At 42.4% G+C, this 288358-nt stretch overlaps 2 protein-coding genes across 3 annotated transcripts; both read left to right on the top strand.

Moving 5' to 3' along the window:
• The first annotated feature begins 60422 nt into the window (after window positions 1-60422).
• On the top strand, window positions 60423-158541 carry rsu1 (Ras suppressor protein 1). Of its 2 annotated transcripts, none has more exons than XM_084326605.1 (9): window positions 60423-60592; window positions 71106-71217; window positions 72441-72491; window positions 87817-87937; window positions 100123-100241; window positions 102945-103027; window positions 103901-104015; window positions 116555-116687; window positions 155427-158541. In XM_084326605.1, exons 1-9 carry the CDS (start codon window positions 60575-60577, stop codon window positions 155527-155529), a joined length of 855 nt encoding a protein of 284 aa, XP_084182731.1. In that variant the 5' UTR covers window positions 60423-60574; the 3' UTR covers window positions 155530-158541. The 2 variants fall into 2 exon arrangements, with proteins under 2 accessions (XP_084182731.1, XP_084182732.1); XM_084326606.1 differs by lacking the exon at window positions 60423-60592 and adding an exon at window positions 70773-70893.
• Window positions 158542-169267: 10726 nt separating this feature from the next.
• On the top strand, window positions 169268-174146 carry c1ql3a (complement component 1, q subcomponent-like 3a; the record flags this gene model as incomplete). The annotated part of the gene is made up of 2 exons (XM_084326588.1): window positions 169268-169951; window positions 173967-174146. Exons 1-2 carry the CDS (start codon window positions 169358-169360, stop codon window positions 174144-174146), a joined length of 774 nt encoding a protein of 257 aa, XP_084182714.1. The 5' UTR covers window positions 169268-169357.
• Between the last annotated feature and the right edge of the window lie 114212 nt (window positions 174147-288358).

Below are 288358 nucleotides of genomic sequence, written 5' to 3'. Positions count from 1 at the left end.
GTGCGATTGCATGGCGGTCAATGGGGAGGAGAACCTTCAAACAAATGGTCGTCAGTTGAGATAGAAATGTCCAATTCCATTTATTTTTCTTTTGTGAGCGGGTTGACAGCCGTGTCATCGTTTTGATGTGTTTGTTTTATTTCTACGTCCAAAATTGAGATCACACTCGCAATTCACCCAAGGTAGGGGGAAAAAGATTATTTCAGCTGCTACACTCTAAAATGCAATGCATTCCCAATGGGACAGATATTTTACCGTTTAAAGTCGATTCGTAGCCAGACGGTGCGGTGAAACTTTACGAGTTCGGAGACCGGTGTTGCCATAGGCAAGCCGCTCGTTTTGATACCTTTCACGTGTATGGGGCGCGAACGCTTACGTGTTGCAAAGTGTTTGCAAAATCTGAGAATATAGATAATAAGTATATACTAGACAATTCCGCGCGGGGGAAATTGTGAAAGTGTGGGTGACGCCTGTGCACCGCCGGCCAACGGGGGAGAGGGTCTCTCGCGAGTCTCTATGACAAACGGTTCAAAGGATACAAAAAGGGGGCGCGGCCTAAGGATCGGGGGAGTGGTCAACATAGACCATTTGAAGATGACTACAGATGTGATTTTATTAACTATAACACAAACTCCCTTTCGTGTTGTATTATTTAATACTCACCCTTTCTCATGGCACCATGTGTCCAAGAAGTGGCAGATCAAACTAAATGATCTATTACACACTATTACACTATTACACACTATTACACTATTACACTATTACACACTATTACACACTAGTACACACTATTACACTATTACACACTATTACACACAGATCAAACTAAATGATCTATTACACACTATTACACTATTACACACTATTACACTATTACACTATTACACACTATTACACACTAGTACACACTATTACACTATTACACACTATTACACACTATTACACTATTACACACTATTACACTATTACACTATTACACTATTACACACTATTACACTATTACACTATTACACACTATTACACTATTACACACTATTACACTATTACACACTATTACACTATTACACACTATTACACTATTACACACTATTACACTATTACACACTATTACACTATTACACTATTACACACTATTACACTATTACAGAGTTTTTGGATTTTTTTCGGGTGTTCGGGTTTTCGGACTTTTCCGAGTTTTTGAACTTTTTCGGATTTTTGATGTTTCCGAGTTTTCGGATTTTTCCGAGTTTTTGGGTTTTCGGACTTTTCAGAGTTTTTGAACTTTTTCGGATTTTTGATGTTTCCGAGTTTTTGGATTTTTCCGAGTTTTTGGGTTTTCGGACTTTTCAGAGTTTTTGAACTTTTTCGGATTTTTGATGTTTCCGAGTTTTCGGAATTTTCAGAGTTTTTGGATTTTTCCGAGTTTTCGGATTTTCGGACTTTTCCGAGTTTTTGAACTTTTTCGGATTTTTGATGTTTCCGAGTTTTCGGATTTTTCCGAGTTTTGGGATTTTTCGGAGTTTTGGAACTTTTTAGATTTTTCCGAGTTTTCGGATTTTTCCGAGTTTTCGGGTTTTGGGATTTTTCCGAGTTTTTGAACTTTTTCGGATTTTAGATTTTTCCGAGTTTTGGGATTTTTTCGAGTTTTCGGATTTTTCCGATCAACATCGACCAATGGCACAATCCGCAAGTCTCTACGACAAACGGTTCAAGAGATACACTGAGGGGGTGTGGCCTAAGGGGGCGTGGTCTAAGGATCGGGGGAGTGGTCAACATCGACCAATGAAAGGTGGTCAACATCGACCAATGGCACAATCCCCAAGTCTCTACGACAAACGGTTCAAGAGATACACTGAGGGGGTGTGGCCTAAGGGGGCGTGGTCTAAGGATCGGGGGAGTGGTCAACATCGACCAATGAAAGGTGGTCAACAGGGGGAGTGGTCAACATCGACCAATGAAAGGTGGTCAACATCGACTAATGGCACAATCCGCAAGTCTCTACGACAAACGGTTCAAGAGATACACTGAGGGGGTGTGGCCTAAGGGGGCGTGGTCTAAGGATCGGGGGAGTGGTCAACATCGACCAATGAAAGGGGGTCAACATGGACCAATGAAAAATGAAAGAGGATATCCCTACTGAGTACAATGACACAACCCACAAGACAGAGGGCGCTGTCAGCAATTCAGTAGTGCAACACAGTGATGGCCAATGATGGGTTAAGTGGATGATGTCATTGGCAGCTCAGCCACGAGCCACACAGCTGAACCAATCATGAGTGAGCCATGAGCCACACAGGTGAAGCAATCACTATGACTTGCATATTTTCTATCTAATGCATTTCTATGGAGGCAGATGCATGACTGCATTGTCACATTGATTAAAAGAGAACTATAAGAGATGAAGCGTTGTGACGCGCACATGAGCACTACAACGAGTAGGCGAAGGGTTGTGCGCGATATTGTGACATTCGTGCGATATTGTGGCACTCCTTCGGCGATCGGAACAGAAGGCTAAAAAATAGTGTGAAAAATGTGATTTCTAGAGTGCGATTGCATGGCGGTCAATGGGGAGGAGAACCTTCAAACAAATGGTCGTCAGTTGAGATAGAAATGTCCAATTCCATTTATTTTTCTTTTGTGAGCGGGTTGACAGCCGTGTCATCGTTTTGATGTGTTTGTTTTATTTCTACGTCCAAAATTGAGATCACACTCGCAATTCACCCAAGGTAGGGGGAAAAAGATTATTTCAGCTGCTACACTCTAAAATGCAATGCATTCCCAATGGGACCGATATTTTACCGTTTAAAGTCGATTTGTAGCCAGACGGTGCGGTGAAACTTTACGAGTTCGGAGACCGGTGTTGCCATAGGCAAGCCGCTCGTTTTGATACCTTTCACGTGTATGGGGCGCGAACGCTTACGTGTTGCAAAGTGTTTGCAAAATCGGTGGAATAAAGAATAATAAATAAACTAGACAATTCCGCGCGGGGGAAATTGTGAAAGTGTGGGTGACGCCTGTCAGAGCTTTACTTTTATCAATAACAAAATGTTTAGGACACAATAACTAATGTCCAAAATGTCAGTTAGAACCTTGAAATCATGGTACCACTAAAAAATTTTAATAAAATCAACGGATAGACAAAGGAAAAACAGAACAAAACAGAACAACACGTCGACAAGTACGGCAAGAGTCAAAGTGAGTCAGGGAAGGCCAGGCGATATAGGTGGGTTTTGAGTTTTGATTTAAGGCGAGACACTACAGGTGAATAGGGTAAAACATTTAACTAATGGATATCACAATGAAACTTCCCCAGTTGATTACTTATATTAAGACAAGACTTTTTTGTATTACAAGTTTTCTGACATTATGTTTCAATATGCAAATGAGGCATGACCTACTTAAATATGCATATAATTCCAGGACAGAAATCTGAACATTGGATAATGCCATTTTCAAAATTATAGTTTCATTTTGTTGACACATTAGAGCCAAAGGTTATTACAGAGGGGATTTTGGATATCTCTTTTTATCACTCCATAAATCAGAAAATACTCCATTTTTATGGTAAAATTCCATATTTCGCCATGTTTTTAGGAATAAAATGTGATATAAATCAGGGTATGAATGCGATATCAACAAACCCTTCTGTAAATACCTTCAGAACATAGATATGAATAGAACTGGAAGGGTTGGTGTATGTGAGTGCTACTGAAGTGGAGATTTCTGGCTCAGAGTATGAGGAAAAACTCTTAAAACTAATTTTTGGAAAAAACGCCTTCAAAGTTCACTCTCTCACTCTCTATATGAGCCTGTATCACACTTCTCTCTCCTCCTCTGTCTCTCTCACTCTCTATATGAGCCTGTATCACACTTCTCTCTCCTCCTCTGTCTCTCTCACTCTCTATATGAGCCTGTATCACACTTATCTCTCTCCTCTGTCTCTCTCACTCTCTATATGAGAAAAAAACAAACGAACTAAAACAAAAACGCAAAAAAACGAACGAACTAAAACAAAAACGTACTTTTCAAGTTTTCTGACTTTTTCAAGTTTTCGGATTTTTCCGAGTTTTTGGGTTTTCGGACTTTTCCGAGTTTTTGAACTTTTTCGGATTTTTGCTGTTTTCGAGTTTTTGGAATTTTCAGAGTTTTTGGATTTTTTCGGGTTTTCGGGTTTTCGGGTTTTCGGACTTTTCCGAGTTTTTGAACTTTTTCGGATTTTTGATGTTTCCGAGTTTTCGGATTTTTCCGAGTTTTTGGGTTTTCGGACTTTTCCGAGTTTTTGAACTTTTTCGGATTTTTGATGTTTCCGAGTTTTCGGATTTTTCCAAGTTTTTGGGTTTTCGGACTTTTCAGAGTTTTTGAACTTTTTCGGATTTTTGATGTTTCCGAGTTTTCGGAATTTTCCGAGTTTTTGGATTTTTCCGAGTTTTCGGATTTTCGGACTTTTCCGAGTTTTTGAACTTTTTCGGATTTTTGATGTTTCCGAGTTTTCGGATTTTTCCGAGTTTTGGGATTTTTCGGAGTTTTGGAACTTTTTAGATTTTTCCGAGTTTTCGGATTTTTCCGAGTTTTCGGGTTTTGGGATTTTTCCGAGTTTTTGAACTTTTTCGGATTTTAGATTTTTCCGAGTTTTGGGATTTTTTCGAGTTTTCGGATTTTTCCGATCAACATCGACCAATGGCACAATCCGCAAGTCTCTACGACAAACGGTTCAAGAGATACACTGAGGGGGTGTGGCCTAAGGGGGCGTGGTCTAAGGATCGGGGGAGTGGTCAACATCGACCAATGAAAGGTGGTCAACATCGACCAATGGCACAATCCCCAAGTCTCTACGACAAACGGTTCAAGAGATACACTGAGGGGGTGTGGCCTAAGGGGGCGTGGTCTAAGGATCGGGGGAGTGGTCAACATCGACCAATGAAAGGTGGTCAACAGGGGGAGTGGTCAACATCGACCAATGAAAGGTGGTCAACATCGACTAATGGCACAATCCGCAAGTCTCTACGACAAACGGTTCAAGAGATACACTGAGGGGGTGTGGCCTAAGGGGGCGTGGTCTAAGGATTGGGGGAGTGGTCAACATCGACCAATGAAAGGGGGTCAACATGGACCAATGAAAAATGAAAGAGGATATCCCTACTGAGTACAATGACACAACCCACAAGACAGAGGGCGCTGTCAGCAATTCAGTAGTGCAACACAGTGATGGCCAATGATGGGTTAAGTGGATGATGTCATTGGCAGCTCAGCCACGAGCCACACAGCTGAACCAATCATGAGTGAGCCATGAGCCACACAGGTGAAGCAATCACTATGACTTGCATATTTTCTATCTAATGCATTTCTATGGAGGCAGATGCATGACTGCATTGTCACATTGATTAAAAGAAAACTATAAGAGATGAAGCGTTGTGACGCGCACATGAGCACTACAACGAGTAGGCGAAGGGTTGTGCGCGATATTGTGACATTCGTGCGATATTGTGGCACTCCTTCGGCGATCGGAACAGAAGGCTAAAAAATAGTGTGAAAAATGTGATTTCTAGAGTGCGATTGCATGGCGGTCAATGGGGAGGAGAACCTTCAAACAAATGGTCGTCAGTTGAGATAGAAATGTCCAATTCCATTTATTTTTCTTTTGTGAGCGGGTTGACAGCCGTGTCATCGTTTTGATGTGTTTGTTTTATTTCTACGTCCAAAATTGAGATCACACTCGCAATTCACCCAAGGTAGGGGGAAAAAGATTATTTCAGCTGCTACACTCTAAAATGCAATGCATTCCCAATGGGACCGAAATTTTACCGTTTAAAGTCGATTCGTAGCCAGACGGTGCGGTGAAACTTTTACGGGTTCGAGACCGGTGTTGCCATAGGCAAGCCGCTCGTTTTGATACCTTTCACGTGTATGGGGCGCGAACGCTTACGTGTTGCAAAGTGTTTGCAAAATCGGTGGAATAAAGAATAAAGAATAAATAAATAAAAAGAGTATGGATATGTATAGTGTGGGTGGCAACCTGGCTTCGCCAGGTCACCCACACTAACTAGACAATTCCGCGCGGGGGAAATTGTGAAAGTGTGGGTGACGCCTGTGCACCGCCGGCCAACGGGGGAGAGTGTCTCTCGCGAGTCTCTATGACAAACGGTTCAAAGGATACAAAAAGGGGGCGTGGCCTAAGGATCGGGGGAGTGGTCAACATAGACCAATCAAAGAGGATATCCCTACTGAGTGCAATGACACAACCCGCAACACTATTACACTATTACACAATATTACACACTATTACACTATTACACTATTACACACTATTACACTATTACACACTATTACACTATTACACACTATTACACTATTAGACACTATTACACTATTACACACTATTACACTATTACACTATTACACATTATTACACACTATTACACTATTACACACTATTACACTATTACACACTATTACACTATTACACACGATTACACTATTAGACACTATTACACTATTACACACTATTACACTATTACACTATTACACATTATTACACACTATTACACTATTACACACTATTACACTATTACACACTATTGCACTATTACACTATTACACACTATTACACTATTACACACTATTACACTATTACACTATTACACACTATTACACACTATTACACTATTACACACTATTACACTATTACACACTATTACACTATTACACTATTACACACTATTACACTATTACACTATTACACTATTACACTATTACACACTATTACACTATTACACACTATTACACTATTACACTATTACACACTATTACACTATTACACTATTACACACTATTACACTATTACACACTATTACACTATTACACACTATTACACTATTACACTATTACACACTATTACACTATTACACACTATTACACTATTACACACTATTACACACTATTACACTATTACACACTATTACACTATTACACTATTACACACTATTACACTATTAGACACTATTACACTATTACACACTATTACACTATTACACTATTACACACTATTACACTATTACACACTATTACACTATTACACTATTACACACTATTACACACTATTACACTATTACACACTATTACACTATTACACACTATTACACTATTACACTATTACACACTATTACACACTATTACACTATTACACTATTACACACTATTACACTATTACACACTATTACACTATTACACACTATTACACTATTACACTATTACACACTATTACACTATTACACACTATTACACTATTACACACTATTACACTATTACACTATTACACACTATTACACTATTACACACTATTACACTATTACACACTATTACACTATTACACTATTACACACTATTACACTATTACACACTATTACACTATTACACACTATTACACTATTACACACTATTACACTATTACACTATTACACACTATTACACTATTAGACACTATTACACTATTACACACTATTACACTATTACACTATTACACACTATTACACTATTACACACTATTACACTATTACACTATTACACACTATTACACACTATTACACTATTACACACTATTACACTATTACACACTATTACACTATTACACTATTACACACTATTACACTATTACACACTATTACACTATTACACACGATTACACTATTACACTATTACACACTATTACACTATTACACACTATTACACTATTACACTATTACACACTATTACACTATTACACACTATTACACTATTACACTATTACACACTATTACACTATTACACTATTACACACTAGTACACTATTACACACTATTACACTATTACACTATTACACACTATTACACACTATTACACTATTACACACTATTACACTATTACACTATTACACACTATTACACTATTACACTATTACACACTATTACACTATTACACTATTACACACTATTACACTATTACACACTATTACAATATTACACTATTACACACTATTACACTATTACACACTATTACACTATTACACTATTACACACTATTACACTATTACACACTATTACACTATTACACACTATTACACTATTACACTATTACACTATTACACACTATTACACTATTAGACACTATTACACTATTACACACTATTACACTATTACACTATTACACACTATTACACAATATTACACTATTACACACTATTACACTATTACACTATTACACACTATTACACTATTACACACTATTACACTATTACACTATTACACAATATTACACTATTACACACTATTACACGATTACACTATTACACACTATTACACACTATTACACTATTACACACTATTACACACTATTACACTATTACACACTATTACACTATTACACTATTACACACTATTACACTATTACACACTATTACACTATTACACCGAGTACAATGGCACAATCCGCAAGTCTCTACGACAAACGGTTCAAGAGATACACTGAGGGGGTGTGGCCTAAGGGGGCGTGGTCTAAGGATCGGGGGAGTGGTCAACATCGACCAATGAAAGGTGGTCAACATGGACCAATGAAAAATGAAAGAGGATATCCCTACTGAGTACAATGACACAACCCACAAGACAGAGGGTGCTGTCAGCAATTCAGTACTGCAACACAGTGATGGCCAATGATGGGTTAAGTGGATGATGTCATTGGCAGCTCAGCCACGAGCCACACAGCTGAACCAATCATGAGTGAGCCATGAGCCACACAGGTGAAGCAATCACTATGACTTGCATATTTTCTATCCAATGCATTTGTATGGAGGCAGATGCATGACTGCATTGTCACATTGATTAAAAGAAAACTATAAGAGATGAAGCGTTGTGACGCGCACATGAGCACTACAACGAGTAGGCGAAGGGTTGTGCGCGATATTGTGACATTCGTGCAATATTGTGGCACTCCTTCGGCGATCGGAACAGAAGGCTAAAAAATAGTGTGAAAAATGTGATTTCTAGAGTGCGATTGCATGGCGGTCAATGGGGAGGAGAACCTTCAAACAAATGGTCGTCAGTTGAGATAGAAATGTCCAATTCCATTTATTTTTCTTTTGTGAGCGGGATGACAGCCGTGTCATCGTTTTGATGTGTTTGTTTTATTTCTACGTCCAAAATTGAGATCACACTCGCAATTCACCCAAGGTAGGGGGAAAAAGATTATTTCAGCTGCTACACTCTAAAATGCAATGCATTCCCAATGGGACCGATATTTTACCGTTTAAAGTCGATTCGTAGCCAGACGGTGCGGTGAAACTTTACGAGTTCGGAGACCGGTGTTGCCATAGGCAAGCCGCTCGTTTTGATACCTTTCACGTGTATGGGGCGCGAACGCTTACGTGTTGCAAAGTGTTTGCAAAATCGGTGGAATAAAGAATAAAGAATAAACTAGACAATTCCGCGCGGGGGAAATTGTGAAAGTGTGGGTGACGCCTGTGCACCGCCGGCCAACGGGGGAGAGGGTCTCTCGCGAGTCTCTATGACAAACGGTTCAAAGGATACAAAAAGGGGGCGCGGCCTAAGGATCGGGGGAGTGGTCAACATAGACCAATCAAAGAGGATATCCCTACTGAGTGCAATGACACAACCCGCAACACTATTACACTATTACACTATTACACAATATTACACTATTACACACTATTACACACTATTACACACTATTACACTATTACACACTATTACACTATTACACTATTACACACTATTACACTATTACACTATTACACACTATTACACTATTACACTATTACACACTATTACACTATTACACACTATTACACTATTACACTATTACACACTATTACACTATTACACACTATTACACACTATTACAAACTATTACACTATTACACACTATTACACACTATTACACTATTACACACTATTACACACTATTACACTATTACACACTATTACACTATTACACACTATTACACACTATTACACTATTACACACTATTACACTATTACACACTATTACACTATTACACACTATTACACTATTACACACTATTACACTATTACACACTATTACACTATTACACTATTACACACTATTACACTATTACACACTATTACACACTATTACAAACTATTACACTATTACACACTATTACAAACTATTACACTATTACACACTATTACACACTATTACACTATTACACACTATTACACACTATTACACACTATTACACTATTACACACTATTACACTATTACACACTATTACACTATTACACACTATTACACTATTACACACTATTACACTATTACACACTATTACACAATATTACACTATTACACACTATTACACTATTACACTATTACAAACTATTACACTATTACACTATTACACACTATTACACTATTACACTATTACACACTATTACACTATTACACTATTACACACTATTACACTATTACACTATTACACACTATTACACTATTACACACTATTACACTATTACACACTATTACACTATTACACACTATTACACTATTACACTATTACACACTATTACACTATTACACACTATTACACTATTACACACTATTACACACTATTACACTATTACACACTATTACACACTATTACACACTATTACACTATTACACTATTACACTATTACACACTATTACACTATTACACTATTACACACTATTACACTATTACACTATTACACACTATTACACACTATTACACTATTACACTATTACACTATTACACTATTACACACTATTACACTATTACACACTATTACACTATTACACTATTATACACTATTACACTATTACACTATTACACTATTACACTATTACACACTATTACACTATTACACACTATTACACTATTACACTATTACACACTATTACACTATTACACACTATTACACTATTACACACTATTACACTATTAGACACTATTACACTATTACACACTATTACACTATTACACTATTACACTATTACACAATATTACACTATTACACACTATTACACTATTACACACTATTACACTATTACACTATTACACAATATTACACTATTACACACTATTACACTATTACACTATTACACACTATTACACTATTACACTATTACACACTATTACACTATTACACTATTACACACTATTACACTATTACACACTATTACACTATTACACACTATTACACTATTACACACTATTACACTATTACACTATTACACACTATTACACTATTACACACTATTACACTATTACACTATTACACACTATTACACTATTACACACTATTACACTATTACACACTATTACACTATTACACTATTACACACTATTACACTATTACACTATTACACACTATTACACTATTACACACTATTACACTATTACACACTATTACACTATTACACTATTACACACTATTACACTATTACACAATTACACACTATTACACTATTACACTATTACACTATTACACACTATTACACTATTACACAATTACACTATTACACACTATTACACTATTACACTATTACACACTATTACACTATTACACCGAGTACAATGACACAACCCACAAGACAGAGGGCGCTGTCAGCAATTCAGTAGTGCAACACAGTGATGGCCAATGATGGGTTAAGTGGATGATGTCATTGGCAGCTCAGCCACGAGCCACACAGCTGAACCAATCATGAGTGAGCCATGAGCCACACAGGTGAAGCAATCACTATGACTTGCATATTTTCTATCCAATGCATTTCTATGGAGGCAGATGCATGACTGCATTGTCACATTGATTAAAAGAAAACTATAAGAGATGAAGCGTTGTGACGCGCACATGAGCACTACAACGAGTAGGCGAAGGGTTGTGCGCGATATTGTGACATTCGTGCGATATTGTGGCACTCCTTCGGCGATCGGAACAGAAGGCTAAAAAATAGTGTGAAAAATGTGATTTCTAGAGTGCGATTGCATGGCGGTCAATGGGGAGGAGAACCTTCAAACAAATGGTCGTCAGTTGAGATAGAAATGTCCAATTCCATTTATTTTTCTTTTGTGAGCGGGTTGACAGCCGTGTCATCGTTTTGATGTGTTTGTTTTATTTCTACGTCCAAAATTGAGATCACACTCGCAATTCACCCAAGGTAGGGGGAAAAAGATTATTTCAGCTGCTACACTCTAAAATGCAATGCATTCCCAATGGGACCGATATTTTACCGTTTAAAGTCGATTCGTAGCCAGACGGTGCGGTGAAACTTTACGAGTTCGGAGACCGGTGTTGCCATAGGCAAGCCGCTCGTTTTGATACCTTTCACGTGTATGGGGCGCGAACGCTTACGTGTTGCAAAGTGTTTGCAAAATCGGTGGAATAAAGAATAATAATAACTAGACAATTCCGCGCGGGGGAAATTGTGAAAGTGTGGGTGACGCCTGTGCACCGCCGGCCAACGGGGGAGAGGGTCTCTCGCGAGTCTCTATGACAAACGGTTCAAAGGATACAAAAAGGGGGCGCGGCCTAAGGATCGGGGGAGTGGTCAACATAGACCAATCAAAGAGGATATCCCTACTGAGTGTAATGACACAACCCGCAACACTATTACACTATTACACAATATTACACTATTACACACTATTACACACTATTACACACTATTACACACTATTACACACTATTACACTATTACACACTATTACACTATTACACACTATTACACTATTACACTATTACACTATTACACACTATAACACTATTACACTATTACACTATTACACACTATTGCACTATTACACTATTACACTATTACACTATTACACACTATTACACTATTACACACTATTACACTATTACACTATTACACACTATTACACTATTACACTATTACACTATTACACACTATTACACTATTACACACTATTACACTATTACACTATTACACACTATTACACTATTACACTATTACACACTATTACACTATTACACTATTACACACTATTACACTATTACACACTATTACACTATTACACTATTACACACTATTACACTATTACACTATTACACACTATTACACTATTACACACTATTACACTATTACACACTATTACACTATTGCACACTATTACACACTATTACACTATTACACACTATTACACTATTACACTATTACACACTATTACACTATTACACTATTACACACTATTACACTATTACACACTATTACACTATTACACACTATTACACACTATTACACTATTACACACTATTACACACTATTACACTATTACACACTATTACACTATTACAATATTACACACTATTACACTATTACACTATTACACACTATTACACTATTACACTATTACACACTATTACACTATTACACTATTACACACTATTACACTATTACACACTATTACACTATTACACACTATTACACACTATTACACTATTACACACTATTACACTATTACACTATTACACACTATTACACTATTACACACTATTACACACTATTACACTATTACACACTATTACACTATTACACTATTACACACTATTACACTATTACACTATTACACACTATTACACTATTACACACTATTACACTATTACACACTATTACACTATTACACACTATTACACACTATTACACTATTACACTATTACACACTATTACACTATTACACACTATTACACTATTACACTATTACACACTATTACACTATTACACACTATTACACTATTACACACTATTACACTATTACACGCTATTACACTATTACACTATTACACACTATTACACTATTACACACTATTACACTATTACACACTATTACACTATTACACTATTACACACTATTACACTATTACACACTATTACACTATTACACACTATTACACTATTACACACTATTACACTATTACACTATTACACACTATTACACACTATTACACTATTACACACTATTACACTATTACACTATTACACACTATTACACTATTACACACTATTACACTATTACACACTATTACACTATTACACACTATTACACTATTACACTATTACACACTATTACACTATTACACTATTACACTATTACACACTATTACACTATTACACACTATTACACTATTACACTATTATACACTATTACACTATTACACACTATTACACTATTACACACTATTACACTATTACACACTATTACACACTATTACACTATTACACTATTACACACTATTACACTATTACACACTATTACACTATTACACACTATTACACTATTACACTATTACACACTATTACACTATTACACACTATTACACTATTACACACTATTACACTATTACACGCTATTACACTATTACACTATTACACACTATTACACTATTACACACTATTACACTATTACACTATTACACACTATTACACTATTACACTATTACACACTATTACACTATTACACACTATTACACTATTACACACTATTACACTATTACACACTATTACACTATTACACTATTACACACTATTACACACTATTACACTATTACACACTATTACACTATTACACTATTACACACTATTACACTATTACACACTATTACACTATTACACACTATTACACTATTACACTATTACACACTATTACACTATTACACTATTACACACTATTACACTATTACACACTATTACACTATTACACTATTACACACTATTACACTATTACACTATTACACTATTACACACTATTACACTATTACACACTATTACACTATTACACTATTACACACTATTACACTATTACACACTATTACACTATTACACACTATTACACTATTACACACTATTACACTATTACACACTATTACACTATTACACACTATTACACACTATTACACTATTACACTATTACACACTATTACACTATTACACACTATTACACTATTACACACTATTACACTATTACACTATTACACACTATTACACTATTACACACTATTACACTATTACACGCTATTACACTATTACACTATTACACTATTACACACTATTACACTATTACACTATTACACACTATTACACTATTACACACTATTACACTATTACACACTATTACACTATTACACACTATTACACTATTACACACTATTACACTATTACACTATTACACACTATTACACTATTACACTATTACACACTATTACACTATTACACACTATTACACTATTACACTATTACACACTATTACACTATTACACACTATTACACTATTACACACTATTACACTATTACACTATTACACACTATTACACTATTACACTATTACACACTATTACACTATTACACACTATTACACTATTACACTATTACACACTATTACACTATTACACTATTACACACTATTACACTATTACACACTATTACACTATTACACACTATTACACTATTACACTATTACACACTATTACACTATTACACACTATTACACTATTACACTATTACACACTATTACACTATTACACTATTACACATTATTACACTATTACACTATTAGACACTGTTACACACTATTACACTATTACACACTATTACACACTATTACACTATTACACACTATTACACTATTACACTATTACACACTATTACACTATTACACACTATTACACTATTACACAATATTACACTATTACACACTATTACACTATTACACACTATTACACTATTACACACTATTACACTATTACACACTATTACACACTATTACACTATTACACTATTACACTATTACACACTATTACACACTATTACACACTATTACACTATTACACACTATTACACACTATTACACACTATTACACACTATTACACTATTACACACTATTACACACTATTACACACTATTACACTATTACACTATTACACACTATTACACTATTACACTATTACACTATTACACACTATTACACTATTACACACTATTACACTATTACACTATTACACACTATTACACTATTACACTATTACACTATTACACACTATTACACTATTACACTATTACACACTATTACACTATTACACACTATTACACTATTACACTATTACACACTATTACACTATTACACTATTACACACTATTACACTATTACACACTATTACACACTATTACACTATTACACACTATTACACTATTACACACTATTACACTATTACACTATTACACACTATTACACTATTACACCGAGTACAATGGCACAATCCGCAAGTCTCTACGACAAACGGTTCAAGAGATACACTGTGTGGCCTAAGGGGGCGTGGTCTAAGGATCGGGGGAGTGGTCAACATCAACCAATGAAAGGTGGTCAACAGGGGGAGTGGTCAACATCGACCAATGAAAGGTGGTCAACATCGACCAATGGCACAATCCGCAAGTCTCTACGACAAACGGTTCAAGAGATACACTGAGGGGGTGTGGCCTAAGGGGGCGTGGTCTAAGGATCGGGGGAGTGGTCAACATCGACCAATGAAAGGGGGTCAACATGGACCAATGAAAAATGAAAGAGGATATCCCTACTGAGTACAATGACACAACCCACAAGACAGAGGGCGCTGTCAGCAATTCAGTAGTGCAACACAGTGATGGCCAATGATGGGTTAAGTGGATGATGTCATTGGCAGCTCAGCCACGAGCCACACAGCTGAACCAATCATGAGTGAGCCATGAGCCACACAGGTGAAGCAATCACTATGACTTGCATATTTTCGATCCAATGCATTTCTATGGAGGCAGATGCATGACTGCATTGTCACATTGATTAAAAGAAAACTATAAGAGATGAAGCGTTGTGACGCGCACATGAGCACTACAACGAGTAGGCGAAGGGTTGTGCGCGATATTGTGACATTCGTGCGATATTGTGGCACTCCTTCGGCGATCGGAACAGAAGGCTAAAAAATAGTGTGAAAAATGTGATTTCTAGAGTGCGATTGCATGGCGGTCAATGGGGAGGAGAACCTTCAAACAAATGGTCGTCAGTTGAGATAGAAATGTCCAATTCCATTTATTTTTCTTTTGTGAGCGGGTTGACAGCCGTGTCATCGTTTTGATGTGTTTGTTTTATTTCTACGTCCAAAATTGAGATCACACTCGCAATTCACCCAAGGTAGGGGGAAAAAGATTATTTCAGCTGCTACACTCTAAAATGCAATGCATTCCCAATGGGACCGAAATTTTACCGTTTAAAGTCGATTCGTAGCCAGACGGTGCGGTGAAACTTTACGAGTTCGGAGACCGGTGTTGCCATAGGCAAGCCGCTCGTTTTGATACCTTTCACGTGTATGGGGCGCGAACGCTTACGTGTTGCAAAGTGTTTGGAAAATCTGAGAATATAGATAATAAGTATATACTAGACAATTCCGCGCGGGGGAAATTGTGAAAGTGTGGGTGACGCCTGTGCACCGCCGGCCAACGGGGGAGAGGGTCTCTCGCGAGTCTCTATGACAAACGGTTCAAAGGATACAAAAAGGGGGCGCGGCCTAAGGATCGGGGGAGTGGTCAACATAGACCAATCAAAGAGGATATCCCTACTGAGTGCAATGACACAACCCGCAACACTATTACACTATATTACACTATTACACACTATTACACACTATTACACACTATTACACACTATTACACTATTACACACTATTACACTATTACACTATTACACTATTACACACTATAACACTATTACACACTATTACACTATTACACTATTACACACTATTACACAATATTACACTATTACACACTATTACACTATTACACACTATTACACTATTACACTATTACACACTATTACACTATTACACTATTACACACTATTACACTATTACACTATTATACACTATTACACTATTACACACTATTACACACTATTACACTATTACACACTATTACACTATTACACTATTACACACTATTACACTATTACACACTATTACACTATTACACACTATTACACTATTACACTATTACACACTATTACACTATTACACACTATTACACTATTACACACTATTACACTATTACACACTATTACACTATTACACTATTACACTATTACACACTATAACACTATTACACTATTACACTATTACACACTATTGCACTATTACACTATTACACTATTACACACTATTACACTATTACACACTATTACACTATTACACTATTACACACTATTACACTATTACACTATTACACACTATTACACTATTACACACTATTACACTATTACACACTATTACACTATTACACACTATTACACTATTACACTATTACACACTATTACACTATTACACTATTACACACTATTACACACTATTACACTATTACACACTATTACACTATTACACTATTACACACTATTACACTATTACACTATTACACACTATTACACTATTACACTATTACACACTATTACACTATTACACTATTACACACTATTACACTATTACACACTATTACACTATTACACTATTACACACTATTACACTATTACACTATTACACACTATTACACTATTACACACTATTACACTATTACACACTATTACACTATTACACTATTACACACTATTACACTATTACACTATTACACTATAACACTATTACACTATTACACACTATTACACTATTACACACTATTGCACTATTACACTATTACACACTATTACACTATTACACACTATTACACTATTACACACCATTACACTATTACACACTATTACACTATTACACTATTACACACTATTACACTATTACACACTATTACACTATTACACACTATTACACTATTACACTATTACACACTATTACACTATTACACTATTACACACTATTACACTATTACACTATTACACACTATTACACTATTACACACTATTACACTATTACACTATTACACTATTACACACTATTACACTATTACACTATTACACACTATTACACTATTACACACTATTACACTATTACACACTATTACACTATTACACTATTACACACTATTACACTATTACACACTATTACACTATTACACTATTACACACTATAACACTATTACACTATTACACTATTACACACTATTGCACTATTACACTATTACACACTATTACACTATTACACACTATTACACTATTACACTATTACACACTATTACACACTATTACACACTATTACACTATTACACACTATTACACACTATTACACTATTACACTATTACACACTATTACACACTATTACACTATTACACTATTACACACTATTACACTATTACACTATTACACACTATTACACACTATTACACTATTACACACGATTACACACTATTATACTATTACACACTATTACACTATTACACTATTACACACTATTACACTATTACACTATTACACTATTACACACTATTACACTATTACACACTATTACACTATTACACACTATTACACTATAACACACTATTACACTATTACACACTATTACACTATTACACTATTACACACTATTACACTATTACACACTATTACACTATTACACTATTACACACTATTACACTATTACACACTATTACACACTATTACACTATTACACACTATTACACACTATTACACACTATTACACTATTACACACTATTACACACTATTACACTATTACACTATTACACACTATAACACTATTACACACTATTACACTATTACACACTATTGCACTATTACACTATTACACACTATTACACTATTACACACTATTACACTATTACACACTATTACACTATTACACTATTACACACTATTACACTATTACACTATTACACACTATTACACTATTACACTATTACACACTATTACACTATTACACACTATTACACTATTACACTATTACACACTATTACACTATTACACTATTACACACTATTACACTATTACACACTATTACACTATTACACACTATTACACTATTACACTATTACACACTATTACACTATTACACACTATTACACTATTACACTATTACACACTATAACACTATTACACTATTACACTATTACACACTATTGCACTATTACACTATTACACACTATTACACTATTACACACTATTACACTATTACACTATTACACACTATTACACACTATTACACACTATTACACTATTACACACTATTACACACTATTACACTATTACACTATTACACACTATTACACACTATTACACTATTACACTATTACACACTATTACACTATTACACTATTACACACTATTACACACTATTACACTATTACACACTATTACACACTATTACACTATTACACACTATTACACTATTACACTATTACACACTATTACACTATTACACTATTACACTATTACACACTATTACACTATTACACACTATTACACTATTACACACTATTACACACTATTACACTATTACACACTATTACACTATTACACTATTACACACTATTACACTATTACACACTATTACACTATTACACTATTACACACTATTACACTATTACACACTATTACACTATTACACACTATTACACTATTACACACTATTACACACTATTACACACTATTACACTATTACACACTATTACACACTATTACACTATTACACTATTACACACTATTACACTATTACACTATTACACACTATAACACTATTACACACTATTACACTATTACACACTATTGCACTATTACACTATTACACACTATTACACTATTACACACTATTACACTATTACACTATTACACACTATTACACTATTACACTATTACACTATTACACTATTACACACTATTACACACTATTACACTATTACACTATTACACTATTACACACTATTACACTATTACACTATTACACACTATTACACTATTACACTATTACACACTATTACACTATTACACACTATTACACACTATTACACTATTACACTATTACACTATTACACACTATTACACACTATTACACTATTACACACTATTACACACTATTACACTATTACACACTATTACACACTATTACACACTATTACACACTATTACACTATTACACTATTACACTATTACACACTATTACACTATTACACTATTACACTATTACACACTATTACACTATTACACTATTACACTATTACACACTATTACACTATTACACTATTACACTATTACACACTATTACACTATTACACTATTACACACTATTACACTATTACACACTATTACACTATTACACTATTACACACTATTACACTATTACACACTATTACACTATTACACACTATTACACACTATTACACTATTACACACTATTACACTATTACACACTATTACACTATTACACTATTACACACTATTACACTATTACACCGAGTACAATGGCACAATCCGCAAGTCTCTACGACAAACGGTTCAAGAGATACACTGTGTGGCCTAAGGGGGCGTGGTCTAAGGATCGGGGGAGTGGTCAACATCGACCAATGAAAGGTGGTCAACAGGGGGAGTGGTCAACATCGACCAATGAAAGGTGGTCAACATCGACCAATGGCACAATCCGCAAGTCTCTACGACAAACGGTTCAAGAGATACACTGAGGGGGTGTGGCCTAAGGGGGCGTGGTCTAAGGATCGGGGGAGTGGTCAACATCGACCAATGAAAGGTGGTCAACATGGACCAATGAAAAATGAAAGAGGATATCCCTACTGAGTACAATGACACAACCCACAAGACAGAGGGCGCTGTCAGCAATTCAGTACTGCAACACAGTGATGGCCAATGATGGGTTAAGTGGATGATGTCATTGGCAGCTCAGCCACGAGCCACACAGCTGAACCAATCATGAGTGAGCCATGAGCCACACAGGTGAAGCAATCACTATGACTTGCATATTTTCTATCCAATGGATTTCTATGGAGGCAGATGCATGACTGCATTGTCACATTGATTAAAAGAAAACTATAAGAGATGAAGCGTTGTGACGCGCACATGAGCACTACAACGAGTAGGCGAAGGGTTGTGCGTGATATTGTGACATTCGTGCGATATTGTGGCACTCCTTCGGCGATCGGAACAGAAGGCTAAAAAATAGTGTGAAAAATGTGATTTCTAGAGGGCGATTGCATGGCGGTCAATGGGGAGGAGAACCTTCAAACAAATGGTCGTCAGTTGAGATAGAAATGTCCAATTCCATTTATTTTTCTTTTGTGAGCGGGTTGACAGCCGTGTCATCGTTTTGATGTGTTTGTTTTATTTCTACGTCCAAAATTGAGATCACACTCGCAATTCACCCAAGGTAGGGGGAAAAAGATTATTTCAGCTGCTACACTCTAAAATGCAATGCATTCCCAATGGGACCGATATTTTACCGTTTAAAGTCGATTCGTAGCCAGACGGTGCGGTGAAACTTTACGAGTTCGGAGACCGGTGTTGCCATAGGCAAGCCGCTCGTTTTGATACCTTTCACGTGTATGGGGCGCGAACGCTTACGTGTTGCAAAGTGTTTGCAAAATCGGTGGAATAAAGAATAATAATTATAAATAAAAAGAGTATGGATATGTATAGTGTGGGTGGCAACCTGGCTTCGCCAGGTCACCCACACTAACTAGACAATTCCGCGCGGGGGAAATTGTGAAAGTGTGGGTGACGCCTGTGCACCGCCGGCCAACGGGGGAGAGGGTCTCTCGCGAGTCTCTATGACAAACGGTTCAAAGGATACAAAAAGGGGGCGCGGCCTAAGGATCGGGGGAGTGGTCAACATAGACCAATCAAAGAGGATATCCCTACTGAGTGCAATGACACAACCCGCAACACTATTACACTATTACACTATTACACAATATTACAATATTACACTATTACACACTTTTACACACTATTACACACTATTACACACTATTACACTATTACACACTATTACACTATTACACTATTACACACTATTACACTATTACACTATTACACACTATTACACTATTACACACTAATACACTATTACACTATTACACACTATTACACTATTACACACTATTACACTATTACACACTTTTACACACTATTACACACTATTACACACTATTACACACTATTACACTATTACACACTATTACACTATTACACTATTACACTATTACACACTATTACACTATTACACACTATTACACTATTACACACTATTACACTATTACACTATTACACTATTACACACTATTACACTATTACACACTATTACACTATTACACTATTACACACTATTACACTATTACACACTATTACACTATTACACACTATTACACACTATTACACTATTACACACTATTACACACTATTTATTACACTATTACACACTATTACACTATTACACACTATTACACTATTACACACTATTACACTATTACACACTATTACACTATTACACACTATTACACTATTACACTATTACACACTATTACACTATTACACTATTACACACTATTACACTATTACACACTATTACACTATTACACACTATTACACTATTACACACTATTACACTATTACACACTATTACACTATTACACACTATTACACTATTACACTATTACACACTATTACACTATTACACACTATTACACACTATTACACTATTACACTATTACACACTATTACACACTATTACACACTATTACACTATTACACACTATTACACTATTACACACTATTACACTATTATACACTATTACACTATTACACTATTACACTATTACACACTATTACACTATTACACTATTACACAATATTACACTATTACACTATTACACTATTACATACTATTACACTATTACACTATTACACTATTACACACTATTACACTATTACACACTATTACACTCTATTACACACTATTACACTATTACACTATTACACACTATTACACTATTACACACTATTACACTATTACACAATATTACACTATTACACTATTACACACTATTACACTATTACACACTATTACACTATTACACACTATTACACACTATTTATTACACTATTACACACTATTACACTATTACACACTATTACACTATTACACTATTACACACTATTACACTATTACACACTATTACACTATTACACACTATTACACACTATTACACTATTACACACTATTACACTATTACACACTATTACACACTATTACACTATTACACACTATTACACTATTACACTATTACACAATATTACACTATTACACACTATTACACTATTACACACTATTACACTATTACACACTATTACACTATTACACACTATTACACTATTACACTATTACACACTATTACACTATTACACACTATTACACTATTACACACTATTACACACTATTACACTATTACACACTATTACACACTATTACACTATTACACACTATTACACACTATTACACACTATTACACTATTACACACTATTACACTATTACACACTATTACACTATTACACACTATTACACTATTACACACTATTACACTATTACACACTATTACACTATTACACTATTACACTATTACACGCTATTACACTATTACACTATTACACACTATTACACACTATTACACTATTACACTATTACACACTATTACACTATTACACACTATTACACTATTACACTATTACACACTATTACACTATTACACTATTACGCTATTACACTATTACACACTATTACACTATTACACACTATTACACTATTACACTATTACACTATTACACACTATTACACACTATTACACTATTACACACTATTACACTATTACACACTATTACACACTATTACACTATTACACACTATTACACTATTACACTATTACACAATATTACACTATTACACACTATTACACTATTACACACTATTACACTATTACACACTATTACACTATTACACACTATTACACTATTACACTATTACACACTATTACACTATTACACACTATTACACTATTACACACTATTACACTATTACACACTATTACACTATTACACACTATTACACTATTACACTATTACACACTATTACACACTATTACACTATTACACACTATTACACTATTACACACTATTACACACTATTACACTATTACACACTATTACACTATTACACTATTACACAATATTACACTATTACACACTATTACACTATTACACACTATTACACTATTACACACTATTACACTATTACACACTATTACACTATTACACTATTACACACTATTACACTATTACACACTATTACACTATTACACACTATTACACACTATTACACTATTACACACTATTACACACTATTACACTATTACACACTATTACACACTATTACACTATTACACACTATTACACTATTACACTATTACACACTATTACACTATTACACACTATTACACTATTACACACTATTACACTATTACACTATTACACTATTACACGCTATTACACTATTACACTATTACACTATTACACACTATTACACACTATTACACTATTACACTATTACACACTATTACACTATTACACACTATTACACTATTACACTATTACACACTATTACACTATTACACTATTACGCTATTACACTATTACACACTATTACACTATTACACACTATTACACTATTACACTATTACACACTATTACACACTATTACACTATTACACACTATTACACTATTACACACTATTACACACTATTACACTATTACACACTATTACACTATTACACAATATTACACTATTACACACTATTACACTATTACACACTATTACACTATTACACACTATTACACTATTACACACTATTACACTATTACACTATTACACACTATTACACTATTACACACTATTACACTATTACACACTATTACACACTATTACACTATTACACACTATTACACACTATTACACTATTACACTATTACACACTATTACACTATTACACACTATTACACTATTACACTATTACACTATTACACAATATTACACTATTACACACTATTACACTATTACACTATTACACACTATTACACACTATTACACTATTACACACTATTACACTATTACACACTATTACACTATTACACACTATTACACTATTACACACTATTACACACTATTACACTATTACACACTATTACACTATTACACACTATTATACACTATTACACTATTACACACTATTACACTATTACACTATTACACACTATTACACTATTACACTATTACACAATATTACACTATTACACACTATTACACACTATTACACTATTACACACTATTACACTATTACACTATTACACACTATTACACTATTACACTATTACACACTATTACACTATTACACTATTACACACTATTACACACTATTACACTATTACACTATTACACACTATTACACTATTAAACCGAGTACAATGGCACAATCCGCAAGTCTCTACGACAAACGGTTCAAGAGATACACTGAGGGGGTGTGGCCTAAGGGGGCGTGGTCTAAGGATCGGGGGAGTGGTCAACATCGACCAATGAAAGGTGGTCAAGATCGACCAATGGCACAATCCGCAAGTCTCTACGACAAACGGTTCAAGAGATACACTGAGGGGGTGTGGCCTAAGGGGGCGTGGTCTAAGGATCGGGGGAGTGGTCAACATCGACCAATGAAAGGTGGTCAACATGGACCAATGAAAAATGAAAGAGGATATCCCTACTGAGTACAATGACACAACCCACAAGACAGAGGGCGCTGTCAGCAATTCAGTAGTGCAACACAGTGATGGCCAATGATGGGTTAAGTGGATGATGTCATTGGCAGCTCAGCCACGAGCCACACAGCTGAACCAATCATGAGTGAGCCATGAGCCACACAGGTGAAGCAATCACTATGACTTGCATATTTTCTATCCAATGGATTTCTATGGAGGCAGATGCATGACTGCATTGTCACATTGATTAAAAGAAAACTATAAGAGATGAAGCGTTGTGACGCGCACATGAGCACTACAACGAGTAGGCGAAGGGTTGTGCGCGATATTGTGACATTCGTGCGATATTGTGGCACTCCTTCGGCGATCGGAACAGAAGGCTAAAAAATAGTGTGAAAAATGTGATTTCTAGAGTGCGATTGCATGGCGGTCAATGGGGAGGAGAACCTTCAAACAAATGGTCGTCAGTTGAGATAGAAATGTCCAATTCCATTTATTTTTCTTTTGTGAGCGGGTTGACAGCCGTGTCATCGTTTTGATGTGTTTGTTTTATTTCTACGTCCAAAATTGAGATCACACTCGCAATTCACCCAAGGTAGGGGGAAAAAGATTATTTCAGCTGCTACACTCTAAAATGCAATGCATTCCCAATGGGACCGATATTTTACCGTTTAAAGTCGATTCGTAGCCAGACGGTGCGGTGAAACTTTACGAGTTCGGAGACCGGTGTTGCCATAGGCAAGCCGCTCGTTTTGATACCTTTCACGTGTATGGGGCGCGAACGCTTACGTGTTGCAAAGTGTTTGCAAAATCGGTGGAATAAAGAATAATAATTATAAACTAGACAATTCCGCGCGGGGGAAATTGTGAAAGTGTGGGTGACGCCTGTGCACCGCCGGCCAACGGGGGAGAGTGTCTCTCGCGAGTCTCTATGACAAACGGTTCAAAGGATACAAAAAGGGGGCGCGGCTTAAGGATCGGGGGAGTGGTCAACATAGACCAATCAAAGAGGATATCCCTACTGAGTGCAATGACACAACCCGCAACACTATTACACTATTACACACTATTACACTATTACACACTATTACACACTATTACACACTATTACACTATTACACACTATTACACACTATTACACTATTACACACTATTACACTATTACACTATTACACACTATTACACTATTACACACTATTACACTATTACACACTATTACACTATTACACACTATTACACACTATTACACTATTACACTATTACACTATTACACACTATTACACTATTACACTATTACACACTATTACACTATTACACTATTACACACTATTACACACTATTACACTATTACACTATTACACACTATTACACTATTACACACTATTACACTATTACACTATTACACCATTACACACTATTACACTATTACACTATTACACACTATTACACTATTACACTATTACACACTATTACACTATTACACACTATTACACTATTACACACTATTACACTATTACACACTATTACACTATTACACACTATTACACTATTACACACTATTACACTATTACACACTATTACACTATTACACTATTACACACTATTACACTATTACACACTATTACACTATTACACACTATTACACTATTACACACTATTACACTATTACACACTATTACACTATTACACACTATTACACACTATTACACTATTACACGCTATTACACTATTACACACTATTACACACTATTACACTATTACACTATTACACACTTACACTATTACACACTATTACACTATTACACTATTACACACTATTACACTATTACACACTATTACACTATTACACACTATTACACTATTACACTATTACACACTATTACACTATTACACTATTACACACTATTACACTATTACACACTATTACACTATTACACACTATTACACTATTACACACTATTACACACTATTACACTATTACACACTATTACACTATTACACTATTACACTATTACACACTATTACACTATTACACACTATTACACTATTACACACTATTACACTATTACACTATTACACACTATTACACTATTACACACTATTACACTATTACACACTATTACACTATTACACACTATTACACTATTACACACTATTACACACTATTACACTATTACACACTATTACACACTATTACACTATTACACTATTACACTATTACACACTATTACACTATTACACACTATTACACAATATTACACTATTACACACTATTACACTATTACACAATATTACACTATTACACACTATTACACTATTACACTATTACACACTATTACATTATTACACACTATTACACTATTACACTATTACACACTATTACACTATTACACACTATTACACTATTACACTATTACACACTATTACACTATTACACACTATTACACTATTACACACTATTACACACTATTACACTATTACACACTATTACACACTATTACACTATTACACACTATTACACTATTACACTATTACACAATATTACACTATTACACACTATTACACTATTACACTATTACACTATTACACACTATTACACTATTACACACTATTACACACTATTACACTATTACACACTATTACACACTTACACTATTACACACTATTACACTATTACACACTATTATACACTATTACACTATTACACACTATTACACTATTACACTATTACACACTATTACACTATTACACTATTACACAATATTACACTATTACACACTATTACACTATTACACTATTACACACTATTACACTATTACACACTATTACACTATTACACACTATTACACACTATTACACTATTACACACTATTACACACTATTACACTATTACACACTATTACACTATTACACTATTACACAATATTACACTATTACACACTATTACACTATTACACTATTACACACTATTACACTATTACACTATTACACACTATTACACTATTACACACTATTACACTATTACACACTATTACACTATTACACACTATTACACTATTACACACTATTACACTATTACACACTATTACACTATTACACACTATTACACTATTACACTATTACACACTATTACACTATTACACACTATTACACTATTACACTATTACACACTATTACACTATTACACTATTACACTATTACACTATTACACACTATTACACTATTACACCATTACACACTATTACACTATTACACTATTACACACTATTACACTATTACACACTATTACACTATTACACACTATTACACACTATTACACTATTACACACTATTACACTATTACACACTATTACACTATTACACACTATTACACTATTACACTATTACACTATTACACACTATTACACTATTACACTATTACACACTATTACACACTATTACACTATTACACACTATTACACTATTACACGCTATTACACTATTACACGCTATTACACTATTACACACTATTACACACTATTACACACTATTACACTATTACACTATTACACACTATTACACTATTACACTATTACACACTATTACACTATTACACTATTACACACTATTACACTATTACACTATTACACACTATTACACTATTACACTATTACACACTATTACACTATTACACTCTATTACACTATTACACACTATTACACTATTACACACTATTACACTATTACACACTATTACACTATTACACACTATTACAATATTACACACTATTACACACTATTACACTATTACACACTATTACACACTATTACACTATTACACTATTACACTATTACACACTATTACACTATTACACACTATTACACTATTACACACTATTACACACTATTACACTATTACACTATTACACACTATTACACTATTACACACTATTACACACTATTACACTATTACACACTATTACACTATTACACACTATTACACTATTACACTATTACACTATTACACAATATTACACTATTACACACTATTACACTATTACACTATTACACACTATTACACACTATTACACTATTACACACTATTACACTATTACACGCTATTACACTATTACACGCTATTACACTATTACACACTATTACACACTATTACACTATTACACTATTACACACTATTACACTATTACACTATTACACACTATTACACTATTACACTATTACACACTATTACACTATTACACTATTACACTATTACACACTATTACACTATTACACTCTATTACACTATTACACACTATTACACTATTACACACTATTACACTATTACACACTATTACACTATTACACACTATTACAATATTACACACTATTACACACTATTACACTATTACACACTATTACACACTATTACACTATTACACTATTACACTATTACACTATTACACACTATTACACTATTACACACTATTACACTATTACACACTATTACACACTATTACACTATTACACTATTACACACTATTACACTATTACACACTATTACACACTATTACACTATTACACACTATTACACTATTACACTATTACACAATATTACACTATTACACACTATTACACTATTACACTATTACACACTATTACACTATTACACACTATTACACTATTACACTATTACACACTATTAAACTATTACACACTATTACACTATTACACACTATTACACTATTACACTATTACACACTATTACACTATTACACACTATTACACACTATTACACACTATTACACACTATTACACACTATTACACTATTACACACTATTACACACTATTACACACTATTACACTATTACACTATTACACAATATTACACTATTACACACTATTACACTATTACACTATTACACACTATTACACTATTACACTATTACACACTATTACACTATTACACACTATTACACTATTACACACTATTACACACTATTACACTATTACACTATTACACACTATTACACTATTACACACTATTATACACTATTACACTATTACACACTATTACACTATTACACACTATTACACTATTACACTATTACACAATATTACACTATTACACACTATTACACTATTACACACTATTACACTATTACACACTATTACACTATTACACACTATTACACACTATTACACACTATTACACTATTACACACTATTACACACTATTACACACTATTACACTATTACACTATTACACAATATTACACTATTACACACTATTACACTATTACACTATTACACTATTACACACTATTACACTATTACACTATTACACACTATTACACTATTACACACTATTACACTATTACACACTATTACACACTATTACACTATTACACTATTACACACTATTACACTATTACACACTATTATACACTATTACACTATTACACACTATTACACTATTACACACTATTACACTATTACACTATTACACAATATTACACTATTACACACTATTACACTATTACACACTATTACACTATTACACACTATTACACTATTACACTATTACACACTATTACACTATTACACACTATTACACTATTACACTATTACACACTATTACACTATTACACACTATTACACTATTACACTATTACACACTATTACACTATTACACCGAGTACAATGGCACAATCCGCAAGTCTCTACGACAAACGGTTCAAGAGATACACTGAGGGGGTGTGGCCTAAGGGGGCGTGGTCTAAGGATCGGGGGAGTGGTCAACATCGACCAATGAAAGGTGGTCAACATGGACCAATGAAAAATGAAAGAGGATATCCCTACTGAGTACAATGACACAACCCACAAGACAGAGGGCGCTGTCAGCAATTCAGTACTGCAACACAGTGATGGCCAATGATGGGTTAAGTGGATGATGTCATTGGCAGCTCAGCCACGAGCCACACAGCTGAACCAATCATGAGTGAGCCATGAGCCACACAGGTGAAGCAATCACTATGACTTGCATATTTTCTATCCAATGCATTTCTATGGAGGCAGATGCATGACTGCATTGTTGATTAAAAGAAAACTATAAGAGATGAAGCGTTGTGACGCGCACATGAGCACTACAACGAGTAGGCGAAGGGTTGTGCGCGATATTGTGGCATTCGTGCGATATTGTGGCACTCCTTCGGCGATCGGAACAGAAGGCTAAAAAATAGTGTGAAAAATGTGATTTCTAGAGGGCGATTGCATGGCGGTCAATGGGGGGGAGAACCTTCAAACAAATGGTCGTCAGTTGAGATAGAAATGTCCAATTCCATTTATTTTTCTTTTGTGAGCGGGATGACAGCCGTGTCATCGTTTTGATGTGTTTGTTTTATTTCTACGTCCAAAATTGAGATCACACTCGCAATTCACCCAAGGTAGGGGGAAAAAGATTATTTCAGCTGCTACACTCTAAAATGCAATGCATTCCCAATGGGACCGATATTTTACCGTTTAAAGTCGATTCGTAGCCAGACGGTGCGGTGAAACTTTACGAGTTCGGAGACCGGTGTTGCCATAGGCAAGCCGCTCGTTTTGATACCTTTCACGTGTATGGGGCGCGAACGCTTACGTGTTGCAAAGTGTTTGCAAAATCGGTGGAATAAATAAATAAATAATAAAAAGAGTATGGATATGTATAGTGTGGGTGGCAACCTGGCTTCGCCAGGTCACCCACACTAATAAAAAGAGTATGGATATGTATAGTGTGGGTGGCAACCTGGCTTCGCCAGGTCACCCACACTAATAAAAAGAGTATGGATATGTATAGTGTGGGTGGCAACCTGGCTTCGCCAGGTCACCCACACTAATAAAAAGAGTATGGATATGTATAGTGTGGGTGGCAACCTGGCTTCGCCAGGTCACCCACACTAATAAAAAGAGTATGGATATGTATAGTGTGGGTGGCAACCTGGCTTCACCAGGTCACCCACACTAACTAGACAATTCCGCGCGGGGGAAATTGTGAAAGTGTGGGTGACGCCTGTGCACCGCCGGCCAACGGGGGAGAGTGTCTCTCGCGAGTCTCTATGACAAACGGTTCAAAGGATACAAAAAGGGGGCGTGGCCTAAGGATCGGGGGAGTGGTCAACATAGACCAATCAAAGAGGATATCCCTACTGAGTGCAATGACACAACCCGCAACACTATTACACTATTACACAATATTACACACTATTACACTATTACACTATTACACACTATTACACTATTACACACTATTACACTATTACACACTATTACACTATTAGACACTATTACACTATTACACTATTACACATTATTACACACTATTACACTATTACACACTATTACACTATTACACACTATTACACTATTAGACACTATTACACTATTACACACTATTACACTATTACACACTATTACACTATTACACTATTACACATTATTACACACTATTACACTATTACACACTATTACACTATTACACACTATTACACTATTACACTATTACACACTATTACACTATTACACACTATTACACTATTACACTATTACACACTATTACACACTATTACACTATTACACACTATTACACTATTACACACTATTACACTATTACACTATTACACACTATTACACTATTACACTATTACACTATTACACTATTACACACTATTACACTATTACACACTATTACACTATTACACTATTACACACTATTACACTATTACACTATTACACACTATTACACTATTACACACTATTACACTATTACACACTATTACACTATTACACTATTACACACTATTACACTATTACACACTATTACACTATTACACACTATTACACACTATTACACTATTACACACTATTACACTATTACACTATTACACACTATTACACTATTAGACACTATTACACTATTACACACTATTACACTATTACACTATTACACACTATTACACTATTACACACTATTACACTATTACACTATTACACACTATTACACACTATTACACTATTACACACTATTACACTATTACACACTATTACACTATTACACTATTACACACTATTACACACTATTACACTATTACACTATTACACACTATTACACTATTACACACTATTACACTATTACACTATTACACACTATTACACTATTACACTATTACACACTATTACACTATTACACACTATTACACTATTACACACTATTACACTATTACACACTATTACACTATTACACACTATTACACTATTACACACTATTACACTATTACACACTATTACACTATTACACTATTACACACTATTACACTATTAGACACTATTACACTATTACACACTATTACACTATTACACTATTACACACTATTACACTATTACACACTATTACACTATTACACTATTACACACTATTACACTATTACACACTATTACACTATTACACACTATTACACTATTACACACTATTACACTATTACACACTATTACACTATTACACACTATTACACTATTACACTATTACACACTATTACACTATTACACTATTACACACTATTACACTATTACACTATTACACACTATTACACTATTACACTATTACACACTACACTATTACACTATTACACTATTACACACTATTACACTATTACACACTATTACACTATTACACTATTACACACTATTACACTATTACACTATTACACACTAGTACACTATTACACACTATTACACTATTACACTATTACACACTATTACACACTATTACACTATTACACACTATTACACTATTACACTATTACACACTATTACACTATTACACTATTACACACTATTACACTATTACACTATTACACACTATTACACTATTACACACTATTACAATATTACACTATTACACACTATTACACTATTACACACTATTACACTATTACACTATTACACACTATTACACTATTACACACTATTACACTATTACACACTATTACACTATTACACTATTACACTATTACACACTATTACACTATTAGACACTATTACACTATTACACACTATTACACTATTACACACTATTACACACTATTACACTATTACACTATTACACACTATTACACTATTACACTATTACACACTATTACACTATTACACTATTACACACTATTACACTATTACACACTATTACAATATTACACTATTACACACTATTACACTATTACACACTATTACACTATTACACTATTACACACTATTACACTATTACACACTATTACACTATTACACACTATTACACTATTACACTATTACACTATTACACACTATTACACTATTAGACACTATTACACTATTACACACTATTACACTATTACACTATTACACACTATTACACAATATTACACTATTACACACTATTACACTATTACACTATTACACACTATTACACTATTACACACTATTACACTATTACACTATTACACAATATTACACTATTACACACTATTACACTATTACACTATTACACACTATTACACACTATTACACTATTACACACTATTACACACTATTACACTATTACACACTATTACACTATTACACTATTACACACTATTACACTATTACACACTATTACACTATTACACCGAGTACAATGGCACAATCCGCAAGTCTCTACGACAAACGGTTCAAGAGATACACTGAGGGGGTGTGGCCTAAGGGGGCGTGGTCTAAGGATCGGGGGAGTGGTCAACATCGACCAATGAAAGGTGGTCAACATGGACCAATGAAAAATGAAAGAGGATATCCCTACTGAGTACAATGACACAACCCACAAGACAGAGGGCGCTGTCAGCAATTCAGTAGTGCAACACAGTGATGGCCAATGATGGGTTAAGTGGATGATGTCATTGGCAGCTCAGCCACGAGCCACACAGCTGAACCAATCATGAGTGAGCCATGAGCCACACAGGTGAAGCAATCACTATGACTTGCATATTTTCTATCTAATGCATTTCTATGGAGGCAGATGCATGACTGCATTGTCACATTGATTAAAAGAAAACTATAAGAGATGAAGCGTTGTGACGCGCACATGAGCACTACAACGAGTAGGCGAAGGGTTGTGCGCGATATTGTGACATTCGTGCGATATTGTGGCACTCCTTCGGCGATCGGAACAGAAGGCTAAAAAATAGTGTGAAAAATGTGATTTCTAGAGTGCGATTGCATGGCGGTCAATGGGGAGGAGAACCTTCAAACAAATGGTCGTCAGTTGAGATAGAAATGTCCAATTCCATTTATTTTTCTTTTGTGAGCGGGTTGACAGCCGTGTCATCGTTTTGATGTGTTTGTTTTATTTCTACGTCCAAAATTGAGATCACACTCGCAATTCACCCAAGGTAGGGGGAAAAAGATTATTTCAGCTGCTACACTCTAAAATGCAATGCATTCCCAATGGGACCGATATTTTACCGTTTAAAGTCGATTCGTAGCCAGACGGTGCGGTGAAACTTTACGAGATCGGAGACCGGTGTTGCCATAGGCAAGCCGCTCGTTTTGATACCTTTCACGTGTATGGGGCGCGAACGCTTACGTGTTGCAAAGTGTTTGCAAAATCGGTGGAATAAAGAATAATAAATAATAAAAAGAGTATGGATATGTATAGTGTGGGTGGCAACCTGGCTTCGCCAGGTCACCCACACTAATAAAAAGAGTATGGATATGTATAGTGTGGGTGGCAACCTGGCTTCGCCAGGTCACCCACACTAATAAAAAGAGTATGGATATGTATAGTGTGGGTGGCAACCTGGCTTCGCCAGGTCACCCACACTAACTAGACAATTCCGCGCGGGGGAAATTGTGAAAGTGTGGGTGACGCCTGTGCACCGCCGGCCAACGGGGGAGAGTGTCTCTCGCGAGTCTCTATGACAAACGGTTCAAAGGATACAAAAAGGGGGCGTGGCCTAAGGATCGGGGGAGTGGTCAACATAGACCAATCAAAGAGGATATCCCTACTGAGTGCAATGACACAACCCGCAACACTATTACACTATTACACAATATTACACACTATTACACTATTACACTATTACACACTATTACACTATTACACACTATTACACTATTACACACTATTACACTATTAGACACTATTACACTATTACACTATTACACATTATTACACACTATTACACTATTACACACTATTACACTATTACACACTATTACACTATTAGACACTATTACACTATTACACACTATTACACTATTACACACTATTACACTATTACACTATTACACATTATTACACACTATTACACTATTACACACTATTACACTATTACACACTATTACACTATTACACTATTACACACTATTACACTATTACACACTATTACACTATTACACTATTACACACTATTACACACTATTACACTATTACACACTATTACACTATTACACACTATTACACTATTACACTATTACACACTATTACACTATTACACTATTACACTATTACACTATTACACACTATTACACTATTACACACTATTACACTATTACACTATTACACACTATTACACTATTACACTATTACACACTATTACACTATTACACACTATTACACTATTACACACTATTACACTATTACACTATTACACACTATTACACTATTACACACTATTACACTATTACACACTATTACACACTATTACACTATTACACACTATTACACTATTACACTATTACACACTATTACACTATTAGACACTATTACACTATTACACACTATTACACTATTACACTATTACACACTATTACACTATTACACACTATTACACTATTACACTATTACACACTATTACACACTATTACACTATTACACACTATTACACTATTACACACTATTACACTATTACACTATTACACACTATTACACACTATTACACTATTACACTATTACACACTATTACACTATTACACACTATTACACTATTACACTATTACACACTATTACACTATTACACTATTACACACTATTACACTATTACACACTATTACACTATTACACACTATTACACTATTACACACTATTACACTATTACACACTATTACACTATTACACACTATTACACTATTACACACTATTACACTATTACACTATTACACACTATTACACTATTAGACACTATTACACTATTACACACTATTACACTATTACACTATTACACACTATTACACTATTACACACTATTACACTATTACACTATTACACACTATTACACTATTACACACTATTACACTATTACACACTATTACACTATTACACACTATTACACTATTACACACTATTACACTATTACACACTATTACACTATTACACACTATTACACTATTACACTATTACACACTATTACACTATTACACTATTACACACTATTACACTATTACACTATTACACACTACACTATTACACTATTACACTATTACACACTATTACACTATTACACACTATTACACTATTACACACTATTACACTATTACACTATTACACACTAGTACACTATTACACACTATTACACTATTACACTATTACACACTATTACACTATTACACACTATTACACTATTACACACTATTACACTATTACACTATTACACACTATTACACTATTACACTATTACACACTATTACACTATTACACTATTACACACTATTACACTATTACACACTATTACAATATTACACTATTACACACTATTACACTATTACACACTATTACACTATTACACTATTACACACTATTACACTATTACACACTATTACACTATTACACACTATTACACTATTACACTATTACACTATTACACACTATTACACTATTAGACACTATTACACTATTACACACTATTACACTATTACACACTATTACACACTATTACACTATTACACTATTACACACTATTACACTATTACACTATTACACACTATTACACTATTACACACTATTACACTATTACACACTATTACAATATTACACTATTACACACTATTACACTATTACACACTATTACACTATTACACTATTACACACTATTACACTATTACACACTATTACACTATTACACACTATTACACTATTACACTATTACACTATTACACACTATTACACTATTAGACACTATTACACTATTACACACTATTACACTATTACACTATTACACACTATTACACAATATTACACTATTACACACTATTACACTATTACACTATTACACACTATTACACTATTACACACTATTACACTATTACACTATTACACAATATTACACTATTACACACTATTACACTATTACACTATTACACACTATTACACACTATTACACTATTACACACTATTACACACTATTACACTATTACACACTATTACACTATTACACTATTACACACTATTACACTATTACACACTATTACACTATTACACCGAGTACAATGGCACAATCCGCAAGTCTCTACGACAAACGGTTCAAGAGATACACTGAGGGGGTGTGGCCTAAGGGGGCGTGGTCTAAGGATCGGGGGAGTGGTCAACATCGACCAATGAAAGGTGGTCAACATGGACCAATGAAAAATGAAAGAGGATATCCCTACTGAGTACAATGACACAACCCACAAGACAGAGGGCGCTGTCAGCAATTCAGTAGTGCAACACAGTGATGGCCAATGATGGGTTAAGTGGATGATGTCATTGGCAGCTCAGCCACGAGCCACACAGCTGAACCAATCATGAGTGAGCCATGAGCCACACAGGTGAAGCAATCACTATGACTTGCATATTTTCTATCTAATGCATTTCTATGGAGGCAGATGCATGACTGCATTGTCACATTGATTAAAAGAAAACTATAAGAGATGAAGCGTTGTGACGCGCACATGAGCACTACAACGAGTAGGCGAAGGGTTGTGCGCGATATTGTGACATTCGTGCGATATTGTGGCACTCCTTCGGCGATCGGAACAGAAGGCTAAAAAATAGTGTGAAAAATGTGATTTCTAGAGTGCGATTGCATGGCGGTCAATGGGGAGGAGAACCTTCAAACAAATGGTCGTCAGTTGAGATAGAAATGTCCAATTCCATTTATTTTTCTTTTGTGAGCGGGTTGACAGCCGTGTCATCGTTTTGATGTGTTTGTTTTATTTCTACGTCCAAAATTGAGATCACACTCGCAATTCACCCAAGGTAGGGGGAAAAAGATTATTTCAGCTGCTACACTCTAAAATGCAATGCATTCCCAATGGGACCGAAATTTTACCGTTTAAAGTCGATTCGTAGCCAGACGGTGCGGTGAAACTTTTACGGGTTCGAGACCGGTGTTGCCATAGGCAAGCCGCTCGTTTTGATACCTTTCACGTGTATGGGGCGCGAACGCTTACGTGTTGCAAAGTGTTTGCAAAATCGGTGGAATAAAGAATAAAGAATAAATAAAAAGAGTATGGATATGTATAGTGTGGGTGGCAACCTGGCTTCGCCAGGTCACCCACACTAATAAAAAAACCCAATTTGGTGGCGGCTGGGTTGCGCAGCGGACATTGCGCTTGTCACCAACGCAAGAGACACCGGGTTCGACTCCGGCTGTCGGCGTTGCCTCCGGCTTGGGCCAGCCGTCATACTAACTCAATTGGCAGAGTTAGAGGGTGGAAGTTGATGGGTGGTAATCTGGACGTTGTGGTCAGCGACTCCTACAGGTTGGTCAGGGCGCCTGCACAGCAGAGACAGGAAATGGTGGGGGTAGTGTGAGCCTCCCACACGTTACACCTCGCCAAATGAGAGTCCGCGCTGGCAGGTGAAAATATGTGACAGGCTGCCTCCTTGTGTATCGGAGGAGACATGTGATGCAAGGCTTCTATCCTCCCTACAACCGGCCAGTGGGGGGCATATGCGAGCAACGTTCAAGACAGGGGAGGGGAGAATTGGCACAGCGGAATTGGGATGGGAGAAAAAAAGAGGAGAAAAAGTGGATAAAAAAAATTTGTCTTGGTGTCGGATAGCATTGGCTACTGATTTTTAGCCTGGTATCAATCAGACCGATATGTACAGTGCATCCCTATTCGCTAGTGTCCGGAACGCCGATGCTGTTGTTGATGTTGACGATGATTAGAGGATGCTACTGTTCCGCGCAGGTCCGGAGCAGGGCTGCGGTGGCTACCTCTCCATGCCGATGGGCATGTTCGGCTCTCCGGACTCCGACCTGGACGGCCGCTACGAGCCCAGGCTGGACTGCTTGTGGACCATCGAGATGCCCATCAACAAGGCCGTCAACCTGACCTTCTCCTCCTTCGACCTGGAGAGCGCCTCCGGAGCCAACTGCCGCTACGACTACGTCGGGGTAAGTAAACCCGTACGGGGGGGCATCTGCTGTGAAGGGGAGGATGCGCTGAATTAATGCTCTGCTGTCAAAACACACGCTTGTTCTTAGGGGTGGGAATTAACAGAGAACTCCCGATATGACATCAACAAGCAAGGCAAGAGTCAGAGTGAGTCAGGGAAGGCCAGGGAGTATAGATGGGTTTTGAGTTTAGATTTAAAAGACTATGCTATGAATACGAAGCCATGAAACCGTTCTGGAACATCTAAGAACATGATTTGAATCATGAAGCTGTTCATTCAAATATTTGAAATCTCTGTCTCTCTCTCTCTCTCTCTCTCTCTCTCTCTCTCTCTCTCTCTCAGCTCTATGATGGCGACAACATAAACTTTCCTCTGGTTGGGAAGTTCTGTGGTAGCACCATCCCGGCTTCCTTCGTGTCGGCCGGGAACTTCCTGACCGTGCGCTTCGTCACAGACAGCTCCGTACAGAAAGCGGGCTTCAACGCCACCTACAGGGCTGTCGACCGTAAGACAATCTCTGCCATTGGAGGCCTCTACATACGTTGGTGGTGGTGTTCTGTTCTGTTCTGTTCTCTTCTCTTCTCTTCTCTTCTCTTCTCTTCTCTTCTCTTCTCTTCTCTTCTCTTCTCTTCTCTTCTCTTCTCTTCTCTTCTCTTTTCTTCTCTTCTCTTCTCTTCTCTTCTCTTCTCTTCTCTTCTCTTCTCTTCTCTTCTCTTCTCTTCTCTTCTCTTCTCTTCTGTTCTGTTCTGTTCTGTTCTGTTCTGTTCTGTTCTCATCTCTTCTCTTCTCTTCTGTTGTGTTCTCTTCTCTTCTCCTCTGTTCTGTTCTGTTCTGTTCTGTTCTCTTCTGTTCTGTTCTGTTCTGTTCTCTTCTGTTGTGTTCTGTTTTAGTAATCATCCTCTTCCTCTTTTTAAACGTTCACTTTTTGAAACATTGTTATTTTACAAAAGTAGGAGGAAAACAACACCAGTAGTGTAAAGAAATCAGTATATATATTTTCTATACGTAGTATAACCAAATGGATTGCATTTATATATCGCTTTTATCCAAAGCGCTTTGCAACGTATGCCTCACATTCACTCACACATTCACACACCGACGGCGGAGGCACCCATGCAACGTGCCAACCTGCTCATCGGGAGCAGTTAGGAGGTTAAGTCACTTAAGTGTCTCGCTCAAGGACACCTCCACACATTGCCGGGAGGAGCCGGAATCGAAGCGAGACCCTTCCGATTACCAGACATCCACTTTACCTCCTAAGCCAGTGTTGCCCCTATAACCTATACTGTGTGTGTGTGTGTATGCGTATCCACGCATTAAAGGAACACGCCAACATTTTGCCAAATTAGCTTACCCAGAGAGAGACAAGAAGATTGATACCAGTTTCCTCTCTGTGCGTTCAGTAGAAAGCTATCTGGCTGCACGTTAGCCTAGCTTAGCACAATGAATGGAAGCGGACAGTGCCGGTTAGCCTTCGGGAGAGGTGTTAGTTGGACAATGCCTAGGCTAACCGGCACTGTCCGCTTCCATTCATTGTGCTGTGCTAGGCTAACGTGCAGCCAGATAGCTTTCTACTGAACGCACAGAGAGGAAACTGGTATCTATAATTCTTGTCTCTCTCTGGAGAAGACGATAGGCTAATTTCCCCAAATGTTGCTGTGTTCCTTTAATGCATTCTGTCATTCACATTCTCATGCATGTGCACTAGCATTCATTCCTCTCACTGTACCCGTGTGCCCGTTCCTTCCCACAGTGCTGTGCGGCGGCACCCTAAACGCCACCACCACCGTCCAGACCCTGACCTCCCCTCACTACCCCAACGCCTACCCCCCGTACACCTCCTGCCGCTGGATCCTGGATGCCCCGGCCCAGGAGAGCGTCAAGATCTCTGTCCAGGCCTTCGCCCTGCAGCCCAGTCAGACCTGCTCCACCAACTACCTGGAGATGAGGGACTGGCCTCTGGTGAGTTGGACGGGGGTCCCCTCGTCCCCCCTACTGACCCACACCCAAATTAGGTTTTCATTCTGCTTCGGACCGTCTAGCAGTGCTAGAATATAACCCTCATTGTGGGTTTAAGAGCTCAAACAAACATTGTACAGTATGGCCTCCTGAAGTCAGAGCCCCATTCATCGTCTGTGAAGCAGCCCCAGGTTTTACATCTCGGTTACATCACCGATTGAAGGGTTCTCTATCGCTGATTTCTAGCTTTAGGAGAGAGGTGCATGTTCACAAATATCAACTGAACTATACAGGAAGAACATGTGAGAATTCTTAAAGTCAAGTCAAGTCAAGTCAAGAGTTTTAATTGTCACGGCATACAGGTATACAATGAAATGCGGCTGGTCTTGCCCGCGACGATGTGCAATAACATGGTGTGCCATCTCGGTATCTGTACATAGTATTTACAGAGCATATAGGACATGCTAGGTAGCTTTAGTAGTGCAATACACTGTTCCTGTTGTTTTACTAATTTAAAGTGGCCTTTCCTCTGGCCATAAGTGTGCGTGTGTGCGGCATGAGTGTTAAAGTGGCTGCTAGTGTGTGAGCGTGCTCAGCGTGCGTGTCGTGTGTGTGCTTGTGTGTGCTTGTGTGTGGATAGTTCAGTTTCTGTGTCTCTCAATGTTCATTGTTCAAGGCTCTGATGGCCTGGGGGAAGAAGCTTAGCCTAAGCCTCTCCGTCCTAGTAGCTGGGGTTCGCAGGCGTCTGCCTGACCTCAGCAGCTGGAACAGGCTGTTATTGGGGTGGTGGGGGTCTTTCATTATCCTGCAGGCTCTGGATTTGCACCTCTTGTTGTATAGAGCCTGCAGGGGAGGTAGCGCAATACCCGTGGTACGCTCGGCTGAGCGCACCACTCTCTGTAGGGCCTTCTTGTCCTGTGCCGTGCTGTTCCCATACCAGGCAGTGATGTTTCCGGTCAAGATGCTCTCTACAGCTCCTGAGTAGAAGGACTGGAGTATCTTCCCCGATACTCTGAACTTCCTTAACTGTCTCAGGTGGTAGAGGCTCTGCTTCGCTTTCTTTACTACTGTGTCTATGTGTGTTGACCATGTCAGATCCTCTGAGATGTGGACCCCCAGGTACTTGAAGCTGCTCACCCTAAAATGGGTGGCATTCACCTTTAAGACAGAAACTTCGGGTTTGTGTTGATTGTCCTTCAGCCGGATACTGATAGCCTTCCCTCCATCACTGAGAACCAATAGGAAGAACATTGTATGTGTTCTTCTAAGTTCTATCATATAATGGAGTTTTTATACTTAAAGAAACAATAGGCTGCCGTTGATTTTGGGCAGAACTTGTAAGGAATATTTTCGAATCCTTAAACTGAATTCGACAACACCCTTCCCAATCAGAACGCATCAGGATGCCTTCAAAGCCACGCCCCGCTATAGGTAGCTAGCAGGCAGCTATATAAATTATGTGCGCAATCGTTTTTATGGACGTTGTTCAGTGTCTCAGGAACTGCTACAGTGACACTGATATCTGAAACTCATTACATTCACTCCCTCTCTGTCGTCATTCTTCCCACAGGGAGACTATGGCCAGTCCCACAAGTTCTGCGCGGCAGACGGCCAAGTACCAGACTTCTACAGCTACGGCAGAACCATGCACCTGCATTTCAAGTCCGACGCCTTCATGACAGGAAATGGCATGAGCCTCACCTACCAAGTAGCGGGTATGGACCTCTGTTATACAGCATTATAGATGCTAACCTACCAGGTAGCAGGTATGGACCTCTGTTATATAGCATTATAGATGCTAACCTACCAGGTAGCGGGTAGGGACCTCTGTTATACAGCATTATAGATGTTAACCTACCAGGTAGCGGGTAGGGACCTCTGTTATATAGCATTATAGATGCTAACCTACCAGGTAGCAGGTATGGACCTCTGTTATATAGCATTATAGATGCTAACCTACCAGGTAGCGGGTAGGGACCTCTGTTATACAGAATGAATGAATGAATGAATGAATGAATGAATGAATGAATGAAAAAAGTTTATTTTTGGGCATGTTATTCTCCATATTTCTCCAAACAACTCACGATATCTTGTTCCGTCGAACCAAACAATCATAGCAACAAATTCAAAAAACATTAAAAGAAAAACATTAAAAAAAGAAAAAAATAAGGAATTATAAACAAAAGGTCAAGAGCAATGTGTTTAGTTAGCAGACATGTCCAAAAAAGGAGTAGAGGGAAGCTAAGCTTAACACCTGGAGAAGAGACACTGAGCAGGAACTCAAGACAAGGGGACTGACGTGGAAACAGCTGGAGAGGATGGCGCAAGACAGACGGGGGTGGAAACTTTTCATCAATGGCCTATGTTCCGAAAGGAATAAAAAGGCCTAAGTAAAAGTAAAAGTAAGCTTATTGATCCCTACCCCCTTACATTTATATTTGTTCTTCCATTAATTTTACTAGATATAACATAATTTAGTGTATTACAATATAGAATATACTTTTACTTACAGCATTATAGATGCTAATTATTATATTATATTATAGATGTAACCTACCAGGTAGCAGGTCTAGCTAGAGCTCTAGCTTTGTACGAAGAGCCAACGTGTCTGACATTCATTTACATTCCTCTGACTCCTCCCTCTTGTCTCTCTGTCTCTCTCTCAGGCTGCAGTCGGACCTACGAGCAGGCCTACGGCTACCTGAAGAGCCCGGGCTGGCCCGCCCTGTACCCCCACAACATAGACTGCACCATCATCCTCAGGGCCCCGCAGAACAGCTCCATATCCCTCTTCTTCAACAGCTTCGACGTTGAGACCCACACCAGCTGCGGCTGGGACTACCTGGAGGTCAGCCACACACACACACACGCACACACACACACACGCACACACACACACGCACGCACGCACGCACGCACGCACGCACGCACGCACGCACGCACGCACGCACGCACACACACACACACACACACACACACACACACACACACACACACACACACACACACACACACACACACACACACACACACACACGCACACACACACACACAAAGGCTACACGTGTAAACACCTTTGCGCCCTTGACAACACGCACGCATACAATAATGTGTCACCATCCATTTCATTGTGCCACAATGAAAGAGTAAAATTACTCTTGTCACGGAATGTAGGCTTGTTAAAATATAGTCATACCAAAGAGGCTGGTATGGTCACATAAACAGTCTCATGACAACCTTCTATGTCACCGGCCCATAGTTTAAGAGACATTGTACTACTTTCATGGTTGGGTCATAATGGATGTAATCTGATTGGAATTTATTTGTATCTGTAAACCATGACAGAAAAATACAGAACACAGAAATCAGATTACAGATATACATTATTAAAGAAATAATAATAATTACTGGCTTGATTGCTCTGGAACCCATTTGAATAGACCAAGGCCAGTAGACAGTGAAGATTACACTAACATAATTTTGCCACATATTGTAATAATTGTATTCTATAAATTGGAATAAATAGTTTTAACTGCATTCTGTATAGTCTCTGGAGGCAAAGTTTTGAGTATTCCACTGGATTTTGTTACTGATTCCTATTTTGAGTTGGTAGTCAACCGATCTGGGTAACACTTACAGTAATAAGCATTCATTAACATTGATTAGTACAGTAATACGCATTACTAAACAGTTAACTGTGTGTAACTGTGTGTCTATGTTCTGTTCTGTCAGGCACATAACAGCATCACTGTGTGTCTATGTTCTGTTCTGTCAGGCACGTAATGGCAGCTCTCTGTGTGTTTGATTGCTTGATTGATTGACCATTTTAGTTTCGAATTGCGGTCTCCCGTAGGTGCTTTTTTAGAGCGGTTTTGAAGGTGGGTAGAGATTCACATTATTTTACGGCTGTGGGTAGGGCATTCCATATTGTTGTGGCATAATTGCAAAATGTGTTTAGTCCATTGTTTGAGCCGAATCTGGGTTGGACATGATTTGTGGAACTCCCTCTGGTGTTGTGGTCGTGGTATTCACTGACCTTTGGGAAGTATTTCGACATGTATATGGGTACCTTAGTGGTGTAGTGTAGTGTATCTTGTAGACCAGGCCCATTGCAAGTTGCTGTACTCTGTCATCTACTCTAAGCCATCCTAGGTTGTCAAGATGGGCAGGGGTGAGGTGGGTTTTAGGAGTCAGGTCAAGCAGTAGTCTGACCAGTCCTTCAAGTAAGAATAGTCGTAGTACCCTTCGAGTCTTCAAGGTATTCCTGTTTACCAGAGGGGAGATCCGGTACAAGAATCTTGTTCATTCGTTGACTTTTTTTATTACATTGGTTGCCATTTTGTCACAGGAAAGATTTGCCTGTAGGATGGAACCCAGGTATGTAATCAAATCACTGTCTTGTTCTGTCAGGTGCGTAACGGCAGCTCTGTGTGTGTCTGGTCTGTTCTGTCAGGTGCGTAACGGCAGCTCTCTGTGTGTCTGGTCTTGTTCTGTCAGGTGCGTAACGGCAGCTCTGTGTGTGTCTGGTCTGTTCTGTCAGGTGCGTAACGGCAGCTCTCTGTGTGTCTGGTCTGTTCTGTCAGGTGCGTAACGGCAGCTCTCTGTGTGTCCGGTCTGTTCTGTCAGGTGCGTAACGGCAGCTCTCTGTGTGTCTGGTCTGTTCTGTCAGGTGCGTAACGGCAGCTCTCTGTGTGTCTGGTCTGTTCTGTCAGGTGCGTAACGGCAGCTCTCTGTGTGTCTGGTCTTGTTCTGTCAGGTGCGTAACGGCAGCTCTGTGTGTGTCTGGTCTGTTCTGTCAGGTGCGTAACGGCAGCTCTCTGTGTGTCTGGTCTGTTCTGTCAGGTGCGTAACGGCAGCTCTCTGTGTGTCCGGTCTGTTCTGTCAGGTGCGTAACGGCAGCTCTCTGTGTGTCTGGTCTGTTCTGTCAGGTGCGTAACGGCAGCTCTCTGTGTGTCTGGTCTGTTCCGTCAGGTGCGTAACGGCAGCTCTTTGTGTGTCTCTATTGTTCTGTCAGGTGCGTAACGGCAGCTCTTTGTGTGTCTCTATTGTTCTGTCAGGTGCGTAACGGCACCACAGCCGAGTCTCCTCTGATGGGAAAGTTCTGTGGAACCGCCATCCCCTCCCCCGTCTTCCCCGGCGCTAACCTCCTCTACCTGCGCTTCAAGAGTGACGTCTCCAACTCGCGCAACGGCTTTGAGGCCACCTGGACCTCCTCACCTCAGGGTAGGACTCGCCACCACAGCACACATTTGTATTCCAAATCACAATCGGAAACGCTTAACTGCTTCGATTTGTAAAAATTGGTAATGAGGCATGAATCAAAACAGTGCGTTTTTCTATTGAATTCATTTCATTCGTTTTAACAGCGTGCGTTCAAGTATTCCTGAGTTAAACAGTCACATTTGCATACCTGTCACACATTGAAAAATGTATTGAAATTAGTTTGACTGTGGTCAAAATATTTAGATCTTATGATTTAATCAGAACCTAAATGGCTACAATTAAATCAAATTGTTGTTCGATTGAACCATTGCACCCCTAACCCACATCCATCCACCCATCCATCCATTCATCATTATATCCATTCATCATTCTATCCATCCATCCCTCCATCATCTCACCCATCCATTCATCATTCTATCCATCCATCATTCATAATTCCATCCATCCATTCATTCATCATTCCATCCATCCATCCATTCATCATTCCATCCATCATTCATCATCCATCATTCTATCCATCCATCATTCCATTCATCATTCCACCCATTCATCAATCCATCCATTCTATCCATCCATCCATCCATTCATTCATCATTCCATCCATCCATACATTCCTCATTCTATCCATCCATCCCGCCATCCATCCATCATTCCATCCATAAATCCATCCATCAATCAATCCATCCATCCATCCATCCATCCATGTGGACCACAGATCTTCATAATGGACCTCCCTCTCTCCTCTGTTTGGATGCTGCCTGGCTGCTCAGTGGAGCTCAGCTCCACTCCCCACTGACACTCCCTTCACATCCTGTCCTCCAGGTTGCGGCGGCACGCTCTACGGGGACCACGGCTCTTTCGCCAGTCCCAACTACCCTGGCACCTACCCCAACAGCACCCACTGCGAGTGGGGCATCAGGGCGCCTAACGGCCGCGTGGTAACCGTCACCTTCGCCCAGATCAGCATCCAAGACCCCGGCGACTGTCAGAACAACTTCCTGAAGCTCTACGATGGCCCAGATGCCTCCTCCCCGCCCGTGGGGCCCTACTGTGGACCGGTAGGAACCTTCCAGAAACACTTGGACCTCAGGCCTCTTAGTGTAGATCTCCTTCAATCTAAAGATGTAGCACTGTACATCTGCATGAAGAGCTGTCGGCTACAAATGTAGTGTTTTAGAAGTGGGAACAGATGGAGGAACTCCACATCGATATCAATTGGAGTTGTTTAGGAACAATACTAAAACATGTAAAAGATAATAATATACCATATTTAAATATAAGTCAACAAAATAATAATAATAAACTGTATTTGTATAGCACCTTTCATTCAAGAAGTTCAGCCCAAAGTGCTTCACAGCAGTGATGTCGACACAAAGGCACTAAATGAGCAGAGAATTGACATTAAAACCTCCCTGAATTTGTAATAGATTTCTGCCATTAACTTTATTTTTTTTATTATTAAGAAAGATAGACCACCGCAACACTTCCGGTATTCTGAAATCATGGGAGAGAGAGCGGGGGGGAGAAAATTAATGAATGTGGATGAGAGCCTTGACATTAAGTGGTTGTAGCACTAGCTACGGCTGTGGGGGCGCTGGAGACATGATCCAATAGAATTGTATACGCCTGAGTCTCCTGAACACGGAGAGACCAATCTCAAGTCGATCTGCACTTTCTCGGCCGCACCTACTCCTGAACTCCCGGATTGTCCAGAGATCCAGGTTTATCAATCTGCGCATGCGGAGTTCGGGAGTAGGTGCGGAAAAGTGACTATAGCTTGGCAGAGAAAGTGCCGATCGACTTGGGATTGATCTCCCCTGCTCTCTCCTCCATGAGCTCCATGTCACGCGGAAGTGCAGCGGTCTATTGTTGATTTTCTTTTGGCTGTGGTTGGGAACCTTCAATAAACCAGTAGTAGATGATTATAATGTTCTAGGGGGAACATAGTTGACAAGATCATTGGCAATGTAGCTCGGTCCTGTTCCATTTAGTGCTTTGTATATAAGGAGGACCTCAAAATCGATACTAAATGTTACCGGAAGCCAGTGCAAGGTAGCTAGTTAATAGCCTAGCTGCAGAGTTTTGAATCGAGTTGGAGTCGTTCTGTGTAAAACGTTTCATTAAAGCTAAACTAAAGGCTCCACTACGACAAATGCTGCAGGGGTCCCATCTTTTTTCAAATGAGCAAAAAATCTCAGTAAAATCTCAAATTAAACTTCTGTGACTTTCTTTGAAGTTTTTTTAGTTTTTTTAGTTTGTTTTTGGATGGTGGTAATGCTTCCAGAACTGGTGGTTGTTTTAAATGCCAGGGGGTCAGTGATGTGTGTGTGTGTGTGTGTGTGTGTGTGTGTGTGTGTGTGTGTGTGTGTGTGTGTGTGTGTGTGTGTGTGTGTGTGTGTGTGTGTGTGTGTGTGTGTGTGTGCGTGTGCGCACGTGTGTGCGCGCGCGTGTGTGTTTGTAATGTACAGTAACATGTATCCTCTTCACACAGGAGACCAACATCGCTCCGTTCACAGCCTCCTCCCACCACGTCTACATCGTGTTCCAAGCCCAGTACGCCGTCCTGCCGTCGGGATTCAGGCTCACCTGGAGCAGCTGAGAGACACACACACACACACACACACACACACACACACACACACACACACACACACACACACACACAGTTGTTTACATATTCTTCAATCACGTCAACCTAAACACCTAGAGTGCAATTTATTTTTTTGCGAACCAATCGATGTAAATATTAGATCTACACTGTTGATGAACAGTGAACGCGGAAATATGTTGTTGAATCATGTGTTTCTATGTTGATTATTTGTTCTTTTTGAGAAGAAAAGGTGTATATTTTGAGGAAACTATGATGGGTGTAATAAACCTGTTTGTTTTTGAAAGTCTCTCGTTTTTATTCTCCACAGTAATGATACGTTGTGTTGCCGGGCAAAATCAGAATAGCCCAGATATTTAAATTTTTTTTTTTTTTTACCAGATGGCTGCATTCAATTTTAAATTAATTATATGATCAGAGGCGCAAGCTTATGAGTCCACAACATTCTAGTCACGCCTTATTGTCCGAGGCGTGTCCAGAATGTTGATGCTTTGGTATTTGAAGACCAAAAATAAACGCTCAATACTTTCAACCCTGTTTGACCCTGTATCGCTGTGGGAGCATGTGGGCCCGGAGGTTGCCGGAAAGAGAATAAGTAATGCTCTCCCTTCTCTCCAAGGGAAGACATCCTGTCCACGTGCCCTTGAGCAATGCTTCGGTGGAGCTGTTCGGTGGCCAGCAGTGTCATACTGTGGTTCTACTGGGTGGTTCTACTGGTTGGTTCTCCTGGGTGGTTCTACTGGGTGGTTCTCCAGTGTGGTTCTACTGGGTGGTTCTACTGGGTGGTTCTACTGGGTGGTTCTACTGGGTGGCTCCCAGGCGGTGATATGAGATCAATTAAACTCCCAGGTCAACCTTCATGAAGGTTCAAATGAATCTGACACAAGCACATTGGAAACCACTCCAGTGGATACATGAGCATTTCACAAACGTTGCCCCCCTCTGTGATTGTCAACAGGTGTGCTGTCAGGGTGGCCTTTAATCAGGGGGCGTTTGATTTGAACTTTGGGAGTGGGACACTTGATATGAAGACTATTTTTTGGTAGGGACACTTAATATGAAGACTTATTTTTGGTAGGGACACTTAATATGAAGACTTATTTTTGGTAGGGACACTTAATATGAAGACTTATTTTTGGTAGGGACACTTAATATGAAGACATTGGACCTCATTCACCAACATTGTCTTAAGTTTTCTCTTACAACAACCTCCTTGGAAGTTCGTAAGAGAAAGCCTACGACAGTTACCCCCGGATTCATCAAAGCGTGGAGAGGTCTTAACTTGCCAAATGATCGCAGCTGCGAACCACGGAATTAACGTACGTCACTCATTCACAAACTGGGGAGCGCGTTCTCGTAGACCTGATTTGCATACAGACACGCCCCTCCAGCTCATAATGCGAGGGCCGTGTGCAAAACAAGGGTCAGCTTTGCATGTGCTGATCCCCGTATTCAACAGGAAGCGCTTTGCGACGGATCTAAATTAGATTCGATTCACATGTATTGTCATCATACAGCACACTATAGCTATAGTGGAATAGACTGTATTAATATTCCATATTTATACCGTCTTATTTCACGCTCCTGGCCACCTGCCTAAGCGCACACACACTCGCACGTACTGTATAGTCTACGTGCGTCGTGACTTGCTTTATTAGGAGATCGCAGATACTGTATGCGCTGCCCTATAGTAGTCATACTGTAGTTCTACTACAGTACAGTACACATCTTAGAGTGACATGATGTGTACTGCATGCAGCACATAGAGTATCTGCAATCTCCTAATAAAACAAGTCATTCGAATAATATAAGCCTACTGTTGCTGGAACGATTTGTTGCACATATAGTAAGCGTGTGCGTGTGTATGTGTGTGCGTGCTGAGCACTTATTCGCTGACACCCTTGTTTGAGTATTACTGAAGTGATGTGTTTACTTGAGAGAAATTGTAAACTGTATCTAATAGTGACAAAATCAAGTAAGTCAAAATGTTTATCCATCCTACATCCGTGCAATTAATCGCTGTCGGATTTGGACAGCACGGGGCAAGATGAGCAGTGGAATGTTTATCCACTGGCTCTTACAATGTATAGAATAATAAGCAATTTCCAAAAATAAAAGATTAAACCAACAATAAATAATAACTATATTTATCTGATTTATTTAGTTATTTATTATCGTCATTTGCAGTGTTTGTGTAGTGCTATTATTTATGACATCACGATGCGTTGTTGAGGCATGACTACAAATGTAAAATAAATTTTTTATCATACAAATAGTCGTATTTATTATTATGATTATTTAATTCCAAGGATGTCTGTAGAGTCGATGTGAACGCAATCAACATGATTCCACCCAAATAAAGCCCTTAAGAGCACGGCACACCAGTCTGCCCGAGTCTTCAGCGCTCCTAAATCCTGCTCTTAGCGAATCTCCGAGAAGGGACTGTTCGTGAATCCCAAAATGTCTTAAGTGGAGCTACTGTAGGACAAAAACATTTCTTAACTTTTGTCTTAAGTCCGTTGGTGAATGAGACCCATTCTTTTTGCAGTAATTTGAGCTTAATACTGTTTTGAGCTACAAAGAGTATCAGATGATCCTGATACAATATGTTATTCCTTATAGTTTGAGAACTTCATACCTACTTTCTGCTAATCACAATTCCCTCTGTCGAACCTTGTGATGAACCACTCACGAGAGCGAGCAACATGCTCAACGAGTGGGCAGCCATGACGGAGCACGCACGTGAGGCGATGGAGGGAGGAAAGTCCAGGTTGTTGATTGGATATTGCAGATAATAGGATAGCTTGCTGGTGGGTTCTCGATGCAGCCGTCAACCGACACTTTCGCGACAGATAAAAAAGCTCTGTTTTGCAAGACCATGATGTTGTGAATTATAATACTAAATCTCAGGGGTGTAAAAAAGTACCCCGAAATTATACTTAAGTGAAAGTATGGGTACCGTCTCAGAATCGTACTCAAGTAAAAGTCAAGAGTATCTGGCTAAAAACACACTTGAGTAAAAGTAAAAAAAAGTTTCTACTTTTAAATTTAAAAAGTAAAAACTTTTTTTCATTGCAAGGGATAGACCTGGGCCCTCATTCATCAACGTGGACGTAGAATATGTTCTATTTCCACACGTAAGCACGGAATGTAGAACTAGTGTACGCACAGGGAAGTCGGGATTCATCACACGGTGTGTACGCAGGCTCTACGCTCCTCCGTAGAACTTTGTTCTACCGTCAATGCTCGTGCATGATTATCCATATATGGTCATGAAAGTGAGGAAACACCCCCCATGGGATGTGAAATAATGGACTGACCCGAGCGGTACTCTGAGAAACTCCACGGAGAATTCACTGCTGTCGAACCAAGAAGACACTATCGCGTATTATGGGATAAATAAAAGGCGGATTTGTAAACGGTGATGTCAGATATCAACGGCTCCCTAAGACCATTGCTGCAATTCTGCCTGGACAGCTCAAAATACTAATAAAGACCGTTCGTTGACCACTGTTTGGCGTTGGTTGTGTGTCATTATAACCGTGCTGTAATATGAATGCCTTTATTAGTTGTGTTCGATTGGCTATATGATTTTTAGAGGCATCTATTTTGTTGTCGGCTAATAAAGACCGCGCTGGAATATGACTGCCTTTTCCCGTGTTGTTTGATTAATACCCAGGGATTAAAGTTCTCCTCAATTTGATTCCAAATCGCGATGGATCTCCCGTCAATTTTCTACCTGCTGCATATGATTTCTAGAGGCATACTACAATCCATTTTGATGTCAGTATTGGGTAGCCTACATAAACAATAATACGAGAGCTATACAAGAACAATGAATCTTACTGCCATGTATGATGTAGCAGATACACGCCATGTGTAGCCTGCCTATATGTGATCAATACAAACATGAACTTGAATTCCATCATGTCTGTGTGCGGGTCACTGCGGGAACTCACAAGGCTGTTGTCACAATGTAAATAAGAACGTGCACTGAAAAGTTACAGTATGTAGTTGGTTGATCATTTGTATGACAGTCAGTAAACCCTTGCAAAAAGTATCCGTTTTATTTAATGAATTGAAAACATTCAGCATCGCCTTCCTCCCGGCATCCAGCAATAACATGTATCAGGCAAATGCGCATCGCAACATTGACTGAGTGGAATCCCTTTCTATTCACATAACTGCATTTGTGATGGAGCTTTGACAGCTACAGTAACAGTCTATTGGTCGATCCATCTCCAATATCACGATGGACCGTGCCGCGGTGGCAAAGACCCGAGGGTGGAGAGGATCTTGAATGAATTCCATCATCATATATATATATGTTGTGTGTCTGTCCACTATGTTTGTTACTTTGTTATTCCCCTCCCCCTATCTATGTAAAGCGACCTTGGGTCTCTTGAAAGGCGCTATATAAAATGAAGCTATTATTATTATTGTTATTATTATTATTATCATCACATCTGTGCGGGAGCTCACAAATAGACTGTTAGTCTCAGTGAAGTTTCAACGGAGGTCATCTATTCTAACCAACAAATTGAAGTAGAAAGCATTTCGTGACCAATCTTATTTGGAATCATGACACACAAAATAATTTGCTTTTTATTTGAAACAATATCTAATCGCGTTTGGAGGTTGGTGTTTTGCGTCTGCCCCCCCGTGCCAAACAAGCAGGCCAACCTCTTGTTCGCGTGTGAGCCCGTTATAATTACACTACTGTCGCTATTTTACAATGAACTATAATGAATTACGGGTCATACAGAAGTTGAACACTAATGCACGGAAGCTTATTTCCGCCTTGAAACTAATGCAGGACTGAGGAGTGCTTATGCGTAGTAACGATATTCTACCACTGGGCGCCAGGTACGCCTGGTCTGACCTGTGCGTAGATGTAAGCACGGAGTCAAGTTCAAATCGAAATTGATGAATCCCACTCTTTGCTTAGAAATGATCGTACGCACAGGGTAAGCACAGATCTGTGCGTAGAACACGTTGATGAATGAGGGCCCAGGGGTCTCAAACTCATTCCATCGTGGGCCAAGTTTTCATTTTAACTACACATTGCACCAGGTGAGTTAGTTGAAGAGGTGAGCCAATTAGTGGAATCATCAGCTGGTGTTCTGCGATAGACAATGCTGAAATGAAAGAACAGAGGACATTTTTTTTGCATTAAAATGATTAATACATGGAATTTGAAAAAACATCAAGGTAAACTAACATGGACGGCATTCATATCACAGCATCCAGTTGTAATGTTGGCCAAACTACAGCCTTTAGTTCTCTTTTTTTTTAATACGTGGGTTCGACATTGCACATCCTAAGGTTCTTGTCTTGTTTGTGGCTCTTCTGTAGCTTGTTACTCTGACTGTCTAATATTCTGATAGCAGGTGTTTAATCAAAGATCCCCGCTTTCTAGTCTTGCACAAGGATCAATCAGCATCGGTATGGGCGGGTTCATTTTCCATTGATGGGGATTTGATTGGCTGGTTTTAAATAAAGTGCAGCCGCAGGATTAATAAATTAATAATGTTAACGTTAGTTCGACCAGAGAAACAAATGAAAATTGTTGGACCTGCGAGATTTGTATTTTGTACTTTGTAGGTCTGCATTTTAAATGTAATTGAGTAAAAGTACAAGTATACAAACCTAATAATACTCGCATAAAGTACAAATCCCCAAAACCAGTACTTAAGTATTGTAACGAAGTACATTTACGTAATTACTGTACACCCCTGCTAAAACTACAGTTTCCACTATGCAGTTTGTTTGGTCAGGACTATTTGTGTTTCTGTGGCGTTTGTTAGGGACATGTCCTCAGCGTCCCTACAGTGGCGCGGGAGGTAGAACAGTCGTCTGGCAATCCGGAGGTTCCCGATTCGATTCCCGCTCCTGTGAATGTGTGAGTGAATGGGTAAAATGTGAGGAACAAAATGTAAAGCGCTTTGGATAAAAGTGCTACATAAATGCAGCCATGTACCATTTATATAAAACTACGCCTATGGCTTTGATTCCTGAGCCCAAACGTTGCCCTCTCCGTGTTCCCTCTATACTCCCCAGGTTGTTCAGACAGCAGGTGGGCCGTCAGGGTGGGCCTTCCCTCCTGGCTACGCGTGGCTCTTGGTCTCGGCTTTAAGTACGTATGTTCTATTTTAGCCCGATATCATCCTGGTATCCAGTATCAGTACATTCCAGCCGCCGCGCTAATATCCTGGTTCCCAGAGCAGCGGCCCAATCAACGCCTCAACCCTCGGCCCTCTGAGGAAGCGCCGCCAACGGGGTTGTTTTTATGCTATAAAAAGTCAACGCTAACAAGAATGTGTTCTTGGGGCCTTAGCAGGGTTTGATGAGAGAGGGGGGGGGGGGGTCTTACTCCAGAGGCCTGGGTTGTAGAATTTACAGAGGTCAGAGGTCATGAGAAAGTGCCAATGTGCTGGAGAAGTGGAAGTGAATACTAATGACCATGGGTGGGGGGAAAAAAGGAAAAGATCAACAACAGGAGTGTGTGTGTGTGTGTGTGCACGACGTGTATGATGACTGTGCTCGCGTGATTGTGTGTGTCGAACGGATTAACGCTTGTGGTGTGTGCGTTTGTGTACATGCGCGCACGCTTGTGTGTTCTCATAGTCGTTGCCCAGAATGTTATCTCTCCTCCTGCAGTTTGACCATAAACATGGGACCCAACTAGGATCGCTAGACTGAGACGGCTCCATAGTTCAGTTCAAATATTCTCTCACCAAGTAGCCTAATTAAAATATTTTGGTTCTAACGATTCAAGATGACACTGATATCATTTAGTTTCACTAGTCTGTGTGTGTGTGTGTGTGTGTGTGTGTGTGTGTGTGTGTGTGTGTGTGTGTGTGTGTGTGGGTGTGTGTGTGCATGTGTGTGCATGTGTGTGTGTAGTGTGTGTGTGTGGGCGTGCTCCTATCTCAAGTAGCCCAGTTTGGAACACAGCCTAGGAATGTGCTGTAAATCAGTGTGTAACTAAACAATGTTAACATGTAGTAGTATGCATGACTGCATTCACACTCCAGTATCTATAGACACCTGTAGTATTAAAGCTGCACACACACACACACACACACCTGTTGTTGATCTTCTTTTTTTCCCACCCACGGTCATTAGTGCCCACCTCCTTTTCTTGGCAATGGCTGAATGGATAGTTAAATATTGTACAGTGTAAACAGACAACTTATGGCAATGTGTGTGTATGTGTATACAGTATATGTGTGTTTGTCTGTGTGTATATCAGCATCTGTTCCTGTGTGTACATGCATGCGTGCATGTGTGTATATGTGTTTATGCACGCGCGCGTGTGTGTTTGTGCGTGTGTGTGTGTGTATATGTGTTTATGCATGCGCGTATGTGTGTTTATGCGTGTGTGTGTGTGTGTATATGTGTTTATGCGTGCGCATGTATGTATGTGTTTATGTGTGTGTGTGTGTGTGTGTGTGTGTGCGCGCGCATCAGTGGGTCTCCCCCCTGACAGCCAGGAGACAAAGTTGTCCAGTGTCCCAAACAGCATCTGCTGCCACTCACCTCCTCCAAATATAATCAACCTAAATATAGATACAACACTGTCTAGTGGTACCAAGGCAGGAATGGCCGACCAACACTGAAATACAAAGGGAGAGAGTGAGTGAGTGAATTAATGAATATGGGGGGGGGGGCAAGAGTGAAAGTCTGTGCGTGTGTGTGTGTGTGTGTGTGTGTGTGTGTGTGTGTGTGTGTGTGTGTGTGTGTGTGTGTGTGTGTGTGTGTGTGTGTGTGTGTGTGTGTGTGTGTGTGTGTGTGTGTGTGTGTGTGTGTGTGTGTGTGTGTGTGTGTGTGTGTGTGTGTGTGTGTGTGTGTGTGTGTGTGTGTGTGTGTGTGTGTGTGTGTGTATGTGTGTGTATGTGTGTACTTTTACTGTATTTGTTAGGACCAGTTTGCCACCTGGACTTAAAAAAGTGACATTGAAATACATTTGAGGGTCAGGTTTATGTTTAAGACGGGATGACATTTGGTGCTACAAGGTGCTCACAAGTATAGTAAATAATACAAGAATATGTGTGTGTGTGTGTGTGTGTGTGTGTGTGTGTGTGTGTGTGTGTGTGTGTGTGTGTGTGTGTGTGTGTGTGTGTGTGTGTGTGTGTGTGTGTGTGTGTGTGTGTGTGTGTGTGTGTGTGTGTGTGTGTGTGTGTGTGTGTGTGTGTGTGTGTGTGTGTGTGTGTGTGTGTACACTTGCTTGTTGGTGTTGGGTGGTATACTGAGAAAGGGGTGGGGTTAAAAGGATAGAGGGAGATAGAGAGAGACGGAGAGAGAAGGAGAGAGAGAGAGAGACACACGAGCCAGACAGTCATTGTAGACCTGTTGTTGTCAGACCCAGCCCCGCTTTGTCAGGCCAGAGGGAGTTGTTCACAGGGAGGGAGGCCCTTCTGTAAGCGTACCTTCTCTCCCTCTCTCTCCCTCTCCACGCCTGAATGTCTAGCGCTGGGGGAGGAAGGAGAGGAAGACTTTAGTAAGACTGGCAGGAGGAGAGGGTTGCATTCCAACACCAGGTGCTGCATTAGGGAGCCAGAGAATGTGTTGCCCACGGAAGGTAGGTTGACAGTGTGTATGTGGCTGTGTGATTGAGATGATGAGATGAGATAGAGATGAGTGAGAGAGGAAGAAGAGATCTTAGAGATAGATAGCTTGAGAGAGAGAGAGAGATGAGAAGAGAGAGAGTGAGAGAGAGAGAGAGAGAGGATGGATGCACAGTTGATTAGTTTGTGTGCATTCACGGATATTCATGCATGTGTGTACAGAGAGAGAGAGAATGAAAAGGCTTTGCATTGAAGACACCATCTGTTAGTGTGTGTGTACCTGCCATGCCACGGCTGGATATATGTTACACTCCCTGTTCTGAAACGTAAAATAATAAAAAGACTACCTGGTTTCGTGTGCAGCGCTCTCTGCACGTTTAGAAAAGTGCCCTTTGATCAAAGAGCACACTTTTGATTTGGCTATAAATGGGTCGATTGTTGACTTTCATGCTTGCAAGTGCAGAACTCGTGGTACAAGAGTGGACAGAAGACTAGAGAGGAAGCTATAGGGCTTGCTAGCATGGATGACACCTGTCACACATGGCTAAATAAAATAAACACATTGACCAATGGCAATTTGGCGTGCTTAAAAAAAACGTAATTCCTGTTTTGCCAACAAAGCTGAGACCGGGTGCCCTCAATCCATCTTGATGGGACTCCACGTCAAAATACTCGAGCACAGTACAAGATTTGTGGTTCACTTAAACCTGCAGTAGGCAATTTATGAGAAATTAGCAAGAGCAAGAAATTACCAGCAGCTTTAAGCTGAATGCTCCAAAGACAATTATTAAAAATATTTCCCAACCACCATCGGCAAGTGGTTTTGCACATTGTGGGCCAAAGACATCTGATTGGCTAAAAGCAACAGCTCCCTGCATCAATAACCAATCTGATGTTTTTCGCCTGCCAAGGGGTGTTCTCCGGGTCACATGGCAAAACCACCTGACGATTAGAGGCTGGGAAATATTATAAACCGGATAATTATATATTATTATTATTATTATTATTATTATTATTATTATTATTATTATTATTATTATTATTATTATTATTATTATTATTATTATTATTATTATTATTATTATTATTATTATTATTATTATTTATACATTTTTAATTCAGCCTACAGTTGCTGGTGCCTCTGGGAGTCTGTGCAAAACCTGTGTTGCGCATGCATGGGCTTGAACAGCGATGCAGAGTTTGCTCTATTTCTGCCAGGCAGGTAAACTCACTCTTGCTAATTTCTCATAAATTGCCTACTGCTGCTTTAAGGATTGCATTCAAGTCCAGTCCCTGAGGTTTCAAAGACTATGAACCACCCTTGTTCCATCACTACATATAAATCCAATGTCAGTGATCTTTCCAATGTCCTGTCCAATTTCACTGTAGAATTCAATGACTCAAGTGAAAATGTTACTGGGAAATGGGGGTAATGAAAAGGCTGCAGAGAAAATATTTAGGATGATTTGGACCAACAATGAGTGTCCGTGTGATAAAAAATAAATAAAATACAAGGTAAAGACGGATGCCTTGAAGGCAGAAAACAACTCCCAACACTTCAACAGCCACGTCCTTGAAGAGAGGCTGCGCTACACGTGGGCCTGTGCAAAGACCTAATGCGGTGACCGAAGGAGCGGAGACTGGAGACAGAAGTTGTCCGGAACCAGAGCTGTCGACAGCTCTTCCTCTTCTCCTGCTACTGCACAGACAGAGGTCCCACTGCCACTCGGTCCAAAGCCAGTAGAGATCCTTCCTCCTGCTGATGCTCCTCTAACCCCCTCTACTGTGCAGCTCCTCAGAGTTGTCCTGCGGTTTTACTACCGCTGAGGGTGTTCATTTTACTTTCTATTTTAAATGTTATAATTATCTGGAAAACATACTATCAGAATAGAGAGTACTTATATTATATATATTTAATTTAAAAAAAAATTATTATCATTATGATTAATCTTTTATATAATTTTCTTTTTTTGCATGTGTGTATGCATGTGTATATGTATGTGTATACACTCGTTATTATTATTGTTTCTTGTCGGGGCGGGTGGGTGTATGCTTTACTTTAAACAAACTAAACACGTTCTATATTGTACTAGCTTCCGCTCAGCGTCATTCTGCACATATCTCACTTCGTGCATATGCACTGAATAAAAACTCACAATGTACCTTTACATACCAACATTCGTCTGGCCACACTCTCTGGTGGCGGAGGATTTGATACGCAAGCTTTTTGCGTCTGCTCGCTCCCGTCGTAAGATGGTGGCTTGTATACGCGAACGGCCTGGTTTTGGGGAGTTGCTGGAGCTGGATGAGGATGCGTCTGCTTCTCCGTGGCCGATGGAAACTGAGGACTACATGGTAGAGGCAGATGGGTTCTTGTTTGACGCCCCGGTGGAGACATGTCCGCTCACTGGGCACGTTTCTATTGGACGACGGCTTCCGTGAGTTTTTTCAGACCCATGTGTGGTTCTGTTATTGTCAAGTTGTCGGGGCAGAGCGTAGAAACTTGGTGTTCTGCTATACTCGATATATGTGTAACTTGAGTCTGTTGGTCACATGGCTCAATGTTACCGTGACTTTTCAATTCATGGCTCACGCGGGATGTAAAAAAAAGAAAAAAAAAAAAAAAAAACTCAGCCGCGTCACGTGGGATTCATGTCAGTCTGTGTTTTTCTCTTTTTTTTTTATAAAAAAGAGGAAAGAACATGAAGCACGACGGCTCCTTGTCGTTCTCCGAGGCGACTTGGAGGAACAATGTCTGGTGTCTTGTTGGACTATCCATTGATGCGTTTGGGTCTCGACGCGTACATAGTGCTGGCTCGGGGTGTTTCTGATAAGAATCACGCATGAGGCTGGTACGCCTTGGTTGCTCGTTATTAAAACAGCGTTTTTATAGGGCAACTGGGATGGAGGTTTTCTCTTCCGAGCGCCTGTTACTAGGTCTCGACGAATTCTCGTTCATATCTGGGGGATGTTAACGGAATAGATCAAAACATAGGTAGAGGGGTCTCACGCCCTTGGGGTGGGCCACTGAGCGCGGTACGAATGGGACCGTCTGGGTGGGGCCCTCTTTAATGTTTTAGATCGACACGCGTACCTACCCCCTCTCTTGGAGTGGGGATGTCGGCGTGATTAGGGCACGGGACTGGTTCTGGTCACGCTGGTCCAGGTCAGTTAACCCGTTGTCAGCCGGGGACGCAGATCTTCTGTTCTGGTACCCTGAGGGACTTGTGCTTTTTTCAGGGCCTGGGATAACCCCTTTTTGAAAACTGAAACACTTGTATTGCGGTATAGCCAGTGTATACCCGCAGGTGTGTTTTGGAGTTTTTTCTTGAGGGGTTATAGGAACAACCACCGCATATGGTACCAAGAGGGTGGTTGATTCCCTGGTGTGTTGGAGCGGAGTCAACTCCCGGGTTACCCGGTTGAGTGTGCCCCTGCACGTTCATGACGTCTGCCAATCGTGTCAGCCTTCTCTGCCTCTGCCCCTCTGGAGAGTCGGGTTTTTTTGGTGAAGGCTTTGTCATGGTGCGCAACAATGCCAGCATACGCCCCTTCCGCCGGGGTGCTGTTTTCAGTTGACCCCTTTGGCGCCTGTCTCGTCCGCAGTGCTCCAGGCTCGGGTCAAGTGCCTGCTGCCTGGATTGAGGGATCGACCTCTTCTGGAGGTCGTCTCCCCGGTGCGCTGCCTGCTTCCGCTGTAGTGTAGACTCTTGAGTGCTTCAAGTTACAGCCATGCTGACTGCCTGAGTATGCCAGGGTCAGTGTGCCAGGCGGCGTGCTAGTGGGGGGAAGGGCCCGCTCTTGGATGGGCCCTGTCCGAATACGCTGGCGATGTGGGGGGCGGTGTCACTAGTGACCGCCTGGTGAGGTCTTGATGCTGTGGCGTCGTTGACCTCTCCGGGCCCCCTTTTTCCGGGGGATCCAGTCCCTTCAGTGGGTCTGGGTCTTCCTTCGCGCTCCGCTACTACGGCCTTGCCACAGGGTTGAGTTTGCTCTTGACCCCGTGATTTTGGGGGCGGTAACGAGGTTTGTTCCTTCCGTTCGTTCCCTGGTGGCATGCGGGTTGTGCGTGTGCGTAGTCGTGGGGTCAAGCCACGGTCTGCTCACCCTGTGAGTTGAGTTGCTCAAGTTCCTCTTCGCACGGTCGGATCCGTCTCCCTCCCGTCCTCCAATAGGGAGGGTATCCTCCATTAGGGAGGGTCGGGGGGCTCGGTCCTCCCCGGTTCTGATGGTTGTGGGGGGCCTCAGTGGGGTACATTTGTCGAGCTTCAAGCTCCCGCTCAGCTCCCGTTGTGCAGAATGACGCTGAGCGGAAGCTAGTACAATATAAAACGATAGGTTATGAATATAACCGTAGTTCTATGAGTACTAGTGACGCTCAGCGTCTAGACGCCACTGCGGCCTTTGATCTTGCCTTGTGGTGAAAGATTGGGAAGGAGGCGAGTGTGGGGCCACACACCTGCTTATGAAGGTAGCGGATAGGGGTGTGGCCAGACGAATGTTGGTATGTAAAGGTACATTGTGAGTTTTTATTCAGTGCATATGCACGAAGTGAGATATGTGCAGAATGACGCTGAGCGTCACTAGTACTCATAGAACTACGGTTATATTCATAACCTATCGTTAACTTTATAAGGGATAGCAAAGGGGGGGGGGGGGGAGAAATGGGAATAGTTCAACCATGGACAACTTGCTGTAGACTGTGAGCACATTTTATAATGTTTATCCTCATGCTGCAACTTTTTGTAATTCGTTGATACTAATAAAAAGAGATTATGAAATTTTTTATAAAAGAGTTGTCCCGCAGAAGGGCATAGAGGCTTGATGTAAAACCTCAGAGGACAGTAGGCCTATATGCTCAAGTCAAGCCATCTTCGTACTTGCTACAGAGAGGGAGGGACAGACATCAGAGAAGCTATATCTTTCCTCAAGGCCTCAACCCCAGCGTGCTCATTCAACCCCTGGTTGAGCCTTGTTATTGTGCGTGAAACCCGGTGACCAATCTGGCTGCTGCCTGCCCCATGGCAGAAAGGGCCACACTCTACTTCACTGCATCTGTAGGCAGGGCCGCCTGGGAGAAATGCGAGGCCCTGTGCGAGATTTAACGCGACCCCCCCCCCCCCCCCCCCAAAAGGTTAAAAAAAAATAAAGAAAAAATATATATATATATATATATATATTTTTTTTTTTATACAGTCAACATATTCTTAAATAATAGCGCTGCCCGAGGCGGGGCATGATACAGTCAACATATAGCAAAGAGAGAGCGAGAGAGAGCTCCCGTTCTACAGTCTGATTGATTGATTGAAAAGTTTATTAACAGATTGCAGAATGGGTACAGTACAGTACAGCTCAATACATACAATTGTTAAGGAGATGCAGACCAGAGAAAGACTTTCGTCTTGTTTACATCAGGGTCCCCCATTTTCAATTCATCATAACATATATGACATACATGACATACAGATAGACAGTACTGCTACATCTATACATTTATGACATATCAGATTTGCAAATACAGTACTGTTTGTGATACAAAAGTGTCCAGAAAAGGAGTGTATATACATTTGGCATAGAAACTGTACATTGGAGGAGGTTGGTTGGGTGGGGTGGGGTTGGTTGGGTGGGTTGGGTGAGGGCTGTACATTGGAGGTGGGGGGGGGGGGGGGGGGGGTTGGGAAGGGGACACACACACATTTTACACTGTACATTGGAATATTGACAAAGCCTTACTTGGTCATTTACTGTACAGTCAATATACAGTGTACAGAGAGAGAGAGAGAGAGACACATTGGAAAGAAATTGAAATGCTATTTGGCCCTAAACAGAGAGTACACAGTGGCAGAATACCTGAGCACTGTGACTGAAGATCCTTGAGCACAGCCTAGCCATCGAGAAAGGCCGCCATAGGCAGACTGTGTGTGTTAGAAAGAGAGAAAGAGAGAGAGAGAACATGTGTGTTTGTCATGTGTGTGTGTGTTAGAGAGAGACTAGAGCATGTATGAGAGATCCAAAAAGACAAAGATCAACACTTAAATCCAACAAGAAGAGGGTCTATACCAGAGAAACCAAAGCAGCAAGGAGCCAATGGCCAACATCAGCTAAATAGGCTAGCCAGGTACTGTGACACCAGGCCACACACAGCTTTGGCCAACGGCCCAACGCTACCCAAGCTACACAAACGACCATTCACACACAGCACATGTCGTATCTCCAAATGTTGTGAAGTAGCATATGTTTTGCCTGGAAAAAAACATCGTTATTAACAAAACATTCGGGAGGGGAAGGAAGGAAGAGTGGGGTAATGTCATGACATCTTACCTGCACGAGGAACGCAGGGCGAAAGGCCGCAACACAGGTCTCCACGTTGACGAAACAGCTGACGCTAAACAGCTAACTGGCTAACAGTTAGCTCAATCAGGCACCTGGCTGTATGTAGCCGCATAGCTTGTTTCTGCGTTCTGCAAGCTATGCGGCTACATACAGCCAGGTGCTCTCACCAGGCACACACCGTTAGCTACTAGTAGTACTATATTAGCTAGTCGACCAGTTTGGCTCCAGAGAGAGAGAAAGAGAGATAGGTCAGGTCCACGGCGGGAATATAATCATAGGTTGACTCACCATAACGCAGCGATACAGGAGTCTCAAGGCGAGCACAGAAAGACTCAGAAGTAGCTTCTATCCCCAGGCCATCAGGCTGCTAAACGAACAATGAATGAACACTACACAACAACAACCACCAAACGCACATAGCACACACATCCACACGCACACACTCACTTTAAACAAACACACTGTAGCACCCACTCCACACACTTTATAGCACACACCCACTTTAAACAAACACACTGTAGCACCCACTCCCCACACTTTATATTTATGGATGAAGGATTGCACTACAACTCGTACACCTTACTGTAAATTGTACCTAAAATTGTACCTCATCCCATTTCTGCTTTGCACTAGATAGTACTGTACATTAGTACACTGCATAGTATTGTGTATTGTATATTATATGGTAACTCAGAACATTGTACATATGTCTATACCGAACACTGTGACCTCATTTTCTTCTTCTAAATTCATGCTATATTATGTTATTATGTTATTTGATACTATCTTGTCTAGCACAGTCTCTGGAGCGTAACAGTAAGAAGCATTTTGTATGAAAGTATTCTGTACTTCTGTATGACAACTATTAAAGAACTTGAACTTGAACTATCAACGCGGCGCCAATGGTAAAGTTGGAAGGAGACTTTCTTGGCCCACGGTGTAATTTCTTCTTCTTCTTCTTCGAGTACTTTCCGGCAGACTGGACACCTTTCGGCGTATTGCTGCCTAACAGATTTATCTGCTCACAAGTTCTCTTCTCCTTCTTTTGAAAAGACATCCACTCGCCTCGCTCCTCTGAATAGCGCTGAATTATCTACCTCGTGTGTCTTCTTCTTCTATTTGGTATTACGGCGGTCGGCGGACGGGCCGGAAACACTATCCTAAAATCTGTAGAGCAGCAAATCCGCAGAAACCGGAAAACTGCAGTCTGCAGAGCCGCAGAGGCAGGAAGTCAGACACATTCTACAAACGTGTCTAATGTGAAATATATAAGCATATAAGCAAAACTAGATTTTAGGTCTGTGATGAAAAAGGGCCTCGCGGGAAGGGGGGCCTCGCAAAAAAATAAAAAAAAAATAAAAAAAAATAATAAAAGAAATTAATAATTTTTTTTTTTTTTTTTGCGAGGCCCCCCTTCCCGCGAGGCCCTGTGCGACCGCACTGCTCGCACACCCCCTGAGGCGGCCCTGTCTGTAGGTGTCCGGTTAAAGGTGCACTATGTCGTTTTGAGAAATAATTGTTCATTTTTGTAGAGCCTGGTACTACAATGTCATTCTTTGAATTAGAGTCTATCTTTATTTGGCCATAAATCATCTTTCTACGATAAAGCTCTGTAAATCAAACAGAAGCCTATAGCAGATGCTTCTTTCATAGCATTTTTTCCATATAATTTTCCCCCACAACTCTGACTTGAAAACGTATCCCCCAAAACTACATATTGCACCTTTAATAAAGGCAATTCTTAGTGCACTATATAAAAAAACAAAAAGAAATAAAAATGTTGTGCCAACTTAAATCCTAATTGTCTCAATTACTATTTTCAAGTCAACATTTAGCATTGGTATTTTTTTGTTGAATTAACTAATATGAGTTTAATCAAATAAATAGGAGACAATTGACATAGAATTTCAAGTGATATTTAGTTGATTTGTCATGGGTAGATATTTGAATAGCCCCCTTAAAATATGCAGAGAGAGAGAGAGAGAGAGAGAGAGAGAGAGAGAGAGAGAGAGAGAGAGAGAGAGAGAGAGAGAGAAGGAGAGTCAGACAGAGTAGAAGCATGAGTAAGGAATGGATAACTAAATAAACCTGGTAGAATTCAAATGACTGCGAGAATAGTGTTTATTAATCAGATGTCTAAATGGAGTGAAGGTGCATGCTGAGGTTGACACTTAAGAAATGATACCTCGGGGCGGCTAGGTGGTGTAGTGGGCAAGGCGCTCACCATCAACGCTGGAGACGCTGGGTTCGAATCCAGCTCTCGGCGTTGCTATCAGCTGGGCTGGTCGTTCATACTAACATAATTGGCAGTGTTAGGGGTGGGAAAGCTGATGGGTGGGTCCTGGGCGTTGTGGACAGCGACCCCTACAGTTTGGTCGGGCGCCTGCACAGCGAGGGTAGGATCTGGAGGGAGGTAGTGTGACCTTCCACACGTTACACTCTCCCGGTGAGAATCTGCGCTGCCAGGCTGGCTGCCGGCTGGCTGCACATGTGTCGGAGGAAAGCATGTGACAGTCTCCGGCCTCCCGGACCAACAGTAGGGGGGAGTGCGCCACAACCAGGAAGGGGGTTGGGAATTGGCATAACGACTAACAGTGGGATGGGAGAAAAATCGGAAAAAAAGGAGGGGGGAAAAAGATAATAAAAAAATAATAAATGATACCTCCTAACCTACTGTCCACCGAGGTCCCTCTACCTCCTCATTCGATTAAGGTTTATGCAATTAATGCCAATAAAGACATAATTGCAGTACCTATTTAAATCCATCACAAATACAATGTGTAACGTATCTTTCTCTTTCACTCTATCTATATAATGTATGCAGACTGTTATGCAGACTCGTTCTACAAGCTGTAGAATTAGGAGGTAATGTAGTCTCACTCGTTAAATAAAAACATATTTGGGTGATCTAACCTAGTTTGCTAATTAGTCAAGCTTTATAACCAAGTAGGGTCCATTTGAAAAATAAAAGACATTTGAGCTGATAGGGAGCTGTCAATCAAACGTGCCCCACAACCCTGAGACATGATCTGAGCAGCCATCAGCCAGAGCTGTTTTTAGTTGGGTTTTATAATAATTATTAACGTTTTTAATCATTCAAATTTGGCTGGGTGGTTAATAATTTTTCTGAATGTGAACTCAGAACACATATTTATTTTCACTTTACCCCGACTTTAATGAGACAGCTGTTTTGCTGTTATAAAATAAATACATAAATAAGTAGAATCCGAGTGCAGTCTTGTTTTTTTCACAGAATGAGAGTAAACATGAAGATTAAGAATGTATGAAGTGAAGATGAAACATATTAATAGAATTCCGATGGATAGGCCTAAAACGGCATAACTTTCACCTTTCTCGAATAACGGGGCATGACTGGATTAGGGAGGTGTAGTGGTTAGTGGTTAGTGTAGTGGGAGGTGTAGAGTGTTCCAATCCACCCTCTGTCCAACCCAATGTATTTCCCCATTGCCCATTTCTAATTCGTCTCGTTTAAAACAAATAAAGCATTAACATTTGCATGGTGTACCTTTCTGTGCTTATTCATCCACAATATATAGCTCAACATGAAAATATTCGCAATTAATCATTAAAAAAAATCGCCGAATTTTATTTCAACCAAAAATTATTTCAACCAAAAGAACAATAATGTTAGTGATAGAAGGGAACTCATTTTGTCCAAAAGTGGAAAGTTTTTCATATTCCATGCGGCAGAATTGTTACAATAGCCGATAATCCATTTCCCCAATGATAAATCCCTAAACGGGTGGAACAACCAGTGACGTCAGACTACAGCTCCCTTGGTTTGGGACGCAGTCGGGAATAGGAAGTGCCCTTTTATGGAATGCCGAGAATGTTATAGCTCACACATATCAACTTCCGGTTGGGTGTGTGCAGAGAGAAGGCTAAATATCGAGGAAATAAACCAGACGCGTCGCCTTGTTTACACCGAGAAGTGTCCGTGTTATTCATTCCAGTCCAAACGGTAAGTCTAGTCGTTGTTACCGGAATACAGTCGGTACCTCACCGGAGTCAGAAAGCAAGGTTTTAACGCTGTTTTTTGTTCTCAAGATAACTTCCTCTTGCTTCTCTCTTGACTGTTCAGCGCTACAATGCAAATGTGTAAAAGCATTAGTGACATTGTTTAAAATATGTTCTTCTAACGCCACATTCCGTCTTATTCCATATATATTGTAGACAATGTCTAAGTCTTTGAAGAAGATAGTGGAGGAGAGTCGGGAGAAGAGCCTGCCCGAGGTGGATATGTGCGACCGAGGGATCTCGAGTATGCTTGACATCCCAGCACTGTGTAAGTAAATAGTTTTATTTTGGGTCGTCTAACGTTTGAGCCCGGAGCCGTTCGTTCTTGTTATTCCCTTTGTCCCACATTATAATAATAACGGACCAAAGAGGTACGAGTCACTAGTAGTCTGGCCCACGGATGATGACGTCACCACAGGCATTCCCCCCTACCCCCCCCCCCCCCACACACACTCACACACACACACACACACACACTAACTGCTCCAGTGTCTCAGCAGCATAGCTCCTATTTAGGTGAACATTTCCTCTACATTTCAAAGTAGTGTTGGGCGATATGGCCTACATTTCATATCATGATATATTTAGCTTGTTGGATCGTAACTATAGCCTATATCACTATTGTTGTTCTTGTAATATGTAAAAAAAAATCAGAAGATGCTAAATGCTACTGTTATTGATCAGGCCTACTGTCTGATCAGGCCTTTTTAGTTGTAGGCCTATCTGTTAATTAATTGAACATTATATGCATTCCTGTGACATCACGAGTTTTCACAAACATGCAGGCTGGTACATCAGACTGGTACATCCGGGTACTTTGGCTTTTTTCACGGCCACGCCTACTTTTGGGGAAAACACAGACACTGTTCATGTTGACCGCCTTTGTATTTGGCCTGTATAAAACGTTTGGTAGAACGCTTACATTGTTTGAAACATTTGTTTAGTTAGTGCATCATGTTAAGTCGAGCAATAACTTTCCAACACGGACCGCCACTGAGCGTTCGCAGTTCGCACCATATAAAAAGTTACGTTTGATCCATTTTCAGGCCTATTTCCCCAGTCAGCTGCAGGATAGTTCCTCATTTCCCTACCTGGACATTTAAGATTACACTTCTGAATCTCTCCAAGTGACTTAAAACTAAGAGGTAATGGCTATTTCTTGGCCTTGATAGTCTTTGGTGTGATTTATGTCTGTGTTTTGTCCTAAAGTTGAAGTTTACGAACAAACACCATCGAATCCCTGTTTATTTGAGTTGTTTTCCCCCAAAAGGGGAGTGGCGCGACCATAATTCAGTGTGATTCACATGTATTGATCTTTGATTAAAGGGGTCATATTGTAGTTTCTCATTCATGCAACAGTAATGTTGGACAAACAGACATTTTATTAACTTTTGTCAGTTAGATTGCCTGTTCGATTAGTCATACAAGACTTTTTGGGTGAGAATGAATGTTTCTCTTCCACCCTTGATGATAATTATATCCCTCTTGCAGTTACATTGTCCAACATCACCCAACTGGTCCTCAGCCACAACAAGCTCACAAGTAAGTTCCCCTTTTGTTTGTTTTTTAAAGCACATAAAATAAGTACTAGGACTGGGAAAATAAGTCCAGGCTAGGGGGCTTGTACAGAGTTCCCCTCACGTCACAAACAAGAAGAAGAAGAAAATTTGACAAAAACAAAAGCAATGAAAAAAGAAACGAGCAAACAAAAACAAAAAGATTACAACAAAATGGACGAAGAGAAAAGACAAAACAAAGATACAATTACACAACACGCTTAGAATACACATTAAGAAGAAAGTAAAGACAACATGAGACTGTTCCTCAGTTGCTTTCTGAAGAGACAAACTCAATGCTACTCAGAATTCCCGTCCTCTGAATTTATTGTTGAATTGGTGGCTAGAAGTTGGACAGAAAGGTAAATGAAGATGATTCCTACGGCTAGTTGGATTTGAAAGGATGTCTGATGAGAAAATGGAGAAGTTATTAAAGGTAACAGGAAGGTCTTGCTTACAGTTTATGAATTTGAAGCATGTTTGGAAAACATTTAATTCGTCGATAGATAATAATTAATATTTCCTGAATAGTGGTGCAGATGGTTCATATCAGCTCACAAGTTAGGTACCATTCCTAGGTGTATCACAGCGACATGCAGGCCTGTCACTGTAGTGTACTGTATACCTACCTGCCCTGGATGCACCCGCCCCCGCATGGAAGGTGGAACAGAGATGTGAGAGTGAATGAATGAATGAAAACTTTATTTAACAGATTGCAGAATGGGTACAATACAGTACGGCAGCGGCTCAATACACACAATTGTTAAGGGGATGTTTAAGTAATTGGCTACATCCAGCTTGTCTATGATGAGCGTGTTGTCCGTCTTTATGTTTATGTTTGAGAATCTGGTTTTAAGTTTTTTTTATTGCAGCCTAGTTGATTATTGGGTAAGTTCACGTGGAGCAGTGTTAATTCAGTTACACTTTAACACAGAGGGCTGGCTTGATGAATCTTTATCATCGAAACCTCATATCATGGCCAGCCGCCATAACTACAAAATGTCCAAGAGTATTCTTGGAAAAACACGTCACTTCTTGATGAGCACTGAGGTTGCTACTATGTTATATCACTCTATGGTTTACCCATCAATTACTTAGTTTAGTTTGGGATAGTACTCATCAGACCAAACTTGAGCCCATATACCGTCTGCAAAAACAAGCTCTAAGAATAATCGGCTGTGTACATCAGTCATTCTTCTCAACCTCTATTTCTTAACTCTTTCAGTGCCACTCACGAGATTTCTCGTGTTTTTTTATAGGTGGTTGCTAGCCACTCACGAGATTTCTCGGATTTTTTTTTTTTTTTTTTTTTTGCGATCTGAAAAATTATTGCATCACCCGAGCCTACCCGAGTATAGCCGAGGGGCGCCGACGATCACTGTGGAAAAAAGCGCCCCCTGTCGTCTCCCAGATGACATAAGTGATTTTGGAATGGACTCAATGAAAATGAATGGGGAAAAAAATCCGGTACTCCACATTTTCCAGTTCACTGATCCAGCCGGGGTTACCACAGTTCATTCTGGAGCCTCAGATCCCCGCGGATCATAGAGATCTACTGTGTCGCGTTGGATCCATACACTTATCGATTTTTTCGAATGGTGATCAGGAATTGGAATATACCAGTTGGATACCATCTGATGTCAGGTAAGGACTCTGTGTTATCAGTGGTAGGATAATCGGAGTAAGTTTGATGAAGTTATAAGCTGTTTTGTGAAATGTCTTCTTTCGGTTTCATTGTAAAAGTCCGAGAGGAAATCAACAGGGCGATTATCAGTGCGCGGCCGTAATGTGCGTGCGTGCACGTATAATATTGATCATCTAGCGTTTATTTGAAAACGATTCATAAAAAGGCAGACGAATATCAACGTTGTGGAATATTCCACTAAAAGACGATTTTCATAGAATGCTCCAGAATGAGCTGTTTTTTATATCAAAACGGGGGCTTTTCTAACTGCTCTGAAACGGAAACGACGCGATAAAAAAAGAATCTGCCTTCACAGCACTGACTGGAAAATAGTATTTGATAATGCGATGGGCAGATTAGACACATAGCCATAATTTAAAACATAGATTAGGCGATATTAACGTTAACATTGGCGCGGATGGTGGCATTCAAGCGGTAAAACGGAAAACCAGGCATGGCATTGAAAGAGTTAAGTTAGGTATTGGGATCGGGGGGATTTTATATTGATATAACCTGACTATAATTGAGCTTTTTGGAGAATGCCACATACAAGCCCCTAGAGGTTTTTTTTTAGGCAATTCTCCTTCATATTTCTTTGTGGATTATATTGTATTATATGTAATTTGTTTTTATATGTGTAAATAAACAAAAGACAAAGTAAACAATATCTGTGTATCATGATGGCATTTTTCCATGATAACAATACTAGCATTTAGTGTAGTTTTTTTTGTTTATTCTTTTTATATATCTGTGTATGTCTCTATATACTATCTAACAAATGGTAAAATAAAAAATAAAATAAATCTAATACTAAGTATCTTAACACTGCCTTAGTTACAGTAGCCTATAGTAAATATCTAACACTGCCTTAGTTACAGTAGCCTATAGTAAATATCTAACACTGCCTTAGTTACAGTAGCCTATAGTAAGTATCTAACACTGCATTAGTTACAGTAGCCTATAGTAAGTATCTTAACACTGCATTAGTTACAGTAGCCTATAGTAAGTATCTAACACTGCATTAGTTACAGTAGCCTATAATATGTATCTTACATTGCTTCAATCCAGAGTAGCTAGCTGAATCAACTTACACAATAGGCTTTGTAGTATATGGAGAAGAATGGACTAAACAGCCAATGCATAAAGCAGTGTATTGAATTAACTGGAGGTTGTAGGGTGTAATGCTATTGTTAGCCACTAGAGTGCACCATAGCCTCATCCACAGTTGTCCATGACTGTGCTGGTTACCTGTGAGTATATAGGCTACATTCCAATTGGACTTTTTTAGAGGCCTACTCCTTTTTGAACATGTACATTTAGTTATGTTATGTTTTGTTTAGTTATTTATTTTGTTTGAGTTATGTTTTGATTTTGTTTAGTTATTTATTTAGTTTGTATTCATTTACATGTTCGAAATAAAGATTTCAAATCAAATCAAATACACCACTTGACTCTGTCTATCACTCTGACCCTCAGAGTCATTACTCCTGGTATGTCACCATTGTCTCCTGTATGATAAGGTTGGTTGGTCTTGTCGTGCAGAGAGGCGCAATAATCATTGGTATTTATCTTATTTACAAGCCCTTATTGGTAAGTTGCCACCTTACATCACAGCATTGCTGGATTGGAATTTCGGACCCTATCTGACTCACTCAACTGGCTTGTGCTTAAGGTTCTTGGAGGACTCATGGAACGTCATTCAGCGCACTTTAAATATCAATACTCCAATTCCAATCTAATGCACAGCTCAAAGCCATGATCAGTAACCACTGTGTATCAGTCTGTAACTGTTTTAGCTGGTTTATTTAGTTTTTATCTTCGTTTTTTTAATCTTGTGGTTTAGGTGATTTCCCCCGTTTTAGCATTGTTTTTCATCTTGTTGTTTTGCTACTTTTGATCTAGTCTTTTTTATTTAAAATGTAATTCATCATCCTCAACGAGCATAAATAAAGGTTTGATGATGATGATGATGGGGTCAACCTGTCACCAGTGGCGTGCGGTTATCTCAGGGGCATCGCACGGCGACCTTTAAAATACAAAACACATGGCTTTTGGATCCCGTTCACAAAGCCTATTGATGGAGACAATATTGGAACCTCATTCAGAAGTTGGAACACAAAATACTTCATATGATGCTGCTGCACCTTTATGGCCGGTTGTCCAAGTCATTTGAGGTACAGTATAGCAAAGCCTGTTACACTTAATTTGTGTTTTATCTTTTTCTTTATTATTATTTAAACCGTTCAGCTGCTTTCAAACTGAAGACATAACCAGATTTTAGTTAAAAAAAACAAAACAAAACAACATTGTTGCACTCTTGACGTATAGATTAGCTTACATTTACTTTTTGTTTTATAACCATCAATTTGCAAGTTGTTAGACTCGAGCATCGTAGAAGATGAGGAATGTTATTTTTTTTTATCCGATCAATCGATTGTAATTGTATCAAAATAGGCATTAGTTGCAATACCACTGTCTCCCCTTTTAAAAGTAACTTGATGAGAGAGGAATGCCTTGAGTGTGAGTGTTATCTCTCGGAACTATTATTTCCCTAGGTTTTCAAAGTTCATGCTTTGAAGCAGCACATCCACATTGAGCCTGTTGTCTTTTTATGTTGGTCTTTCTGTACCAACAACATGTCCCATGTACCACCGATAAACGAAGGACTCCAGTGTATACTGTAGCTAGGGAATAGGCTAATACGAAGTACGCAGAAGAAGTAGTATTAAGAATTGGTATCGGATGAGGGACCCGCCAATCGCCAGCACTGGAGCTCTACTCTGGTGGCTCCCAAAGTGGGGCCCTTGGGAGTGGCTTCAGGAGGTCACCAGAAAAATGACAAGTAGTTGTTTTTCAGTTGATTCATAACACCGTTGATTCAGTAGACTGTAAATGAAAGAATGTATCTCGATGACTATTTTGATCATAGGTTTCACTCTCTCCACTGACTGTCTCCCTAGATGGCCAATATCATGTATCATACAGTTTGGAATGAAATCAAATCTTAAAAAAAAATAAAAACTCACAAATGGTGGACCAAATCTTTTGAAATAAAATGTGGCTTGACGAACCCCCCCTCAGTCTAAGTTCATCAGGGACTCTGAGACGGACATTTCACATTTCCCAGTGATATCCTGATACCGGTGCCCACCGCTCCCATCAGCCTCTATCTGGATGGCTCTGTTCCCCTAATCCAGCATGACGCAGGATCTCAGTGAGACGGGGAGCGAGATTACGCGTCCTCCCTCTGCTATTTATAGCCCAGAGATCAAAGACCCCTGGATTAGCTAATTAGTGCCATTAACCGGTTACCGCGTCTGCCTCCCCCCTGCGCCCTGCGGGGTCTTTCTCAGGTGCGTTGATTCCTGGGCTTGTAGCACGGTTTTTATAGCACCCTGTGTTTATCTTTCTCCCTACGGTGTAGCCCCGAAATCAGCACTGTTCACAGTCAAACGCTCAGCACTTCAATAGTCGAGGGCTGAAATTGTTGCTGCTTTTTAATCCCCTTTTTTGTGTTGGTCATGTTAAATAAAAAGTACATTAACATGTAACAACATTGTAAATAAAATAAACATTTACAACATTTACAACAAGCGATGCAAGGGGAAGGCTAAGAGAATTATTAAGGACTCGAGCCACCCGAACAACTGCCTCTTTGAACTGCTGCGGTCAGGCAAGCGATACCGGAGTCTTAAGGCGAGCACAGAAAGACTCAGAAGAAGCTTCTATCCCCAGGCCATCAGGCTGCTAAACGAACAATAAACACTATGCAACAACCATCAAATGCACACAGCACACACACCCACACGCACACACTCACTCAAACAAACAACACACTGCAGCACCCACTCTCCACACTTTAGATCACACAAACACACTTTACACTTTATATTTATTGATAAAGGATTTGCACTACAACTCGTACACCTACTGTGAATTGTACCTAAATTGCACCTCGTCCCATTTCTGCCTTGCACTATATAGTATTGTATATTAGTACACTGCACAGTATTGTATATTGTATGGTAACTACGTCTATTCTGCATCGAACATTGTACATATGTCTAAACTGAACACTGTGACCTCATTTTTTTACTTCTAATTTTACTATGTTATTTTATTTCATACTTATCTTGTCTTGCACAGTCTCTGGAGCGTAACAGTAAGAAGCATTTTGTATAAAAGTATTCTGTACTTCTGTATGACAAATATTAAAGAAACTTGAAATGTGAACAATATTTTTAAGGTTAGAGGGTTCCTTGTACAATTTACAACATAATTTCATTATTTCTCTGATCTCTTTCATATCCATGCAAAATTGGTATTGTAACTGAAATATCCCTAACCAAAATCAATAATTAATTGAATTGGAAATCGAATCAGGATTAGTTTAGTTTTTAATTGGTATTGGCAGTGTAACAAAACTGAAAGAAAAACTAGGAAGCGTTGCAGACATAATCTGTGGTAAACCAGAAAAAGTTGAGAAACAAGAGTGGATGACGAAAGACATTCTGGATGAGATGAAAAAGAGAGCAGACATGAAGAATGCAGACAGAAAAACTGAATACAACAGAGCAAAACGAAAAGTACAGAAGATGTGTAGAGATGCAAAAGAGAAGTATTACAAAGAAAAATGCAAGGAAATTGAAGATCTAGACAAGAAGCACAACCCTCTCATGTACAACAAGATCCAACAACTAACAAGGAAGAGGAAAAAAACAACCCAAGGTGTCAGAGACAAAGAAGGAAAACTGCTCCTTGACGAGAAGGAAATAATCAATAGATGGGCAGAGTATGTGGAAACACTATACAAAGACCAGAACAGAACATCAGACACAGGAATTAGTCTAGAAGAGATAGAAAAAGTCCAGATCACGAAAAAAGAAGTTGAAGAGGCTGTGAAGTCACTGGCCACGGACAGATCGCCCGGCGAGGATGAGATCCCTGCTGAACTGATTAAGAACTCTGGTGACCGATGCATCGAGCTCCTTGTGAAACTGATAAACAACATCTATAACTCAGGAAATATTCCAAATGATTTCCTAAAATCAATGTTCATTCCGATCCCAAAGACCGGAAGAGCCACAGAATGCAACAATTACAGGACTATCAGTTTGATATCTCATGCATCAAAAGTACTCCTGAAAATCATCAAGAACAGAATAGAACCCATAATTGAACATCAGCTCTCGGATAGCCAAATGGGTTTTCGCAAAGGAAAAGGAACAAGAGATGCAATCTGCCAACTCAGAATCATTGGTGAAAAATCGATAGACCAACAGAAGAAGCTGTATATTTGCTTCATCGATTTCACGAAGGCCTTCGACAGAGTTGAACATACAACATTGATGAGAACAATGGAAGAATTCAAAATACCAGTTTCTGACCGAAGAATAATTGCCAACTTATACTGGAGGCAGAAGGCTAATGTTAGAATAGGAAAGGAGAAATCAAGAGACTTCCCGGTGGAGAAGGGTGTAAGACAAGGATGCATCTTGTCCCCTGTACTCTTTAATATGTACAGTGAATCACTGATGAAAAAAGGTCTGAGAGGAGGGAAAGGAGTAAAACTTGGCGAAGAGAACATCACCAATATAAGATACGCGGATGACACTGCTATAGTCTGTAACTGTCAAGAAGATCTACAGGACATGATGAATAAGCTGAATGTCGAATGCAAAAACTATGGAATGTCACTAAACACAAAGAAAACTAAAGTAATGATCATTGAAAAAACACCAGGAACTGTTTGTAAAATACAGGTGGATGGAGAAAAACTTGAACAAGTGAAGGAGTACATGTACCTTGGAAGCTGGATCAGTGAAGGTGGAAGAGCTAACATGGACATTAAGAGAAGAACCGGAATTGCAAAGGGCGCATTCTGGAACCATAAAGAATTATTGAGAAGAAACATAAGTTGGAAAACGAAGACCAGGATTTTGGAAACGTATGTTATGTCAGTCTTTTAATACGGAGCAGAAGCATGGACGCTGAATGAAGAGGCAAAGAGGATGATAGACTCTTTTGAAATGTGGACACTGAGGAAGATGCTGAAGATAACATGGAAGGATAAGATCAAGAATGAGGAGGTACTGAGAAGAGCGGATATGCAAGGGGGACAGCTGCTGGAGAGGTTGAAAAAGAGAAAGATGGAGTTGTGCGGGCATGTTCTGAGAGGATCCAGCGGGGAGATGTTCAAGAAGGTGGTGATGGGGAAGGTGGATGGAAAGAGAGGAAGTGGAAGACCAAGAAGAGGCTGGGTAGACGATGTCTGTGATTGGAGTGGAGTGAGAGGCGGAGTCACGGAGTTGGAGAGAAGAAGTGGGGACAGAATGGGTTGGAGAGTGATAGGCAACCTTCGGAACGAAGAAGCCACCTAATGATGATGAACAAGTGGAATCAGTGTGTCTCTATTTTAAAGCCACATTATTTTCTATGTACTGTAACTGTACTGTGGTCCCTGAAAGCAGCAATTCCAAACGTTTTTTTTTATTCTTTATTTTATGTAACCTTTATTTAACCAGGCAGGTCGGTTAAGAACAAATTCTTATTTTCAATGACGGCCTGGCGAGAGGACAGAAGGTTGAGGGGTAACAGGGAAAGGGGACAAAAAATACAATTACAAAGGGGCATACATGAAGCAGAACAGTCAGCGCCCCGGGACGCGTCTATGCTTTAGGCAAGTGGCTTGTCCTTCCGCGTTCCCGTTTTGCGCTCTGATTGGCCACGCACGTTTCTGGTCATGTGACATGTGCGCCCAATAGCGTGACGAGCTGTGTCTTTGCCCATTTCCGCGTCGAACAGCCTGCAAACTACCTGGCGTTCTATCGCCATGCTCTAAGACAAACTCTAACCTTAACCAACTTCGAAAGAGTGCCTAAGCTTAACCGTCGAAAGAACTTGCCGTCACGCTCTAAGACAAACTCTAACCTTAACCAACTTCGAAAGAGTGCCTAAGCTTAACCGTCCAAAAACTTGCCGTCCCACGATTGGCGCACATGTCACATGACCAGAAACGTGCGTGGCCAATCAGAGCACAAAACGGGAACGCGGAAGGACAAGCCACTTGCCTAAAGTATAGAGGCCCCCGGGACGTTTTAAGGACTATTTGCCCACCGGCGCAACACGCCACTTTGGCGACCTCTAGTGGCTCGGGTGTGCATATTATTATATTATATTATATATATATATATATCGAATTAAAGCCCTATTTCTTGCCTGTCGATTGCCGATTTCAGGTGACAAAATTCGTTCAGCGGTTCTCAAGTTACATGCCGATATGTGAGGCGTGCATCGAAGTACACGACAGACTTAAAATGTATTCAAATACCACACCCCCCGACGCTCTAGCTCCGTCAATCATTTGGCGATCTCGAAAATTGGCTTTGCAATGCTATCCCAGGTGGGGATGAGCAAATCGGGGATCTAGGTGAAAAGTCACTAGCGCAAACAGGAAGAGAAATTTCCGTCGAATGCATTGGAGTTGACTTGACTTGACTTGACTTGGAGTCAATGAGGAAATGGTTTTCTGCAGAGCTTTTTTTCCCCTCTTTTGACCAAAATCACTCCTAATCACTCATTTCTGAACGGATTTTCATGAAATCTGGACATGTACGACACAAGACTTCAGGCTATGGACACAGGGTGTTTTTTCAGCCATACCAATTTCTTTGGAAATATACTTTTGGATATTGCAACTACTACAGAAAAACGTGACTAACAAGTTTTTCTACAACTACTTACTCTATTTCATTAGCACTAAAAGTTAATTTTCTTTATTGTATAATTTTTTTTTGTGTTTTCTTTCAAAAGAGATCAGGTTCATGCATATGCTATAAGTATAAAGTATAGTATTTTTAAAAAAAAAATCCACTTTTGGGGCGCCAGTTAAGAGGCTAAAAGGCTGGGTGACAGTTGCAGGTGTGTGTAAACAACTCTGGGATAGAGTCCTTAAAAGTAGTCGGGGAGGGCGGGCGGGTGGATACATTTTTGCATCTCATTCCAACTGCTGGGAGCAGCAAATTGGGAGGAGGATTGACCGAAGGAAGTGTTAACACTGGGAACATCTAGTGAGATATGGTGAGCAGCTCTGGTGTTATAGGGAGTAGATGACAATTTTAACAAGTGTATCAAATAAAGAGGGGTCAGTAAATGAGTAAGCCAATGAATTTCTCGTTGAGAGTGTAACGATGGCCAATTTACAGACGTACAAGTCACTGTGATGTGTTGAAAAGGGGGCATTTGTAGCAAACCTAATTGCTGAGTGATACAATACATTAAGGCGATGAAGGACACTCTTGTTTGCATGCATGTAAATGACGTCGCCATAGTCGGACAATGTGAGAATGGACTAGGGAGCGTTTAGCAGAGAGTAAAGCAGGAGCGATTCCTATACAAGAAGTCAAGTCTTGCTTTTATTTTTGATTGAAGTCAAGATGTAACACATGCTGAGAAAAAGAAAGTGTATTATCTAACCAGATACCCAAGTATTTATAAGAGGTGACTTTATCCACAAATGAGCCATTAGCAACAGTGATATTTCCAGGAAGGACAACATACCTTTTTCCAAACCACATAACTTTTGTTTTAGATGTGTTAAAAAAGTAGGTTAAGATTAGACAAAGCAGACTGTATACTATTGAAGCTGTATTGACGAGAGCTCAGAACAGCATCAGGAGTAGGTCCAACTGAATACAAAACTGTCATCTGCATACAAATGAGGTAAGAAGACACACGTTTGCTCGTTCCCTTGAGGTAAAAAGAATGCTTGCTGGTTCCCTAGAGGTAAAAAGACAAACGTTTGCTCGTTTGCTATAGTTCCCTAGAGGTAAAAAGACAAACGTTTGCTGGTTCCGTAGAGGGGGAAAAGACAAATGTTTGCTGGTTCCCTAGAGGTAAAAAGACAAGACAACCCTTTAAAAAATATATATATATATATATTCCCCCCGACCCGTGTGTGATGTAAATGCACAGGGGGGGTTTATGGATCTACACTTTATCCGGCCAATACCCCCCCCCCCCACACACACACACAGTGGGTGGTCGATGATCCGAGCCCCTCTCACCTCTCATCCCACCTCTGTGCTTTTAACCCTTTCACTGCCACACGACAGAAGGTTAACCCTTTACTATCACACAACCGACGGCGGTTGTGTGATAGTAAAGGGCTAACCTTCTGTATTGTCACAGTGAAAGGGTTAACCGGCTGTCGTGTGGCAGTGAAGGGGTTAAATGGTAAATGGCTGCTTTTTTATATAGCGCTTTTATCCAAAGCGCTTTACAATTTGTTACTTACATATTACCCATTCACACACCGACGGCGGAGGCAACCATGCAAGGTGCCAACCTGCTCATCGGGAGCAATTAGGGGTTAAGTGTCTTGCTCAAGGACACATCGACACGCTGCCCAGGAGGAGCGGGAATCGAACCGGGAACCTCCGGATTGCCAGACGACTGCTCTACCTCCTGAGCCACTGTCGCCCCTGGGTTAAAGAGGATGGGTCGGTGGGGGTCGGGGTGGATGCGGTGGCTCAGCTCTGATATATGAAAGATAGAGCGCTAGAGTCGTCGTGGTTTTGAACTTTGAGGCGACGGTCACAGAATCACAGTGGCATTTGGAAAGTCCTTTCATTAGAGAGGATGGGAGACGAGAGCAGAGGAGAGAGTCATCTGGTTAACGGGGTGCGAGGGAGAGAGAGAGTACGAGGGAGAGAGAGAGAGGGAGATGAAAGGGGAGGGAGGCTTGGATGGGAACGAGGGAGAGCTGCTTAGTAAAAGGTTGGGTTTCTGGTGGCTGCCTCCCACTCTTTCCATGTCTCTGTCCCATTACCATCTATCAATCTGACCATTATACCAGGCCAGGAGCACGCACACACACACACACAAGAGCACACATGCACATGCGCACACACGCACACGCACACAAGAACACAAACGCGCGCACACACACAAGAACACACAAATGTGCACACACACAAGCGAACACACGCACACAAGAACACACAAGCACGCACACACACACACAGACACGCAGGCGCATACACATACACACACATGGTGCACATGCATGCAGTTAGAGCAGAAATGTCACTGATCACATCCACATGCAAGTGTGCACACACACACACGTCGTGGGCGCATATGCACACACACATACACACACACACACACACACACACACACACACAGAGATCTAGATAGAGTAACCGGTGTGGAGATCAATAGGACGTATTGTTCGGAGAGCCACATAAATTCTCCCCGTTTTCTCTACCTGCGCTCGGGGTCATGTGTACGTTCCGGGATCCTCACTCCGCTGGGCCGTGCTCCGTCTCCATCGATCCAGCTGTTCACAGGCCCACCGAGGGCCCCCACCCCCGAGAGCCCCCCCCCACCCCCCTGAGAGCCCCCACCCCCCAACACGCTAAATGGAATGGATTTCTGCGATCCTGGGTGAACCACGAGCACCACGGAGCGAAACGGTCTTAAAAACCATCGACCGCGGGGGGAGAGAGAGGGAGAGGGAAAGGGGACGAGAGTGAGGAGAGGAAGAGAGAGAGAGAGAGAGACTCGCTACCAGGCCACTCACTGGGGTTATCGCTCTCTACTAGGTAGTAAGGGATAAAACAATGTCTTCTGATTCTCTCTCTGTTACATCCTCGTCTGGGGAGTACTGGGGTATATGGAGTGCACCAGACTCCTGCTGTTTTGATCAGAGAGAGAAAAGGACAGGCTTCAAGTTATGGGTTTGTGCCTGAGCACAGTGGTTTGGACCAATCGGTGGTCATCTTTTAGTTTGTGCTATAGTGGGTTGTGTTATAGTGTGTGTGGTGTTATAGTGTAATATTGTGTTGTGTTATAGTGGGTTGTGTCATATTGTGTTGTGTTATAGTGTGTTGTGTCATAGTGTGGCTGTGTTGTGTTATAATGTGTTGTGTCATAGTGTGTTGTGTTATAGTGTGTTGTGTTATAGTGTGTCATAGTGTGTTGTGTTATAGTTTGTTTGTTGTTTTATAGTGTGTTGTGTGTCATAGTGTTGTGTTATAGTGTGTTGTGTCATAGTGTGTTGTGTTAGTGTGTTGTGTTATAGTGTGTTGTGTCATAGTGTGTTGTGTTATAGTGTGTTGTGTTATGTTGTGTTATAGTGTGTTGCTGTGTCATAGTGTGTTGTGTCATAGTGTGTTGTGTTATGTTGTGTTATAGTGTGTTGCTGTGTCATAGTGTGTTGTGTCATAGTGTGTTGTGTCATAGTGTGTTGTGTCATAGTGTGTTGTGTTATAGTGTGTTGTGTTATAGTGTGTTGTGTCACAGTGTGTTGTGTTGTGTCATAGTGTGTTGTGTTATAGTGTGTTGTGTCATAGTGTGTTGTGTTATAGACCACTGCAACACTTCCGGTATTCTGAAATCATGGTGGGAGAGAGAGAGCGGCCCCGGGGAGAAAATGAATATCGACGAGAGCCTTGACATTAAGTGGTTGTAGCTACGGCTGTGGGGGTGCTGGAGACTTGATCCAATAGACTTTTATACGCCTGAGTCTCCTGAACACGGAGAGACCAATCCAAAGTCGATTGGCACTTTCTCTGCCGAGCTATAGTCACTTTTCCGCACCTACTCCCGAACTCCGCATGCGCAGATTGATGAACCTAGATCTCTGGACATTGGACAATCCAGAGAGACTCTGTGGGCAATCTGCGCAGGCAGAGTTCGGGAGTAGGTGCGGAAAAGTGACTATAGCTCGGCAGAGAAAGTGCCGATCGCCTTGGGATATCCTGGGTGTAGTTTATTTTAGAATGAGTATATACATATTTTAGAATGTGTATATCCTGACTGTATTTTTATTCTTATTTGTGAGTTGTGATTTTTGACTACCTAAATGTTTATTGTGAGCGATCTGTAGTGCTGAATTTCCCTCGGGATATTCTTCTATTCTATTTGATTCTATTCTATTGGACAGCACTGCTAGCATGACCTCAACAGTGTGAGACATTTTAGATCAACTTTCACTTTATGCATCCCAAAAAAAGTTTACTTTCACAAGGTCCAGCTGAGGGTTTCAAAGTCATAACTGCATACAAACGCACACAGATACGCACTCACGCACACAACAAGCATGCGCGCGTACGTACGCGCCTTCAGCGAACGGTCCCTCTGATACGGTATCAGTATGCGGGGGCCTCACCTCATCGCTGCTCATCCCCCGGGGGACATTCACATCAGGGGCTGTTTGTGTACCCCCCCCCTCTCCATCCACACCCCCCCCTGTCCAGTCCTCCTCCCCTCCTATTGATCAAGCCTCATAATCTGATGGAACCATCTTCCTCTTCGTTATCCGCCCATCGATCTCCGTCCGCCTCCCTCCCTCCACCCGGATCGGATGAAAAGGAGAGGGGGGGGGGGGGGGGGAGCGATGGATGGATGTGAATGAGAGAAGGACATCTTTTCCGTCGAGTGGCCCCCGCCTCGTGGGAACGTCGAGCGTGCGGCGGCGGGCCAAGGAGCGGCTAATTGAGCCATCAAAGGCAAGGGGGTTCGTTAGCGCCCTGCGGCTAACCATGATTAACTTGTTACGTGCCGTCTGTGGTGCTGGTGTGACGCAGGCCAGGCCGGGTTGTGTGTGTGTGTGTGTGCTGATGACACTAGTTGCTCCGACCCGCTTGGACGCTGGTGGAGCGTCCTCCGCCTAAGTGATGGGGGAGGAAGGGGTGGAGCCTGTGGGATAACTTAAGGAAAGGTGTGTGTGTGTGTGTGTGTGACAGAGATTAGGCAAGGTGAGTGTATTCATACAGCACACTTCATATAAAGAGGCCATTCAAAGTGCTTTACATAAAATAAATATTGAAGATCATAAAAAAATCACAAAAAAAGAGTAAAAGTGGACGTGCAATTATCAGTGGGCTGCAGTCACAGTAATTACATTTTAATTAAGAAGATGGTGAACATAAAAGTTTAGCTTAAAAATAAAAATTCAAATCTGATCATCTGGAAGTTTGTGACCCAATGATGTGGAGCATAATAATAAGTGAACGCTGCCTCAGTGTGTTTTGTTTTAACTCCAGGAACAGTTTAACACACCAGTCCCTGATGACCTAAGTCAAGAGGTCTATGGGAGGTTCATAGAGGTTCACCAGTAACCGAAAGGTCACTAGTTCGATCCCCGCCACTGTACGGGAGAGTGTATTCCAGCTGTGAGCTGGAGACTGAAGGGTGGCCGGTATTACATATATGGTGCCCACCGTCCTGCCTTAAGTGCCCTTGAGCAAGGCACTGGACCCCAAACATTACAGTAGTCTAACAACCTACTGGAGATGAATTCGCGAGATCAGTGTTTTCGTATACATAGATTAGTTTGCGGTGGACGGGCGCACCGCAAATAGATTCCCTAGACTGAGAACAGTCTAAAATGCTCATTGCGTCGTATTCACTCCTCTCCATTTCCCGACTAGGTGTAACTTGCCTGCACTGGCCTGCTGCCACCACAAATGACCTATGACCCTGTGTGTCATATCTACCCCCAACCCCGCTGTCTGCCGCTGCTACAAATAAGCCCTGTGAGAAACTGTGTGTGTGTCTACTCATGTCCTTGCCATTTATCTCCCTCTCTTTCTCTCTCTCTCTCTCTCTCTATCCCTAGCGGTGCCTCCTAACGTGGCAGAGCTGAAGAACCTGGAAGTTCTCAACATGTTTAACAACCAGATCGAGGAGCTGCCCACGCAGATCAGCAGCCTGCAGAAGCTCAAACACCTCAACCTGGGGTAGGCCCCGCCTCTAAGCCCCGCCTCTAAGCCTCGTCTCTAAGCCTCGTCTCTAAGCCTCGCCTCTAAGCCTCGTCTCTAAGCCTCGTCTCTAAGCCTCGTCTCTAGGCCTCGCCTCTAAGCCTCGCCTCTAGGCCTCGTCTCTAAGCCTCGCCTCTATGCCCCGCCTCTAAGCCTCGTCTCTAAGCCTCGTCTCTAAGCCTCGCCTCTAAGCCTCGCCTCTAAGCCTCGTCTCTAAGCCTCGTCTCTAAGCCTCGCCTCTAAGCCTCGCCTCTAAGCCTCGTCTCTAAGCCTCGCCTCTAGGCCTCGTCTCTAAGCCTCGCCTCTAAGCCTCGCCTCTAAGCCTCGCCTCTAAGCCTCGTCTCTAAGCCTCGTCTCTAAGCCTCGCCTCTAAGCCTCGCCTCTAAGCCTCGTCTCTAAGCCCCGCTTCTAAGCCTCGTCTCTAAGCCTCGCCTCTAAGCCTCGTCTCTAAGCCTCGCCTCTAAGCCTCGTCTCTAAGCCTCGTCTCTAAGCCTCGCCTCTAAGCCTCGTCTCTAAGCCTCGCCTCTAAGCCTCGCCTCTAAGCCTCGCCTCTAGGCCTCGTCTCTAAGCCTCGCCTCTAAGCCCCGCCTCTGGGCCTCGCCTCTAAGCCTCGCCTCTAAGCCTCGTCTCTAAGCCTCGTCTCTAAGCCTCGCCTCTAAGCCTCGCCTCTAGGCCTCGCCTCTAAGCCTTGTCTCTAAGCCTCGCCTCTAAGCCTCGTCTTTAAGCCTCGCCTCTAAGCCTCGTCTCTAAGCCCCGCCTCTAGGCCTCGTCTCTAAGCCTCGCCTCTAGGCCTCGTCTCTAAGCCTCGCCTCTAAGCCTCGCCTCTAAGCCTCGCTTCTAAGCCTCGTCTCTAAGCCTCGTCTCTAAGCCCCGCCTCTAAGCCTCGTCTCTAAGCTTCGCCTCTAAGCCTCGCCTCTAAGCCTCGTCTCTAAGCCTCGCCTCTAAGCCTCGTCTCTAAGCCTCGCCTCTAAGCCTCGCCTCTAAGCCTCGTCTCTAAGCCTCGCCTCTAAGCCTCGCCTCTAAGTCTCGCCTCTAGGCCTCGTCTCTAAGCCTCGTCTCTAGGCCTCGTCTCTAAGCCTCGTCTCTAAGCCTCGTCTCTAAGCCTCGTCTCTAAGCCTCGCCTCTAAGCCTCGTCTCTGAGCCTCGCTTCGCCTCTAAGCCTCGTCTCTAAGCCTCGCCTCTAAGCCTCGTCTCTAAGCCTCGCCTCTAAGCCTCGTCTCTAAGCCTCGCCTCTAAGCCTCGCCTCTAAGCCTCGCCTCTAAGCCTCGCCTCTAAGCCTCGCCTCTAAGCCTCGCCTCTAAGCCTCGTCTCTAAGCCTCGCCTCTAAGCCTCGTCTCTAAGCCTCGTCTCTAAGCCTCGTCTCTAAGCCTCGTCTCTAAGCCTCGCCTCTAAGCCTCGTCTCTAGGCCTCGTCTCTAAGCCTTGTCTCTAGGCCTCGCCTCTAAGCCTTGCCTCTAAGCCTCGCCTCTAAGCTTCGCCTCTAAGCCTCGCCTCTAAGCCTCGCCTCTAAGCCTTGTCTCTAAGCCCTGCCTCTAGGCCTCGTCTCTGGGCCTCGCCTCTAAGCCTCGCCTCTAAGCCTCGTCTCTGGGCCTCGCCTCTAAGCCTCGCCTCTAAGCCTCGTCTCTAGGCCTCGCCTCTAAGCCTCGTCTCTGGGCCTCGCCTCTAAGCCTCGCCTCTAAGCCTCGCCTCTAAGCCTCGCCTCTAAGCCTCGTCTCTAGGCCTCGCCTCTAAGCCTCGTCTCTAGGCCTCGTCTCTAAGCCTTGTCTCTAGGCCTCGCCTCTAAGCCTCGCCTCTAAGCCTCGCCTCTAAGCCTCGCCTCTAGGCCTCGCCTCTAAGCCTCGCCTCTAAGCCTCGCCTCTAAGCCTTGTCTCTAAGCCCTGCCTCTAGGCCTCGTCTCTGGGCCTCGTCTCTAAGCCTTGTCTCTAGGCCTCGCCTCTAAGCCTCGCCTCTAAGCCTCGCCTCTAAGCCTCGCCTCTAAGCCTCGCCTCTAAGCCTCGTCTCTAAGCCTCGTCTCTAGGCCTCGCCTCTAAGCCTCGCCTCTAAGCCTCGTCTCTGGGCCTCGTCTCTAAGCCTCGCCTCTAAGCCTCGTCTCTAGGCCTCGTCTCTAAGCCTCGCCTCTAAGCCTCGTCTCTAGGCCTCGCCTCTAAGCCTCGTCTCTGGGCCTCGCCTCTAAGCCTCGCCTCTAAGCCTCGTCTCTAGGCCTCGTCTCTGGGCCTCGCCTCTAAGCCTTGTCTCTAAGCCTCGCCTCTAAGCCTCGTCTCTAGGCCTCGCCTCTAAGCCTTGCCTCTAAGCCTCGTCTCTAGGCCTCGCCTCTAAGCCTCGCTTCTAAGCCTCGCCTCTAAGCCTTGTCTCTAAGCCCTGCCTCTAGGCCTCGCCTCTAAGCCTCGTCTCTAAGCCTCGTCTCTAAGCCTCGCCTCTAAGCCTCGCCTCTAAGCCTCGCCTCTAATCCTCGCCTCTAAGCCTCGTCTCTAAGCCTCGCCTCTAGGCCTCGCCTCTAAGCCTCGTCTCTGGGCCTCGCCTCTAAGCCTCGCCTCTAAGCCTCGTCTCTAGGCCTCGCCTCTAAGCCTCGTCTCTGGGCCTCGCCTCTAAGCCTCGCCTCTAAGCCTCGTCTCTAAGCCTCGTCTCTAGGCCTCGCCTCTAAGCCTCGCCTCTAAGCCTCGTCTCTGGGCCTCGCCTCTAAGCCTCGCCTCTAAGCCTCGTCTCTAAGCCTCGCCTCTAAGCCTCGTCTCTGGGCCTCGCCTCTAAGCCTCGCCTCTAAGCCTCGTCTCTAGGCCTCGCCTCTAAGCCTCGTCTCTAAGCCTCGTCTCTAAGCCTCCCCTCTAAGCCTCCCCTCTAAGCCTCGCCTCTAGGCCTCGCCTCTAAGCCTCGTCTCTAGGCCTCGCCTCTAAGCCTCGTCTCTAGGCCTCGTCTCTAAGCCTCGCCTCTAAGCCTCGTCTCTAAGCCTTGTCTCTAGGCCTCGCCTCTAAGCCTCGTCTCTAAGCCTCGCCTCTAAGCCTCGTCTCTAAGCCTCGTCTCTAAGCCTCGTCTCTAGGCCTCGCCTCTAAGCCTCCCCTCTAAGCCTCGTCTCTAGGCCTCGCCTCTAAGCCTCGTCTCTAGGCCTCGCCTCTAAGCCTCGTCTCTAAGCCTCGTCTCTAAGCCTCGTCTCTAGGCCTCGCCTCTAAGCCTCGTCTCTAAGCCTCGTCTCTAGTCCTCGCCTCTAAGCCTCGTCTCTAGGCCTCGCCTCTAAGCCTCGTCTCTGGGCCTCGCCTCTAAGCCTCGTCTCTGGGCCTCGCCTCTAAGCCTCGTCTCTGGGCCTCGCCTCTAAGCCTCGTCTCTAAGCCTCGTCTCTGGGCCTCGTCTCTAGGCCTCGTTATGTGGGGGTAACTGTAAACCAGTTGACTCGCTAAATCCTACAGATTTGCCACAATTAGCCGAGAGGAAAGACTCACACAATATGCAAGCTTTGTAACACAAAAGGTTAGTAGTAGGGGTGCTCGATATTGGCTTTTTACCGATACCACTATTGTCCAACTCTTAATTTCCGATCCCACCGATATTAACCGATACCGATATATGCAGGGTTTTCCCCCCGAAAAAACTGAATAATTTCAGGTAATTAACATTACATATCTCTTGTTGTGTAATTAACACAACATTATGCATACTTTGACAATACATAAAATAATAATTTGTTCTTACTGGCTTGCCTGGGTAAATAAAGGTTAAATAAATGTAAAAAAAAAATTTGTTTTTTTTGAAAACCGATACAGATACTGTATTTTCCGATATCACATATTTATGCCAATATCGGCCGATAATATCGGACATCCCTAGTTAGTAGCCATCTAGAATATAATCCTGATAATAGCGATGAATTAAGAATAGATTTCGGCCTCTGAATGTCCCGTTTGTGCACATGTCTCTCTCTCTCTCTCTCTCTCTCTCTCTCTCTCTCCTGTCTATATGATTGGAAGTAAGTGGAACAGAAGATTAATTTGTCACTTGTTTATTTGTTTATTTTGTGTGGCTATCTCCTCTGTCTCCCATGGGGTGCTTGTTGTCAGGGTGTAGCTAGCTCTTATATCCTCCTGTCTCTTTCTATGTGACAGACGTCACACAAACCCCTCTCTATTAACTCGGCCTCGCAAAGCCTTCTGATACCGGCCCAGCGTCGGCTGTTGAAAAAGCAGACGCAATTAACGGTCACTGCGCATGTTTGTGGCTGTTTGACTTAACGACTCGAGGTGTTTATACCGCACTTGTGTCACTATTGAAGCATTTTGATGGACACTACACAATCGTCTCTACGCTGCCTTCTGTTACGTGTGGAAGTCGACGCTTACCGATTCTCACCCTAGATCTTTTACGCCCTCCTTCCTTGCAGCAAAGGCACTCAAATTGGTCCTACAAGAATCCAATAAAAAAAATAAAAGGAAAAGGGTTACTCTTGTAGTATTTTGGAGTGCTTTTCCATCCCTGTGTAAACTAATTGTAATATTTCAAGTTTCTTTAATAGTTGTCATACAGAAGTACAGAATACTTTTATACAAAATGCTTCTTTCTGTTACGCTCCAGAGACTGTGCTAGACAAAAGATAAGTATGAAATAAAATAAGATAAGTATAGCAAGTAAAAGTAAAAATAGAAGTAAAAAATAGAAGTCACGTACGTAGACACAAGTGTTCAGTGTCATTCGGACAAGTGTTCATATTGATAACGATGGAAGTCATGCTATATATATGTCATAGAATAGTTACATTTAAAAAAAAAACATTTGGATCAAATTCAATAGTTACATTTGTGTAGGAAGATGGCTAATCCATGTCTGGCAGTAGGGAGGTGTGGCTAATAGACTCATGCTGCGAATGCTACCCAATGACGCACGCAAGCACGCACGCAAATCAACTTTCTTTAATGACTATAACTCATCAGTTTTAATACTATAATATTAGTGTAGCCTAATCTTATCTGAAACTGTGAAGAAAAACCCCATTGGTTTAAACAGAATGAATAGAAACAAACATTTAAAAATAATTTTTTTTTTTTTTTTTTAATAAAAAATAAAAAATTTGAATGTTGATTTAGAATTCGAATGCCAACGTAACAAACAAAGGTTCGGACGTTCCAACGTTTGGGCTCAGCCCTAACACACATACACACACACCCTTGCTATTCTAGGGTGTGTGTGTTATGGATGAGCCTGAATATGAACTTGTGAAATCATGGATAATAAGATGGGCACAGATATTTTTATTACACATATATTAATATTATTATTCGGGGGGAATTCGTTTTTCTTTCTTTTTTTTCATTGATGCAGCGCCCTCTGCGCCATCTGTTAAGCCGTCACAAACTACTTGTCCGAATCAGATGTAGGATTGCCATAAAAAAGACTAGGACTATGATATCCTGTATTTTCATTTGGACCCACAGAAATATTAGTAACCATATTTTGAAAAGAGAAATCAAAAGGCTGGTGTTTTCTCTCGTATCTCAGCTGCTCCATGACGAACAAGGTCCTCCCTTACTTTTTCAAAAGCCTAAAGAAAGCTGGTCGCTGGTCTTAAGCTTGTCTTAAATCATCATCACGAGTTATGCATGTGAAATTAATTATATTTACTGTGTGCCTGTGCGTGCCTTTTGAAGACCGAGGTTCAGAACCACCAACCCGAGACGTACAGCCCCCCCCCTCTCTCTCATCTCCATTACTACACTAAGAGCAGCCTTTACTTATGCCAATTCCAGGAATATGATTTATTGATATCCTATCATTTATCTGTTCAAAAGGTGTCATGGGGTTGTCACGGTATGACAAATGGATGCATCGCAGTGCTTTTGTTCTCCAGACACACACTGTTCCAAATATTATTGAAAATATTTCCACTGCTCCAAATCAATAAAAAAACGAATGACTATAAGTATTGACGGTGGTCAGTTTAATGATCCGACACGGACAACTACATTGGAACCGGGGTGGTATCCACTCCTCATTCCTCCTCATGCAAAACAGCCCACGAAATGTTATAATTAGGCTATGTATCATTCTTATGTATGAATAATTCATTAGATTATAGACTTTAGAAACAAAATATTGAACATGGGCCAATATGAATTTCTAGGAAAGACGTGAGCATTTTTTTTAAGATTAGTTTCCGACACTCATAAGTATCATGCCTTTTCTGCTCTATAAAGCTGATTTTGTTTTCAGAACATCATCATGATTAGATTAGATTGAACTGTATTGTCGGAGAACAACTAAAACGTATGGGCAGCTACATATTAGTCTACAGGCTGCGTAAAATAACACACCTGATTTTAGCAGGAGAGGGAAGGTGGGGTGTGTGCTGCTGTTCTACACTCTTAACAAAAAGGCTGAGTTTTTTTGGCTTGTAATCATCTACAGTAGTTTAGTTAAAAATAAAGAGAGAGAGAGAGCACAAGTACAGATGACATGTACAATATGAGGAGGTAGACATATATATTCATAATACATTTTATGCCAATATTAAATACATTTCATACTTTGAAGGCACAACAATTGCATTTCCAATAAATATTAGTTTAGAAAATATATTTTACAGATTTAACATGACTTCCTTTTTATCTATTAACTTGTAATTTGATTACCTCGGTTCCCATCATGTATTGTACAATCATTGTTGCAACAAAAAAATATATGTGGTTTATATATAAATATAAACCACACCCACGTCCGGTCTTCTATCCGAATACAGATACAGTTAATGACGTGTCCGCACACCCATAGTGTGTGTGTGCGCCCCCCTACTTCCAAACAAGAGGGAGTTGTTTGATAAATGTCCTGTTAGTGGTGGTGAGAGGTGAGTACTGTGTATCTGAGGTCCATGTGGACAGATAGACAGAAAGCTCATAGTGTGATTTAACCCCACGGTGAGCACTTAGCGAGGCCAGCGTTGTGTTTTCAGCAAACACAGACGATGTTCAAAGAATAGTTGTTTATGTGGTCCCTCTTGTGTCAAACATCGATCATGTATTGTCCTGCATGTGTGCGTGCGTGCATTTACACAGGGAAGCTTAACTAAACACCTGTTGAGCCACTGCACAACTCCACTGGAGCAGTTGACGGTTACGTCACGTGCCTTGCTCAAGGGCACCTGGTAGTTGTTAAGTTCCTTAATCGACATTTTACACGTAAGTTCTTGTTATTCGCCGTGGTGCGTATCTGTCTCCGAATTAAGTGCCTTGCTCAAGGGCATTATAACAGAGATGGTGGGAACCCTACAGTTGCCAGCTCTTGGCTGCAGTACGCCATCCTTTTGCCGGGGATTGAACCAGCGACCTTTTGAGTCACTGAGGTCAGCCTCTCTCCACTCTCAAAGAACACCTACGGGAGACTGCAATTCGAAACTGGCCCCTGTAAATGTCCTAACCCAACCCCCTCCAATGTACAGTAAATTACCAAGTATGGTTTTGTCAATATTCCAATGTACAGTTTTTCTTGTACAGTTGTACAGTGTTCCCCACCCACCCACCCACCCACCCCTCCTACCCAACCCCCCCCCCCCCACCCAACCCACCACCTCCAATGTACAGCCCCCCCCCCCCCCCACCCAACCCCACCCCACCTACCCAACCTCCTCCAATGTACAGTTTTTACATCAAATGTATATACTCTCTTTTGTGGACTCTTTTTGTATCAAACAGTACTGTATTTGCAAATCTGGTATGTCGTAAATGTATAGATGTAGCAGTACTGTCTATCTGTATGTCATGTATGTCATATATGTCCTGATGAATTGAAAATGGGGGACCCTGGTGTAAACAAGATGAAAGTCTTTCTCTGGTCTGCATCCCCTTAACAATTGTGTGTATTGAGCTGTACTGTATTGTACCCATTCTGCAATCTGTTAATAAAGTTTTCAATCAATCAATCCAGTGGTGCCCAACCAGTCGATCGCGATCGACAGGTAGATCGCGGGCTGATTTCAAGTAGATCTTGATTAATAAAATGTGATTAAAAAAAAAAAAAAAAAAAAAAATTTTGCTAAATCAACTCTGCCTCTCCTTGTTAACTACAACAAGCAATGCTGTTTGTTATTTAAGATGAGGTCGGACTCGGCACTGACAGATTTGTGTTCATTATGCTGCTTTTATAAAGCCTCAAATGACGGCTTACAATTATACAATTTTGGCTGGTAGCTCTCGGCTAGGTGGTAAATTAAAAAGTAGATCTTGGTTCAAAAAAGGTTAGGCACCCCTGAATCAATCCGTCTAGAGTCTAGAGTAGACCAACATGCCACGTCAAAACACAGCCGAGGCAGGGAGAGGAGTGTGTTTGTGTGACTGATGTTAAAGGGACAGGTCGCATTTTTAAGTTGTATTAAATACTTGCCAGTAGTGTAGTGCAGGGGTTCCCATAGTTTTCAGGCCGTGACCCCCGAAATAGCGGTGTCAAAGAGCCGCAACCCCCACTATTATAGGAGGTGGTTGAAACATGCAAACGTTCACACGCACACGCACTAATAACCATTGGATGCCTTTAACACGCACAATAACTACAATAACTACACAAAATAACACAATAATCAAACAACCATAAAATTTATACATATAGCATGTTTAATTTAGAAGGCTAATGTTCAACTCACCTAATGAGATGGATGGGCACTATGCTTGGAGCACAACAAGTCCAGTCTGGGTTTAATTTTGGAGACAGCGACTCGGAGATCATCCTCCACATCCAGACGTGATCTGTACTTATCTTATCTTTATTGTATTATCTGTCTGTTAATGTCTGTCCCCCCCCCGCGGCTGCGCCCCACTTTGGGAACCACTGGTGTAGTGGATGCAAAGCGATTAGCTTTACTTACGTTCTGGACGTTAGAACTGGATAGTTTTAATCCATAGGATGCATGCAAAAGGGTTACCTATTTCTAACACCAACTCGTTGTCCTCCAGCACTTTGTATTCTGATATCACTCTGCACTACTTTCTTCCTTGAAAAAAATCTGGTGTATTACTACGTGCCAGAGCGTAGTGTTGGAGGTGACTAACCCCTTGCCTGCATGTTGTGGTGAGGATTCTAACTGTTTTGGTTTCGTTACCCTGTTGCTGTCGTTTGCTGCCAGAACTTCGACCGTGTGAGCTAATAGCTTTGCTTCAGCTACACTACTGGCAAGTATTTCATACAACTTAATGTCCAAAATTCCAAACTATCCCTTTAATTTATTACACGCACACATTCACACACACACAAAGAGAGAGAGAGAGAGACACACACACACAAAGAGAGAGAGAGACACACACACACACACACAGATGGAGAGAGAGAGAGAGAGAGAGAGAGAGAGAGAGAGAGAGAGAGAGCTGGCTAGGTGTCAATGTCAGGCAGGATTAGCTAGCCTGTATTTTCAGTCATTGTCCTGCTTGTATTGATTCACTGATAGAAACACCTTCCCCCAAACACCATCACAACACTAAACCTCACACTCATATTCACCACTGACTGTGTGTGTGTGTGTGTGTGTGTGTGTGTGTGTGTGCGCGTGTGTGCTTACAAGAACACAATAATGAATGTTAGTTGTCACTTCTACATGGGACTATTTCGGGGTTAGGGTTACATTAGAGTACGGTTTATGTCTAGGCACCATGTATTGTTTACACTTACACAAGGATTAGCTGTTAGGGAATTAGTGTGGTAGATGGAAGTCCTCACATTTATAGTAATACAAGTATAGTTCACAGGTGCTACGTGTGTGTGTGTGTGTCTGTTCGTCTACCTTTTGTGTGTTTGTATGCATGTATTTTATAAGCACCTGGGATCAATTGTTGAAAACAATTTGTCCCTCCGACCTGTAAATTGCCTCACTACACACACACGCACACAAACACACGCACACAAACACACACGGAATCAATTTGCCGCTGCTTTTGAAAGCATCCTCTGGTGCCAGTAACTGGGTGTCTTTGATGTGCTCTCTGCTTGTTTGTCTGTTGAAAATGTTAATGGGAACTCCCCAAGGACTCTGAGCTACAGTACGCAGCACACGACACTGAGGTGCCAATCAATAACCTGCTTTACACTGCAGGGCCAACCGGTCCGCCTATTCCTTAATGACAAGCAAGCAGTGCAAGAATGCGGAAGCATTCTACCGTAGTGGCGTGCGGTAATGCGCCTTTCATTTTCCTTCGCCCAGCGCCCAGGTGCGTGCACCGGCGGCGGCGTGCTCGCTCAGGTGCGTGCGTGCGCCGGCGTGCTCGCGCGAGGTGCCCGCGCATGCGCATGAGATCCCGCACGAGCGGAGCTCAATATATATAAGTCACCGCCCCTTATTCAGTATCCAGAAATAGCTCAATTGGCAAGACTGCATGGCTGTGGATCCTACGGCTCGTTTGCTGGCGAGTTCGAATCCCATCAAATATTTTTTTTTAACGTGATTTTTTTTTAACGTGTATTCTTTCGCCGGTTAAGGTTAGGCATGGTTAAGGTTAAGGTTAGGCATTGTTTCGGAGTTGGTTAAGGTTAGAACGGTTAAGTTTAGGCGCTGTTAAGGTTAGAGTTTGTCAAAGAGAATGGCAATATTCTTTCTATGGTTAAGGTTAGGCATGGTTAAGGTTAAGGTTAGGCATTGTTTCGGAGTTGGTTAAGGTTAGAACGGTTAAGTTTAGGCGCTGTTAAGGAGCTGGTTAAGGTTAGAGTTTGTCAAAGAGAATGGCAATAGACAGCCTATTTCCGCGCGACAGCTCCCAAAGCGGGCCTGAAAAGAAAGGCGCTTTACCGTAGTGGCGTGCGGTGACGAATGCTTCCGCATTCTTGCACTGCTTGCTTGTCATTAAGGTACACGCAACCGGGCCTGGCTGATTAGTGGGCGGCCCCTCCCGTCTGGTGGGTGGGGCGGAACACTGGGCGTGGTCTATTCAGTCTACACTGTATTATAATACGCTTGGTCTACTCTCTACACTGTATTATAATACGTTTGGTCTACTCAGGCCTTGTCCAGATGAAGTCGGATCCGATCTTTTTCGTTTTCATTTAAAAAAAAAGTTTTCCGTAAACGGGAAATAATTTCAAGAGATATGTGCGTCCAAGCGAAAACACTGAAATGCTCTAATGCTGCCACAAAATGTACAAAATAAACGTCCGGTGTTTTAGACGTCGCTCTTTTATTTTGAACCCCCAAAACAGTTAATCCTGGAGCTGCTCACAGTGGAGTGGAGGCTCGGAGAAGAAACTTTTTTTTTTTCCAATAGTGAGGAATGGGAGGGGCTGAGAAGAAGGGGCTTCTTTCTTTCTTTCTTTCTTTCTTTCTTTCTTTCTTTCTTTCTTTCTTTCTTTCTTTCTTTCTTTCTTTCTTTCTTTCTTTCTTTCTTTCTTTCTTTCTTTCTTTCTTTCTTTCTTTCTTTCTTTCTTTCTTTCTTTCTTTCTTTCTTTCTTTCTTTCTTTCTTTCTTTCTTTCTTTCTATCTTTCTTTCTTTCTTTCTTTCTACATGTGTAATGAATGGAGCTGAAGGACGGCTGACCCCGGGCCCGGTGCTATCTAGTATAGTAGACTTGTCCTTCCCATCTGTTCTGTTTGTGTCTAGTATGATTGGGATGTTTGAAAATGTTTCTTTTAAAGGGGCACTTCACCGAAAAACAATAGTAAATTATTTAGCACGTAATCTCACACATAACCCAAGGCTCTAAACAGTTTTGCACACATTCATTTAGTTTTACAGTTATTGAGAGTTAATGCGTTTGAATATCTCCTCCAGTGATGTCATCAAAGGACACTGAATCCTTGTGTTAAGCTCAATGAAATTGTGTTGCGTTAATTACAGCTCAATGAAATGATGAAAAATAGCAATCCCTATTGCAATCCAATCTAAATTTGTTCATCTACATCATTTCATTGAGCCGTAATGAACACAACACAATGATTCAATGTCCTCTGATGACATCACGGGAGAAGATATTCAACTCTCAATAACTGTCAAACCAAATGAATGTGTGCAAAACAGTTTAGAGCCTGCCTTGTAGTATGTGTGAGATTATGTGCAAAATACATCTGTTGTTTTTCTGTGAAGTGCCCCTTTAGATTTGTTTGTGATCCATGAGTGATGTGTTGCTGATTTCTTTTCATGCTGAACATTCTTGTGCATCCATGTGACTGTCATGGTATGTGTGCACTGCAACATGACGTGCTGGTGTGTGTGTGTGTGTCTGCAGTATGAACCGGCTGAGCGGCCTGCCGAGGGGCTTTGGTTCGCTGCCCGCCCTGGAGGTGCTGGATCTCACTTATAACAACTTGAACCAGAGTTCCCTGCCAGGAAACTTCTTCTACCTCAGTGAGTCCACACACGCACGCACACACGCACACACACACACACACACACACACACACACACACACACACACACACACACACACACACACGCACACACGCACACACACATTGTTAGCGAAGGCTGCGTATCGCTTAGGGGTGAAACGATCTCGGTACAGAATTGGAAATATTTCTTAAATGTACGCTCAATACGTTGTATCAAGATTTTAAACTGTATCGACGATTCCTGCTTCTCTCGTTCTCTCTATTTATTTTCTCTCAGTTTAATTGGTGCTATGGTATGGCTACTACTATTAGCTTAATGTCAACTTTGAAATACAATTTCCTTCGTTTTTCTGAGCCAAAACAAGCTGTGTAGTATATACTATGGTTAATTACTGTATATATATAAGAGCTCTGTACTGTATGAATAAATGCATAAAAGAATTACACCCGGGGGGGCAGGTGGCGCACAGAGATTACGTTCGTCACCAACACCGGGAGACACTAGGATTCGCCTGTTCGAATCCAGCTCCCGGCGTTGCTATCAGCTTGGCTGTCCTCTCACGCTGATACAATTGGCTGTATCAGGGGGTGGGAAGCTGAAGGGTGGGTCCTGGGCGTTGTGGACAGCGACCCCTACAGTTCGGTCGGGGCGCCTGCTCAGCGAGGGTTGGATCTCTCCCCGGTGAGAACCTGCGCGGCCAGGTTGGCCTGCCCCAGGCTGCACATGCGTCGGAGGAAAGCATGTGACAGTCTCCGGTCTCCCGGACCAACAGTAGGGGAAAGTACGCAACAACCAGGAAGGGTGGGATGGGAGAAAAATCGGGAAAAAGGAGGGGAAGAAAGATAAAAAAATAAATAAATAAAAAATAAAAAATTACACCCCTAGTAGTGATTAAAGAACAATTCCAGTGTTTTTGGTGGGTGACAGGTCATTCTTTGCCTTCAATACAAATATTGATGCCACCACATTCCCTGCAGCAGTATTAAAAAGTAAAAGAAAATGGACAATTCTGAATGAAATAGGATCATGACAATTGTATTACGAGATAAGAAATATGTCGTATCACGATGTAATTTGGAAAACTGTATCTTCAAATGCGGTCGGTCATACTGTCAAAAGTCAGAGAAATATTGTGATGTGCTGCTTTGGGCCCGGCCCTGTGTCGCACTTCATCTTTCATAGTCTTTCACCATGACTGGGAATACCTGGACCTCATTTCTGTTGATCCAGTGTGGCTGCAAATGGAATGACTTGGGACCCACATATATATACAGTATTAGCGGCGGCTGGGTGGCGCAGTGGACTAAGCGCTCGTCACCAACGCAAGAGACACTGGTATCGAATCCGGCTGTCGGCGTTGCCTCCGGCCTGGCCGGCCGTCATACTGGCTCAATTGGCAGAGTCGGCGGGAGGGAAGCCGGTGGGGTGGTATTCCGCTCGTTGTAAACAGCGACTCCTACAGGTAGGTCAGGGCGCCTGCACAGCGAGGGAGGGAGATGGCGAGGGTAGTGTGACCTCCCACACGTTACACCTCGCCAATGAGAGTCCGCGCTGGCAGGTGAAAAGATGCTGCTGGCTGTCTCCTATGTCTCGGAGGAAGCATCTGGTAGACTTCAGGGCTCCCTAGACCGACCAGTGGGGGGCACGTGCAAGCAACGGCCAGGAAGGGGAGGGGGGAATTGGCATAATGACTAAATTGGGATAGGAGAAAAAAACACAGAAAAACAGGAGGAGAAAAAGTGGATCAAAAAAATATATACAGTATTAGCCTAATATTAATAGTTAAAACAACTGAAGCATAAAGTCAACTGCAGCTCACTGTCCCAACATTTCCACCATCTCCTCTACCTTAGAAATACTTTGTTTTGCGTTTGACAGCTGATTGGTTGTGTGTTCTGTAAGTCTGGCTGTTTGACAGCTGATTGTTTACAAAGTATGTTTTACTGTGTACTGTAGGCTGTCTGACGGCATGTGTGTGTGTTGGATTGCTCGATTTCCCCCAGTATCTTGTAATAGAGTTGTCGTGTGTGTGTGTGTGTGTTTTTATGAAGACATTTCTCTGTCTCCCCTCGGCCACACAAGCGTGAATCTATGTTTAACCCATGTGTGTGTGTCAGCCCAGAGCTCGCTGGGCGTTATTAATCAGCTGTGACTGGTCTTATTGATCACACTTTGGCCTGGTTAGGACTGCTACACACACACACACACTCACACGCACGCAGACAGACAGACAGAGAGAGGGAGGCAGGGCACAAACATGCACTCACACTGTGAGACACATGCACACCCTGTTTTTAACAGACACAGGCACTCAAACGTATGCACACACACACACACAAAAAGACATACTACTGTCATTGTACACATGCACATCTTGACGAATGGAGTCCCCTGTTGTGTTAAATGTAGCCACGCCGTGGGTTCTCTATCTCAGGCACACACACACACACACACACACACACACACACACACACACACACACACACACACACACACACACACACACTAATAATAATATCACACACACCATGTCTCATTCTGTCTCCCATTGTGTGAATTGAAGCCACTCTACATGCCTGCTATCTCTCTCTCTCTCTCTCTCTCTCTCTCTCTCTCTCTCTCTCTCTCTCTCTCTCTCTCTCTCTCTCTCTCTCTCTCTCTCTCTCTCTCTCCCTCACACACCATGACTAACTGCTGGTCCTGTGGTGTGTATTGCAGCGACCCTGCGCGCTCTCTACCTGAGCGACAACGACTTCGAGGCGCTGCCCGCTGACATCGGCAAGCTGGCCAAGCTACAGATAGTGAGTAATTAATCTAACCAGGGGGAGAATCAGTGGGACTTTTATTATTATCTCATGATCTGTGGTCAGACTTCCCTCGTTATGGCCTGGGTCAGAAAGGGGATTGGTGATGTGTGATTGTAGCTCCAGTTATAGACACCGGGCACCAGGTCATGGTTAAACAACTGGCTTTTATTCCTACACCAGATATTGCCCATTTATGTTACCGATATCCCACCGTTTGATTATCCGTCTTTAAAGGGCTCTCGCAGGCTTTTAAGCTAGCATGAAAATACTGGTATCATAGGAAGCTAGAGATCTTGAGGAATCCAAAGGTTCCAGCCGTGTCATGCTAGCTAACTGGCAAAGGGGTCGATTTTGCTCCAAACTTAAAAGGGCATTTTAAGCTAGCTTAAATATGATGAGAGGGAATGGTATCGGCCAATTAATTAATAGTTTCCTGCTCCAAACTATTGTTATTATATGAGCCTTTATCCGCTATCGGAAATGTACACTACAATCTCACACCACTGTGTGGTCGATAGGTTTGGGCATCTGATTCCGATTCTGATTCTGCTTTTCGATTCAAAATGATTATAATATATATTTTTTTATAAACCTTTACATACGTCAAAGATATTTAATATCATTGCCCATTCATATGTTGTTCCTCATGTTCAGCCAGTCGATACATTATGCCAGTTATAGCATAGAAGATATCCTGTACCTTCACTTGTTCATGCCTCTCTCTGTCTCCCCCCACTCTCCCCCTCCCAATGAGCCCATTGCTTATTGGATCTCTCTCTCTCTCTCTCTCTCTCTCTCTCTCTCTCTCTCTCTCTCTCTCTCTCTCTCTCTCTCTCTCTCCCCCCCCCCCCCCCCCCCCCCCTCCAGTTGAGTCTGAGGGATAATGATCTGATCTCATTGCCCAAAGAGATCGGGGACTTGGCTCAGCTCAAGGAGCTCCACATTCAAGGCAACCGGCTCACTGTGCTACCTCCAGAACTGGGTACCGATCACCACACTCACACACACACACTGACACATGCACACACACTGGCACACACACACATGCACTCACACTGACTCACATCATAGTGTTACCCCTTTAAAGCGATTGCAGTTGCCAAAAACCCCGAAACTAAACAAAAACAACAATGTGATTGTTTCCTTTTAGATTCTTTAAGTCTTTCTTTTAGAGAGTGAAACTATTTCACAATGTCATAGTCCAGAATGAACAGTTAATAAATGGTCCAAGAGTCTTTACTTAAGCTTCCATACACCCTCACAGAGTGCCTTCAGCAGCACGAGCGCTGTCAGCCAGCTGTTGCTTAGTGGCTGCCCACAAGGAGTACTCAATCTTTCTGGTGGGAATCAAGTCCTTGAGGTTTGTGATATCAAGCCCAAGCCTCTTCTCTGTCACAGACTTGGTGGACTTGATGGCGTCCGCAAGAGAGTAGTTATCTGTGACTCAAACAACAGCAGTATCGACAGTATCCATGAACATTGTGCAAAGAGTCCCAGTCCAAAGTCCCAGTCCAAAGTCCAAAGTATTAAAGTGCTCTGCTCCAGGGGCTGCAGGCAGCAGCAGTCTCTACGTCTATATTAAAGTGCTCTGCTCCAGGGGCTGCAGGCAGCAGCAGTCTCTACGTCTATATTAAAGTGCTCTGCTCCAGGGGCTGCAGGCAGCAGCAGTCTCTACGTCTATATTAAAGTGCTCTGCTCCAGGGGCTGCAGGCAGCAGCAGTCTATATTAAAGTGCTCTGCTCCAGGGGCTGCAGGCAGCAGCAGTCTATATTAAAGTGCTCTGCTCCAGGAGCTGCAGGCAGCAGCAGTCTCTACGTCTATATTAAAGTGCTCTGCTCCAGGGGCTGCAGGCAGCAGCAGTCTCTACGTCTATATTAAAGTGCTCTGCTCCAGGGGCTGCAGGCAGCAGCAGTCTCTATTAAAGTGCTCTGCTCCAGGGGCTGCAGGCAGCAGCGGTCTATATTAAAGTGCTCTGCTCCAGGGGCTGCAGGCAGCAGCAGTCTATATTAAAGTGCTCTGCTCCAGGGGCTGCAGGCAGCAGCAGTCTCTATTAAAGTGCTCTGCTCCAGGGGCTGCAGGCAGCAGCAGTCTATATTAAAGTGCTCTGCTCCAGGGGCTGCAGGCAGCAGCAGTCTATATTAAAGTGCTCTGCTCCAGGGGCTGCAGGCAGCAGCAGTCTCTACGTCTATATTAAAGTGCTCTGCTCCAGGGGCTGCAGGCAGCAGCAGTCTATATTAAAGTGCTCTGCTCCAGGGGCTGCAGGCAGCAGCAGTCTCTACGTCTATATTAAAGTGCTCTGCTCCAGGGGCTGCAGGCAGCAGCAGTCTCTACGTCTATATTAAAGTGCTCTGCTCCAGGGGCTGCAGGCAGCAGCAGTCTATATTAAAGTGCTCTGCTCCAGGGGCTGCAGGCAGCAGCAGTCTATATTAAAGTGCTCTGCTCCAGGGGCTGCAGGCAGCAGCAGTCTATATTAAAGTGCTCTGCTCCAGGGGCTGCAGGCAGCAGCAGTCTCTACGTCTATATTAAAGTGCTCTGCTCCAGGGGCTGCAGGCAGCAGCAGTCTCTACGTCTATATTAAAGTGCTCTGCCATGTGCCTCACTTCCTCATTAAACTCCCCTCCATTCTCACCGAACAGTCTTTGTCGGGGACCATGAACACGTACCTAAAAGAAGGAATGAACTGTTTCACAATTGCACTGGGTTTCTTTGTGCGCACATTGCTAACAGCACTGAAGGATACGTTTGTGCACAGTTGATTTGATTTGATTTTATTAGGGATCCCCATTAGCTGGTGCGATAGCAACCAGCTAGTCTTCCTGGGGTCCACACACAAAAAAACACAAAAACAATCACCATTGCAAAAAAACTAAATTATTAAAAGTCAGTACACACAATGCATAATGAACCTACTGTAACAATTAATATAGCTAAAATTACATTAGTGTAAAACAAAAACAAAAAACCACTTTACAGTGTTAAAAACAATTTAAAAACTATTTAAGATTCTTTTTAAAAGTGAATCTACTGTAAATGCAGCAGAGGTTCCGAGGCAGGCCATTCCACAGAGTTAATGCTCTAAAAATAAAAGATCTCCCCAGAGCGCTGGTTCTAGGACCTGGCAATTCAAGCTGCCCACTACTGGAACCTCTAGTGTAACCTCTAGTGTAACAAGTTGTTGTTGTTGTACACAAAAGTTACAGTTTTGCAAAAGTCACAAAATAAATCCCACATGTTTTCATTTGCTCTTGTCGATGTTCTCCTGTTTTCAGTCATTTGAGTCAACCTCAAATTAATAAATTTGTGGGCTCAAAATAATATTTTGTGGCTTCAAAATAGAAATATCGCTCTCTCTCTCCTTTGTTCATTAATGTTACCTATCTCTCTCTCTCAAAATAGAAATCTCTCTCTCTCCTTTGTTCATTAATGTTATCTCTCTCTCTCTCTCTCTCTCTCTCTCTCTCTCTCTCAGCAGTAATTATATTCCTTTATGTGGAGCATGTTGGGCAAACAGCAGGAGGAGAGAGACTGAACGCTTCACAGAGTCACTCTGACCCCCACAGAGGTCACATAGCTCCCCCTGACAGCCTGTCCCACACACACACACACACACACACACACACACACACACACACACACACACACACACACACACACACACACACACACACACACACACACGCGTGTGTGTATATATATATGACCCTCCAAAAATAAGAATTTTCTTATTGAAATAATAACCCAACATTATTCATTATGAATCTACATTCATCAGTTATTCTCAAACAAGGATGTTTATTATAACTTTCAGAAAACCTATGTACCTACTTAGCTCTCGTCTACCCAGGAACCGCTGCGCTTCTCGACAAGGCTCCATTTGTCCCGTATGTCATTGTGGCTCACTGGTGATGTCTCACTTAGGCAGAGTGTATTCATCAACCGTTTAAATCCTTCTCTTTCTACGATATTGACGGGTCTCTTTGTCCTGAGCAGTGAATGAGACTACTGCATCAGTTATGACTCACGTCCTGTTATTATCTGTAATGGGCTTTTATCATCATAGAGTAAAGTTATTTTTTGTTGGACGTCGGTGGTTGATGTGGATAAACCTAATAACTGAAGGAACCGGAAGACATTTTTAAGTCAAAGATGGATTCCGGTCCTCTTTGAGTGATGGAGATGAAATGTGGACTGTTATGGCAGCTGTAGCTGCACGCGATTGCTTTGCATCCCTGCCACTTCAACCCCTCCCTCCAGAGCGCATTTCTTTTTCAAAAGCTGCCTTTATTGTAAGCAAAACTAAAAAAAATCCCCTGATACCAAAGAATGTGGACATGTTGGTGTTCCTGTCACACAATCTAAAGCAAGTTGAGCCTCATATCGTTCACGGCTCCAGGTATGTTAGTTTGTGTTAATGCTTAGACCACAGAAGCTATTTCCGTTAGGTGTAATTCATTATCTCGATTTGATTGGGTATGGTTGTTTATTTAATTTGATCAGTGCACACTTAAAGTGAAGCACACATTCACGAAGTGTATTTATTGTGCAGGCAACAGAAGCAATCTGGTTAAGTATTTAAGATTCCATGTAAAGGTCTAGACTCTATACTGATACTATTAATTTGTTATTTTCATGAACAACTGATTTCACTTTGATTAGGCCTGTACAAAGAGGTTATTGTGTTAGATTATAAACCAATGTATTTAGTGGATTGCCCTAAAATACTCAAAAAACGTGAGCAGGGTGGCTTGTGTCCTTCTCGATGCTTTCCTTTTGCAGCGGTGTGGTGTAAATGTTATGAAGTTGTGGTAGTTTCGTGCCAATGGTTTCTGCCGCTGTCTTTACAGGGAGAGTGAGAGAGATAAAAGTAGAGGGAGAGAGATGGAAAAAGAGGAGAAGAAGAGAAGGAGAGAGTGGAGGGCTTATTAGAATCCTTCTGTCACGGCTCCCTAAGCCCTGTGCCTTAGCTTCAGCCTTGTTAGCAAGAGAGGGAGAGAGAAAGAGGAGAGAGATAGATAGATAGAGAGTGATAGGAGAGAGAGAAAGAGAGAGGTATAGTAGAGAGGGAGAAGGAGGGATAGGAGAGAGAGAGAGAGAGAGACTGCGCTGCATATACATCTGTTGCACAGCAGAGGTTGTGTTTGTCGTTCTTAAAAGGTTACTTTGTTCATGGAACCCAATTTCAACATGGCGGAGGATTTTGAGTGGGATCAGACCGGCACACAGTCTGCTGCCCCCCCTCCTTGAATATTTCCTCCACACAAACCTTAAAGGATCATACCGGTCTAATTCTAAGTCTGTGCCAATTGTCTACGTTAACCCTCTCCTTCACATTATTCATAAGGTCTGTAGTTAACCCTCTCCTTCACATTATTCATGGTGTATGTAGTTAACCCTCTCCTTCACATTATTCATGGTGTATGTAGTTAACCCTCTCCTTCACATTATTCATGGTGTATGTAGTTAACCCTCTCCTTCACATTATTCATGGTGTATGTAGTTAACCCTCTCCTTCACATTATTCATGGTGTATGTAGTTAACCCTCTCCTTCACATTATTCATGAGGTCTGTAGTTAACCCTCTCCTTCACATTATTCATAAGGTCTGTAGTTAACCCTCTCCTTCACATTATTCATAAGGTCTGTAGTTAACCCTCCTTCACATTATTCATGGTGTATGTAGTTAACCCTCTCCTTCACATTATTCATGAGGTCTGTAGTGAACCCTCTCCTTCATATTATTCATGAGGTCTGTAGTTAACCCTCTCCTTCACATTATTCATAAGGTCTGTAGTTAACCCTCTCCTTCATATTATTCATGAGGTCTGTAGTTAACCCTCTCCTTCACATTATTCATGATGTCTGTAGTTAACCCTCTCCTTCACATTATTCATGGTGTATGTAGTTAACCCTCTCCTTCACATTATTCGTGGTGTCTCTCTGCACGCAGTCAGCATAGTTCATGCGCTACCCATTGAGCTACACAGGGAATGGAACCACAAACCCTGGTAGTGTTAGTGCCTTGCTCTACCCATTGAGCTACACAGGGAGAAATAGCTGCTATTGTATATGTGCATGCATCTATGTACACACACACACACACACACACACACACACACACACACACACACACACACACACGTGTGTGTATATATATATATATGTGTGTGTGTCCCCTTGCCCATGATCAAGCTTTGCACAAAGTTTGGCCATGGATCGGTGAATCAGTTTTAAAAGTTATGCGCCTTTTTGTTCTAGGCCACTCACACTGCCACTCCCTTTTTTTGCCAATTAGCATGAACAGTTAGTCAACTGTGCTTTGGGTCATGAACAACCTTTCCACAAAAGTTCTTATGCAAGTCTGTGAATCCATTTAGAAGTTAAGGGCCTTTTTGCAAAAGGCCACTCCCATTGCCACGCCCACATTTAGCCAATTGGCATGGACACACAAACGCACACTTGACTTGATCTTCATGCAAAATGTCAGCCTCCTAGGGCAAAAACTGTGGCTGCTAGAGGATGGGGAATTTGTGGACCAACCAACTGACCGACAGAGTGACCTATAGAGGTGCTGCTCACAGCTAAAAATACGTCTCGCATGAGCCACATTGGGCCACTTGTACCTGCAGTATGTACATAGCCTACATTTAATTCATTTTCAACATTCAATTGATTTGGGTGGCGCAGCGGACCCTGCGCTCGTCACCAACGCATGAGACACCTGGTTCGACTCCGGCTGTCTGCGTTGCCTCCGGCTTGGGCCGGCCATCATACTAACTCAATTGGCAGAGTTAGCGGGTGGAAGTCGATGGGTGGTAATCTGGACGTTGTGGACAGCGACTCCTACAGGTCGGTTGGGGGACGCCTGCACAGCAGAGACAGGAAAATGGCGGGGGTAGTGTGAGCCTCCCATACGTTACACCTCGCCAAATGAGTCCGCGCTGGCAGGTGAAAAGATGTGACCGGCTGCCTCCACATGTATCGGAGGAGACATGTGATGCAAGGCTTCTATCCTCTCTACAACCGGCCAGTGGGGGACATATGTGAGCAACGTTCAATACAGGGGAGGGAAGAATTGGCACGGCTAAATTGGGATGGGAGAAAAATTGAAAAAGAGGAGAAAAAGTGGATAAAAAAAAACATTCGATTGATTTAATAACTCAATATTCTTGTTAGTGGCTTGTCTCACCACATATCCACCACACAATACATATCATACATGTTACAAATGGCATTACTACTATGACGAACATAAACATTAGGATGTCACTATCCTCTCAATGGTGGTCTATAATCAGTTACTTTGAACATGCGTAATGGAGGATAAACAACATAGTGGGTAAAAGCTTTACCCCAATATTTCTGACTATGAGAGAGGAATTGTAGCAATTTATTCTGAGACATCCAGTAAGAAGAGATAGAGGGATAGTGCAGGAGCTCAGCAGGAGCTGATTAGGAGATGGAAACATTGAGTAATAAAAATGACAAGCGATGAGAGAAGATGAGAGGTGGTGCAACACTGTATCCAGGATCAATATGACAAGACTGGTCATTAGGGTTTGGTACACTACGCAACTCTGTACTTTTAAGGGTACTGGCCGAATTATGTTGGTACTACAGAGTCTAATTGTCATAGACACAGACCAGTGCGGACCTTCAATTTTAGAAGCTATGACTATCTATCTATTCAGCCCTGCGTTCGACAGCCCTGTGACAACTCCTCTCATGAGTTGCGTTGTTTCAGTCGTGCAGTCGGTGTGTGAATGTGTGAATGAATGGGTAAAATGTGAGTAACAAATTGTAAATATTACGGATGTCCGATATTATCGGCCGACCGATATTATCGGCCGATATCGGCAGTAAAATGTGATATCGGAAAATATCGGTATCGGTGTAAAAAATTTTTTTTTTACATTTATTTAACCTTTATTTACCCAGGCAAGCAAGTAAGAACCAATTCTTATTTTATTTATTGTCAAAAGTATGCATGTTGGTTTAATTCAACAACAAGATATATGTAATGTTAATTTTTACTTTTTTAATTATCATATTTTGCACAGATAATGCTTACATTTAGAAAGCCTTTTGAATGCATCCAGTGAAATTATTAATTACCTGAAATTATTCCGTTTTTTTGGGGGGAAACCCTGCATATATCGGTATCGGTTGATATCGGTATCGGTATCGAAATTAAGAGTTGGACAATATCGGAATATCGGTATCGGTAAAAAAGCCAATATCGAGCATCCCTAGTAAATATATAAAAAAGCAGCCATTTACCAAAAGAAGCAGTCATTTACATACTCCCAAACATCTCAATCTATTCATATTAATACCAACTATTGCCAAAAAGACCATATTACTGAACCGTAAAAGACAGAACCAAGGTATCCATAACCCACTGGCCATTCAAATTTAGAAAATCCTACTGCTTATTCCTCTTTCTATAATACCTTATAGGCAGTGGCTTAGGAGGTAGAGCGGTCATCTGGTAATCGGAAGGTTCCCGGTTTGATTCCCGCTCCTCCCGGGCAGTGCGTCGATGTGTCCTTGAGCAAGACACTTAACCCCTAATTGCTCCTCATGTGCAGGTTGGCACCTTGCATGCTCGTCTCCGCCATCAGTGGGTGAATGTGAGGAACAAAATTGTAAAGCGCTTTGGATAAAGCGTTATATAAATGCACCATTTACCTTCACCACTGATTCCTCTTTCTACAATAACTTCACTGCTCATTTCTCTTTCTACAATAACTTCACTGCTCATTTCTCTTTCTACAATAACTTCACTGCTCATTTCTCTTTCTACAATAACTTCACTGCTCATTTCTCTTTCTACAATACCTTCACCACTGATTCCACTTTCTACAATAACTTCACTGCTCATTTCTCTTTCTACAATAACTTCACTGCTCATTTCTCTTTCTACAATACCTTCACCACTGATTCCTCTTTCTACAATACCTTCACCACTGATTCCTCTTTCTACAATACCTTCACCACTGATTCCTCTTTCTACAATAACTTCACCGCTCATTCCTCTTTCCTCAAATGGCCCCTAATATATGACTCGCATCCATACAATAATTATAAGTATTATTTTTCTTCTACTTATTTTTTTCCCCTTTATGCTCGAACAAACATGCCAGAAAACATGATGTACAGTTTGCCCCATCAACCTGGTTTTATGGTCTTGTCTGTCTTGTCCCTCATCCTTTTGTATGTAAATATGTATATAATATATAAAGAATGAAGTCTGTTTTTTATTACTGATGTATTGTTGTGCTGTACTTCGTATAGTGTAATTTTGTAATCATGTAAAAAACAAAACGACATAAGATATTCCTTTATAGATCCCCTTGGGGAAATTCAGGTGTCATAGCAGCATGGGGGAGAGGGGAGGTACAGGTGTGGGAGGGGTAATGGTAGAAAGACATAAATATAGGCAATCAAATTGGATCTGAATATAAAAAAAATTTGAGAAAACAATGAATAAAAATAATAAAGTTAAATGATTTCACTCTGTAGGCATTAGACAGATGTTTAATACAAGAATAAATCATTTGACTATCTACACACTGTGGTGTGAAGCCAGAGTCGGAAAACAAGGCATTTATGCACAGGGGGGTGTGTGTATGTGTGTCTCCATCTATCATGTCTGTAATAACATAGCAGACTTAATTTAACACCTTTTAAGCCCCCCCGCCCCCCCATATCTGTATGTGTTTCAGTGCCCGGACTCTCCCCCTCTCTTCTCTTCCCCCCCCCCCTTTCCCCCCCACACACACACGCACACACACATACTCCATCCTTGACAAGCTGTTCACCACTGGGCTAATCAGAGGCGAGCTAATTAACCCCACAGTGCAAGCATCATCCACATTAGCACGTTGACCTTCGCTCCTACCTTGTCAAAGCCAAGGGGCCACATGGGGACACCCCCCTCCCCTCCCCTCCCTTCTCTTTTTCTTCCACTCTTTAAAAAGATATCCCGAGGAGAAATATAGTTTGGTGTGTGTGTGTGTATATATATATATATATATATATATATATATATATATATATATATATATATATATATATATTGTATAGTTTGGTGTATATATAATATATAGTATAAACTAAAGTTACTTAGAATTTTTTTTTCAAACTACTCATCCACAATCCACATTATGCAAAGCAATACAAAGTTATTACAAAAATCACATGACAAAATACAACAGTCACATGACTGCACAATATACCGCTCAGTTGAGTTTATTGCGAAAGCTATAGTGCACACTTGTCATTTTAATAGCCGCCTGGCAGTCGGATGTGAACCAACACTAAATAACCCTATAGGAGGTGTAGTGGGTACATCATTGTTGTTTCCGGCCGGTCCACCTCGCTTGAAATTGCATTGTATTCCCAATGGACACATTTCTAAATTGTCTCGTTTAAAACAAATAAAGCATGAACGTTGGCATGGTGTACCTTTCTGTGTCTATTCATCCACAATCTATAGCTCAACATGAAACAATTCGCAAGTAAAATAATTACGTATAATTTTATTTCAACCAAAAATTATTAAACAATGTTAGTAATAGAACGGAACTAATTTTGTGCAAGAATGGAAAGCTTGCCAATGTTCATGAGGCAGAATTATTACAATAGCCGATAATACATTTTACCAATGATAAATCCCTATACGGGTGGACCGCGTGGGAAACTAAAGTGATGTCAGACTACACCTCCCTATATCTAATCTGGTTTCTTCACAGAAAGAAGCAGTGTAATTTTTTTTGTTGCAAGATATGTATAGTACTTGAACGTGCACTTTTTTTAGACCATTTAACAACTTGGTCAGAACAACGATTAAAGAACGAGTCAGCTTGGTTGTGAGAGCAGGATCTCTTCTTCATATAGCCCCTTTCAGACACACACTGGACTCCTGACCTTAACCGCACGTACGTCCGAACGCAAAGATTCAAATGATTCCGCACCGAGTTCACCCTCCCAGCACCCGAGTCTTAAGTCTGTGTAATTACAAACTGCGCTCATGTCTGAACACAAGCAGATCATTGTCCGCAGTATTCACACGGCGAGCGAGTGGGCATATTGGTTAATATAGACTAACCATGTTCCATACACAACAATGTTGGTTAATATAACCATGTTCCATACACAACAATGTTGATGTTGATTAATATAGACTAACCATGTTCCAAACACAACAATGGTGCGTACTGCTGGCCTTTTCCCGCTGATGGTTAAATTAAAACGTATGGGTTGTGGATAAAATATCTATCTATATATATTTAAAGGGGAACTATTTAGCTATTTCTTAAATTATTATTATTATTATTATTATTATTATTATTATTATTATTATTATTATTATTATTATTATTATTATTATTATTATTATTATTATTATTATTATTATCTGTTATTTCATTCTCGACCAAGGACAAGACACACCAGGCATTACGTCTCATCAAGATTTGAGCGTTTGCAAGGTGTGCCCAATATGTTATGTTGAGGTTGTCCTCATTTACAAGATGTCGAGTTACATGCCAGTTAAATAACTATTTGAAATGGTGATCTTCTGTACACAGGTGGATGAGGTAGGCTTTCCGTGTCGTGCCCTCACTCTACCTAGGTGCCGCGTCTCGGCTAAACTAAAATGTTGCCTAAAGAATGTCCGAACACATCTGTCATGGAGAATTGAATGCTGTTACATGTCTGAAAAAGTGAACTCCAGGCAATCCCTGCACCCGATTCTCAGCGCATTGTCCCAAATAATATGTCCGGCTTAAGACGCATGAGCACTGACCAGTATCTCACAGTTCTTGTTCCTTTAGACAAAGAAATAGTATGACGTTTCAGTTAGGGATGTCCCGATCGCCTTTTTTTTGCTCCCGATCCGATCCCGATCATGTGATTTTAAATATCTACCGATTCCGATCGTTCCCGATCCGATCTTTCACATTAGTAATCAATGTTGACGCATTTGTGTCAGAAACTGGCGGAGCAAGAAGCCCCTCTGTTGCCTATAGTCCGGGGCGCGAGCGCGGCGGCTCTTGTTATTACATTCATATGTGCTTCATATGAGAAATATTAAAAGTTTCAATATATGTTTGCACATTAGTATACATTCAGTGTTCGACTTACGTAATGATTAGCTCCATTCTGGTCTGAAACGCCGACGATAATCCTCAGTCACACAGCAAATAATTGCCGTTATCTGAAAAGTTAGTCTGAAAACTCCGCCTCCTGCTGCTTCATGAGTTTTTCCTCCACGCGAAATGTCCTCCTTGCAAACATTGCAATTGCTGTTGGACTGGCTTGACTTTCTATTTTAAAATGCTTAGTTACAAACCTCTAGCAGCTGCTCAAGTCAGTGGATAACCGTGTTTCGGGGAGCAACGTGTTGTTGTGATGTGAGCGTCTAAAATTAAAGGGAAAGTGTGTGTTGCAACGGTGTAAAAAACTAAGGCCTCCGTATGAGTTTAAGACGTGAACATGGTCATGTTTGTTGAAAAAAAAAAAAAAAAAAAAAAAAACTTTTTTTGACTGCCGATTTTTATTAAAAAAAAATCCCGATCCCGATCCTCTGAAAAGCACGTGATCGGCGCCGATCCCGATCACGTGATCGGATCGGGACATCCCTAGTTTCAGTAGTTAACTACACCTCAAAATAGGAAAAAAAGGTCATTAACAACTACAATGAAATGAAAAATGTTGATGTTTAATTAGTTGAACTACCAGCAAACTACTGCAAAATGTAGTTAAACTACTAGTTAAACACTGCCAAACACCTGTGCTTGGATTGAGCGCATGCCTCTTTGCCTTATGCACTTGATTTTCCTAGACCGCTATGTACGCATTTCAATGAGCTGATGAAAATCACTCCATGGTTACTGTCATAGTGTCCTAGGAGTTCTTCCACTATTCAGTGTCTATGGAGCAGCTCCAGGACGTATCTCTTGATGACATCATCACTAGAGTGTCGTCTCTCTGCTGTGCAGCTTAAGGAGAAACTTGTTCATCTTCACAGCTCAAAACTGAGCTGTTTAATATCGTAGATATAACGTGAATTTCAGGGTGGATTTTCCCTATAACCCAAGATAACAGCGTATTGGAGAGTGACATCTGTGCCCAATTAGTTGAGGACCAATGGGAATAACGTTTTGTTTGATCGGAGATGGGAAGTGTGATCACTTTTCAAATCAATGATCATGTGATTGGATGGTATTTTCTATGTCAGCCACCGGGGGCGCTGATGAGTCGGCAACAACATTCATGGCAATGGAGATGAATGGAATTCTTTTACACGAAAAAGAAAATAATACACAAGAAAATGCAATTTTCACAATACACCCAGGCACACAAGGGAACAAGACATGATCGTAATCTTTCACTCAACACTTTAACTAAAATATATAGACTCCATGGTTAGCAGCTTGCTAATCTCTCTCTCTCTCTCTCTCTCTCTCTCTTTCTCTCTCTCTCTCTCTCTCTCTCTCTCTCTCTCTCTCTCCACAGGGAACTTGGATCTGACGGGCCCAAAGCAGGTGTTCAAGGCAGAGAACAACCCCTGGGTGACGCCCATCGCTGACCAGTTCCAACTAGGCGTCTCCCACGTTTTCGAATATGTCCGTTCCGAGACCTACAAGTAGTAAGTCAAACTCTACACGTAGTGAGTCAGACTCTGTCTCATAGAGAGACCTACACGTAGTAAGTCAAACTCTACACGTAGTAAGTCAGACTCTGTCTCATAGAGAGACCTACATGTAGTAAGTCAGACTTTACATGTATTACAGAGCAACTGATCTCCTCGAGCCACGGAGGAAAACGATTATGCCTCGATCCAATTATCAAGCCAGAAGAATTGTCAAGCATTCACATATTCATAAACACAGAGACACAGAAACCTCCCCAGCCGAGTGTTGTGAATAGAGGGGTTAAATGAATTGTACAAAAGTGGAGTAGGTGTTGATTAATGTAATTATCGGCAAAAAGATCAGATAAGGCATCTTGTAGTTTTTGATAAAAGACTGTCATGGAAGCACTGTGCTTCTCTCCAGTTGGTCTACGCTAGGGCTACAGGCAATCAAGTAACATCAGTAATTATCGTGATGACATTCGCCACAATCATTTTTTGCAATTGTATTATTATGGGGGGGGGGGGGGGTGTACTTTGATAGAAAATAGTTCCTAAATTAATCTGTTCACAACAAGGTCTGAGGATTATCTTGAGTAACCATTTCATGATTTTCGGAAAGAGATTGCATCTTCTTGGGGCTTTGAGTGCCATTCACCTTATTTTGTACTGGAGTGATGGCAGACATATATCCACAGCAGATATCCCCCAAAACGCAATAAATCACACCGAAACTAACCGGATGAATAGATAGCAATCTGGGTAAGAGAAGACATTTTTATTTATTTTTTTGTGCTGCCTCCTTTAACACTTTCAGTGCCCAGCAGGGGGCGCACATTTAGTGCTTGAATGCCCACCATCCACTGCAATGTTAGCATTAATATCGCCTAATCTATGTTTTAAATTATAAATTATGTGTCTAACCTGTCCGTCGCATTACCAATGACTCATTTCCAGTCAACATTGTCGAAGCGGATTGTTTTTTTATCGGTTTATTTCCGTTTTATAGCATTTTGAAAAGCCCTCGTTTTCACAAAAAAAATAAAAAGATTCCATGATAATCGCCCTGTACTGTAATATTCTAGAACATTGTAATTTTTCGGCCTATTTATGAATCGTTTTTAAATAAACGCTAGATTATCGATAGTATATGTGTACGTGTGCACGCTGGTGCCGCACGCTGAAAATCGTTTCTCTCAGTTCCTGATCGCTCTTACAGTCAAACAGCCATATCACATTATAGGGGAAAAGCTTATATCTCCGTGAAAACGGGTCTGATTATCCTAAGACTGGTAAAATAGATTCCTAACCTGAGATCAGATGGTATCCAAATGGATTATTCCAATTCCTGATCGCCATTCCAAAAATCGATCCTTTTATTGATCCAACGTGTATACTGTAAAACACATATTACACGCTGTGCTGAGGGTCCAGAATGAATCTGATCGGCTCCGGTTACATGCATGAGAAGTAAAATGTGGATTCCGGAGTTTTTTTTTTCTCATCCATTTTCATTGAGTCCAATCCAAAATGGTGCATTACCATCTGGGGCGCTTTTTTCACATCTGAGCGTCTGGCGGGGCAGGGTTACCAACGGTAGACTCGGTTGATGAAATATGAATTCAGATTGCTAATAAAAAAAAATGAACGAGAATTCTCGTGATGGGCATTCAAAGTGTTAAACAAGTGATTTATGAGTAACTTTAACAGGAAATTACATTAGTTGTATGCCATTAAGTAGATGACATTAAATCTTACATCGTTTTTACACATATTGACAGATTATAACAGTGGCAGAGAATGTGCCGGATCTGGTCAAATATGTCTGTCCAAATCTGGGAGGTCCAGGATCCTGTCCCGGTAAGATCCGGCACACAGATAGCACGGGTGCCACAGACGGGAAACACTTTTTTAAGAGGTCCTACGTGAGAGAGTGCAGCGGTGTCTGTTTTAAGCCGTCTTGCTTTCCAGACGGAAGAAAAAGAGCGGTCGATCCTACTTTTAATAACGGGTGCCATGTTGTTTCACCGACTGTCTTTTTACAAGCAGAAGGGGGAAAGGGAGATGGTGCAAATCCCTCTGTTTGAATGCTTTAAACTGCTGCTGAGCCCTGGAGCAGCCTGCGGAACTGATCCCCCCCTCTACTGTGTGCGCGCGTGCGTGCGAGAATGTGAGCGTGTCTCGAGATTATTCTCGGTTGTATCTGGGTTCTCTGTGCGGCGACGTTCTTGTGTCCTGCCTGCCTCACTTTGCTGTTGAATCCCTGCCCATAATCTCCTTCCTTGTTGTATGTCCACGGGAGAATTTGTTCACTAAACCCCCCCCCCCCCCCCCCCGCCGTAGCGATGAATCCGCAAGCGGGGTCCGGGGCATCCCCCCAAGGGGCCTTTCAGACATCCCCCCAGCAGAACGAGGAATATAAATGCTACAGTATCCTGCTCATTATTATTGTATTCACTCACACCGTGAGAGAATGTGTAGGAATGACTATTCTTATATTAGGTTTGACTTTCTCCACTGTTAATCTCACCCACCTACAGTATAGACAGACGGATACACATTTAACTAAATCATATTGAACAACAGAAATCTGACATAGTGGGATCTGAGGGACACATTCTTATTGAATGGGGGGGGGGGGGGTTAGTGGCCTAATTTGGATATTCTTTTTGAAAACTTAGAAGACACAGTATGTAACTTAAAAGGACTCGGCTGCTTTCAGAAGAGCTTTATCTTGATAATGTTGTCTCTGATAGGTTGCCTAAGCTAACGGATTGCTGAAGGAAATATATATTCATACCGTATTCCGTGATAACATGACAATACATACAGTATCAATTCTCTAAACCGGGAATGTGGTGTAAAGTAGCCGAAGCTGTAATAACTTACTCAAGTCAGTGGAGATCCGGGGAGCAGGGGCGACAGTGGCTCTTGTCCTAATAAACTAACCTACACTGTAACACGCAACACTTTGATGAACATTGTTACTCAGCTGATAGAGTTATACCCTTCTTGCTGTCTTGTCGCACAGAACTTGTAAGTCGCTTTGGATAAAAGCGTCAGCTAAATGACTAAATGTAAATGTAAATGTAAATGGCTCGGGAGGTAGAGCAGTCGTCTGGCAATCCGGAGGTTCCCGGTTCGATTCCCTCTCCTCCCGGGCAGCGTGTCGATGTGTCCTTGAGCAAGACACTTAACCCCTAATTGCTCCCGATGAGCAGGTTGGCACCTTGCATGGTTGCCTCCGCTGTCGATGTGAGTGAATGGGTAAAATGTGAGTAACAAATTGTAAAGCGATTTGGATAAAAGCGCTATATAAAAAAGCAGCCATTTACCATCCGGTTAATACAACTTATTAACTCGGAATGAAAGTATCAATACAAAATAGACAGAGTATGTCTGGAAGACTCTCACGTTGGGTAACTAACTAGCTACGAAACCCGGAAGGAAGAGACCTCACTCACATTTGGGGGACACTCTTATAGAAACGGGAGGGGGGGGGGGCAACAATATGGGACTGGGGGTTGAGGGGACAAAGTTTTATCTACCACAATTACACTCGTTCTTGCACAGTCACAACCATCTCCGTCCCTTAGGGAGAGTTGTGAATTTGAAGCTTTATTTGTTCCATTGTGAAAGATCTGTAACGGGGCCTAACAGTGTTCTGTGAGGGGGATTTTTTTTTGGATGGATTGAAATGACAATTGTGACAAATCGGCTATAGGCTTTTTAAACAAAGTGAATGGTTTAAAAGTTTGGTTGCTTTTGCACTGCCTTTTTCCCACACTGCCCCCATCAGTCATGGACGTTGTTGATTAGTGAAGTCGTGACGGAAAGTGTCTCAAACTGTCCTCGTCTACTGTCCTCCTCTGCAGCGGTCCAACAGGGACGATGGAGGGCTTGTGGTGACGACTCAATAGTGTCTGCATCTGTTACCATGCTAGTGGACACCTGTCGATATTCATTTATGATTAATTACTCCCTAGACACAGTGCAAACTCTTACAAACACACACACACACACCCTTGTTTCGTTTGTCTCTGTACTGGATGTCTCACTCTGTCCTGTCTGTCTCTGTCTACTCTTTCTCAAATTCAAAGGTGCTTTATTGACTTGAATGTCAAATAATTAACAGTGTTGCCAAAGCAGTTTACAAATGATCATGTAAGAAGTAAAACAAAACAATAATAAGTGATGCAAATGATAAGTATAATACAGTACATATAATACAGTACAGAATATACATGAATAAAACCAGATTTGACATTAAGTCACAACGGTCCCTCGGGCTATGGCCTGCTGACACATACTGGGCACACTGGCGTAACTCTCTCTCAATGTGTGCCGGGGACAGATTTGGGGGCGTGGCGAGTGACGTCGATGGGGGGGGGGGGGGGGTTAGGGCCCGTAGCCGCATTTCTGCAGACCCCTCTCTGATTGGTTGAACTCTATTTCTGCAGACCCCTCTCTGATTGGTTGAGCAAAGCCCCTCTCTGATTGGTTGAGCGTGCGCATGCGCATGAGCCGCGACAAGCTCCTCCAGAAACTCCTCCAGAAACTCCGTTAAGCTCCAGAGAGAGAGGCTGAAAACCCACAGTTCTTGCCCGACGGATGGGAGCGAATCCCGGATCCGAGGTTTCTGATGACTACCCCCAAAACACGGAGGTTGCGAACGCAATTTATACGCATGGAAGTATTGATTACGCCATAACGAATCATTAAAAAAATATACCGTTAACTGGAATATGTTGTGTGTGTGCCTTTCTGAATATGATTTGGGAGGGTTATAATAGAAGAAAGACAGTGTAAACAATATAACGTTATGTGAATAAACTGCGAAATAATAACTAATTCCTTGGTCAATAGAAGTCTCTGTGATACTTTCTGAATATGATTTGGGAGGGTTATAATAGAAGAAAGACAGTGTAAACAATATAACGTTATGTGAATAAACCGCGAAATAATAACTAATTCCTTGGTCAATAGAAGTCTCTGTGATACTTTCTGAATATGATTTGGGAGGGTTATAATAGAAGAAAGACAGTGTAAACAATATAACGTTATGTGAATAAACCGCGAAATAATAACTAATTCCTTGGTCAATAGAAGTCTCTGTGATACTTTCTGAATATGATTTGGGAGGGTTATAATAGAAGAAAGACAGTGTAAACAATATGTTTGACGTATTTTAACACACACCTATAGGCTGACGACCCGAGCTATTATTATGCAAAGACAAGTACTTTAGCGAGTGGGTACTTGGCCCTTGCAGGGCAAGAATGCGACCCCCATCTACTGCTCTTTGCATAATAATAGAACAGGTAGTCAGACTCAGCTCTTTGGACGGTAAAACGTGGGGGGGACACTATCCGCCGTCCTCGGCGTCAAATACGCCCCTGACTGGGCAGCTAGTGCAGCAGTGGCTCCCTCCCCAAGGAGGACTTGGGTTTGTTTCTCCTCTCTTAATGGAGAAAAGTTTAGGGTTCTTTCAACGTCTGACTCATGAATGTTTTTTTCCCCCCACAATGTAGGAGAAAGTACACCTAATTCTCAACCTCGCCTGTTGTACAGTAACCACATGTTTTTTAGTCTCTTGGTAAAACCATGTTTTCCTATGTCTGCCTTTCTCAATGGCATTGACCCTGTACCTGGTTAGCATCACTCTCCCGCTCTCTCTGTCTCTCTCTCTCTCTCTGCCTGAGGCCACACAATAAGGAGCCACTCATCGCTTATTGGTTCAGATATAGGCAAGGTTTTTCCTCAACAGCCCAGAAACCTCCATTTTTTTTTTTTTTTTTATGGTTTGATAATGTAATAGAAAATGCCTGAGGACGTCAGCTAGTATTATAAATAAAATATCTAGTTGTCTGGTGATATATATGTCGAGCAGACCTTGAGTCGGCCAGGCAACTAGATTTCTTCTCTTGCCCAAATTCTGGGTCAGTAATCCCAATTTCATTCATTCAAATCCGTCTCTGAGTCCTACCCAGGGAAACCGCTGTGGCATTGTGGAAGAAATTAAAACGGCATCAAGCACTTTCAGGAGCTCTTTTAGAGGAGAAGCAATATCCCCCCCCCCACACACACACACATTTGAGCAGTAATTTAAAAAAAAACGTACCTACTGTAGATTTGGAACATGTCACATATCTGGCAGCACAATAATATTGCCCCATGTGGGAATAGTAGTATTTGGTTGGACTTTGGATGTCCATTCGTTCACTTGCAGAGTGACAATCATGTGAGAAACGTCATTTGAAAGTGTTTCTGATTAAATAAAATGTTTGATTAGCCAACAAAATACTGTAACTAAAAAGAGTTTGTTAAATATGTATGATACACCATGAGAGAGAAAGGTGTGTGTGTGGTGTGTGTGTGTGTGTGTGTAGTTAGTGTTCTAGTTCACCATTAGACATGTTGTAACAGCTCCACTATCCAGTCCTCTGACACCTCACTGTCTCACCTCACTACATGTTCCTCACTTCCCTGTGCTGGAGACACACACACGCACGCACGTTCTATTTTCGAATGATTACGTTTGCATGTCCAAGTTAAAAAGAAACGCAGTTTTGGCGGCAACGCTGAAAGGGTGTTTTCGTTTTGGAAACTCGCCGAAACTCGCCGACAATGGTGCCATGTAATTTGCGCGAGCCGGATACGGAGCCGTTCTGCCCAATGCCCATGAGACCGACCCCAAATTCTCCCCTGGCTGGACCTCGACTCCGTCCATTAGTCCAAACATCAGAACTATTTCTGGGAGTCACTTGCAATATCGCGCTATAATTAATATAATTTGCTGTCCTCCTCAGATTGCTTATTCATGTGTAACACGCACGGTGTGCTGATCAGGAAATAAGATAATCGATTTTTGCCATTTCAACTATTTGTATCAATGGCTTGCAATGCTTCTAATACAACACTAGGGGTGAAGGGTTTGAAAGAACATTTGGGGGCATGATCCATTGAGCACATACCATGACCAGCAGCCAGGGCGGGCCCTGTGTATGTTTTATCAAACAGATGCCCTGTGTAACTGAGGGGTTACAATACCCTGACTGTATTAAAGATTGTGATAGATTAAACCACTACTAGTTATGTACTTTAATTACTGGCCATACAGTACATGAATATATATGATGAACACCCACACAAGAATACGGCATTGACACATAAAGTTCTATTGGAGGGTTATTTATTATTATTAAGCAACGTTAGGTTACAGATTGAGAATTAGGCTCGCGCTTGTATGGCGAAGAACATATACGTAAAGTCAGTCAAGAGCATAAGTCAATGAGAATAGTAGGAATACTAGGATGGGTCTAAGCTGACGCCACCTGTGGTATAGCAATTATATGGGCCACACCGGTACCAGCTGGAGACACTGGGGGGTTCCCTCCGGGGTGTAAGGCCGGTAGGGGTAGAGGAATGTTCGGGTACAAAGTCTGGGTCAACGAGGAATAACGAGGCTCCAGATACAGGAGCCGGTGCATGTACTCCCTTGATCAGCAGACAAAGCAACAGTTGTAATCCAATATGCTCGATAGCATTGACGACAGCTAGCCAGCCCCTTCCAAGAGGCGGGCCCGAGTGGTGATCCTCACGGGGGTAAATCCCAAACGACAGTGGAATCAACGGTGCTCTTCTCCAGTGGTCACGGTCCCAAAGCAATATAATCCAACCAGAAATGGTTCTGCATTCGCCGGTGTAGATTCTCCTGTGTACATATCCAACGGTTCTCGCCTAGGACTCCTCGGGTGTGGGCACGGATTTAGGCCGCACAGCCTGGATAAGTGCACTAGCTAAATACACGACGAACCGATGGTAATGCTGGTCACTGAAGAACTGTAGCCGCACGATACACTATAAATGATCGACTATTACTTCACATTAGATTAAGTCGAACTCAACGTTACTGCGTTAAACTCTGACACTTTAGCATTCTATTCGCACGCGGTTCTCAATGCTCTATTTAGCTGCAAGGTTGCTCACTTCACTGCACGTTGACTCGTGGTGAAGGCATTAAGGTTTTGGTAAGACTACTGCTGTTTACACCTGCGCCGTATTTATACGTAAGGTGAATATCTAGTGCCAACCTCAGTTCTTGTCTCGTATTACTACGCAGACTCTGGGCATGTACCGACATGCCCGGAGTTGCCTTTGAACTTGCCGTTGGGGGCTTGGTCGTTGGCGCCTGGGGTCGCTGTCCAATAGGAGAGCGAATATTACTCTGGTTTGTACACAGGTAAAGGGATATTCCGTGTATATATACAAATAATATACAAGGTATATATCAAAACGATAAATATATATATTCAGTTTAATCTGACCCTTTGCAACAGCCGCCTCCTAATTAGTCCGCACCTAATTAGTTAAAGCGAAGGCAGATTAATAGTCCTGTCAACTACTCAATGTCTGTTGTGGGGAGTAGGGCAATCTACAAAGTCAGTGGGTCATGATCGTCATCAAGGGAGTCAGGGAGCCTTGGCAACTCTATCAGCCTCGCCACGGGTCGGGTGTAGCGGTGAGGCAGGTCGGCCCTCCTGGGTATACTGGGCTGTGCTCGCCACTGGCGACAGTCTGGTCGAGTCCGCTGGAAACGACGTACTGCTTCTCTTCCGTTCAGTATCCAATAGCGACGTCGGATCTCAGCGAAGACTCTCTGCCCCAGCGTGGTGCACATCCTCGTCGTATTTCCTTATGATGAGCTCGGTGACCTTGTGTCGGCTGTTGAGGACTATAGGAAACTTGACGTCATCCGTTAAGTCCGGGGCTCGTCTCAGACGACCACCCACCCTGATGAGGCCATGGGTGTCGCGCTCAGGGGCCAAGTGGAGCAGTCTGCTGTCTGACGGGACTGGCTTTGATCCCTGCAGACAGTCTAGCTCGTCGGGGAACGAGTCTCTTTGGGCTCGCTGTAGCAGAAGGAGTTCTGCTTCTTCGTAGTTAGCTGCATTAATGTCGGTAGTGGGGGGAACCTCAGGGTGGTGCCACAGGAATGTCTTTAACTGCGCACTCTCAAAGGTGGGGCAGTCGTCTATGTTAGGGTCAGTGGGGACTGGTGTGTGCGTCAACCCACAGAACATAGATTTCTTGATCTCTGCCTCCTCTTGACTAGCCTCCCGAGGGGTGTGGTTAGGCCACTCTTCTTCCGGGAGCTTGAGGAACTCAGGACCGTCACTGTAGATATTGTGACGTGTGAGGTCATCTAGGGACATCCCCCGTGTGATGACATCTGCTGGGTTCTGTTTCGTGTCCACGTACCTCCAGCACGCTGATTCTGTTAAGTCTTGGATCTCTGTGATTCTGCGGGGGGCTATCCTTGAGCGAGCCAGGATGAAGGCTGTGTGTATTTCTCCTCCCTCCTCTCGGGCCCGCAAGTAAGCCACCGAGCCGTAGGCCACTTCTGAGGCGTCGCTGAAGACGTGCAGGTCCATCTGGCACGTCTCCAGCCGCACTGTGGGTGGGAAGTAGCTTCGGCGTATATTCACATTTTGGAGCGAGTTGAGTTCTCTCTCCAGGTGGAAGCGAGGTGGTCGGGTATGGGGTCGTCCCAGCCCTGTTCCTTGTCCCACAGCTCTCGTACAATCATTTTCGCCCTGGTGGTGTAAGGTAGGATACACCCCAGCGGGTCATATTGCCTTGCGAGTGTTCTGTATACGCTCCGTCTGGTGGTCGGCAGAGGGGTCGACCTTCCCTGCTCCGTGGTCAGGGGTGTGTATCTGTAATGGAGCGAGTCTGTTTTGAAGCGCCAGACTAGTCCTAATGTCATTTCTTGTGCTTCACCTGGGATGGTCGCCATCCAGGTCTCGCTGCTTGCTGCCTTTGTCTCTGGGGAGAGGCTGCGAAGTACTTGAGGGTCACTGCTGGCCCACTGCCGGAGATCAAAGCCGCCTTTGATCAGTGAGGCACGGAGCTTGAGTAGGAGGGCTTCGGCTTCTTCTGGCGTCGAGACGCTTTGCAGACAGTTGTCCACGTAGAAACTCCTCTCTACACTTTGTCTGACCTCCTCGTCAGCTTCAGGGTCTTCTGTCGCATGTTTTTGCAGTGCAAACGTAGCACAGCATGGGCTGCATGTGGTTCCGAAGGGGAGGACCTCCCATTGGTAGATGGATGGTTGCTCATCCCCGATCCTCTCTCTCCATAGGAACCGCAGCAAGGGCTTGTCCTCTTCCACTAGTCGCACCTGCAGGAACATCCCTTTGATGTCGCCGCTGATGGCCACCTTGTCTTGGCGGAAACGTAGTAACACGCCTAGTAGAGAGGGGCCGAGTGTTGGGCCGGGCAAGAGTTCTTTATTCAGATTCTGTAGTCCGATCTGGTAGCTGCAGTTGAATACAATGCGATCCTTGCCGTTGTGGTGGACCTTGTGGTGGGGCACGTACCATGATTCGGTCGTCTGGTCGGCCTCTTGAATGTCAATTTTCTTTATGTGTCCCGCTGTGATTAGCTTGTCAATCTCAGCGCGGTACACAGTGGCTTGAGTGGGGTCTTTGGCTAGACGCCGCTCGGTGTTCAGTAGATATCGCTCTGTCGCTTCTTTTGAGGCGTGGAGGGTGGGCATACCCTCTCGCCTCAAGAGTGGAGTTGCGTATCTCATCACTCCATTGACCTCGACTCTCTTTGTCCTCTGCTCGAGGAGGGTTATGGCATAAGTGTCTTCCTTTGATCGAACGAGTTTCTTTTCATTCTTAAAGGGCATCGCGTCTAATGTCCATAGCCTCTCGACGTGCTGTAAGAGGGTGGTGTCTTCTTCTTTTATTCTTGAGTGGAGGCAGCGAGTGGCTGCTGGTCGGTTGGAAGACCCGGAGAGGGGGCCTTGTAGTGTCCAACCTAGACGGGTCTCGACCGCTGCTGGACAGCCTCTGGGCCCGATGTGGACCCGGTCCGTTGGGACGATGAGGTGTGCGTGGTCGGATCCTATGAGCAGGGTCGGGGTGGCGCCGTCGATGAGCGGTATAGGTAGTTGACGTAGGTGCACGTATTTTTCCATCAGCTTTGGGATGGGGTAGGTGTACTGTGACAGGCCTATGTCTTGGCTGGTGAAGGCGTTAGTAATCCTATACTGCTTCTCGGGCTGCCCGACTGCTGCTATCGTGAAGGAGACATTTTCACCCTTTATGGTCTTCAGGTCTCTTCTGATGGTACGGATTGTCATTGTTTCTTCGCTCCCCCGCAGACCCAGCCGGGCTGCGGCGGATGTGAGGAGGAGTCTTTTCTGACCCATCGTCTAGGACGGCGTAAGTGTCCATGACCTTGTCCTCGTAGCTTAATATCACTCGGACCACTTTCAAGAGCACTCGGGAGCTCCCGCTCTTCGCAGGGTCGATATACATGACGTTCACTCTCGAGCTGCTTGGGGGTACGAGTTTCTTCTTGTTGCTGTCATGTAGGACATCCAAGTGGGCGCCGTCGCACTTGCTGCATTTCTTCTTTAAATGGCACTCGGCTGCCATATGGCTGCGCGCGCAGCGGAAGCAGCGGCGGTTGGCTTTGATCCACTGACTCACCTCGTCAGCGGTCATCTTCTTGAAAGTGTCACATTGAGACAGCCAATGTTCCTTTTCACAGTACTGGCATACAATCTTCCACTTCCCCTTCGTCGGGGGGGTGCTGTGGTTCTTGTGCTGCGGCACTGACTCGGCCTGGTGCATAACGGTCACTGACCGGCGGTTATCATTAGATCTCCGAGGTCCATCTCTTGGGCTTGGTCCACTCCACACGAACGTGTCCAGTCGTAGGCTGCTGACTTCCCTTGCGAGGAAGGCGGCCAGGTCTAGGAGGGATGGCTCGGGACCGTCGGGATCACGGTGGTCTCTCTGCCGCCGAAAGCGCTCTTGGCGGGCTGGAGGGAGCTTCTCCAATATTCGTTCCACATTAGAGTTAGCATATAGTTCATATCTCCCTTTCTCCTTTTGGGACCCCAGGATCCCTACCAGGGATTGTACCTTGATAGAGAGGTCATCCAATGCTCTATTGTCTTTGGCTGGGGGGAGGCGGTCGATATCTCTTATTTCTTGTATCACGTAGTCCCATATGCGTCCATAACGCTGGTCGAGGGCCACTAGAGCCGCGGAGTATGGGGTGCTTGAGTTGGAATATGCCAGCGCTATATTATGCGCTCTGGGCACCTTGAGATGCTTGAGGAGGATGGCATATTTGTACGACTCATCAGGGACGTCGGACATCATAGTCTCCAAGCACATCCGTAATTCCGTGTACTGTGCTCTGTCCTCGTGCGTAAAGTCTGGGAACGTCGGTGTGCCAAGGTACGATGCCATGGATGGCTGGCACATTGGTGAGCGTAGGGGAAGAGGCCTCCTGGGCGAGTCTCCCCGTACGTGTTGTCGTGGGTTGGTACTTGGTGGGTACCAGAGGCCGGGTACCCAGGTGCTGTTCCTCGGTGCTGACTGTACGTCAAACTCACCCTTGAGTTGAGTTGGGGGTTTGTAGTGCAGTGACTCGGGGCTGAAGCCTGGGCTGTACTGGGCCTCCTGGTCCAGAGTACGTTGCTGCTGGTGGGCTTGACTTTCCTCCTCTTCCTCTTCCTCTTCTAGGTCCTGGAGTCGTCTATTCAGTCTCTCGGCGACGTAGGCCGGTTCTTCCCGGTGGCTGGGTCTCGTATGGACCGGTCGGGGAGGGGGTTCGGAGACGTAGACAGGATCCTCCTGTTGGCCGGGTCCCGGGTCGCTTTGTCGGGTAGGGGAAGGTGCCCTAGACCCTTGTCGTGATGATCTCCGGGAGCTCCGTGCGGAGAGAGGGGGTGTCGCCCTGGCAATCAATTGTTCTATCATCTGCGCCTGCAGCCGGTCGCGCTCTGCTTCGCGCTGGGCATGGGCGGCGTCGCGCTCTGCTTCGCGCTGGGCATTGGCGGCGTCGCGCTGTGCATTGGCGGCGTCGCGCTGTGCATTGGCGCGGTCTCTTTCTATGTTCTCTTCCGTCTGAAGGCGTCTCTCCTCCAGTCTTATGCGGTCGTCTTCACTCCTTTGTTGCGCCTGGAAGCGCTCTCGCTCGGTTGCAGAGTGTTCGCGTTCACTAAGGGCTTGCGCTTGGAGTTGCGCGTGAAGGCACTCTCGTTCCGCTGCAGATTGTTCGCGCTCGCTTGTCTGTTGAGCGTGGAGGCGCTCTCTTTCCGTGGCGGAGTGTTCGCGCTCACTAAGCGCCTTTGCTTGAAGTCGATCGCGTTCACCCTGAAGTCGATCGCGTTCGGTGGAGGCTGTCAGGGTGGCGATGAAGGCTTGCGCCAGTATCTGGTCCGCCTCGCTGGGGGATGACACTGACGGAGGTGATCGGCTTCTGACAGTGCTCGTTGGAGATCTGTTCTCCTGGCGCGCCCCGAGGTCCATCTCCTGGGCGCGCTTCTCTTCTGGTCGTGTGTCGGGTTCTGTCCCTGGAGCGCTTTCTTTATCCTGGAGCTCTCCGGGGACTATCCCGGTGACGTTGTCTGGAGGTATAGTCATGTCATGTCCCACCTGGTCCCCCCCGTGAGCTTGGTCAGTTTCGTTAGAACCCACTGGGGTCTCTACTGGCAGGGTCGCCTGGTCGATAGGATTTGACATGCTTTGACTATCCGCTTTATCCGTATTTAACGTCCGTTTAGATGAGCTAGGTAGTAGAACGACAGCGTATTCCTCCAGATAGGGAGGTGGCTGACGTTTGCGCTGCGGGCGTTCTAGCTTGGGAGAGCCGCTTGGGGAGTGTTCACCGCTGGCCATGGTTAATATTAATATTATATTAAATATTACACTGATACCATCCGGCTCGAAGGACCAATTGTAACTGAGGGGTTACAATACCCTGACTGTATTAAAGATTGTGATAGATTAAACCACTACTAGTTATGTACTTTAATTACTGGCCATACAGTACATGAATATATATGATGAACACCCACACAAGAATACGGCATTGACACATAAAGTTCTATTGGAGGGTTATTTATTATTATTAAGCAACGTTAGGTTACAGATTGAGAATTAGGCTCGCGCTTGTATGGCGAAGAACATACGTAAAGTCAGTCAAGAGCATAAGTCAATGAGAATAGTAGGAATACTAGGATGGGTCTAAGCTGACGCCACCTGTGGTATAGCAATTATATGGGCCACACCGGTACCAGCTGGAGACACTGGGGGGTTCCCTCCGGGGTGTAAGGCCGGTAGGGGTAGAGGAATGTTCGGGTACAAAGTCTGGGTCAACGAGGAATAACGAGGCTCCAGATACAGGAGCCGGTGCATGTACTCCCTTGATCAGCAGACAAAGCAACAGTTGTAATCCAATATGCTCGATAGCATTGACGACAGCTAGCCAGCCCCTTCCAAGAGGCGGGCCCGAGTGGTGATCCTCACGGGGGTAAATCCCAAACGACAGTGGAATCAACGGTGCTCTTCTCCAGTGGTCACGGTCCCAAAGCAATATAATCCAACCAGAAATGGTTCTGCATTCGCCGGTGTAGATTCTCCTGTGTACATATCCAACGGTTCTCGCCTAGGACTCCTCGGGTGTGGGCACGGATTTAGGCCGCACAGCCTGGATAAGTGCACTAGCTAAATACACGACGAACCGATGGTAATGCTGGTCACTGAAGAACTGTAGCCGCACGATACACTATAAATGATCGACTATTACTTCACATTAGATTAAGTCGAACTCAACGTTACTGCGTTAAACTCTGACACTTTAGCATTCTATTCGCACGCGGTTCTCAATGCTCTATTTAGCTGCAAGGTTGCTCACTTCACTGCACGTTGACTCGTGGTGAAGGCATTAAGGTTTTGGTAAGACTACTGCTTTTTACACCTGCGCCGTATTTATACGTAAGGTGAATATCTAGTGCCAACCTCAGTTCTTGTCTCGTATTACTACGCAGACTCTGGGCATGTACCGACATGCCCGGAGTTGCCTTTGAACTTGCCGTTGGGGGCTTGGTCGTTGGCGCCTGGGGTCGCTGTCCAATAGGAGAGCGAATATTACTCTGGTTTGTACACGGGTAAAGGGATATTCCGTGTATATATACAAATAATATACAAGGTATATCAAAACGATAAATATATATATTCAGTTTAATCTGACCCTTTGCAACACCCTGCTTGTTAAACGTTAAACAAATCTCATTTCGGTCTGAAATCACACGTCATCATACTTGATATGCTTAGGCAGGGAATTTGTGGCTTTGTTTTTATTCAAATGAGCTACTTTCAAGACATTGAAGTAGGAGCTAGTAATAAGATCTACAGTATATATAAATAAAAAAGTCTGACTTTGCTTTTCTCCCTGCATTTATTTCTAACCAATTTGAATGACAGCCGATGTTAAGTGTCACCTGAGAGTGTGGCACGAGACCAAGCACTGCTCCTTTCTTTAAACAAGGCTGACAACTCCTGAGAGAATCAAGGTGTTCTATTCTATTTGCATTTACCATCTTCTCCAGAGTCAGACAAGAAGATAGATACCAATTTCCTCTCTGTGCGTTCAGTAGTAAGTTATCTGGTTGCAAGCTAGCCTAGCTTAGCACAAATGAATGTAAGCGGATACGGATCAGCTAGCGTAGCTTAAAATTTTGGGATAGGTGTTTTTGTCCAATGGCTAAGCTAGTGGTCTGTATCTGCTTACATTCATTTGTGCTAAGCTACACAGCGTGATTTAAAAAAAATTGTTGGTGTAAACAATGAAAATGAGCCTTACACATTATGATGACAGCAGTAGCCATACCACACCACCTTAAACTTAAAACAGAGAAGAGAAGGATGGATGGATAGAGTTCAGTCCAACCCTGTATCTCTCTCTCTCTCTCTCTCTCTCTCTCTCTCTCTCTCTCTCTCTCTCTCTCTCTCTCTCTCTCTCTCTCTCTCTCATGCTCAAACACACTCCCCACTCTAGACTGTATGAGCCTGCCTACTGTATAGTCACAAGTGTGCACGTGGGAGAAAGGGCACTGAATTCCTATGCGTGTGCTATGCATGCACGAGGGTTAACCTGTCATGTATATTGTCATGTATATTTCATGGGGCCGCTTGTTAAACTGACAGAGAAAGAGAGGGTTGGTGTTCTGACGGACTGACAGGCCAGCCAAGCCGATGGGCCTAGTCCCTCTCATTATACATTAACATACATGAACATACCCCCCCCCCACACACACACACACACTGTATTCCACCCGCATCTTTTATTCATCCCTCCTTCTCTCTCTCTCTCTTTCTCTGTTGTTCTGTTTTCCAAAAAAATTAATTGTTCAACGGCTCTGGTCTGGGTTTTTTTGTTATGTTTTCACTTTTTCAAAACATCTTAACAGCCGTTAACACATTGAGCGCCAGATGGCGCTGTGGGCGTATGGCCGTTTGTGCCAGCGCTGTAATGCAATGGGGGTAGATGCTGGTGTTTGTAGTGCTAAAACTATATTAAATATTATAGCTATGGATCTAATAACAACGTCGATTGTCAGTGAGTTTCTTCCGGTCAACATGCAAAAAACAGATTATTTTTTCATCCATACATTTTCGTTTTATACCGTGGTGAATATGAGTATAGTTTTAGAGTGATCCTGTGTAATCCCAGGAAACTGTCAAACAGCACTTTACTGCATTTCATTATAAATCGTGACATTTCTCGCCTGATTATTGAATCAATCTGAAATCAGCGCTAGATTATCTGTATTATGTTTCCTCATGCATGCACGAAAGGGGGGGGGGAGCCGGCCCTCAGTGCTTTGATCGTAGCCAACGGGACATGGCCCACACCCACACCACAGACACATGCTGCGATCGCGGGGGGAAAAATATCGGATCAACGCAAGATTGATAATATATAGTCCTTACCTTGTCTATGATGTACTGCAAAAAGAAGAATCCAATTATCTGATCGCCATTCCAAATACTGGTCGCGGTCGTGTGTCCAACGTTATCCACCAAAGAAAATGAACGGGGGGCGGGGACACTCGTCAATGCCATCCCTATAAGCGCTTGTCTGGAGTGTTTAGACCCCGCCTGCACGCTGCAGCTCGGCCAGGAAAACAAACCACATAGTTTCAAATGGAGTGTAATAGCGGCCGCAAGGCGTTAGGCGGTGGTATCGGACCGTTGCGGTCTCAGACAGAGTGCCACACAGTCCTACAGCACAGCAGGATGAATTATGAATGGAAATGGCGAATAAAAGAAATAACGATCATAATAACGAGTATACTCGTTGTTGGCGTCCAACGATTGGCGGGCTATAACGAGTATACTTGTCATTGGCAATTAATGTGTTAAAAGAAAACCGTTGTTGACTTTCACTTTCATAAAACCGAAATTGTGAAAGAATTGAAAGAAAATATCCCAAATGTTCAGTGGGGTGGCGGAGCAAACATGACTTATACCATCACTGATACAGAACTAAGTAGATCATGGCTGACCTTTTGTACATGTGTGTGGGGGGGGGGGGGGGTCAATCACAGGTTCAGTCACTGCAACAGCCAATGTATCCATCCCTGTCAAAAGTGCCCCTGAGCAAGGCATTAAACCCCTTCCTGCTCCAGGGGTGCAATGCTATGCTCAGGAGCTGTTGCGGTGATTGAACAGGTAATGTCCCCTGCACTCTGACCCCTCTGGTGAGATGTATACATGTGCAAGTAAGCGTTTCTCAGAGGTGAGGAAATGAATGACTAATTACTAATGTGGAAGGTGGTCATGTAATGCTGTGAAATACCTTTAAAAAGAAAAGGGGCGCAGCTGGGTAGTGTAGAGGTCTAGGCACTCTCCTACCACAAAAGAGGCCCACGGTTCAATTCCCGGCAGGTACCTCCGGCTTGGTCACTCGTCCCTACGAACACAATCGGCAGTGTTCGCGGGTGGGAAGCTGGTGCAGGGCTCCAGACTAACTTTTTTCACCACCGTCCCAGAACCGTCCCGAAATACAATTTTAACCGTCCCAAAGTGAATGTAACCGTCCCAAAAATCAAATGTAGTTTCTTTACTTTGGTTTTGTTGTCTATAGTTGTTATTGCCATAAGAAACACCTTTCAGAGAAGGGGAGAATAAATTGATTTAGTCAAAAGGCTCCCATGGTGGAAAGATTTCACAAGAATAATTATGATTAAAAATAAATATAAAAAAAAAGTGTTTAACAAGGTGCTAGTATAGGGATATACCAGTGCATACATTACATTTTTTAATTTTGTTTTATTAAATTATATAAATTATACTTTTTTTTTTTTTTTTTTTATACAGCTACTGTTTTATATATACTGTTTTTTAGTAATAACTAGAAAGTAATGGTATTTATTCAACAACAGGTGATTGATTATGATACTAATACAAATCTATACACCGAGTATGGGGCTGCAGCACTGCAGATATACCCTACTCCAACGATCCACACGGACATTACACGGTGTTGCACTCGTTACCAAGTGGCTCTGCAGATATACCCTACTCAGCTACAAGGCTCCGTTGGAGAGGATCTGTTGTGATTTTTGCACAATAAATATTCAACATTCTCTTTTGAGACTCCGCCTCAGACTCGTATCATTTGGCACTAAAAGCTAAACATTGTCACCGATATGGCTGTCCGCAACATGTCATTAATTGTGTACGCGAGGTGGTTCAGTGACGACGCTAACATGAGCTAGGTTAGCTAGCATGTAGCTGCAGATGGAAAGACTAACTTTACTGGTGAAAATGTGATTTACGTTGGAATACTCCTTTGCCAACTTGCTGTACTTTGCTTGCAGGTCTGCAGCCATTATTGCTGGATTATGAATAGTCCCAACTTTAGCCAAGGTAACGTTAAGCTAAAACTAGCTCTTCAGCTAATGCTAACACCAGCAATCGAACCCATCAGAGCTCCCCGTCACACTGCTCTGTCGGGAGGATGGCATTTAAGAAAGTATCTGCTGTTAAAATGACAAACAGCATTGACACTTTAATTCACGGTCGGTTAAACACACGTTTGTTTTATAATGCTCACAGCAGACCGCAGTGTTGTTGATAAATTACGTGGGGATTTAAGTTCCGCAAAAAAAGGTTCCGCACCGTTGCAATCGTACGGTGCACAGCGCGTACTGTACCGGAGGAGAGGTGGGTAGGAACAGGGTAGGAACTTGATGCTGGATGAGCGTATTGCTGCGTTGGGAGGCGGAGATAGTCATTGGATTTGGCAAATCACGCTATGTTTAGACTTCAGTGAACTTAGTCAGCACGAGACATTCACCATTTGACAGCACTGACAGTCGGCCAATTGACATTTCCTGTGAAAAAAAAATCCTCTCCGTCCCGGATGCGTCCCAGCAAAGATTTCTGTTCGTCCCAAATCAATATTTGATCGTCCCCGGGACGACGGGACATCGTTAGTCTCGAGCCCTGAGCTGGTGGGGTATGAATCCTGGTCGTTGTAACAGCGACTCCTACTGATCCATCAGTGTGCCTGTTCAGTGGAGAAGGGATCTGAGAGAGATGGCATGAACCTCCACACATGTTACGCTCTCCCGGTGAAAACCATCGGGTGAAAAAAAGCGGCTGGTGACTCCACACTCCACTTCCTGCTACTTTACATGTTAGGCTGTGTTGGTGTAGAAGTAGGGAGCGTTTTAAAACCATTAGGCTTCTCTTCACTCCCGGGCAGTCGCATCATTAGCGACCAATTAGCTTCCCATTAACGAGGAGTGCGTCTGCGGACAGACCCGACTCAGCGCTTTTCGCCCAGGCGCTTGGAGAACCTGAGGGAAACAATCTGAACGGTATTCACCTGTTGGAACTCGGAGCACATAAATAACCTTCTAGAGTATGAGTCGGTGTGTGCAAATGCTGTGTCCTGTTTACAATAGACGGGATTGAAACACTTCACTCGGAAACACGCTACCTGTTGAAATACGCAATAATGACCTGCGCTGTGCAGAGAAATATCAACAGCTTAAATGAACTTTTTAAAAAGAAAATGACAACAGGACCTCACATCCAGTGCACAGAGACGGCCCCATAAACAGTTGACAGTGCGGTGGAAGCAGCGAGGTGAATCACGCGTGTGGTCAAATCTTCATGGTTGATGCAAATGTATTGTTAAAACATGGCTAATTAAATACAATTTAGATCAGAAGTTCAGTAGAGGACTTGGACTTTCTCTGGCCAGAAAAAAGGGTCAAGCAGAGGTTACACCAGGAGGTTACACCAGGAGGTTACACCAGGATGTTACACCAGGAGGTTACACCAGGAGGTTACACCAGGAGGTTATACCAGGAAGTTATACCCACTGCAAGTAGCAGGAGAGAAGTTGCGAGCGTCGCTCCACCACAGAATCCAGTGCCTTTGTAAAACATCAGGAAACCAGCAGAGAGAGGGACCAACACATCTCGCAACACATTTTCCCTTTAGCATAATATTATCAGTCTCTCTCTCTCCGAGCCATTTCTGCTTGGCTTGGCGCTGAGAGCAGCTGATTCTGCTGCACGCACCCAGGTTCCACAGTCACTGTCTAATTATATTCACGCATTAATGCCTAACTGAGATGGGCGCACAAGGGCCCAATGGTGATTAGGGTGGAGCACCGCGTTGGAGAGCCCACCGGATCTCTCGGGGTATGTGACCATTGGAGAGGGGGGGTTGCCCCACATCCTGACCAGTTTAGTATCTCCTGTCTTATCTGTTTTAATTCATTTTCAATGAGTATCCATTTGTTGGACAGACAGAGTTGGTTCTAATTAAAAAATAAACCAACGGACAGTAATGCCTTCTGTCGATTTTCAATCCGTTCAATGTAGTTGCAGCTTTAGGTTTTTAAATTCTTCCCCTTACTTTGAACAATGTTCCCATTATATTTTGTGCATCGTGCATGGCAGTGTGTCTGTCCAGTCGAGCTGCTGCAGGGCCCGTGTTGGCAGCCTCACTCTTGTTGTGCACCTCCATCATCATACAAAGTTCACACATTTCCTCATTAATGTTAGCAGGTTCCCTGTTAGCATTGGGTTTAAATCCTAAATATTGCCAAATCTTGTGCTACCTGCCGTGCTACGTGAAGTGAAATCTACTCTTCTGTGCTGTGACTCTGCTCTGCACGCAAACAGAAACATTCAGTTTATAATGTTGTCTGACTAAGTATTGATAACACGCTTGGTATTTTACAAATTACAGTTTATGAACATGGACACTGATATGTGAAAATGAATGAAACCAGACCTTGTTTCACCGTGAACACATATTGCATACAATCGTCATACTCAATCTACACAGGATGACTCACTATCAATACATACTTTTTTAAATAGACCGAATACAAAAAGATTTGTATAATGAGTGAAATAAACGAACAGGCATAACACGGCTCTATAGAAAAGAGAGCGATACTAAACTTCAGATTCAGTGTGCTGGTAGACACCGTTCAATAATAACATCCATCATACTTAATATCCTTTCTGGAGCGACAGTCCCTCCCCATATAATACAGAAATATAACAAACACCACAATCAAATGCCAATTAAATGACCTGATGTATCATATCTCCTCTAAAAGCGTCAATGGAAAACTAGCTCAGAGCTGGTACAAAACCAGATACTGTATATATATATATATATATATATATATATATATATATATATATATATATATAATGAAGACCGGTATAAAAACATATAATTAAAATAATAAAGTGATAAAGTGAGTCTTCTCTTAATCCATTGTGAGACACTGTGTTTAATTCAAGTATCAATTTCGTTCTCCCTTTGGAGTAATAGTCTCTCCAAATACCCTCCCCTTCCGCAGTTCTCCACTTTTTCAACAATCCAAAATCTTGGAACAGAGGCTGGTATGATCAGACCCCCCCTCCCCTATACAGAGAAACACATTTAGCATCCCATTACCAGCGGGAAACTGACCATCTGGTCATTTTGCTCCATGCAGCTTTACCACAAGATGCAGTTTTACACCCCCACACAGGAGAATAAAAGATACAAGGACACATCACTTGCTCCACACAGGAGGTAATATACCTACTTAAAGGAGCATACCAACATTCTTCTCCAGAGTCACACAGGACGATAGATACCTCTCTGTGTGTTCAGTAGAAAGCAATCCGGCTGCAAGCTAGTTTAGCTTAGCACAAATGAATGGAAGAGGATACGGACCACTTGCCTCTAAAACTCAGAGGTTTTTTTGGCCGAGCAGCTTTGCTCTGACCACGGCAAAACAGGAAGTGACAGGGTTTATGGGAAATGTGGTCTTATCATGAGAATTGCACTACCAGTTGTTTCAGCAATGGTCTTTTTTGTTTACTTCATATAGATGGACCTTTTCTAACTTGATAACATAAACATTCTAAATAGGCCCCTTTGTATTTCCTACTGGCCTCTTCAGCTGGGAGGTGATCTGCGGGAGATGGCATGAACCTCTGAGCTCTCCCAGTGAACCTCCTAGCCTACTAAGAAGTGGCTGGCAACTCCACATGTATCGGAGGACGCATGTGGTAGTCTACACCCTCCCTAGACCGACAGAGGAGACATGTGGTAGTCTACACCCTCCCTAGACCGACAGAGGAGGCATGTGGTAGTCTACACCCTCCCCAGACTGACAGAGGATACATGTGGTAATCTACACCCTCCCCAGACTGACAGAGGATACATGTGGTAATCTACACCCTCCCTAGACCGACAGAGGAGACATGTGGTAGTCTACACCTTCCCCAGACTGACAGAGGATACATGTGGTAATCTACACCCTCCCTAGACCGACAGAGGAGACATGTGGTAGTCTACACCCTCCCTAGACCGACAGAGGAGACATGTGGTAGTCTACACACCCTCCCCAGACTGACAGAGGAGACATGTGGTAGTCTACACCCTCCCTAGACCGACAGAGGAGACATGTGGTAGTCTACACCCTCCCCAGACTGACAGAGGAGACATATGGTAGTCTACACCCTCCCCAGACTGACAGAGAGAGACATGTGGTAGTCTACACCCTCCTCAGACCAACAGAGGAGACATGTGGTAGTCTACACCCTCCCCAGACCGACAGAGGAGACATGTGGTAGTCTACACCCTCCCCAGACCGACAGAGGAGACATGTGGTAGTCTACACCCTTCCCAGATCGACAGAGGAGACATGTGGTACTCTACACCCTTCCCAGACTAGGGATGGGCAAAACTCACAAAATGACTATTCAATAATCACTGGGAACTATAAGATTACTAATTCAAATTAAACATGGTAAACGTACAAAACGTTACTACCATGTAACATGTCCTGTTAAGAGACCTTTATGCTACCTGGCTGGCTAGTGAGCTGTATCTAGCATGCTGTTCAGTGGTGTAACAGTTAATAGGGTCCCCCTCTCAATACACATTGTAGGTGCCGGTAAAAACAAGCGAAAATATATATTTTTTATACACATTTATATTTGCATAATAATTTAATAACTATTCGAAAACCGATGCCCATCCCTACCCCAGACCGACAGAAGGGAAGTGCTACAACCAGGGGATGGGAAGTGAAAAGGTCCCGCAAAACATCCCTCACAAAATGTCTGAGTGACCACGCTTCTCGTTTTCTGGACTTGCCCACACTAGGAACGTGTCATACACAAACATCTTCCACATGACGATGTTATCAAGGTATGGGTTTTCTCCTCTTCTCCTTCGATGTTCTCCTCCTCAAAGAAGCCAATGCACAAAGCCAGCAAAGTTACAGCACATTTTACAGCCTCCTCCTCAGGTTGTGAAACAGGTTGTGAAACCGTTCATGAAATCACACTCCTTTTCAGTGATTTCCTCACTGTTTTTTGAAGCGTGTCAAGTTTATTTAAAAGAAGAAACTCCCTTTGGGGTCTTTTGAGAGTTTTTTTGTAATATTTCTTGGTTCTATGTTGCCTTGACATAGTCCTCTCTGTTCTGTAGAACAACGGCATCTGCGGATCCTTCGGCAAGTTGTTGGAAAGATTTGTAATTTTGTTCATCTCAAGAGTTTTGGTCCATCCCTGTCTACTACTCGACAGTAGGTTCCTAAAGAAGGCTGTGAGAACCATGATGAAAGTATTTTTAAGTCTCAATGTTCTGAAAAACCTACGAGGGTCTACAATTGTTTAAAAATTGTGAGATAAATTCTATTTAACTCTGGATTCATTGTTGCATCTCAAGAAACAAATCTTCGTTGACATTTACATACTGATATATTTTCAGTCTCTTTGATGCTGATGAGCCATCGGTTGTCTTTTGTTTTATGTTTTAGCCACACTGCGTGTGAAAACAACGCGTACACTGGTGCACCATTCCTTCTCATTACTCGGGCTCCGCGGGAAGAGAGAGAGGCGCTAGCTCTGGGTGAGGCAGCCCAGCCACGGCTACACACTGGCAGGCAGAGGCAGGCCTGACCAGGGGCCCCCCACACCCTATCCATCACACAACTCATTAAAAACAACATTCTCTCTCTCTCTGCATCTCTTTCTCACTTTTTCAGTCTTCGTCTTCGTTTTCTTTGTCTCTCTGTCTCGCCGTTTCTCACTTTCTCTTTCCTTCTCTACCCTATTACTCCAATCTGTTTTCAGATACATCGTGCCCCTCCCCTCCCATTCTCCCACCTCCTACATCGTCCAAAGCCCCAAACAGCCTGTCATGGGAAGGTTACACGGACGGGGACACGGGTCTTGGCTGTACAGACAGACACTGATCGTTTAGGACTCAGAATTGGTATGGGTAATTACCAGTATCGGATCAGTATCTGAGGCCTATCGGACCTAGAGGCTCCGATTTATTCTGTAACGAGGTCACTGAACCCACTCACTCTTTCCACAAAGTGGCAGTAATGCGGAAGATTCTGTGTTCCAACTAGTACCGCTGAATCTCAAATGAGGAAGAAGCAAGTGTCATGACCATAGATATATATAAAGACTAGATGGCGCAAGGCGGAGTCTCCCGCGTAGTTCACCGGCGGCCATCTTGCTACAGTTAACTACTGCTTTAAGGTGATGATCTGCACAAACAAGAATACTCTTAACTCGCTGAAATCTTGACAGATTTACCAACTGTTTGGTTTATTACAAACGGTATTAATGTGGCTATGATTCTTGCTTGGATAATTTTTATTTAATTTTTTTGAATTTTCATATGAAAGTATGCAATATGATAACTACATCTCTGACGTGTTTAACAAACCAAACAGTTGAAAACTGATCAAGGTATGGTTATTTCAATAGTACATGCACTATAGACATTCATGTTATGAGTGGGCGTGCTACCCTGTAGCAAGATGGCCGCCATGTGGCAACGTCGGTCTCTGTTGGCCAGCAGCGCGGGTGAGTCATCTAGTGTTTATATATATATGTTTTCTGCGTAGAAAACAGGTGGAGTCTTCTGTTTTTATTCGCCTCTAATGGCACAGTATCAGTGGGAACACTTTGGCTGATTTGTAGATAGGAAGTGCCCACTCTATGGTATTCTGTTCCCGTCGTTTCTATAAAAATAAAATACATTTGACTATTGGGTCTCAAGTCTACGTCTAAAACGAACATTATTGACATTGACACATGACATTATTGATTGCACACCGTTTGATTGGCAATTCCTCCGTAGACGTGTATGTACATGTCTATATTTATTTACAAGTCTACATCGGGGTGATACTGGTTTTTATTGAGGGCTATAGTAAATTGCCTGAGAGCTCCAGTGAAAACGAGCGGAGTGGGATAAGAACGACCCATATCCGATCAATGGCCTCCGGCCTGCCTGTGCATTCATCAAGAGGCCGATACAGGCTGCACACACACTCATTACACACACAGACACACACACACACACACACACACACACACACACACACACACACACACACACACACACACACACACATACTCATTACACACATTTGTTACGTATACACAAACACAAATGCACAAGCATATTACGTTATATCCCAACCTTCCAAATCCTGTCTACACAACCACACACTCACTCACACACACACTCTGAGGCAAACTGAGGCACAGAGAGAAACACTTTTTTACACAGACACATGTGCACATTTGTGTGGATAGATAGATATATAGTGTGGAGCTCTGCCTTTAAGCCCTGAGGAATAGTGGACTGACGATGCTATCAGGAATCTGAAACCATTAGCCAACCCCTCCTCCTGCCTTTAATAACTCCTCTCCTCCTGCCTTTAATAACTCCTGCCTCCAACTCCTCTCCTCCTGCCTTTAATAACTCCTGCCTCCAACTCCTCTCCTCCTGCCTTTAATAACTCCTGCCTCCAACTCCTCTCCTCCTAACTCCTGCCTCCAACTCCTCTCCTCCTGCCTTTAATAACTCCTGCCTCCAACTCCTCTCCTCCTGCCTTTAATAACTCTGCCTCTCCTCCTGCCTTTAATAACTCCTGCCTCCAACTCCTCTCCTCCTCCTGCCTTTAATAACTCCTGCCTCCAACTACTCTCCTCCTCCTGCCTTTAATAACTCCTGCCTCCAACTCCTCTCCTCCTAACTCCTGCCTCCAACTCCTCTCCTCCTGCCTTTAATAACTCCTGCCTCCAACTCCTCTCCTCCTGCCTTTAATAACTCTGCCTCTCCTCCTGCCTTTAATAACTCCTGCCTCCAACTCCTCTCCTCCTCCTGCCTTTAATAACTCCTGCCTCCAACTCCTCTCCCCCTCCTGCCTTTAATAACTCCTGCCTCCAACCCTCCTCCTCTTGCCTTTAATAACTCCTGCCTCCAACCCTCCTCCTCCTGCCTTTAATAACTCCTGCCTCCAACTCCTCTCCTCTTGCCTTTAATAACTCCTGCCTCCAACTCCTCTCCTCCTCCTGTCTTTAATAACTCCTGCCTCCAACTCCTCTCCTCCTCCTGCCTTTAATAACTCCTTCCTCCAACTCCTCTCCTCCCCCTGCCTTTAATAACTCCTTCCTCCAACTCCTCTCCTCCCCCTGCCTTTAATAACTCCTTCCTCCCAACTCCTCTCCTCCTGCCTTTAATAACTCCTTCCTCCCAACTCCTCTCCTCCTGCCTTTAATAACTCCTGTCTCAACTCCTCTCCTCCTCCTGCCTTTAATAACTCCTTCCTCCAACTCCTCTCCTCCCCCTGCCTTTAATAACTCCTTCCTCCCAACTCCTCTCCTCCTGCCTTTAATAACTCCTTCCTCCCAACTCCTCTCCTCCTGCCTTTAATAACTCCTGCCTCAACTCCTCTCCTCCTCCTGCCTTTAATAACTCCTTCCTCCAACTCCTCTCCTCCCCCTGCCTTTAATAACTCCTTCCTCCAACTCCTCTCCTCCCCCTGCCTTTAATAACTCCTTCCTCCCAACTCCTCTCCTCCTGCCTTTAATAACTCCTTCCTCCCAACTCCTCTCCTCCTGCCTTTAATAACTCCTGCCTCCAACTCCTCTCCTCTTGCCTTTAATAACTCCTGCCTCAACTCCTCTCCTCCTCCTGCCTTTAATAACTCCTGCCTCAACTCCTCTCCTCCTCCTGCCTTTAATAACTCCTGCCTCCAACTCCTCTCCTCCTCCTGCCTTTAATAACTGCTGCCTCCAACTCCTCTCCTCCTCCTGCCTTTAATAACTCCTGCCTCCAACTCCTCTCCTCCTCCTGCCTTTAATTGGCCGGTTCATCACAGGGCGCTCGCGCACACACACTCACACACACACACACTCACACACTCACACACTCACACACTCACACACACACACTCACACACTCACACACTCACACACACACACACACACACACACACACACACACACACACACACACACACACAAGCATAGGAAATCTTTGTGTTGGTTGATATCACTTGTCCTTCCTGCTTAAAAAGAACAACTTAAAAGTGTCCTCGTTGGTGTATAGGGCTGGGGTAAAAATCGATACAGCATAGTACAGTAGTATTTTGCATGCCAATATTATATTGACAGCAATCTTTTTATTACAATTGTTTTGCTTGACAATCCCATTTTGCTGCAATTGGAGTGAGGTCAACAGACTGAAAACATTATCGTATTAAATAAAACGAATGATGTATATATATTTTTTTATTGCAGATGAAAAGGGTAATAAATCGCAATATATCGCAATATCACAATATTATAGTATTGTGACTGTAGTATCGTGATAATATTATATCGTGGGGCCTCCCAGCCCTATTGGGGTGTGCGTGCGTGTGTGTGTGTATGTGCGTGTGTGTATGTGCGTGCGTGTATGTGCGTGTGTGTGCATGGCTTTGTGGATATCCCATGTTCCCCCTGGGCTCCGGCATCTCCAGTGTACAGCAGACTGTGACGGAGAGAGAGAGAGAGACTGAAGGGAGGGAAAGAGAGAGAGAGACTGGGAGAAAGAGAGAGAGAGAAAGGGGGAGGAAGCGAGAGGGACAGAGATGGAAAGAGGGAGAGAGAGCCTAATAGAGTGAGATGGAGAGAAGCCGGAAGCTGTGGGGCAGAATAGGAGACGTAGAGACCCGTGGGACTGAGCATCTACGGTTCTCTCTCAACATTTGGGAGGATTTGAGAATAAGAACCCAAAGCGATATTAACCGCGATGTGACTCTCTGCAGAAACCCCACTAGGGCTTCTACTGCTGGCCACTGAGCGGCTGGGTGGGGCTTTACCGCTTTGATGTTGAATTCAGAGCACCATACACCATTGTACAATCGGGAGAATTCATTTCATACTGCATATCACGAGAAACTGGCAACTTATAGTCACTTCACAAGGCGCAAGGGTACGAGTGTGGTGTCAGGCGTAGGTATAGAGATTCTGACACTTTGACAACTTTTAGAGTCACGATAGCGGTATTTCTAACCAGTGGGCTGCTCTTGGTTTTTTTGCTCAGTGGAGAAAATGTATAGTAGTTGACTCTGGGAAGGACCAGTCAACAGGCTAGTAACATTCAAGGGGCAGATATTTTTATTCTGTATCTCTATCGTCTTGTTGACGTCAATATGGAATCATGCGATGTCTTCATGTAGCCCGGTGAACGGCTGGTGGTCCGGGGCTCTTGAGATGCTATGATGGGGCATTTCTCTCCGTGTGTCTCTGTTTTCTGTTCTTTCCTCCCCCTGAGGACTGTCACCCCACCCCACCCCCTCTCCTTCTACCCCACATAGCCCTCAGCATTCCTCTCATGTTCCCCCTGCATGCCAGGCCACATGAGCTGTCAGAGAGAGAGAGAGAGAGAGAGGAGAAGGGGTGGAGGGTGGCCAAGAGAGAAAGGCAGAGAGAGAGAGAGAACCCCCACCTCCCTCCCCACTTCCTCCATCTCATCAGAGCGGTGTAAAACAAGGCCAATTTACTCCCTGACACCCACACTGCTTCTCCCCCCACAACTGTGTGTGTGTGTGTGTGTGCCTGCGCGTGTGTGTGTGTGTGTGCGCATGTGTATGTGCCTCTTGTCAACCCTCGTCCAGGCTGACAGGCCCCAGTCAGACTGAAGCGCATCTGTCGAGGCGAATAAGCCCGACAGCGCAGCGCGTTTCCGTTCCGCCCGCTGACTCCGCGGGATAATCGCCGTTGTCACGTCACCGCCGTTAACGGGTCGGCACCGTGACCTGCCGCCGGCACCGGGACCTGCCGCCGGCACCGTAGCTGTGACGTGTCGTTACCGGAACATGTCGCCACTGTAAAATCTCACTACCGTTGACCAGTGACGACCATAATGTGCCGTTCCCGTAACATGTCATAATATGTAACAACTACAGTACCATAACGTTGTAACATGTCATTAGTGTTAATACGTCACTTCCGTATATGTCAGCATACCATGTGGCCCTAAGTTCAAGGATATTTTCGTCGTCTTCTTGACAAGGGGAATGATTATTACAAGGAGGAGTGGAGGACAAATCAAGACGCTTCTTTAAAAATGTCTTGACAAGCTATGTATCCACTTTGTTTAGACTGTGAGGGGGGAAAGGCGAAGGACGGCATGCAGAGGTCTCCCTGGCTCTGAATCACACCCCAGCAGTAGGCATGTGGAATTAGGGCTGGGCGATTAATCAAGTTTCAATTTCAATTATGATTTTGGCTCCCCACGATCATGAAAACAAGATGGATCGAGATATTACATTATAATACAAATTCAGGCGTTGTCACAAATCAATAAGTAATTGTGTTTAATAATCGTGGTTGTGATTTTTGCCATAATGGAGCCGCGCCACGTGGGATTCATAAGTGTGACGGAGAGTCGGGGGCCAGCCTGATGATGGCCACTGTCCTCGTCATATTCATGAGTCCCTCCCCCTCACCGTGGCCCCCGTTACCCTCCTAAAGGGTTAATGAGCCCTTCCTTCCTCTAAAGTCCTGTCCCTTCCTTCCTCTAAAGTCAGTCCTGTCCCTTCCTTCCTCTAAAGTCCTGTCCCTTCCTTCCTCTAAAGTCAGTCCCGTCCCTTCCTTCCTCTAAAGTCAGTCCCGTCCCTTCCTTCCTCTAAAGTCAGTCCTGTCCCTTCCTTCCTCTAAAGTCCTGTCCCTTCCTTCCTCTAAAGTCAGTCCCGTCCCTTCCTTCCTCTAAAGTCAGTCCCGTCCCTTCCTTCCTCTAAAGTCAGTCCTGTCCCTTCCTTCCTCTAAAGTCAGTCCTGTCCCTTCCTTCCTCTAAAGTCAGTCCTGTCCCTTCCTTCCTCTAAAGTCAGTCCTGTCCCTTCCTTCCTCTAAAGTCAGTCCTGTCCCTTCCTTCCTCTAAAGTCAGTCCTGTCCCTTCCTTCCTCTAAAGTCAGTCCTGTCCCGTCCCTTCCTTCCTCTAAAGTCAGTCCTGTCCCTTCCTTCCTCTAAAGTCAGTCCTGTCCCTTCCTTCCTCTAAAGTCAGTCCTGTCCCTTCCTTCCTCTAAAGTCAGTCCTGTCCCGTCCCTTCCTTCCTCTAAAGTCAGTCCTGTCCCTTCCTTCCTCTAAAGTCAGTCCTGTCCCTTCCTTCCTCTAAAGTCAGTCCTGTCCCTTCCTTCCTCTAAAGTCAGTCCTGTGCCGCCGAGTGCTCCATCATTAATTAGTGGGCATTATTCTCCACTCTTCACATTGATTTTTATTTTCCCTTTATGACACAATGAATAGATTGTACCTCTTCTCCTCCCCAGTCCTCCTCACCTCCCCAGTCCTCTTCTCCTCCGCCTCCTCACCTCCCCAGTCCTCTTCTCCTCCCCCTCCTCGCCTCCCCAGTCCTCTTCTCCTCCCCCTCCTCGCCTCCCCAGTCCTCTTCTCCTCCCCCTCCTCGCCTCCCCAGTCCTCTTCTCCTCCCCCTCCTCGCCTCCCCAGTCCTCTTCTCCTCCCCCTCCTCGCCTCCCCAGTCCTCTTCTCCTCCCCCTCCTCGCCCTCCCAGTCCTCTTCTCCTCCCCCTCCTCGCTTTCCCAGTCCACTCCCAGACTCATCCATCAGGGGCGGATGAGCCACAATTATGCTAACTCTTTGGGCTTGTTATGACATCGGCGAGTGTGGTGCACCAGCTACTTATTGACTAAATGAGTAATCCTGCTCTTCTTTAAAGCAGCGCACACAATCGCTCAACTCCCTCCACCCACACCCCCACCCTCACTCAGAGTGGGACCTCCGCTCAGATCCTTTTGGATAACATTCAAGAATTCTTTATTTTTATTTATTTATTTAAAAGAAATTAACCGTGGTTCAGTTAAAATTGATGTACTTTTTAAGTTGCAGTAGGTGTAAACTGGGACTGGCAACAATAATTGAAGACACTAGTGCAGTGCCCATGCAAAAGGTTCAGAACAGGCCGATGGCCCCCAGTATTGCTGGTCACAGCTTTCCCAGGAAGCCCTCATCCAATCCACCTTCCCACTGGACACTGCTCTCCCTCTGGTCCTCAGCAACACACTGCTCTCCCTCTGATCCTCAGCAACACACTGCTCTCCCTCTGGTCCTCAGCGACACACACCGCGCTCCCGCTGATCCTCAGCAACACACTGCTCTCCCTCTGGTCCTCAGCAACACACTGCTCTCCCTCTGGTCCTCAGCAACACACTGCTCTCCCTCTGGTCCTCAGCAACACACTGCTCTCCCTCTGGTCCTCAGCAACACACCCACAGAGTGAAGTGAAGTCCTTCAGATGAGCGCTTCTCAAGAAGATCGACGGACAGACAGAGACTCCTTCCATTTTAGTTAGCGGTCAGTCAAAACCTTCCGGCGTGGTATTAGTTCACGCCACGGCACTATGTTCATACATTGATTAAATAACTAAACACACATGAGTTTCGGTTCCAGATTTACAGATCGACCCGGTTGGATTTCCACATTCACACTGATGCATCGGATCACTTTTCATTATAGTTTCCTCATTAGATCATTAAATGTTCTCAACCAATAAGGGACCACGTGCACCCGAGCAGGGGCGTAACTTGCGGGGGGGTCCCCGGAAAATGTCCCCCGCATGATTTCAGAATGCAGTATTTGTCCCCCCCATGTTTTTACCCCCAAACCGCTGCAACTGCGCGGCCTGGCGGCCAGCACTGTGACTCGCTAGTCGCTACTACACAGTGCCGGCACTGCAGATTTACCCTACTCTTGGAATTCATTGCCAGATCCTCAAAGTCATACATAGGGGCGCTGTCTCGATAATGCAGTGTTATTAAAGCAGCGTGTAGCCGACGCATGAACCAGTTGGAAGCGTCAACGCGGAACTGGAAATCCGTTGGTAAAGGAATAGCGGCCTGGAATCATTTTTGGGACGCTCTCAATTCGCAGTAAAGGAATATATATCTGCGGTTTCCCTGGCGGATGGCGAACAAGCCAGCCGATTCTACTATGAGTCATGACATTTGACATAGTCTATGACATCATACTTAACTTAAACTTGAACACGGAGGCAGTTACAAGAACTATCCGAGCCCCCGGGAGGGTGGTCGAATACCTTTTGCGATGTATGCAGGGAACGAATTGCAGAGGGAAGTGTGGAGAGCTGCCTGTCGCCCATTCTAACGCAGGAGTCCTGGACCCCCGACAGGTAAGGTAAGCGATTTTAGATGTATCACTCTTTAAGTGTGCGGCTGTTGTCCGAATACTAGTGAATATTGAAAAATAAAGGCATGACATTTAGAGATGTCCCCGTCGTAGCGTTCTGGTGCGGGGATATGGGTCTCTCTCTCTGTGCGGGGGCGCAACAGCAACAGGTGGGGTAGGCTGGGCAGAGATGTATGCATCAAAACGATTACATTGTTTGTCTCGCATACATTCGATTTATAATGCGAGCACCTGCATTACAATCAAATGACTGACTGATCTGTTATGTGTTATGGACCCGAGTCTCGAGAGGCACTTTATAATAGAAAAAAGACAGTGCAAACATGTATATGTCGCTTACAGTTTATTATGCCTATGCAGCTCGTTTATTTTGACAGAGTTAAAAAGATTTCACTAGTATCATTATATTAAATTAGCGGACGTGCAGCTGGACAAGCCCTGGCTCCACGATGACCACTTCTAACAAGAGGCGCCACCGCCTGGGAAAATGCGTATTGCACCCCTGCGACGTCACTGACCACGCCCCCTAATATGTCCCCCCCACCGCTAGGAACAAAGTTCCGCGCCTGCACCCGAGTCACCGCGACAGAGTTCCAGTGTAGACCTTTTACTCTGTTTCAAAACTTTAAAGCTTCAGTTGAGCTGCTTTCCTGTTTTAACCCTCGCTGACCGGAGATCCAACTGCGACGACCATGTGGTTCCGAGTGAAAACACCACGGAAAGGGTCTATATATGAAACGTGATGAAATGGCAAACCGAGTGTTTAGGTGTTACAGCATCATGTGTGCTGCAGCCTACGGCGGGTGAGGAGTGTTATCGGATCACAGTGAGATTTTCCTCTTCCTCTTCTTGAGTCTGGTCGCTGGAGTGATCACGGCAGACGGAGTAACGGAGTTAAGAGCTCTCCGTCTCGTAGGCCTGTCGGTACTTCCAGACACTCCGTGGGTCCCCGGGGGATGGGGGGGGGGGGGGGCAGCAGAGTGCCTCCTGGCCCTGCAGTCGAGCCTCTCCTCTGGGAACACGATGGCACGGCTGGCTGGTCAGCTCTGGAACTCTGCTGTAGGAGTCGGGGCGTTGCCTTCAGTTTGTCTCCTCTTTCTCCCTCTCCGTGCCATGTGCCCATGATGGTTGTTGTGGGGCGGGCGGGGGGTTTTTCAGTCGTTCCTAAGCCCCCAGGAGAGTGTCTTGACTCTGGGCCAAGTCAAAGAGAGAGACTCGCCACCCCTCACCCCCGCAGAGCCAGTGCCAGACACTTGACTGACAGTCAGGGCGCTGCGGGGGGGGGGGGGGGGGGGGGGGGGTGCATTTGTACACACTATACACTTCTGATTTCAGGATTGGATTTCAAATCACGGTCTTCAATGTGTATTTGTTGCATTAAAGGGATATTTATTTAATAAAGGGATACTTATTTTTGGAACACTGGCCCTATTTCGTACTTCAAGTTCAAGTTTCTTTATTAGTTGTCATACAGAAGTACAGAATACTTTTATACAAAATGCTTCTTTCTGTTACGCTCCAGAGACTGTGCTAGGCAAAAATAGATAAGTATAAAATAAGTATAGCAAGCTTCGTACCCTATAGCGTCCTTTCCATCCATGCTGTTTCTCATACTAGCTCCGGATAGTTGGCCACAAACTAGGGATGTCCGATATTATCGGCCGATATTGGCATTAAAATGTAATATCGGAAATTAACGGTTTCGGTTAAAAAGAAATAATAATAATCTAAATAAAGTTAAATTTATTTAACCTTTATTTACCCAGGCAAGCAAGTAAGAACAAATTCTAATTTTATTTATTGTGAAAAGTATGCATAATGTGTTCATTCCATGACAAGAGATATGTAATGTTAATTATCTGAAATTATTCAGTTTTTTGGGGGGGGAAACCCTGCATATATCGGTATCGGAAATTAAGAGTTGGACAATATCGGTATATCGGATATCGGTAAAAAAGCCAATATCGAACATCCCTACCACAAACCAATGCAAAGTCAATGGGGTCAAACTCCTGTCTGTTCAAGCTGACTGAAATCTACTTTGTCTGCACTGTGGCGTAAATGTCAGTGAGCCTCAGACAGCATGTACAGACAGGAGCTTGACCCCATTGACTTTGCATTGGTTTGTGGTTACCTGTGGTATGGAGGAATTCTGATCTCACAGGAAGAGATCATCAGCATGAAGTGATGCACTCCAACAAAGTATTTCTTAGTATAATTGTAAGGAGTTTGATGGCGACATCAAAGAGCAATGCGGATAGAGGGCACCCCTTCCTTGTCCCCCGAAAAATAGACATAGTTGGATATTATGTTATTTGATTGTATAGATGCTTGAGGTGTAGTGTAGAACATTTTAATCCAGGAACGTGTGTGTGTGTGTGTGTGTGTGTGTGTGTGTGTGTGTGTGTGTGTGTGTGTGTGTGTGTGTGTGTGTGTGTGTGTGTGTGTGTGTGTGTGTGTGTGTGTGTGTGTGTGTGTGTGTGTGTGTGTGTGTGTGTGTGTGTGTGTGTGTGTGTGTGTGTGTGTGTGTGTGTGTGTGTGTGAACTCGCATGTCCTCACAGCCTACACGTTGGTCATGTATATAAAAAATAATTCAGACTTAAATTTCTCCAAAATCTCATTAAGTCAAGTCTCACTGAAAATGATTAGTGAGAGTGTGTGTTGCGTGAAGGCAAACAGTAAATTCATGAAATTGACTTGCTCTGCAATTAGACCTAGCTTTCAAAGGGTACTTCTCGATTACACACACGCACACCCACACTAGCCATGCACCAAAACCTTTTGACTACAGATACCAATTTGAAGTACTACATTTAAAGTATCTGCTGAACTGAACTGATCCATTACTTTTACTAAACAGTATAGACCGTTAGTTTGGGGTCACTAGATAAAAATGATGTGTGGTGTCATTATATATAATCTGTGTTTCACCATTAGAGAGATCTACCAATGCTCTGTCAGAGGTGCAGAAAATCATATTATGCATGTAAAATCACGCTCTTGAGAAAATCACGCTCATGTAACAGCAGCGCTCACACACATAAGGACATACACACACACACACATCCATACACAGATGCACGCACACACAAACACACACACACACACACACACACACACACACACACACATAAATACACTCTATACACACAAACGGAACCTGGCGGTCAAACTAAATTAATGAATGTTCATTCACATGCACATATGCACACATTCACATGATGATTATGGAACACATGCACACATAGGCTGGAGCAGTAATGATCAGGCATTTAGTCAACACACACTTATTAGTGTCAGTTACACACTGAGGACGACTGGCCCCTGTCACTGAGACCTCCCTCTCACTCTCCCTATCCCCCTCCCTCTCTCTATCCATCCCTCTCTCTACCCCTCCCCCCCTCTTTCTCTCTCTCTCTCTCTCTCTCCTGTCACTTTCTCCAAGCCCCATGGGTGTCTCTCGCTCACAGAGGGCACTCAGTGAAGTGGATAGTGGAATGGACTCTTCCTATACACTTTGTCCTCTCTCTCTCCTCTCTCTCTCTTCCTCCCTCCCTCCCTCCCTCCCTCCCCAGAGTGGGTCCAGTTTGGAGATAATTGTCTCTTTGTGTTCATCCCTCCTTTTTTCCCCCTCCGTTTGATAGTCCTCAGCTGGGAGGGTGAGCGAGAGAGAGGGTGAGAGCGAGAGAGAGATGTGAAGCACTTGATTATTTCCTATTTATTCAAGCCTGTTTATTAATGGAGACAAGTTGAAACACTGTAGTGATGTGAGGTTAACCGCTAACAAGTACAGTAGAATCGTTGTAAGTTGCGTTACCCCATTGTGCCTCGGTCAAAGCGGAAAGAGGTTCCAATTTCAGAGTATGTGTGTGTGTGTGGAGGGGGGATCAATACAGTATTTTATTGTCATAGTTTCTGTCTGGATATTTTATCAATGCGCAATGCCAGTATTGCTGTATTTTTCTTACCGTTTCAAATCATTTTTTTTTAATGAAAATGATTGGTCAAACTGAACGTCTGAAAAGCCTTGAATTTGATTTTGATTTTGACTCCTTTCACTCATTTACTCCTTAATCTTAGTATGTAATTTTAACATTATATTACGTTTTCGTTCCCTAAGCGATATTGTTTTAGCTTTTTACCCCTGTCAAATGAAAGAAAAGTAGATAAATTGCAATTAATCGGTGTCAAATTGTGATACTGATACGGATCATTGACAGTAAATCAGAAAACCTTCTAAAACGAAATACAATAGGAGAAACACTATTCCCCAAATACAACAAATATACAGGAGTTTGCCTTTGTGACAAAAGCCGTATAAACTGCTTACAAAGTCAAGACACGCGTGCAATGATGTCAACAGCACCTCACCTACAGTACACACACCAAATATTAAACAGCAGACTATGCATATCACTACACGTCTATGTACATCAAACAACAGTCGGTGGACTGTACATTCAGACAATACAGTATGTTGTATTAAATTGAGGAGAAACCTGAAACGTACACACATATTGTAGCCTGGCTCGTATTGCCACCTCTGCGTTGTGTTAAACTTCGATGCCCCGAGTGAGTTTCGAACCCGGGTTAGCCCGACATCACAGACCACTATACCAAGAGGTGAATTCACTTCTTTGTAACGTGTCTGCATTCCTTTTAACTCATTGGACGCCAGTCACGATGATAGTCTGGTTAACTCGCCATCACTTGAGCGCCAATCAGGTTTAGTCAGGTTTTAATCGTTATTTCTTTTATTAACGATATCCATTCATTTTCATCCATCCAGCCTGATGGGGGGGGGGGGGGGGGGGGGCGCCACGCTACGAGGGCCATTTCATGTATGCACGAGGAAGGATAATAATGATGATCTAGCGTTGATTTCAGGAAGATTCGATAATCAGCCGAAAAATTACAACGTGTTTTGTGTATTCCACTAAAGGGCTATTATCGCGTCTTTCTCTGGAATTACTAGAAATCACCAAAACTATACTCGTATTCAAAACAATCCGTTTTGTACATGTTGACTGCAAGCAACTCACTGATAATCGACGGGGTGTATTTGACCCATAGCCATAATTTAAGATATATTTTAAGCACTCGCAAATCTCCCAGTCCTCCCATTGATTAAAGCGGTGGCGCCCTCTCGCGCACTTACGCGATGGCGGCCGTCCAATGAGTTAAGGGTGGGTGAGTTTACTTGCAGTACCGCTACGTGCCACAGTAACTTCACAACACTTGAAGTCCATCGTGACTGTGGATATACTCACGGACCTCCGTTACACATACACTGTACCAGGTTCGATGGTAGCTGTGGTGGTTGTATGTACAGTATGTTAACCAATTTCTTCTTCTCGCCCCTCTCCTCCTCTCTTCTCTCCTCCTCTCCTCCTCTCTTCTCTCCCCCTCTCCTCCTCTCTTCTCTCCCCCTCTCCTCTATTCTCTCTCCTCTTCTCTCCCCCTCTCCTCCTCTATTCTCTCCTCCTCTCCTCCTCTCTTCTCTCCCCTCTCCTCTTCTCTCCCCCTCCTCTATTCTCTCCTCCTCTCCTCTCCTCTCCTCCTCTATTCTCTCCTCTCTCCCCCTCCTCCTCTCTTCTCTTCCCTCTCCTCCTCTTCTCTCCCCCTCTCCTCCTCTTCTCTCCCCCTCTCCTCTATTCTCTCCTCCTCTCCTCTCTTCTCTCCCCATCTCTTCCTCTATTCTCTCCTCCTCTCTTCTCTCCTCCTCTATTCTCTCCTTTTCTCTTCTCTCCCCTCTCCTCTTCTCTCCCCCTCTCATCCTCTATTCTCTCCTCTCCTCCTCTCCTCTCCTCTATTCTCTCTTCCCTCTCCTCTCTCTTCCCCTCCTCCTCCTCTCTTCTCCCCCTCTCCCCTACAGTCTGTATGGCCGACACATGCAGGCCAACCCGGAGCCGCCCAAAAAGAACAACGACAAGAGCAAGAAGATCAGCCGCAAGCCCCTGGCCGCCAAGAACAAGTGAGGAGCAGCAGGAGCAGGAGGAGACTTCTCAACGCTTGTTTGTCTGAGCCGGAACTCACTGCATGTGCCTTTTTACCCCCACCTCCTCTTTGTATCTATTTATTTATCAAGCATCCAAGTTCGTTAGGGGTCCATTCCAAAACAACATATATATATATATCCATTATGGGGGGAAACTATGTTCCTTTCTGAACTGTGCCAGCATTTTAAAGGACAAAGATTATTCCACCATCTGATTATCATCCTGAATACTCGCCATATCCCTTGTTTGATAGCAGGGATAAACTCATATCCCAACAATGAGAAACGTGAATATTGTAATGCTGATATTAGCTGGCTTCACTGAGGTGTGTAAACGCCTTGTCCTATTTACTGTTTGGTTCTGCGCTCTGCGAAATGTATATTTCCACGATAATATTCACAGTATTCTGTCTCTTCATGTATACTATACAGGGATATGCGCGATACGACGATGCACATAAACACCTTATCCTAAAGACCTTAACCAGGATATTAACTGTCCCATAATGCTTTACTTCCATGTTAACAATCGTTTTGTTAAGAAAAGAAAAAGGTGAGTTGTCCCATTTATTTTCCCAAACAGTGGATGTCTCGTTTTGGAATGGAACTCTTCAACATTTTATACCGCTCTGTAATTCTATGAAATGTGTTTATTGAAGATGTTACACTAAGAAAATACTGTGTCTCTCAGTCCCAGAGGGCTTGCCTTCTGTGTTGAGTATGTATCCTGCTAACGGCCACCAAAGAGAGTCAAAGAGTTGTATCGTCAGCGAATGAAACACGCGCCTTGTGTTCCTGTGACCGGTCAACACAAATCCTACTTCTTTTATCTGTCATTTTGATTTGATTCATTTGTAGGTCTTGCCTGTATTTTTTTAACCAAACATATATTTTTACAGATGAACGATGACTAGTTACTAGTTTATGCAAATGGCCTGATGGAGGACTTCTACCATGGCTACCACTGTAGTACTAATGCAGGATAGGTACAGGATATGTGCAGGATGGGGGACTTCTACCATGGCTACCACTGCATATAGAAAAGCCACAGCTATAGCCACATTGTGTTATCTGCATGTTGTACTCTTCCTACCACACAAAGCGCCTTCTAAGGAACATGCCCCTGGGGAGGCGGCATTAGACCATTAGACTAACCTCCCGGCTTTGATTTCAGAGAGCTCTAACAAGCAACGAGGGGCCGGGGGAGAGGGGGGGGGGGGGTTGAGTCAGGGCGACGTAAAAAGACGATATTGGACAAATGGAATCTATCTCTCTATTTCTGTGTCGCTTTCTTGTGTTCCCTCTCTCACACACACACACACACACACACACTCCGAAGCCCTCGCCTCACACACACACACACACACTCCGAAGCCCTCGCCTGTGACCGTTCCTCTCTGTAGTGGTGAAGTGTGTGTGAGAGAGAGAGAGACACACACACACACACAGCCGGGGCAAGTCGTAGGTGGGATTTAGGAGGGTTTAGGGCGCTCCGTCTGTTGGATCTTGCCCTCCGGGGGAAGACTGTAAAGTCCTCACACACATGCACACTCACATACACACACCTGCACACATACCCACACATGCACACACACACAAGACACACTCCTTTTTTTGCCTGTCTTTTTTTCTCTTGTTTGCCAAAGCGGGGATGTCTTTGAATCCCACTATGTCTCTGGTGTTCAATTGTATCCCTTTCTCAAGCATTTCTCTGGCCCTACGGCACGCAGCTTGGCCCAAAAGACGACCCCCAGAGCTTCTTTAGCAAAGGCCAATAAGTGAACTGTAACAATAGGGTGTCCGTGTCTCTTAAAACCATGGCGCTTGTGTCCCACTATCAACGTTCCCCTTGGCTCTTGGAGAGGTTTAGGTTCTAGTGTCACCAATGCGGTGGGTTTTGTATGGCAACGAGGACAAGGGGGACTCTAAACTAGCTCTGAGGTCCAAGAGTAGATCCACTCATTTATCATGCTCTATGACCAGAGAGAGGTGTCAGCCGATGTCACCACGGTCACCTCGTTTCCTCTTCGTCGGCTACAAAAGAAGTTGCCCACAGCTGAACTTGTGTCAGATACTAGCATCACATTGCCACAGCTAACGATACACCGGCAGAAGTCCGTTCTCTACACTGGCAAATTTTTGGGCAAAATTGTGGGGAAACGTTGGATGTGCCCAATGTCGCAAAATGTTTGTACTGGTTGCATACAGTAGCAACCTCTTGTTGCCCAGATCAATTCTCTGACTCGCTTCATTTCTTGTTTGCATTTCTTGTTCGCAAGCACATCAAGTGTTCCTTTATTTATCCCCTTGGGGGGAATTCAGGTGTGTTGCCACTCTAAGAGTACACATCGACTTGTAAGGATGTAGCTAAGGGTACCACATGTAGGACCCCTGTTCAAGGGGGGAAAAACTGTTGGAATTGAAAAGATATAGGCAAACCTCAGAGTAGGCTCCACACGTTCCTTCAGATGACGAAGGGACGAGGTGTAAAACCCTGACTAACCTTGACGTGCAGCTCCTTCACGTAGCCTAAACGTCTTGAACCAGTTCCATATTGCCTTATCAAACAGGAATTGCACAGAAATGTAGTCTTAGCTCGTTATTCTGCAAAAGAAACCAAGTCAAAATGCAATCTTGTAATTATCCTGTACATAATAATCATAAGGGGGGGTGCCTTTTACTGTAACACCCTTTCATTGATGCCTGAGAGTATATTTGACTGTTCCATTTTCCTCCTGTGACTTGTTACGCTCTTATCTGGGACAGACCAAGCCAACATTAGCCTCAATTCTCCCTCAAAGTGTTATTTTTAAACCTTGCTGAAGAGGAATTCTCACCAGCTGTCCGTCACATTTCAGCCTGTTGCAAAATGAATAATGTAACCCTTTTTTCTTTTTTTATTTATCATGCTTTTATCACGCCATGTGCCACGATATACTGTGAGTGCTCAGTTTATCAAACATTTTGAATAAAGCCATCAATTGTGTTTGGATTTTGTCTTCCGTCTATCATTGTGTCCTTATTTGAATTGTTTAAATCTATTGTAATTTTCTGTTGATTGACAGAATCCTTGCAGGTGTTACTATTTTTGCAATGTTTTCTTGGATTTCTATCAGGTTTCCTACGTGATCAACCTATCTCAAACCTGCCCTCTTTTCTTGATCCTCCAATCACAACCGTTACTACAGTAACTTTGAGGGAAGCGACACTTGTGATTGGAGAATCAAGAATGGACATCATCATTATATTATGTTCAGTTCTCAAATGTTTAATGCTGCATTAAATTATATATATTATATATAACTCAGAGATTGGAAATTCCAACTTCCAACTAGGAAAAAATCGAATAAAACGGCGTGTCAACTTGGAGTTCCTAGTCGCAAACTCTGGTATTTTTCAACCCCCAGTTCAGTCCTGTCATTTGACGTAATTTCAACATGGCCACCCACATGGTATAAATAATGCATATAATATAGTTATAAATGGGGTGTAAGCCATATTGATTTATGCTTCCAATATTGAGGTTTCAGAATGGAAATTGGAAGTTGTCCCATCATTTCCTAATCAATATCTCTTATGTCCAGGCAAGTCTTTTTCTAACTGTTGGAAATGACTCTCAGTTTGTGATAATATGATGTGATTTCAGGTGAAAGGAGCTGGATTACTCATGTGAGAACCATACCGGTGTGAAGCACATTTAGATCAGGGAACTTTCAGCCTGACCTTGCTTAAAATATGTAAATAAAGTACTAATCGACCACAGGAAAAAGGTACATATTGTACATTATGTTATAGCCACAATTAATATATTGATGTATTTACAAATGTATGTACGTATTACAGATATGTGCATATATTCCATATTTAAGAAATGTTCTGAAAATGTTTTAGGTGCCCTGCTGGGGAACTAACCTAGAACCCTCTCATTTACCTCAAGACTACCGAGACACACATTTACATACAATAGCTTCACCCAAACCCTAGCCTTAACCACACTGTTACCTTACATTAACCCTAGCCTTAACCACACTGTTACCTTACATTAACCCTAGCCTTAACCACACTGTTACCTTACATTAACCCTAGCCTTAACCGCACTGTTACCTTACATTAACCCTAGCCTTAATCACACTGTTACCTTACATTAACCCTTACTTTAACCACACTGTTACCTTACATTAACCCTAGCCTTAATCACACTGTTACCTTACATTAACCCTTACTTTAACCACACTGTTACCTTACATTAACCCTAACCTTAACCACACTGTTACCTTACATTAACCCTTACTTTAACCACACTGTTACCTTACATTAACCCTAGCCTTAATCACACTGTTACCTTACATTAACCCTTACTTTAACCACACTGTTACCTTAAATTAACCACACTGTTTCCACAATGATTCCCGGTCGCTGTGTTTGTTTTGGCTCTTTTTGCCAATACAAAATGTAAACATATTACATACAACTTGTATGATACAAGACCTTTAGCTATAACTCATAACGTACATTATGTACCTTTTTTCCTGTGGTCAATTAGTACTTTATTTACGTTCTCTTTTCTGATGTGACCGTGTTGCAACTTTGCCTGGCAACAGTCAAGCTACTACACAGTGTTTGTCAAGGCGGGGCAGTAATGAAGACACTGATCTGTCTAACCTCACACTCCCTTAAGGGGACAATTTGACATTTTAATCATGATTCCGTCCGTCACTTTTCATCCCAGACTGGCGTCGGGGAGGAGAGGTGATTAGAGAGACCATTCGGTCACGGGTTCAAACCCCACCACAGGCCATGTTCAAGACACTGTTGACATGGAGTGAAGCGCCAAACCACTACCTTCACCACAGATAGAACCACTACCTTCACCACAGATAAAACCACTACCTTCACCACAGATAGAACCACTACCTTCACCACAGATAGAACCACTACCTTCACCGCAGATAGAACCACTACCTTCACCACAGATAAAACCACTACCTTCACCGCAGATAGAACCACTACCTTCACCGCAGATAGAACCACTACCTTCACCACAGATAGAACCACTACCTTCACCGCAGATAGAACAACTACCTTCACCGCAGATAGAACCACTACCTTCACCGCAGATAGAACCACTACCTTCACCGCAGATAGAACCACTACCTTCACCGCAGATAGAACCACTACCTTCACCGCAGATAGAACCACTACCTTCACCGCAGATGGAACAACTACCTTCACCACAGATAGAACCACTACCTTCACCGCAGATAGAACCACTACCTTCACCGCAGATGGAACAACTACCTTCACCACAGATAGAACCACTACCTTCACCGCAGATAGAACCACTACCTTCACCGCAGATAGAACCACTACCTTCACCACAGATAGAACCACTACCTTCACCGCAGATGGAACCACTACCTTCACCGCAGATGGAACCACTACCTTCACCGCAGATAGAACCACTACCTTCACCGCAGATGGAACCACTACCTTCACCACAGATAGAACCACTACCTTCACCACAGATAGAACCACTACCTTCACCGCAGATAGAACCACTACCTTCACCGCAGATAGAACCACTACCTTCACCACAGATAGAACCACTACCTTCACCACAGATAGAACCACTACCTTCACCGCAGATAGAACCACTACCTTCACCACAGATAGAACCACTACCTTCACCACAGATAGAACCACTACCTTCACCGCAGATAGAACCACTACCTTCACCGCAGATAGAACCACTACCTTCACCGCAGATAGAACCACTACCTTCACCGCAGATAGAACCACTACCTTCACCACAGATAGAACCACTACCTTCACCGCAGATAGAACCACTACCTTCACCGAAGATAGAACCACTACCTTCACCACAGATGGAACCACTACCTTCACCGCAGATAGAACCACTACCTTCACCACAGATAGAACCACTACCTTCACCGCAGATAGAACCACTACCTTCACCACAGATGGAACAACTACCTTCACCGCAGATAGAACCACTACCTTCACCACAGATAGAACCACTACCTTCACTGCAAATAGAACCACTACCTTCACCACAGATAGAACCACTACCTTCACCACAGATGGAACCACTACCTTCACTGCAAATAGAACCACTACCTTCACCACAGATAGAACCACTACCTTCACCACAGATGGAACAACTACCTTCACCGCAAATAGAACCACTACCTTCACTGCAAATAGAACCACTACCTTCACCACAGATGGAACAACTACCTTCACCGCAAATAGAACCACTACCTTCACTGCAAATAGAACCACTACCTTCACCGCAGATAGAACCACTACCTTCACCACAGATGGAACAACTACCTTCACCACAGATAGAACCACTACCTTCACCACAGATGGAACAACTACCTTCACCGCAGATAGAACCACTACCTTCACCGCAGATAGAACCACTACCTTCACCACAGATGGAACCACTACCTTCATGGCAGATAGAACCACTACCTTCACAATCAGACTTAGAAAGGTCTTTATTGCCAAGTAGTTTTCACATACAAGGAATTTGATTTGGTCGTTTTCGGTGCGACATTAACGGACAGACAATGAAATAAAAAGGAATATGAACTAAATTAAGATGGAAGCACAATAGAATAGAATAGAGTTATGAAATAAAAAAAAAAATAGGCCAGGGCTGTACAACTTCACCGCAGATAGAACCACTACCCTCACTGCAGATAGCTAACCCTGCGCTAGTGACCCCTCTAGTAAAATCACCAAATGCTGCTTTTATATTTAATATTTATGTCTGTTTTGTTAGATAGTATGCAGTAGAGCATGGCGGCCCGAAGTGGGACCCATGCTGTGGGCCATATACGAACAAATCTGGGCCTTCCTATGTGATCCAAATAATGTAACACATTATTTATAAAAGAAGAAATATATATATAAATGTATGTTATTCAACTTGATGATATTGAAGAAGATATTTTAAAAAAGGATGATGGTGTGAATTGATATATAAAACCTAATGTGTTTTTTTTTTACCTGTTACATTTGTAAAAATCCATTTGTAAGATATGGTCAAAAGGCACTATTCCCATTTTAAATGGTAATCCTTTAACTCCCATTCCTGCTGTAGGGGGTGACAGGGAGACTGGACTGTGGAGTATGTGTGTGTGTGTGTGGGGGGGGGGGGGGGGGACAGAACTTCACCCTTCACGGGCATTCTCTCTCTCTCTCTCTCTCTCTCTCTCGCTCTCGCTCTCTCTCTCTCTCTCTCTCTCTCTCTCTCTCTCTCTCTCTCTCTCTCTCTCTCTCTCTCACACTGTCTCCACTATCTCAACAGTAACAGAAATAACCTTACAGTGAACCACACAGCTGTAGGTGTCCCCACTCTGTCAAGCTTTCAGCACTGTCTCTCCTTCTCCGACCAGACCAGGACTTTCATGACAAGGTGCGGGGCTCACAGGAACCTGCAGGGCATGAGTGTGTGTGTGTGTGTGTGTGTGTGTGTGTGTGTGTGTGTGTGTGTGTGTGTGTGTGTGTGTGCTCGTCTGTCTCTGTGTGCTCCATGTGTGTATAGGAGAGAGAGGTTAGCAGGAAAAGTATATTTGTACAAACCACAGGTACTGTATACTGACGCTGTGTGTGTGTGTGTGTGTGTGTGTGTGTGTGTGTGTGTGTGTGTGTGTGTGTGTGTGTGTGTGTGTGTGTGTGTGTGTGTGTGTGTGTGTGTGTGTGTGTGTGTGTGTGTGTGTGAGGTGCCATGGGGCGGCCCGTCCTGCCCGTTCACACACTGCGCTCACAGGCACAGCGGGCACATCTGTCTGGCAATATAGGACTCCTGATGTCTACACACACACACACACCATGCCACCTATCCTCTTCTTCTCTTCTCTTCTCTTCTCTTCTCTTCTCTTCTCTTCTCTTCTCTTCTCTTCTCTTCTCTTCTCTTCTCTTCTCTTCTCTTCTCTTCTCTTCTCTTCTCTTCTCTTCTCTCTTCTGCTCTGTTATCCTTTCCTCCTTCTTTTTTCCTCTTCTCTCCCCCTCCTCCCATCTCTTCTCTTTCTCCTCTCTTCTCATCTCCTTTTCTCTTCTCTCTGAGGAAATGCATATGGGGGGTAAATGTGTGTGTGTGTGTGTGTTCGTGCGTGCGTGCATGCGTGCGTGCGTGTGTGTGTGTGTGTGTGTGTGTGTGTGTGTGTGTGTGTGTGTGTGTGTGTGTGTGTGTGTGTGTGTGTCAGTGAGGAATATGCAGAAAGACAAATTGACACAGCTGGAAGTTGTAATCAATGAGACAATTATTCACTTGACCTTGCCTTAACATTCCTAGTTCAGATTGATGAATGATGGTATATTGTGAGATTGATAAACCATTGCTAATTTGGGGGGAAATCTGTGCCAAAAGTTGCCCTCTTGCTCGTTACTAGTATTGTTATCTTTTATAATTAATTATGGTAATTCACCATAATTTATGTATCAATCGCAATTATGAAAATGGGGGTTGTAACCAAAAGTATGGCTATAAGTCGTGAAGCAAATTTTGTTTAAATCTTCTCCTGAGTAAGACAGTAGATTTTAGGGTGATAAGCGAGCAGGTAAAGGATAATGAGTAAGACACCCCTATTTATTTGGTGATGTCATCAATGTCTAGGTGTCCTCTGTCAGCACGATCCATGCTGTTAGCAACAGAACCAATGTGAAGTAATGGGGCCACTCTTCAGTCTGTACAAAAAGCCCCTTAAAACATACTCGACCACAGCGAACACAAAGCTATGACAGCAGATTGGGGGAAAATTGGAGTGTTCAGGTCATTATTTTGAAGTCAGACGACTGTTATAATACTTAATTTGTGGTAGACCTGTGCTGGACCTGCTGGATCCAATGATAGTTTGGTTTAAAAATGATGACATACACTCTCCAATTCACCTCCATTTAACTGTTGGAGCCAATTGTGTTTGCTTTGGGTGCACTGTGGGGTGTGATGCGCTTCTTTAAAGGAACACGCCAACATTTTGGGAAATTAGCTTATCGTCTTCTCCAGAGAGAGAGACAAGTATATATACCTTTTGTATGTAATTCAAAAATAAAGTATTTCTGATTAAATTGTCCCAGTGTGGCCCCTGCCTATTAAATCTGTAATTTAGCTAAGGTAAGGAAAGACAAGCAATCTGCAAACTTGTGTGAATGCACAAGGCACGGTCTGAGAGTTTCAAGTTTCCTGAGAGAATTGGTCATTCATTATCTTAGCCATATAGCTTAAACTCCCCATCCATCTCAGCAAGGGGCAGGGAATAATGGCAACCTGACCCATCCTCTATCGCAGTTCAATTGTTTTGTCAGCCTCCATTAGAAAGGCCGAGCCTTACACTGAAAAATGAAGCCGGTCATGGAAATGCATCATTATGCGGAAGAAGAGGCAAGAGCACAGGACAGCCAAGAGAAACAAAAAGGATGAATCTGTGACCTTTTTTCAAACTGTTATCAACCGCCTCCTAACCCACCCACAGCCACGCCCACACCCACACTATACCACACCCACACCCACACTATACCACCCCTATTCACTGTGATTGAAAAAATCTGGGTTGTGCCGTCTATTTCCTTCAAAGTGGCCGCTTGATCTCGCATTTGATCTCATCGAATTTAGGGATACTGTGTTTTTTTATTTGTTTGTTTGTTTTTCCAAAACGCCCTCCCCCCCCTTCCCCCTCCTCCTCTTCCTCCTCCTCCTCCTCCTCCTCCTCCTCCTCCTCCTCCTCCTCCTCCTCCTCCTCCTCCTTTAAGCAGGTCGTTGTTCCCGTACCGTTCCTTTAGCTTCTTCTCGATTCATCTCACGCCTCTGCCAAGGACACAATGAGTCCCCTGCTAACCGGGGCCCATTGATTTTCACAGGGTGATTTATAGGTGGAGTGTGTGTAAGGGCAGCCCTGATTGTCTATGGGGGCCCGCTCTGTGCCACCTTAATGAGGGCGCTGACATGGGGGCCCGCTCTGTGCCACCTTAATGAGGGCGCTGACATGGGGGCCCGCTCAGTGCCACCTTAATGAGGGCGCGGACATGGGGGCCCGCTCTGTGCCACCTTAATGAGGGCGCGGACATAGGGGCCCGTTCTGTGCCACCTTAATGAGGGCGCAGACATAGGGGCCAGTTCTGTGCCACCTTAATGAGGGCACGGACATGGGAGCCCGCTCTGTGCCACCTTAATGAGGGCGCGGACATGGGAGCCCGCTCTGTGTCACCTTAATGAGGGCGCGGACATGGGGGCCTGCTCTGTGCCACCTTAATGAGGGCGCGGACATGGGGGCCCGCTCTGTGCCACCTTAATGAGGGCGCGGACATGGGGGCCTGCTCTGTGCCACCTTAATGAGGGCGCGGACATGGGAGCCTGCTCTGTGCCACCTTAACTCAATCAGCGCCGGAAGCCTAGAGCATCTTTGTTCCTACCACGCCAACACTCTAAAAGATAGGAATAAGTGGCTGTGTTTGCAGGGCTATATATATATTCTATATTATAGCTATGCATACAATACTATGGCCCATTTGACATCACCTATCTATCGTTCAATATGTGAAAAATAATAAAAAAATTCGTCAATATGTTCGCGTGTTATACCGTGGTGAATATGAGTATAGTTTTAGAGTAATCCTGTCTAATCCCAGAAAACGACGATATGCTGCAAAACGTGAATTTCACTAAAATCGTTGCTGTTTCTCGCCTGGACACGCTACTATTTCCAAATCAAATATATATAATAGGTATTATGTTTCATCATGAATGCATGAAAGGGGGGGGGGGGGTAGTTCTTTGATGCTTTGATCGTCACCAACGGCATACGTTGTGGAGTAACGTTACACACATGTTGCGATCGAGGTGAAATCATGGTTGGATCAAAGCAGGATTGATATAATTTAATCCTTACCTTCACTAGGAGGTACCCCAAAAAGAATATTCCAATTGTCTGATCGCGAGTCCAAGTACCGGTGTCCATCGTGTCGCCAACATAATCCACCATAACAGATGTATCGGAGGCATTTGACGCTTCTCAATGGGATCCTGGATACCCGCTCGACTCGCCTGACAAAGAAAAGTGTGCCCGGAGACATTTGATCGACGCACAGGCCAAGATATAATGTTTCAAAGGGTGCTCGATACTGCCACCTGGGTGGATGCGGTCGGTATTGCACTTTGGCATTCTCAGGATGATTCCCCATGTTAACCCCGAGTCCGTGTGCCTGTAATGAATGGAAATATCGAATAAAATAAATAACGATGAAAACCCGACTATACTCGGGTCTGGCGCTGAACGGTCGGCGAGATAACCCAACTATACTCGGGTCTGGCACTGATTGAGTTAATGAGGGCTCGGACATGGGGGCCTGCATGCTCTGTGCCACCTTAATGGGGGCGTGGACATGTGGGCCGGTGTCGGGATGAGCGGGGGCCCCTGGTACCACCCGGGACATGGTACCAGCCTCGGGTGTCAGCGGGTGGTATAGGCCTGTAGCCTACCCTTCATGTGGTACATCTAACTCCAGTGGGCTGTAGTGGTTTTCCTACTTTCCCCTCCAAGAGATTGTGTGTGTGTGTGTGTGTGTGTGTGTGTGTGTGTGTGTGTGTGTGTGTGTGTGTGTGTGTGTGTGTGTGTGTGTGTGTGTGTGTGTGTGTGTGTGTGTGTGTGTGTGTGTGTGTGTGTGTGTGTGTGTGTGTGTGTGTGTGTGTGTGTGTGTGTGTGTGTGTGTGTGTGTGTGTGTGTGTGTGTGTGTGTGTGTGTGTGTGTGTGTGTGTGTGTGTGTGTGTGTGTGTGTGTGTGTATGTATGTAAAGGAAGATATAGGCTGGCCCAAGAACACCTGGCGCAGGGACTTGGAGACAGACATCACACAGAGTGGACTGACATGGAAACAGCTGGAAAGCAAAGCACAGGACAGAGGACCCTGGCGAACTGTTGTCGACGGCCTATGCTCCCCCAAAAGGAGCGATAGGCGTAAGTAAGTAAGTAAGTGTGTGTATTTGTGTGTGTGTGTGTGTGTGTGTGTGTGTGTGTGTGTGTGCGTGCGTGAGTGCGTGCGTGTGTGTGTGTGAGTGTGTGCAGAGAGAGAGAGAGAGAGAGAGAGAGAGAGAGAGAGAGAGAGAGAGAGAGAGAGAGAGAGAGAGATTGTGTCTGTGCACGAATTTGTGTGATAGTGTGTGCATGCATCTTGTGCATAATAGCCTATGTTGTGGTCAAAGCCTCGGGTGTAAATGCCCTGTAAGCCGTTGACTCCAAAAGGAATGGAGCCTTTTACGCACTGATCCTATTTTTTGTTTTTTTTAAGTTACAATTCATAATATGCCACCATGAGCAGTTTATTCCTTCATTGTGTGTGTCACTACTGACGGTTTCAACTTGTAGCCTATTTGCACTTCCAACAAGGCCTTTACAGCAATTCATCATTCACGGATATTGACTGAAGTGCCATTGCACTGATCGCTCCGTTACCTTCACAGCTCATTTTCAGGGTCTCGGGCGATGCATCAACGCAGTTCTCTCAATAACTGTACATTTGGGGGCCTAATGAACCCATGGCCGTTAGTTTGATTTTAATGCCGTCGATACACAATTGACTTATTCCCGCGACGTCCGCCCCTCGGTCCGGAAGACAAGTGGGGTTGTTTCTTTATAAGCCACGTAAAGATATCAATATGTGTCTAATGTTAGATATCTAATGAACTTGAACTATCGTTGGTTGTCTGATAAATGATATGGAATCTACCCTGGCTGTTGCTATATTTTATTTGGCCTATTAATTGCCTCTGTAAATAATTTATTTGTATGGTGGTAACCTTACAACTTTATGGGCATTGGTTGGCACTATCGTTCATTATTAGGTTCCGAATCTTGAATTCTGTATTGGCCTTTAATGTTTCGGGGCAATTTGAGCAATATATCCATGAGAGCGGGAATGGGTGGTGTCACTTCCACATCTCCATCTTCTATAAGACGGTGCGCTCTCTCGCCCTCCCTCTCATCCGTCCCTTTGTGTCGTTAAGCGCGTCTCTCTATCCTCGCAGTGCGAGCTTTGTCTCCACACTCTCTCTCGCAGCCTCTTTCAGCGCTCCAAGCGAGGCAGAGTGTCTCGTATAATAAGCCGCTCCGAGGCAAACTCGTCGGGAGTCGGGACCCTATACCCGCGGAGGAGGAGGACAATAGCAGGTGTTGTACAAACTGTTTGGTTTCGGACCCTTTCGGAGGACTGCTCTCTCTCGACCTATACGCGCTCTGTGCGGTGCGTTCGCTCTGAGAGTGTGTGTGTGTGTGTGGTGTGCGTGTGTGCGTGCGCGCGCGTGTGTGTGTGCGTGTGTGTGTGTGTGCGCGCGCGCGTGTGCGTGTGTGTGAGTCTTGTCTGTCTGTCCACACACACGTAGCTGCAGATTTGAAGTCCAGCCACCGCCGCGCAGAGATGCTGAATCCAGTGCTTTTGGAAATCACTGACAACTAAAGCGCGAACAGCCTGGAAAAAGGCTGAACTTTCAGAGTCGAAGAAGTGAGACTTGAATAAGCAAACATCAGCACAAAGCTTGGAGAGAGAGAGTTTGGCACTGAGGGGGGAAACGGGACGCGTAAAAGGGGGCTTGGCCCTGAAAAAAAAAGTTAATTGACATTACCGACAAAGCAAAGTCGGCTTTGTAGCTCTGCTACATTTTTTTTACCTCTAAAAGGAACCTCGTCAACCACCAAGATTTCACCCAAAAGCAGACAAGAGGATCGTCCTGCGCTGACGAGACTGGTCGGCAGGAAGCGGCTGATCGCAGCCGGGGTCCTGGGGGTCGTCATGGTGCTGGTCCTCGTCATCCTCATCCCGGTGCTGGTCAACTCCGCGGGCACCTCGGCGCACTACGAGATGCTCGGCACCTGCCGGATGGTGTGCGACCCCTACGGTACCAAGTCACCGACCAGCACCGCCACGGCGGACACCGCGGTCCGAGACAACAGCCTGGTGCAGTCTTTACCGACGTTTATCCAAGGTCCGAAAGGGGAACCGGGCCGTCCGGGAAAAGCCGGACCCAGGGGTCCTCCGGGCGAGCCGGGTCCGCCCGGTCCGTTAGGACCCCCCGGAGACAAAGGAGAACCGGGCCGGCCTGGGTTACCGGGCCTAGCTGGACCCAATGCCGCGGCGGGGGCCATTAGCGCCGCGACCTACAGCACCGTGCCCAAAATCGCCTTTTACGCGGGCCTTAAGAAGCAGCACGAGGGGTACGAGGTGCTGAAGTTCGACGACGTGGTGACTAACCTGGGGAACCACTACGACCCCACGACGGGCAAGTTCACCTGCTCCATCCCCGGGATTTACTTCTTCACCTACCACGTCCTGATGCGCGGCGGGGACGGCACCAGCATGTGGGCTGACCTGTGCAAAAACAACCAGGTGAGGAGGACAAACACAACTGTTCCTCATGATAAAGTCATCATTGTTGTGAATATAAATCAGTCAATTGTGAATGTGATAAGAGTAGACTATACCGGAAAAAACACCAACGATATATTTGTCTTTAGATAAATGCTTTACGTTTTAAACAATGGTATAAAGTGAGGGTGTCGTTCATTCTATTTTCTGGTGGATAGTTTGTTTATCCACGCGCGCATTTTACGCACGAGACATGGAGCGCGCTGGCAGGCAGCGCCGCAGCGCGTCCCGAGTCCCAACAGCAAGTTGGTCACTCCCGTCACTCCCGTGATAAACGGAAGTGACCCCCCCCCCGGCCCCCCCACTACCACCATCACTCAGACTAGAGGAATTTGACTACCACGTGCCAGTGCGCGCGGCTGATGGGGCGGATGTCTGATTAGGCCACAGTTGCCCCGGAGTTTGTTTAATTGACGAACAGGGAAGTCTGTGGGGGCAATTACCGCTACATATCACCAACCCTCCTTCAGTCGAGGGAAGACTGACAGACCGATTTATTGAATTAAGTTGTCGTCCATAAATGTGTCCAAACAAATTAAATGTGTTATTGGTATTATTATTATAATAATAATAATAATTATTATTAGTGAACACTGCTCTATATTTTTAAGGACTATAAAGGCCTCTTCACACATACACTCAAACATGAATTCCATTTATTTTCTCTGCCCCATGCCATGTTTTAACCATAAGGATTTCCGGGCAGCCTCTCTCATCATAGGCAACACAACAGAGAGAGGGGCTGTCAGGGACCGGATCTAATCCCTATTCCCCCGGGGGCCCGGGAAGAACCCGGTGTCACCGAGGCGCTGTTTAGTCTCCACGAGGAGCCGCTCCGCCGAGCGCGTCCCCTGCCTGTCCGTCAGAGCTTTATAACACCGCTCCGCTCAGCGCCTCAGCCACAGACTGGCATGCTGCTGCAGGCTGCTGCTTCATCCGTATAGACACACAATCACCACAGGAATATCGATTAACAGAAGAAGGAGGAAAAAACTGAGACGAGAAGAGGCTTTGTTGGAAGTAAAATGGTGTTTTAATAACAAAATAGAAAGAGAAGGAGCGTGAGATGAATGAATGAATGAATGAATGAATGAATGAATGAATGAATGAATGAATGAATGAATGAATGAATGAATGAATGAATGAATTAATGAATGAATGAATGAATGAATGAACACTTTATTTAACAGATTGCAGAATGGGTACAATACAGTACGGCTCAATACATGCAATTGTTAAGGGGATGAAGACCAGAGAAAGACTTTTGTCTTGTTTACATCAAGGGTCCCCCATTTTCAATTCATAGTGACATTTATGGCATAGGTCCCACACAATTCACCCTTTAAAACACTTGCGTATTAAAAATATTTATTTAAAAGAAAGAAATAGTGTGTCTATTTTTTCCCAACTGCTCGAGGCTGCTGCTAACTCGAACGGGGATCCATCTAAATGTGATTCTTAAAACTCAGTAGCCCAGACGAGCTGATAAAGGTAATCGTGTTATATGGCCCCGGGAAGAGACTGATTTGAATAAACAGATTCAATCAGACCCCTGATTTACCTGCTAGATAAAAGTTGATTTATTATTTTAATAATAGCACGTGCCGACCTAATGAGAACAAGGTGACTTCTGCCAACCGGTGGATTCATTAGACTGCATTCATTCATTCATTATATCATTAATGGTCTCCGATAATAAATACATAAATAAATACATTCATATATACATACATAATAAGTAGGCATATCTAAATCTTTGGTACCATTTCGGTAAAAAATTAAGCCGATTTGAGTTTGATTCTTTGGTGTAGTTAGTAACATAACGAAGGCTTTTTAGACAGTCGTTTTAAACTCTAATAATGAACTGCATGGGAACTGTCCATGGTGCTGAAGAGGACCGTCCTGCTTTCATGCACTGGTGTAATGTGCATGTCTTCCTCGCGTGGATGGAAACGAAAGAAAGAAAGAAAGAAAGAAAGAAAGAAAGAAAGAAAGAAAGAAAGAAAGAAAGAAAGAAAGAAAGAAAGAAAGAAAGAAAGAAAGAAAGAAAGAAAGAAAGAAAGAAAGAAAAAAGAAAGAAAGAAAGAAAGAAAAAAAGAAAGAAAGAAAGAAAGATAGAAAGAAAGAAAGAAAGAAAGAAAGTGTAGTAAAGGGTCAGTCCTCTGGTAAATTTATTTGACTGCATGGAATTTGCTTTTTTCAGAGTTTTTTCATTAAAAAAGCAAAGAAAAAAGAAAGAAAGAAAGAAAGAAAGAAAGAAAGAAAGAAAGAAAGAAAGAAAGAAAGAAAGAAAGAAAGAAAGAAAGAAAGAAAGAAAGAAAGAAAGAATGAAAGAATGAAAGAATGAAAGAAAGAAAGAAAAAAAGGAAGGAAGAACGAAAATCTCCGTATCTTACACTAATGTGTTTGTCACACCATCTGTGAAATAAAAATATATATTATCACATCATGGTCTTAACATGTTTTTAGTAAAAATATTATCACTAGTGTATGTTCAAATTCTATTCTATGGAATGTACTGTTTTAGTAGGATTAAATGTGAAATGTGTGAAACATTTCTCTGTCTATATAGAGGCATAGGATTTCGTTTTTAATAGTTCTGAATAGTGTGTGTGTGAGAGAGAGAGAGAGAGAGAGAGAGAGAGAGAGAGAGAGAGAGAGAGAGAGAGAGAGAGAGAGAGAGAGAGAGAGAGAGAGAGAGTGTGTGTGTGTGTGTGTGTGCGTGCGTGTGTGTGTGTGTGTGCATGTGGTGCACGCACTTGGAAGTAATGCAAGTGTGTAGGCTATGTGTGTGTGAGTGTGTGTGTGTGTGTGTGTGTGTGTGTGTGTGTGTGTGTGTGTGTGTGTGTGTGTGTGTGTGTGTGTGTGTGTGTGTGTGTGTGTGTGTGTGAGTGTGTGCATGAGGGGGCTATGTGTGTATTAGTTTGTGAGTGTACATTCATTATGCATGTGGTCCGCTGGTAGTCCATGAGAGTGCCACTGCCAGACCAGAGAGAAAGACGTATGCTTTGACATCTGTTTCTTACATAAAGCTATGGTTGGAGATCTTCCACCTTATATCACCTCATTATTAGACCTTTGGACCTTATTGATTGATTGATTGAATTGATTGAAAACTTTATGAACAGATTGCAGAATGGGTATACATTATGGCTCAATACAAACAATTGTTAAGGGGATGCAGACCACAAAAATACTTTTGTCTTGTTTACATCAGGGTCCCCCATTTTCAATTCATCATGACATTTATGACATACACGACATACAGTTCTGTTACATCCAGACATTTATGACATACAATATATACAAATATACAGTACTGTTTAAGAGAAAGAGATCATAAAGAAAATATATACATTCAAGGGGGAAGAAACTGTACATTGGAGGGGGTTGGGTGGGTGGGGGGGGGTTTGGACATTTACCGTGGCCAGTTTCGAAATGCAGCCACCCGTAGGTGCTCTTTGAGAGCGGTTTTGAAGGAGGGTAGGGATTCACATTATTTTACGGCTGTGGGTAGGGCGTTCCACATTGTTGTGGCATAATTGCGAAATGTGTTTAGTCCCTTGTTGTGCTTATTGCACAGCACAAGTACAGAGTACGACAAAACTAAATTGGCATCTAACCAGAGTGCAAAGTAAACAGTAAACTGCATCGCAATATACATGTTAATATGTTAATATGTATAGAGTATATATGACGAAGCTACGGAGTAAATATGCTAAGATAAAGTATGTACAGTATTGTACAGTATTCAATAAAGGTTGAATGAATGAAAAAAAAAAGAGCTCTGACCAGAATCATGACTATACCAATACCAATGTGTGTGTGTGTGTGTGTGTGTGTGTGTGTGTGTGTGTGTGTGTGGTGTGTGTGTGTGTGTGCGTGTGTGTGTGTGATTGTGTGTGTGTGTGTGTGTGTGTGTGTGTGTGTGTGTGTGTGTGTGTGTGTGTGTGTGTGTGTGTGTGTGTGTCTGCAGGTCCGTGCGAGTGCCATCGCCCAAGACGCCGATCAGAACTACGACTACGCCAGTAACAGCGCCGTGTTGCACCTGGAGCCAGGGGACGAGGTCTACATCAAACTAGACGGCGGAAAGGCGCACGGTGGCAACAACAACAAGTACAGCACCTTCTCCGGATTCATCATCTACGCCGATTAGCCTGCCGGGAGTCGCTGTACTGGACCTATAGGGAACCCGTGCTCTCAATGAAGGCCCCCCCCCCCGCAGCCCATACAACCTTCCACCTTCTCTAAGCACCCTCCCATCGTGGATCTTCAAACATGTAAATGGTGTGTTTTAAACAGCCGACGCTAACCCTATCCATCGTCCTGTCGTTTACATTTTTCTCTGGATTCATCACGCATCACGTGATTAGCACCTTCGTGACCTTCCTCTGGGTCACTACCGTGACCCCTATTCTAATGTACCCCACCCAAATCCTGACCCCTGTCCCCTATCCCTTGCCGTACCTGCACCACAGCTTTCCATCTGAAGCACCCCCTGAACTAATCAAGGAACTACAAGACCCAGAATGCTTTTCTTCTTCTACCCCCCCCCCCCCCCCCCAAGCTCCTGCAACTCCAACCATGCATTCTTGTTCAGTCAGTGTCCATAATATAAAGCTCTGGATGGGAGCTTCGAGTAAATACCGGAATTCTATGATAATAATAATACATACAATTATACACATTTAGGATCTTCCCTATCCCCTATATTGTGGTAACATGCTACACACTGGATATGACCAATGTATAGCCTCCACCCTTCATTCTGCTCTGTTCTGTGTAGCTCTTGCTCTGATATGTCCATATTTGGGGTGGGGATGGAGCAATGGAGACATGGAAAACCCCCATAGACCTGGGGAGCCACGTGATAGTTGACCTGCCTGGTTCCGGACACATTTTTGCCTCTACTCAATGGAGAGGGTTTATATGGTTCCACTAATTCAATTAGTCTGACCTTTGACGGGAGCAGAATTTAACATAACTAAATGAGATCTGCTATTTAACATTTGAGAAAAACATGGGTACAAGACTGTGTACCTAATGCAAAACTATATCTTTCCAGGAAAGGGTTAATTGCATTTGACGACCGTCTCGAGCAAACACTACCACTCTGAGAGGACAACATTAGGAAAACAAAATAGTCGAAACAACAGACATAATACACTCTTGGAACTATATACTCACGATTACCTGACTTGTTTGTTTTTAAACACCATAGCTTTTATGTTTTTAATGTTTTATTGAAAACGTAAAATGAAAACATAGATGGTGGCGAGTGCCGCGATAACCAATGAGAATGTCAAGCGATGCCATGTCAGAGTATTTGTGCTCTTGTGATTGGTAGAAGATTGGCCAGGCATTAGCCAATCATGACAGATTATGAACCTACACAATACGGCTTGGCTGTAATACTTATAGTTTTGATGTTCAATAGGCGGTTACAATGGGGGAAAATCACAGGTGGAACATCACTCCCCAGGTCTATACCAATTGGGACACAAGTTGACGTGTTTGCCATCCCTGAATCTGATTGGAGGAATGAGCTGACCTGTTGGCCACTCTCTGAATCTGATTGGAGGAATGAGGAATGACAATCTTTGTTTTGTGATCGGAGGATCAAGAAAAGATCGGTCAATTTCAAAATGCCAATTTATGTTGCTTGTTTTCCCATCACCTGACACATGTGTAGCCGCTAGTAGCCTACTTAAAACGCTAACATTTTAGGGAAGCTGAAGGTATAATGTGAACCGTGTCTGGCTAGGAAAAATAAGAGACCTAAATTTCACCGCCATTGATTTTGGGCAGAACTTAGAAATATTTTCAAATCGTTAAACCGAATTCGACAACGCCCTTCCCAATTAGAACACATCAGGATGCCTCCAAAGCCACGCCCCGCTAGGTAGCTAGTTATGTGCATAACAAGCGTGCGTGTCACTAGAGGGTTTGATAGACAGTTTGCTCGTTCCATGTCCTTGTTTTAGCTCCTGCTACTCCTGTAATTCTCTTTGAGTACTATTGATTACTGTCAAGATATAATAAGAAATATAAAATATTGCCAAAAATCTGCGGCCGCCTATTGATCCTTTAACACATAGGGTCCAACATTTGACAAGAAAAGACAAAGAAAGTGACCTGTTTTCATTCACTGCCAATTGAAAAGAGCAAGGAGCAGCACAGAGCAGTGGAGAGAAGCACAGAGCAGAACAGAGCAGAACAGAGCAGCACAGAGCAGAACAGAGCAGAACAGAGCAGCACAGAGCAGAACAGAGAAGAACAGAGCAGCACAGAGCAGAACAGAGCAGCACAGAGCAGAACAAAGCAGCACAGAGCAGAACAGAGCAGAACAAAGCAGCACAGAGCAGAACAGAGCAGAACAGAGCAGAACAACGCAGCACAGAGCAGAACAGAGCAGAACAGAGCAGAACAGAGCAGAACAGAGCAGAACAGAGCAGAACAGAGCAGAACAGAGCAGAACAGAGCAGTGGAGTGAAAACCTCCTAGTGTTTTGTTGTCGCAAGACGTCGCTAAAAAAAGTAGACAAGTCTTCAACCTTTTCACCCCCCCCCCCACCTCGCTTCTATCATGAATCTACAAATATGCGAACAAGCAAAGCGCAACAAACAAAGCTCTTTGTGTGTGTGTGTGGGGGAGAGGAGGGGGATCAAGCAATCCGGTTGTTAAGTTGTGACGTATCGACCTTTACGATAAACAGTTTCCGGGTCCAAGCTTCCCCTGTTGGCTGAGGCTCTCATCTTTTCAACATGCCTCACTGCTGTGTCCCTTGTTGTTTTAATAGATCTGAGTCATAACATTTTTTTTGGGGTATGTGCTCCTAGTATCTCCCGCTGTGTGAAGCGGAGAGTTTGGCCTCGGACATGAATATATGCTTAACAACCGAATTGTTGTCAGACAAACTTTGTCCGAAGGAAGCAACAGTTGTGATTGGAGGATCAGAGAAAAGAGGGCAGGTTCGAGATAGGTCACATCTATCCCTCAGAGCAGCCCGTGGAGTGTTTGTCCCTGTAACAAACACACAGATGGTTTATTAGCATTTTGTAACATGAGGCGATTTGGTGTGTGGTGATTATCAACAACGTTATCGGTAGAAATAATCAAAAGTTAAATCTAGAAACCGAAAGACAGTTGATCAATGATTAAAGAAAACCACAGTCAAAAAGCCCTTGTAATGTGTATCGTGTAAAAAAAAAAACTTTGTCGTGGTTCCCCTGTGAGAAGAAGCAAGACACAACAACAAGTACATAAAGTTTAGGAAACAGAGGATGTATTGCCAATGATTTTAGAACCCCTTGGGGGGCGGGGATTCAAGGGACGATCAAATATTGTGGAGAGAGAAATGGGTGAGCTAGTACTGTATATTGCCAAAGGGGAATCATTCCTATGGTTCAAGGAGTTATTTGTGATCATAAACAACTCTCCAGAAGTCAGAAATCTAAGTGCTTAACCTGTGATGTGACCAAGATATAGAACCTCTGTATATCACACAAGATATCACATGTATTGATTATATTGATATCACATGTGTTGATTGTATTGATATCACGTGTATTGACTCGACTGTCCTGGACTATAAGAATAACATTGACACCCGTGAATTCTGACAGAATGAGCTTTGAACATGTTTTACGAGTTCCAGGATTATGAAACCGATTATGCGAATAGAGTGTACGACGTAAGAGTTATGGAGTTTTCGCTTAGAGAGGACTGTCGCCTGTTATACGAATTCACATATGTCATTCCTGTGCCCCAGGCCAGGTGGGACAATATGTGTGAACATGCCACTCTCTCCTAGAAAGCTATGAATCAGAGAGAGAGAGAACCCTCGCCTGCATGTATTCAATCTCGCTCTGATCTCTAGTTTTCGGAGAGAGGGGTACATGCTCCCTAATTTTGACTGAACCATCCCGGGGAAAAGGAATAACATTATGTGAATTCTTAAAATTGGTGGCCTTTCCCTTTAACAGCGACGTTATGTTGTCTCTCAGAACAGTGTGGAAGAAGATGGCGGGGGGGGGGGGGGGGGTTGTGGTCATCATGGTCAAAACTAAACCTAAAACCTTGACATCTAAACTCGGTTTCTGACGAAATCATCCGAAACACACGATTATATAATTGGGTAACACTTTCTACGATGCCCATGTCTATAATGCATTATAAACATACTTATAATGCGTTATAATCTGCTTATAACACTGTATAATTATAGTTATGATCACTCGTAAATATTCATAGTGATTCATAACAATAATCATGACACATTATAAAGTATTTTACAATGACTTATATGGTCAAATATCATAATACTTCATAATTGCTAGTCACTCATGGATTTTCTTTTGCAATGATCCTAGTGTATTATAATTATCATAGTTGTATTTGTTTGAGGTTGAAGGTTTTTTTAAGGACTCACTTTTGTCAGCAATTTATCAAATATTCATATACAAGTTAAATATACAGCTACAGGTAAAGTAGAAACAGTTTCAGGTATTATCTATAATTTGAGTCTTGAGGTTTTTTTGGTGACATATGTAAATGTCCATCATTCAGCTATGTTGAATTGGAGTACGTTAGCAGTACCCAATTTATTGTTTGTTATGACCGTTAATTAATAGTATGTTTTCGGTATTGTTCTTGCATAGATTTAATTATAGTCTTTTCACTTTAAAGCAAATTATAATTTATAGTGACTTATAACCAGCTTGTAATGTATGATATCTGCCTACACCTCAGGAATTTCATTACTTTACTTAAAGCACCCAATAACTACTTATCGTGACTTATTATCACATCAGTATAAAATGATTATAATGTATTACAACTACGAGAATTATAATACACTATGATCCTTGCAAAATAAAATGTCAATGAGTGGCCAGCAATTATGAAGTATTATGATACTTGACCTTATAAGTCATTATAAAATGCATTATAATGTGCTATAGTTATTGTTATAAAGCATTATGAATATGTATGAGTGCTTCTAACTATAATGATACAGTGTTATACGCAGACCATAACACACTATAAGTATGTTTATAATGCATTATAGACATGGGAGTCATAGAAAGTGTTACCCAACCATATAAACCAGTAAGTCCAGGTGCATATTACCGTCAACAGTTTGTAGCACAAACACATACATCATTTCCCTGATTGTTTACATTCCATCCTTCTCCTTTGAATCCCTCACACAAATAACCGCTATACGGGACGGTCTCGTTTTCATGAACGATGTTGATGTTTCGAAGTGTCCGAATTTTGGCATCGTGTACAATCGTTGTTAGAAGATGGCGTCGGGGGCGGCTAGGTGGTGCAGTGGGCAAGGCACTCACCACCAATGCTGGAGACGCTGGGTTCGCGTGTTCGAATCCAGCTCTCCACATTGTTTTCAGTTTGGCTGGTCGTCCGTACTAATACAATTGGCAGTATTAGAGGGTGGGAAAGCTGATGGGTGGGTCCTGGGCGTTGTAAACAGAAAAATACTCCTACAGTTCGGTCTGGGCGCCTGCTCAGCGAAGAAAGGATCTGGAGGGAGGTAGTGTGACCTTCCACACATTACACTCTCCCAGTGAGAATCTGCGCTGCCAGGCTGGCTGCCGGCTGGCTGCACATGTGTCGGAGAAAGCATGTAATAGTCTCCGGCCTCTCGGACCAACAGTAGGGGGGGTGCGCAACAACCAGGAAGGGAGTTGGGAATTGGCATAACGACTAACAGTGGGATGGGAGAAAAATCGGAAAAAGAGGAGGGGGAAAAAGATTTAAAAAAAAAAGAAAAAAGAAGATGGCGGCGGGTTGCATGCTTTGGGGGGGGGGGGGGGGGCGTACGACCCTCTCGCTCCCAACCGACGAGGGACGAGTTGCCCCCTGCGGAGAGATGGCCATTTAAAACACTTTCAAAACACAACATGATAACACAGCTCTCTCTCTGAACGCTTCACTATCTTTTCTAAGAAAATTTTAAACAGAAGAAAAAAAAACGAAAAAAGAAACCCCTGACTGTTTGTCGGTTGTTCCCACCGTGGTCGTGTATGGCCTGCTCAAATAGACAGTGTGACGTGTGATGTGAATGACAGCACTATGCAGAAGTAGCGAATGGTGATATACAAATATATATATATATAAATGTACAGTATCATGTAACTTAAAAACATAGTTTAAAGAAGAAAAAAATATGTGGATAATATATCACCAATACTGGATTCATGTGTAAATATTGTAGTGATTCAAATTGTTCCTATTTTTGCTGTGCCCCGACGTATATAGGAACTGTGGAAAGAGCCCACAGGAGAAGCGGTATTATATATTCTACTATTCAATGGGACATTCGTACATTAATCACAATGATTGTCTTGAAAAATCACATCTCCGGTGTACGTGTGTGTGTGAGAGAGAGAGAGATGTATGTATGTACGTTTGTGTGAGTGTGTACATGTTTGTGTGTGTGCGTGTGACAATATATGAGAAACGGACACAACACTTCTTTAGTCTGTCACCTGTATACTGTTTACTCAAATTATGTTTCCATTAAATGGATGGATCTTATATCTGTGTCTATGGATCATTTTTGGTTTCTTGGGAACATTAGAAGACGGGTTTATAAAGGTACACTAATATCCCATTTACTTACCCCCATCATTTAGAATGAGGACCATTCACAAATAATGTGAAGTCAGTGCGCCCCTTTAGTGGTCCAGTCTACACGGTTGTCATTGCCAGCCAGACGGCATGAGAATTTGGTAGACTCCGGTCCTCATTCCAAAACAATTCAACATCTGGACGGTGGGTCTCTGTGGCCCTAGCTTAAAGGGATAGTCTGGATCTTTGGACATTAAGTGGTATGAAACAAGTAGTATAGTTGTGATGCCATTAGCTTAGTCCTGTGGTTGGAGTTGAAACACATTCCAAAACACGCTTCTTGTCATTCACACAAAACTACAAAGACAGCTGTTTCGTCTTCTTTATTAGTCCCAGGTGGGTCGACTAGCCAATCACATGGCCATGTGTGATGAGGCTACCTGGGAAGGCAAGTGTAAGTGACCCCAGTGCACATAAAGAAGGAAATACACATACAGAAAAAGATGTAGCCTACAGAGAAATATGAACAAGAGTCAAACTTAAGCAGAGGGTATTTTCACCCTACGTAACAATATGACACGGTGTGGTGGAACTAAAGTGACGAAATCACTAAGTGCTGGGTCTGGTTCCAGTATTAATCTAAAGTGACGTAATCACTAAGTGCTGGGTCTGGTTCCAGTATTAATCTAGCATAAGCAATGCTCTAACGCTGCTGTAGGTAATTACAACATTTGCTTGCATGTTATGGATTAATCTCTTAAAGGAACACTCCAACATTTTGGGAAATTAGCTTATTTGCCATCTACCCTGGAGTTAGACAAGAAGATACATACCTTTTTCTTCTCTGTGCATGCAGTAGGAGTAGGAAGACGCGCACCATTAGCCTAGCTTAGCGTCAGTCACTGGAAGTAGGTTCCTCCATTAGCCTAGTTCCCAACATCTTCCTACTCCTACTGCATGCACAGAGAAGAAAAAGGTATGCATCTTCTTGTCTAACTCCAGGGTAGATGACAAATAAGCTAATTTCCCAAAGTGTTCCTTTAAAAAGTGGCCATTTTTGTTTTCGTTTTTGAGGACTGCATACCTTTTTTGAAAACCAAAAATACTATACTTTATACTTATAGCACATGCATAAGCCTGGCCTCTTTTAAAAGATACCATTCTGAAGTTTATGATACAATAAAGAAAGACCACTTTTAGTGCTAATGAAATAGAGTAACATAGGTCTGAACTTGAGTTGTAGAAAAACTTGTTACTCAAGTTTTTCTGTAGTAGTTAGTAGTCCAGACATGGCCGCCTAGTTATAGTTGAAAGTGGGGGTGCAAGATTTTTTTGTATTCTTTTTTTTTTTACCCTTCTTTTTTTTTTTTTTTTTTTTGCAAGGGGTGCACGGCAGATTTTTTAACATTTAATGAACACCTGTATGTGCAATTTCCTGCAATATAGAGCCTTCAATCTTGACCAAAATAAAGCTGCTATTTTCACTATAAAACTCAGTTTATATTGCAGTATGATAGCTATAATAATAATAATAACTTCACTGCGAGGGCTCTTTTAGCTAACGCTAGCTAGGCACGTATGATAGCCAATTACTATTATAATAATAATAATAATAATAACTTTCCCATCCTCCCAAAGCCCCTCCGGCCCCGTTCACATCCGCAGCGCAGTACCAACAACAACAACAACTAATTGACGCTATCAATAGCCCCAGTGAGCGCGGCGGCTGAATGAATGAATGAATGAAAACTTTATTTAACAGATTGCAGAATGGGTACAATACAGTACGGCTCAATACACACAATTGTTAAGGGGATGCAGACCAGAGAAAGACGTTTGTCTTGTTTACATCAGGGTCCCCTTTCGTGACTGTGCTGCACCGAGTGAATCCACAGTCACTTGCTCCTCAATGGGAAACCAACCTAGATTTACCATGAAGGACTGGTTCTGGCCGAACCGTTCGTTATACAAGTATCACAGAGACATTACAAAGGTGCTCACAGTTGCACGAGGGGTTTGCACAGAGATACGGGATGGTTTGAAAGCTCGGCGTTGCTAATAAATATTTTTAATATCTTTTTATAAACTGCTCAAAGCGGCATTATTTCCGCCGTTGGGTGATCACAGCGCCTGCGCACCATCCCGTATCTCTGGATTCACTCGGTGCAGCGCAGCAGCGCCGAGGCTCACCATACGAGAAATATTCAGTTTCAATCTGTTTGCGCATTTAGTATACAGTCACAGTGTTCGACTTACATGATGATTTGCTCCATTTTGATGTAAACGCCGAAGAATAATCCAGTCACAATGTTATCCAATATCCAGCCTGAATTTTTCAAGGGCTTTCGAAAAAGCCGCCTCCCCCAACATGTCGTATACGTCATGCCGACGAACCGTGGCCCGTGGGCACTGGATCAAACCATTAAAGTGGGGGGTCACACAATCTTTGGAAACTTAAAAACTTGCTATTAAGTGTCATTGCGTATTATTAATTTGATTGAAATTACTTAGTTATGGTTAGATTTATATATGGGGGGGGGGGGGTATATCATATTTTTCATATGATCAAAAAGTGGGGGAGCAAAACCAGCGTTTGCCCCCCCATGTTCAATAGTCGTAGAGCACCCGCTCCGCGTGCTCTATTGCGCAGGCGTCTATGAGTCCAGAAGTAGTATTTCCCCAGAAATTCGTATGGCTTAAAAGATAGATCCATAGCCTGATGCCTTATGTAGTACATGTCCAAATTTCATAAAGATCTGTTCAGAAATGAGTGATTAGGAGTGATTTTGGTAAACTGTGTACAAAAGAAAAGCTCAGTTTTCTCATAGACTTCAATTCATTCTGCGGTTTTTCTCTTCCTGTTTTCGCTTGTGAGTTTTTCACCTAGATCTCTGATTCATACATCCCCAGATGGGGTATCATTGGAAAGCCACACTCATTGGCTACAACTCTGTCCAATCATTTTCGAGATCGCCAAATGATTGACGGAACTAGAGCCCCAAGAGTCGGGAGTAGTATTTGCGCAATATCGTGTACTTTGCCTCAAATATTGGCATGTAACTTGAGAACCGCTGAACGGATTATGTCACCTGAAAGGGCTATCGACAGGCAACAAATGGGGCTTTAATTCAATATATATATTAAAAGATATGCACACCCGAGCCAGTAGAGGTGGCCAAAGTGCCGGTGGGCAAATCGTCCTCAAAAGGGCCCACATGTGGGCCCTTGCAGCTTAAGAGGTCATAATATATTTTCAAGTCATAATCTGTAACATATTCTAATTGTAATTAGTAACCTAATCCACTGGAATACTCAAACATGTGAATTTAAAGGGACGGTCGACATTTTTTAGAGGCCAATCTCATGATTCTCCTGTGCGCATGCTGACCTGAGCCCGTTGCCATGGCAACACACACATTCCCCACACGTGTGATTACACTGCCGGGAGTTCGTTACAGGATGGGGGTCACCACGTCGCCACGGCGAGGCACATTTACTTCATTGACAACTATTTGTTTTGCCAGGAAGCTATTTTACTTTAGTTTACTTTTCGCCGTGCCGTGTTCAGATCCCAGCAGGAAGCTAGTGTTCCGTTTGGTCTGACATGTCATCCTCAAGTTAGAAGAAGTGGATTGATATCGTGGATAAGAATCTGTAGTGGTAGAATCAGGAAGTGTCGGGGGCAGCGTGAGCCTCCCACGCGTTACTCCTCGACACTGAGAGATCAAGCTGCGCAGGTGAAAAGATGCGACTGCTGTTACCTCAAGTACCGGAGGGGACTTGTGCTATGTATGACTTAGTCCACATTGCAGCCGGCTTGTGGGAGGCAAGAAACAGCGTTCGTGACAGGGGAGGGTTGAATTGGATGATACGAAATTGGGATGGGAGAAAATATAGAAAAATGGGAGAAAAAGTGGATAAAAAAAAAAAAAAATCTGTAGTGGCCTTCTCCTCGCTCTTAGCTATAGACGTTTAATATTATATTTAATATTAAATGTAATATTGCTGAAGTGAAAACATGTCTCCCCATCTACACACAGCAGTTGGATTAATGCCGGGAAAAAAATTCTAATTTGAGAAAACTTGGAGACCCTTTATCCCCCACGCACAGACCCTGATACTGGCAGAGGAGTGATGCGGGCCAGAGCTATATTGTTTTTGTTTATTTATTTATTTTTGCTTTGTTTGTTCATACTGTAGTGTTATTTGTTCATTTGTGATTTTCTTTTCCTGCTCAATGTTTATTTTTTTTCTCTTTTCATGTCTTAGGGATGTGGGGGAGGTGGCTATCATGGGGTTGTTTGGGGGTGGGTGGGGGATCTTGGGTGGGGAGGGCGGTTGAGCTGGGGCAGTGGAGGGGGGCGGGAGGGTGTAAATTATAAACAGCTTTATATAGTATATATAAAAATACTTCTGTAGACTCAGACAACTATCAATGCCAAACGAAAATCTGCTTTTGGTGGATGTTCTTTTACGGGAAACACTTGCCCCGATACCTTGTATTGCAGCCTGGTTCGCGGAAGCCATGCCGCTGTGGCTCGCTCAATTCAAGATCAATTAAAACAATGTTGTTCCCCATGCATCAGTCAGTTAGACTCCAAATGAAACATAGGGTCCAGATAAAAAATAATCATTTTGGACCTGCCAACGTTTTTTACATGATAAATGAATGAATCAATCATTTCTTTGGGGGGAAAGCAATACTTTTATTGTGCACCTTTTTAAAAGTTCTGTGGATGTATTATTAATATAAAAAAAAAAGGCTACATAAAAATGTTATCTATAGCAACTTTAATATCCCACCCAAGTACATTTTTGTGTGTGTGGATCATTTCAGTGTGTGGGTTGTATTTGATCACTTCAATTCTAGTTGTACTTTTCTCTTCTCTACGTCCTCACAGACTTTTCCTCTTTTCCTAGTGTTTTCCATTTTACTTTTGCACTCCAGGAGGGTGCGCTCCCAGTGTGACACACAGCCCCGTCGTCACCATGGGCTGCACCTAGGAGTCTCTCTCACCCACGCTCCCCTCCGCACTATACCTCATCCACGCACGCTCTCCTCCGCACCATACCTCATCCACGCACGCTCCCCTCCGCACCATACCTCATCCATGCACGCTCCCCTCCGCACCATACCTCATCCATGCACGCTCCCCTCCGCACCATACCTCATCCACGCACGCTCTCCTCCGCACCATACCTCATCCATGCACGCTCCCCTCCGCACCATACCTCATCCACGCACGCTCTCCTCCGCACCATACCTCATCCATGCACGCTCCCCTCCGCACCATACCTCATCCATGCACGCTCCCCTCCGCACCATACCTCATCCATGCACACTCTCCTCCGCACCATACCTCATCCATGCACGCTCCCCTCCGCGCCATACCTCATCCATGCACGCTCCCCTCCGCGCCATACCTCATCCACGCACGCTCTCCTCCGCACCATACCTCATCCACGCACGCTCTCCTCCGCACCATACCTCATCCATGCCTCATCCATGCACCATGAGTGAGTTTGGCACCCAGCCCTGGCAGTATTGCTTTGTTTTAACACATACCGTCCATGTTATTCCTGTGCCCCAGGACAGTTTGGTCAATATTTGTGAACATGCACCACTCTTATATGATGTAACTGGGATGTACAAATCTGGGGCAGCTCCATCAACGATGAATGGGGCACGGACTTTGTGAGCCCATAAATGCTTTAGCGGGGAGCTCTTGCAGCCATATAAGGTTTCCGACCTGATCACAGTACTAGAATGGGACTCTTATTTGGGTGTAACAGCTCAACACTTCTGTGGAGCAGCTCATCTTTTGAGCGATGTCCATGTCCCACATGTCCCAAGAGCCAAGGAAACCAAATCAAATCAAATCAAATCATATGTATCGACACGTCTTCTTAAAAAATGCACGTCGGTCAAAATATAAAAAATCTTCGTCTTCTAGTACTTTTAGCAAAATTTCAATATCAATATCAATGTGTGACGAGGCGGCGCACGAGCAGTGAAGGGCGGTGAAGGAGAGCGTGTGAAGGTGCTGAAGAAGACGTTCACACCTCCACTAGCGCTCCAGATGGACGGTTCTGCGGCTGGTGGTACGGGGGCCTGCTAGGGACAAAACAGGACAGGACATCACGGGGTGATACAACAAGACTATGCGCAGGCGAAACTGGACACAAGGTTCTGTGGGAGCAGGACGGATAAGGAAAGGCTATAGAGGAGTCACACTGATGGAGACTCACTCATACAACAGGACGGGACAGATTAATTTATCCTGGGATTGGAACAAAAATGGAGTGATTCAACACTTGTTGGCTATAGGAGGTGTTTTGTCTTCCTTTGTTTTGGCCCTGGTCTGTCTGCGCTATGCAAGCAGAGCAACACACAAGTCCACAGCAAGTTGCACCCAGCATGGGAACACACACATACATGCATGTCCTCCAAAGCGATCAACTTAATAATAATAATAATAATAATAATAATAATAATAATAATAATAATAATAATAATAATAATAATAATAATAATAATAATAATAATAATAATAATAATAATAATAATAATAATAATAATAATAATAATAATAATAATAATAATAATAATAATAATAATAATAATAATAATAATAATAATAATAATAATAAACTTTATTTATATAGCACCTTTCATACAGAAACTGCAGCTCAAAGTGCTTCACAACAGAAAAAAGACAGGCATAAAATGAGCACATAAAGTGCAGACATATAAAATCACAGTTTTTCACATTAGGATCTAACATCCCAACAGGCCACCTTGTTTATGGTTTGATGCAGTTTTAAATAGACAATAATAAAAAGAGTAAGAGAAAATAGACAGAGTAAAATATTGCAATAGTGCAGTGCAATAAAATAGTAGAATAGAATAGATAAAATCATTTATTTTACAGTGCAATAAAATAGTTCTGGATTACTGTTCAACAGTTCAAAGTCGTCTTTACCTTCTCTGTTTACTTTAGACTTTATTTACATTGTAATGTTTATTATGTGTCACCAAATCAATCCATGGAAATGTAATCATATAACTCTATGTCACCGTTCACTAATTACTTTGCCCTCTCACCATGTGCTTTCAAACCAATCAAATCACACTTCCTCCTCTAGTTTGTCCAGTGGGAATATGTCTGTCTCTCTCTCTCTCTCTCTCTCTCTCTCTCTCTCTCTCTCTCTCTCTCTCTCTCTCTCTCTCTCTCTCTCTCTCTCTCTCTCTCTCTCTCTCTCTCTCTCTCTCTCTCTCTCCCCTCTCTCTCTCTCTCTCTCTCTCTCTCTCTCTCTCTCTCTCTCTCTCTTCCCTCTCTTTGTCTTACTCTCTCTTTCCCTCTCTCTGCCCCCCCCTCTCTTCTCTGTGATGGAGGAGTTTAATAATAAGCCTAATGAGAGTGAGGAAGTGATTGCTCCTGTGTAGCTGTCATACATCAGCCAGAGTCCTGTGTGTGAGGCCACCTGTTCCTCTCCTAGTGTCCTTCACAACGCTATGCCTGTCCCCCAGCTGCTGTTAATCACACAAACGTGCGCGCACACACACACACACACACACACACACACACACACACACACACACACACACACACACACACACACACACACACACACACACACACACACACACACACACACACACACACACACACACACACACACACACACACACACACACACACACACACTCACACACACTCAGGCACACGCACACACACACACACACACACACACACACACACACACACACACACACACACACACACACACACACACACACACACACACACACACACACACACACACACACACACTACCCCACGCTGAGACACGGGTACACAGGCACAGCGGCTCAGGAGGTAGCGCGGGTGGTCTGGTAATCAAAAGGTTCCCGGTTCCATTCTGGCATCCTCCTGGCAGCTTGTCGAAGTGTCCTTGAGCTAAACACTTAATCCCTAACTGCTCCCGATGAGCAGGCTGGCATCTTGCATCATGGTTGCCTCTGCCGTGAATGTAAGGGTGATTGTGAGGCATGCCTTGTAAAGCGCTTTGGATAAAAGCACTATATAAATGCAGTCCATTTACCATTCATGCAAGAATTCACACAAGCGTATCCTGTATACACACACACACATGCAACCTCACACAGAGCAACACGGTCTCATCAGAAAACGTAAATAAAGTACTAATCGACCACAGGAAAAAAGGTACATAATGTAACATTATGTTATACCCATAAGTAATATATTTATGTCTTGTATCGGCAGAAGTCCAAAACAAACACTGCAACCAGGAGTTGAACCAACATTCATTGCAGTGGGCACGTGCTATCACCACTATCTAACTATGATTATGAATTATGAATGTGAGTAAGTTTTCTTTAACCACTTGACTATAGGAGCTTGATACATGTATAGGTCTTTTTCTTATATTTAAAATTGAAGAAAATGTTATCTGAATTTAAAACCTTCAAACCACCCAATCTCTTAGTTACATCAATATTGTGCTGTCAAAACGGTCTCATATTTGTAGGTTAACACTCTTTTTATCTGCAAAATGCAAAAGAAAAAAAGGCTTATTATGGCTAAACTCTGGCTAGTGGAGACAAGGCATAGCACGTAACATGTCATCTCCCTTTTGATGCGTCTCTGGTATACAATAGCCCACTGGCCCCGATTCCCTACTTTCTAATCCCAGAAAACCTCCCATCTCTCTTGTCTCTCCTGTTATGAGGGACATTCTCCCAGAAACATACAGTATCTGTCCTGTAATTTATACAGTGAATACAATTTCATCATCATCATTAGGTGGCTTCTTTGTTCCGAAGGTTGCCTATCACTCTCCAACCCATTCTGTCCCCACTTCTTCTCTCCAACTCCGTGACTCCGCCTCTCACTCCACTCCAATCACAGACATCGTCTACCCAGCCTCTTCTTGGTCTTCCACTTCCTCTCTTTCCATCCACCTTCCCCATCACCACCTTCTTGAACATCTCCCCGCTGGATCCTCTCAGAACATGCCCGCACAACTCCATCTTTCTCTTTTTCAACCTCTCCAGCAGCTGTCCTCCTTGCATATCCGCTCTTCTCAGTACCTCCTCATTCTTGATCTTATCCTTCCATGTTATCTTCAGCATCTTCCTCAGTGTCCACATTTCAAAAGAGTCTATCATCCTCTTTGCCTCTTCATTCAGCGTCCATGCTTCTGCTCCGTATGAAAAGACTGACATAACATACGTTTCCAAAAGGGCCCTCATGCATCAACGTGTTCTACGCACAGATCTGTGCTTACCCTGTGCGTACGATCATTTCTAAGCAAAGAGTGGGATTCATCAATTTGAACTTGAACTTGACTTCGTGCTTACATCTACGCACAGTTCAGACCTGGCGTACCTAGCGCCCAGTGGTAGAATATATTATTACAACAAGGAAATGAGCTTCAGTGCATAATAACACTGGCACGTTCTGTACGAACCGTAGTTCATTATAGTTCATTGTAAAATAGCAACAGTAGTGTAATTATGGTCAAAACCCTATAAATAGCATTTGGAATAATAGATCTTTCTCTCAGAATGAATGCAGCATGGTTTATATAGCGTTATCGGAATATACGGGGTGTAGGCTACTGACTGACTGCGCTCCGCGTAGCTTGATTGATTGATTGATTGAAAAGTGTATTAACAGATTGCAGAATGGGTACAGTACAGTACAGCTCAGTACATACAATTGTTGATTGGGGATGCAGACCAACTTTCGTCTTGTTTACATCAGGGTCCCCCATTTTCAATTCATCATAAATCATAAAGCTCAACTCGTTATTATTCTGCGCAGACCGCAGAAACACGGGAACGTTTTGATTATATTTAAAAGGCTTTACGTTAAACGAAACAAGTGGAACTTCGAAGCTGTAAGCAGAATACAAGTCATATGAATATAGTGTTCTTCCCCCTTTTTACTGTATAAGAAAGAATAGAAAACGCATTGCAATGACACTATAGTGTACAGACTATGTATATGATGGGATTCAAGTTCGCGTTTTTGTTGCTCATAGGCATGCTGTCAGAGTATGATATCTTAATCAAACATTCTAGAACATTTGTCGTCACAGATCATGTCCTAATAGAACATAGGCTATGGCATGGATTGTGATATTGTGTGGACTGTTATTATTACTGTACACCGGTACCACCCATTGTGACTACAGCCTTGTGAGTCCCGCACACAAACATGATGGAATTCAAGTTCATGTATTGAAAGGCAGGCTACATCATACATGCAGTGAGATTCATTGTTCTTGTATATGCTCTCGTATTATATTGTTTATATAGGCTACCCAATACTGACATCAAAATAGATTGTAGTATGCCTCTAGAAATCATATGCAGCAGGTAGAAAATTGACGGGAGATCCATCGCGATTTGGAATAAAATTGAGGAGAACTTTAATCCCTGGGTAATCAAACAACACGGGAAAAGGCAGTCATATTCCAGCGCGGTCTTTATTAGCCGACAACAAAATAGATGCATCTAAAAATCATATAGCCAATCGAACACAACTAATAAAGGCATTCATATTACAGCACGGTTATAATGACACACAACCAACGCCAAACAGTGGTCAACGAACGGTCTTTATTAGTATTTTGAGCTGTCCAGGCAGAATTGCAGCAATGGTCTTAGGGAGCCGTTGATATCTGACATCACCGTTTACGAGTCCGCCTTTTATTTATCCCACAATACGCGATAGTGTCTTCTTGGTTCGACAGCAGTGAACAATCTTCGTGGAGTTTCTCAGGGTTCCGCTCGGGTCCGTCCATTATTATAGACATCCCATGGGGGGTGTTTCCTCATTTTCATGACCATATATGGGTAATCATGCACGAGCATTGACGGTAGAACAAAGTGGTATTCATCAACACGGAGGACCATAGAGCCTGCTTACGCACGTGTGATGAATGCCAACTTCCCTGTGCGTGCGCTAGTTCTACATTCCGTGCTTACGTGTGGAAGTAGGTCAAGTTCTACGTCCACGTTGATGCATGAGGGCCGGTCTTCGTTTTCCAACTTATGTTTCTTCTCAATAATTCTTTATGGTTCCAGAATGCGCCCTTTGCAATTCCGGTTCTTCTCTTAATGTCCATGTTAGCTCTTCCACCTTCACTGATCCAGCTTCCAAGGTACATGTACTCCTTCACTTGTTCAAGTTTTTCTCCATCCACCTGTATTTTACAAACAGTTCCTGGTGTTTTTTCAATGATCATTACTTTAGTTTTCTTTGTGTTTAGTGACATTCCATAGTTTTTGCATTCGACATTTAGCTTATTCATCATGTCCTGTAGATCTTCTTGACAGTTACAGACTATAGCAGTGTCATCCGCGTATCTTATATTGGTGATGTTCTCTTCGCCAAGTTTTACTCCTTTCCCTCCTCTCAGACCTTTTTTCATCAGTGATTCACTGTACATATTAAAGAGTACAGGGGACAAGATGCATCCTTGTCTTACGCCCTTCTCCACCGGGAAGTCTCTTGATTTCTCCTTTCCTATTCTAACATTAGCCTTCTGCCTCCAGTATAAGTTGGCAATTATTCTTCGGTCAGAAACTGGTATTTTGAATTCTTCCATTGTTCTCATCAATGTTGTATGTTCAACTCTGTCGAAGGCCTTCGTGAAATCGATGAAGCAAATATGCAGCTTCTTCTGTTGGTCTATCGATTTTTCACCAATGATTCTGAGTTGGCAGATTGCATCTCTTGTTCCTTTTCCTTTGCGAAAACCCATTTGGCTATCCGAGAGCTGATGTTCAATTATGGGTTCTATTCTGTAATTTATAATCCACAAATGTCTAAAACTGACTAGATGGTTGATTTATATGAGTGCTTCTGTTAACTCATTCACGGCCACTAGCTTTCGCCATCTGCACTGGCGCCAGCATTAATGACCATTTAGCGATGTTTGCAGACCCATCGTGTTCTGTATTATAGCTATGGAGACAATAGTATGGCTCATTTTACAGGCATTGTTCATAGTCCATTACTGACTAATCATCTCATTTCTACACACTGTAGTTTGTTACACGCTACACGCTAAACATCGCCCTATTTCCGGAATAATCCAGTATTTGTCCATAGATCGCGAGATATATGACACATTATATGCAATCCGCCCAAATCGTTCTGGTTGATCCCCTGAAGCCCCAAATACTCTCAAATCAAAGGTATATAGCATGTACACATGTGTCTTCACAAAATCATCATGGGGGGGGGGGGGGGGGGGTCGTTTTAAATCAAAACTGTGATTGTGTTTGTCGAGCATGTTTTACGTCCGGTAAAACACAAAACTGTGATCATTACAAAAACATGTTTCAGGTTCGGTAAAATAGACATAGAATATACCTTACCTTAGCCAGAAGGTATTCCAAAAAGAATACTGTAATTCCAAGTGATCGCATCGCCATCGCGATTACCAGTGTATAGTCTATACACGTTTATATGGGAAATACGCTTCAGGCAACAACATTTCGAGGCGATCACTGTTCTCTCTGTTCAGGCAGGAGGAGGAGCCCTTGCCAAAAAAAGAAAAAGGAAAACGTGTATTCACACCAAGCCATTCCAGTTCAAAGGTAGGCGATACTGCCACCTGGTGATATTCGATCGTCATTGCAATTCCAACGTAGGCAGATGAATCATAGACACCTAGATGGTACTGCACGTACTAGATGCAGACAAGGACGACACCATACCTAAGGCGATGCTGTCCCTGGATGCTATGAAAGCCTTTGACAGGCTGGAATGGTCGTATCTATGGGCAGTATTAGAAAGGATGGGGTTAGGAAAAGGATTCATTGATATGATTAAAGTATTATACAAAGACCCATCGGCCATGATTACAACAGGTACAATCATCTCCAAAATCTTTCCGGTATCACGCTCAGCCAGACAGGGTTGCCCTCTTAGTCCCGGACTATTCGATCTATCATTAGAGCCTTTAGCACAATATATAAGACAATCCCAATCCATAGAACCAATCGTAATCAAGGGCACACAACATAAAATTAGTTTATATGCGGACGACGTAATATTGTTCATGCAAAGCCCCAACACCACATTGCCTCATCTACTCAAGTTGATTGAGAACTTTGGTGATTTATCGGGATTTAAGATAAATTGGCCGAAGTCAGCTTTCCTTCCACTTAACACCCCTGCAAAAAAAGATATAACCCTCCCAGGTGAGATACCTATGGTAAAACATTTTAGATGCTTGGGAGTGGAAATATTCCCCACCATAAGACAAACGGTGAAGCACAATTACACAAAAATACAAAACAAAATCAAAGACGACCTTGACAGGTGGGCAAAACTTAAAAACTCAGTACAGGCAAGGATATCAATAGTTAAGATGGATGTACTACCTAGAATCAACTTCTTCAGTTCAATGCTACCGTTACCCCCTCCAGAGGGTTACTGGAAAAGATTACACTCCTCCACATACAAATTTATTTGGAATAACAAACCACCACGTATAAAAAGATCCACTGCACAGAGAAATAAAGCAGACGGTGGCATGGCATTTCCAGATTTTTTCAACTATTTTAAGGCGTACACATTAAGACCATTGACAACATGGTTTGATCCCCAAGCATTAGTATCCTGGAGAAAATTGGAAGAAAACATAGTAGCCCCACATAGACTGAAGGACATAGCATACACTAAACTACCAATCAAGCACTGTGAGCGGAAATTTGGCCCCATAATTACCCATGCGATCCGGATATGGCGTGAAACACAAAAAAAATATCCCAACCCACAAAAATGCCACAATCACACTCCCTTATTCAATAACAATGCACTCTTAATTGAAAAACGTCCTATAAGATTCCCTATATGGGAAGAGCAAGGCATACACTCATTAGGGGATGTTTTTAACAACCAGGGTTTTTGTAGTTATGGAGAAATATGCACAAAATTTTATCTCACCAAGTCCACATGGCTTTTTTACATACAGTTACGGCTATGTTTGAAGTCTCACGGTGTTCCATTAGACATACCAATTGAACACCACAGATACCACAAATTCTTCTATGAAAGAGAGACATCGAGAGGTTTTGTTTCAGGTTTTTATCATCAATTACTAACGTCCTCATATGAAACCCTCCAACTAGACTCTGTCTGGAGGAGGGATATACCAGACCTGGAAAGTGACTTTGATTGGCAAGGAGCATGGGCAAATGTCCGACTTACATCAAGGAACCCGGACCATCAACAAATCAATCTTAACTATATTCACAGGACATACTTGACTCCTATAAGACTGAACAGAATGGGTCTTAAACAAGACTCCAAATGCTCCCAATGTACAAATGGAGACGAAGGGACATTTATGCACATGTATTGGGACTGCCCACCAGTTAAGGCATTCTGGAAAGATGTGACCCAACAATTATCAAAACTCGTATCTTGGAATATACCAGTACACCCCTCTGTATTACTATTGAATGATGTTTTTGAGTTTGCAGTAAATCCACAGCTAAAGAGATTGGTTTTATCGGGTATCACAGTAGCTAAAAAGCTGATCGCATCACGCTGGTTTCAACCGGAAAAAATTTGCCGGAAAGTTTGGTTTCTTACATATCTCGATGTGATTTATCAAGAAATATCTACAGCAAGAATTCTGGGTCTCAATGAATCCAAAATGTCAATGTGGTTAGAAGTGGTGGAGAGAATAAAAGCTAGCTTATAATGGTAGTGTCTGGTTAGGAGCGAGGGATAATGGAGGTACTATCCAAAGAGGGGTCCGGGAGGGGGGGGGGGGGGTTCGAGCTGGAGCATATGTGTGTAGGGTTTTAGATAACAGGTATTAGGGGTATATCCTGTATAAGACATTGGTATAATTGGTAATTTCGTTGGATATACACTGTATACGGTAAAGTATTATTATATACTTTTTTTGCTTTCTGTTTCTGTGCTTGCATGTCATTTTAGATGGCTCCGGCTGACCGTATAGAACGGAGATCAAAGAAAAATATCAAAGGACCAAAACTCGATGGTGAGATAACCCGACTATACTGGGGTATGGCCGTGAAAGAGTTAAGGAATACATAATTCATTATGTTCTCAGATGTTTTATTCTTTATTAAAAACACTTTTGTAAATTACAAATCCTGAAAAATGGCCTGTCCCCAGCCAAATTGGAGCTACATCTTTCATGGTTTTGTAATGCTGTTATAAAAAAAAAATGTTATTTAGGCCAAGAAAACACAATTAATAATAAGTTTAAGTTGTTATAATATTTAACATAAATACTTTTCATGAATCATTTCACGCAATAATAATTAACATAAAGTGATTAAAAACATGAAATGATACATACCTTCTACAATTAAATAGTATTTTTTACAACTGTCCCCATATTCTCAGCCAGTCCTGTCACGTTTATATTAATCACTGCGTAAAAAGTGTGCAACCAGTCATTAATGTTATGACTCAGAGGAAGTGATACAAGTTGACTGATCCCAGGACTTTGATCAAGGGTGAGTTTTGTGAATGAATGAATGAATGAAAACTTTATTTAACAGATTGCAGAATGGGTACAATACAGTACGGCTCAATAGAGAAATATACATACGGCGGGGAGGGAATATATACATGCGGTGGGGAGGAGACTGTCTATTAGGAGGTGGTGGGGGTTTTGGACATTTACGGTGGCCAGTTTCGAATCGCAGCCTCCCGTAGGTGCTCTTTAAGAGCAGTTTTGAATGTGGGTAGGGATTCACATTCTTTTACAGCTTTGGGTAGGGCGTTCCACATTGATGTGGCATAATTGCGAAACGTGTTTAGTCCCTTGTTTGAGCCGAATCTGGGTTTAACATGATTTGTTGAGCTACCTCTGGTGTTGTGGTCATGGTATTCACTGACCTTTGGGAAGTATTTTGACATGTACATGGGTACCTTAGTCGTATAGTGTATCTTGTCATTGAATTGAATAGGATTTTACGCTTGTTTTGTGCGTTTCCTTTTTAGGAAGATGAGCTAAAAGGTCAGACCCTGGCACACTAAAATATGAAATTGTTGTAAATCCAAAACATGTCTATAAAGGTTACTGAAATGTCTTGCTAACAGTTTTGATGCTAACATGCTCATAGGCTGAGCAATGGCAGTTACAACGGCAGACCTTCAGGCCCTGTCACAGGCCTTACAAATGAATGGCCTTTTTCCTTCTCATTACCTTTATTGCATTGCATATAATTATGTATTTAACGCATGGTCCCACTTTTACTCATAAGATGGCTCCTGTTAGTGCAACTGAGAGTCAAAGGAACTGTTGAGCCACAACGAAATGCAGATCGGAGAGAAAATGAAGAAACATCTTCAGAAAGAAAGAGAGAGACGGAGACAGAAATGTATAGGGAAGAAAAGTGTTCATGAGAAAGAACAGATACATAGGCACAAATTATGACTACCATCACGGTACCGCTTCATATTACAGCTTGGTAATAACATACCATGGTAACATCTGTCTATAGGAAACTACATCAAAGTCAAGTCAAAGTCAAAGTCATGTTTATTGTACTTTTTCCATGTGACATGGAAACACGAAATACACGAAGTACTCAGGTCTCGGTTATAGCCAATAAATACTAAACAACTAGAAAAATACTCAAGTAAACACTGTTCCTCATGATAGACATGCAAACTGATGCAATAAAAATCCAATAAAAACGAATCATTCAAATAGAAAACTAACTAAAAACCTAGTCTGATTCAATAAGACTGATTTAGTTCAATAAAACGAATTTGATTCACTGATTTCAATTGCACTGACATGCAATTAATGGAGATATTACCACGGTATTACCCTGTTATTGCTGAGCTGTTACTTTACATTGTACCATTCAGTTAAATGTATATTGATTACATTTGCTGCATTGTAATAAAATGTACTTTTAAATTTGTTTGTACTTGTCACACAGGACCTTATCATGGCTTGCTGATAACAAACTATCATTACACATGGGCAAAACAGAGTCCATTCTCTTCGGTTCAAATAACAAACTCAGCAAGACCGACGGCTTCTCAGTTACAGTGGGTGACAATATTGTCACAAGGAAAGACGAAATTACCTACCTGGGTTCCATCCTAGAGGCAAATCTTTCCTGTGACAAAATGGCATCCAATGTAATAAAAAAAGTCAACCAACGAACTCGATTCTTGTACCGGATCTCCTCTCTGGTAAACAAGAAAACCCTGAAGACTCTGGCAGGAGCACTCATTCAAGGGTACTACGACTATGCTTGCACCTCATGGTACCAAAGCACCTCAAAGGCGCTAAAAACAAAATTACAAACATCTCAAAACAAACTGGTCAGACTACTGCTTGACCTTACTCCTAGAACCCACCTCACCCCTGCCCACTTTGACAACCTCGGATGGCTTAGAGTAGACGACAGAGTACAGCAACTTGCAATGGGCCTGGTCTACAAGATATGTATGGTTGGTGTATGGTTTTGTCAATATTCCAATGTACAGTTTTGCTTGTACAGTTGTACAGTGCCACTTTCAGTGCCAACGACAAGATTTCTCGTTAGTTAATGCCAACCGTTGAGTGCCAGCCGACGAGAGATCTCGTTTTTAATCGCTATTTTTTTTATTATCGATTTCCATAAATTTTTCATCAATCTAGCCTCACGTTACCAGAGGGGATCTGTCTGAACTCGAACAGGGAAAATACCGCCCCCTATCGTCTCTCCGGATGGTACTGCACCCCTTTGGATTGGATTGAATGAAACGCATGGAGAAAAAAAAGTCCTGCTTTTTTTCAGCCCGCTTCTATAGCGTGCATAAGTACACATATACTATCGATAATCTAGCGTTTATTTGAAAACGATTGAAAGTGTTTTGTGTATTCCAGTGTATTCCAGTAAAGGGCATTCTGAAACTTTCCAAAAACTAGCGTTTTTCAAAATGGTATAAAACGGAAATGAACCGATTAAAAAAACAATCCGTTTCGACAATGTTGACTGCAAACAAGTCATTGACGGCCATATTAGACACATAGCCATCATTTAAGATATAGTTTATGCGTTCGCAAATATGAGAGCTCTGTCATTGAAGTGGGTGGTGGCACGCAACGGGGTTCCGGGGCACCGCATGCCTGGCACGGAAAGTGTTAGCTTCTATAAAATACCATAAAAGACATGGGTGGTAGGTACTGTACATACTCCAGCTGTAACTGAGGGGTTACAAAACCCTGACTGTATTAAAGATTGTGATATATTAAACCACTACTAGTTATGTACTTTAATTACTGGCCAAACAGTACATCAAATATTGATGGTGAACACCCACACAAGAACACGGCATTGACACAGAAATTCTATTGGAGGGTTATTTATTATTATTAGGCAACGTTAGGTTACAGATTGAGAATTAGGGTTGCGCTTATATGGCGAAGAATATACGTAAAGTCAGTCAAGAGCATAAGTCAATGAGAATAGTAGGAATACTATGATGGGTCTAAGCTGACGCCACCGGTTGTATAGCAATTATATAGGGCAACACCGGTAACAATTGGAGACACTGGGTTCCCTCCGGGGTGTAAAGCCGGGAGGGGTAGAGGAATGTTCGGGTACCCAGTCTGAGTCAACGAGGAATAAAGAGGCTCCAAGTACAGGAGCCGGTGCTTGTACTCCCTTGATCAGCAGACAAAAGCAATAGTTGTAATCCAATATGCTCGACAGCATTGACGACAACCAGCCAGCCCCTTCCACGAGGCGGGCCCGAATGGTAATCCTCACGAGGTTAAATCCCAAACGACAGTGGAATCAACGGTGCTCTTCTCCGGTGGTCACGGTCCCAAAGCAATATAATCCAACCAGAAATGGTTCTGCAATCGCCGGTGCCAATTCTCCTGTGTACATGTCCAACGGTTCTCGCCTAGGACTCCTCGGGTGTGGGCACGTATTTAGGCCACACAGCCTGGATAAATGCACTAGCTAAAGACACGACGAACCGATGGGTAATGCTACATACGGAAGAACTGTGGCCGCACGATATACAATAAATGATCGACTATTACTTCACATTAGATTAAGTCGATCTCAACGTTACTGCGTTAAACTCTGACACTTTAACATTCTATTCGCACGCGGTTCTCAAAGCTCTATTTAGATGCAAGGTTGCTCACTTCACTGCACGTTGACTCGTGGAGAAGGTATTACTAGTAATGAACGAATAATTGCTGCTGTTTACACCTGCGCCGTATTTATACCTAAGTGAATATCTAGTCCCAACCTCAGTTCTTGTCTCGTATTACTACGCAGACTCTGGGCATGTACTGACATGCCCGGAGTTGCCTTTGAACTTGCCGTTGGGGGCTTGGTCGTTGGCGCCTGGGGCCGCTGTCCAATAGGAGAGCGAATATTACTCTGGTCTGTACGCAGGTAAAGGGATATTCCGTGTATATATATAAATAATATACAAAGTATATCAAACGATACATATATATATTCAGTTTAATCTGGCCCTTCACAACACCAGCCAATTGATTGATTGATTGAACATTTCAATTAACAGATTGCAGAATGGGTACAATACAGTACGGCTCAATCCACACAATTGTTAAGGGGATGCAGACCAGATAAAGACTTTCCTTTGACCAGGCACTGGTACTGGAGAATAGTTATGTAGGAGAATGGACACCCACTGCTCCTAAATAGTTAGGATGGATTAAATGATGAGGCCTTAATCCTGGTATGTGCAAAGATTTACCAGACAAATAAGGAGATTCTAATTATACTCTCATATATAATTTGCCTATCAAACACTTGGGGACTAGGGAGGCTATAGAGGTGTTAAGCGGGGAGCAGTGGACCTGCTTAATTACAGCCAATGTTCCTCTTGTCTGTTCATTCTGTCTTTCCAATTCAGAGCACCAAGACGAGGCCCTCCTTTTAATCTCAAACTGTACCAAAGCTAACGCTGGTAAGATTAATAACCACTTAAGGTAGGGGACAAAAGGTTACGACTCAACTCCTCCATCAGGATCATCATTCAGGAAACAGAGTATCCTCTAGGCCAATTATACAAATCTCAATACAGATTTATTGCTCAGATCCAATTTATTTTTGTTTGATTGTTCAAATTTTTATTTTTTTTATGTGAACTGGTCACTCTCCTGAACTGACCCTAATGTGCAAATTAACCATAATAAAGATGGAACTAAACATAGAGGACACTGAAGTCACAGTTTATGGTTTAATTTACAAATTGATGTGCAGTGGAGACCAGCTAATTCACGAGCAGATGATAATGGGGGCAAGGAGGTGCAAGAGCCATTTCTTCTGTCATCTTTCAAACACAGACCGGTTATGATACTGTACATCCCCTCAAGTTTTGCTTGTATAAAAGAGTCACCCTAAATACTTCTAAGGTAAACACCTCACTGTCCCTCCACTGATCACCTCCATCACAGCTGTCTTCCATGTTTGTATTCACAGAGTGACTCCCACCAGCGCAGAATTGTGATGAATGTCAATCTAGAGTGATGTTAAGGTTGCATGAATTCTGACTGTTCAGACTGAGGTCACATTGCAAATAAATCAGACCTGTATCTGATTTAGCACATATGAAATTTAAAAGAATTTAAAAGATCAGATTCCATGCGATTTGTGAAAACAGTTGCATAATGAGCAAAAACTAAATTGGCCTTGACAAACAGCTTTGGGTCACTTTTATCTGCAGTCTGAACATAGGTTAAGGTGGTTTTATGGGAAAACCTAGAAAGACCAGGACAAACATTTCCCCCCACTTATTTCTGGCAAGTTCCATCGGTGCCGTTTTCATGACGTGAGTAAAGGAGTAAAAAATAAATAAAAAGTTCTAATTTGTTTGCTTTTCTTTTCTTTCATTTATTTGCATTTATCTTAAATTTTTTGGACCTTTGGTGTTCTTGTTCTGTTCTTGACTTATTGTTATGTTTTCTTCTTGACTTAAAGAAGACCTGTACGGCCCATGGGGACATTAACATGTGTTGTCGGGCCTTATAAATAAATTTGATTTGATTTGATGATATCTCATCGCCAGATTCCCATGAAGTTCATATTGAATATATTGACATTTTGGCACAGTGATTTCTCAGGAACAGAGCTGTGGCTTTGGCTGCAATGGATGCTTTAAAACTATTTGGGTTGATTGCTAATGCCTGAATAGCCAAGACACGGCCCCCCTCATTAAGATACAAGAGACAGAAATAGAGACAGAAATAAATAATGTGGAAATAAAGGAATGTGAAAATCAACAGAGAAATGTTTAATACTGAAATAAATTAAAGTAGAAATATGAAATACATGTATTAATACATCAAGAAATACATGTAAAAAAAAAGAAAATACAGGAATAGCCTTTTTCATTATCAAAATGTATTATTCGTTTTTTTTATTATTTTGTATTTAATAACTTATTTCTGCATTCATTTATTCAATGTTTGTTTCCTTATTTTGGCAGGATTGGTCCCCCATAGTATGATGACAACCCTGGTACACCTATTATGGCTTTAGAATATTATTAATATTTTTTGCTTGGTTTGATGCATGAGACTCAGAAAGGTTGATGTGTTTGCCGTGGCAACATTATAGCTTCCGGGATCTCATTCACCGTCCAAACACGAGACAATCCATAATTCCAAATTTCCATCACATCAAAGTAGACAAAGATTCTACGGAAGACAAATCACCATATATATATATCTTGGACCACTGTTCAGCGGTTATTGCCACTTGTGGTTGGGTCACGAATCCATAAGTTCAAGTTCAAGTTCCTTTTATTGCCACACGGCCAGGCCGGTGGAATTCGAGCACGGTGCAGGTGGTAGCTGCGACAATACACCACAGTCCACAAAGACATAAGAAGACACATGGAACATAACATAAACATAACATAACATAACAGCAGGGGGTAAAATTAGGAGGAGTTGGAGTTAAGTAGTTGTATGGCCTTGGGGAAGAAACTGTAGTTGAACCTAACCGTGCGACTGCCCAGTGACCTGAACCTCCTACCAGAGGGGAGGTGTTGGAAGAGGTGATGAGCTGGGTGCAGGGGGTCGCTGATGATTTTGTGTGCGCGTGTGATGGTGTGATGTTTGTGTATGGAGTCCAGGGTGGGGAGTTTGCAGTTAATGATTTTGGATGCCCTTATGATGATCCTGTCTAGTCTGTGTAGTGTGTGTTTGGGTGTGTTGCCGTACCATACAGTGATGGAGAGTGAAATGATGTTTTGTATTATGGCTGTGTAGAATTGTATCATTAAAGTCTTCCTAACCTTGTACTTCTTGAGTTGTCTCAAGTGAAATAATCTTTGATTGGCTGTTTTAAGTAGATGAGTGGTGTGATGATCCCAGTTGAGTTTATTGCTGATGTGTGTTCCTAAGTATTTGAATGTGTCTGTGGCTGAAATGGGTTGATTATTGATGAGCATGGGTGTTTTAGTGGGTGTGATTTTCCGAAAGTCAATGATGAGTTCAACGGTCTTGCTTTCGTTGAGTATAAGGTTGTGTTCTCTGCACCATGTTAGTGTCCGCTTCACCTCCAGCCGGTAGTCATCCTCCTTGTTGTTGGAGATCAGCCCTAGGATGGTGGTGTCGTCCGCGTATTTCAGCGTCTTGACTGAGGGGGATGCTGATCGGAGGTTGTTTGTGTATAGGGAAAAAAGCCACGGGGAGAGAACACACCCCTGTGGTACCCCAATGTTGGTGGTCAGAGGGAGAGGGTTGAGGTTGTTGTAGCGGACTACTTGCTTGCGGCCCTTCAGTGTGTCCAGCAGCCAGAAACAGAGGGAGGGGGCAATGTTCATGTTGGTCAGGGTTTGGAACAGTATGAGGGGGTCGATGGTGTTGAAGGCACTGCTGAAGTCAATAAAAAGTATCCGTGCATAACTGTTTTTGGTTTCCAGATGCTGGAGGGTGTAGTGCAGTGCCAGGTTGACTGCATCGTCAGTAGACCGGTTTGAGCGATAGGCAAATTGTAGACGGTCCATCAGGGGGGATGTGAGTGTTTTTAAAACTGACAGGACTATGCGTTCCAGCACCTTCATGGCTACTGCCGTCAAGGCCACGGGTCTGTAGTCATTAAGTGTTGAATGTCGGATATTGCGTATTGGCTAGACATCATAACCTGGACTATACAGTATATAGAGAGAAGGAATAAAACGCTGAGAGACAGGATTCGTGTATCAAGGAAGCAACATTTTTATTTGTGAAGGTCGCTCTTATATACACACACTCAGCTGATATTAATGAGTCCATCACTCAGCTGGTGTCAATCAGTCAATCACTTTGAATGGATGACGGGAGAGCACACTCATTATTGTCAACATTAAGGCTAGATATTTTTCCTTTCTTGGGTAGGATAACCGGTCTGCATAACTGGCGGGGGCTGTGTCACGATGTTGATGACGGCCGGGGCTTTGTCGTGTTTCTCTATCTCCTTGGCCATCTGACACCAGGAGCAATACACACAGCAGCAGGTGGTGAAGAAATCTTTACAGATGGACCCCTGGAAGCAAGAGGCAGTGAAATAGTTAACCGGCTGTCGTGTGGCAGTGAAAGGGTTAACCTTCTGTGTATTGTCGCAGTGAAAGGGTTAACCGTTTGGTAGTGCGGCAGTGAAAGGGTTAAGTTGGTGGCGGTCGCTGTAGTATTTTTATTTATCCATTCATTCATTGTATAAAAGGTGGCGATACACTGGGCAACTTCTTTTGGGCAATGTGCTTGCCAACAGGAAATTACTTGAGACACGGGGGGAATTGTCAGCCCGATCTCACTTAAAATATGTAAATTAAGTACTGATGGGTACCCACAGGGAAATGTTATAGCCATACGTAATATATTTAGCAAGTTCCTCTTCTGGGGATCGAACCCTAACCTCAACCCTAACTTCACGTCTTAACTATAACCGTTAAGTGAATGTTAACACTAACACTAATGAGACTGTGTCAAAAATATACAACAGAATTCATCTGAATCACAAGATGTTCCAGTCAAATAGATTCACAGAGTGATTGATTTACTTTAATAAGACACCTTACAGGGAGAACTGTGCAGGGAAAGAAACGTACATGTCATACATATTAAGAAACAGAAATGATAATGCCCGAACCTGGATTCCATATTTGTGGCGGAGGGCGATGCGCAGGCCCAGACTAACAGGAGGAACAAGGAGTGGAACCCCGCAGGCTCCCGCGATGGCGGCGCTGCAGATGTCCAGTAACGGGAGCCATCTACTATGTCCAAACTTCCCCATGGTGGTGCCGGCAAAGCAGGGCCAGCACCAAAAGGCGTAGCAGGCTGAAGAAAAAAAGAAAATACTTAGCTTTTCTCTGTAGCTTATATCTCATCGTAATAATAACTTAATGGGGTGAACATTATTTCCCTGTTGCCTCCTCCGATACATGTGCAGTCACCGGTGCTGCTGGGAATTGAACCCGGATCTGGGTGGTAGGCAGAGACCTCTACACTACCCAGCCGACACTAGTGGTTAGACCACTACACTATTGTTGGTGGGAGATTTTTTATTGAACTGGCTAAATAGTAACTTGGAACACAGCAACATTATGTAGAAATGTGCTTACCATCTTCTCTAGAGTCAGACAAGAAGATAGATACCCATTTCCCTGTGAGGGATTAATAAAAGATATCCTTATCCTTATCTTTTTTCCTCTCTGTGCGTTCAGTAGAAAGCTATCCGGCTGCAAGCTAGCCTAGCTTAGCACAAACGAATGGAAGCGGATAGGGACCACAAACTCTGGGGGAGGTGTTTTTGGCCAACAGAAATTAGGGATGGGACTTTCTAGCAAAAGTGCTATTCGAAAATTCGTGTTTCATAATATCGAATATTCGAATATCCCGCCCCCCCCCCCCCCAACCCCCCAAGATTTATATAAAAAAAAATTAGATATATATATATATTTTTTTTTTGCTGACCGGCAATAAATAAAAATGACACCATTCACCATCGTAGCCTATAATAACAGCATTGCATTGGCCTATCAACCGGCATTAATAAACAAACCGAAACAGTAGCATGTGCATCTTTTTGATCAATTAGGCTATGAAAATTAGGCTGCCTCTAAATATAAAAAGGAATTAAATAAGAATGTTTGCTTCAATTCAAAATAAAGCATTTTATAAAAGTTTATAAAAAGTCTATAAAAAAAAAGAATTTCAAAACGAATATTCGATTGTAAAGAAATGAAATCGATCTTAATAACAGAAACGACTATTCGAATTTTCGAATATTCGGTCCCATCCCTAACAGAAATCCATATCCGCTTTCATTCATTTGTGCTAAGCTAGGATAGCTTTCCCATAATGTTGGCATGTCCCTTTAAATAAAGCAGGCGAAAGTTGAGGCGTTGATACTCACATGTGCCCATGTCATCAAAGCAATCTAGCAGGCTTGAGTCCCATTCTGCCTTCTGAGGCTGCTGGACTACCACTGACATGATCAAAGATTAGCCTGCAAACACAATATACAAACTTCTATTAATCAAACGCGGACAAAAAAATTAAATACTATGTATGTTTCTCCTATGACAATAGCTTTCATTATGAAATTCGTAGCGCAGAGAACTTTTATTATGAAACAGGAAACACCTCCACCAATGCCTCTGCCTTACCAGTGCACATCAAAACGCCCACCAAGGGAAGCAGACGAGATTTGGCTTCAGACCAATCAAATCGCATTCAAAGCTAAACGTCATCATAGCCTTCGTTCTAGCTAGCTAAACTATGGATGGTGACAGAGATGTAGAGTTTCTGATAGTGAACCATTTGAACAACAATTGAACATTTAAGAAAATGTAAGGCCAACACCGCAATTGTGTATTGTTCAGACGAGTAAGGGACAAGGTTATTTTAATATATAAAACTACAAACAGAATGGCTAATTGGATCGGCTAAGCAAGGGAAGCTATTTTGAAAGAGAAGGATGTCATTCCTTCGTAGGGTGGGATGAGCGATTTTTTTTAAACACAAGGTTTATTTGATGTTTTCTTCCATCTTTGCTGAAACTGATGGCTATAGGCATGGTGGGATAGGAAGGATATGTATCTACCCTTGACTGGGGGGCATATTCTGCAGATTCATTAAGGCTTGTGATTTGTAACTTTAATCCAAAAACTTTACCTTGTATTATATGTAAATATATTCTGTGTTTTTGTGTGAAGAGCTATCATTGTATTGCATGGGTGGAACCGTAATGGGAACTAATTCATGGCTAACAGACATGTTAGAATAGTAGGTAGTAATATAGATTCCTTAGTTAGTAGCATGATAGTAAAATACGACTTTCTTCTTCATTTCAGATACTGAAATTAAGAAATTACATTTATAACCCTCATAATTTCCATTTAACTTCAAATACAGTCTATAAAATGTCAAAGTTGACAAGATTTCTCATTATTAGATTTGATTATTATGTATTGTCATTATACAGGAAAAAATACAGTACAACGAAAAGAGGTTTAGCATCCAACCAGAGTGCAAATGTAGCAGTAAAGTGCAACAGCAATATACAATGTACAGGTGATTAAACTGGGTACAAAATAAAATTAGTACTACTGAGTAGTGCTAATCAGATGTATGTACAGAGTTGTAGTATAATATGTACAGTGGGACATGTATAAAGCCATACTGTATGGTAGTAACCATACTGTCCAGCAGCATAACTAGTAAGAGCAGGATCTGTACAGATAGACATATTATCTACAGATATGTAAAAGGATCCTGGATATTCTCACCACATAATATACCTATCCACACCTGTCTGTATTTACCTGCATATACCATATATGGTATACTACAGCATTATTGTACATGCTATCATACAGAGCTATGGGTTACAGTATATGCAGGTGTATAAGTATGTACATGGAGGTATATTCAGACAAATATGGATATATAAATGCAGTAAATATAAGAATATAATGTAAATATAAATATTGGTATATACAGCCCTGTCGTACATGCTATCATACAGAGTATATGGGTAAACTATAGTATGATGCATACTAGTCTTAGCTTACCTCTTGTTCCCTTGTTGATGAATCAGTAGCTCGGCGAGAGTGAAGGGAGATGACCTGGACCACTCTTCTAAAGATAGAAGTCAACCACAGACACACTGCAATTTATTTGGTCCAGAGCTGAGAGGGAGGTGACCTGGACAAAGACTGTATGTTGGGCGACTGCTCGCATAAGAATGCAGTGAAACCTAAATTAACACAAGAATACTCCAAATGTGTGAGAGTGAAAAAAGCTCCTCAATCATATTATTGCACTCTGCCCTGACTGCATTCCCCTTCTTGAAGGTTGAAGCTAGAGTCCACCGTTTTTGCCATGGAGTGATTGGGTTAATAATATTGTCTGTTTTCATTGAAATGTGAAGACATTTTCTCTATTCTTTAGTACTTGTGTTTTCTCACTTATTTTTTATTTGTGTTTGTTTTAATGTTCTTCTATACAGTATGTGAACTGAGGCTGATCGGCCCTATAGTTTGTGAGATATTGCACGGATTCACACACATGCACACGCGTGCGCTCCTAAAGCTGCAATAAATAATTTATTTAATATAACATTGTAAAAGTATATTCACTTAATGTACTGTACAGTATCTGCAAAAAGAGTTCTTACTAATAAGATACGTTTATTTTTTAAGGACTTTCGCCCATAACCCCAAATACACACCTGTTTTACCAAGTAAGTAAGTAATGTTTTATTTCTAAAGCACATTTAAAACAACTGTAGTTGTACCAAAGTGTTGTACATATAAATGGCACTATAATAAAACACAGTAAAACATGGTAAAGAAAGCGAAATTTACAACATAAAACAGGGTAGGTGTGAGATCAGACTATCCAGGCAAAACAAAAGCCCAGTTTAAAAGCTAAAAGGCCTGGGTCAACAGGTAGGTTTCTAACCTGGATTAACCCGTTTCCTATACAGAAACAGAACCAGCTTTCCTTTGATTAGCTTCAGTTTTCAGTTTATTTAAAAAGGACAGTACACATTAATCAACATTTCTGTAAATGTGCCCGTTTTAGTCAGCTGGCTAATTCGCAACTGTAGTCCTTTTGGCAAGATGTTATAAAACCATACACCTGTTGGTTGAATAGTAGGAAGAGAGTTGTTGAAGCAGTTTTCTTATCAGTCTTGGACTATGGTGATGTAATGTATAGGCATGCTGCAGCCTCAACCCTTAAATCATTGGACTCTGTCTATCACTCTGCCCTCAGATTCATCACTAATGATAGATACGACACTCATCAGTTTTGATTTAAAAACAGGGTACAGAATTTCAGGCACATCTGAATAATCGAACGGAGGATGCTGCTAGGATGTTCCTGGTGTCAATGATTTTCTCACTGATAGAATGTTGTCTAACTAGCTGGTCTCTAGCCAGAGACATAGCTATCAAAATCATAAGAGTCTCTGTACAAGAAAGCCCTGAAAGTCTTTTGACAAAAACTGTAACATCCTGGCGATGAGATGAGATGTCTTATGGAAAATATTCTATGTTTCATCCTATTCAATAACTCTCTTCCTACTAAGGCTGAGCCCGAACCCTGTTTTTAGGGTTCGAACGTTCGCCAGGGTTATCGAACGAACGTTCGAACGTTCGTTTTTTGTAAATTTTTTAATAAAATTATTTTTTTATATAATTATTTTTTTTATTATTATTATAGATCCTACGGAGGGCGGCATTGCATAATCTATTGGTGAAAAAACATGTTGTTTACAGTGGTGGCTGTTCATGTAAACATGTAATTAAACAAAGCACTCAGAAGAAAATAAACAAGCTACTGAGTACTGCATAAAGTTCCTACTTATGATAAACAATAGCCCTTGTTTACACATTCTATCAGTGAGATTTCATATGTGCTAAATCAGATACAGGTCTGATTTATTTGCAATGTGACCTCAGTCTGAACAGTCAGAATTCATGCAACCTTAACATCACTCTAGATTGACATTCATCACAATTCTGCGCTGGTGGGAGTCACTCTGTGAATACAAACATGGAAGACAGCTGTGATGGAGGTGGTCAGTGGAGGGACAGTGAGGTGTTTACCTTAGAAGTATTTAGGGTGACTCTTTTATACAAGCAAAACTTGAGGGGATGTACAGTATCATAACCGGTCTGTGTTTGAAAGATGACAGAAGAAATGGCTCTTGCACCTCCTCGCCCCCATTATCATCTGCTCATGAATTAGCTGGTCTCCACTGCACATCAATTTGTAAATTAAACCATAAACTGTGACTTCAGTGTCCTCCATGTTTAGTTCCATCTTTATTATGGTTAATTTGCACATTAGGGTCAGTTCAGGAGAGTGACCAGTTCACATAAAAAAATAAGAATTTGAACAATCAAACAAAAATAAATTGGATCTGAGCAATAAATCTGTATTGAGATTTGTATAATTGGCCTAGAGGATACTCTGTTTCCTGAATGATGATCCTGATGGAGGAGTTGAGTCGTAACCTTTTGTCCCCTACCTTAAGTGGTTATTAATCTTACCAGCGTTAGCTTTGGTACAGTTTGAGATTAAAAGGAGGGCCTCGTCTTGGTGCTCTGAATTGGAAAGACAGAATGAACAGACAAGAGGAACATTGGCTGTAATTAAGCAGGTCCACTGCTCCCCGCTTAACACCTCTATAGCCTCCCTAGTCCCCAAGTGTTTGATAGGCAAATTATATATGAGAGTATAATTAGAATCTCCTTATTGGTCTGGTAAATCTTTGCACATACCAGGATTAAGGCCTCATCATTTAATCCATCCTAACTATTTAGGAGCAGTGGGTGTCCATTCTCCTACATAACTATTCTCCAGTACCAGTGCCTGGTCAAAGGAAAGTCTTTATCTGGTCTGCATCCCCTTAACAATTGTGTGGATTGAGCCGTACTGTATTGTACCCATTCTGCAATCTGTTAATTGAAATGTTCAATCAATCAATCAATTGGCTGGAGTATGTACAGTACCTACCACCCATGTCTTTTATGGTATTTTATAGAAGCTAACACTTTCCGTGCCAGGCATGCGGTGCCCCGGAACCCTGTTGCGTGCCACCACCCACTTCAATGACAGAGCTCTCATATTTGCGAACGCATAAACTATATCTTAAATGATGGCTATGTGTCTAATATGGCCGTCAATGACTTGTTTGCAGTCAACATTGTCGAAACGGATTGTTTTTTTAATCGGTTCTTTTCCGTTTTATACCATTTTGAAAAACACTATTTTTTGGAAAGTTTCAGAATGCCCTTTACTGGAATACACTGGAATACACAAAACACTTTCAATCGTTTTCAAATAAACGCTAGATTATCGATAGTATATGTGTACTTATGCACGCTATATAAGCGGGCTGAAAAAAAGCAGGACTTTTTTTTCTCCATGCGTTTCATTCAATCCAATCCAAAGGGGTGCAGTACCATCCGGAGAGACGATAGGGGGCGGTATTTTCCCTGTTCGAGTTCAGACAGATCCCCTCTGGTAACGTGAGGCTAGATTGATGAAAAATTTATGGAAATCGACAATAAAAAAAATAACGATTAAAAACGAGATCTCTCGTCGGCTGGCACTCAACGGTTGGCATGAACTAACGAGAAATCTTGTCGTTGGCACTGAAAGTGGCACTGTACAACTGTACCAGCAAAACTGTACATTGGAATATTGACAAAACCATACACCAACCATACATATCTTGTAGACCAGGCCCATCGATAATAAAAAAAATAACGATTAAAAACGAGATCTCTCGTCGGCTGGCACTCAACGGTTGGCATGAACTAACGAGAAATCTTGTCGTTGGCACTGAAAGTGGCACTGTACAACTGTACAAGCAAAACTGTACATTGGAATATTGACAAAACCATACACCAACCATACATATCTTGTAGACCAGGCCCATTGCAAGTTGCTGTACTCTGTCGTCTACTCTAAGCCATCCGAGGTTGTCAAAGTGGGCAGGGGTGAGGTGGGTTCTAGGAGTAAGGTCAAGCAGTAGTCTGACCAGTTTGTTTTGAGATGTTTGTAATTTTGTTTTTAGCTCCTTTGAGGTGCTTTGGTACCATGAGGTGCAAGCAGGGGCGTAGCTGTAAATTCCGGGCCCCATGAAAGAATGTATTAATGGGCCCCCAATTAATTTTTTTTGGCCCATTTATTTATTGATGAAAACGCATAATATGGTTTTTACCTATACATTCGGATCAGCAGTTCAGCACCTGCACTGTTGGTGGGTGAGTCTAGTAAAGGATGTCGCATTGTGTTCATCTTCAATGAATGGACCAATGCAATAGTCTACCAAAGAACCTTGAGTCGCACTAGGCTGGGAACAACCCTGGGTCAAGTAATAGTAAACTGGACTGGACGAACAACATCGAGGCCCTACAGGAAGGGACAGAGCAGACTGTTCTTCCTGAGAAGGCTCAGGTCTTTTAATGTCTGCAGCAAACTGCTGCAGATGTTCTACCAGTCTGTGGTTGCTGGTGCCCTCTTCTTCGCTGTGGTATGCTGGGGGGGCAACACCAACACACAAAATAAACAAACTGGTCAAAAAAGCAAGCTCTGTGGTGGGAGCGGACCTGGACAGTCTGAATCATATTTTTTTTCTCTTTTTTTTTCTACCTTAAACAGATATTTTTCAAGTTCCAAGTTTTAATACTCTTATCAACATGCGAGTCAACAAATGCTTGCTTTATGCAGCCATTTAACACAAAAGGATGACCCTCATGCATTGCAAATTTGCATCAAATTCAAAACAGAGTGATGCACAAAATAACTTAAAAGAAAATAATTTAAAACAATGAATAAAGTGTGCATGAAATAATAGGGGAAAGAAAATGTTAGGAACTTGTTACATTCACCCACACAAGGGCTGAGTAATCACCCCCCCCCTCTCTATCTCACACACACACTCCCAGCTCTCTTTCTCTCTTGCCCCTTCCTCATCTCTCTCACCCCCCCTCTCTCTATATATCTCACACACACACACACACACACACACACACACACACACACACACACACACACACACACACACACACACACACACACACACACACACACACACACACACACACACACACACACACACACACACACACACACACACACACACACACACACACACACACACACACACACACACACACACACACACACTTCAGAAACAAACATAGTATCAATGAGAGCATCAATCATACACCTGAGTGATGTCTAGTAAAAAAAAAAAAAAAAAAAAAAAAGATTTGGGCCCCCCCCCCAGTGCTGGGCCCTTGGAATCATCCTAAGCTACCCCCCCCCCCAGCTACGCCCCTGAGTACACATATACTATCGATAATCTAGCGTTTATTTGAAAACGATTGAAAGTGTTTTGTGTATTCCAGTGTATTCCAGTAAAGGGCGTTCTGAAACTTTCCAAAAACTAGCGTTTTTCAAAATGGTATAAAACGGAAATGAACCGATTAAAAAAACAATCCGTTTCGACAATGTTGACTGCAAACAAGTCATTGACGGCCATATTAGACACATAGCCATCATTTAAGATATAGTTTATGCGTTCGCAAATATGAGAGCTCTGTCATTGAAGTGGGTGGTGGCACGCAACGGGGTTCCGGGGCACCGCATGCCTGGCACGGAAAGTGTTAGCTTCTATAAAATACCATAAAAGACATGGGTGGTAGGTACTGTACATACTCCAGCTGTAACTGAGGGGTTACAAAACCCTGACTGTATTAAAGATTGTGATATATTAAACCACTACTAGTTATGTACTTTAATTACTGGCCAAACAGTACATCAAATATTGATGGTGAACACCCACACAAGAACACGGCATTGACACAGAAATTCTATTGGAGGGTTATTTATTATTATTAGGCAACGTTAGGTTACAGATTGAGAATTAGGGTCGCGCTTATATGGCGAAGACTATACGTAAAGTCAGTCAAGAGCATAAGTCAATGAGAATAGTAGGAATACTATGATGGGTCTAAGCTGACGCCACCGGTTGTATAGCAATTATATAGGGCAACACCGGTAACAATTGGAGACACTGGATTCCCTCCGGGGTGTAAAGCCGAGAGGGGTAGAGGAATGTTCGGGTACCCAGTCTGAGTCAACGAGGAATAAAGAGGCTCCAAGTACAGGAGCCGGTGCTTGTACTCCCTTGATCAGCAGACAAAAGCAATAGTTGTAATCCAATATGCTCGACAGCATTGACGACAACCAGCCAGCCCCTTCCACGAGGCGGGCCCGAATGGTAATCCTCACGAGGTTAAATCCCAAACGACAGTGGAATCAACGGTGCTCTTCTCCGGTGGTCACGGTCCCAAAGCAATATAATCCAACCAGAAATGGTTCTGCAATCGCCGGTGCCAATTCTCCTGTGTACATGTCCAACGGTTCTCGCCTAGGACTCCTCGGGTGTGGGCACGTATTTAGGCCACACAGCCTGGATAAATGCACTAGCTAAAGACACGACGAACCGATGGGTAATGCTACATACGGAAGAACTGTGGCCGCACGATATACAATAAATGATCGACTATTACTTCACATTAGATTAAGTCGATCTCAACGTTACTGCGTTAAACTCTGACACTTTAACATTCTATTCGCACGCGGTTCTCAAAGCTCTATTTAGATGCAAGGTTGCTCACTTCACTGCACGTTGACTCGTGGAGAAGGTATTACTAGTAATGAACGAATAATTGCTGCTGTTTACACCTGCGCCGTATTTATACCTAAGTGAATATCTAGTCCCAACCTCAGTTCTTGTCTCGTATTACTACGCAGACTCTGGGCATGTACTGACATGCCCGGAGTTGCCTTTGAACTTGCCGTTGGGGGCTTGGTCGTTGGCGCCTGGGGCCGCTGTCCAATAGGAGAGCGAATATTACTCTGGTCTGTACGCAGGTAAAGGGATATTCCGTGTATATATATAAATAATATACAAAGTATATCAAACGATACCTATATATATTCAGTTTAATCTGGCCCTTCACAACACCAGCCAATTGATTGATTGATTGAACATTTCAATTAACAGATTGCAGAATGGGTACAATACAGTACGGCTCAATCCACACAATTGTTAAGGGGATGCAGACCAGATAAAGACTTTCCTTTGACCAGGCACTGGTACTGGAGAATAGTTATGTAGGAGAATGGACACCCACTGCTCCTAAATAGTTAGGATGGATTAAATGATGAGGCCTTAATCCTGGTATGTGCAAAGATTTACCAGACAAATAAGGAGATTCTAATTATACTCTCATATATAATTTGCCTATCAAACACTTGGGGACTAGGGAGGCTATAGAGGTGTTAAGCGGGGAGCAGTGGACCTGCTTAATTACAGCCAATGTTCCTCTTGTCTGTTCATTCTGTCTTTCCAATTCAGAGCACCAAGACGAGGCCCTCCTTTTAATCTCAAACTGTACCAAAGCTAACGCTGGTAAGATTAATAACCACTTAAGGTAGGGGACAAAAGGTTACGACTCAACTCCTCCATCAGGATCATCATTCAGGAAACAGAGTATCCTCTAGGCCAATTATACAAATCTCAATACAGATTTATTGCTCAGATCCAATTTATTTTTGTTTGATTGTTCAAATTTTTATTTTTTTTATGTGAACTGGTCACTCTCCTGAACTGACCCTAATGTGCAAATTAACCATAATAAAGATGGAACTAAACATAGAGGACACTGAAGTCACAGTTTATGGTTTAATTTACAAATTGATGTGCAGTGGAGACCAGCTAATTCACGAGCAGATGATAATGGGGGCAAGGAGGTGCAAGAGCCATTTCTTCTGTCATCTTTCAAACACAGACCGGTTATGATACTGTACATCCCCTCAAGTTTTGCTTGTATAAAAGAGTCACCCTAAATACTTCTAAGGTAAACACCTCACTGTCCCTCCACTGATCACCTCCATCACAGCTGTCTTCCATGTTTGTATTCACAGAGTGACTCCCACCAGCGCAGAATTGTGATGAATGTCAATCTAGAGTGATGTTAAGGTTGCATGAATTCTGACTGTTCAGACTGAGGTCACATTGCAAATAAATCAGACCTGTATCTGATTTAGCACATATGAAATTTAAAAGAATTTAAAAGATCAGATTCCATGCGATTTGTGAAAACAGTTGCATAATGAGCAAAAACTAAATTGGCCTTGACAAACAGCTTTGGGTCACTTTTATCTGCAGTCTGAACATAGGTTAAGGTGGTTTTATGGGAAAACCTAGAAAGACCAGGACAAACATTTCCCCCCACTTATTTCTGGCAAGTTCCATCGGTGCCGTTTTCATGACGTGAGTAAAGGAGTAAAAAATAAATAAAAAGTTCTAATTTGTTTGCTTTTCTTTTCTTTCATTTATTTGCATTTATCTTAAATTTTTTGGACCTTTGGTGTTCTTGTTCTGTTCTTGACTTATTGTTATGTTTTCTTCTTGACTTGTTTAAAGAAGACCTGTACGGCCCATGGGGACATTAACATGTGTTGTCGGGCCTTATAAATAAATTTGATTTGATTTGATGATATCTCATCGCCAGATTCCCATGAAGTTCATATTGAATATATTGACATTTTGGCACAGTGATTTCTCAGGAACAGAGCTGTGGCTTTGGCTGCAATGGATGCTTTAAAACTATTTGGGTTGATTGCTAATGCCTGAATAACCAAGACACGGCCCCCCTCATTAAGATACAAGAGACAGAAATAGAGACAGAAATAAATAATGTGGAAATAAAGGAATGTGAAAATCAACAGAGAAATGTTTAATACTGAAATAAATTAAAGTAGAAATATGAAATACATGTATTAATACATCAATAAATACATGTAAAAAAAAAGAAAATACAGGAATAGCCTTTTTCATTATCAAAATGTATTATTCGTTTTTTTTATTATTTTGTATTTAATAACTTATTTCTGCATTCATTTATTCAATGTTTGTTTCCTTATTTTGGCAGGATTGGTCCCCCATAGTATGATGACAACCCTGGTACACCTATTATGGCTTTAGAATATTATTAATATTTTTTGCTTGGTTTGATGCATGAGACTCAGAAAGGTTGATGTGTTTGCCGTGGCAACATTATAGCTTCCGGGATCTCATTCACCGTCCAAACACGAGACAATCCATAATTCCAAATTTCCATCACATCAAAGTAGACAAAGATTCTACGGAAGACAAATCACCATATATATATATCTTGGACCACTGTTCAGCGGTTATTGCCACTTGTGGTTGGGTCACGAATCCATAAGTTCAAGTTCAAGTTCCTTTTATTGCCACACGGCCAGGCCGGTGGAATTCGAGCACGGTGCAGGTGGTAGCTGCGACAATACACCACAGTCCACAAAGACATAAGAAGACACATGGAACATAACATAAACATAACATAACATAACAGCAGGGGGTAAAATTAGGAGGAGTTGGAGTTAAGTAGTTGTATGGCCTTGGGGAAGAAACTGTAGTTGAACCTAACCGTGCGACTGCCCAGTGACCTGAACCTCCTACCAGAGGGGAGGTGTTGGAAGAGGTGATGAGCTGGGTGCAGGGGGTCGCTGATGATTTTGTGTGCGCGTGTGATGGTGTGATGTTTGTGTATGGAGTCCAGGGTGGGGAGTTTGCAGTTAATGATTTTGGATGCCCTTATGATGATCCTGTCTAGTCTGTGTAGTGTGTGTTTGGGTGTGTTGCCGTACCATACAGTGATGGAGAGTGAAATGATGTTTTGTATTATGGCTGTGTAGAATTGTATCATTAAAGTCTTCCTAACCTTGTACTTCTTGAGTTGTCTCAAGTGAAATAATCTTTGATTGGCTGTTTTAAGTAGATGAGTGGTGTGATGATCCCAGTTGAGTTTATTGCTGATGTGTGTTCCTAAGTATTTGAATGTGTCTGTGGCTGAAATGGGTTGATTATTGATGAGCATGGGTGTTTTAGTGGGTGTGATTTTCCGAAAGTCAATGATGAGTTCAACGGTCTTGCTTTCGTTGAGTATAAGGTTGTGTTCTCTGCACCATGTTAGTGTCCGCTTCACCTCCAGCCGGTAGTCATCCTCCTTGTTGTTGGAGATCAGCCCTAGGATGGTGGTGTCGTCCGCGTATTTCAGCGTCTTGACTGAGGGGGATGCTGATCGGAGGTTGTTTGTGTATAGGGAAAAAAGCCACGGGGAGAGAACACACCCCTGTGGTACCCCAATGTTGGTGGTCAGAGGGAGAGGGTTGAGGTTGTTGTAGCGGACTACTTGCTTGCGGCCCTTCAGTGTGTCCAGCAGCCAGAAACAGAGGGAGGGGGCAATGTTCATGTTGGTCAGGGTTTGGAACAGTATGAGGGGGTCGATGGTGTTGAAGGCACTGCTGAAGTCAATAAAAAGTATCCGTGCATAACTGTTTTTGGTTTCCAGATGCTGGAGGGTGTAGTGCAGTGCCAGGTTGACTGCATCGTCAGTAGACCGGTTTGAGCGATAGGCAAATTGTAGACGGTCCATCAGGGGGGATGTGAGTGTTTTTAAAACTGACAGGACTATGCGTTCCAGCACCTTCATGGCTACTGCCGTCAAGGCCACGGGTCTGTAGTCATTAAGTGTTGAATGTCGGATATTGCGTATTGGCTAGACATCATAACCTGGACTATACAGAGAGAGAAGGAATAAAACGCTGAGAGACAGGATTCGTGTATCAAGGAAGCAACATTTTTATTTGTGAAGGTCGCTCTTATATACACACACTCAGCTGATATTAATGAGTCCATCACTCAGCTGGTGTCAATCAGTCAATCACTTTGAATGGATGACGGGAGAGCACACTCATTATTGTCAACATTAAGGCTAGATATTTTTCCTTTCTTGGGTAGGATAACCGGTCTGCATAACTGGCGGGGGCTGTGTCACGATGTTGATGACGGCCGGGGCTTTGTCGTGTTTCTCTATCTCCTTGGCCATCTGACACCAGGAGCAATACACACAGCAGCAGGTGGTGAAGAAATCTTTACAGATGGACCCCTGGAAGCAAGAGGCAGTGAAATAGTTAACCGGCTGTCGTGTGGCAGTGAAAGGGTTAACCTTCTGTGTATTGTCGCAGTGAAAGGGTTAACCGTTTGGTAGTGCGGCAGTGAAAGGGTTAAGTTGGTGGCGGTCGCTGTAGTATTTTTATTTATCCATTCATTCATTGTATAAAAGGTAGCGATACACTGGGCAACTTCTTTTGGGCAATGTGCTTGCCAACAGGAAATTACTTGAGACACGGGGGGAATTGTCAGCCCGATCTCACTTAAAATATGTAAATTAAGTACTGATGGGTACCCACAGGGAAATGTTATAGCCATACGTAATATATTTAGCAAGTTCCTCTTCTGGGGATCGAACCCTAACCTCAACCCTAACTTCACGTCTTAACTATAACCGTTAAGTGAATGTTAACACTAACACTAATGAGACTGTGTCAAAAATATACAACAGAATTCATCTGAATCACAAGATGTTCCAGTCAAATAGATTCACAGAGTGATTGATTTACTTTAATAAGACACCTTACAGGGAGAACTGTGCAGGGAAAGAAACGTACATGTCATACATATTAAGAAACAGAAATGATAATGCCCGAACCTGGATTCCATATTTGTGGCGGAGGGCGATGCGCAGGCCCAGACTAACAGGAGGAACAAGGAGTGGAACCCCGCAGGCTCCCGCGATGGCGGCGCTGCAGATGTCCAGTAACGGGAGCCATCTACTATGTCCAAACTTCCCCATGGTGGTGCCGGCAAAGCAGGGCCAGCACCAAAAGGCGTAGCAGGCTGAAGAAAAAAAGAAAATACTTAGCTTTTCTCTGTAGCTTATATCTCATCGTAATAATAACTTAATGGGGTGAACATTATTTCCCTGTTGCCTCCTCCGATACATGTGCAGTCACCGGTGCTGCTGGGAATTGAACCCGGATCTGGGTGGTAGGCAGAGACCTCTACACTACCCAGCCGACACTAGTGGTTAGACCACTACACTATTGTTGGTGGGAGATTTTTTATTGAACTGGCTAAATAGTAACTTGGAACACAGCAACATTATGTAGAAATGTGCTTACCATCTTCTCTAGAGTCAGACAAGAAGATAGATACCCATTTCCCTGTGAGGGATTAATAAAAGATATCCTTATCCTTATCTTTTTTCCTCTCTGTGCGTTCAGTAGAAAGCTATCCGGCTGCAAGCTAGCCTAGCTTAGCACAAACGAATGGAAGCGGATAGGGACCACAAACTCTGGGGGAGGTGTTTTTGGCCAACAGAAATTAGGGATGGGACTTTCTAGCAAAAGTGCTATTCGAAAATTCGTGTTTCATAATATCGAATATTCGAATATCCCGCCCCCCCCCCCCCCCAACCCCCCAAGATTTATATAAAAAAAAATTAGATATATATATATATTTTTTTTTGCTGACCGGCAATAAATAAAAATGACACCATTCACCATCGTAGCCTATAATAACAGCATTGCATTGGCCTATCAACCGGCATTAATAAACAAACCGAAACAGTAGCATGTGCATCTTTTTGATCAATTAGGCTATGAAAATTAGGCTGCCTCTAAATATAAAAAGGAATTAAATAAGAATGTTTGCTTCAATTCAAAATAAAGCATTTTATAAAAGTTTATAAAAAGTCTATAAAAAAAAAGAATTTCAAAACGAATATTCGATTGTAAAGAAATGAAATCGATCTTAATAACAGAAACGACTATTCGAATTTTCGAATATTCGGTCCCATCCCTAACAGAAATCCATATCCGCTTTCATTCATTTGTGCTAAGCTAGGATAGCTTTCCCATAATGTTGGCATGTCCCTTTAAATAAAGCAGGCGAAAGTTGAGGCGTTGATACTCACATGTGCCCATGTCATCAAAGCAATCTAGCAGGCTTGAGTCCCATTCTGCCTTCTGAGGCTGCTGGACTACCACTGACATGATCAAAGATTAGCCTGCAAACACAATATACAAACTTCTATTAATCAAACGCGGACAAAAAAATTAAATACTATATGTTTCTCCTATGACAATAGCTTTCATTATGAAATTCGTAGCGCAGAGAACTTTTATTATGAAACAGGAAACACCTCCACCAATGCCTCTGCCTTACCAGTGCACATCAAAACGCCCACCAAGGGAAGCAGACGAGATTTGGCTTCAGACCAATCAAATCGCATTCAAAGCTAAACGTCATCATAGCCTTCGTTCTAGCTAGCTAAACTATGGATGGTGACAGAGATGTAGAGTTTCTGATAGTGAACCATTTGAACAACAATTGAACATTTAAGAAAATGTAAGGCCAACACCGCAATTGTGTATTGTTCAGACGAGTAAGGGACAAGGTTATTTTAATATATAAAACTACAAACAGAATGGCTAATTGGATCGGCTAAGCAAGGGAAGCTATTTTGAAAGAGAAGGATGTCATTCCTTCGTAGGGTGGGATGAGCGATTTTTTTTAAACACAAGGTTTATTTGATGTTTTCTTCCATCTTTGCTGAAACTGATGGCTATAGGCATGGTGGGATAGGAAGGATATGTATCTACCCTTGACTGGGGGGCATATTCTGCAGATTCATTAAGGCTTGTGATTTGTAACTTTAATCCAAAAACTTTACCTTGTATTATATGTAAATATATTCTGTGTTTTTGTGTGAAGAGCTATCATTGTATTGCATGGGTGGAACCGTAATGGGAACTAATTCATGGCTAACAGACATGTTAGAATAGTAGGTAGTAATATAGATTCCTTAGTTAGTAGCATGATAGTAAAATACGACTTTCTTCTTCATTTCAGATACTGAAATTAAGAAATTACATTTATAACCCTCATAATTTCCATTTAACTTCAAATACAGTCTATAAAATGTCAAAGTTGACAAGATTTCTCATTATTAGATTTGATTATTATGTATTGTCATTATACAGGAAAAAATACAGTACAACGAAAAGAGGTTTAGCATCCAACCAGAGTGCAAATGTAGCAGTAAAGTGCAACAGCAATATACAATGTACAGGTGATTAAACTGGGTACAAAATAAAATTAGTACTACTGAGTAGTGCTAATCAGATGTATGTACAGAGTTGTAGTATAATATGTACAGTGGGACATGTATAAAGCCATACTGTATGGTAGTAACCATACTGTCCAGCAGCATAACTAGTAAGAGCAGGATCTGTACAGATAGACATATTATCTACAGATATGTAAAAGGATCCTGGATATTCTCACCACATAATATACCTATCCACACCTGTCTGTATTTACCTGCATATACCATATATGGTATACTACAGCATTATTGTACATGCTATCATACAGAGCTATGGGTTACAGTATATGCAGGTGTATAAGTATGTACATGGAGGTATATTCAGACAAATATGGATATATAAATGCAGTAAATATAAGAATATAATGTAAATATAAATATTGGTATATACAGCCCTGTCGTACATGCTATCATACAGAGTATATGGGTAAACTATAGTATGATGCATACTAGTCTTAGCTTACCTCTTGTTCCCTTGTTGATGAATCAGTAGCTCGGCGAGAGTGAAGGGAGATGACCTGGACCACTCTTCTAAAGATAGAAGTCAACCACAGACACACTGCAATTTATTTGGTCCAGAGCTGAGAGGGAGGTGACCTGGACAAAGACTGTATGTTGGGCGACTGCTCGCATAAGAATGCAGTGAAACCTAAATTAACACAAGAATACTCCAAATGTGTGAGAGTGAAAAAAGCTCCTCAATCATATTATTGCACTCTGCCCTGACTGCATTCCCCTTCTTGAAGGTTGAAGCTAGAGTCCACCGTTTTTGCCATGGAGTGATTGGGTTAATAATATTGTCTGTTTTCATTGAAATGTGAAGACATTTTCTCTATTCTTTAGTACTTGTGTTTTCTCACTTATTTTTTATTTGTGTTTGTTTTAATGTTCTTCTATACAGTATGTGAACTGAGGCTGATCGGCCCTATAGTTTGTGAGATATTGCACGGATTCACACACATGCACACGCGTGCGCTCCTAAAGCTGCAATAAATAATTTATTTAATATAACATTGTAAAAGTATATTCACTTAATGTACTGTACAGTATCTGCAAAAAGAGTTCTTACTAATAAGATACGTTTATTTTTTAAGGACTTTCGCCCATAACCCCAAATACACACCTGTTTTACCAAGTAAGTAAGTAATGTTTTATTTCTAAAGCACATTTAAAACAACTGTAGTTGTACCAAAGTGTTGTACATATAAATGGCACTATAATAAAACACAGTAAAACATGGTAAAGAAAGCGAAATTTACAACATAAAACAGGGTAGGTGTGAGATCAGACTATCCAGGCAAAACAAAAGCCCAGTTTAAAAGCTAAAAGGCCTGGGTCAACAGGTAGGTTTCTAACCTGGATTAACCCGTTTCCTATACAGAAACAGAACCAGCTTTCCTTTGATTAGCTTCAGTTTTCAGTTTATTTAAAAAGGACAGTACACATTAATCAACATTTCTGTAAATGTGCCCGTTTTAGTCAGCTGGCTAATTCGCAACTGTAGTCCTTTTGGCAAGATGTTATAAAACCATACACCTGTTGGTTGAATAGTAGGAAGAGAGTTGTTGAAGCAGTTTTCTTATCAGTCTTGGACTATGGTGATGTAATGTATAGGCATGCTGCAGCCTCAACCCTTAAATCATTGGACTCTGTCTATCACTCTGCCCTCAGATTCATCACTAATGATAGATACGACACTCATCAGTTTTGATTTAAAAACAGGGTACAGAATTTCAGGCACATCTGAATAATCGAACGGAGGATGCTGCTAGGATGTTCCTGGTGTCAATGATTTTCTCACTGATAGAATGTTGTCTAACTAGCTGGTCTCTAGCCAGAGACATAGCTATCAAAATCATAAGAGTCTCTGTACAAGAAAGCCCTGAAAGTCTTTTGACAAAAACTGTAACATCCTGGCGATGAGATGAGATGTCTTATGGAAAATATTCTATGTTTCATCCTATTCAATAACTCTCTTCCTACTAAGGCTGAGCCCGAACCCTGTTTTTAGGGTTCGAACGTTCGCCAGGGTTATCGAACGAACGTTCGAACGTTCGTTTTTTGTAAATTTTTTAATAAAATTATTTTTTTATATAATTATTTTTTTATTATTATTATAGATCCTACGGAGGGCGGCATTGCATAATCTATTGGTGAAAAAACATGTTGTTTACAGTGGTGGCTGTTCATGTAAACATGTAATTAAACAAAGCACTCAGAAGAAAATAAACAAGCTACTGAGTACTGCATAAAGTTCCTACTTATGATAAACAATAGCCCTTGTTTACACATTCTATCAGTGAGATTTCATATGTGCTAAATCAGATACAGGTCTGATTTATTTGCAATGTGACCTCAGTCTGAACAGTCAGAATTCATGCAACCTTAACATCACTCTAGATTGACATTCATCACAATTCTGCGCTGGTGGGAGTCACTCTGTGAATACAAACATGGAAGACAGCTGTGATGGAGGTGGTCAGTGGAGGGACAGTGAGGTGTTTACCTTAGAAGTATTTAGGGTGACTCTTTTATACAAGCAAAACTTGAGGGGATGTACAGTATCATAACCGGTCTGTGTTTGAAAGATGACAGAAGAAATGGCTCTTGCACCTCCTCGCCCCCATTATCATCTGCTCATGAATTAGCTGGTCTCCACTCCATCAATTTGTAAATTAAACCATAAACTGTGACTTCAGTGTCCTCCATGTTTAGTTCCATCTTTATTATGGTTAATTTGCACATTAGGGTCAGTTCAGGAGAGTGACCAGTTCACATAAAAAAAAAGAATTTGAACAATCAAACAAAAATAAATTGGATCTGAGCAATAAATCTGTATTGAGATTTGTATAATTGGCCTAGAGGATACTCTGTTTCCTGAATGATGATCCTGATGGAGGAGTTGAGTCGTAACCTTTTGTCCCCTACCTTAAGTGGTTATTAATCTTACCAGCGTTAGCTTTGGTACAGTTTGAGATTAAAAGGAGGGCCTCGTCTTGGTGCTCTGAATTGGAAAGACAGAATGAACAGACAAGAGGAACATTGGCTGTAATTAAGCAGATCCACTGCTCCCCGCTTAACACCTCTATAGCCTCCCTAGTCCCCAAGTGTTTGATAGGCAAATTATATATGAGAGTATAATTAGAATCTCCTTATTGGTCTGGTAAATCTTTGCACATACCAGGATTAAGGCCTCATCATTTAATCCATCCTAACTATTTAGGAGCAGTGGGTGTCCATTCTCCTACATAACTATTCTCCAGTACCAGTGCCTGGTCAAAGGAAAGTCTTTATCTGGTCTGCATCCCCTTAACAATTGTGTGGATTGAGCCGTACTGTATTGTACCCATTCTGCAATCTGTTAATTGAAATGTTCAATCAATCAATCAATTGGCTGGAGTATGTACAGTACCTACCACCCATGTCTTTTATGGTATTTTATAGAAGCTAACACTTTCCGTGCCAGGCATGCGGTGCCCCGGAACCCTGTTGCGTGCCACCACCCACTTCAATGACAGAGCTCTCATATTTGCGAACGCATAAACTATATCTTAAATGATGGCTATGTGTCTAATATGGCCGTCAATGACTTGTTTGCAGTCAACATTGTCGAAACGGATTGTTTTTTTAATCGGTTCTTTTCCGTTTTATACCATTTTGAAAAACACTATTTTTTGGAAAGTTTCAGAATGCCCTTTACTGGAATACACTGGAATACACAAAACACTTTCAATCGTTTTCAAATAAACGCTAGATTATCGATAGTATATGTGTACTTATGCACGCTATATAAGCGGGCTGAAAAAAAGCAGGACTTTTTTTTCTCCATGCGTTTCATTCAATCCAATCCAAAGGGGTGCAGTACCATCCGGAGAGACGATAGGGGGCGGTATTTTCCCTGTTCGAGTTCAGACAGATCCCCTCTGGTAACGTGAGGCTAGATTGATGAAAAATTTATGGAAATCGACAATAAAAAAAATAACGATTAAAAACGAGATCTCTCGTCGGCTGGCACTCAACGGTTGGCATGAACTAACGAGAAATCTTGTCGTTGGCACTGAAAGTGGCACTGTACAACTGTACCAGCAAAACTGTACATTGGAATATTGACAAAACCATACACCAACCATACATATCTTGTAGACCAGGCCCATCGATAATAAAAAAAATAACGATTAAAAACGAGATCTCTCGTCGGCTGGCACTCAACGGTTGGCATGAACTAACGAGAAATCTTGTTGTTGGCACTGAAAGTGGCACTGTACAACTGTACAAGCAAAACTGTACATTGGAATATTGACAAAACCATACACCAACCATACATATCTTGTAGACCAGGCCCATTGCAAGTTGCTGTACTCTGTCGTCTACTCTAAGCCATCCGAGGTTGTCAAAGTGGGCAGGGGTGAGGTGGGTTCTAGGAGTAAGGTCAAGCAGTAGTCTGACCAGTTTGTTTTGAGATGTTTGTAATTTTGTTTTTAGCTCCTTTGAGGTGCTTTGGTACCATGAGGTGCAAGCAGGGGCGTAGCTGTAAATTCCGGGCCCCATGAAAGAATGTATTAATGGGCCCCCAATTAATGCGAGCGCGCGATAGCGCGCGAGCGAATTTTTTTTGGCCCATTTATTTATTGATGAAAACGCATAATATGGTTTTTACCTATACATTCGGATCAGCAGTTCAGCACCTGCACTGTTGGTGGGTGAGTCTAGTAAAGGATGTCGCATTGTGTTCATCTTCAATGAATGGACCAATGCAATAGTCTACCAAAGAACCTTGAGTCGCACTAGGCTGGGAACAACCCTGGGTCAAGTAATAGTAAACTGGACTGGACGAACAACATCGAGGCCCTACAGGAAGGGACAGAGCAGACTGTTCTTCCTGAGAAGGCTCAGGTCTTTTAATGTCTGCAGCAAACTGCTGCAGATGTTCTACCAGTCTGTGGTTGCTGGTGCCCTCTTCTTCGCTGTGGTATGCTGGGGGGGCAACACCAACACACAAAATAAACAAACTGGTCAAAAAAGCAAGCTCTGTGGTGGGAGCGGACCTGGACAGTCTGAATCATATTTTTTTTCTCTTTTTTTTTCTACCTTAAACAGATATTTTTCAAGTTCCAAGTTTTAATACTCTTATCAACATGCGAGTCAACAAATGCTTGCTTTATGCAGCCATTTAACACAAAAGGATGACCCTCATGCATTGCAAATTTGCATCAAATTCAAAACAGAGTGATGCACAAAATAACTTAAAAGAAAATAATTTAAAACAATGAATAAAGTGTGCATGAAATAATAGGGGAAAGAAAATGTTAGGAACTTGTTACATTCACCCACACAAGGGCTGAGTAATCACCCCCCCCCCCTCTCTATCTCACACACACACTCCCAGCTCTCTTTCTCTCTTGCCCCTTCCTCATCTCTCTCACCCCCCCTCTCTCTATATATCTCACACACACACACACACACACACACACACACACACACACACACACACACACACACACACACACACACACACACACACACACACACACACACACACACACACACACACACACACACACACACACACACACACACACACACACACACACTTCAGAAACAAACATAGTATCAATGAGAGCATCAATCATACACCTGAGTGATGTCTAGTAAAAAAAAAAAAAAAAAAAAAAAAGATTTGGGCCCCCCCCCCAGTGCTGGGCCCTTGGAATCATCCTAAGCTACCCCCCCCCCCCAGCTACGCCCCTGAGTACACATATACTATCGATAATCTAGCGTTTATTTGAAAACGATTGAAAGTGTTTTGTGTATTCCAGTGTATTCCAGTAAAGGGCGTTCTGAAACTTTCCAAAAACTAGCGTTTTTCAAAATGGTATAAAACGGAAATGAACCGATTAAAAAAACAATCCGTTTCGACAATGTTGACTGCAAACAAGTCATTGACGGCCATATTAGACACATAGCCATCATTTAAGATATAGTTTATGCGTTCGCAAATATGAGAGCTCTGTCATTGAAGTGGGTGGTGGCACGCAACGGGGTTCCGGGGCACCGCATGCCTGGCACGGAAAGTGTTAGCTTCTATAAAATACCATAAAAGACATGGGTGGTAGGTACTGTACATACTCCAGCTGTAACTGAGGGGTTACAAAACCCTGACTGTATTAAAGATTGTGATATATTAAACCACTACTAGTTATGTACTTTAATTACTGGCCAAACAGTACATCAAATATTGATGGTGAACACCCACACAAGAACACGGCATTGACACAGAAATTCTATTGGAGGGTTATTTATTATTATTAGGCAACGTTAGGTTACAGATTGAGAATTAGGGTCGCGCTTATATGGCGAAGAATATACGTAAAGTCAGTCAAGAGCATAAGTCAATGAGAATAGTAGGAATACTATGATGGGTCTAAGCTGACGCCACCGGTTGTATAGCAATTATATAGGGCAACACCGGTAACAATTGGAGACACTGGGTTCCCTCCGGGGTGTAAAGCCGGGAGGGGTAGAGGAATGTTCGGGTACCCAGTCTGAGTCAACGAGGAATAAAGAGGCTCCAAGTACAGGAGCCGGTGCTTGTACTCCCTTGATCAGCAGACAAAAGCAATAGTTGTAATCCAATATGCTCGACAGCATTGACGACAACCAGCCAGCCCCTTCCACGAGGCGGGCCCGAATGGTAATCCTCACGAGGTTAAATCCCAAACGACAGTGGAATCAACGGTGCTCTTCTCCGGTGGTCACGGTCCCAAAGCAATATAATCCAACCAGAAATGGTTCTGCAATCGCCGGTGCCAATTCTCCTGTGTACATGTCCAACGGTTCTCGCCTAGGACTCCTCGGGTGTGGGCACGTATTTAGGCCACACAGCCTGGATAAATGCACTAGCTAAAGACACGACGAACCGATGGGTAATGCTACATACGGAAGAACTGTGGCCGCACGATATACAATAAATGATCGACTATTACTTCACATTAGATTAAGTCGATCTCAACGTTACTGCGTTAAACTCTGACACTTTAACATTCTATTCGCACGCGGTTCTCAAAGCTCTATTTAGATGCAAGGTTGCTCACTTCACTGCACGTTGACTCGTGGAGAAGGTATTACTAGTAATGAACGAATAATTGCTGCTGTTTACACCTGCGCCGTATTTATACCTAAGTGAATATCTAGTCCCAACCTCAGTTCTTGTCTCGTATTACTACGCAGACTCTGGGCATGTACTGACATGCCCGGAGTTGCCTTTGAACTTGCCGTTGGGGGCTTGGTCGTTGGCGCCTGGGGCCGCTGTCCAATAGGAGAGCGAATATTACTCTGGTCTGTACGCAGGTAAAGGGATATTCCGTGTATATATATAAATAATATACAAAGTATATCAAACGATACATATATATATTCAGTTTAATCTGGCCCTTCACAACACCAGCCAATTGATTGATTGATTGAACATTTCAATTAACAGATTGCAGAATGGGTACAATACAGTACGGCTCAATCCACACAATTGTTAAGGGGATGCAGACCAGATAAAGACTTTCCTTTGACCAGGCACTGGTACTGGAGAATAGTTATGTAGGAGAATGGACACCCACTGCTCCTAAATAGTTAGGATGGATTAAATGATGAGGCCTTAATCCTGGTATGTGCAAAGATTTACCAGACAAATAAGGAGATTCTAATTATACTCTCATATATAATTTGCCTATCAAACACTTGGGGACTAGGGAGGCTATAGAGGTGTTAAGCGGGGAGCAGTGGACCTGCTTAATTACAGCCAATGTTCCTCTTGTCTGTTCATTCTGTCTTTCCAATTCAGAGCACCAAGACGAGGCCCTCCTTTTAATCTCAAACTGTACCAAAGCTAACGCTGGTAAGATTAATAACCACTTAAGGTAGGGGACAAAAGGTTACGACTCAACTCCTCCATCAGGATCATCATTCAGGAAACAGAGTATCCTCTAGGCCAATTATACAAATCTCAATACAGATTTATTGCTCAGATCCAATTTATTTTTGTTTGATTGTTCAAATTTTTATTTTTTTTATGTGAACTGGTCACTCTCCTGAACTGACCCTAATGTGCAAATTAACCATAATAAAGATGGAACTAAACATAGAGGACACTGAAGTCACAGTTTATGGTTTAATTTACAAATTGATGTGCAGTGGAGACCAGCTAATTCACGAGCAGATGATAATGGGGGCAAGGAGGTGCAAGAGCCATTTCTTCTGTCATCTTTCAAACACAGACCGGTTATGATACTGTACATCCCCTCAAGTTTTGCTTGTATAAAAGAGTCACCCTAAATACTTCTAAGGTAAACACCTCACTGTCCCTCCACTGATCACCTCCATCACAGCTGTCTTCCATGTTTGTATTCACAGAGTGACTCCCACCAGCGCAGAATTGTGATGAATGTCAATCTAGAGTGATGTTAAGGTTGCATGAATTCTGACTGTTCAGACTGAGGTCACATTGCAAATAAATCAGACCTGTATCTGATTTAGCACATATGAAATTTAAAAGAATTTAAAAGATCAGATTCCATGCGATTTGTGAAAACAGTTGCATAATGAGCAAAAACTAAATTGGCCTTGACAAACAGCTTTGGGTCACTTTTATCTGCAGTCTGAACATAGGTTAAGGTGGTTTTATGGGAAAACCTAGAAAGACCAGGACAAACATTTCCCCCCACTTATTTCTGGCAAGTTCCATCGGTGCCGTTTTCATGACGTGAGTAAAGGAGTAAAAAATAAATAAAAATTTCTAATTTGTTTGCTTTTCTTTTCTTTCATTTATTTGCATTTATCTTAAATTTTTTGGACCTTTGGTGTTCTTGTTCTGTTCTTGACTTATTGTTATGTTTTCTTCTTGACTTGTTTAAAGAAGACCTGTACGGCCCATGGGGACATTAACATGTGTTGTCGGGCCTTATAAATAAATTTGATTTGATTTGATGATATCTCATCGCCAGATTCCCATGAAGTTCATATTGAATATATTGACATTTTGGCACAGTGATTTCTCAGGAACAGAGCTGTGGCTTTGGCTGCAATGGATGCTTTAAAACTATTTGGGTTGATTGCTAATGCCTGAATAGCCAAGACACGGCCCCCCTCATTAAGATACAAGAGACAGAAATAGAGACAGAAATAAATAATGTGGAAATAAAGGAATGTGAAAATCAACAGAGAAATGTTTAATACTGAAATAAATTAAAGTAGAAATATGAAATACATGTATTAATACATCAAGAAATACATGTAAAAAAAAAGAAAATACAGGAATAGCCTTTTTCATTATCAAAATGTATTATTCGTTTTTTTTATTATTTTGTATTTAATAACTTATTTCTGCATTCATTTATTCAATGTTTGTTTCCTTATTTTGGCAGGATTGGTCCCCCATAGTATGATGACAACCCTGGTACACCTATTATGGCTTTAGAATATTATTAATATTTTTTGCTTGGTTTGATGCATGAGACTCAGAAAGGTTGATGTGTTTGCCGTGGCAACATTATAGCTTCCGGGATCTCATTCACCGTCCAAACACGAGACAATCCATAATTCCAAATTTCCATCACATCAAAGTAGACAAAGATTCTACGGAAGACAAATCACCATATATATATATCTTGGACCACTGTTCAGCGGTTATTGCCACTTGTGGTTGGGTCACGAATCCATAAGTTCAAGTTCAAGTTCCTTTTATTGCCACACGGCCAGGCCGGTGGAATTCGAGCACGGTGCAGGTGGTAGCTGCGACAATACACCACAGTCCACAAAGACATAAGAAGACACATGGAACATAACATAAACATAACATAACATAACAGCAGGGGGTAAAATTAGGAGGAGTTGGAGTTAAGTAGTTGTATGGCCTTGGGGAAGAAACTGTAGTTGAACCTAACCGTGCGACTGCCCAGTGACCTGAACCTCCTACCAGAGGGGAGGTGTTGGAAGAGGTGATGAGCTGGGTGCAGGGGGTCGCTGATGATTTTGTGTGCGCGTGTGATGGTGTGATGTTTGTGTATGGAGTCCAGGGTGGGGAGTTTGCAGTTAATGATTTTGGATGCCCTTATGATGATCCTGTCTAGTCTGTGTAGTGTGTGTTTGGGTGTGTTGCCGTACCATACAGTGATGGAGAGTGAAATGATGTTTTGTATTATGGCTGTGTAGAATTGTATCATTAAAGTCTTCCTAACCTTGTACTTCTTGAGTTGTCTCAAGTGAAATAATCTTTGATTGGCTGTTTTAAGTAGATGAGTGGTGTGATGATCCCAGTTGAGTTTATTGCTGATGTGTGTTCCTAAGTATTTGAATGTGTCTGTGGCTGAAATGGGTTGATTATTGATGAGCATGGGTGTTTTAGTGGGTGTGATTTTCCGAAAGTCAATGATGAGTTCAACGGTCTTGCTTTCGTTGAGTATAAGGTTGTGTTCTCTGCACCATGTTAGTGTCCGCTTCACCTCCAGCCGGTAGTCATCCTCCTTGTTGTTGGAGATCAGCCCTAGGATGGTGGTGTCGTCCGCGTATTTCAGCGTCTTGACTGAGGGGGATGCTGATCGGAGGTTGTTTGTGTATAGGGAAAAAAGCCACGGGGAGAGAACACACCCCTGTGGTACCCCAATGTTGGTGGTCAGAGGGAGAGGGTTGAGGTTGTTGTAGCGGACTACTTGCTTGCGGCCCTTCAGTGTGTCCAGCAGCCAGAAACAGAGGGAGGGGGCAATGTTCATGTTGGTCAGGGTTTGGAACAGTATGAGGGGGTCGATGGTGTTGAAGGCACTGCTGAAGTCAATAAAAAGTATCCGTGCATAACTGTTTTTGGTTTCCAGATGCTGGAGGGTGTAGTGCAGTGCCAGGTTGACTGCATCGTCAGTAGACCGGTTTGAGCGATAGGCAAATTGTAGACGGTCCATCAGGGGGGATGTGAGTGTTTTTAAAACTGACAGGACTATGCGTTCCAGCACCTTCATGGCTACTGCCGTCAAGGCCACGGGTCTGTAGTCATTAAGTGTTGAATGTCGGATATTGCGTATTGGCTAGACATCATAACCTGGACTATACAGTATATAGAGAGAAGGAATAAAACGCTGAGAGACAGGATTCGTGTATCAAGGAAGCAACATTTTTATTTGTGAAGGTCGCTCTTATATACACACACTCAGCTGATATTAATGAGTCCATCACTCAGCTGGTGTCAATCAGTCAATCACTTTGAATGGATGACGGGAGAGCACACTCATTATTGTCAACATTAAGGCTAGATATTTTTCCTTTCTTGGGTAGGATAACCGGTCTGCATAACTGGCGGGGGCTGTGTCACGATGTTGATGACGGCCGGGGCTTTGTCGTGTTTCTCTATCTCCTTGGCCATCTGACACCAGGAGCAATACACACAGCAGCAGGTGGTGAAGAAATCTTTACAGATGGACCCCTGGAAGCAAGAGGCAGTGAAATAGTTAACCGGCTGTCGTGTGGCAGTGAAAGGGTTAACCTTCTGTGTATTGTCGCAGTGAAAGGGTTAACCGTTTGGTAGTGCGGCAGTGAAAGGGTTAAGTTGGTGGCGGTCGCTGTAGTATTTTTATTTATCCATTCATTCATTGTATAAAAGGTGGCGATACACTGGGCAACTTCTTTTGGGCAATGTGCTTGCCAACAGGAAATTACTTGAGACACGGGGGGAATTGTCAGCCCGATCTCACTTAAAATATGTAAATTAAGTACTGATGGGTACCCACAGGGAAATGTTATAGCCATACGTAATATATTTAGCAAGTTCCTCTTCTGGGGATCGAACCCTAACCTCAACCCTAACTTCACGTCTTAACTATAACCGTTAAGTGAATGTTAACACTAACACTAATGAGACTGTGTCAAAAATATACAACAGAATTCATCTGAATCACAAGATGTTCCAGTCAAATAGATTCACAGAGTGATTGATTTACTTTAATAAGACACCTTACAGGGAGAACTGTGCAGGGAAAGAAACGTACATGTCATACATATTAAGAAACAGAAATGATAATGCCCGAACCTGGATTCCATATTTGTGGCGGAGGGCGATGCGCAGGCCCAGACTAACAGGAGGAACAAGGAGTGGAACCCCGCAGGCTCCCGCGATGGCGGCGCTGCAGATGTCCAGTAACGGGAGCCATCTACTATGTCCAAACTTCCCCATGGTGGTGCCGGCAAAGCAGGGCCAGCACCAAAAGGCGTAGCAGGCTGAAGAAAAAAAGAAAATACTTAGCTTTTCTCTGTAGCTTATATCTCATCGTAATAATAACTTAATGGGGTGAACATTATTTCCCTGTTGCCTCCTCCGATACATGTGCAGTCACCGGTGCTGCTGGGAATTGAACCCGGATCTGGGTGGTAGGCAGAGACCTCTACACTACCCAGCCGACACTAGTGGTTAGACCACTACACTATTGTTGGTGGGAGATTTTTTATTGAACTGGCTAAATAGTAACTTGGAACACAGCAACATTATGTAGAAATGTGCTTACCATCTTCTCTAGAGTCAGACAAGAAGATAGATACCCATTTCCCTGTGAGGGATTAATAAAAGATATCCTTATCCTTATCTTTTTTCCTCTCTGTGCGTTCAGTAGAAAGCTATCCGGCTGCAAGCTAGCCTAGCTTAGCACAAACGAATGGAAGCGGATAGGGACCACAAACTCTGGGGGAGGTGTTTTTGGCCAACAGAAATTAGGGATGGGACTTTCTAGCAAAAGTGCTATTCGAAAATTCGTGTTTCATAATATCGAATATTCGAATATCCCGCCCCCCCCCCCCCCAACCCCCCAAGATTTATATAAAAAAAAATTAGATATATATATATATATTTTTTTTTGCTGACCGGCAATAAATAAAAATGACACCATTCACCATCGTAGCCTATAATAACAGCATTGCATTGGCCTATCAACCGGCATTAATAAACAAACCGAAACAGTAGCATGTGCATCTTTTTGATCAATTAGGCTATGAAAATTAGGCTGCCTCTAAATATAAAAAGGAATTAAATAAGAATGTTTGCTTCAATTCAAAATAAAGCATTTTATAAAAGTTTATAAAAAGTCTATAAAAAAAAAGAATTTCAAAACGAATATTCGATTGTAAAGAAATGAAATCGATCTTAATAACAGAAACGACTATTCGAATTTTCGAATATTCGGTCCCATCCCTAACAGAAATCCATATCCGCTTTCATTCATTTGTGCTAAGCTAGGATAGCTTTCCCATAATGTTGGCATGTCCCTTTAAATAAAGCAGGCGAAAGTTGAGGCGTTGATACTCACATGTGCCCATGTCATCAAAGCAATCTAGCAGGCTTGAGTCCCATTCTGCCTTCTGAGGCTGCTGGACTACCACTGACATGATCAAAGATTAGCCTGCAAACACAATATACAAACTTCTATTAATCAAACGCGGACAAAAAAATTAAATACTATGTATGTTTCTCCTATGACAATAGCTTTCATTATGAAATTCGTAGCGCAGAGAACTTTTATTATGAAACAGGAAACACCTCCACCAATGCCTCTGCCTTACCAGTGCACATCAAAACGCCCACCAAGGGAAGCAGACGAGATTTGGCTTCAGACCAATCAAATCGCATTCAAAGCTAAACGTCATCATAGCCTTCGTTCTAGCTAGCTAAACTATGGATGGTGACAGAGATGTAGAGTTTCTGATAGTGAACCATTTGAACAACAATTGAACATTTAAGAAAATGTAAGGCCAACACCGCAATTGTGTATTGTTCAGACGAGTAAGGGACAAGGTTATTTTAATATATAAAACTACAAACAGAATGGCTAATTGGATCGGCTAAGCAAGGGAAGCTATTTTGAAAGAGAAGGATGTCATTCCTTCGTAGGGTGGGATGAGCGATTTTTTTTAAACACAAGGTTTATTTGATGTTTTCTTCCATCTTTGCTGAAACTGATGGCTATAGGCATGGTGGGATAGGAAGGATATGTATCTACCCTTGACTGGGGGGCATATTCTGCAGATTCATTAAGGCTTGTGATTTGTAACTTTAATCCAAAAACTTTACCTTGTATTATATGTAAATATATTCTGTGTTTTTGTGTGAAGAGCTATCATTGTATTGCATGGGTGGAACCGTAATGGGAACTAATTCATGGCTAACAGACATGTTAGAATAGTAGGTAGTAATATAGATTCCTTAGTTAGTAGCATGATAGTAAAATACGACTTTCTTCTTCATTTCAGATACTGAAATTAAGAAATTACATTTATAACCCTCATAATTTCCATTTAACTTCAAATACAGTCTATAAAATGTCAAAGTTGACAAGATTTCTCATTATTAGATTTGATTATTATGTATTGTCATTATACAGGAAAAAATACAGTACAACGAAAAGAGGTTTAGCATCCAACCAGAGTGCAAATGTAGCAGTAAAGTGCAACAGCAATATACAATGTACAGGTGATTAAACTGGGTACAAAATAAAATTAGTACTACTGAGTAGTGCTAATCAGATGTATGTACAGAGTTGTAGTATAATATGTACAGTGGGACATGTATAAAGCCATACTGTATGGTAGTAACCATACTGTCCAGCAGCATAACTAGTAAGAGCAGGATCTGTACAGATAGACATATTATCTACAGATATGTAAAAGGATCCTGGATATTCTCACCACATAATATACCTATCCACACCTGTCTGTATTTACCTGCATATACCATATATGGTATACTACAGCATTATTGTACATGCTATCATACAGAGCTATGGGTTACAGTATATGCAGGTGTATAAGTATGTACATGGAGGTATATTCAGACAAATATGGATATATAAATGCAGTAAATATAAGAATATAATGTAAATATAAATATTGGTATATACAGCCCTGTCGTACATGCTATCATACAGAGTATATGGGTAAACTATAGTATGATGCATACTAGTCTTAGCTTACCTCTTGTTCCCTTGTTGATGAATCAGTAGCTCGGCGAGAGTGAAGGGAGATGACCTGGACCACTCTTCTAAAGATAGAAGTCAACCACAGACACACTGCAATTTATTTGGTCCAGAGCTGAGAGGGAGGTGACCTGGACAAAGACTGTATGTTGGGCGACTGCTCGCATAAGAATGCAGTGAAACCTAAATTAACACAAGAATACTCCAAATGTGTGAGAGTGAAAAAAGCTCCTCAATCATATTATTGCACTCTGCCCTGACTGCATTCCCCTTCTTGAAGGTTGAAGCTAGAGTCCACCGTTTTTGCCATGGAGTGATTGGGTTAATAATATTGTCTGTTTTCATTGAAATGTGAAGACATTTTCTCTATTCTTTAGTACTTGTGTTTTCTCACTTATTTTTTATTTGTGTTTGTTTTAATGTTCTTCTATACAGTATGTGAACTGAGGCTGATCGGCCCTATAGTTTGTGAGATATTGCACGGATTCACACACATGCACACGCGTGCGCTCCTAAAGCTGCAATAAATAATTTATTTAATATAACATTGTAAAAGTATATTCACTTAATGTACTGTACAGTATCTGCAAAAAGAGTTCTTACTAATAAGATACGTTTATTTTTTAAGGACTTTCGCCCATAACCCCAAATACACACCTGTTTTACCAAGTAAGTAAGTAATGTTTTATTTCTAAAGCACATTTAAAACAACTGTAGTTGTACCAAAGTGTTGTACATATAAATGGCACTATAATAAAACACAGTAAAACATGGTAAAGAAAGCGAAATTTACAACATAAAACAGGGTAGGTGTGAGATCAGACTATCCAGGCAAAACAAAAGCCCAGTTTAAAAGCTAAAAGGCCTGGGTCAACAGGTAGGTTTCTAACCTGGATTAACCCGTTTCCTATACAGAAACAGAACCAGCTTTCCTTTGATTAGCTTCAGTTTTCAGTTTATTTAAAAAGGACAGTACACATTAATCAACATTTCTGTAAATGTGCCCGTTTTAGTCAGCTGGCTAATTCGCAACTGTAGTCCTTTTGGCAAGATGTTATAAAACCATACACCTGTTGGTTGAATAGTAGGAAGAGAGTTGTTGAAGCAGTTTTCTTATCAGTCTTGGACTATGGTGATGTAATGTATAGGCATGCTGCAGCCTCAACCCTTAAATCATTGGACTCTGTCTATCACTCTGCCCTCAGATTCATCACTAATGATAGATACGACACTCATCAGTTTTGATTTAAAAACAGGGTACAGAATTTCAGGCACATCTGAATAATCGAACGGAGGATGCTGCTAGGATGTTCCTGGTGTCAATGATTTTCTCACTGATAGAATGTTGTCTAACTAGCTGGTCTCTAGCCAGAGACATAGCTATCAAAATCATAAGAGTCTCTGTACAAGAAAGCCCTGAAAGTCTTTTGACAAAAACTGTAACATCCTGGCGATGAGATGAGATGTCTTATGGAAAATATTCTATGTTTCATCCTATTCAATAACTCTCTTCCTACTAAGGCTGAGCCCGAACCCTGTTTTTAGGGTTCGAACGTTCGCCAGGGTTATCGAACGAACGTTCGAACGTTCGTTTTTTGTAAATTTTTTAATAAAATTATTTTTTTATATAATTATTTTTTTATTATTATTATAGATCCTACGGAGGGCGGCATTGCATAATCTATTGGTGAAAAAACATGTTGTTTACAGTGGTGGCTGTTCATGTAAACATGTAATTAAACAAAGCACTCAGAAGAAAATAAACAAGCTACTGAGTACTGCATAAAGTTCCTACTTATGATAAACAATAGCCCTTGTTTACACATTCTATCAGTGAGATTTCATATGTGCTAAATCAGATACAGGTCTGATTTATTTGCAATGTGACCTCAGTCTGAACAGTCAGAATTCATGCAACCTTAACATCACTCTAGATTGACATTCATCACAATTCTGCGCTGGTGGGAGTCACTCTGTGAATACAAACATGGAAGACAGCTGTGATGGAGGTGGTCAGTGGAGGGACAGTGAGGTGTTTACCTTAGAAGTATTTAGGGTGACTCTTTTATACAAGCAAAACTTGAGGGGATGTACAGTATCATAACCGGTCTGTGTTTGAAAGATGACAGAAGAAATGGCTCTTGCACCTCCTCGCCCCCATTATCATCTGCTCATGAATTAGCTGGTCTCCACTGCACATCAATTTGTAAATTAAACCATAAACTGTGACTTCAGTGTCCTCCATGTTTAGTTCCATCTTTATTATGGTTAATTTGCACATTAGGGTCAGTTCAGGAGAGTGACCAGTTCATATAAAAAAAAAAGAATTTGAACAATCAAACAAAAATAAATTGGATCTGAGCAATAAATCTGTATTGAGATTTGTATAATTGGCCTAGAGGATACTCTGTTTCCTGAATGATGATCCTGATGGAGGAGTTGAGTCGTAACCTTTTGTCCCCTACCTTAAGTGGTTATTAATCTTACCAGCGTTAGCTTTGGTACAGTTTGAGATTAAAAGGAGGGCCTCGTCTTGGTGCTCTGAATTGGAAAGACAGAATGAACAGACAAGAGGAACATTGGCTGTAATTAAGCAGATCCACTGCTCCCCGCTTAACACCTCTATAGCCTCCCTAGTCCCCAAGTGTTTGATAGGCAAATTATATATGAGAGTATAATTAGAATCTCCTTATTGGTCTGGTAAATCTTTGCACATACCAGGATTAAGGCCTCATCATTTAATCCATCCTAACTATTTAGGAGCAGTGGGTGTCCATTCTCCTACATAACTATTCTCCAGTACCAGTGCCTGGTCAAAGGAAAGTCTTTATCTGGTCTGCATCCCCTTAACAATTGTGTGGATTGAGCCGTACTGTATTGTACCCATTCTGCAATCTGTTAATTGAAATGTTCAATCAATCAATCAATTGGCTGGAGTATGTACAGTACCTACCACCCATGTCTTTTATGGTATTTTATAGAAGCTAACACTTTCCGTGCCAGGCATGCGGTGCCCCGGAACCCTGTTGCGTGCCACCACCCACTTCAATGACAGAGCTCTCATATTTGCGAACGCATAAACTATATCTTAAATGATGGCTATGTGTCTAATATGGCCGTCAATGACTTGTTTGCAGTCAACATTGTCGAAACGGATTGTTTTTTTAATCGGTTCTTTTCCGTTTTATACCATTTTGAAAAACACTATTTTTTGGAAAGTTTCAGAATGCCCTTTACTGGAATACACTGGAATACACAAAACACTTTCAATCGTTTTCAAATAAACGCTAGATTATCGATAGTATATGTGTACTTATGCACGCTATATAAGCGGGCTGAAGAAAAGCAGGACTTTTTTTTCTCCATGCGTTTCATTCAATCCAATCCAAAGGGGTGCAGTACCATCCGGAGAGACGATAGGGGGCGGTATTTTCCCTGTTCGAGTTCAGACAGATCCCCTCTGGTAACGTGAGGCTAGATTGATGAAAAATTTATGGAAATCGACAATAAAAAAAATAACGATTAAAAACGAGATCTCTCGTCGGCTGGCACTCAACGGTTGGCATGAACTAACGAGAAATCTTGTCGTTGGCACTGAAAGTGGCACTGTACAACTGTACCAGCAAAACTGTACATTGGAATATTGACAAAACCATACACCAACCATACATATCTTGTAGACCAGGCCCATCGATAATAAAAAAAATAACGATTAAAAACGAGATCTCTCGTCGGCTGGCACTCAACGGTTGGCATGAACTAACGAGAAATCTTGTCGTTGGCACTGAAAGTGGCACTGTACAACTGTACAAGCAAAACTGTACATTGGAATATTGACAAAACCATACACCAACCATACATATCTTGTAGACCAGGCCCATTGCAAATTGCTGTACTCTGTCGTCTACTCTAAGCCATCCGAGGTTGTCAAAGTGGGCAGGGGTGAGGTGGGTTCTAGGAGTAAGGTCAAGCAGTAGTCTGACCAGTTTGTTTTGAGATGTTTGTAATTTTGTTTTTAGCTCCTTTGAGGTGCTTTGGTACCATGAGGTGCAAGCAGGGGCGTAGCTGTAAATTCCGGGCCCCATGAAAGAATGTATTAATGGGCCCCCAATTAATGCGAGCGCGCGTTAGCGCGCGAACGAATTTTTTTTGGCCCATTTATTTATTGATGAAAACGCATAATATGGTTTTTACCTATACATTCGGATCAGCAGTTCAGCACCTGCACTGTTGGTGGGTGAGTCTAGTAAAGGATGTCGCATTGTGTTCATCTTCAATGAATGGACCAATGCAATAGTCTACCAAAGAACCTTGAGTCGCACTAGGCTGGGAACAACCCTGGGTCAAGTAATAGTAAACTGGACTGGACGAACAACATCGAGGCCCTACAGGAAGGGACAGAGCAGACTGTTCTTCCTGAGAAGGCTCAGGTCTTTTAATGTCTGCAGCAAACTGCTGCAGATGTTCTACCAGTCTGTGGTTGCTGGTGCCCTCTTCTTCGCTGTGGTATGCTGGGGGGGCAACACCAACACACAAAATAAACAAACTGGTCAAAAAAGCAAGCTCTGTGGTGGGAGCGGACCTGGACAGTCTGAATCATATTTTTTTTCTCTTTTTTTTTCTACCTTAAACAGATATTTTTCAAGTTCCAAGTTTTAATACTCTTATCAACATGCGAGTCAACAAATGCTTGCTTTATGCAGCCATTTAACACAAAAGGATGACCCTCATGCATTGCAAATTTGCATCAAATTCAAAACAGAGTGATGCACAAAATAACTTAAAAGAAAATAATTTAAAACAATGAATAAAGTGTGCATGAAATAATAGGGGAAAGAAAATGTTAGGAACTTGTTACATTCACCCACACAAGGGCTGAGTAATCACCCCCCCCCCCTCTCTATCTCACACACACACTCCCAGCTCTCTTTCTCTCTTGCCCCTTCCTCATCTCTCTCACCCCCCCTCTCTCTATATATCTCACACACACACACACACACACACACACACACACACACACACACACACACACACACACACACACACACACACACACACACACACACACACACACACACACACACACACACACACACACACACACACACACACACACACACTTCAGAAACAAACATAGTATCAATGAGAGCATCAATCATACACCTGAGTGATGTCTAGTAAAAAAAAAAAAAAAAAAAAAAAAGATTTGGGCCCCCCCCCCAGTGCTGGGCCCTTGGAATCATCCTAAGCTACCCCCCCCCCAGCTACGCCCCTGAGTACACATATACTATCGATAATCTAGCGTTTATTTGAAAACGATTGAAAGTGTTTTGTGTATTCCAGTGTATTCCAGTAAAGGGCGTTCTGAAACTTTCCAAAAACTAGCGTTTTTCAAAATGGTATAAAACGGAAATGAACCGATTAAAAAAACAATCCGTTTCGACAATGTTGACTGCAAACAAGTCATTGACGGCCATATTAGACACATAGCCATCATTTAAGATATAGTTTATGCGTTCGCAAATATGAGAGCTCTGTCATTGAAGTGGGTGGTGGCACGCAACGGGGTTCCGGGGCACCGCATGCCTGGCACGGAAAGTGTTAGCTTCTATAAAATACCATAAAAGACATGGGTGGTAGGTACTGTACATACTCCAGCTGTAACTGAGGGGTTACAAAACCCTGACTGTATTAAAGATTGTGATATATTAAACCACTACTAGTTATGTACTTTAATTACTGGCCAAACAGTACATCAAATATTGATGGTGAACACCCACACAAGAACACGGCATTGACACAGAAATTCTATTGGAGGGTTATTTATTATTATTAGGCAACGTTAGGTTACAGATTGAGAATTAGGGTCGCGCTTATATGGCGAAGAATATACGTAAAGTCAGTCAAGAGCATAAGTCAATGAGAATAGTAGGAATACTATGATGGGTCTAAGCTGACGCCACCGGTTGTATAGCAATTATATAGGGCAACACCGGTAACAATTGGAGACACTGGGTTCCCTCCGGGGTGTAAAGCCGGGAGGGGTAGAGGAATGTTCGGGTACCCAGTCTGAGTCAACGAGGAATAAAGAGGCTCCAAGTACAGGAGCCGGTGCTTGTACTCCCTTGATCAGCAGACAAAAGCAATAGTTGTAATCCAATATGCTCGACAGCATTGACGACAACCAGCCAGCCCCTTCCACGAGGCGGGCCCGAATGGTAATCCTCACGAGGTTAAATCCCAAACGACAGTGGAATCAACGGTGCTCTTCTCCGGTGGTCACGGTCCCAAAGCAATATAATCCAACCAGAAATGGTTCTGCAATCGCCGGTGCCAATTCTCCTGTGTACATGTCCAACGGTTCTCGCCTAGGACTCCTCGGGTGTGGGCACGTATTTAGGCCACACAGCCTGGATAAATGCACTAGCTAAAGACACGACGAACCGATGGGTAATGCTACATACGGAAGAACTGTGGCCGCACGATATACAATAAATGATCGACTATTACTTCACATTAGATTAAGTCGATCTCAACGTTACTGCGTTAAACTCTGACACTTTAACATTCTATTCGCACGCGGTTCTCAAAGCTCTATTTAGATGCAAGGTTGCTCACTTCACTGCACGTTGACTCGTGGAGAAGGTATTACTAGTAATGAACGAATAATTGCTGCTGTTTACACCTGCGCCGTATTTATACCTAAGTGAATATCTAGTCCCAACCTCAGTTCTTGTCTCGTATTACTACGCAGACTCTGGGCATGTACTGACATGCCCGGAGTTGCCTTTGAACTTGCCGTTGGGGGCTTGGTCGTTGGCGCCTGGGGCCGCTGTCCAATAGGAGAGCGAATATTACTCTGGTCTGTACGCAGGTAAAGGGATATTCCGTGTATATATATAAATAATATACAAAGTATATCAAACGATACATATATATATTCAGTTTAATCTGGCCCTTCACAACACCAGCCAATTGATTGATTGATTGAACATTTCAATTAACAGATTGCAGAATGGGTACAATACAGTACGGCTCAATCCACACAATTGTTAAGGGGATGCAGACCAGATAAAGACTTTCCTTTGACCAGGCACTGGTACTGGAGAATAGTTATGTAGGAGAATGGACACCCACTGCTCCTAAATAGTTAGGATGGATTAAATGATGAGGCCTTAATCCTGGTATGTGCAAAGATTTACCAGACAAATAAGGAGATTCTAATTATACTCTCATATATAATTTGCCTATCAAACACTTGGGGACTAGGGAGGCTATAGAGGTGTTAAGCGGGGAGCAGTGGACCTGCTTAATTACAGCCAATGTTCCTCTTGTCTGTTCATTCTGTCTTTCCAATTCAGAGCACCAAGACGAGGCCCTCCTTTTAATCTCAAACTGTACCAAAGCTAACGCTGGTAAGATTAATAACCACTTAAGGTAGGGGACAAAAGGTTACGACTCAACTCCTCCATCAGGATCATCATTCAGGAAACAGAGTATCCTCTAGGCCAATTATACAAATCTCAATACAGATTTATTGCTCAGATCCAATTTATTTTTGTTTGATTGTTCAAAATTTTTTTTTTTTTATGTGAACTGGTCACTCTCCTGAACTGACCCTAATGTGCAAATTAACCATAATAAAGATGGAACTAAACATAGAGGACACTGAAGTCACAGTTTATGGTTTAATTTACAAATTGATGTGCAGTGGAGACCAGCTAATTCACGAGCAGATGATAATGGGGGCAAGGAGGTGCAAGAGCCATTTCTTCTGTCATCTTTCAAACACAGACCGGTTATGATACTGTACATCCCCTCAAGTTTTGCTTGTATAAAAGAGTCACCCTAAATACTTCTAAGGTAAACACCTCACTGTCCCTCCACTGATCACCTCCATCACAGCTGTCTTCCATGTTTGTATTCACAGAGTGACTCCCACCAGCGCAGAATTGTGATGAATGTCAATCTAGAGTGATGTTAAGGTTGCATGAATTCTGACTGTTCAGACTGAGGTCACATTGCAAATAAATCAGACCTGTATCTGATTTAGCACATATGAAATTTAAAAGAATTTAAAAGATCAGATTCCATGCGATTTGTGAAAACAGTTGCATAATGAGCAAAAACTAAATTGGCCTTGACAAACAGCTTTGGGTCACTTTTATCTGCAGTCTGAACATAGGTTAAGGTGGTTTTATGGGAAAACCTAGAAAGACCAGGACAAACATTTCCCCCCACTTATTTCTGGCAAGTTCCATCGGTGCCGTTTTCATGACGTGAGTAAAGGAGTAAAAAATAAATAAAAAGTTCTAATTTGTTTGCTTTTCTTTTCTTTCATTTATTTGCATTTATCTTAAATTTTTTGGACCTTTGGTGTTCTTGTTCTGTTCTTGACTTATTGTTATGTTTTCTTCTTGACTTGTTTAAAGAAGACCTGTACGGCCCATGGGGACATTAACATGTGTTGTCGGGCCTTATAAATAAATTTGATTTGATTTGATGATATCTCATCGCCAGATTCCCATGAAGTTCATATTGAATATATTGACATTTTGGCACAGTGATTTCTCAGGAACAGAGCTGTGGCTTTGGCTGCAATGGATGCTTTAAAACTATTTGGGTTGATTGCTAATGCCTGAATAGCCAAGACACGGCCCCCCTCATTAAGATACAAGAGACAGAAATAGAGACAGAAATAAATAATGTGGAAATAAAGGAATGTGAAAATCAACAGAGAAATGTTTAATACTGAAATAAATTAAAGTAGAAATATGAAATACATGTATTAATACATCAAGAAATACATGTAAAAAAAAAGAAAATACAGGAATAGCCTTTTTCATTATCAAAATGTATTATTCGTTTTTTTTATTATTTTGTATTTAATAACTTATTTCTGCATTCATTTATTCAATGTTTGTTTCCTTATTTTGGCAGGATTGGTCCCCCATAGTATGATGACAACCCTGGTACACCTATTATGGCTTTAGAATATTATTAATATTTTTTGCTTGGTTTGATGCATGAGACTCAGAAAGGTTGATGTGTTTGCCGTGGCAACATTATAGCTTCCGGGATCTCATTCACCGTCCAAACACGAGACAATCCATAATTCCAAATTTCCATCACATCAAAGTAGACAAAGATTCTACGGAAGACAAATCACCATATATATATATCTTGGACCACTGTTCAGCGGTTATTGCCACTTGTGGTTGGGTCACGAATCCATAAGTTCAAGTTCAAGTTCCTTTTATTGCCACACGGCCAGGCCGGTGGAATTCGAGCACGGTGCAGGTGGTAGCTGCGACAATACACCACAGTCCACAAAGACATAAGAAGACACATGGAACATAACATAAACATAACATAACATAACAGCAGGGGGTAAAATTAGGAGGAGTTGGAGTTAAGTAGTTGTATGGCCTTGGGGAAGAAACTGTAGTTGAACCTAACCGTGCGACTGCCCAGTGACCTGAACCTCCTACCAGAGGGGAGGTGTTGGAAGAGGTGATGAGCTGGGTGCAGGGGGTCGCTGATGATTTTGTGTGCGCGTGTGATGGTGTGATGTTTGTGTATGGAGTCCAGGGTGGGGAGTTTGCAGTTAATGATTTTGGATGCCCTTATGATGATCCTGTCTAGTCTGTGTAGTGTGTGTTTGGGTGTGTTGCCGTACCATACAGTGATGGAGAGTGAAATGATGTTTTGTATTATGGCTGTGTAGAATTGTATCATTAAAGTCTTCCTAACCTTGTACTTCTTGAGTTGTCTCAAGTGAAATAATCTTTGATTGGCTGTTTTAAGTAGATGAGTGGTGTGATGATCCCAGTTGAGTTTATTGCTGATGTGTGTTCCTAAGTATTTGAATGTGTCTGTGGCTGAAATGGGTTGATTATTGATGAGCATGGGTGTTTTAGTGGGTGTGATTTTCCGAAAGTCAATGATGAGTTCAACGGTCTTGCTTTCGTTGAGTATAAGGTTGTGTTCTCTGCACCATGTTAGTGTCCGCTTCACCTCCAGCCGGTAGTCATCCTCCTTGTTGTTGGAGATCAGCCCTAGGATGGTGGTGTCGTCCGCGTATTTCAGCGTCTTGACTGAGGGGGATGCTGATCGGAGGTTGTTTGTGTAGAGGGAAAAAAGCCACGGGGAGAGAACACACCCCTGTGGTACCCCAATGTTGGTGGTCAGAGGGAGAGGGTTGAGGTTGTTGTAGCGGACTACTTGCTTGCGGCCCTTCAGTGTGTCCAGCAGCCAGAAACAGAGGGAGGGGGCAATGTTCATGTTGGTCAGGGTTTGGAACAGTATGAGGGGGTCGATGGTGTTGAAGGCACTGCTGAAGTCAATAAAAAGTATCCGTGCATAACTGTTTTTGGTTTCCAGATGCTGGAGGGTGTAGTGCAGTGCCAGGTTGACTGCATCGTCAGTAGACCGGTTTGAGCGATAGGCAAATTGTAGACGGTCCATCAGGGGGGATGTGAGTGTTTTTAAAACTGACAGGACTATGCGTTCCAGCACCTTCATGGCTACTGCCGTCAAGGCCACGGGTCTGTAGTCATTAAGTGTTGAATGTCGAATATTGCGTATTGGCTAGACATCATAACCTGGACTATACAGTATATAGAGAGAAGGAATAAAACGCTGAGAGACAGGATTCGTGTATCAAGGAAGCAACATTTTTATTTGTGAAGGTCGCTCTTATATACACACACTCAGCTGATATTAATGAGTCCATCACTCAGCTGGTGTCAATCAGTCAATCACTTTGAATGGATGACGGGAGAGCACACTCATTATTGTCAACATTAAGGCTAGATATTTTTCCTTTCTTGGGTAGGATAACCGGTCTGCATAACTGGCGGGGGCTGTGTCACGATGTTGATGACGGCCGGGGCTTTGTCGTGTTTCTCTATCTCCTTGGCCATCTGACACCAGGAGCAATACACACAGCAGCAGGTGGTGAAGAAATCTTTACAGATGGACCCCTGGAAGCAAGAGGCAGTGAAATAGTTAACCGGCTGTCGTGTGGCAGTGAAAGGGTTAACCTTCTGTGTATTGTCGCAGTGAAAGGGTTAACCGTTTGGTAGTGCGGCAGTGAAAGGGTTAAGTTGGTGGCGGTCGCTGTAGTATTTTTATTTATCCATTCATTCATTGTATAAAAGGTGGCGATACACTGGGCAACTTCTTTTGGGCAATGTGCTTGCCAACAGGAAATTACTTGAGACACGGGGGGAATTGTCAGCCCGATCTCACTTAAAATATGTAAATTAAGTACTGATGGGTACCCACAGGGAAATGTTATAGCCATACGTAATATATTTAGCAAGTTCCTCTTCTGGGGATCGAACCCTAACCTCAACCCTAACTTCACGTCTTAACTATAACCGTTAAGTGAATGTTAACACTAACACTAATGAGACTGTGTCAAAAATATACAACAGAATTCATCTGAATCACAAGATGTTCCAGTCAAATAGATTCACAGAGTGATTGATTTACTTTAATAAGACACCTTACAGGGAGAACTGTGCAGGGAAAGAAACGTACATGTCATACATATTAAGAAACAGAAATGATAATGCCCGAACCTGGATTCCATATTTGTGGCGGAGGGCGATGCGCAGGCCCAGACTAACAGGAGGAACAAGGAGTGGAACCCCGCAGGCTCCCGCGATGGCGGCGCTGCAGATGTCCAGTAACGGGAGCCATCTACTATGTCCAAACTTCCCCATGGTGGTGCCGGCAAAGCAGGGCCAGCACCAAAAGGCGTAGCAGGCTGAAGAAAAAAAGAAAATACTTAGCTTTTCTCTGTAGCTTATATCTCATCGTAATAATAACTTAATGGGGTGAACATTATTTCCCTGTTGCCTCCTCCGATACATGTGCAGTCACCGGTGCTGCTGGGAATTGAACCCGGATCTGGGTGGTAGGCAGAGACCTCTACACTACCCAGCCGACACTAGTGGTTAGACCACTACACTATTGTTGGTGGGAGATTTTTTATTGAACTGGCTAAATAGTAACTTGGAACACAGCAACATTATGTAGAAATGTGCTTACCATCTTCTCTAGAGTCAGACAAGAAGATAGATACCCATTTCCCTGTGAGGGATTAATAAAAGATATCCTTATCCTTATCTTTTTTCCTCTCTGTGCGTTCAGTAGAAAGCTATCCGGCTGCAAGCTAGCCTAGCTTAGCACAAACGAATGGAAGCGGATAGGGACCACAAACTCTGGGGGAGGTGTTTTTGGCCAACAGAAATTAGGGATGGGACTTTCTAGCAAAAGTGCTATTCGAAAATTCGTGTTTCATAATATCGAATATTCGAATATCCCGCCCCCCCCCCCCCCCCAACCCCCCAAGATTTATATAAAAAAATATTAGATATATATATATTTTTTTTTTTGCTGACCGGCAATAAATAAAAATGACACCATTCACCATCGTAGCCTATAATAACAGCATTGCATTGGCCTATCAACCGGCGTTAATAAACAAACCGAAACAGTAGCATGTGCATCTTTTTGATCAATTAGGCTATGAAAATTAGGCTGCCTCTAAATATAAAAAGGAATTAAATAAGAATGTTTGCTTCAATTCAAAATAAAGCATTTTATAAAAGTTTATAAAAAGTCTATAAAAAAAAAGAATTTCAAAACGAATATTCGATTGTAAAGAAATGAAATCGATCTTAATAACAGAAACGACTATTCGAATTTTCGAATATTCGGTCCCATCCCTAACAGAAATCCATATCCGCTTTCATTCATTTGTGCTAAGCTAGGATAGCTTTCCCATAATGTTGGCATGTCCCTTTAAATAAAGCAGGCGAAAGTTGAGGCGTTGATACTCACATGTGCCCATGTCATCAAAGCAATCTAGCAGGCTTGAGTCCCATTCTGCCTTCTGAGGCTGCTGGACTACCACTGACATGATCAAAGATTAGCCTGCAAACACAATATACAAACTTCTATTAATCAAACGCGGACAAAAAAATTAAATACTATGTATGTTTCTCCTATGACAATAGCTTTCATTATGAAATTCGTAGCGCAGAGAACTTTTATTATGAAACAGGAAACACCTCCACCAATGCCTCTGCCTTACCAGTGCACATCAAAACGCCCACCAAGGGAAGCAGACGAGATTTGGCTTCAGACCAATCAAATCGCATTCAAAGCTAAACGTCATCATAGCCTTCGTTCTAGCTAGCTAAACTATGGATGGTGACAGAGATGTAGAGTTTCTGATAGTGAACCATTTGAACAACAATTGAACATTTAAGAAAATGTAAGGCCAACACCGCAATTGTGTATTGTTCAGACGAGTAAGGGACAAGGTTATTTTAATATATAAAACTACAAACAGAATGGCTAATTGGATCGGCTAAGCAAGGGAAGCTATTTTGAAAGAGAAGGATGTCATTCCTTCGTAGGGTGGGATGAGCGATTTTTTTTAAACACAAGGTTTATTTGATGTTTTCTTCCATCTTTGCTGAAACTGATGGCTATAGGCATGGTGGGATAGGAAGGATATGTATCTACCCTTGACTGGGGGGCATATTCTGCAGATTCATTAAGGCTTGTGATTTGTAACTTTAATCCAAAAACTTTACCTTGTATTATATGTAAATATATTCTGTGTTTTTGTGTGAAGAGCTATCATTGTATTGCATGGGTGGAACCGTAATGGGAACTAATTCATGGCTAACAGACATGTTAGAATAGTAGGTAGTAATATAGATTCCTTAGTTAGTAGCATGATAGTAAAATACGACTTTCTTCTTCATTTCAGATACTGAAATTAAGAAATTACATTTATAACCCTCATAATTTCCATTTAACTTCAAATACAGTCTATAAAATGTCAAAGTTGACAAGATTTCTCATTATTAGATTTGATTATTATGTATTGTCATTATACAGGAAAAAATACAGTACAACGAAAAGAGGTTTAGCATCCAACCAGAGTGCAAATGTAGCAGTAAAGTGCAACAGCAATATACAATGTACAGGTGATTAAACTGGGTACAAAATAAAATTAGTACTACTGAGTAGTGCTAATCAGATGTATGTACAGAGTTGTAGTATAATATGTACAGTGGGACATGTATAAAGCCATACTGTATGGTAGTAACCATACTGTCCAGCAGCATAACTAGTAAGAGCAGGATCTGTACAGATAGACATATTATCTACAGATATGTAAAAGGATCCTGGATATTCTCACCACATAATATACCTATCCACACCTGTCTGTATTTACCTGCATATACCATATATGGTATACTACAGCATTATTGTACATGCTATCATACAGAGCTATGGGTTACAGTATATGCAGGTGTATAAGTATGTACATGGAGGTATATTCAGACAAATATGGATATATAAATGCAGTAAATATAAGAATATAATGTAAATATAAATATTGGTATATACAGCCCTGTCGTACATGCTATCATACAGAGTATATGGGTAAACTATAGTATGATGCATACTAGTCTTAGCTTACCTCTTGTTCCCTTGTTGATGAATCAGTAGCTCGGCGAGAGTGAAGGGAGATGACCTGGACCACTCTTCTAAAGATAGAAGTCAACCACAGACACACTGCAATTTATTTGGTCCAGAGCTGAGAGGGAGGTGACCTGGACAAAGACTGTATGTTGGGCGACTGCTCGCATAAGAATGCAGTGAAACCTAAATTAACACAAGAATACTCCAAATGTGTGAGAGTGAAAAAAGCTCCTCAATCATATTATTGCACTCTGCCCTGACTGCATTCCCCTTCTTGAAGGTTGAAGCTAGAGTCCACCGTTTTTGCCATGGAGTGATTGGGTTAATAATATTGTCTGTTTTCATTGAAATGTGAAGACATTTTCTCTATTCTTTAGTACTTGTGTTTTCTCACTTATTTTTTATTTGTGTTTGTTTTAATGTTCTTCTATACAGTATGTGAACTGAGGCTGATCGGCCCTATAGTTTGTGAGATATTGCACGGATTCACACACATGCACACGCGTGCGCTCCTAAAGCTGCAATAAATAATTTATTTAATATAACATTGTAAAAGTATATTCACTTAATGTACTGTACAGTATCTGCAAAAAGAGTTCTTACTAATAAGATACGTTTATTTTTTAAGGACTTTCGCCCATAACCCCAAATACACACCTGTTTTACCAAGTAAGTAAGTAATGTTTTATTTCTAAAGCACATTTAAAACAACTGTAGTTGTACCAAAGTGTTGTACATATAAATGGCACTATAATAAAACACAGTAAAACATGGTAAAGAAAGCGAAATTTACAACATAAAACAGGGTAGGTGTGAGATCAGACTATCCAGGCAAAACAAAAGCCCAGTTTAAAAGCTAAAAGGCCTGGGTCAACAGGTAGGTTTCTAACCTGGATTAACCCGTTTCCTATACAGAAACAGAACCAGCTTTCCTTTGATTAGCTTCAGTTTTCAGTTTATTTAAAAAGGACAGTACACATTAATCAACATTTCTGTAAATGTGCCCGTTTTAGTCAGCTGGCTAATTCGCAACTGTAGTCCTTTTGGCAAGATGTTATAAAACCATACACCTGTTGGTTGAATAGTAGGAAGAGAGTTGTTGAAGCAGTTTTCTTATCAGTCTTGGACTATGGTGATGTAATGTATAGGCATGCTGCAGCCTCAACCCTTAAATCATTGGACTCTGTCTATCACTCTGCCCTCAGATTCATCACTAATGATAGATACGACACTCATCAGTTTTGATTTAAAAACAGGGTACAGAATTTCAGGCACATCTGAATAATCGAACGGAGGATGCTGCTAGGATGTTCCTGGTGTCAATGATTTTCTCACTGATAGAATGTTGTCTAACTAGCTGGTCTCTAGCCAGAGACATAGCTATCAAAATCATAAGAGTCTCTGTACAAGAAAGCCCTGAAAGTCTTTTGACAAAAACTGTAACATCCTGGCGATGAGATGAGATGTCTTATGGAAAATATTCTATGTTTCATCCTATTCAATAACTCTCTTCCTACTAAGGCTGAGCCCGAACCCTGTTTTTAGGGTTCGAACGTTCGCCAGGGTTATCGAACGAACGTTCGAACGTTCGTTTTTTGTAAATTTTTTAATAAAATTATTTTTTTATATAATTATTTTTTTATTATTATTATAGATCCTACGGAGGGCGGCATTGCATAATCTATTGGTGAAAAAACATGTTGTTTACAGTGGTGGCTGTTCATGTAAACATGTAATTAAACAAAGCACTCAGAAGAAAATAAACAAGCTACTGAGTACTGCATAAAGTTCCTACTTATGATAAACAATAGCCCTTGTTTACACATTCTATCAGTGAGATTTCATATGTGCTAAATCAGATACAGGTCTGATTTATTTGCAATGTGACCTCAGTCTGAACAGTCAGAATTCATGCAACCTTAACATCACTCTAGATTGACATTCATCACAATTCTGCGCTGGTGGGAGTCACTCTGTGAATACAAACATGGAAGACAGCTGTGATGGAGGTGGTCAGTGGAGGGACAGTGAGGTGTTTACCTTAGAAGTATTTAGGGTGACTCTTTTATACAAGCAAAACTTGAGGGGATGTACAGTATCATAACCGGTCTGTGTTTGAAAGATGACAGAAGAAATGGCTCTTGCACCTCCTCGCCCCCATTATCATCTGCTCATGAATTAGCTGGTCTCCACTGCACATCAATTTGTAAATTAAACCATAAACTGTGACTTCAGTGTCCTCCATGTTTAGTTCCATCTTTATTATGGTTAATTTGCACATTAGGGTCAGTTCAGGAGAGTGACCAGTTCACATAAAAAAAAAAGAATTTGAACAATCAAACAAAAATAAATTGGATCTGAGCAATAAATCTGTATTGAGATTTGTATAATTGGCCTAGAGGATACTCTGTTTCCTGAATGATGATCCTGATGGAGGAGTTGAGTCGTAACCTTTTGTCCCCTACCTTAAGTGGTTATTAATCTTACCAGCGTTAGCTTTGGTACAGTTTGAGATTAAAAGGAGGGCCTCGTCTTGGTGCTCTGAATTGGAAAGACAGAATGAACAGACAAGAGGAACATTGGCTGTAATTAAGCAGATCCACTGCTCCCCGCTTAACACCTCTATAGCCTCCCTAGTCCCCAAGTGTTTGATAGGCAAATTATATATGAGAGTATAATTAGAATCTCCTTATTGGTCTGGTAAATCTTTGCACATACCAGGATTAAGGCCTCATCATTTAATCCATCCTAACTATTTAGGAGCAGTGGGTGTCCATTCTCCTACATAACTATTCTCCAGTACCAGTGCCTGGTCAAAGGAAAGTCTTTATCTGGTCTGCATCCCCTTAACAATTGTGTGGATTGAGCCGTACTGTATTGTACCCATTCTGCAATCTGTTAATTGAAATGTTCAATCAATCAATCAATTGGCTGGAGTATGTACAGTACCTACCACCCATGTCTTTTATGGTATTTTATAGAAGCTAACACTTTCCGTGCCAGGCATGCGGTGCCCCGGAACCCTGTTGCGTGCCACCACCCACTTCAATGACAGAGCTCTCATATTTGCGAACGCATAAACTATATCTTAAATGATGGCTATGTGTCTAATATGGCCGTCAATGACTTGTTTGCAGTCAACATTGTCGAAACGGATTGTTTTTTTAATCGGTTCTTTTCCGTTTTATACCATTTTGAAAAACACTATTTTTTGGAAAGTTTCAGAATGCCCTTTACTGGAATACACTGGAATACACAAAACACTTTCAATCGTTTTCAAATAAACGCTAGATTATCGATAGTATATGTGTACTTATGCACGCTATATAAGCGGGCTGAAAAAAAGCAGGACTTTTTTTTCTCCATGCGTTTCATTCAATCCAATCCAAAGGGGTGCAGTACCATCCGGAGAGACGATAGGGGGCGGTATTTTCCCTGTTCGAGTTCAGACAGATCCCCTCTGGTAACGTGAGGCTAGATTGATGAAAAATTTATGGAAATCGACAATAAAAAAAATAACGATTAAAAACGAGATCTCTCGTCGGCTGGCACTCAACGGTTGGCATGAACTAACGAGAAATCTTGTCGTTGGCACTGAAAGTGGCACTGTACAACTGTACCAGCAAAACTGTACATTGGAATATTGACAAAACCATACACCAACCATACATATCTTGTAGACCAGGCCCATCGATAATAAAAAAAATAACAATTAAAAACGAGATCTCTCGTCGGCTGGCACTCAACGGTTGGCATGAACTAACGAGAAATCTTGTCGTTGGCACTGAAAGTGGCACTGTACAACTGTACAAGCAAAACTGTACATTGGAATATTGACAAAACCATACACCAACCATACATATCTTGTAGACCAGGCCCATTGCAAGTTGCTGTACTCTGTCGTCTACTCTAAGCCATCCGAGGTTGTCAAAGTGGGCAGGGGTGAGGTGGGTTCTAGGAGTAAGGTCAAGCAGTAGTCTGACCAGTTTGTTTTGAGATGTTTGTAATTTTGTTTTTAGCTCCTTTGAGGTGCTTTGGTACCATGAGGTGCAAGCAGGGGCGTAGCTGTAAATTCCGGGCCCCATGAAAGAATGTATTAATGGGCCCCCAATTAATGCGAGCGCGCGTTAGCGCGCGAGCGAATTTTTTTTGGCCCATTTATTTATTGATGAAAACGCATAATATGGTTTTTACCTATACATTCGGATCAGCAGTTCAGCACCTGCACTGTTGGTGGGTGAGTCTAGTAAAGGATGTCGCATTGTGTTCATCTTCAATGAATGGACCAATGCAATAGTCTACCAAAGAACCTTGAGTCGCACTAGGCTGGGAACAACCCTGGGTCAAGTAATAGTAAACTGGACTGGACGAACAACATCGAGGCCCTACAGGAAGGGACAGAGCAGACTGTTCTTCCTGAGAAGGCTCAGGTCTTTTAATGTCTGCAGCAAACTGCTGCAGATGTTCTACCAGTCTGTGGTTGCTGGTGCCCTCTTCTTCGCTGTGGTATGCTGGGGGGGCAACACCAACACACAAAATAAACAAACTGGTCAAAAAAGCAAGCTCTGTGGTGGGAGCGGACCTGGACAGTCTGAATCATATTTTTTTTCTCTTTTTTTTTCTACCTTAAACAGATATTTTTCAAGTTCCAAGTTTTAATACTCTTATCAACATGCGAGTCAACAAATGCTTGCTTTATGCAGCCATTTAACACAAAAGGATGACCCTCATGCATTGCAAATTTGCATCAAATTCAAAACAGAGTGATGCACAAAATAACTTAAAAGAAAATAATTTAAAACAATGAATAAAGTGTGCATGAAATAATAGGGGAAAGAAAATGTTAGGAACTTGTTACATTCACCCACACAAGGGCTGAGTAATCACCCCCCCCCTCTCTATCTCACACACACACTCCCAGCTCTCTTTCTCTCTTGCCCCTTCCTCATCTCTCTCACCCCCCCTCTCTCTATATATCTCACACACACACACACACACACACACACACACACACACACACACACACACACACACACACACACACACACACACACACACACACACACACACACACACACACACACACACACACACACACACACACACACACACACACACACACTTCAGAAACAAACATAGTATCAATGAGAGCATCAATCATACACCTGAGTGATGTCTAGTAAAAAAAAAAAAAAAAAAAAAAAGATTTGGGCCCCCCCCCCAGTGCTGGGCCCTTGGAATCATCCTAAGCTACCCCCCCCCCAGCTACGCCCCTGAGTACACATATACTATCGATAATCTAGCGTTTATTTGAAAACGATTGAAAGTGTTTTGTGTATTCCAGTGTATTCCAGTAAAGGGCGTTCTGAAACTTTCCAAAAACTAGCGTTTTTCAAAATGGTATAAAACGGAAATGAACCGATTAAAAAAACAATCCGTTTCGACAATGTTGACTGCAAACAAGTCATTGACGGCCATATTAGACACATAGCCATCATTTAAGATATAGTTTATGCGTTCGCAAATATGAGAGCTCTGTCATTGAAGTGGGTGGTGGCACGCAACGGGGTTCCGGGGCACCGCATGCCTGGCACGGAAAGTGTTAGCTTCTATAAAATACCATAAAAGACATGGGTGGTAGGTACTGTACATACTCCAGCTGTAACTGAGGGGTTACAAAACCCTGACTGTATTAAAGATTGTGATATATTAAACCACTACTAGTTATGTACTTTAATTACTGGCCAAACAGTACATCAAATATTGATGGTGAACACCCACACAAGAACACGGCATTGACACAGAAATTCTATTGGAGGGTTATTTATTATTATTAGGCAACGTTAGGTTACAGATTGAGAATTAGGGTCGCGCTTATATGGCGAAGAATATACGTAAAGTCAGTCAAGAGCATAAGTCAATGAGAATAGTAGGAATACTATGATGGGTCTAAGCTGACGCCACCGGTTGTATAGCAATTATATAGGGCAACACCGGTACCAATTGGAGACACTGGGTTCCCTCCGGGGTGTAAAGCCGGGAGGGGTAGAGGAATGTTCGGGTACCCAGTCTGAGTCAACGAGGAATAAAGAGGCTCCAAGTACAGGAGCCGGTGCTTGTACTCCCTTGATCAGCAGACAAAAGCAATAGTTGTAATCCAATATGCTCGACAGCATTGACGACAACCAGCCAGCCCCTTCCACGAGGCGGGCCCGAATGGTAATCCTCACGAGGTTAAATCCCAAATGACAGTGGAATCAACGGTGCTCTTCTCCGGTGGTCACGGTCCCAAAGCAATATAATCCAACCAGAAATGGTTCTGCAATCGCCGGTGCCAATTCTCCTGTGTACATGTCCAACGGTTCTCGCCTAGGATTCCTCGGGTGTGGGCACGTATTTAGGCCACACAGCCTGGATAAATGCACTAGCTAAAGACACGACGAACCGATGGGTAATGCTACATACGGAAGAACTGTGGCCGCACGATATACAATAAATGATCGACTATTACTTCACATTAGATTAAGTCGATCTCAACGTTACTGCGTTAAACTCTGACACTTTAACATTCTATTCGCACGCGGTTCTCAATGCTCTATTTAGATGCAAGGTTGCTCACTTCACTGCACGTTGACTCGTGGTGAAGGTATTACTAGTAATGAACGAATAATTGCTGCTGTTTACACCTGCGCCGTATTTATACCTAAGTGAATATCTAGTCCCAACCTCAGTTCTTGTCTCGTATTACTACGCAGACTCTGGACATGTACTGACATGCCCGGAGTTGCCTTTGAACTTGCCGTTGGGGGCTTGGTCGTTGGCGCCTGGGGCCGCTGTCCAATAGGAGAGCGAATATTACTCTGGTCTGTACGCAGGTAAAGGGATATTCCGTGTATATATATAAATAATATACAAAGTATATCAAACGATACATATATATATTCAGTTTAATCTGGCCCTTCACAACAGCCGCCTCCTAATTAGTCTGCACCTAATTAGTTAAAAGGAAGACAGATTAATAGTCCTGTCAACTACTCAATGTCTGTTGTGGGGAGTAGGGCAATCTACAAAGTCAGTGGGTCATGATCATCATCAAGGGAGTCAGGGAGCCTTGGCAATTCTATCAGCCTCGCCACGGGTCGGGTGTAGGTCCGTCCCTGGACAAGAACTTCTGCCGCTCTGACCTTTCCGTCGGCACCAGTGATCACTTTGCTTACGCGGCCGGCCGGCCACATAGCTCGGGGTAGTGACTGGTCTATGATCATAACGACTGTGCCCACTTGTAAGTTGTCTCTATCTTTTACCCATTTCTGGCGGGTTTGGAGAGACGGTAGGTAGTGGAGGAGGAAACTGTTCCAAAACTTGTCAGCCAATACTTGACTGTACCTCCACATTCTTCGGGCGTTCGCTTCTTCGGGTCTGTACACCGTCTGTGGGAGCGCGGGGTCCAGCCGCACCATCAAGAGAGTGTTGGGGGTGACTGGGTCGACATCTGCTACATCACTTGAGACGTAACCGAGGGGCTTTGAGTTCAATACTCCCTCGATCTCTGTGAGGACTGTCGTGAGGACTTCTTCAGCCACGGTCTGGGCCCCAAGCACGGCATACAGAGCTGTCTTTATGGAACGTACTTCTCTTTCCCAGGTTCCCCCGAAGTGAGGGGCGTTCGGGGGGTTAAACTGGAAGTCGATCTGAGAAGGAGCGAGGTGGGTCTTAAGTTCTGGGCCCATGGCTTGGAAGCTCTCTCTCAGCTCTCTTTCTCCGCCTTTGAAGTTTGTCCCGTGATCAGACAACAACATAGACGGTTTTCCTTTTCGCGCTGTGAATCTCCGGAAGGCCATGAGGAATGAGTCCGTACTCATGGTCGGAAGGAGTTCTATGTGTATTGCTCGGGTGGTCATACACTTGAATACAATGCCCCACCTCTTCTCCGTCCCTCTTCCTTTCTTCACGTAGAGCGGGCCGAAGCAGTCCACGCCGGTGGAGTGAAAGGGCTTATCGCCGAGTCGGAGGCGACAGGGAGGCAGGTCTGCCATCATGGGTATACTGGGCTGTGCTCGCCACTTGCGACAGTCTAGACAGGTCCGCTGGAAGCGTCGCACTGCTTCTCTTCCTTGCAGTATCCAATAGCGACGTCGGATCTCAGCGAAGACTCTCTCTGCCCCAGCGTGGTGCACATCCTCGTCGTATTTCTTTATGATGAGCTCGGTGACTTTGTGTCGGCTGTTGAGGACTATAGGAAACTTGACGTCATCCGTTAAGTCCGGGGCCCGTCTCAGACAACCACCCACCCTGATGAGGCCATGGGTGTCGCGCTCGGGGGCAAAGTGGAGCAGTCTGCTGTCTGACGGGACTGGCTTTGTTCCCTGCAGGCAGTCTAGCTCGTCGGGGAACGAGTCTCTTTGGGCTCGCTGTAGCAGAAGGAGTTCTGCCTCTTCGTAGTTAGCTGCATTAATGTCGGTAGTGGGGGGAACCTCAGGGTGGTGCCACAGGAATGTCTTTAACTGCGCACTCTCAAAGGTGGGGCAGTCGTCTATGTTAGGGTCAGTGGGGACTGGTGTGTGCGTCAACCCACAGAACATAGATTTCTTGATCTCTGCCTCCTCTTGACTAGCCTCCCGAGGGGTGGGGTTAGGCCACTCTTCTTCCGGGAGCTTGAGCAACTCAGGACCGTCACTGTAGATATTGTGACGTGTGAGGTCATCTAGGGACATCCCCCGTGTGATGACATCTGCTGGGTTCTGTTTCGTGTCCACGTACCTCCAGCACGCTGACCTGTCAAGTCTTGGATCTCTGTGATTCTGACTCCCACGAAGACCTTGTATCTACACGAATCGGATTGGATCCATGTGAGTACGGTCATGGAATCTGACCACAAGATTGTTCTTTGCACCGGGATGGTGAGTTCACGTTGGATTAACGTGGCGAGTTGCGCGCCTACCAGAGCTGCGCAGAGCTCTAGACGCAGGATCGATTGTTGCTTGCAGGGGGCTATCCTTGAGCGGGCCAGGATGAAGGCTGTGTGTATTTCTCCTCCCTCCTCTCGGGCCCGTAAGTAAGCCACCGAGCCGTAGGCCACTTCTGAGGCGTCGCTGAAGACGTGCAGGTCCATCTGGCACGTCTCCAGCCGCACTGTGGGTGGGAAGTAGCTTCGGCGTATGTTCACATTTCGGAGCGAGTTGAGTTCTCTCTCCCACTCTCTCCAGGTGGAAGCGAGGTGGTCGGGTATGGGGTCGTCCCAGCCCTGTTCCTTGTCCCACAGCTCTCGTACAATCATTTTCGCCCGGGTGATGTAAGTTAGGATACACCCCAGCGGGTCGTATTGCCTTGCGAGTGTTCTGTATACGCTCCGTCTGGTGGTTGGTAGAGGGGTCGACCTTCCCTGCTCCGTGGTCAGGGCTGTAATGGAGCGAGTCTGTTTTGAAGCGCCAGACTAGGCCTAATGTCATTTCTTGTGCTTCACCTGGGATGGTCGCCATCCAGGTCTCGCTGCTTGCTGCCTTTGTCTCTGGGGAGAGGCTGCGAAGTACTTGAGGGTCACTGCTGGCCCACTGCCGGAGATCAAAGCCGCCTTTGATCAGTGAGGCGCGGAGCTTGAGTAGGAGGGCTTCGGCTTCTTCTGGCGTCGAGACGCTTTGCAGACAGTTGTCCACGTAGAAACTCCTCTCTACACTTTGTCTGACCTCCTCGTCAGCTTCAGGGTCTTCTGTCACATGTTTTTGCAGTGCGAACGTAGCACAGCATGGGCTGCATGTGGTTCCGAAGGGGACCCATTGGTAGATGGATGGTTGCTCATCCCCGATCCTCTCTCTCCATAGGAACCGCAGCAAGGGCTTGTCCTCTTCCACTAGTCGCACCTGCAGGAACATCCCTTTGATGTCACCGCTGATGGCCACCTTGTCTTGGCGGAAACGTAGTAGCACGCCGAGTAGAGAGGGGCCGAGTGTTGGGCCGGGCAAGAGTTCTTTATTCAGATTCTGTAGTCCGATCTGGTAGCTGCAGTTGAATACAATGCGATCCTTGCCGTTGTGGTGGACCTTGTGGTGGGGCACGTACCATGATTCGATCGTCTGGTCGGCCTCTTGAATGTCAATTTTCTTTATGTGTCCCGCTGTGATCAGCTTGTCAATCTCAGCGCGGTACACAGTGGCTTGAGTGGGGTCTTTGGCTAGACGCCGCTCGGTGTTCAGTAGATATCGCTCTGTCGCTTCTTTTGAGGCGTGGAGGGTGGGCATACCCTCTCGCCTCAAGAGTGGAGTTGCGTATCTCATCACTCCATTGACCTCGACTCTCTTTGTCCTCTGCTCGAGGAGGGTTATGGCATAAGTGTCTTCCTTTGAGCGAATGAGTTTCTTTTCATTCTTAAAGGGCATCGCGTCTAATGTCCATAGTCTCTCGACGTGCTGTAAGAGGGTGGTGTCTTCATCATTTATCCTTGAGTGGAGGCAGCGAGTGGCTGTTGGTCGGTTGGAAGACCCGGAGAGGGGGCCTTGTAGTGTCCAACCTAGGCGGGTCTCGACCGCTGCTGGACAGCCTCTGGGCCCGATGTGGACCCGGTCCGTTGGGACAATGAGATGTGCGTGGTCGGATCCTATGAGCAGGGTCGGGGTGGCGCCGTCGATGAGCGGTATAGGTAGTTGACGTAGGTGCACGTATTTTTCCATCAGCTTTGGGATGGGGTAGGTGTACTGTGACAGGCCTATGTCTTGGCTGGTGAAGGCGTTAGTAATTCTATACTGCTTCTCGGGCTGCCCGACCGCTGCTATCGTGAAGGAGACATTTTCACCCTTTATGGTCTTCAGGTCTCTTCTAATGGTACGGATTGTCATTGTTTCTTCGCTCCCCCGCAGACCCAGCCGGGCTGCGGCGGATGCGAGGAGGAGAGTCTTTTCTGACCCATCGTCTAGGACGGCGTAAGTGTCCATGACCTTGTCCTCGTAGCTTAATATCACTCGGACCACCTTCAAGAGCACTCGGGAGCTCCCCCTCTTCGCAGGGTCTATGTACATGACGTTCACTCTCGAGCTGCTTGGGGGTACGGGTTTCTTCTTGTTGCTGTCGTGTAGGACCTCCAAGTGGGCGCCGTCGCACTTGCTGCATTTCTTCTTTAAACGGCACTCAGCTGCCATATGGCTGCGCGCGCAGCGGGATCAGCGGCGGTTGGCTTTGATCCACTGACTCACCTCGTCAGCGGTCATCTTCTTGAAAGTGTCACATTGAGACAGCCAATGTTCCTTTTCACAGTACTGGAATACAATCTTCCACTTCCCCTTCGTCGGGGGGGTGCTGTGGTTCTTGTGCTGCGGCACTGACTCGGCCTGGTGCATAACGGTCACTGACCGGCGGTTATCGTTAGATCTCCGAGGTCCATCTCTTAGGCTAGATCCACTCCACACGAACGTGTCCAGTCGTAGGCTGCTGACTTCCCTTGCGAGGAAGGCGGCCAGGTCTAGGAGGGATGGCTCGGGACTGTCGGGATCACGGTGGTCTCTCTGCCGCCGAAAGCGCTCTTGGCGGGCTGGAGGGAGCTTCTCCAGTATTCGCTCCACATTAGAGTTTGCATATAGTTCATACCTCCCTTTCTCCTTTTGGGACCCCAGCATCCCTACTAGGGATTGTACCTTGATAGAGAGGTCATCCAATGCTCTATTGTCTTTGGCTGGGGGGAGGCGGTCGATATCTCTTATTTCTTGTATCACGTAGTCCCATATGCGTCCATAACGCTGGTCGAGGGCCACTAGAGCCGCGGAGTATGGGGTACTTGAGTTGGAATATGCCAGCGCTATGTTATGCGCTCTGGGCACCTTGAGATGCTTGAGGAGGATGGCATATTTGTACGACTCGTCGGGGACGTCGGACATCATAGTCTCCAAGCACATGCATAATTCCGTGTACTGTGCTCTGTCCTCGCGCGTAAAGTCTGGGAACGTCGGTGTGCCAAGGTACGATGCCATGGATGGCTGGCACATTGGTGAGCGTAGGGGAAGAGGCCTCCTGGGCGAGTCTCCCCGTACGTGTTGTCGTAAGTTGGTACTTGGTGGGTACCAGAGGCCGGGTACCCAGGTGCTGTTCCTCGGTGCTGACTGTACGTCAAACTCACCCGTGAGTTGAGTCGGGGGTTTGTAGTGCAGTGACTCTGGGCTGAAGTCAGGGCTGTACTAGGCCTCCTGGTCCAGAGTACGTTGCTGCTGGTGGGCTTGACATTCCTCCTCTTCCTCTTCCTCTTCTAGGTCCTGGAGTCTTCTAGTCAGTCTCTCGGCGACGTAGGCCGGTTCTTCCCGGTGGCTGGGTCTCGTATGGACCGGTCGGGGAGGGGGGTCGGAGACATAGACAGGATCCTCCTGTTGGCCGGGTCCCGGGTCGCTTTGTCGGGTAGGGGAAGGTGCCCTAGACCCTTGTCGTGATGATCTCCGGGAGCTCCGTGCGGAGAGAGGGGGTGTCGCCCTGGCAATCAATTGTTCTATCATCTGCGCCTGCAGCCGGTCGCGCTCTGCTTCGCGCTGGGCATTGGCGGCTTCGCGCTGTGCATTGGCGCGGTCTCTTTCAATGTTCTCTTCCGTCTGAAGGCGTCTCTCCTCCAGTCTTATGCGGTCGTCTTCACTCCTTTGTTGCGCCTGGAAGCGCTCTCGTTCGGTTGCAGAGTGTTCGCGTTCACTAAGGGCTTGCGCTTGGAGTTGCGCGTGAAGGCGCTCTCGTTCCGCCGCAGAGTGTTCGCGCTTGCTTAATTGTTGCGCCTGGAGGCGCTCTCTTTCCGCTGCAGAGTGTTCGCGCTCGCTTGCTTGTTGCGCCTGGAGGCGCTCTCGTTGTTCGCGCTCGCTCGTCTGTTGAGCCTGAAGGCGCTCTCGTTCCATGGCAGAGTGTTCGCGCTCACTTAATTGTTGCGCCCGGAGGCGCTCTCGTTCCACGGCAGAGTGTTCGCGCTCACTAAGGGCTTGTGCTTGGAGTTGCGCGTGGAGGCGCTCTCTTTCCGTGGCGGAGTGTTCGCGCTCACTAAGCGTCTTTGCTTGAAGTCGATCGCGTTCGGTGGAGGCTGTCAGGGTGGCGATCAAGACTTGCGCCAGTATCTGGTCCGCCTCGCTGGGGAATGACACTGACGGAGGTGATCGGCTTCTGACAGAGCTCGTTGGAGATCTGTTCTCCTGGCGCGCCCCGAGGTCCATCTCCTGGGCGCGCTTCTCTTCTCTTGGTTGTGTGTCGGGTTCTGTCCCTGGAGCGCTTTCTTTATCCTGGAGCGCTCCGGGGACTATCCCGGTGACGCTGTCTGGAGGTATAGTCATGTCATGTCCCACCTGGTCCCCCCCGTGAGCTGAGTCAGTTTCGTTAGAACCCACTGGGGTCTCTACTGGCAGGGTCGCCAAGTCGATAGGATTTGACATGCTTTGACTATCCGCTTTATCCGTATTTAACGTCTGTTTAGATAAGCTAGGTGGTAGAACGACAGCGAATTCCTCCAGATAGGGAGGTGGCTGACGTTTGCGCTGCGGGCGCTCTAGCTTGGGAGAGCCGCTTGGGGAGTGTTCACCGCTGGCCATGGTTAATATTAATATTATATTAAATATTACACTGATACCCATCCGGCTCGAAGGACCAATTGTAACTGAGGGGTTACAAAACCCTGACTGTATTAAAGATTGACGCATTGACGACAACCAGCCAGCCCCTTCCACGAGGCGGTCCCGAATGGTAATCCTCACGAGGTTAAATCCGAAACGACAGTGGAATCAACGGTGCTCTTCTCCGGTGGTCACGGTCCCAAAGCAATATAATCCAACCAGAAATGGTTCTGCAATCGCCGGTGCCAATTCTCCTGTGTACATGTCCAACGGTTCTCGCCTAGGACTCCTCGGGTGTGGGCACGTATTTAGGCCACACAGCCTGGATAAATGCACTAGCTAAAGACACGACGAACCGATGGGTAATGCTACATACGGAAGAACTGTGGCCGCACGATATACAATAAATGATCGACTATTACTTCACATTAGATTAAGTCGATCTCAACGTTACTGCGTTAAACTCTGACACTTTAACATTCTATTCGCACGCGGTTCTCAATGCTCTATTTAGATGCAAGGTTGCTCACTTCACTGCACGTTGACTCGTGGTGAAGGTATTACTAGTAATGAACGAATAATTGCTGCTGTTTACACCTGCGCCAAATTTATACCTAAGTGAATATCTAGTCCCAACCTCAGTTCTTGTCTCGTATTACTACGCAGACTCTGGGCATGTACTGACATGCCCGGAGTTGCCTTTGAACTTGCCGTTGGGGGCTTGGTCGTTGGCGCCTGGGGCCGCTGTCCAATAGGAGAGCGAATATTACTCTGGTCTGTACGCAGGTAAAGGGATATTCCGTGTATATATATAAATAATATACAAAGTATATCAAACGATACATATATATATTCAGTTTAATCTGGCCCTTCACAACACCAGCCAATTGATTGATTGATTGAACATTTCAATTAACAGATTGCAGAATGGGTACAATACATTACGGCTCAATCCACACAATTGTTAAGGGGATGCAGACCAGATAAAGACTTTCCTTTGACCAGGCACTGGTACTGGAGAATAGTTATGTAGGAGAATGGACACCCACTGCTCCTAAATAGTTAGGATGGATTAAATGATGAGGCCTTAATCCTGGTATGTGCAAAGATTTACCAGACAAATAAGGAGATTCTAATTATACTCTCATATATAATTTGCCTATCAAACACTTGGGGACTAGGGAGGCTATAGAGGTGTTAAGCGGGGAGCAGTGGATCTGCTTAATTACAGCCAATGTTCCTCTTGTCTGTTCATTCTGTCTTTCCAATTCAGAGCACCAAGACGAGGCCCTCCTTTTAATCTCAAACTGTACCAAAGCTAACGCTGGTAAGATTAATAACCACTTAAGGTAGGGGACAAAAGGTTACGACTCAACTCCTCCATCAGGATCATCATTCAGGAAACAGAGTATCCTCTAGGCCAATTATACAAATCTCAATACAGATTTATTGCTCAGATCCAATTTATTTTTGTTTGATTGTTCAAATTTTTTTTTTTTTATGTGAACTGGTCACTCTCCTGAACTGACCCTAATGTGCAAATTAACCATAATAAAGATGGAACTAAACATGGAGGACACTGAAGTCACAGTTTATGGTTTAATTTACAAATTGATGTGCAGTGGAGACCAGCTAATTCATGAGCAGATGATAATGGGGGCGAGGAGGTGCAAGAGCCATTTCTTCTGTCATCTTTCAAACACAGACCGGTTATGATACTGTACATCCCCTCAAGTTTTGCTTGTATAAAAGAGTCACCCTAAATACTTCTAAGGTAAACACCTCACTGTCCCTCCACTGACCACCTCCATCACAGCTGTCTTCCATGTTTGTATTCACAGAGTGACTCCCACCAGCGCAGAATTGTGATGAATGTCAATCTAGAGTGATGTTAAGGTTGCATGAATTCTGACTGTTCAGACTGAGGTCACATTGCAAATAAATCAGACCTGTATCTGATTTAGCACATATGAAATTTAAAAGAATTTAAAAGATCAGATTCCATGCGATTTGTGAAAACAGTTGCATAATGAGCAAAAACTAAATTGGCCTTGACAAACAGCTTTGGGTCACTTTTATCTGCAGTCTGAACATATGTTAAGGTGGTTTTATGGGAAAACCTAGAAAGACCAGGACAAACATTTCCCCCCACTTATTTCTGGCAAGTTCCATCGGTGCCGTTTTCATGACGTGAGTAAAGGAGTAAAAAATAAATAAAACGTTCTAATTTGTTTGCTTTTCTTTTCTTTCATTTATTTGCATTTATCTTAAATTTTTTGGACCTTTGGTGTTCTTGTTCTGTTCTTGACCTATTGTTATGTTTTCTTCTTGACTTGTTTAAAGAAGACCTGTACGGCCCATGGGGACATTAACATGTGTTGTCGGGCCTTATAAATAAATTTGATTTGATTTGATGATATCTCATCGCCAGATTCCCATGAAGTTCATATTGAATATATTGACATTTTGGCACAGTGATTTCTCAGGAGCAGAGCTGTGGCTTTGGCTGCAATGGATGCTTTAAAACTATTTGGGTTGATTGCTAATGCCTGAATAGCCAAGACACGGCCCCCCTCATTAAGATACAAGAGACAGAAATAGAGACAGAAATAAATAATGTGGGAATAAAGGAATGTGAAAATCAACAGAGAAATGTTTAATACTGAAATAAATTAAAGTAGAAATATGAAATACATGTATTAATACATCAAGAAATACATGTAAAAAAAAGAAAATACAGGAATAGCCTTTTTCATTATCAAAATGTATTATTCGTTTTTTTTATTATTTTGTATTTAATATTTTTATATTATATATTATATATATAATTTACAAATTGATGTGCAGTGGAGACCAGCTAATTCATGAGCAGATGATAATGGGGGCGAGGAGGTGCAAGAGCCATTTCTTCTGTCATCTTTCAAACACAGACCGGTTATGATACTGTACATCCCCTCAAGTTTTGCTTGTATAAAAGAGTCACCCTAAATACTTCTAAGGTAAACACCTCACTGTCCCTCCACTGACCACCTCCATCACAGCTGTCTTCCATGTTTGTATTCACAGAGTGACTCCCACCAGCGCAGAATTGTGATGAATGTCAATCTAGAGTGATGTTAAGGTTGCATGAATTCTGACTGTTCAGACTGAGGTCACATTGCAAATAAATCAGACCTGTATCTGATTTAGCACATATGAAATTTAAAAGAATTTAAAAGATCAGATTCCATGCGATTTGTGAAAACAGTTGCATAATGAGCAAAAACTAAATTGGCCTTGACAAACAGCTTTGGGTCACTTTTATCTGCAGTCTGAACATATGTTAAGGTGGTTTTATGGGAAAACCTAGAAAGACCAGGACAAACATTTCCCCCCACTTATTTCTGGCAAGTTCCATCGGTGCCGTTTTCATGACGTGAGTAAAGGAGTAAAAAATAAATAAAACGTTCTAATTTGTTTGCTTTTCTTTTCTTTCATTTATTTGCATTTATCTTAAATTTTTTGGACCTTTGGTGTTCTTGTTCTGTTCTTGACCTATTGTTATGTTTTCTTCTTGACTTGTTTAAAGAAGACCTGTACGGCCCATGGGGACATTAACATGTGTTGTCGGGCCTTATAAATAAATTTGATTTGATTTGATGATATCTCATCGCCAGATTCCCATGAAGTTCATATTGAATATATTGACATTTTGGCACAGTGATTTCTCAGGAGCAGAGCTGTGGCTTTGGCTGCAATGGATGCTTTAAAACTATTTGGGTTGATTGCTAATGCCTGAATAGCCAAGACACGGCCCCCCTCATTAAGATACAAGAGACAGAAATAGAGACAGAAATAAATAATGTGGGAATAAAGGAATGTGAAAATCAACAGAGAAATGTTTAATACTGAAATAAATTAAAGTAGAAATATGAAATACATGTATTAATACATCAAGAAATACATGTAAAAAAAAGAAAATACAGGAATAGCCTTTTTCATTATCAAAATGTATTATTCGTTTTTTTTATTATTTTGTATTTAATAACTTATTTCTGCATTCATTTATTCAATGTTTGTTTCCTTATTTTGGCAGGATTGGTCCCCCATAGTATGATGACAACCCTGGTACACCTATTATGGCTTTAGAATATTATTAATATTTTTTGCTTGGTTTGATACATGAGACTCAGAAAGGTTGATGTGTTTGCCGTGGCAACATTATAGCTTCCGGGATCTCATTCACCGTCCAAACACGAGACAATCCATAATTCCAAATTTCCATCACATCAAAGTAGACAAAGATTCTACGGAAGACAAATCACCATATATATATATCTTGGACCGCTGTTCAGCGGTTGTATATTGCCACTTGTGGTTGGGTCACGAATCCATAAGTTCAAGTTCAAGTTCCTTTTATTGCCACACGGCCAGGCCGGTGGAATTCGAGCACGGTGCAGGTGGTAGCTGCAACAATACACCACAGTCCACAAAGACATAAGAAGACACATGGAACATAACATAAACATAACATAACATAACAGCAGGGGGTAAAATTAGGAGGAGTTGGAGTTAAGTAGTTGTATGGCCTTGGGGAAGAAACTGTAGTTGAACCTAACCGTGCGACTGCCCAGTGACCTGAACCTCCTACCAGAGGGGAGGTGTTGGAAGAGGTGATGAGCTGGGTGCAGGGGGTCGCTGATGATTTTGTGTGCGCGTGTGATGGTGTGATGTTTGTGTATGGAGTCCAGGGTGGGGAGTTTGCAGTTAATGATTTTGGATGCCCTTATGATGATCCTGTCTAGTCTGTGTAGTGTGTGTTTGGGTGTGTTGCCGTACCATACAGTGATGGAGAGTGAAATTATGTTTTGTATTATGGCTGTGTAGAATTGTATCATTAAAGTCTTCCTAACCTTGTACTTCTTGAGTTGTCTCAAGTGAAATAATCTTTGATTGGCTGTTTTAAGTAGATGAGTGGTGTGATGATCCCAGTTGAGTTTATTGCTGATGTGTGTTCCTAAGTATTTGAATGTGTCTGTGGCTGAAATGGGTTGATTATTGATGAGCATGGGTGTTTTAGTGGGTGTGATTTTCCGAAAGTCAATGATGAGTTCAACGGTCTTGCTTTCGTTGAGTATAAGGTTGTGTTCTCTGCACCATGTTAGTGTCCGCTTCACCTCCAGCCGGTAGTCATCCTCCTTGTTGTTGGAGATCAGCCCTAGGATGGTGGTGTCGTCCGTGTATTTCAGCGTCTTGACTGAGGGGGATGCTGATCGGAGGTTGTTTGTGTAGAGGGAAAAAAGCCACGGGGAGAGAACACACCCCTGTGGTACCCCAATGTTGGTGGTCAGAGGGAGAGGGGTGAGGTTGTTGTAGCGGACTACTTGCTTGCGGCCCTTCAGTGTGTCCAGCAGCCAGAAACAGAGGGAGGGGGCAATGTTCATGTTGGTCAGGGTTTGGAACAGTATGAGGGGGTCGATGGTGTTGAAGGCACTGCTGAAGTCAATAAAAAGTATCCGTGCATAACTGTTTTTGGTTTCCAGATGCTGGAGGGTGTAGTGCAGTGCCAGGTTGACTGCATCGTCAGTAGACCGGTTTGAGCGATAGGCAAATTGTAGAGGGTCCATCAGGGGGGATGTGAGTGTTTTTAAAACTGACAGGACTATGCGTTCCAGCACCTTCATGGCTACTGCCGTCAAGGCCACGGGTCTGTAGTCATTAAGTGTTGAATGTCGGATATTGCGTATTGGCTAGACATCATAACCTGGACTATACAGTATATAGAGAGAAGGAATAAAACGCTGAGAGACAGGATTTGTGTATCAAGGAAGCAACATTTTTATTTGTGAAGGTCGCTCTTATATACACACACTCAGCTGATATTAATGAGTCCATCACTCAGCTGGTGTCAATCAGTCAATCACTTTGAATGGATGACGGGAGAGCACACTCATTATTGTCAACATTAAGGCTAGATATTTTTCCTTTCTTGGGTAGGATAACCGGTCTGCATAACTGGCGGGGGCTGTGTCACGATGTTGATGACGGCCGGGGCTTTGTCGTGTTTCTCTATCTCCTTGGCCATCTGACACCAGGAGCAATACACACAGCAGCAGGTGGTGAAGAAATCTTTACAGATGGACCCCTGGAAGCAAGAGGCAGTGAAATAGTTAACCGGCTGTCGTGTGGCAGTGAAAGGGTTAACCTTCTGTGTATTGTCGCAGTGAAAGGGTTAACCGTTTGGTAGTGCGGCAGTGAAAGGGTTAAGTTGGTGGCGGTCGCTGTAGTATTTTTATTTATCCATTCATTCATTGTATAAAAGGTGGCGATACACTGGGCAACTTCTTTTGGGCAATGTGCTTGCCAACAGGAAATTACTTGAGACACGGGGGGAATTGTCAGCCCGATCTCACTTAAAATATGTAAATTAAGTACTGATGGGTACCCACAGGGAAATGTTATAGCCATACGTAATATATTTAGCAAGTTCCTCTTCTGGGGATCGAACCCTAACCTCAACCCTAACTTCACGTCTTAACTATAACCGTTAAGTGAATGTTAACACTAACACTAATGAGACTGTGTCAAAAATATACAACAGAATTCATCTGAATCACAAGATGTTCCAGTCAAATAGATTCACAGAGTGATTGATTTACTTTAATAAGACACCTTACAGGGAGAACTGTGCAGGGAAAGAAACGTACATGTCATACATATTAAGAAACAGAAATGATAATGCCCGAACCTGGATTCCATATTTGTGGCGGAGGGCGATGCGCAGGCCCAGACTAACAGGAAGAACAAGGAGTGGAACCCCGCAGGCTCCCGCGATGGCGGCGCTGCAGATGTCCAGTAACGGGAGCCATCTACTCTGTCCAAACTTCCCCATGGTGGTGCCGGCAAAGCAGGGCCAGCACCAAAAGGCGTAGCAGGCTGAAGAAAAAAAGAAAATACTTAGCTTTTCTCTGTAGCTTATATCTCATCGTAATAATAACTTAATGGGGTGAACATTATTTCCCTGTTGCCTCCTCCGATACATGTGCAGTCACCGGTGCTGCTGGGAATTGAACCCGGGTCTGGGTGGTAGGCAGAGACCTCTACACTACCCAGCCGACACTAGTGGTTAGACCACTACACTATTGTAGGTGAGAGATTTTTTATTGAACTGGCTAAATAGTAACTTGGAACACAGCAACATTATGTAGAAATGTGCTTACCATCTTCTCTAGAGTCAGACAAGAAGATAGATACCCATTTCCCTGTGAGGGATTAATAAAAGATATCCTTATCCTTATCTTTTTTCCTCTCTGTGCGTTCAGTAGAAAGCTATCCGGCTGCAAGCTAGCCTAGCTTAGCACAAACGAATGGAAGCGGATAGGGAGCACAAACTCTGGGGGAGGTGTTTTTGGCCAACAGAAATTAGGGATGGGACTTTCTAGCAAAAGTGCTATTCGAAAATTCGTGTTTCATAATATCGAATATTCGAATATCCCCCCCCCCCCCCCCCCCCTCCCCCCCAAAATGTATATAAAAAAAATTATATATATATATATATTTATTTTTGCTGACCGGCAATAAATAAAAATTACACCATTCACCATTGTAGCCTATAATAACAGCATTGCATTGGCCTATCAACCGGCATTAATAAACAAACCGAAACAGTAGCATGTGCATCTTTTTGATCAATTAGGCTATGAAAATTAGGCTGCCTCTAAATATAAAAAGGAATTAAATAAGAATGTTTGCTTCAATTCAAAATAAAGCATTTTATAAAAGTTTATAAAAAGTCTATAAAAAAAAGAATTTCAAAACGAATATTCGATTGTAAAGAAATGAAATCGATCTTAATAACAGAAACGACTATTCGAATTTTTCGAATATTCGGTCCCATCCCTAACAGAAATCCATATCCGCTTTCATTCATTTGTGCTAAGCTAGGATAGCTTTCCCATAATGTTGGCATGTCCCTTTAAATAAAGCAGGCGAAAGTTGAGGCGTTGATACTCACATGTGCTCATGTCATCAAAGCAATCTAGCAGGCTTGAGTCCCATTCTGCCTTCTGAGGCTGCTGGACTACCACTGACATGATCAAAGATTAGCCTGCAAACACAATATACAAACTTCTATTAATCAAACGCGGACAAAAAAATTAAATACTATGTATGTTTCTCCTATGACAATAGCTTTCATTATGAAATTCGTAGCGCAGAGAACTTTTATTATGAAACAGGAAACACCTCCACCAATGCCTCTGCCTTACCAGTGCACATCAAAACGCCCACCAAGGGAAGCAGACGAGATTTGGCTTCAGACCAATCAAATCGCATTCAAAGCTAAACGTCATCATAGCCTTCGTTCTAGCTAGCTAAACTATGGATGGTGACAGAGATGTAGAGTTTCTGATAGTGAACCATTTGAACAACAATTGAACATTTAAGAAAATGTAAGGCCAACACCGCAATTGTGTATTGTTCAGACGAGTAAGGGACAAGGTTATTTTAATATATAAAACTACAAACAGAATGGCTAATTGGATCGGCTAAGCAAGGGAAGCTATTTTGAAAGAGAAGGATGTCATTCCTTCGTAGGGTGGGATGAGCGATTTTTTTTAAACACAAGGTTTATTTGATGTTTTCTTCCATCTTTGCTGAAACTGATGGCTATAGGCATGGTGGGATAGGAAGGATATGTATCTACCCTTGACTGGGGGGCATATTCTGCAGATTCATTAAGGCTTGTGATTTGTAACTTTAATCCAAAAACTTTACCTTGTATTATATGTAAATATATTCTGTGTTTTTGTGTGAAGAGCTATCATTGTATTGCATGGGTGGAACCGTAATGGGAACTAATTCATGGCTAACAGACATGTTAGAATAGTAGGTAGTAATATAGATTCCTTAGTTAGTAGCATGATAGTAAAATACGACTTTCTTCTTCATTTCAGATACTGAAATTACATTTATAACCCTCATAATTTCCATTTAACTTCAAATACAGTCTATAAAATGTCAAAGTTGACAAGATTTCTCATTATTAGATTTGATTATTATGTATTGTCATTATACAGGAAAAAATACAGTACAACGAAAAGAGGTTTAGCATCCAACCAGAGTGCAAATGTAGCAGTAAAGTGCAACAGCAATATACAATGTACAGGTGATTAAACTGGGTACAAAATAAAATTAGTACTACTGAGTAGTGCTAATCAGATGTATGTACAGAGTTGTAGTATAATATGTACAGTGGGACATGTATAAAGCCATACTGTATGGTAGTAACCATACTGTCCACCAGCATAACTAGTAAGAGCAGGATCTGTACAGATAGACATATTATCTACAGATATGTAAAAGGATCCTGGATATTCTCACCACATAATATACCTATCCACACCTGTCTGTATTTACCTGCATATACCGATGAACTATTCGAGATAATATTGATGAATTATTCTCTCTAACTGTGTAGATGAAGGTGGGGGGATATATCCACCATTACGTTTTTATTAAAAAAAAACTCCTATATAAAGGTTATTATTATTTTCTTTTTAAACATTCATAAAACATGTTGAGATGGCACAATATTTTGTTTGTTGTAGTTTAACATGTCCTCCCAAGATTTTATAGAAGTGGAAATGTATGTTTCTGGTAGAAAGTCCCACAAGGTGTATATAAATAAACTCCACAGTGAGGGAGGGGCTGCTATTCTTGGCATTCGGTTACAGGCAGCCAGTTGTGGCATGATCTGGTCAAGGGATCGTTATGCACTGATATGACAGGAGGATTCAAGATGTTTTAGAGTGTTTCAGATTCAGATTCAGATTCAGATTCCTTTATTGTCACTTATTTCACTACTTTACAGCAAGAAGAGTGAAATTCTATTTATTGTGGTCCCTCGACCATAGCAGCTTCCAATCATAAAAATCCAATAAATGTAACATAGAATAAAATAAGATGACTAAAATAAAGATTACTATATCTAAAAAGTGTGCAGTGCAGATCAGGATGTAGATATTGGGGGAAAAACTAGTTTTTAACAAGGTTGTCTTTAGATACACCTCCTTTTTAATACAGTATATGTGTATCAGTGGAGGTTTCTCTATGACAACACGTGAAACACAAATTCACTCATAATTCATAATTATTATTAATTTACATATACCTATATATATATATATATAAAAAAATATATATATATATATATATATATATATATATATATTTTTTTTTTTTTTTAATTATTATTATTATAATTTTTTTATTATAAATGTTTTCCTCTGTAAAAAAAATGCCAGTGAATTTTTTTCTTCTTCAAAAATGGCCAAAATTGACAGCTCTGAGCAGGCCTGCACTGCAGTATTGCCTGCAGTAATTATTCGTGAAGAAAACTTCACAGGTGTGACCCATTGTTAAATAAATAATAAATAACAGCTAATCAAAATAGGCTATTAACTTCATCTAAGCACGGTCTGTGCAGTTACACTCTTGCCATTGAATGGAGGATTGATTGATTGACAGCCCTTGACATCCAATACACGGAGGTTGAATATGATTGGCAGCCTTGCAAATCCAATCAGAGATTGCTGCATTGCAAAGTCAAAACGGGTCCAGCTACATGTCCGGAGGATAGGTTTAGCTCGGGCCAATCTCAAGTTTCTCAAGTTTCTTTATTAGTTGTCATAGAATACTTTTATACAAAATGTAACATAAAGAAGCATTTTGTATAAAAGTTTTCTGTACTTCTGTATGACAACTAATAAAGAAACTTGAGAAACTTGAGATTGGCCCGAGCTAAACCTATCCTCCGGACATGCAGCTGAACCCGTTTTGACTATGTGAAAGTTGAGACTATGAGAAAGTTGTTGTTTAGTAGTTAGTAAGCTGTACAGCTATAACAAGTCAAGTCAGGCTAAATTAAACTTTGCGCCAACATTAGGACCGAAGTATAAACCAGCAACTGAGCAACATGAAGAAGTGGACTTATGCATCTGGTTCAGAAAAAACGTTGTGGATGAAAAAGTAAGTAGGCTACAGTGCTTGTATGCTAACAGTAGCTAGCCAGCTTAGCCTACATCACAATGATAATCACCAAGCTAACTTACTGTACACACTGTAGGGCTGGGCAATTAATGATATCGATTCATAGACCTATGCAATCTCATTTCTAAGTTATGACTATTTTCTTTTATTATTATTATTATTATTATTATTTTTTTTTACTTTTTAAATTATTTTATCTGGGTTGAACATGATTTGTGGAACTCCCTCTGGTGTTGTGGTCGTGGTATTCACTGACCTTTGGGAAGTATTTCGACATGCACATGGGTATGGTGGTGAGAGCAGGCAACTGCACCTGCTCATCCATCACCCTCAACATAGGGGCCCCCCAGGGCTGTGTTCTGAGTCCCCTCCTCTACTCCCTGTACACACACGACTGTGTGGCTCAGCGGAGTAGCAATGCAATCATCAAATTAGCTGACGACACAGTGGTGGTGGGCCTGATCTCTGCCAACGACGAGAGGGCCTACCTGGAAGAGGTCAAGGTCCTGGCGGGATGGTGCCAGGAAAACAGCCTCTCCCTGAACGTCAGCAAAACAAAGGAGATGATTGTGGACTTCAGGAGGTCGGGGGTCAAGGACTACAGCCCCCTCAGCATTGACGGGGCACCGGTTGAGAGAGTCAACAGCTTTAAGTACCTCGGAGCCTATACATATCCGAGGACTTGACATGGACCACACACATTGACAGTGTTGTGAAGAAGGCACGACAACGCCTCTACTTCCTCAGGCGCCTAAGGAAGTGCAAGTCAGTCAGAAGATCCTTAAGAACTTCTACTCATGTACAATAGAGAGCATCCTGACTGGCAACATCACCTCCTGGTTTGGGAATAGCACTGCACAAGACCGAAGCTGACTACAAAGAGTGACACGTTCAGCCGAACGCACAATTGGAGGGGGGCTCCCCACCCTCCAGAACATTTACAACAAGCGTTGCAGGGGCAAGGCTAAAGACTCCAGTCACCCGAACAACTGCCTCTTTGAACTGCTGCGGTCAGGCAAGCGATACCGGAGTCTCAAGGCGAGCACAGAAAGACTCAGAAGAAGCTTCTATCCCCAGGCCATCAGGCTGCTAAACGAACAATGAACACTACACAACAACAACCATCAAACGCACATAGCACACACATCCACACGCACACACTCACTTTAAACAAACACACTGTAGCACCCACTCCACACACTTTATAGCACACACCCACTTTAAACAAACACACTGTAGCACCCACTCCCCACACTTTATATTTATTGATGAAGGATTGCACTACAACTCGTACACCTTACTGTAAATTGTACCTAAATTGTACCTCATCCCATTTCTGCTTTGCACTATATAGTACTGTACATTAGTACACTGCATAGTATTGTATATTATATGGTAACTCAGTTACGTCTATTCTGCATCGAACATTGTACATATGTCTATACTGAACACTGTGACCTCATTTTCTACTTCTAAATTACATGCTATACTATGTTATTTGATACTATCTTGTCTAGCACAGTCTCGGGAGCGTAACAGTAAGAAGCATTTTGTATGAAAGTATTCTGTACTTCTGTATGACAACTATTAAAGAAACTTGAAAACTTGAAACTTGTATCTTAGTGGTGTATAGTGTATCTTGTAGACCAGGCCCATTGCAAGTTGCTGTACTCTGTCGTCTACTCTAAGCCATCCTAGGTTGTCAAAGTGGACAGGGGTGAGGTGGGTTTTAGGAGTAAGGTCAAGCAGTAGTCTGACCAGTTTGTTTTGTGATGTTTGTAATCTTGTTTTTAGTGCCTTTGAGGTGCTTTGGTACCATGATGTGCAAGCATAGTCGTAGTACCCTTGAATGAGTGCTCCTGTTAGAGTCTTCAAGGTATTCTTGTTTACCAGAGAGGAGATCCGGTACAAGAATCTAGTTCGTTGGTTGACTTTTTTTATTACATTGGATGCCATTTTGTCACAGGAAAGATTTGCCTCTAGGATGGAACCCAGGTAGGTAATTTCGTCTTTCCTTTTAAGATAAGATAAGATATTCCTTTATTGATCCCCTTGGGGAAATTCAGGCATCATAGCAGCATGGGGGAAGGGGGGGGGGGGGGTACAGGTAGTGAAAACAACACAAGCAGTGTAAACAAATAGGTCAATATAATTTACTATCTAACTAACTGAAATATACATTATTCATTATTCACAGTATCACAGTATCAACATAAGGTGCAGTATGCATAAGGTAGTGTTATTGTCCTACTTGGGTTCCTATTAGTTCTAGGTCGATGTCTGGCAGCAGTCGCTGCCCACTGTTGTGGAGCCTGATGGCCACTGGTATGAAGGACTGTCCGAGGCGGTTAGTTGAGTGTCGGGGGGGTATGAGTCTGTGGCTTCCTTGTCACCTTCACCTAATATGTTTTGATCTGGTCAGGTGCGCTGTCACCTAAAATGTTTTGATCTGATCAGGTGCGCTGTCACCTAATATGTTTTGATCTGGTCAGGTGCGCTGTCACCTAATATGTTTTGATCTGGTCAGGTGCGCTGTCACCTAATATGATTTCATCTGGTCAGGTCTGCTGTCACCTAATGTTAATATGTTTTCATCTGTGTCCACTGACCACTGACACACAGTGGGGATGTTTTAAAAATATTATTTAATATATAATATAATATAATAATTTGTGCTTCACCTAAAAATTTGGTCAGCAGCCTCCACTGATGTGTATAGTATAGTATAGTATAGTATAGTATAGTATAGTATAGTATAGTAGTATGATATACAGTATATGTCAGATGAAATATGGGTTATGAATATGGATCATGACCACCAGAGTCACGTGCGCAAACAAACACGCACACGCACTGGCAGCGAGATCATGGAAAAGGACCCCTAGGTGCCATTAGTAAAGGAGAACAGTGGGACCTCCAGTATAAAAAGCATATTGATAAAAACGCCACGGGGACTGTGTGCATCATCCGTCTACGGGGCAAACCGATCAAAACATCCTTGGGACCACAGTCGGCTTGAATCAATCCACACGGTTCTTTCCGAGCGCTATTATACCTGAGGGACATCCATAACGTTGACATGCTGTCCTGCTCACTGCGAGAGGACGTCAGACAGCCAGGGAACTACATCGGTCTCTGCAGTGAGACTCTTGCCTTGGCTACTTGTGGGACGCAGAACTATATTGTCCCTTAGAGGATAATTCCAGTTATTTTTCAAACTGTACTTTATTGTTTCCCCCATCATCTGGCATTCTTATCGCTTGTTGGACTACAAATAAGAGTTATGTTTCAACGAGGCAACAGACAAACCTCCCACTTAAAGTGTATAGTTTCCCTCCCTCCCTCCCTCCCTCCCTCCCTCCTCCCTCCCTCCCTCCCTCCCTCCCTCCCTCCCTCCCTCCCTCCCCTCCCTCCCTCCTTCCTTCCTTCCTTCCTTCCTCCTTCCTTCCTTCCTTCCTTCCTTCCTTCCTTCCTTCCTTCCTTCCTTCCTTCCTTCCTTCCTTCCTTCCTTCCTTCCTTCCTTCCTTCCCTTCCCTCCCTCCCTCCCTCCCTCCCTCCCTCCCTCCCTCCCTCCTCCCTCCCTCCCTCCCTCCCTCCCTCCCTCCCTCTCTCTCTCCCTCCCCTGAGAAAGAGAATGAAAAAGACTGCAACAAGGCTCTGGCAATGTATTTTATGCTTTGAATAAACTGAGGAGAGCAGAACAGAACAGACTAGAACCGAACAGACTAGAACAGAACAGAGCAGAACAGAACAGAACAGAGCAGAGCAGAGCAGAGCAGAACAGAACAGAACAGACTTGAACTGAACAGAGCAGAACAGAGCAGAACAGAACAGACTAGAACAGAGCAGAACAGAACAGAACAGAGCAGAACAGAACAGAACAGAACAGAACAGAGCAGGACAGAACAGAACAGAGCAGGACAGAACAGAGCAGAATAGAACATAACAGAACAGAACAGAACAGAGCCGAGCAGAACAGAGCAGAATAGAACAGAATAGAACAGAACAGAACAGAACATAGCAGAGCAGAGCAGAGCAGAACAGAACAGAGCAGAACAGAACAGAACAGAGCAGAGCAGAGCAGAGCAGAACAGAACAGAACATAGCTGAACAGAGCAGAACAGAGCAGAACAGAACAGAATAGAACATAGCAGAGCAGAACCGAACAGAACAGAACAGAATAGAGCAGAGCAGAGCAGAGCAGAACAGAATTGAACAGAGCAGAGCAGAGCAAAACAGAATTGAACAGAGCAGAGCAGAGCAGAACAGAACAGAACAGAACAGAACAGAACAGAACAGAACAGAGCAGAGCAGAACAGAACAGAATTGAACAGAGAAGAACAGAGAAGATCAGAACAGAACAGAGCAGAGCAGAGCAGAACAGAACAGAGCAGAGCAGAAGAGAACAGAACAGAACAGAGAAGAACAGAACAGAACAGAACAGAACAGAACAGAACAGAACAGAACATAGCAGAACAGAACAGAACAGAACATAGCAGAGCAGAGCAGAGCAGAACAGAACCGAACAGAACAGAGCAGAGCAGAGCAGAGCAGAACAGAACAGAACAGAGCAGAACAGAATTGAACAGAGCAGAGCAGAGCAGAATTGAACAGAGCAGAGCAGAGCAGAGCAGAACAGAACAGAACAGAGCAGAACAGAACAGAATTGAACAGAGAAGAACAGAGAAGATCAGAACAGAACAGAACAGAACAGAACAGAGCAGAGCAGAGCAGAACAGAACAGAGCAGAGCAGAAGAGAACAGAACAGAACAGAACTGAACAGAGAAGAACAGAGAAGAACAGAACAGAACAGAGCAGAGCAGAGCAGAACAGAACAGAACAGAACAGAACAGAACAGAACAGAACAGAACAGAAGATTCTCTATAGCTTTTCTTTGCGAGAGAGAGATTGAGAGAGAAAGAGATGGATACATAAATCAGAAATTGGAATAGCTGTGAGTCACATTGAGAACGAACAGGTGTGTAGCTCTCTCAAGGGGAGAGATGTGATTTGTCGGGCCTATACAATAGTTGAGGAAATGGCATCTAGCTGTCTGCTCTCCGCCAGGGTGATGCCATCCGGCTGAGTTTCTTAGCGGGGGGGTGATGTGACGGAGCTTGCGAGACACAGAACAACGTTGGTAATGTTTGATTGGCACATGTTCGACTCACAACAGAGGATTAATGATTTAATGATTCCAATTTTAAACATTTGAATCATTCATTGTCACTATTCAAACTGTAAGCCTGACAACTATCAGAAAGGCCAGGCAAGCAACACCTTATCTCAAACAAAACTCCTCTCTTAACAAGCGGGCAGAAAAGTGGCAATTTTCTATATTTTCTCCCATCCCAATTTCGTATCATCCAATTCAACCCTCCCCTGTCACGGACGCTGTTTCTTGCCTCCCACAAGCCGGCTGCAATGTGGACTAAGTCATACATAGCACAAGTCCCCTCCGGTACTTGAGGTAACAGCAGTCGCATCTTTTCACCTGCGCAGCTCGATCTTTCAGTGGCGAGGAGTAACGCGTGGGAGGCTCACGCTGCCCCCGACACTTCCTGATTCTACTACGCAGGCGCACCAACCGACCTGTAGGAGTCGCTGTCCACAACGCCCGAACCCCACCCATCAGTTTCCCACCCCCTAATACGGCCAATGTGTATTAGTACGGACGACCAGCTAAACTGAGAGAGAGAGAGAGAGAGAGAGAGAGAGAGAGAGTAGAGAGAGAGAGAGAGAGAGAGAGAGGAAAGAGAGAGAGAGAGAGAGAGAGAGAGAGAGAGAGAGAGAGAGAGAGAGAGAGAGAGAGAGAGAGAGAGACAGTCTCTCTGACTCTCCCATGGAAGGCGCCTCCGGGTTCCTTGCAGATAGGATTTGGGGCTGGACCCCAGAACGCCGTCTAACACCCCAGATCCTCCCTGACTCTGCCAGGCCCCTGATCCAGACAGGAAGATAAACACACACACACACACACACACACGCACACACACGCACACACACATGCACATGCACATGCACATGCACATGCACATGCACATACACACGCACACGCACACGCACGCACACACACACACACACACACACACACACACACACACACACACACACACACAGACACACACATGGACACACACACAGACACACACCACTTCTGCTTCATCTTCTACACACTTTCATTTACTCCTCTCTCTCTCTCTCTCTCTCTCTCTCCCTCTCCCTCTCCTCTCTCTCTCTCTCTCGCTCTCTCTTTCCTTCTCTCTCTAAGCCTCTCTATCCCATCCCTAACCTGCCCTCTTCTTCTCCTTTGATCCCAGACTCACCTTCCCCTCCTCTCTGATTCCTCTCTCTCCGTGCTAAACCTCTCGGCTGTATCCGCTGTCTCACCCCTTGTGCCCTCTACTTACCCCCCCCCTCCTGTGGCCCTCTTTCCCTGCACCTTCCTCATTAGAACCCCACTGTGACAATAGATGGGCATCAAGGGGTTTGCTCATCTTCTCAGCTGGTCTGGGTCACCACTCTATTACTACCCACATACCTTGGACAGCTCTATTACTACCCACATACCCTGGACAGCTCTATTACTACCCACATACCCTTGGACAGCTCTATTACTACCCACATACCCTGGACAGCTCTATTACTACCCACATACCCTGGACAGCTCTATTACTACCCACATACCCTGGACGCCTGAATGCCTTCTACAACAGAACTGCATTTCCGCGTCTCTGATTGGCCAGGTCATTTCTGGTCATGTGACATGTACGCCCAATCGTGGGACCGCAAGTTCCTACACTGGTTAGGCTTAGGCGCTCGTTCGAAGTTGGTTACGGTTAGAGTTTGTCTTAGAGCATGGCGATAGAACGCCTGCCCTGATTCCGACGGTTAAGCTTAGGCACTCTTTCGAAGTTGGTTAAGGTTAGAGTTTGTCTTAGAGCATGGCGATAGAACGCCAGGTAGTTTGCAGGCTGTTAGACCCGGAAATAGGCGCAGAACTTGCTGTCCCACGATTGGCGCACATGTCACATGACCTGGCCAATCAGAGCGCAAAACTCGAACGCGGAAATGCAGTTCCGTCGTCGAAGGCATACACGCACTGTAACTGAGGGGTTACAAAACCCTGACTGTATTAAAGATTGTGATAGATTAAACCACTGCTAGTTATGTACTTAGTATTACTTGCCAGACAGTACAACTAATTATGGCAGACACTCATAATAACACGGCACGGTGACAAAGAAATATCATTGAGGGTATTTATTATTATGCAGCAAATTGTACAGATATGAGAATTAGGGTTGCGCTTGTATGGCGAAGAATATGCATAAGTCAGTCAGTAGCAAAAGTCAGTGGGAATAGAATAATTCCTACGATGGGGTACTAGGCTAACGCCGCCTGGCGTAGGATGGCAATTATAGGGGGAAACGCTGGTACCGCTGGAGACAAGGGGTTTCCTCCCAGAGATGTAAGCTCTGGAGGAGAGAGGAATGTTCGGATACTCAGTCTGATCAATTGAAGAAGAAGGGGGTTCACGTACAGAATCCAGTCCTTGTAATCCAAAGCTCAGCCACAAGCAATAACTGTAATCTAATTGCACGATAGCAATGATGATAGCCAGCTAGCCTCGGTCCACGAAGCCAGCCCGAAGTAGATCCTCACGGTGGTTAAATCCAAACGACAATGGGTATTAACGATGCTCTTCTCCAAGGGTAGTACGTTCCACAATCACTATAATCCAACCAATACTGGTTCTGCAATCGCCGCCGTCGGTTCCAATATGCACATGTCCAGTAGGTTCTCCGACTAGGCCCTCCTCGTGTACTGGCACCAATGTATTTAGTCCACGCACACTGGCTAAGGTTCCACTAGCTAAACGAACGAACTGCTGGGTAATGCTGCACACGAACGAACTGCTGTTGGCACGATACACAATAAATTAACGACTCTTTACTTCACATTAAGCTAAGTCGAACTTGACGTTACTGCATTAAATCTGACACTTTTACTATTCACTTCGCACGTGGTTCTCAACGCTCTGTTAGACGAACTGCTTCTCACTACATTAGAATCACACTGAACTTGATGAACAGCTACTGTTCGCACCTGCCGCCGTATATATACTTAAGTGGCTTTCTAGTGCCGAACCTCAGTTCTCGTCTCGAATCAATGCGCCGTCTCCAGGCATGTTGCAACATGCCCGGACTCGCCTTTGAACCTGACTTTAGGGGCTCGCCGTCTGGCGCCGATAGCGTTATCCAATAAGGAAAGCGAATATTACTAGGATTCAAACGCAGGCTTAAAGGGATATAACGTGTATATATAAATAATATACAAGGTATATAAAACAATAAATGTAGATTCTCAGCTTTAATCTGGCCCTTCACAACACGCACCCTGTACAGCTCTATTACTACCCACATACCCTGGACAGCTCTATTACTACCCACATACCCTGGACAGCTCTATTACTACCCACATACCTTGGACAGCTCTATTACTACCCACATACCCCGGACAGCTCTATTACTACCCACATACCCTGGACAGCTCCATTACTACCCACATACCCTGGACAGCTCTATTACTACCCCTATACAATACCATGGACAGCTCTAGTACTACCCATATACGCCGGACGCGTGAATACTTTCCCCAAGGCAGTTGTCCTTCCGCGTTCGGTTTACGCGGCCTGATTGGCCACTGACGCTTCTCTCAGTGCCCAATCGCATTAGCCCTACTATCGCCTAACTACTCGCTCAATACACTCCCTCAATATACTAAAACTAACTATCACTCAACTCACTATCACTCAACTAGACTAAATATAGCCTATAGAACAGATCTTTACAGCCTAACGTTAATATAGAGAGATGAAAACCTAACTATCACTCAACTCACTATCACTCAACTAGACTAAATATAGCCTATAGAACAGATTTTTACAGCCTAACGTTAATATAGAGAGATGAAAACAATACGTTATTTATATATTGATGTGATGTCGATTGATATGAATAGTGCGTTACGTTAATATAGAGAGATGAAAACAATACGAGGAAATGGGCGAGGACTATTGATGTGAGAGATGAAAACAATACGTTATTTATATATTGATGTGATGTCGATTGATATGAATAGCGCGTTACGTTAATATAGAGAGATGAAAACAATACGAGGAAATGGGCTACTTTAATATAGAGAGATGAAAACAATACGAGGAAATGGGCGAGGACTATTGATGTGAGAGATGAAAACAATACGTTATTTATATATTGATGTACGTTAATATAGAGAGATGAAAACAATAGTCAATACGAGGAAATGGGCGAGGACTTGGGCTGTGGAACTGAAAGCTAGGCGCAACGCGATTAGGTGCTGAGAGAAGCGTCAGTGGCCAATCAGGCCACGTAAACCGAACGCGGAAGGACAACTGCCTTGGGGAAAGTATTCATGCACCCCGGACAGCTCCATTACATTGTCCATGTGTTCATGCTGGGGTTTCTCTTGCATGCCTGTAGGAGTATTGCCTTCAGCCCTGCTGGTCTCTGACAAGAACAAGTTACAGGTTGAAAAAAAACCCAGCTCTGAACTAGGCAAAATCTGCATATGGCTCGCCGACAACAAACTATCATTACACATGGGCAAAACAGAGTCCATTCTCTTCGGTTCAAATAACAAACTCAGCAAAACAGACGGCTTCTCAGTTACAGTGGGTGACAATATTGTCACAAGGAAAGATGAAATTACCTACCTGGGTTCCATCCTAGAGGCTCATCTTTCCTGTGACAAAATGGCATCCAATGTAATAAAAAAAAAGTCAATCAACGAACTCGATTCTTGTACCGGATCTCCTCCCTGGTAAACAAGAATACCCTGAAGACTCTGGCAGGAGCACTCATTCAAGGGTACTACGACTATGCTTGCACCTCATGGTACCAAAGCACCTCAAAGGCACTAAAAACCAAATTACAAACATCTCAAAACAAACTAGTCAGACTACTGCTTGACCTGACTCCTAGAACCCACCTCACCCCTGCACACTTTGCCAACCTAGGATGGCTTAGAGTAGACAACAGAGTACAGCAACTTGCAATGGGCCTGGTCTACAAGATACACTACACGACCAAGGTACCCATGTACATGTCAAAATACTTCCCAAAGGTCAGTGAATACCACGATCACAACACCAGAGGGAGCTCCACAAATCATGTAAAACCCAGATTCGGCTCAAACAAGGGACTAAACACGTTTCGCAATTATGCCACAACAATGTGGAACGCCCTACCCAAAGCTGTAAAGGAATGTAAATCACTACCCACCTTCAAAAACACTCTCAAAGAACACCTACGGGAGACTGCAATTCAAAACTGGCCCCTACAAATGTCCTAACCCAGTTGTACAATAAAGACCAAGCATGGCTTTGTCAGTATTCCAATGTACAGCCCCACCCAACCCCACCCCACCTACCCAACCTCCTCCAATGTACAGTTTCCATGTCAAATGTATGTCAGTATTCCAATGTACAGTGTCCCCCCCCCCCCTACCCAACCCCCCCCCCCCCCCCCCCCCCCCACCTCCAATGTACAGCCCCACCCCACCTACCCAACCTCCCCCAATGCACAGTTTCTATGTCAAATGTATATACTCTTCTTCTGGATTTTTTTAGTATCACAAACAGTACTGTATTTGAAAATCTGGTATGTCATAAATGTATAGATGTAGCAGTACTGTCTATCTGTATGTCATGTGTGTCATATGATGAATTGAAAATGGGGGACCCTGATGGAAACAAGACGAAAGTCTTTCTCAGGTCTGCATCCTCTTAACAATTGTATGTATTGAGCTGTACTGTACTGTACCCATTCTGCAATCTGTTAATAAACTTTTCAATCAATCAATCAATCAAAACCAGCCAGCAGAAAACAAATGATAAAAAATCAACTAAATCTGCTGTAAAGAAGTGGACTGATGGCAGTGATAAAGAGAGTGAACACGCTACATGCGGCAAGCCTAACACACAAACACATTATATTCCTCTCCATACATGCATACATACACACCACACAATTCAATACACACACATGTTTGCACACACACACACACTACATGCACACGACACACATTTACATTTACATTTACATTTAGTCATTTAGCTGACGCTTTTATCCAAAGCGACTTACAAGTTCTGTACGACAAGCCATCAGGAAGAGCACAACTCTATCAGCTGAGTAACAATGTTCATCAAAGTGTTGAGTGCTACAGTGTAGGTTAGTTTATTAGGACAAGTGCATGACAGTATGGTTAGTTAGGGTTAGATTTTTTTTTTTTTTTTTTTTTTTTTTTTTATTCAGATAATGGTTGAAGAAGTGAGTCTTTAGTCGACGGCGAAAGATTGGACGTGTTTCGGCTGTCCTAACTGGGGTGGGTAGTTCATTCCACCATTGTGGGGCAAGGACTGAGAATAGGCGACTTCTCTTTGATGACCCTCCCGGAGCTTGGATAGGAGTAGGTCTGAGGCGGCCAGAAGATGCAGAGCGTAGGGGTCTTGAGGGTGTGTAGTTAGAGACCATTGACCGGAGGTAGGCGGGAGCAGTTCCCTTTGCCGCACGGTATGCTAGGTCAAGGGCCTTGAAGCGGATTCGTGCAGCAATGGGGAGCCAGTGCAGGTCCCTAAGAAGTGGGGTGACATGGGCCGACTTCGGTAGGTTTGAGATCAGGCGGGCCGCTGCGTTCTGAATGAGTTGAAGAGGCTTAGTGGCAGTGGCCGGGAGGCCAGCGAGCAGTGCGTTGCAGTAGTCGAGGCGGGAGATGACTGTTGATTGGACGAGGAGTTGGGTGGCTTCTTTTGTCAGGAAGGGGCGTATCCTTCTGACGTTGCTCAGGAGGAATCGGCAGGTTCTGGTTGTCGCTGCGATGTGAGCAGAGAAGTTCAACTGGTCGTCGAGGACAACACCAAGGTTCTTGGCGGTCGGGGACGCGGTCACAGCTGCATTCTCGACTGTGATGGAAAGGTCGGTCAGGGGGGAGGATTTGGCCGGCAGGTGGAGCAATTCTGTTTTGCTTAGGTTCAGTTTGAGGTGGTTGGTCGTCATCCAGGCGGAGATGTCGGACAGACAGGCCGAGATCCGCTCAGAGACGTGGATATCTGAGGGAGGGAAGGAGAGGAAGAGTTGAGTATCGTCGGCATAACAGTGGTAGGAGAAGCCATGAGACGTGATAATGTTACCCAGTGATTTAGTGTAGAGGGAGAAGAGAAGGGGTCCTAAAACCGAGCCCTGGGGACACCCGTCCGCAGGGGGCGGGTGGCCGACAGGGTCCCTCTCCATGACACTTGGTAGGAGCGGTCATTGAGGAGCACACATTCTCCTCCTCTCCCTACATGCATACACATACACTACACAATTCAACACACACATACACAGTACACCCTCTGACTCAACACACATGTTTTCACACACACACACACACACACACACACACACACACACACACACACACACACACACACACACACATACACACACACA

Source organism: Notolepis coatsorum, assembly GCF_963971535.1.
Source record: "Notolepis coatsorum genome assembly, chromosome: 12".
Lineage (NCBI taxonomy): Eukaryota > Metazoa > Chordata > Actinopteri > Aulopiformes > Paralepididae > Notolepis > Notolepis coatsorum.
This window is presented reverse-complemented; position numbering and strand designations above follow the sequence as displayed.

Coding starts and splice junctions, on each gene's coding strand:
- rsu1 (XM_084326605.1), top strand. Junction 72,492..87,816: donor CAGCCACAACAAGCTCACAA/GTAAGTTCCCCT, acceptor CTCTATCCCTAG/CGGTGCCTCCTAACGTGGCA. Junction 103,028..103,900: donor AGCTGGCCAAGCTACAGATA/GTGAGTAATTAA, acceptor CCCCCCCTCCAG/TTGAGTCTGAGGGATAATGA.